This window comes from Colossoma macropomum, unplaced genomic scaffold (genome assembly GCF_904425465.1).
Source record: "Colossoma macropomum unplaced genomic scaffold, Colossoma_macropomum, whole genome shotgun sequence".
NCBI lineage: Eukaryota > Metazoa > Chordata > Actinopteri > Characiformes > Serrasalmidae > Colossoma > Colossoma macropomum.
In genome coordinates, this window is record NW_023494802.1 from 39,234,877 (window position 1) to 39,514,426 (window position 279,550).

Consider the following 279,550-nt stretch of genomic DNA (forward strand, 5'->3'; position numbering starts at 1 on the left):
TAATTCTCACCTCTTTTCAGTCTTGTGTTTCCCAGAGTCACTCATTTTGGAGGTCAGGTTTACACCTAAAAATTAAAAATTAAACATTTTCTTTTAATTATGTTACTTGAATCTTCAGCAGGAGCTACAGAAACACTAAACATATGAGAAAAGACTGTTTGGTTAATGTTTACACAAAGAAATACAGGTGTAACTCATAATAATGCATTGTGTTTTGTAAAACATAACAATCTATTAAGGTAAAACCACTGAGAGGAACCAAGACTCAAAAGTAAAACTCCATAAGATCTTGAAGAAGAACCACTGAGAGGAACGTAAAAGTAAAACTCCATAAGATCTTGAAGAAGGTTCTGGATAATATGAAAATGAATTACTCCACACACAGTAGTCCAACATTCAGAAAGGGTCATACTACCAACTGTGATGATGTGTGTTTCTAAGCGATAAGTGGTTCCTGAGTTATGAAACCCAAAAAAATGTCTGCTAAATGCATTTAAAGGTTCAAGGGTTTAATGAAACTGTAGTTTTCAGCTGTTCACATATGCAGCTCTCTGCTTCTCTGTTCTCCAGCATAAAAGATTTCAGTCTGCTGTTGTGTGAGGGTCATGTAATTTAACTGGTACCATTATTTACACCTTTTATCATTTACCCATGTGCCTAATGTGCAGGTGTGTAAAGAGTAATGAAAATCTCTACATCAGTAAAAATACTGTTACTGTGTTGATCATTTTAGTACAAGTATTAATAAAGAAAATTACTCAAGCAAGAATAAATAAGAAGTTTATTAGAAAACTACTCGAGTAACCGAGTAACTTTTTTGTATATTCATAATCACAACCTGAAAATATGTGTGAGACGACTCAGATACACTGTTGGAAATAAACATAACATTACATGAGAAAACAGTTTTGAGTCTTGAGTCTGATCACAGTTCACTCCGCTAGTGCAGGTTAAATCATCTCTCTGTGAACTGAAGGAATAAAGTTTACATTAAACTTCTTAACTTCGAGTCCTAAACAGGTCAGTGTGCTTTCTTTAGCAAATGTACTGAAACTTCAACACTGAACAACTGAAAACCAACACTGATGGTAGTTTAGCCCATTTAATGACAGCATGTTAGTAGTGAATATTATGATTTTTTGTTTTTATTCTTCCAAAACTATTATTAAATGTACAGTACATGGATAACAGACATTAATGGTGAACACAAAGAGTCGTGCAACTACATATAAAAAAAATAAAAAAATTAAACAATAAAAAACTTCATAGTTGGTGATGGTAGTTTTGATTTGTGGGGCTCTGGGAGCAAGGGGGGTCTGGATTCAAGAGGGGAGCATGATATTAGAGGTGCCAGTCTGCAGCTGCTGCACCATTTAAGGTGGAATGAGAAATCAGAATACGAGGCTAATAAATGAAAAGCCAAACTCACCCTCACTTGTGTTCTGAAACAAAATAAGCCAAGTATGAGCACAGTAACAGATACAGTGCTGTGAAAAAGTATTTGCCCTCACCTGATCTTTTATTGCTAATTTGTCATTTAAATGTTTCAGAACATTCAACTAATTTTAATATAAGATAAAGAAAACGCGAGTAACACGTCACATCACCCATGTGAAAAAGTAATTGCACCCTAAACCTAATAACTGGTTGTGCCTCGCTTGGCAGTAACAACTGCAGTCAAACGACTGTGATAACTTGAGTCGTTTACATCATTGTGGAGAAATTCTGGCTCACCCTTCTTTGCAGAATTGTTTTAATTGAGCTACATTGGAGAGTTTTGAGCATGAACTGACCGATTAAGGTTTGAGATGGGATTCAGGTCAGGACTGAAAATCTGCCAACATCGCACATCAGGGTTTTATTTTCTAAAGCTTATAACTTAAAAAGTCGAGCTCTCAAATAAAGAAACCAGGTTCAAACTGTTCAGACTGATCTGTGAAAAACCTCACAGCTCTTATTCTGCCTGTCCGTGGTCTAAGTAGAGCGCGAGCACAGAAAGTGAAAGTCAGTGAAATATGAGCGTTTTTTGACCTCGGCAGGTGATTTTCAACACATATAAACCAATAAAATATCATAAAATCCGTTTGTGAATCTTTTCCAAATCGAGTAATATGAACAACAAGGGAGTCTGAAGGTTCCTGATGATGTTAGTGTGGAGTTAAACTGCAGAGTCAGACAGTCTGATTCCTAAGGAGACACAGCTGTATGTAGTGATCAAACACAGCAGCTCCGTCTGTGAATCTTTTCCAAACCGAGCTGCTGAATCAACACTTTCATAGATTTTGAAGTCATTGGTGTTGAAAATCAACTGCCGAGGTCAAAAAACGCTCATATTTCACTGCCTTTCCCTTTCCGGGCTCGCGCTCTACTCAGACCACGGCCGGGCAGAATAAGAGCTGTGAGGTTTTTCACAGGTCAGTCTGAACAGTTTGAACCTGGTTTCTTTATCTGAGAGCTCGACTTTTGAAGCTACCAGTGTTTGTGGATGTGCGGTACTGCAGTCCGGAGCTCGAGCCGGTAGAAATCCGAACTGCTGACCGCGAGACGACTTTACTGCGGTCAACACGAAACTTCAACGACACACGGTCAAACCGACCAACAAACACCGAACCAGCCATCGGGAAAGAGCCCCGGTCCGGTCCAAAGTCCGAGTAACCCGACCTACTTCATCTCAGCACTGAAGGCTACTTACTGTCCGCCTCCTCCGGTTCTGTAGACTGCAGGGTTAAACCTGTAGAGGGCGCTTCTCTTCTGATGGACTCGTTCTCGTAGTTTCTCTCAGGAGAATCAGTCGCGCGCTAAAACCGCTTCATTACTAAATCCATGTAGAAACAAACGGGGAGCTCCATGAAGACGGAGCTCTGAGGAAGACTGGACACACAGACTGCCGGACTACATCCGGGACCCGGAGTCCGCGCTCACACTGAAACGAAACTAAGATGAGACAGATAAGATCATCCTTTATTCGTCCCACAGCGAGAAGGGGAATGCTGCAGACAGGAGCCCTAAAGGGGAGGAAACTGGGGGCGGAGTCTGTCAATCATTTTTTGCATCAACCAATTAAATAACTACTCTTGGCCGTCAATCACATTTTGCATTAGCCAACTAAGCCACAGTAGAGTCGAATTGCAATGAAAGGCCCACATCAGGAACGCCCACTTATCATTCATTGGCCAATATATCTGCAGAATGGCTTCTCTCATTGGTGGATAAGACTCAACGGGAAAATACATCAGTATTTGTAAAGACGTTACTGATACTACATTAATATTGTTTCTACATGTTTACTAAATGAGTATTTGGCATTTAAAAACAAACACGCGTGAATCTGCAGCCTCTGGGGATTTGTAGAGTTCTGTCTGCGGTTTTGTGATCCCCGACTTGACCCTGCGGTCTGAATGCCCGTCATAACGGTAGCAATCAGCAGTGTTTTCAGCAGCACTACGCAATCTGCTCCATACCAGCCGCTATCTAAATTAATGTGTAATAATGTGTTATAATATTAACGTCCCTAAAGAGAATATAGAACCCATTAAGAGTTTCTGCTGGTTCCTGGGGGTTCGTAATGCGTTTTGGCTTTTCTTGATTGGGTTGATAATGTAAAGGAATGATTTAGCAGGTGACCTAGTGACTGATTCCAGATACATTTCTAATTCTACTTGGAAACTAGTGGTCTCTAATGGTAACCATTAGGAGGCAAAAAAACATTTTTTTAATCCTAATGGTCTTTATTCAGCAGGGGTTACCGAGGTGCTGCCAGCTTGCACAATATAACTCTGGCAACCCTGTGCTTATTTTCCACCAGTTTACGGTCGTAGTAAAATGTTAATGTAACAGTAAACTTACCGACATCATAACCTGTAATGAAAGCGCTCGCTCGGTGTTTTAGGGCCACTAATACAAATAAAAATAGCAGACTTTGAGACTAAAGTCGTAATATTTCAAGACAAAAGTCGCATTTTTAATAAAATCGTAATATTTTGAGAAGAGTCATATTTGATGATATATTACGATATTAATTAGGACATTAAAGTGAGATGTTACCAGATAAGGTAGCAGCATTGTGGCCAAAGGCTTTGCTAAGTGAAGCAGCACCTCCTCGTGTTAAATGAGGGGCGGTGAGTTGGTGGAGTTGTACTTTCACATCGATTCACCCATAAAGAAACACTCAGTCTCCCTGTCCCTCCTGCACATCAGCACCAGCCTGTTACTAGGATAAGAACCGGCTGAACCGGCTGAGCAGAAAACCGTGTTTATCTAGAATAAAGAGCCAGACGGACTCGGAGGAACCTAAGTTTATCTAGAATAAAGAGTCAGGCGGACTCGGAGGAACCTGTCTGTCTGTTTTGCTGAAGGAGAATCGCAGACAGGGTCTCTACACGGCTATCGGGGGCTACATCTCCCCCATTCAAAGAGGGCATGAAGTTCCACAGACAGTGAGAATGATGATCTCAGTGATCCACAGAGAGACAGGAGTGAGAGGAGCTCCAGCTCTTTAATCTCTAATGTTGACTTCATTCTCAAAGTCTACTGTTTGTGTTTTATTAACAGCGGCCCTAAAACACCGCCGCAGTTCCGTTTACTCGGCAACATTACTGTGGCTTTTACTCCAAAGTCCACCTGTCCCTGGCGTCACATGAGGGGCGTTCCTGGGGGGGGGGCGTGTCTGCATTACAGAAACGCCCTCATATGGTGCTGCAATTTGACCCTCCTCGATATTTAAGGCAACTTCAAACTATCTCCCCTCTTCCGCGCGCCTGAACAGCATGGAACGCCTTTTAGCGCTTTCCTTCAAACCATTGGCTGAGGCATAAAATGAGAGACAGGTAATTCACACTTGTGATTGGCCAGTGCAAGTTTTGATTGATAGTCCATCTCTGTTATATGATTGGCCGATGCAAGAAATGATTGACAGTGTCTCCGCCCATTCGTTACGCCCACTGGTTCTCCGGGCTGCAGATACATATATTTGGCAAATGTCTGGGAGCAGCGAAGACAGAGGACTGACTGAGTGATTTACAGATTTGTGTTCTTTACTCAGCCTTTATATCAACACACAGTTTCACAGCTTTACTTGGTCCATTAGATAAACACAGGAGAGTGACGACCACAACTCCGCTTTACACCAGATCCACCAGCAGCCCAGCTGTACACCAGATCAACCAGCAGCCCAGCTTTACACCAGACCCACCAGCAGCCCAGCTTTACACCAGATCCACCAGCAGCCCAGATTTACACCAGATCCACCAGCAGCCCAACTTTACACCAGATCCACCAGCAGCCCAACTTTACACCAGATCCACCAGCAGCCCAGATTTATTTTTGATTTCAAAGCTGTTCTTGTTAAAAAAAAAAGAAACAGAAATTAAAACTTTTTTTTAAGTTTAAAAGTTTACACTTTACAGTTAGAGTAACCTGAACAACACAGACTGATGTTTTAGCATCATTTCTTTTGAGTTACTGTAATTTTGTAAGTAATCTACACTCTTAAAAATGTGGTTCTTCAAAGGTTCTTTAGTAAAGCCAATGGTTCTATGTAGCACCAAAAAGTGTTCTTCTATTTTTACGATGTCAAGTTTGTAACAATAAAAGAACCTTTTCTGGTGTGATTTAAAAACCAGTTTCAAAAAGTTTCTATATAGAACCACAAACAACACGTTCTCCATCAGTGTGAAGAGCCACTTCACCATGAAAAAAACACTGAGGCACGGTTCTAAACAGATTCACTGCCTTTACTAAAGAACCATCTTTTTAAGTGTGTATTGCTTTGATTTCTTGCTGCAGCTGAGAAAGAGCAGGAGAGACCAGCAGCAGGCATGAAGGTCCTAAATGTAAGTTTCCGGCTGGACAAATAAAGAAACATAACAAAAATAACTGAATAATTAAAAACTAAAAATAATATCTGAGATGAATCCAAATCCAAAAGCTGTTTCTGGGACAGATATTAGTGAATATATCTGTGTATTCACTGTCAGACCTTTCAGTTGCTGTTGGAGGAGCCGTCACTAAGATGCAGCACACTAATATGAAGCCATAGCTAATATGCTCTGTGAGCTCCACTGGACCAAGTACAGTCCAAATGAAGTGACCTCTACAGTTCTGAGCATAAACAGACTTGATGTAGCAAAAAACACAAATCCAAAAGCCCCACATGACACCGTCTTATATTCCCCAACATCATAACCATCATACACACATATAGACCCACCGTTATATGGAAAAGTGTAGAAATAATACAATTATTATAAAATAAAATCATTTCTGTTTGTATAATATTAATAAAATGTGATGATCTGGATTAAAGAAAGGTCCTAAATTAGTGTCCTTCCTTTACATTTCTGTGCTTTCTTTCTTAAGTCTCTATAAGGATAGTGCTGGTGGGGAAGACTGGTGTGGGGAAGACTCTACTGGAACACCATCTTGGACAATGAGGTCTTCCACATGTCCAGTTCTGCTCAGTCAGTGACCAAAGACTGTATAAAGGCCAGAGCAGAGGGTGATGGCTGTAAAGTGTCTGTGGTCGACACTCCTGGTTTATTTGACACTGACCTGACAGAAACAGCAGTGATTAACAGACTGGTTGAATGTATCACTCTGTCCTGTCCTGGACCACACGTCTTCCTCCTGGTGCTCTCAGTGGGTCGCTTCACTCAGGAGGATCAACAGACGGTGAAGAGACTGCAGTGGATCTTTGGTGATGAGGCGCCTAAATACACCATCGTTCTCCTCACTGAGGTGGACCGACTGGAAAACCAGACCATAGAGGAGTATTTGGCTACAGCAGGAAACGAGCTGAGTCAGGTGGTGGAGACGTTCGGTGGAAGCTATCACTGTCTTTAACAACGAGAACATGGCAGACCGCACTCAGGTCACTGCACTGATGGATAAGATCTTCAGTTTGGGGTCAGAAAATGATGGTGGCTACTCACCAACGAGATGTATGAAAGTGTGTAGAGAGGATTCAGGAGAGAGAGGAAGAGCTGAGAAGAGAGATGGAGGAACTGGTTGAGGCCAAAGACAAAGAGATAGTCCAGCTGAAGTGGGAGCTCAGAGAAAGAGCAGAGAGAGACGTGAAGAAGAAGAAACTTCCACAGTTCAGAAAAGCTGCAGAGCAGTGTAAACAGCAGTGATAGTGACTCTCACTCACTCTCTCCTCTCCTCTCTCCATCCTGTCCTCCTCATTCATCCCTATGTCTACATCCAGTGATCTCACCTCTTCAGTTTGTTCTGCTCACTATAGAATCATGCATTTTGATGCTTGTGTATGAATAATTTATATGCAGAAATTACGCATAAGGATTGATGGCTTTTTAATAGTTTTCACTTATTATTATTATTGTTATTATTATCAATTTATTTATTCAATAATATAAAAATCTTATTTAATTTATGCTTTATTTTGATTTTAAAATAATAAAAATAATAATTCTCAGAATAATAAATGTACTTATTTACATTATAATCATTATTATAATATTCTTACAATAGTAAAATAAATAAATACATAATAATAATTCAAAATATTTATTTGTATTTATCTATTTATTTATATGTATTTATTTCTTAAATTAAGAACTTAATTTTATTTATGCTTTATTTTTTGTATAATAATAATAATAATAATAATAATAATAATATAACAATAATAGTCATCTTAAAATAATTACACTGATTTAGATAACTTACTATTATGATTATAAAATAAACAAATGATTAAAAAAATAATAATAGTCATGAATAATAAAAACTCATTTACATTATTTATGATTATTAAAATCATGATTATTGTAAAACAAATAATTAAATAATAATAATAAAGATATTTAATCTTTAATTATTATAATGATATTATTTAGTCATATATCTGTCTGTGTGTGTTAGTTTTATTACATTTGTTCCTCTATAAGCAGAAATTCTGCATAAGGATTGATGTCTTTTTAATATTGTTCTCTTTGTCTAACTGCACAGATGTTCGTACAGTAATATGCTTTTATATGAGAACTTCTGAAGTTATAGTAATTATGATATATTTGGGGGTCTATAAACAGAAATCCCCCGTCTTTGTGTTTGTACTTTAAAGCTCAGCTACAAAAATCATTTCTGCTGAATTTGTTAAATCCTTTAATGTTTTATTGTTTTGCTCAGGAAGTTTCTAAAAAGGCCATAATTGAGTCTCTAAACCTCAACACTCGTTTAGAATAAGAAGATCTGTGAATGTGCTGCTTTAGCCTTCTCGCTAAGCTCCTGTTAGCCTCTAGTGCTAATGAGGACAGTGGATCAAAAGCAGCTTAAGCTGATGGCTCCACACCCAGAAACACAGATTAGAGTCTTTACTGTCTAAACTGATGTCAGTGAAGCTTCACTGAGCTGGACTGAGTCTGTGTTGTGGGTAAAGCTGTATCATGCTAGGCTACTGCAGTCGAGCTGCACCAGCAGCATTTCTTTATTTCAGCAACATCTCATTGCAAAAGGCTGAACATCTCAAACACATTAGCTCCGTTAGCGCAGGCCTGTTCTGTAGCTGTGAGCAAGTCGGCTCTCAGAAATGAGAGCAGCACATCTGAACTCTGGCCTTGTGTGATGGCCCCGCCCCATTCTGAGTGAAAGCAGCCTCTCTAATTTGACTGGTGATCAATACAAACTCTGAGCTCTTTGACAGTTTAATGATAAAATAAGAACCTCCTGCTGATTTAGAGCTATTAGGAGCCCAAACTCTACGGCCAGTCGGGCAGATGATTCTCTCGTGTCGCTGCCGGAGCTGAAATCCAGAGAAACATGAAGGAAATCTGGGCTGATGAGTTTCCTTTCAGTCTGACTCCATCAGAGTGGACGAGCTGCAGTCCGTGTAGTGAGCTGGCTGTTAGTGAACTGAACCCTTTAATGAGCTTAAACTGATTCTTGCTCGGAGTGCAGATTTCATGGCCTCCAAACAACACATTACAGTACTGGGTGATGTTTGTGGATCAGTTTAAAGACACTTCTTTGATTTAGTTTGTAGTGAAGTGTTTTTGAAGTGAAGTCCAAACCTCTAATTTACTGATCCACTCCAAAAAGATCAATCAGAAGGAGGAGAGATAAAGTCTCTCTGAAAGAGAGAAAGTCTGTCTGATGGTGTTTTTGACGGTGTAGAAAACTGAGATGAAATGTGGTGAACAGTGATTCTTAATGTTCATATAAACAAAACTAAGAGTTTAATGTTGTTTAGTGAACCAGAAACGATTTACTAACAGACCAATCACAGCTCAGCACTTCATTAAGCGGGAAAGACATTTTATAACCTTGTTTTTTATTAATCTGATCTTTTAATGTACTTTATATTATTTATTTTTCATTTATTATGTATTTATTTATCATATAAAATAATTAGATTTATGCTTTATTTTTATTTTAAAATAAAAAATATTATCATTATAATCATAATAAATACAATTATTTCCATTATTTATAATAATTATTAGAGTAATTATTCTTATTATTGTAAAATAAATAAATTAAATAGTAATAATAATTCAAGTTATGTCTTTGTTATTTATTTATTTATTTATTTACTTATATGTATTTATTTATTCAATAATTAAAGAATGTTATATGATTTATGCGTTATTTTATTTATATAATAATAATAATAATAATAATAATAATAGTCATAAAATAATTCGACTGGTTTGCATTATGTATCATTATTGTTATTATTATTATTATTTTTGTTACTATTATTAGTATTATTATCATTATCATTATCATTATTATTATTATTATTATATAAACATGATTGAATAATAATGATAGATGTTTAATCTGTAATGATTATAGTGATGTTATTATTTAGTCATATATCTGTCTGTGTGTGTTTGTTCTACAGTGGTCACTATTAGGAAGTATAGCTGCTCTTCATTATGTAGTAAAGTGCTCTGCTGTACTGAAGGCTTGTGATGATTTATGCTCCTTTATAAATTGTCTCTGCGCAGCTTCTACACACAGTGCGGTAATTTGACCTGCTGGCTTTAGATTTGCGTCATTAACCCTCCTGTTGTGTTCGTTTCGGCTAACACTCATAGTGTTCTCGGTCACTTTAGACCGGATCATTTTATTCCATTCTAAATGAACAGTAACACATATATCATCACCTGATGTTGTGTAGATGTTTTATGAACTTCAGCTCTTGTGAACGTTGTAAGTTTTGAACTTGTCTTTGCTGTTTGTGTCCTGCAGGCCTCATTTAGCTCAAACCGCCCGTTTTTTTAGGAAACACATCATTTACATATTATTTTGACTGTAACGAGTACTAAGATGAAGCCTACTGTCGTGTTGGTCACAGAGCACTTCACTGAAATCTTCACCAAGGTCACTTTTTAAACCAGTTCAGTTTTCACTTCTAAACTGTGGCACAAAATAACAACGTTTGTGTTCCGGTCAGAACTGACCGGTATGATTTATTTATTGAAAACAGTTTATTTATTGCCCAAAAAAGCTTGACCCGTACACTGTTTGGACATATTTACAGTTTTCTATATATTTGTATACAAGTTCCATAAAACAGCCACATTTTTATAAAAGTATGTCAGATTTGTTTTAGGTGTTCAGAAACCACGTGTGAACAAAGTCAGGGAGCCTCAAGACAAACAGAGGAAATTACTACACTTTTCAAAGAGGAAACTTGTGAATCGGTCAGATCTGACCGGAACACAGCAGGAGGGTTAAGGCGACTCCGCATCTCGCGCGTTCCTGCTGGTCACCAAATGAGACGCTGATCATGAAGAGATGCGACTGACCTCAGCTGGTCCCCAATGACCGCAGCAGGATGAGTCCAGTTTAGATGGACAGTCGGGCTCCTTTCTGCAGCGGTTTGACTGTGAATAGTGAAAGCGCTTCTTTCCGGTCAGAGACCGCAGTAAAGTCGTCTCGCGGTCAGCGATTCGGATTTCTACCGGCTCGAGCTCCGGACTGCAGTACCGCACATCCACAAACACTGGTGGCTTTGTTAGTCCTGATCTGGGAATTCAGATGACGTCATTTTCTGCGCCAAAATCCGCCAAAATTCCACATCAGGGTTTTATTTTCTAAAGCTTAGAACTTCAAAAGTCGAGCTCTCAGCTGGTGTTTTGATGATGGTGGTGGACAGCGCTGTCTAAACATCTGTCCAAAATCTCCCATAGGTGTCTAACAGGACGACTGACTCCTCTGACCATCACTTTTCCAGTGAGCTCTGATATGGTCAGTGGACTTTATAATGAGGGGTTCCTGCCCTACAGCCCTACGTTCTTCATTGACGTTCTCAGTCACCTGAGGAACATCTGCTCTCATGTTCTACTTTACAGATCACAATAATGCACAAACATGAATTACTGACCAGCCCTGTTTACTAAAGTCTTTCACACTGATCTAAATGCAGAGGTCACTTTAGTCTCTGTTCCTATTAAAACACTGTCCAGTTTAGACGTCTGTGTGACTGAAGCTCCATCTGCGCCCCTAAATGATCCACAATCAAGGTCAACTGGGCTGCTCAGTGTTTCATACTGGCCACAGAGTTTGATAGGAGATTAAATGCTTTACTGTATTATCTAGAACACCTGTCTAGAACCATCTGCACTCGTTATGTTTCTCCAATTGTTCATTCAAGTTTTTCCTTTAATTTGTCACCTGTCTGTATCTCTTAAATCTGAAATGAGAAATATGCTTATTTATGTTCAGAGGGGCTTACTGGGGGGCTTTTCCTCTACAAATGTTGCTCTGCAATCTAGAACCAACATACCAGTATAGATTGAGACTATTTTCAAGCAACTTGAATGTTGAAATATATTGAGTGATGTTCTTGTTGGAGGCCTGCAGATGCAGATTCTGTGCAGTCCTACAAATGACTCCCTCATTTAGAGACACTGACTGTGTGAAGTACAAAGTGTTTCTAAATGGTTTTAGATCCTCAGACATAATACAATATAAGACAATGAGAACATGAGGAACCAGGAACCTGAATCAATCAATTTTGACAAATATACAACAATAGAAGACAATATGAGGCAAATGCTTCTTCATGGCTCTGTAAACTGTCTGCTAAACATTTGACGACAAAGTTTTGAAAATTTTCAGTAAAGTTTGATTTTCAGTGTTACTGTTTAAACAAAGTGAATGAATCCTGTAAATGGAGAGAACAGAGACAGATACGATTCTCTCTCTCTCTCTCTCTGCAGTAAGGATTTATTTTAAAGATCATGTAGATGTTGATTCTGTTTTAGTTTTTGTCATGAATATGTTCGTGATGTCGTTTTCCTCAAAATAAAATGTGGTGTTTTTATTAATCACAAACCAAAAAAGAAATAGATGATGTTTTTAAGACTTTTAGGTGTCCTGAGATTTTTGAGGCTTTTCCCCCTCAAAGGAATTTTGTTTCAGATGAATTTTCAGGGATTCTGTCAACAGCTGTAATTACTGCCACCTGGTGGACATTCAGACTGATGTCAGCGTTTTCTCACAAGAGTCAAAATGGAGCAAAGATCACACTAATGGTGCTTTTCCACTTCATGATACGACTCAACTCAGCTCTGCTTTTGGTACCAGCTACATCGTTTTCCACTGCAGGTACAGTATCAATGTAGCTGGTTGTCATAGCGACACCACATGCAACTGCCATGGCGTTAAGGAGGAGAAACTTGAGGAGAAAGTAAAACATTTAGGTTGGTCAGTTTTTGAGTTACATACATTCTGCCTTTTTGTTTAAGGACTCTGTGAAAAGGCTTTGTGAGATTTGTGCCCCAAAGTCTTCTGTGCTTAACCAAACATATTATCTGACTGAAAAGCTGGGTGTTTTTATGCTGCTTCTCCATCCTGCTTAAAACATTTTGCTCTGGTTGGTGAGTCGATGTTAGTTTGTTCTTGGAAGGTTTTAATCTCACCAACTTTAACATGAAAATCATATATTTGTAGTTTAACTTTAGGCTCTTACTATAATGAGCCCAGACTGTTATGTAGACTAAATGATCCAGAGCCTGACAAAGCTGGGATTTACTATGATCACCTTAACCTGTTACCATGTAAACTATATTGTCTATAGCTGAGTTTTACAGTGATGACCTCAGGCTGTTACCAAGTACACTGAATCACCTTAGGCTAACACAGCTGGCCTTTTCTGTGATGACCTCAGGCTTTCACCATGAAGACCACACCACCCCTTGGTAAACATAACTGGGGTTTGAAATGATAACTTCTGGATGACATCATGTAATGTCCACAGACTTTTATTATTAAAGTGTGGGGAAAAAAAACAATGCATACAATTATGTAAAGGCTTTATATAAAGTACATATCAAATTCAAACGAAATACAGAATAACTGAACATGAGGAGGAAAACTACAACCATGTATACTATGTATATGATTAAACAGTGCAAATCAAAAAGTATTGATTTCTAGACTGAGTTTATGAAAGTCTGTCAACGTTTCCACTGGTTTGAGAGGGTTGATGTTGAGTCCAGGTGTTTTGGGAGGAGGAGAAGCACCTTGTGTCCTGCTAAACAATGTGAGGTCGTCCTCAAATGTCAGGAGTTTGACAGACGTTCTATCCAAGGTGCAGCGACTGTTATACAGGAAAACAACAGTCCAAACCTGATGACCAAGACTTGGTTCTATGAGACGTCGTCCTCTGCTCATAAGCCTTGAGTGTGAGACGCTCCTACCAGTAAATGTGGTCTTTGATGCTGTAAAACATAGAATAAGACAGAATGTCAGATATGAACACACTTTTTGCAGCCACAGACTCAACATGCAAACTTTGTACAAACCATCACAAACACACAAGACAGAACAATGAGACCCACCTCACAAAGCCATTACACATCTCCCCCTCTCTCTCGCTCTCTCTCACTATCTCTCTCGCTCTCTCTCACTCTCTCTCTCTCACTCCCTCTCTCACTCCCTTTCTCTTTCTGTCTTTTCCGTGTATGTGTGCATCTGTATGTGTGTATGTGTGTGTGTGTGTATGTGTGTAATGTGAAAGCAGGTCAGTAACTTACTGTAGTTTCTCCAGTTTACAGTGTGGATCTTCTAGTAGAGCAGAAAGCATCTTCACTCCTGACTCTCCTGGTTTTATTCCTGCCCAGTTCCAGCTCTCTCAAGTGTGATAGATTTGATTTCAAAGCTTTACCCAGAGCTATACAGCCTTCCTCTGTAATCCCGCAGTCAAATAATCTGTAGAGAGATGAAGAAAACGTCCTCACATTTACGGTTCTACACACAACTACATATACAATCTATACAAACACCAACATCTCACACAAGCAATTAAGAAACTACACACTACATAATTGAATTCATTCTGTATGATCCTCTAATGGTGTTAATGGTGTATTTTTACAGTCAAACTCATGTCTGATAACTGACCTTCTATTAACACACCAAAACTATTATCAATTGTTCAAATGGCAACTCAGTATAAAACTAGATGTACTTGTTTTATATGAACACTGACATAAACAAATGCAGCAAGACAGTTTTATGTTATATATAACTGACACACCCACAAAACTATACAATACAAAACTAGTGCAGAAGCTGAAACAATACAGCATTTAAAACTGTTAACTTAGTAAAACACAAAACACAGTTTAACATTAGGAGAGGAAAAAAGCGTGATGTATTAAAAACATTTCAAGTGTTCAAGTATTTGTTTGTGTGTTTGAGTGAGAGAGAGAGAGAGAGAGAGAGAGAGAGAGAGGAAGAATGAGGTAATGATACTAATCTCTCTCTGACACAGACACTGGTTAAATACCTGTGTGGACCAGTAAAGATTCAGTATTTAAAGAAAATAAACTGAAGACATTAAAAGTGTAAGTTGTTCTGCAGGCTTGGCAGTTAAACACAGATAGATAGATGGACAGACAGACAGACAGACAGATGTGGTTCCAACTCTTCTGGTTCAGCATCACAATGACCCATTCAGAAACTACAGTCCATAAAGAAATGATTTGCTGAATGTGGTGTGGAAGGAGCTGTCTGACCTTCTCAAAGCCTTGACCTCAACCCCTTCCAGCACCTTTAGGATGAATAAGATGATCTACCAGTGCTGATCTAAGCACTGAAAGAACATCCATGAGTAAAGACTCTGAAAACTTTTTCAGCTCCACAGAAGCATCAACCAAGCTTTTGTCTGAAACAGTAAAAGAGGAGGTGCTGATGTTCAGAAGTTCTGAAACTACTGATATGGGCTTTATATGGTTGATATGTTTATACGTTCCCACGTTTATCAAGGTATTCCACAGTTCAGGTCAGGGTGGCTGTCCACCGGCTGAAGCTCAGTAGAAGGAAGAATGTTCCAATATTCCTCTTGAACGTTGTTCAGGTCTGACCTGCAGCTACTGAAAACACTCCCTACAGGTTATGCTGTCAAAAATTCACTGACTTTTTCACCAGTACTGTGAATGTTTAACTGCTGTGCACATCAATAAGAAACACATGAAATATTATCACTGTTTGTGCTATTAGCTTTAGCACAAGTGTTTTTCTGTAGTTGTGACTCAGATGAAGACAAAATCACATTTTATGACCAATTAATGCAAAAAACTGAGTAACTTCAAAAGAGCCAAATATTTTTCTTGCCACTTTATGTAAAAAAATAATAACTGGGTGTTGTTTGGGCAAAGACCACACTTTGTACTGTAGGTCTGTCTGATTGTCTGTACTGAAGCTGAGCTGGAGCTGTTGGTTCGGGTGAGCTATTGGTGAGGGTTATCTTAGTGACCACACCTGGATTAGCACTTACACATCTGCAGCTTCTACTACTGGCTTAAATACTTTTTTGGTCAGTTTTCTTTAGCACTTTATTTTATGAAACTGTACCTAGTATTTAATAGGTAAATATGTACTTACAAGTAATTTTCTGGTACATATTCTGGTATATACCAAATACATAGTATGTGCGAGGTATGTACAACAGTACTTACTCAGAGTTTAATTGTGTTAATAATAATTACAAACAATAAATAAATATTTGGTGCTTTGAAAGTTTAATATGAAACTAGCACAACTAATGTGAGGTACATTTCAGCTTTTAATGCTGAAAAGTTACATGGTAAAGACCATGCAGGATTCCTACGACTGAGTACTCAGAAAGTACCTTTTTACAGCATAGTAACTCATTCAATGGGATGTTTACTGATAAGATCTCAGTAATATTATGGAAACAGGGCTGCAAAATAAAGTGTAAATTTGTATACAGTATTTACACAGTAACTGTTTTCTTTGTAGTATGCAGAGAAAATCTATACACAGTATTCATAACCATACACAGTATTCATAACCATAGTGTTCATAACCATAACCATACACAGCTTTCATAACCATACATATTGTTACAGATCAGATCTAGATTAGCAAACAATGGCTGTTAAACCTAAAAGGCCAACAGCAGAGTTCAGTAACGATTAAAACACAGAGTTTAACATAATCTAAAAAGTGTGCAAAAAAACTACAGCTCCCATCAGCCCCGCAGTGATGACATCACACACAGTGAAAAAAGTGTATGGTTATATGATCTGCATGTCACAAAGACACACAAAAAACACTATTAGAACATGTGGGTGGTGTGTAATTACTATGCACACAGTTAGATTATTTTACAGTTCTGTTACTACAATGTTACAACACTATTACAGAGAACTTACCAGTAAATGTACCAAGTAATACTAAATGTGTTACTGTACTGAAATAAAGGTACTTAATCTAATTTATTCTACTTCTAGTTTATATCTACTTCCTCTGTCACATATGCATATACTTACAGAAACACTGAATCACTAAAAGCTGAAATATTCCTGATATTTCTCACATTAGTTACTCTGTACTTACATACTGAACTTGAAAATTATGCAATAAATATTTCTAGTAAGTATAACACATTTATCATTAAATTCAGAGTATGTAGTTATACAGTAGTTATACCCGATACTGTTCATGAAGTTTTTTGCAAAGTATGTACCCAAAATTTACATATAAGTATTTCATATACACCTTTTAAACTTCTCAGTAAGTGCAGCTCTGAATACTTAGTAGTTTGTTGTTCTACTAATTTTTACTCCTTATATTTTCAGTGAAAAGTAAAATTACTACAAGTACAAATAAACATCATGTCTCTCTTTCTGTCCTTCAAACACACAAACATACACACACATGAACACATAAAGCACAGAAACAGCAAAGTATGTTAAGGAGGCAGAAAAGTACAATGAATTAATACCTGAGTTTCTCCAGTTTACAGTGTTGATTCTCCAGTCCAGCAGAGAGCAGCGTCACTCCTGAATCACACAGACTATTATCACTCAGATCCAGTTCTCTCAGACTTGAGGTGTTTGAGCTGAGAACTGAGGCCAAAGCTGCACAGCTTCTCTCTGAGAGACGACACCGAGACAGCCTGTGACAGAAATGATATCAGATACATTATCATTACACCTCAAATACAAACAGACCTACAAAACACACACCAGGAAAAAAACACATTTAGACAAAAATCAGTCTTAAAAGCATTTGTGTTTATGTGTGTGTGTGTGTGTGTGTGTGTGTGTGTGTGTGAGGAGTGAGAGAGAGAGAGAGAGAGAGAGAGACAGAGAGGTAATGATACTAATTCTCTCTTGCATGGTCACTGGGTGAACACCTGTGTGGACTAGTAAAGGTTCAGTGTTTAGAGAAAAGAGACTGAAATGTTAAAAATGTATTTTAGGCTTGGCAGAAAAAAGTAAGTAAGTAAATCAGTAAATATGGTACAGTAACAGCTAAAGGCTTAAAGGAATCACTGGAACTGGTTTACATCTCTGTTCAAGAGTCTAACACACAGAGGGGAACCGTCAGGACCCTCTACGTCCTCAGAGACGGACTAAGATATTCTAAAAATAATATGTTAAAAATGAGCAGTTCTAGTTTTATCTGATCATATTTTGACAATCAACATCTAAACAAACACAAATATAAACAAATAAATCCTTTAAACCTGCCTATTAAATATGTACTGGAATGTGAAGGGTTAAATTAGAGAAGCCCCTTTGTCTCCCCCTATAGGAATTTTGCTGTATCTGCTGTTGCAGGAAAGAATGATGGTGATTGGTGGTCCAGCTATTAATTTACAGCAGGCCAAGCAATAGTAATTCAGTGAGAGACCAACTTCAAATGACAGTAAAACTGACCAATCATATCCCTTTTAATGGGTGGGCTTTGTTATGGCTAAGTTTATGACAAGTTCTGCCCGCTGTGGAGACACACAGGCTCTGGAGACGAAGTTAGTGAAGAAAGCTAGCGAGCTTGTTGGTTCGTGATGGAAGCTGAGAGTAACGTTGCCGCTGGTGAGGAGGACATCGCTGAGTTTATTATCTGAACCGTTTTCTAGATGAACTTTTAATGAAGAGTTGGAGTTAATCGGTGAAGGACGACCAACACCAGAGCTTAGTTTGGTGCTTAAAATGCTTTTGAGAGGCTTTTCAACTCCAGCAATTACACCACGACACCCTGGATGACGGATTCACCAAGGAGAAAAAGGCTCTGCTGCTGGGACCACTTGTTGTTGGGGGCGGAGAGGGGGTCTCGGGCCAGAGATGGATTTTGTGATTTAGGAAGTTTATCCAAGTCAGCCCATCACCATCAGAACGCTTGAGAAGCTATTGTTGATTAATTTAAAAAGCAAAGGATCAGCAGCATGACCCCCCCATCAACCACTACATCCAGAAGGACAGGAGGATGGACTCTGTTATGTTATGACTTTGTTCGTAAAGTAATGCTCTGATCAAAGGGCAGGTTATTAAAATCTTACAGGCCGCCGTGCCCACTGATTTAATTCTGCCCACCGCTGACACTGTTTGTGTAGTGTGCAGGTTTATTTGGGAAAATGACCATTATGTGGAATTAGTGGTCAGTTTTCTGATGCTGAGTCATGGTTCACACCTACTAACACATGAACAACAGACATGGTGTCTATAGCAGGACACCACAGAGGAAGCTGCTGCTCACTGTGGAGTAAAGGACTCTGCATCAACATGAAACCATCACCCCAACAGTGAAGTGCTGTGAAGGGATCATAGTTTGGGGCAGATTTGCTGCCTTTGTGTCTGGATTGCCTGGAATCATCAAGAGAAAAATGAATTCTCAAGTTTATCAAGATCTCCTACAGTTCAATATTCCTCTGGAACGCTGTGCAGGTCTGATCTGCAGCTACTGAAAACACTAGCTTGAGGTTATTGCTGTCAAATGGTTCTTGACCAGTTATTAAATACAAGGGTTCACTGACTTTTTCCACCAGCACTGTGAATGTTTAATTGGTGGGAACAATAAACACATGAAAGATTATCATTGTTTGTGTGTTATTAGCTTTAGCCCATTGTGTTTGTCTGTACTTGTGACTTAGATGAAGAAGAAAATATTTTTTTTTATCAATTCATGCAGAAAACTCAGTGATATCAAAGTATGTACAAAATTTTATTTGCCACTGTGTACAAAACAATAGTAACTGGGTGTTGTTTGGGCAAAGACCACACTTTGTACTGTAGGTCTGTCTGATTGTCTGTACTGAAGCTGAGCTGGAGCTGTTGGTCTGGGTGAGCTATTGGTGAGGGTTATCTTAGTGTCCACACCTGGTTTAACACTTTTTAAGGTACAGTACCTGGTATTTAATAGGTAAATATGTACTTACAAGCAATTTTCTGGTACATACTTAGCAAGTCCATATATATGTACAGCAGTACTTACTCAGAGTTTAATAGTAAATATGTAACAACTACAAGTAATATATACCTGCATACTCTGCAACTTTAATATGTAACTAATAAAACTAATGTGATAAATATGAGGTATATTTCAGCTTTTAATGCTGAAAAGTTACACAGTAAAGACAAGTTCTACCAAACTGCTTCAGGAAGTAAATGACTATGTGATCTCTGTGTGACAGAGTAGAGTAGATTACAAGTCATGTTAACAGTGTAAAAACTGCAGGGTACCAACAACTGAGTACTCAGTAAGTACCTTTTTTTCAGGATAGTAACTCATTCCATATTAAATGGTATGTTTACTGGTAAGTTCTCAGTAACATTATGGAAACAGGGCTGTAAAATAAAGCGTATCGTTGTACAAAGTATTTACACAGTAACTGTTTTTATGTCTTTGTGGTTTGCAGAGCAAAACCATACACAGTGTTCATAACCGTATATGCTGTTATAGATCAGATCTAATTAAAAAAGACAGGAAAAGGTAAAGGGGGGGTGTGTTTTGTGTGATAAATGGATGAATGAAAACAAAACACACACAGGATTAAAGCTAAAATGAAATGTTTTGTACAAAAACAAGCTAAACAGTGAAAAAAGACTTTCAATACAGAGAAAATCAACATAATATACATGAATATAACAATCATTCAAGATATTAAATCTAAAAGACCGACAGCAGAGTTCAGTAACGATTCAAACACAGAGTTCAACATAATCTAATGAGTGTGCAAAAAACTACAGCTCCCATCTGCCCCGCAGTGATGACATCACACACAGTGAAGAGACGTGTGTGTGTGTGTGTGTGTGTGTGTGTGTTTGGTAATCAGAGACAGAGGAAAGTTTCTGTGTCTGATGTTTGTTGTTGTCATTGTGTAAGTCAGTCACTGTCAGTCGTCGGCGATATAAACTCAAATTTATATCACAGTATTTTCTACCAGTCAGACGAGAACAAAATCACAACATCAAACAAGAGAAAAAATTATATTAGTAACAGTAAAAATAACAAAAACAAAACACAAAACAATTATTAGTATTGTTATCACTAGTACTATTATTGCTGCTACTGTTGCCATTATTATTATTATTATTATTATTATTATTATTATTATTATTAGAGCAGGATCTACAAAGTGTCCTTCACTGTGTAAACACTACCACACACTCTAGTATCTTCTTCAGTGCAGAAGCAGGTTTTAGTGGTTCTCTCCTGCAGTTCCATTCTGCTCCTTGTAGTTTGTGTCTAATATAATATTTCTCTGTTTGCTGTATCTGAGAAACACAGCTCTCTATTCCAGACTTGGTAAGTTTATCACATTAAGTTTCCTCCGCCTGTTGGAGGGTTTTACCAGCTGATTGGTTCTTCTTACTCACTGAAAGGCTGAATCACTAAAACCTTCATATTTACCTTTCAACTTCTGAATAAGTGCCGCTGTAAGTAATTAGTAGTGTGTTATGTAAAAAACAAAATATTTGCAAAGTATGTATCAAAAAATTACTCGTAAGTACCACATATTTACCTTAATTAAATATTAGTTAACTCTTGTTCTGTAAAATAAGGATCTACCCAGTTCTCATTCAACAGTCTCACACTTTCTCTTTAAAGGGGAACTCCAACCATTTAGCAAAATTAATTGATCATTTAATGGTTTAGATGTAAAACAAAATCATTCAGAGTAGTTTGGTATGAAATGTTCCTTTCTAAAGTAATTTACAGTCAAAATTGTTCTCCATTATAGTACTAGGAACCAGACGTCTTTATGTCTGCACTACAAATATCACCATTTTATCTGCTGTCCAAAATGACCAGTGAACTTACATGTATCTCATGTGTTTTTATGTGTCACGCTGATCATGTTAAACTAGTGCTAAACTGAAAAATTATGTTTTCTTTGGGTACAATTTTTTCCTTACAACGCCCTGCAGGAACCTCTCCGCCCTAAATGCACTCTGAGGAACGTTCGGACTGCAGAGCCGCAAATTTACACACCTGCAGTTTCACTCCAGCAGAAACTGGATTCTAACTAGGAAAGAAACGTTCATGAGTGAAATAAAATAGTCGTCATTAAACACCGAACACATATCACTGTTAGCCATTAGCTTAGAACAGACTGTCTCTCCTTATATTTTCAGTAAGGTGTAAAATTACTACAAGTACAAATAAACATCATGTCTCTCTTTCTGTCCTTCAAACACACAAACATACACACACATGAACACATAAAGCACAAAAACAGGAGGCAGAACAGTACAATGAATTAATACCTGAGTGTCTCCAGTTTACAGTGTTGATTCTCCAGTCCAGCAGAGAGCAGCGTCACTCCTGAATCACACAGACTATTATAACTCAGATCCAGTTCTCTCAGATTTGAAGCGTTTGAGCTGAGAGCTGAGGCCAAAGCTGCACAGCTTCTCTCTGAGAGACAACACCGAGACAGGCTGTGACAGAAATGATATCAGATACATTATCATTACACCCTCAAATACAAACAGACCTACAAAACACAGACCAGGAAAAAAAGACATTTAGACAAAAATCATCACCCTGACTCAGAAAAATTATATATATATATATATATGTATATGTATATATATATATATATAACACACACACACACACACAATATATAGATATATATATAGATATATATATATATATATATATATATATATATATAATATACACACACACACACACACACACACACAGAGAGAGAGAGAAAGAGAGAGAGAGAGAATGAGGTAATGATACTAATGATCTCTCTCTGACACAGACACTGGTACCTGTGTGGACCAGTAAAGATTCAGTATTTAAAGAAAATAAACTAAAGACATTCAAAGTGTAAGTTGTTCTGCAGGCTTGGCAGGTAAACACAGATAGATAGATGGACAGAAAGACAGACAGACAGATGTGGTTCCAACTCTTCCTGTTTCTACGTGTCAGTGTCCCATTTGAAAACTGGAGTCCATAAATAAATGGTTTGTGGAATGTGGTGTGGAAGAACTTGACTGGCCTGCTCAAAACCTTGACCTCAACCCCAGTAAACACCACTCTAATAAATTACATGGTCAGCCAGTGGTGGTTCAACAGCTGAAAGAACATTCATGAGTGAACTTTCTGAAAACTTTTTCAGCTCCACAGAAACATCAACCAAGCTTTTGTCTGAAACAGTAAAAGAGGAGCTGCTGATGTTCAGAAGTTCTGAAACTACTGATATGAGCTCTATATGGTGGAAAGACAAGCTCAGATACTGACATGAAAACATCATCCCCAACAGTGAGGAACGTTGGAGGGAGCATCATGAATTGGGGCTGTTCTGGACTTGGACTGACTGACATCATCAAGAGAGAAATGAAATCTCAACTTTATCAAGATATCCTACAGTGAGGGTGGCTGTCCACCAGCTGAAGCTCAGTAGAAGAAACAACACTCAAATATTCCTCTTGAATGTTGTGCAGGTCTGATCTGCAGCTACTGAAAGCACTTTCTTCAGGTTATTGCTGTCAAACGACTTTAGACCAGTTATTAAATACAAGGGTTCACTGAAATTGTCCACCAGCACTGTGAATGTTTAATTGGTGTGAACAATAAACACATGACAGATTATCATAGTTTGTGTGTTATTAGCTTTAGCACATTTTGTTTGTCTACTTGTGACGTAGATGAAGAAGTGATGATATTTTATGACCAGTTAATGTAGAAAACTGGGTAATTTTAAAGGATTTAGACACTTTTATCACCACTGTATACAACACAATAATAATGGACTGTTTACAGTGAAGGCTACCAAAATGAAAACATTTCTCTTTCTAAACTACAGCAGTTGATCTCCTCAGTTCTCAAACACTAATAGAGTTGTTAAAAGAAGAGGTCATACAGCACAGTGGTAAACACCCTGTCCCAACTTTTTTTGAAACATGTTGCTGGCATCAAATTCAAAATGGGCATAAATAGTTTTAAAAAACAATAAAATATCAGTTTCAACATTTGATATGTTGTCTTTGTACTACTGTCAATATACAGGGTTTAAATAATCTGCAAATCACTAAATTCTGTATTTGCACAACGACCCATCTTTTTTTGGAAACATGGCTGTAAAGTCATATAGAACAATGACAATTCAAAAAGATAAGTAATGAAGAGTTTTAATGAAACACCAGGTTAAAGAGATACATTAAATGTGTGCACTGAGTTTTACTCTCTGAAAGAGCCTCTCCACGTTTTCTGTATTTTACTGAAGGTGTTTGCAGAATGTCAGTATCTGCAGATCTAACATCTCATGTTGGAACATAAACAGACAGACACTCTGTGATGTAAGTGGTGCTTTAAGCTCATTTAAAGCCTTAAAAACTAGTAGCAGAACTTTAAAATCTATTCTGAAAGATGCAGTCAGTGCAGTTCTTTCTAAATGGGAGTGATCTGATCTCTCTGGTTAGTTTTTGTTAGGATTTGTTCTGTTGCATTCGCTGTAGAAGATGGACTGTTTTCTTAGGAAGTTCAGTAAGAAGATCATTACAGTGATCAACTCAGCAAATGTATTAACAACATTCTCTGCAACAAACGACTACTTTCATAGTAGAATAATCTATCGATTACTGAAACGAATAATCGATTATTCAGATTATAAATCACTACGTTACCAAATACCTTCTTTTAGCTTTTTTGGCTTGAGGTTGTTTTATGCATTTGCTAACTAAAAATGAAGACAATAAAGATGAATACCATTCAAGAATTCACTGTTTTAATTAACTTTCCTGCTAATACAAAAGATAAAAATAAACCTCTATTGTATTTTTTCCTGTCAAAATTCATAACCAAGGAAAGTAAAGCAATAAATGTACTGCAGCAAAGTAGCAGCAATAAAATATTAGAAAAATAAATCAGTTTTTCTTTAATGAAGTAAATAAAAAATACATCTAACTTTAAATGTTACATTTTAACAGTACAGTCTGTGATCTGTGCTCTGTGCTCTGCTGTTTTTCTACACTTTGCTTTACTAAATTTTACAGTCACAGATCTTCAGTGAAACGGAGGAAAGTCAGTGTCTCTCTGTGCTCCTGTGAGAGTCTCTCTCTCCTCTGAGAGCAGAAACTCCCCGCTGCAGAGAAGATGCGCTGTGATGGAGCGGATGGGAAAGTGGAGAATGTTTTGAAATTTGAACGATTTTGTGTAAACACTTCATTTCAGTGGTGACCCTTAGTCCAGCTACCCTGTGTGTTCACGGAGAACTACCTCCTTAAACTGTTAGCGAGTGGAGCCAAACGTCCACAGAAAACCCAAAACTGTTCTCAAACGCTCTCTTGTGTTCGGTGAATTTGACCGCACCAGTGGCCTCGGCGTTCAGACACTGATGCAGTGTTTAAAAGTCTAAGCGTTATCTGGAAACTGAACAGGGAGCTGTGAATTATAGTTACTTGCTCCTCTGGCCCAACTACAGTGAGCCGACAAGATTCCTCTTCAGATGCTCCAACATGGAGGATCTGCTCTCATGCCAGCTAAGATCGGCTTTACAAACAGCACAACTGACAACCTTTTTTTTCTAAGTTTTGCTCCCACACTTCTGAGGATTTTGTTCTTGAGGCTCCCATCGCGCTGTTGTTGAGTCTCAGTGAGCGGTGATGTCGAAACGTTTCTAGTGAGCGCGACAAATACGCGTAATGACGTCACCAACTAATCGACTTCTAAATTAGTTGCCAACTAATGTGGTCGTCGATTTTAGTCGACTAAGTTGAATAATTGTTGCACTCCTAATCCCCGTCTATCCAAATTGGCAAAAAATCTTACATTTTCAGTTTCATCTTCACATGACTCATTACAAATATCAAGACCACTGATTTTTTAATCAATCAAAATCCAGCACATTTTTCTTTTTCATTAAAACATCAAACAAAATTCATATTAGTGTTAGTGAAACTGCCAACAACCAAGATGCAAAATATAGGGGGGGGGTCCTGGGGGATTCTAGACCCCCCCCCAAGTTGGACCCCATGAATGTCTCAAAATCAAAATTTAGGTGGTTCACTGACAACAACCTTATGATGTTAAACTGTCTGTTTGAGAAAAACAGAAGCTCAAATTCAAATTCAGGGAAAGGTCATTGTTTAGCTGCTTCACTCAGGAAATGGTGAGATTGTATCTTTGATTTTCTTAAGTAGCTAGTGATGCAGCACTGCTGCTTCAGGGTGGCGCTGTTGTAAACTGGTTCACTCAGTTGATCCTTCATAGCCTAACTATGCCTGGGATACCTCTGAACAACTTTACAATATGTCATCGCATATTTACAAATCTAAGGCTACATTTACACAGGAGGTAAAAGTGGCCCGAATCTGATTTTCTCACCAAATCCGATTTTTTTGTTGGGCAGTTCAGATTATCTTTTAAATGTGATCTGTATGCAACATCAGTCTGAACAGATCTCGCTCCTAAACCGACCCGCATGCGCAAAAGAACAATACTTCACGAGGCGGAGGAAAACAGTCATGATGGCCAGTGAACGCCTGTCACTCCCGGAGCTTCAGTTTTGTCTTCGCCATCACAGGAGAGCTTATGAAGTTCCAGTGGTTGACAGCTGGGCTCATCACCCACCACGTGTTTGAGTTCGCCATAAACAGGGCTCATTATTCGGTCACTGTCACTTCTTTGGTTCATGTCCTCAGATTCTTTAAATGCTGCAGCCTCGAGCTCCTCCGGCCGCGTTCGGCCGTTCGAAACCTATTTGAACACGGAGCGGCTGTGATGAGTCTCTTCTATTTTTTGGGTACAGAAATTTCAGCCTAAATGTTTATGAGTCTCAGCAGCGCGAAATGATGACGAATGTCACTTTGGACTGAGGTAAAAGTTGCATGAATTCCGATCTGGCTGTTCAGACAGAGTCGCATTGCCGCAGATCGGATACGGATCGGATACGGATCGGATTTCAGTACCACATATGAAAGCATCTCAAATCGGAATTGAAAATGTCAGATTCAATGTATTTTAGCTGTTCATACAGCCACACAAATGACACATCTGTGTCACATACGAGGAAAAAGATCCGATTTGGGCCACTTTTACCTGCGGTGTAAAAGTAGCCTAAGAAACTGACCAAGAGACTGATAGAAAGAGTGAATTGTGACTCATTTCTAAAACCAAAGACAGAAGAGAAGATGTGTGAGATCTCAGTGAATGTGTGGAAGAGCACATTACTAAACTGGAAAAGAGCATTTCCAAAAGAAGAATTATTAAACCAAATATTTTTGCCATTAAAGCTCACATCAATGCCTTTATGGTGAATGAGTTAGCAGTCAGCCAATGCTGGAGTAGCCAGTCAAGATGTTTGTGGGGGGGGTTACACCAGGGGTCACACCAGGGGTCATTTCACACACTGCCAACAACTATACAATATCATCTTTTAAGGACTCGTATCAATCATTAATCTAAACCCCACAAAGAACTAAAAAGTCTGTTTTTATTCTGTACAATTAATACTGAAGAAATACACCATTTAGAGAAATTGTAAATGGAGAAAAACTGCAGGTACAGAATAAAAGACCAGAGGTCTTTTTTCAGGATTTGGGCCCCTTAGTTCCAGTGAGGGGTAATAATAATGCTACAAAAATATACAAATTAATGTTACATAATTCTATGCTTCCAACTTTGTGGCAGCAGTTTGAGCCTCTGTGCACAAAGCAAACTCTATAAAGACCTGCCTTAGTGAGTTTGGTGTGAAGGAACTCCTGTGGCCTGCACAGAGCTCTGAGGAAGTGAGGAAGCCTCTGCTTTGGTTCCTTGGTGAGCAGGAAACGTGTTAAATCCACCATTCAAAGGCTGTTTTAAAAGCATTAATTTAAAACGTATAAAATTTAAAACATTAATAATTTTTGAGAGTTGTCACAAGTCTCCTAAATATTTTCAGGTAAAGTGGAACAGTTTGTATAAAAAAGTGCTTTAAGATTCTAGGAAACATTTTGCAAAAGCCAAACAGCCACACAGTGAAACACCATAACATTTCATCACATTTGGCTGAACGTTTAATACTTTTAAATCAAACCTCTGAAAGGTGGACTTTAACACGTTTCCTGCTCACCAAGGAACCAAAGCTGGGTCTTCCTCCCTTCCTCAATCTGCTCCAATACTGTACCACCTTCTGCCTCCAATATTCTACCATATTCAATATACCACCTTTCATTCTGTCCTCTCTTCTCTGATTGAGGTTTTAAAATAGTCAATCAAGAAATATTAATAGTGTTATTTCTAAAAATGTAATGTTTTTATTTGGTGGGTATCCAAATCTTAAAAGTTTAAAAAGGTAACTGTGTCCTGAATATTGCCTGTTCAAAATGTAACTTGGACTGAACTCAGACACCTCATTTCTTTCTACTTGGATACTTTTACATCCCAACCCTGCACATTGTAGTGATTTCCTGCACAAACACATCCACTTTAACTCAGTAAGGGCTTGTTAATCAGGGATTACAGGGTTGCATTCCACTAAAATCATGGAATACTTTATGACTAAAATCACTCTTAAACAGTGCAGTAAAATGTGTAATAATAGAAATACTCACTCAGCTTTTCTGGATGCTGTAACGACTGGCAGAAGCCTCAGAAGACATTCGTCTGATGGGTCATATTTGCTTAAGTCAAACTCATCCAGCTCCTCCTCTGAGTTCAACAACACAAACACCAGAGCTGAACACTGAGCAGGAGAGAGGGTGACTTCATCTAGACCATAGTAGTTCCCTCTGTTCAGGTATGTCTGGGCTTCCTGCACTAGAGAGTGGTCATTCAGTTCATTCAGACAGTGGAACAGATTGATGTATTTCTCTGGAGAGAGATTCTCCCTGAGCTTCTCCTTGATGTACTCAACTGTTTCCTCTCTGCAGTTAGAAGTGCTTCCTGTATGGGTCAGTAGACCTCGTAAGAGAGTCTGATTAGACTCCAGTGAGAGACCCAGAAGGAAACGGAGAAAAAGGTCCAGGTGTCCATTCTCACTCTGTAAAGCTCTGTCCACTGCACTCTTGAGAAAATCAGTCACTGTTGATTCTGAATGTGTTTGTTGTTTCAGCACATTTCTGTTCTGAGAAATAAAGGAGAAAAATGCAAACAAAGCAGCCAGAAACTCCTGAACACTCAGATGGACAAAGCTGAACACCTTCCCCAGGTGCAGCCCCAACTCCTCTCTGAAGATCTGAGTGCAGACTCCTGAGTACACTGACACTTCTCTGACATCAATGCCACACTCTCTCAGGTCTTCCTCATAGAAGATCAGGTTGCCTTTTTCCAGCTGTTGGAAAGCCAGTTTTCCCAGAGCCAGAATAATCTCTCTAGTCTGCCGAGGATCAGTGTCACATTTTCCATGGTACTTTTGGTCTTTGTGTTTGATCTGAAAGATCAGGAAGTGTGTGAACATTTGAGTCAGAGTCTTGGGGATCTCTCCACTCTCTGCTTCACCCAGCATCTTCTCCAGAACAGTGGCTGCAACCCAACAGAAGACCGGTATGTGGCACATGATGTAGAGGCTTCTTGATGACTTCATATGTGTGTTGACTCTGTTGGACAGACTCTGGTCAGTGATCCTCTTCCTGAAGTATTCCTCTTTCTGCAGGTCACTGAATCCTCGTACCTCTGTTACCTGGTCAACACACTCAGGAGGGATCTGACCACATGCTGCTGGTCGAGAGGTGATCCAGAGAAGAGCAGAGGGAAGCAGATTCCCTTGGATGAGGTTTGTTAGCAGCTCATCCACTGAGGCTGACTGTGTTACATCAGACAAGCTCTCATTGTTCTGGAAATCTAGAGGAAGTCGACTTTCATCCAGACCATCAAAGATGAACAAGACTTTGTACTGATAATAATCTGTTGGTTTTAACTTTTTTATGTCTGTGAAAAAGAGACGAAGAAGATCAACCAGACTGAGTTTTCTACTCTTCACTGAATTCAGCTCCCTAAAAGGAAGTGGAAATATGAAGAGGATGTCCTGATTTGCTTTTCCTTCAGCCCAGTCCAGAATGAACTTCTGCACTGAGACTGTTTTTCCAATTCCAGCAACTCCATTAGTCAGTACAGTTCTGACGGCTGTGTCTTTAAAGAGGTCACTGCAGTTGATGGGTCTCTCCTGTGTTGCTGGTCTCCTGGACGCTGTCTCAATCTGTCTCACCTCATGTTCATTCTTGATCTCTACACTCCCCCCTTCTGTAATGTAGAGCTCTGTGTAGATCTCACTCAGAAGTGTTGAGCCTCCATGATATGAGATTCCTTCATTAATTCTCTGGAATTTCTTTTTCAATGTAGATTTGAACTTTTGATGACAAGCAGGAGCCAGTTCTGAAAAAAGATTATTACAATAAACAATAACAATAAACATGTTAATGTCTGACATCCTTACCACAAACACAATAACACACATTACCCTTCTATCAACACGGAGCACAATATTAAACTGAACTGTGCTCTGTGGTTCTTTTGTCTAGGAATCATCAGTAAAATTAAATAACCACAATTAATTTAGATAATAAAGGATCATCTTTTTGCTCTTTAGTCCTGAAGAAATTTGTTCCAGATTGTTTATATTTAACTTGCCAGAATTTCTATGCTCAGTTTACTTGTAAAAATAATTAACTTTATCATGGAAAAGAAATAATGGAATGTGCTCTGTATCAGGGAAACTGTGTCAGGGGTGGAATTATTGATTCTGAGGTTCTAGGCTAAAGACAGGAATGGGGCCCCCTGGTGGCACATTTGTAAACTAGTCGAGGCTCTGGGTGGTCCCCGAGTGGCACAGCCATCTACACTGCACAAAATGATGTCTTGGCAAGTAAAATCATCTTAAATCTGGTCAATATACCTAATTTCAATATCTAATTTTGAGATTGGGGTAAGAATATTATTAGCGTATTTAAAAAACCCAAATCCTACATTTATCTTATATTTTATTTTTTAATTGTTTATCACTTATAATGTTTGTGTGGGCTTTGTTTCTATATATGGACTCTATGGACTGGAGAGTGAATGGTAGGTTTTCAAATTTAACAAAATATGCATAATACATAAAACATCTTAAAAAAAATGAATCTTAATTAAATTACTAAAATAATAAAATAAATAAATTTAACATGCACAATATTTCTGCTTTGTATTTTCATGGGGACCCTAAGCCTCATGTAAAGATCACCACTGTATATACAGGCTTTCCAGAGCTGCTCAGTGTTCCAGTGTGACAGAGTTCTTACTGGTTTGTAGTGTGTTGGCGAGGTCTGTCTGGTTCATGTTCCTCAGGACGTGCAGTGCGATCTGCAGTGTTCCTTCTCTGACAGTCTGATCCACCTCATCCTCCACCTCCCTCTCAGAGCATGCTGGGAAATCTGAACTCAGTACCTTCTTGAACCTCTTCAGCTGATTCTTCACCAGAGAGATGACTTTGTGCTCCAGTTCCTGATTGGACATAAACATTAACAGAAAATGACTGAAACACCACCATGTCATAGTTCAGTGGATCTCATATCAGGACCACTGAGAAACTTTAAAACTGGTCTGCAGATATTTTTTATTTAATAAAACACAACAAACTGCTCAAAATCACATCAGTACACTGCATATTAGAGTCAGTATACTACATGTTAGAGTCAGTACACTAGTACATGTTCAGTTACTTTATTACTCACTTCCTGCAGTTCAAGCTTTCACCCAAGAACAATGATGGTGAAATGTGAATATGGTCCTGCATTCTGAATAAATGATGTGGAGAAATTATACATCTACATGTTAGACATATATTGTTTTTTTTTTCTTGTGGGTGGGAATTCTCTACCAGGAAATGATTAATAAAAGTGTCTTTCACATAAAAATGTTGTTGGACCCACAAAATAGCAGGAGACTGTTATATTGTTAATTATAAATATCTCTCTAAATCTGCTTTCTGTAGACATATTAACCGCTAAACACTAAAGATCTCTCAGTGGGTTTAGTATTTAATTACTCAATCTTATAACTTAATAATTCAAATCATTTATCATTGATCTTCCTGTCATTACAGGATAATATGCATTAAGATGAGCACATATAAAGGGATTTACGATGCTGAACTGAAATCATGGAGTGGTGTGTTTATTTTTTTCAGAAAGGCAAGCAGAGCACAACATCACCTCAGCCTGTGAAAATGTAACTGAAGAAACATTAAACTTGCTTACACTACTTACATACAGCCGTATGTAAAAGTCTTACATACAGAAATTTGGAGCAGATTTTGACCTGAGCGAGTAACAAAAACCTGATTTCCAAAAGACACAAAGTTAAAGATTTCACATTTCATATTTTAAGCAAGATTACTTTTTTATTTCCATCTTTTACAGTTTAAAAATAACAAAAAGCAAAAGGGCTCGAAGCAAAACTTTAGGCGCCCTGCATGTTCAGTACTTAGTAACACACCTTTTGGCAAATATCACAGCTGGTAAACACTCATTGTAGCCAACTAAGAGCCTTTCAGTTCTTGTTTTGGGGATTTTCACCCAGTCTTCCTTGCAAAAAGCTTCTAGTTCTGTGAGATTCTTGGACTGTCATTCACTGCTCTTTTGAGGTTTATCCACAGATTTTCAATGATGGTTAGGTCAGGGGACTGTGAAGGTCATGGTAAAACCTTCAGCTTGCACCTCTTGAGTAGTTCATTGTGGATTTTGTGGATTATCCTGTGAGAAGCCATCCTCTTTTCATCAGCTTTTATTTCCAGGCAATGCGAAATTTGCTTCCAGAATTTGCTGTTATTGAATTGAGTCCATTCTTCCCACTGGCTGCAACATAAGCCCAAAGCATGATCAATCCACCCCAAGGCCTAACAGTTTAAGAGGTGTTCTTTACATGAAATTTGGCATCCTTTTTTCTCCAAACATACATTTGCTTATTGAGGCCAAGCATTCTATTTTAATTTCATCAGTCCACAGGACTTGTTTCTGTTGTTGTTTTTGCATCAGGCTTGTTTCGATGTTCTTTTGCAAATGTTTGACGCTGACTTTTGCGGTGAAGACACAGGAAACATTTCTTCTGATGAATCTTCCATGAAGGTCATATTTGTGCAGGTTTTTGCAGCCAAATGGGGAGTTTTGTTTTGCCTTTCTAGCAATGCTACAAGCAGTTCTCTCAGAAAGTTCTCTCGGTCCTCCAGACCTCAACTTGACCTCCACCGTTCCTGTGCACTGCCATTTCTTAATTACAACGGCTATGTGAAAACTCTTCTCCTGCTTTGTGGGCATGAACTATTTTAATCTTCAGAGTGATAGGCAGCTGCTTAGAGGAGCCCATGGCTGCTGATTGTCAGGACAAGGTTTGTGGAGTCAGTGTATTTATAAAGCTTTGAAATTTGCATCACCTGGACTTTTTTTAATGATGATTGTGAACAAGCCACAGCCCTAACAAGCTAATTAAAGTCTGAGACCTTGGTAAAATTTATCTGAGATCTCAAATCTTTTTAGGTGCCGAAATATTTGCATGGTGCTTCTTTCTGTATTTTGCTCTAAACTTGTACAAAACAAAATACATTCAACTTAAAAATGTTGAAAAGACTCACTCAGCTATTCACACTAAAAGAAATTTTGACCAGAGACGCCCAAACATTTCATGCCACTGCATCTTTCAGCTCGAAAACAGAGAGTTTGTGAAAAGTTAGTAAAGTGATACATAAGATATGTTAAAAGTTTTATTCCATGGAACTTATATGAGTAGAGTGTAAAAGTAAACAATGTTTGTCTGCATTCTCATTGCAACACATTCTGCGTGGCACATCAGCGCTTTTACTGATATGCTAAATGAACAATCATAAAACATTTAGTGTGGAGTGCACAACAAAACAATCTTCTATTAAATAAAGTGCAGTACTGCATTTAGTGGAGACTACTAGCATTTACCTTCATAATGTATTTCACGCATAAAAAGCACCTGATACCCACTGTGAAATATGAAAATACCAAGAAAATTTAGCCCAAAATCTGTCTGCCTCTGCTAGAAGGCTGAAACTTGGCCATGGATGAACCTTTCGGCAAGATAATGACCCCAAACTCACATCAAAAATCCACCAAGAAATATCAGAGTTTTGCCCTTTCAGTTTCCAGATTTAAACCTAGTTGAAAGCTTGTGGTGTGAATTGAAGAGGGCCGTCCATAAGCGAAGTCTGAAGAATATTAAGGAACTGAAAATGTTCTGCATGGAGGAGTGTGTACAGATGAACAGAATTATTTGTGTCAGACTGTAACATCAATTATGTTTATTATAGGGTTCACGTATGAAGATACATTTACATAAAAGGAGGCCGATACAGCATTCAACATGTGTGCTGTTAAAAAAGCAGGTATTTTAAGCAGGTAGTGCCAATGTAGACATGTTGTTAGATCTTAGGTAGTTACCTGTTAGTAACATTAGTCTCTATGGACTCTTAACCAAATCATGCATACCACTGATTAAAGATGACCAGACAGTATCAATGGGTATCAGTATCAGATGTCAGAAGGAAAAAAGAATGATGTGATGTAACCCTGTAACAAATCTATCCTGAAACAGCACTCAGTCACACTGTGAGATGTGATGTTAGCTGTGTAGTTCTTCCTGTGGGGTAGTGGAGTGTGTGAGTAGTTAATACTACAGGCTGATTGGAGATTAATGTGAAATTCTCAAGAGAAATTATACACATCAATTTTACCCATACTCATATGCATATACATGCACAAACACACACCTGGAATATGGACTCCAGATGTGTCATGGTGATCTTTGCTCTCTCCTTTTGGGCTCTATGGAAAAGAAAAACATATGATATGTGAACCTCTTGTGGCTAAATAGGTGAACTACAACAATATTGGAATATCTTTAGTCTTTGAATTCACCTCACATTCCCACCTATCAACACAAAGCAAGCTGTAGAATCAACAGTGACCAGTGGAGTTCATTCAGAGTTTGTTAGATTATTTCCTTTCTATTTGGATACAGATGATAAAAGTATGGCTTTATGCTAATGTGGCTTGAGTGTGTCCCAACAGAAATCAATCTTCTAATTAGCACATCACAAAAAAGTCTGTTGATTACAGTAGTACTGTTTTGAACTTGAGGATAAAGGAACTGTGTCAAACTCCATTTAACCAGTTAGCCTCGTCTCCCTGTGGCGAAAAAATAGGTGTTGATGGCTTTTACCAGGTCCTGTTAATACATTACCGTGATGTCAACTCCAACAGAGATTCTAATAATATAATAATTAAGTAATAATTTACTTAATAATTTGTGCTGGAATTATTACATAGTAGCAGGAAAACTACAGACATTGCAGATTCATACTGGATTAAAATTACAGAGCTTGTCGGTAACCTGACTATCGGCCAATTTATCTCAGGGTGGTTTGTTTGCTTTCAGGAACCAAGCTAAAATATATGATCATCAAGAGAGGCTACAATACTGATCTCCCCTCGGCAGAGTATTGATTTATACTACTTGTTAAATATGATGATGTACTATTATTATTTTTATTCAGAGAGATGTTTCTTCTAATCATGTTATCCAAGTACAGTCTTTGTACAGCAGCAGCTCTTAGTCAGAGCATCAAACTCCCGTGTCTCTTTTGTCTGGAGGGATTGCAAAGTTACAAGCCTATAAACACTGAACATTCTGTTCAGACTGATTTGCTGCTCAATAATAATCAAGAGTGTCCTTTTCTGTTTTATTTTGTAAATATCGCCTCTACAGCAGCATTATAGTTTTATACAGTCTCATAGAATGACTGACAGGAGGTCAGTGTAAACACAGACAAGTCCTCTGTTCCATACTGCAGTTTTCCAAACAGGGTTTCTCAAACACATAATAAACATGTGATGATGCTCTTACTAAAAATATATATTTTTTCATGTTCTACATATTTTTCAGGTTGTTAATACTTAACATATTAAAATAATTAAAATTATAAAGAAATACACATATAATCCATGAATGAACTGTTTTAAAGTGAGTTCTCTGCACTCTCACTCCTGAACAGCTATAGCACTGCACAGTTTAGAGTATTTCCTGCTCCAATACACAGACGTGTGACACATTAAAGGAAAAACCAACATAAAGTGTCTCTGAAGGGTGTTGGACCTCCAAGAGTGACAGGAACAGCTTTATTGTTCCTTGGTGTGGATTCTACAAGTCTCTGGAACTGTACTGGAGGGACGGAACACCGTTCTTCCAAAAGATACTCCCTCAGTTGGAGGTGGAGAGCGCTGTCTAACACGCTGCTCCAAAATCTCCCATAGCTGTTCAACTGGGTTGAGATTTGGTGAGTGTAAAGGCTGCAGCACAGCCCATACACCTAAAGGCAGATGTCACTTTAGTCACTGTTTCTGTTGAAACACTGGCCAGATGAGCAGCCTTTGTGACTGAAGCTCTGTGCCCCAATAATGACCCTCTTTCACAGTCATTTACATCCAAAGTTCAGGTCAGATGGGTCAGCTCAGCATTTTTATACATGACACAGAGCACAGTGGGATGTTATTGCTTAATGGTATCATCCAGCACACCTGTCTGGAAGCATCTGCACACGGATTGTTTCTCCACTCGTTTATTCTTTTTTTTCATTCAATTTGTCACTTGTTCAAACTTAATTCAGCTCAAAAACATCTAAAGGAAAAACATTAAGCTGATTTAATCAGGTGGTACTGAGAGTGAAAATATTATCCATGATACTGTACTCACCTCAGAACAGGTGAACACTGTCCCTGTTTGAAGAATATGGGTCTGTCCATTGACTCATCACTCTTCATAGACACACAGCTGGGCTCAGGAGAGTCTGGTCTCTTACTCTGAATCAGACTAAAACACATTCAACCATCTGTTAAGAGCTGTAGTCTTTAATGCGTCTCCCACCATCACACAATGACTTCATCTCTTATTACACTCAGTAATTTCTCTAAACACTCTTTGGAGAAGGTAAAGTGAAAGTTGCTACTTTGTCCTTTTACGTTTGTCCGACACTCGTCCAAGTGACACACATGTATTACACACTTTCTGAGAACAGAGCTCATTTCATATCATGAAACTCTTTTAAAAAATGTACTTTTTCTTTGGTGTTTTTAGACACCAGATTAATCAATCTAAGTGCTTATCCTTCAGAAAATGTAATTTTCTCATGTCAGGCTGTCAAATTAGATACATATAAGCTATATAAGTTGTTTTCCCCCCTTAAATGAATGGGTAACAGGGTTAAACACAGATCATATTCCCTATTAAGCTGATAATGTATCCCTCGCCCCAAACACTTAACCCTACTCCTCTGTTTTGCGTGTTCAAATCTATGGGTAGCGTGTCCTGATTTTTACGTAGCACATGGCATTTTCAGAGGCACACACTACATCTTCAGAGAAACTCTCCAAACGGAGTGTTATAAGAAAAAAAGAAAAACGGCAAGATGGCCGCACAAGAAACCAAAGAATCCACAAATGTGAGAATTTCCTCTGTTAAAAAATACAATAACCACTGAATTATCTTAATGTCATTTCGATGTATTACGGCCCCTTTTTCATAAGAATCATAAAAAAAATCGTTAATAGTTTACTGATGCCTCGGTAGCTAGCTAGCTAAATTTCCCATTCCACCTTAAGTGGTGCAGCAGTTCTGACGCCTGAGGCGCCAGAATGTAACTGCTGCTCCATTTAAGGTGGAATACGGCAAATTTGAACAAGTTGCTGGTGAATAGCTGACTTCAGCTTCACTGAAGAATTAGGGGTGGGCGATCATAAATCATTATCACATCCCCCTCTTGAAGGCATATGATGCCCTAAATGTAACTAAAGCCCAGCAGTGAGGAGCTGAACTTTACCCTCCTCTGCTATCAATGCAGACGGGCAGGGTCGCCTACAGAGCAGCGCTAGTAGCCTCTTAATGAAGTAATGCTCTTTTTTATTCGAGGGTCCCATTTCATAGGGAAAGATTTCGACTACTAGCCTTGTAACTCAGTTCTAGGGGGCAAGGAGATGCTCGAAAACAAGGGGTAGAGGTGAAACTAAGAAATGGGATTGGGCTTCCGAGTGGTGCAACTGTCTAAGCGTTGGCCCTGTCAGCAGGAGATCGCGAGTTCGATCCCTGGTGATGCTACAGCCATCCGTAGCCGGGAGTCCAAGAGAGCACAATTGGCCTCGCTCTCTCTGGGTGGGTGGGATGGCTGCCCCTCTCCCCCCATCACTCAGCGCGATGCTAGTCAGCGCAGGCGTCTGCTAGCTGACGTAACAGATCTGGCGGTTGGCGCTTTCCTCCGAGCGCGTTCGGCTGTCCAGTGACGTTGCGTCAGCGGCAGCTCGAAAAAGAAGCGGTGGCGCTTCACAGGTCTCGGAGGAAACCTGTGTTAGCCTTCACCCTCCTAGCGTTGATGGTATCGTGTGATTGGGGGAGTCCTAACTAGCGGGTGGAATTGGAGACGACTAAGTTTGGGAAGAAACTTGGGTAAAAATCCAAAAAAAACAACAACAAAAAAAAGAAATGGGATTGAGCCTTTATCAAAATAAGCACTTAACTTCCAAAAATGTTAGTGTCCCACATCAGACTGTCAAACAAGATATGTGTGACAAGTTAAAGGAAAAAACAAAATAGTCTTTTACTGTGCCTTGGTGTGGATTCTACAAGTCTCTGGAACTGTACTGGAGGGAAGGAACACCGTTCTTCCAAAAGATATTCCCTCAGTTGGAGGTGGAGAGCGCTGTCTAACATGCTGCTCCAAAATCTCCCATAGCTGTTCAACTGGGTTGAGATTTGGTGAGTGTAAAGGCTGCAGCACAGCCCATACACCTAAAGACAGATGTCACTTTAGTCACGGTTTCTATGGAAACACTGGCCAGATGAGCAGCCTTTGTGACTGAAGCTCTGTGCCCCAATAATGACCCTCTTTCACAGTCATTTACATCCAAAGTTGAGGTCAGATGGGTCAGCTCAGCATTTTTAGACATGACACAGAGCACAGTGGGATGTTACTTGCTTAATGGTATCATCCAGCACACCTGTCTGGAAGCATCTGCACACGGATTGTTTCTCCACTCGTTTATTCTTTTTTTTTTATTAAATTTGTCACTTGTTCAAACCTAATTCGGCTCAGAAAAAAAACAATAAGCTGATTTAATCAGGTGGAACTGAGAGTGAAAATATTATCCATGATACTGTACTCACCTCAGTTCAGGTGAAGACTCTCCCTGTTTGAAGTATATGCCTCTACCCATTGACTGATCACTCTTCATAGACACACAGCTGGGCTCAGGAGAGTCTGGTCTCTTACTCTGAATCAGACTAAAACACATTCAACCATCTGTTAAGAGCTGCAGTCTTTAATGCGTCTCCCACCATCACACAATGACTTCATCTCTTACTACACTCAGTAATTTTGTTCACTTCTGTGAATAGAGTTCATGTCATGTATGAAAGTCTTTGAAAATGTACTTTTTCTTTGTTGTTCTTGACACAGTATTAATCAGTGTAAGTGCTTAACCTTCAGACAATTTTGTATCATTATAAATGGATTATCAGGGGAACAGGACTGCACATTAATATTATATTATGTGACTTTTATTATGTTATATATGTATATATACAGAGAGTCTTGAAATATTAAGCCAGTCTGGGTCCCATCCAGACTTCTTATGTTTAAGTTGTTTTTTTTTCCATCTTTCTCTCTTTCCTCTGCCCTCTCTTCTCCTGCTCCCCCTCCCTGAACACTTTCCCCTCCTTGCCTCCTCTCTTCTCTCTCCTCATCTCCCTGAGCTCTATCTTCCATCCCAAATGCATGTTCCATCTCTGTCTACAACAAACAATAATTATATGAATTAACATAAAATAAAATTGGCTGGTTATTTTTCAGTGACAGTTATAACTGCCTTTTTAATGGTTGCTAAATTAAGTCCTTCACAGTTCGCCTATCTCCAGTCAATAGGGCTGCAACAAATTACTAATTTGACAGTCTAATAATCTATCGATTAATGAAACGAACAATCCATTATTCGGTAATGAATCACTGCATTACCAAATAACTTTTATGTAGCTATCAGCTTTTCAATTTTGCTTGAGGTTGTTTTAATGATCTTTCCTGCTAATACAAAAGTTTAAAAAACCTCCAATGTATTTTTATGTATAATAATCACACACACACGCACACACATGAATTAAATGTGAATTTTAAACAGTGCAGTCTGTGCTCTGTTCATTCTGCTGCCTGTCTAAACTCTGTTGCAGCGAAATTCTACAATCACAGATCTTTAGTGGAACGGAGTAAAATCAGTATCTCTCCGTGCTCCTGTGAGATTCTTTCTCTCCTCTACGAGCAGATACTCCCAGCTGCAGAGGAGACGCACTGTGATGGAGCAGATGGGAAAGTTGAGACCATTTGTGGCAAACTTGTTCTCTAAACAGTTAAATTTGTAAAAGTGAACAGGGAGCTGTGAATTATAGTTACTTGCTCCTCTGTTCCAACTCCATTAACGATACCAGAGAACCTGCATTTCTAATAGATAATGTTACAGCTCAGCTCAGAACATGAAGGAGGATGGAGTTTAACATTAGCATTAGCTAACTAGCTCACTAGCACAACTGTCCCAAAATCGGGCTTCCTGGATGATTTATCAAGCCTGGATTAAATGATTGAATTTCTTTATTTTTTTCTATGGCAGCAAAGATTTTGGCATGGTAGGCCATCACAAAGAAATGCTACCCACGGAAACACTGGAGTATATTTCACAGAAAAGTTCAACGTCAAAGAGGTGGGACAGCCTAAAATCACCATATTAAAAGTGGGTACAGATATTTAAAATGTTTTGTGATCATTTAAATTAGGGATGCATGGATACTAATACTAGTATCGGGTATCAAGCTGATACTGTGCTCATACGAACTCATCATGCTGCTGTGCTCATGAACAAACGCAGTGAAGGAGGCTCTGCTGCTCACTCAGAGATGTGATACTCACTCTGTCACAGTCAGACACAAATCCGTCAGTCACTTTAAACATTCAGTTTTGGCAAATTCCTGCCAGGAATACACTGTGTGATTTTAGCCCATTTAAACACACACAAACACAACTGCTTCCCCAATATAGGCGGAGACGGAAAACTCGACATTTGCTACCAAAGTCGGAGTATGTGACTTTACCCTGTTTGACTGAGGTGAACTGCAAGGTGTGAATGCTAATTTTTTTTAACTGTCTTTGTAAAACAGTCTATAGAGAGACTGTATTGTCCTACTGTGTACTTCACTGTCAGCTTTTAGTTTCAGTGCAGTGTTAGCAGTGCTACTGTATCAGTTTCTCAGCATTTCTGCTCAGTGCTCAGTGTTTTATTTTGAATGAAAGAGCTTTGTTTGAAATCGTTTACAGAGTGAGTTGTCTGTAGAGGCTGTGCCTCACATAGCATGGACTCAGCGTTTTCATACTGTGTGAGAATATGAATCGCAGGCTTTGTCCGTATACAATGGACTATTGAAACGTACAGTGTGAGTCACCAGTGTATGTCTGGCTTCAGAGGACATTCAACTGCAGCTCAAGCAGCCAAACAGAAAAATAACAACATCCATTATTTCCAAAAACAATCTAAAAGGTGGACTCGTTATACCACAGCACGTTTCTACTTGAATCAGTCCATCTCAGATGAGCCCAGAGGAGTCGGCAGTTTTTCTAGATGCTGATGTATACGGTTTCTGCTTTAGAAAGTAGAGTCTTATTTGCAATTGTAGATGCAATGACAAACAGTTTTTTTAGTGGCAAAGGTTTTCCAAAGTATTGCTGAGCCCATGTGGTTATACTTATTACAGAAACAGTGTCGTCTGAGGGGTCAAAGGTCATGGGCATTCAATATTGGTTTTCAACCTTGTCCTTTACCAACAGAGATTGCAATCGTGTGTTGAGGAATGTTCTTGAACTGTTGGACTGTTCACTCAAAATGGCGAACTTCAATCCATCCTTGCTCATAAACAACTGTGCATACTGTGAATACTCCTCTGATACCCAATCATGATAGCATCACCTGTTACCTGTTTACCTGTGGAAAGCTCCAAAATAGGTGTTTTCGATCCACAGACTTCCCAGTGTTACACTGTCCCTAATTTTTGCAATGTGTTGCAAGCACCAAATTTGGAATTAGCATATATTTACAAAAACAGTAAAGCTGATGAGATAAAACATTAAATATCTTTTTTTTTTTTGCTGTTTTCAATTAAATATCTGTAAAACAAATCACTACTTTTTGTTTTTCTTTGCATTTTATCAACTGTCCCAATTTTGAACTGGGTTTGTAATACAGCTTAGTGGTGAAGGAAACGTGAAGCAATTAGGTTATGTAGTTAACAGTAAGAAATTAAGCTCAGGGGTAAAATGACAGTAGCCACTACTGTCAGTGAAACATAGCGACCAATTTCTTTGACCACTGAGATACTCTATCATCTGTTCACTTTTCTAAGATTCACATCCAGGTGCATTTATGCTTCATGAGTCTCACCTCTCAAGTTCTTCAGTGTTGTGTTCCCCAGAGCCTCTCATTCTGGAAGTCAACCTTCCTCCTAAAAATTAAAGATGACACATTTTCTTATAATCATGTTACCTAAAAGATTCAGCACGATCTACAATAAGACTAAACATATGAGAAAAGATTGTTTGGTCAATGTTTACACAAAGAAACAGTGCAGAAGAAATACAGATGTTACAGGTGTTACTCATAATAATGCATTCATAACAACCTATTAAGGTTAAACTGAAAAGGAAAAACTTAAAAAAACTTAAGTTCCAAAGTCAGCCAGGGTTGATACTCTAAATGACTGGCGCCCGGTTGCTCTGACCTCCATCATAAGCAAGTGCTTTGAGAAGCTGGTCAGAGACTTTATCTGCTCCTTGCTACCTGCCACCCTGGACCCACTGCAGTTTGCCTACAGACAGAACAGATCCACTGATGACGCAATAGCCCTGACTCTGCACACTGCCCTCTCCCTTCTGGACAAAAAGAACACGTATGTGAGAATTCTGTCTGTCTACAGCTCAGTATTCAATACCATTGTGCCCTCAAGGCTCAACATTAAACTTCAGGATCTGGGTCTGAACAGTTCTCTGTGCAGCTGGATCCTGAGCTTCCCGATGGGCCAACACTAACCCTTAACATCAGAGATCCTCAGGGCTGTGTTCTCAGCCCTCTCTTGTACTCCCTGTACACCCACGACTGTTCAGCCAGCCACAGCTCCAATGTCATCATCAAACCACGATTGTGGACCTGATCTCCAATGACAACGAGGAGGCCTACAGAGAGGAGCTCAGCTTTCCAACACACTGGTGCCAGGAGAACAACCTCTCTCTCTCTCTCTCTCTCTCTCAATGTCGACAAGACCAAGGAGCTCATAGTGGACTTCAGGAAGCAAGAAAGAGTGCACACCCCCATCATCATCAATGGAGCCACTGTAGAGAGGGTCAACAGCTTCAAGTTCGAGGTAGAAGAAAGAAGGCACAACAGCGCCTCTTCTACCTCAGGCAGCTGAAGAGGTTTGGCATGAACCCCTGCCTCCTCAGAACATTCTACACATGTACTGCATTCTAACAGGCTCCATCACCACCTGGTATGGGAACCGCACTGCCATTGAGCGGAAAGCTCTGCAGAGGGTGGTGCGGACAGCCCAGCACATCACCAAGGTTCAGCTCCCAAACCTCTGGGATTTATACACCAGCCGCTGCCTAAGGAAGACCAGGAGGATTCTAAAGGACTCCACCAACCCAAGCCACTGTTTGTTCTCAAAGCTGCCATGCGGGAGGAGGTACAGAAGCATAAAGTCCAGAACCAGCCGGTTTCTCCCCCCGGGCCATCAGGCTGCTGAACAGCCAGTAGTGCTGGTGTATCGGTCTATAGGCCTGTCACTGCACCTCTGAGTCATCGACATGATGATCTCCATGAACAATCTACACCTCATTCACATCTCAACAGACTTACTGTGATCTTACTGCACCTTCAATCCAGCAATCTATACTTACACATATAGATTGACATGTTGTACATCTTCTATATATATCTTGTATAATCGGGAAGATTTCATTTATTTATCTACCTCAGACTCACTCACTGCACATACGGAGATGTGCACAACAATACATATAGTTTTATTTCATAACTTATTGCTGTACAACTGTACATTCGAAACTACAATACTAAAAAAAAAGTTTCTTTTTATATATATATATATATATATATATATATATATATATATATATATATATATATATATACATATGCATACATACATACATATATATATATATATATATATATATATATATGTGTGTGTGTGTGCGCGCGTGTGTCTACATTGGGCTATGCACCTAAGATTTTCACTCACCTGTGTAATGTGATGTGACAAATGTGATGTGATTTGAGCACTGAAAAACATCTACACGCAAGTAAAAATACTGTTACTGTAATGATAATCAATTTTAGTGCAAGTAAAAGTATTAATAAAAGAAATGACTCAAGTAAGTATAAATAAAATGTCTGTGGACTACAGCTAGAAAACTGCTACAAAGTAACTAAATAACTTTTTTGTACATTCACAATCACTGCCTGAAAATATTTGTGAGGTGACGTGTGAGATATATTCTTGGAAAGACACTGTACAGACCAACCTAAGGCCAAACATGACATTACATGAGGAAAAAATAGTTTTGAGTCGTGAGACAGGTTAAATCATCTCTCTGTGAACTAGAAATAAAGTTTACATTAAACTACATGCATTTTAAAGGTTAGATGATAGATATACTTCCTAGTTTAACTGTTTCTAACAAAATAGTTTAACATCCCTGAAAGTCTGTGCTGATTAATAAGAAGTCAAATTAATGAGAAGATTACTCTATTAATAATTTAAATTTAGTGAGTCTTACTGCTCAATAACTATTAACATCATTAGCAACCAAAGCCGTTTGTCCAGTTTTAATTTTCTTTATTGATTTATATTCCTCTGATTACTTCTTACAGAAATGTATTTTTACTTTATTTGAAAGTTAAACAGCTAAACACCCTCACACAGTTAAAGACAACTACAGAGAGATGTGATGAAGTGACAATGTATTGTCTGTAAGATGAGGAGTAAATGTATTTTTCTAGATGCATATTTAAGTTTAAAAAATAGCCGCCAGTTTATTCTAAAAGAACAAAGTAAGAACACAATAGTACACACAGTGTTTAGCTAAGATTAGCTAGCTAGTCACCTGCTTCATCAGGCCAAAGCTGAGCTGTGAAAAGCTGAGATCTCTGAGGTTCTGTGTTTAGCAGCTGATACTAACGCCATGCTCTTTAGCTCATTTGAAAATGAATGAATATGATGGTTTGGATACCGCGACCCAGAAGGATAAGCGGTTTAGATGATGGATGGATGGATGATGGTTTGGATAAAGTCTGTTCCTGCTAAAATACGTGCTGCTAACGTTCTCCTCTTTCTGTCTCCACTAAACTGGACATCTCTGTAGTGTCTTGCAGCTGGGAGCTGCTCTGGTTTGCTATGTTTTTTGACTGGATTTCTGAACAGAGTCTTTTAGATTTAACCGGACTTTCTTCTGATATGCTCATAATTTATTTTAAGTCTATAATTTCATGAAAAGTGAAAGTAGCAAAGTAAATGATTAAATTTTTCTCCAAAAAGTACTGGTAAAAGCCTGAGTAGACCGATAAATCAATGTGATGATCAGTTATTAATCTCAGTGTTACTGAGCTCTGCTAAAGCCTGAGTAGACTGATAAATCAATGTGATGATCAGTTATTAATCTCAGTGTTACTGAGCTCTGCTAAAGCCTGAGTAGACTGATAAATCAATGTGATGATCAGTTATTAATCTCAGTGTTACTGAGCTCTGCTAAAGTCTGAGTGGACTGATAAATCAATGTGATGATCAGTTATTAATCTCAGTGTTACTGAGCTCTGCTAAAGCCTGAGTAGACTAATAAATCAATGTGATGATCAGTTATTAATCTCAGTGTTACTGAGCTCTGCTAAAGCCTGAGTAGACCGATAAATCAATGTGATCAGTTATTAATCTCAGTATTACTATTTTTTGAGGGATGACTGAACTGAACAGTCTCCTTAGTAGTAGACATGTTCACTAGTTAACTGGACTCGTGTATGCATTAACTAAGAATCACATAGATACACACTTTATAGTCAAATTTGCAAAATTTTGTAAATTGGTATGGTGAACTGTTTGCTTAGTCCATGAGACAGCAGTGGGGTTATGGGTGCAGCAGTGGGATCATGAGAGCAGCACTGGGATTATGGGAACGGCAGTGGGATCATGGAAGCAGCAGTGGACTATATGTGCAGCAGTGGGATTATAGGTGCAGCAGTGAAATCACGGGAGCAGCAGTGGATTGTAATAATATGACAATGCCTCACACATTTCTGGTAGGCCTACATCATATTAGAAGTTGTGCCGAAAGACACAGCCCGCAGAATTTACCATGTTCAGTAAAGCAGAATGATTATTAAACTTACAGAGATTCAGTAGCTACATGGTCCAAACTTCCATTTACAGAGACTTTTACAAAACTGAAAAATAATAAATTAGTCAATCCTGAAATAACAAAATAGTTAGTAGACTAAAACTTAAATCTTAGTCTGGTAAGAACACTAATCAGTCAACTAGAGGGAATCAGAGAGAGTAGCTCTGACTTTAAAACTAAATGTTAATTTAATTTAAATATTCATCACTTATTTTATTTATTATTCTTAAAAGAATGTAAATCTTGTGCTTACCATCTAAAATAACAAACCTAATTCCAGAAAAGTGAGGACAGCAGGTAAAATGCAATTAAAACAAAGCTGTTATTTCAACAAACAATTTCACTGTTATTTATAAATACATTCTGATTCTGAAACTAATGCCTGCAATATGTTCCAAAAAGACAGGACAGTCATGCACGGATATAACAGAACCACTTGGCCTGTGTCTCACTGAAAACATGTCTTATTAAGCTGAAAATGTGTCAATGAAGGCCTGTTTGGTTCACAGCTGAAGACTTCAGTGTAACGATGTGACGCACATACAGAACGGACTGTCCGACTGTGAGTGTAATCAGACACAGGCGTTTCAGTATTCAGTCTGATAGAAATTGTGTTCTAAATGGCCTCAATCGGACTAGACTGTTCTGACCGAGGTGTAGATGGACGAATTCTACTCCGACTGAACAATTAGGATTATTAACGGATTATAAGGCTGCATGTAAACGAGGCCACTGAAGGCTACTTACTGTCCGCCTCCTCCGGTTCTGTAGACTGCAGGGTTAAACCTGTAGAGGGCGCTTCTCTTCTGATGGACTCGTTCTCGTAGTTTCTCTCAGGAGAATCAGTCGCGCGCTAAAACCGCTTCATTACTAAATCCATGTAGAAACAAACGGGGAGCTCCATGAAGACGGAGCTCTGAGGAAGCCTCGACACACAGACTGCCGGACTCCACCCGCTGAGATGGAGTCTGCACTCACACTGAAACGAAACCTGGGAGCAAACCGGAAACAGCCGCCATTACACAACTTCCTGTTTTCCCGAAATGGCTCCAAAGTAAATGTATCTGCAGCCCGGAGAACCAGTGGGCGTAACGAAGGGGCGGAGACACTGTCAATCATTTCTTGCATCGGCCAATCATATCACAGAGATGGACAGTCAATCAAAACTTGCATTGGCCAATCACAAGTGTGAATTACCTCATTTTATGCATCAGCCAATGTTTTGAAGGAAAGTGCTAAAAGGCGTTCCATGCTGTTCAGGCGCGCGGAAGAGGGGAGATCTTTTGAAGTTTCCTTAAATATCACCTAATTTCTTATTTCAGATCAATACATTATTATAACTGTTGTTTAAGCAGGACGGAGTTCATGCAAACACTGACTGACCATCACACAGAAAAGCATCAGTGAACTGATGAACATGTTCCTCCTGACTTTGTGGGTAAATACATGAACACAGTACAGAAATATGAGCTCATATGCAGCTCTGACTGACATCTGTCTTTTTCTGAGTTTATACAAACACTGTTTTCACCTAAACTTCGCTTGTTCTCAAAGTGATTTCATCGCCTCTTGGTTCCTAATGGAACTGTTTGCCTTCAGTGTTTTGAGCTTATGATAATTTTAGGTTGGTCAGTGCGGGTTAATCGGGTTAATCCTACTTGGGCAACAGACAATCTACATAGACTGGGGGGAAAGCCCACCCGAATCTACAAAAACCTGTTTTCAGTAGAGACTTTAGTTTTTAGTGCTACATCTTATAATTTAATAAAAGGTAAATCTGTCTTTTTATATGGTCAAGCAGGTTCTTATGATTTATTAAGCCATAAGATTTTAAAGATATTTTTAATAATACTTTGTTAAAAAAAAATGAATTAAAGATGAGATTCAGTACGAATAGCAGAGTATATGTGTGGAAATATGTGAAATACCTGTAAAAACAGAGAGCAGTGTATTACATTGAACATGATACACAAATCATTTTATCTTATGAACATCGTTGTTTTTTGTAAATATATGCTGACTCCAAATTTAATGCCTGCAGTGCGCTCCTAAAATTTGGCACAGGAGCATGAAATGCAATTAGAACTAAGCTGGTATTTTACCTGCTGTTCTGACTTTTTTGGAATGCGTATCGTTTGTTGTGAAAATGAAATATTGTGATATATTAATACTGTACTATTTTTGCCATGTTGCATACACCTATGAAAAACTATTTATGTTTAGCAGCATAAGGTTTTGGTAGAAAAATGAATAATTCAAAATTAGAGAAGGTACAGTTACCAATTTAGATTTCACAGTTGGCCGTTTTCTCCATGTAATTCTTCCGTTAATATTTTATATCCCTTATTAAAATGAAGGTATAAAATTCTCAATAGTATTTTAGCTCTCATTGCCTGCTTCAGTCTACTGCTGCTCCCATAATCCCACTGCTGCTCCCATGATTTCACTGCTGCACCTGTAATCCCAGTGCTGCTTCCATGATCTCACTGCTGCATCTACAATCCCACTGTGACTCCCATAATCCCAGTGCTGCTCCCATAACCCCACTGCTGTCTCATGGACTAAGCAAACAGTTCACCGTACCCATTTACAAAATTTTGCAAATTTGACTATAAAGTGTGTATCTATGCGATTCTTAGTTGACGCATACACAAGTCCGGTTAACTTGTGAATATGTCTAACACTAAGGAGACTGTTCAGTTCAGTCATCCTTCAAAAAAAATTAGTAACACTGAGATTAATAACTGACCATCACATTGAACACAACAAAAATGGCCCAAAAGCTATAATTATTACATCAAAGGTGATGGAATTTATCACTTCGGCTGATCAGCCATTTTCTGTTGTGAAGGATGTTGTTGACTTGTGCTGTTGCCTCACTGAGATTCCACTGTTATAAGACTTCTGTTTCAAAAGACTTTATTAAATCAAAACCTACATGTTTGTGTCATCCTTATGTATGGACTTGAAGAAAATAATATTTGTATTCTCATGCTGTGACATTCTGATATTGTGTGTATAAGAGTGAACATACTATTTTCTTCAATATTATTTTCAACGTCTGCTCGACCATCAAAATGTCAATATATTGTGTGTATGAGAGTAAAAATATTATTTTCTTCAAAGTCCATACAGAAGGATAGCACAAACATGCAGGTTTTGATTTAATGATCAAATTAGAAGTCTTATATAGAAGTAGAAGTCTTATAATAGAAGTCTTATAACAGTGGAATCTCAGTGAGGCTGCAGCACAAGTCAACTTAATTATAAATGTTATTTATATCAGTAAACTCACCTTACCAACAGCTGGAAGTCATGCCAAATAAGATAAAAAAATAAAAATGAATAGATTTAGAGTATTTTCAAGGAAGTTTTCAAAACAGCAGTCATGGCCGGACGGTCGCACCACATGATATTTTGACCCTTTAAGTATTTTAAGGAAAATTACAATAAACTATTTTTTGAAAAGTTAAAGTGAGTAGATATGTGGGAGAAGTACTACATATATATATATATATATATATATATATATATATAATATATATATAGTACCTTTTTATGCATTTAAACCTTTTTTAAACTGAAAAAAATGCTGTCGGACAGAACATTTAGACGTCACGTCATTGATCCAAGTGTTTCTGTGAAAACACACGAACTGCTGGACAATAAGAGTCTCACTGAATGTATATGAACGTTGTCATAGTGATTATGAGGTAATTTAATATGGAAACTTTCAAAACAAAACCACGACGATAAAACATAAAGTCGGGTTTATTAGCAGAAAAACAAACAACTGCTGAAACTCAGGAAAGCTGAAGACGATCAGAACCGTTAGGAATAAACCTGATGGATTTGCTTTCTAACGGGAATTGGCTTGATGGTTGCCGTTAGAGACCATTAGGAAACGAACAACTGCAGATGGAATCAGTCCCAGAACAGCTGATTAAATGATCTGAATCCCTTACACTGTGATATCAACCCAGAACACCATTAGCGACTGAAAACCACCAGGAACCGACACTTTTAATGGGTTCTCTGACTTTTTTCAGCAGGGAGGTATTAAAAGTCTCTCCAGCCGAGTTCTGGACGGGAAATGGATTAAGTGATGATGTCGCTAAGCAGAAGCAGCCAAACGGTACCGTGTAATCCAGATGTTGTGAGAAGTGGGAAATTCTGCAGACCGGAGACCTAAAATTATCATAAGCTCAAAACACTGAAGAGGGGAGATAGTTTGAAGTTTCATTAAATATCACCTAATTTCATATTTCACATCAATACATTATTATAGCTGCTGTTTAAGCAGGACGGAGTTCATGCAAACACTGACTGACCATCACACAGAAAAGCATCAGTGAACTGATGAACATGTTCCTCCTGACTTTAATACATGAACACAGTACAGAAATATGTGCTCATATGCAGTAACGACTGGCGTGTCTTTTTCCGAGTTTATTCAAACACTGTTTCCACCTAAACTTCGCTTGTTCTCAAAGTGATTTCATAGCCTCTTGGTTCCTAATGGAACTGTTTGCCTTCAGTGTTTTGAGCTTATGATCATTTTAGGTCTCCGGTCTGCAGAATTTCCCCTTCTTACAACATCTGGATTACACGGTACCGTTCGGCTGCTTTCATCACTTAATCCATTTCCCCTCCAGAACTCGGCTAGAGAGACTTTTAATACCTCCCTGCTGAAAAAAGTCAGAGAACCCATTAAAAGTGTCGGTTCCTGGTGGTTTTCAGTCGCTAATGGTGTTCTGGGTTGATATCACAGTGTAAGGGATTGAAATATACAGTCGTTTGTTTCCTAATGGTCTCTAACGGCAACCATGAAGCCAATTCCCATTAAGAAGCAAAACCATCAGCTTTTATTCCTAACGGTTCTGATCGTCTTCAGCTTGTCTAGGTACTAATAGTGAGCAGCACCTTGTGATCTAAATAGGCATGATGGTTCATAGTGAGAGAGAAGTTCACTCAGGTACTGAGGGGCGAGTCTGTTTAGAGCTTTATAAGTCAGTAAGAGAATTTTATAATCAATGCGAAATTTAACTGGTAACCAGTGTAGGTTTGATAGAACTGGGCTGATATGGTCGAACTTTCGGGTTCTAGTAAGAACTCTGGCTGCAGCGTTCTGGACTAGCTGAAGCTTGTTAAACCACCAGGGCATTACAGTAATCTAGCCTTGAAGTAATAAATGCATGAACTAACTTTTCTGCATCCTGTAGAGAGAATGCATTTCTCAATTTAGCAATATTGCGGAGATGCAGGAGGGCTGTTCTAGTAATATTAGTTATATGTGCGTCGAAGGACAGATCAGGGTCTATAATGACACCAAGGCTTTTTACAGATGAGCTTGATGCAACTGAGAAATTGTTAAGTTTAAGTGTTAAATTAGACAGTCAGTTTCTAGCTGCTTTTGGACCAAGAAGCAGAAGCTCTGTTTTATCGGAGTTTAGAAGGAGAAAGTTACTCGACATCCAGTCTTTTACATCTTTTATACAGTCCTCAATCTTGCTAAGTTTAATTTTATCATCCGGTTTGCTTGCCAAGTATAACTGAGTGTCATCGGCATAACAATGGAAATTTATGCCGTGTTTACTGATAATGGTGCCCAGTGGTAGCATATATATTGTGAATAATACAGGTCCTAAAACGGAGCCTTGTGGAACACCATACTTTACTTTTGCGAGGGGCAGATGATTCACCGTTTATATTAACAAACTGATAGCGATCATTGAGGTAGGGGCTGAACCAGGAAAGACTGTTACTCCTACAAGGTTTTCTAGTCTGTCTAGTATGATAGAGTGGTCTATCGTGTCAAATGCCGCACTAAGATCGAGGAGGACTAAAAAGGACACATTTTCTTGGTCGGAGAATAGTAATAGATCATTTACAATTTTTACTAGTGCTGTTTCTGTACTATGATGTTGCCTAAAGCCAGATTGGAATTTTTCATGGATTTGATTCCTATGCAAATAGGAACTTAATTGTTTTGCAACAACTTTTTCCAAGATCTTAGATATAAAGGGGAGATTTGAGATGGGTCTATAATCTGATAGCTCGCTGGGATTGAGGTTAGCTTTCTTAATCAGCGGTCTAATTACTGCTAGTTTGAGAGTTTTTGGGATGTATCCAAGGCTAAGAGAGGAGTTTATTATTGAGAGAACAAGCTTGGTTATTTCTGGAGTAAACCTGTAGGAATTGGATCTAACATACAAGTAGTTTATTTTGCAGAAGAAATGATTTTAACTAGTTCATTTTCTTGAATTAAGGTAAATGATTCCAGCCTCTCTGCAGGGTTTATAGTATTCTCAAGATTGAGGCTGGAATTATGGAGGAGCAGGTTTGAGGAGTTTAATTGTGTATTTTCTGCCTAATTTGATCAATTTTGTCACTGAAGAAGTTCATAAAATCGTTGCTGCTATAAGCTAATGGCATCTGCAGTTCACTAACTGTTTTGTTCTCTGTTAGTTTAGAGATTGTGCTGAATAGTAATCTAGGATTATTTTTATTGTTTTCTATGAGAGAGGAGAGATAGGCTGAGCATGCTGTAGCAAGTGCTCTGTATCTACTCACTTTAACTTTTCAAAAAATTAGTTAATTGTAATTTTCCTGTTACTTAAAGGGTCAAAATTTCATGTGGGTCGACTGTCTGGCCATGACTGCTGTTTTGAAAACTTCTTTGAAATGACTCTAAATCTATTCATTTTTATTTTTTATCCTATTTGGCATGATTTCCGAAGTGTTTTGTCATTCTGCAAAGTATTTCTAATTTTATTTCCATCATAATATGCAAACAAACTTTGTCCAATGATGTCCATTTTATGAAATATCATGTGGTGTAACCATCAAGAAACGACCACTTTGGGACGTTTATGTTAAAAACCATCTCAAAAACAGGAGATTTCATCATATAGCAGTTCGCCAGGGACCCATGGAAGCAGCAAGCAGATTTGTAGTCTTTCTGAAATTTAAGAAAAAATAACCTTTTTAACGGCCGGCATGTCGTTACCACTTTTGTAAGCCAATTCTGTGCTGGTAATTTTTGACTGAACTTGAAAACATCATGCTGTGCGACCAAATATCATGTGGTGCGACTGATGCAGAGTGTTTTCTATAATAGATATATCATAGATTATATATCATAGATTGGCAGTTTTTGTGCTTTATATTCAAATGATGACTTATTGATATATATAACTTTTAATTTATTTTACCAGATACCATTGTAAATATCTCTCACCATAGGCAGTCTGTTAATTCTGACTCTGTAGCAAGAGTAGAGTACCTTGCTAGGAGAAGAGAAATTAATGTAATTTTTAAAAAATAAAAATGGCTCTTGTTTATTTTTTCATGACCTGGAGGAAATGCATTTTGTTAACATTGCATCTGCGATCATCTATCATTAGTTCAAAATGAAGATAAACTATACAACACAAATTTATGCATGATGCTGCATTGCATTACTGCTTTAGCTACACTGTAAAAAGTTTCTTCAGTTCTACCTAAAAAAAAATTACTTTGTGGTAACAACTGAATTAGCTGTACTCAAAGTAACTGTTTACTTACATTTGTTAATGTACTTTTTACCACATTAAGTATTTTTTTTAGGTTTAACTAAGAATCTTTTTACTGTGAACCAGAGAAAAAGGAAAGGTTCCATAGATAAAAAATAGTATAATAGAAACAGAATTTGTCCTGTTTTGTCGCCCATTTTTACAAATGCGGGATTTGCATTTGAAGGAAGAGACAACACAATTTGAGCTTTGTGATGTGTCAGGTTCATGTACCAAACTTCTCTTATTAAACAATGCCAATGTAGGTACAACCTTTAAACTCAGCAGATAAACAGAAATTCATGCCCTAAAATTCGCAGAAACATGTCATATTTGAGTGTGTTCACTGTACGAGATGCGTTCACTTATTTTCACTTTTGCACATCACTGTGCAGCACTAAAATTCCTTTCTGTCAACAAACTGTGAAAAGTGACTTCTTAGTTCAATCTAAAAAAATTACTTCATGTATGATAAAACTGTTTTTTTTGGAATTTACCATTTATTGAACTTTTTACATAGATTTTTAAAGATATTCATGCCATTTGGAGCGACTCCTCATCTTGTGGTGTGACACATAACAGCAATAACTGTATTAAATTTAATCGCTGATGCAGTATGTTTGAGTTAATGGCTTTTTCCAAAACGTTTTATACATTTTATGCGATTTGCAGGAAAAATAAATCTGTTACTTCATTTAAGAAGGCGACTGAGACATTACAGAACAAAAATACGAGATCATTATTTATAAAACTCAAAAGTAATGCAAACCCTTTGTTTCTAAACACTTTATATTACTGAGAACTTGTAAAAAAAAAGTTACGTGTGTCAAGTAAATGAATTCATTTTGAGATAATCATGGTCGCACCACATGACATTTTTTAAGGCCACAGCCATTTCATCTAGATGAAAAATATGCTAAAATAACAATCTAAAATTTAAATATAAATTTATGGGTTCACAACATTCTCAGTGTTTGAACAATTGCAAAAGATACACTTATTTTTTTGTATTTTAGAACTGGCCAATTGAAAATCCTTATACGTCAATGACCCACTTACAAAACTGAAAACACAATAAATTAGTCAATCCTGAAATAACAAAATAAATAGTAGACTAAAACTTAAATTTTAGTGTGGTAAGACCACTAATCAGTCAACTAGAGCGAATCAGAGGGAGTAGATCTGACTTTAAAACAAAATGTTAATTTAATTTAAATATTCATCACTTATTTTATTTATTATTCTTAAAAGAATGCAAATCTTGTGCTCATCATCTAAACAACAAACAATGTCACTGTTATTTATAAATACATACTGATTCTGAAACTAATGCCTGCAATATGTTCCAAAAAGACAGGACAGTCATGCACGGATATAACAGAACCACTTGGCCTGTGTCCACTGAAAACACGTCTTATTAAGCTGAAAATGTGTCAATGAAGGCCTGTTTGGTTGCACAGCTGAAGACTTCAGTGTAACAGAAGAAAGACAAAAAATTACATTTCAAACTGGATCAGTTTGTGTCTTCAGTCTCCAAACGTTTATTAAGTGCTTTTTAAAGGAAAGATGATCTCACACAGGGGTAAACATGCTCCTGTGCCAAATTTTAGAAGTGCATTGCAGGCATTAAATTTGAAAACACACAGATCATAAGGCTGCATGTAAACGTGGCCACTGAAGGCTACTTACTGTCTGCCTCCTCCGGTTCTGTAGACTGCAGGGTTAAACCTGTAGAGGGCGCTTCTCTTCTGATGGACTCGTTCTCGTAGTTTCTCTCAGGAGAATCAGTCGCGCGCTAAAACCGCTTCATTACTAAATCCATGTAGAAACAAACGGGGAGCTCCATGAAGACGGAGCTCTGAGGAAGCCTCGACACACAGACTGCCGAACTCCACTCGCTGAGATGGACTCTGCACACAGACAAAAAGGAAACTTGGGAGCAAATCAGAAACAGATGCCATTACACAACTTCCTGTTCACCCGAAATGGCTGGGGACAGTGAAGACAGAGAACTGACTGAGTGATTTTCAGATCTGTGTTCTTTACTCAGCCTTTATATCAACACACAGTTTCAGAACTTTACTTAGTCCATTAGATAAATACAGGAGAGTGATGACCACAACTCAGATTTACACCAGATCCACCAGCAGCCCAGATTTACACCAGATCCACCAGCAGCCCAGATTTACACCAGATCCACCAGCAGCCCAGCTTTACACCAGATCCACCAGCAGCCCAGCTTTACACCAGATCCACCAGCAGCCCAGCTTTACACCAGATCCACCAGCAGCCCAGCTTTACACCAGATCCACCAGCAGCCCAGATTTACTTTTGATTTCAAATATGTTCTGGTTTAGAAAAAAAAAATAAACAAAACTTGAAGTTCTGACTTTACAGTTAGAGTAACCTGGACAACATTGACATGTTTTATTGTCGTTTCGTTTCAGTTACTGTAATTTTGTAAGTAATCTACCCCCTTAAAAATGGTGGTTCTTCAAGGGTTCTTTAGTAACGGCAATGGTTCTATACAGCACCGAAAAGGGCTCTTCTATTGTTACGATGTCAAGTTTGTAACAATAGAAGAACCTTTTCTGGTGTGATTTAAAAACCATTTTCAAAAAGTTTCTATATAGAACCACAAACAACACGTTCTCCATCAGTCTGAAGAGCCACTTCACCATAAATAAAACACTGAGGAATGGTTCTAAATAGATTCACTGCCTTTACTAAAGAACCGTCTTTTTAAGTGTGTATTGCTTTGTTTTCTTGCTGCAGCACATACAGCTGAGAAAGAGCAGGAGAGACCAGCAGCAGTCCAACAGTCCAAATGAAGTGACCTCTACAGTTCTGAGCATAAACAGACTTGATGTAGCAAAAACACAAATCCAAAAGCCCCACATGACACCGTCTTATATTCCCCAACATCATAACCATCATACACACATATAGACGTTATATGGAAAAGTGTAGAAATAATACAATTATTATAAAATAAAATCATTTCTGTTTGTATAATATTAATAAAATGTGATGATCTGGATTAAAGAAAGGTTCTAAATTAGTGTCCTTCCTTTACATCTCTGTGCTTTCTTTCTTAAGTCTCTGAACTAAGGATAGTGCTGGTGGGGAAGACTGGAGTGGGGAAGAACTCTACTGGAAACCATCTTGGGCCAGGAGGTCTTCCACGTGTCCAGTTCTGCCCAGTTAGTCTTGCTAAGCTACTGTTAGCCTCTAGTGCTAATGAGGACAGTGGATCAAAAGCAGCTTAAGCTCCACACCCAGAAACACAGATTAGAGTCTTTACTGTCTGAGCTGATCTCAGTGAAGCTTCACTGAGCTGGACTGAGTCTGTGTTGTGGGTAAAGCTGTATCATGCTAGGCTACTGCAGTCGAGCTGCACCAGCAGCATTTATTTATTTCAGCAACATCTCATTGCAAAAGGCTGAACATCTCAAACACATTAGCTCCGTTAGCGCAGGCCTGTTCTGTAGCTGTAAGTTCTCATAGATGACAGCAGCACATGTTCACTCTGGGGGAAAGCAACCTCTCTAATTTTATTGGTGATAAATATTTTTAGTTTACCATTTTTCATCCTGTCTGCAGATAGCCTGAAGCCACAGATCTCTCCTTTTCCTGTCCTTTATTCTTTTGGGGAAGCAAAGAAAGTCGTAAAAAGCCTTCTTTTTTTTACAGTGCTGTAAACTCTGCACTCTAGTAACATATTTGATATAAATATAAGTATAATCAAGTATAATCAATTTCAGCAGTTTATATATCATAATATGTTAATAATATGTCCTGATAAACATATCAATGTTTTCGTAAACAGTGTCGGTGTTTATTTTGACCCTGCACACTGGATTCAGCTCAGACAGAAAACTGCTAACATCTATACAGAACATCAAATCTCAGTTTAGTAAAGTAACAGTAAGAAATATTGAAACTGGTATTCAGTAAATTTACACATTGTGAAACAGAAACTGTTACCAAATTATTAGTTTTTTGCCGCAAAAAAACATTTTATTAGATTCTTATCTCTCATGGTGTGTGCAGAGCTCATAAAGTGGGCAGCCTTCTCTGCGCTTAAAGGACTGGCCGAAGCGCATTGTGCAAAATTAGAAAAATGATGCTGCATGTTTTCCCTGTGCTCATCACTGAGCTCCACTCGGTGAAAATCCACATCTTCAATGAAATAATGTGTTTGAAAGAGCAGCTGTGAATTTTTATTCAGTGTTCAGTGTGAAAGCAGCTTAAAACTGCGTTGCGTGCCCACCATCTGCCTTTACCATGGTAAAATCACACAGGCTCTCGCATATTATTGCTCTAATATGTCAGCGCTGCTGTCTTGTCATAAAAATCATGGGCAGGCTTTATCCTGAGTATCTTATAAATGGTCCTTTTTTCCGTTAATGCGTAATTTGTATTTTTTTTTACTATTTTTTTTCAGTATAAAAAAGGCTTTACACACACATTTCATGCAGCAACTTTGATAAATAGAGCAGCAACAATTCGTTCAATTCATATTAACAGAATAAGAACTTACAAAAACTATCCTGGGGTAACCGAGAAAAAAATAAAAAAGACACAAGGCATTAATATTCACAATACAAACTTAATAATGAGCACAGTTTAAGGCTCATGTGTCGAACACAAGGCCCGCGGGCCAAGTTGGGCCTGTGGCACAGTCCTATTCAGCCTGCAAAATTATTTTAATTTTCAATTCTTATTAGCCCACTTCACCCTGAGATGATGTATAGGTCAGCGTATACCATAATGAAAGGATGCCTGGTGTCTAGTTCAAGCAAATAAGCCATTTTAAAAACACTACCTAAAACAATTCGATTTTATTATGAATTATTCTTGAATAAGTATTCAATGCCTATTTTGCTGTTGCAGTTTTGTCATATTTTTAATAAATAATGGCCCTTCGGGTCATGGCAAAATCTTCAGTAAAAATGAAATAAAAGCACAGCTGGCCCACAAATTTGCTGAGATTTTTAATGGGACCCTTTTAGTGGTTGAGTTTGACACCCCTGGTTTAAGGGCATTTTTACTATGCATGAAATGTAAAGATTTGTAAAACAAAGCCTAATCATTTTGGAATGCTAACTAACTGGTTAAATACCAACTAGTATTTAGCCAAAATTATAATATTTTTAACAAAAAATTCTGTCTTAGAATTATTAATATAATTACCATATTTTATGACTTTATATTTCAAGTCAGGTAATAAGGACTTTGTTTTTAGCCAAGCATAAAGATCACTCCAAAACCTTTTAGAGAGCTTGCATGAGAAAAACTGATGTTCCAATGATTCTGTGTCTTCTTCACAGAAAATGCAAGCATAACAATCTGTATTAAATATGTGTCTTAGGAATTCATTTATAGTTTTAAAATGTACTTCCTTCGCTTTGGGTAAAATAGAAAAAGACAGATATTTTGTTCAAATTTTAACAGTTTCCACTTTTGTACAGTCTCTCCTGAGTGGGGATGGAAATAATTCTGTGAATAACAAATGTCTTAAAACGCTGTTATTACATCTTTTTTCTGTAAACCTGCAACCCAAATTAGACACACTGAACAACCTTGTTCCTACAGAAGAGTAGACTAATACACCTCTCATGAACTGAATAACCCCCAGAGGAATAGTCCTAATCAGTGTAAGATACTTTTCATGAGTACAGTCAATGTTTATGTTTTTTAGGAGCTCCATGTAACTAAGGAGGTTTCTCTCACTATCCATCATATGTACCACATACCAAATACCATTTGGTATCCAATCCCCGAAGAATACAGTTCTTTTTTTGTTAAGAAGAATAAATCTGTTATTTACTGTTACCTGTCAGGCAATTGTAAATATGCACCCAATGAAGCACAAATAAGCTCCCTACTAAATGTGAAAGCGGGGTGGGAGCAGAGTGAACCCATGATTGGCAACTTTCACAGCTTACAGGCCAGTGAGCACATGGGAAAAGGAAGAAAAACAAACAGACACTGGAACGCAGGAAGTGACGGCATCGAATCAGCTCTGAAAAAACCTGCATCCATGGCCTTTCTCAATCCTGGAGTGGGTTATTGGGAGAGTCGTGAGAATTATTGGTGGGCTGGTAGGTCGGTTACTACGAGACAATGAAGAAACAGCGGAAGAATGCTCAAACTGTAAATATTACACCTAAAATATATATCTGTAGGAATGTAGGCAACCCCTGCCTCAAATGATACACCCCTGGACTGTACTTAAGACTCGTACAGTGGACAGAGACTAGATGAAGCTGAAGGTAGTTTTATTTCCCGTTCCACTTTAAATGATGTGACGGTTACGTTCAGACGCCTGTACAGACGTTAGTTTAGTGCATCAAATCATTACAGGTAGGATATAAATAAACCATAAACATGTTTCATGCCCGCAGTGGCAATAGGCTTTAGTCTAGGATGATTACGTTTAGGTATTTAAGATTTCTGTGTTGTTTTTCCTCGTCTTCGCACATCAGCTGTTTAATTTAACTTTCATGTCAACTTAATTTGGGTCTGCTTGCTATGGCAGTAACCTATATTTTTGGCTTCAATAATTAAAACGTTTATATATCTTTCAACTTTGTATGTTTAACTTTTAAAAAAATTCTCAGCTGTCTTATTTTAACCTAGTTTTGTTGTCTTCTCTGGGCAGAAGCTGAGTCTGTGGTGGGCATGCTTTATAGGAAAGGCAGTGTTGCCAGATCTTACAAGAGAAACAAACAATCAGGTCTAAGCCCAAAAGAATTGCATTTCATAAGTGACCATTTCAATAATACTGTAGAACAAAACCAAAAAATAAATAAATAAATAAATAAATGAATGAAAATGAAGGTAAAGATATTGCATATAATGAACTGGCTAAATAATTATATCAGTAAAGGCAAAAAAGAGAACTGGGTTGGGCTCTCAGAAACTGTCCTAAAATGGTCCAGTTCATACCTGCAAGTAAGGGATTACTTAATTGAAGTAGAAAATGTTTTTGACAGAGTGCCAGAGACTTGTGTTGTCCTCCAGGATTCAATTCTTGGGCCATTCTTCATTATTTATTTATACATGCTTCCTCTTGGCTAAATACTAGAAGCCTATGGAATATCTTACCATCTTACTATGCAGATAATACTCAGATCTGCTTGGCCCTCTCCCCAGACTACTATGGTCGCCTTAATGCACTTTGTAAGTGCCTTGAGCACATCACTAACTAGATGGGACAAAACTTTTTGTCCAGCTGTTTCCACCAGAGAGGTCACCAGTTCCCCAAAGAAAATATAGCTTTAAGTTTGAAAGACTTAACTGGAAAGGTTTATCTTGTCTGTCACTTTATGCATACACATAAATCTTTAACTTTTTCTCTTATTGGCTCTGAAGTGACCTTTAGTCTGGCCCTATATTAATCTGAATAAGGTAATTTGCCTTTGACCCAGTGCCCCAGAGAATTTGGATAGGGCCACTCTCACTGAGACAATAGAGGAAAGAACACTGAGCGCAGCTCACATAGAGGGTCTCACATAGAGGGTATCAGTCCTCCTCTGACAAGTGGGGCGGTTCTATTAGAGAACCTGGAAAGGTGCTGTGCTCTCCAGGGCATGGAAGCAGAGATCTTTACCAAACTGGTCCTGTTCCACTTAAGCTTCATTAGAGTTAGGAATTAGGAAGGGAGGGGAAGGGAGAGGGTTTCAGTACATGGGTATATTTTGGGATGCAGAAAGAGGAAGCTGTTGTTACCATGGCTATAGATTACAAAAAATTTGACTGAATAGCAAGGTGGACTTTTGTATGCTGTTTTTTTCTTTTCTTTTTCCTTAAAACATTTTGTGGTAAGACTGAATCGGTGTTAGTTTGGAAGGTTTTAGTCTAGCCTACCAATTTTAACATGAAAATCGTATTTCTGAAACTTAACTTTAGGTTCTTACTATGATGACCTCATGCTGTTACCATGTATACTCAACTGTCCATAGCCTGACATAGCCCAGATTTCCTGTGATCACCTTAGCCTGTTACTAGTAAACTATATTGTCTATAGCTGAGTTTTACAATGATGACTTCAGGCTGTTACCTTGTACACTAAATCGTCCTTAGCCTGACATAGCCGGCTTTTTCAATGTCTTCAGGCTTTCACCGTGAAGACTACACCATCCCTAGGTTAATATTGTTTGGGTTTAAATGATAACTTCAGGATGTTACCATGTAATGTCCACAGACTTTTATTATTAAAATGTGGTGAAAGAATAAACAATGCATGAAATAATTTTAAAACATTACATAAAGTACATAACAAATCCAAACTGAATACAGAATAACTGAACATGAGAAGGAAAACTACAGCCATGTAAAATATTTTCCATACCCATTGTATTTTTAAACCAGTGCAACCATGTGAATTTTGCATTAAAAAAAAACAACGTGGTTGGGACGCTGCCACTCTCACAGCTACAGTGCTGATTTCTAGAGTAAGTTTAGTAAATTCTGTCAACATTTCCACTGGTTTGAGAGGGTTGATGTTGTTACCCGGAGTCCATGTGCTTTGGGAGAGGAGAAGCACCTTGTGTTCCTCTACAAATGTGGGGTCAATCTCAAATATGAGGAGGTTAACAGATGTACAAGTATTGGTGGTTTTCAGATGCTGTAAAACATTACATAAAACAAAATGTCACAGTCACAAACAGACTCAACACCATCACACACACATAAGACAGAACAATGGGATCTGATTCCGAAAGCCAACAAACATCTCTCTCTCTCTCTCTCCCTCCCTCTCTTCTTATGCTCAGATTATAAATTCAAATATTCATAAAAACCAGCAACACTATACAAACGCTACAGAAACAAAACTCTCTTGCTCCGTTTCCAGCTGGTGAACAAAGACTGAGCTCGAGATCATCTAGATTAACTTTCACTGGGTGAATGTCTGTATGGACTATGAGCTTGATTCAGTACTAATCAGCAAAAGATCTGATATGTTCAAATAGGAATTTTCACAAGTTCATATTATGGAATCCTGTCTTAATTTAGGAATCACACACGACATCTTAAATAAAGACAATGAAACTGGAATCTCTAAAAGCTCATCCTCTAGCAAGCAAATGAAGAACTCCTCATAACAAACCTGCAGTCAGAATGGTGCAGGCAGTATATCAGTCAGTTTTACTGGGCTAGGAGATGGTGAAAAGGTGTAACTAAGGAATGTGCAAATTAATGATTTTACTAGTTTGCAGACTTTTTTTACATCTTTTGGGTGGATGTTAAACATGTCAGTGTAAACAGTAAGCAAACCACAACAAAAATGCAACACTATCATTTTCAGCTTTGGTCCAGACCAAGAGAACTGAAATACAAGTATAAATTCACCCTTACACACATTCTTTGTTTCTCACTTAAACACACACAGAAATATGTATGTGTGCATCTCTGTGTGTGTGTGTTTGTATGCAAAATCACAGCAGGTCAGTAACTTACTCTAGTTTCTCCAGTTTATAGTGAGGATCCTGCAGTAGAGCAGAAAGCATCTGCAACCCTGACTCTCCTGGTTGATTCCAATCCAGATCCAGCTCTCTCAAGTGTGAGGGGTTTGATTTCAGAGCTCTAACCAGAGATACACACCCTGTCTCTGTAATACTGCAGTTACATAATCTGTAGAGATGGAGAAAACTTCCTCACAATTACAGTTCAACACACAACTACATATATAATTTATACAAAGACCATCATCTCACACACATGCAATCAAAGAGAAAAAAAAAACAACATATTACAACACTACACAATTCTATTCATTCTCTATCTCCTGTAAGTGCAAGAGGCAGAAACATAAAATGGATGGACATTTTCCTGTCAGAGGTTTGCATTTGTGTGAAAGACACAAAGTAGTTGACAATGTGTTTATGTAGAAATGTAACTTCTGGCTCTTTTATTATTTTCTTTTATTCTTAAGAACAGAATAATAACTATACAGAAAATAACCTCTCCTTTGTGGTACTTCAACAGGTGTGTCCCCAACATCATATTAAATAAACTCATTGGCATTTATTCATCAGAACTGTGTATGGTCAAATCTGATCGCAATATGAGCGCATGCAAATTTCACTGACAGTTTAATTTTCCATCAATTTCATCTTCAGTGTATCTGTACGATCAAACCCACATTTGCTAACTAGTTTGTCGTTAACTCTCCAAAATTATCAATATCATCTGCAATACCAATAATAAGAATAAAATCAGACAATAAAAATAATCCAGCACAAAACTGGATGTACTTGTTTTACATGCAAATTGCCAATCAAATGCAGCAACTAATCCATGTTCCATTTAAAGACAAATTGCACTTTTTTGTTATATATTACTGACACACCTAAAAAAACAGAAAACTAGTGCAGAAGATGCAAAAATACAGCATTTAAAAATATGCTTTTATTTATTTTAGGAAACCAACCTAAAAAAAAACAGTTCAACATTAAGTAAGGAAAGACCTGAAATCTTACAAACATTTGTGTGTGTGTGTGTGTGTGTGTGTGTGTGTGTGTGAGAGAGAGAGAGAGAGAGAGAGAGAGAGGGAGAGACAGAGAGAGAGAGAGAGACATAGACAGACAGAGAGAGAGTGATGCTGGTAGATACTGGTTGAATACTTTTACGGTCTACTAAAGGTTCAATATCTAAAGAAAAGGGATTCAACATGGTTAAGCAAGATTAAGCAAAGATGGCACCACGAGTGGCAGCATCAGCACAGTGCTCTCTAGTACGTTCTTTGTTTTTTTAATTTTCTGTGTGTTTGATTACTCAAACCTGATTAGTTACACAAGGATGAACTGCTTAAAATAAAGCAGTTCACTCTAGATAGTCGTTCACCAGTTTTCACAAACCCTAGGAAGTTTTTTGGAGGAACAGCAGTTTTCAGGGGGACACAGAGGAGATCCAGACAGGGGAAGCATGCCAAACTAAACTCATTGTTCATAATTATTGTCAATTTATTCATCGTGGGAGTTTTCCTCCTTTATTCTGGTCCATGTTTATATCCCACACCAAGCCAGCATGAATGACACACTGCAAGCCCTAGCCAACCAAATAACCAGCCTGGAACAAAAATATATAGACTCACTTTTTATCATATTTGAGGACTTTAACAGAGCAAAATTAAACCATGAACTACCAAAATATAGACAGCATATTATTTGTCCCACCAGGGATAATAACACACTGGACCACTGCTACACTATTCTTGAAGATGCATATTGCACTGGTCCCCGGGGAGCTTGGGGCATACTGATCTTTGTCCAAACTACAGGCAGAAACTAAAAATTGGCAAGGCCTGTAGTAAAAACAGTGAATAAATGGACCAGAGAGGCAAAGCAAGAACTGTGAGATTGTTTTGAATGTGACATCTTACACCAGTTACACCAGTGTGTGCCAACCAAGACCTTCTGCACATACAACAATAACAAGCCATGGTTCACACCCAAACTAAGACAGCTTTGTCAGGCCAAGGTAAATGCTGACAGAAGTAGAGATAGGGCCCTGTACAAACAGATCAGAAACTCACTGACAAATGAGATCAGAATGGCTAAAAGAAGCTACACTAAAAAGCTGAAAAACAGGTTTTCAGCCAACCCTGTCAACCGTGGAGACCTTCAAGTTTCCAGCAACCACCATTTTCCCAATAAAAATGATTCTGAAAGTAAAACGTGTAAATTGTTGAGCAGGCTTGACAGGCAAACAGAAGTAAAAAAAAATAAAATAAATAAATAAATAAAAATGTGTTTCGAAATCTTCCTGTTTCAGCATAACAGCGCACATTCAAAAATTGCAATGGTTTACTGAACTTTGTGTGGAAGAACTTGACTGGCCTGCTCAAAGCCTTGACCTCATCCAACACCTTTAGAATGAATTGATCTGCCAGTGGTGATCTAACAGTTAAAAGGACATCCATGAGTAACTTTTTGAAAACTCTTTCAGCTCCACAGAAGAATCAACCAAGCTTTTGTCTGAAACAGTAAAAGAGAAAGTGCCGATTTACAGAACTTCTGAAACTATTGCAATGGGCTCTATATGGTGGAAAGACAAGCATATATTTCCATATGTTCAAGATGACTATGTAAAATCTTCGTATTCCGGCAATATTTTTCCCCAGTGAGAGTATTTTCTACAGTTTGTACTTCACAGTGCAGATAAGCACTTTGTTTAGGCTTCTAACAGTTTGTGCCAGCAATGTAATGACTTTTCTCCAGCACTGCCTGTATAAGATCATTTGATCTGTTCTGTCATTGCAGCTCTTAACGATATGTTTATCACACAAACTCATACCGCAATAACAATAAAAAAGAAATTTTCCGTGCAGCCCTACTGTGGAGGTTATCTGAACAGTTGTACCTGGCATAGCATTTACACATCTGCTGCTTCTCCTACTGACAAAAACTTTTAAGTCACTTTTCAGTCAACACTCCTATGCTTTCCCTATAACCTATGAATTTTATGAACATTAAGAAAACAATTAATAATCAAGTAAATAATCTAATCTCTGTATCATTACAAAAACAACAACCCCCTGGGGGGGGCCCAGACTCACAGAGCTGATAGCAGTTAAACATTTGAGAAGTTTAAAAATGTACAATACTGTAACATGCACAGTATCGTCCACCTACAACTATTATGGTTCATATTATACATACTAAACAAAAAAATTCTTAATGCTACTGCACTAGCCAAATGGAGGAAAAACTCATTATTAAAAATCCTCAAATAAACTAGGGTGAAAAATACTTGAGTAACTGTACTTTCTTATTATACCTAACTTTTATTTTGGAACAGCAGGACTTAAGTCTGTAGGTTTGCTATTCCAAAAGAAAAGACATACTTTTTACTCTGTCCTTTACTTTCTGTCCTTCAAAGAGACACACATACACACATGCACACATAAACCAAAAATACTAGTTAGTTAAAGAGACAGAAATGTACAATTAATTAATACCTCAGTTTCTCCAGTTTACAGTGTGGATTCTCCAGTCCAGCAGAGAGCAGCGTCACTCCTGAATCCTGCAGATTATTGAAACTGAGGTCCAGCTCTCTCAGACTTGAGGTGGTTGAGCTGATAGCTAAGGAAAGAGCTGCACAGTTTTCCTTGGAGAGATCACAACCACACAGCCTGTGACAGACACGAAACAAATTTATTTCCACAAACACAACATTAGGTGAAAAAAGAGAGCTGAAGTCTTAAAAACATTTGTATTTGTGTGTTTGTCTGTCTGTCTGTGTGTGTGTGAGAGAGAGAGGTAGAAAGAGAAAGGCAATGATAATCTTTCTCTTGCATGGACACTGCATGAATATCTGTGTGGACTAGTAAAGGTTCAGTATAGAGAAAAAAGTAAGCAAATACATTATAATGTGCAAGATGTTCAGCAGGCTTGGCAGGTAAACAGAAGTAAAAATTAAAAAATAATCAACAACGTGTTTCTGACTTTTCCTGTTTCTGTATGACATTGCCCCATTCGAAAATTGCAGTCCATTAAGAAATTACCAAATAAAATCTTTGTGTTCCAGAACGATTTGTCTCCAGTGCAACTTTTTTCAACTGCAGGAAACATTGTAACTGCCCACGTTCAGAGCCAAACCATAATTGGAAAGAATCCTTACACCCCAAATGCAGATTGATCAATGTTTTGAGTTTGTTATTCACAAGAAGCATCTGCTGATATGAACCATGCCAAAAAAGAGATCTCAGATGACCTACAATCATGAACTGGTTTACATTTCTGTTCAAGAGTCACCTTTTATGCTAGCTGCATGCCATCAGCCAATGCTAAACTTTTCACACTTCCATACCAATATAAAGCATTCCAGTCATACATTTAAATACATTCTCCCTCACTTACGTAAACACACACAGACATACACCGATCAGGCATAACATTATGTCCTTGTTTCTATGCTCATTGTCCATTTTATCAGTTCCACTTACTATACAGGTGCACTTTGTAGTTCTACAATTACAGACTGTAGTCCATGTGTTTCTCTGCAGACTTTGTTAGCCCCCTTTTACCCTGTTCTTCAGTGGTCAATACCTCCATGGATCCTCACAGAGCAGGTACTATTTGGGTGGTGGATCATTCTCAGCACTGTAGTAACACTGACATGGTGGTGGTGTGTTGCGCTGGTCTGAGTGGATCAGAGTTTTCAAACATCTCAATGTCACTGCTGGACTGAGAATAGTCCACCAACCAAAAATATCCAGCCAACAGCGTCCTGTGGACAGTGTCCTGTGACCACTGATGAAGGACTAGAGGATGAACAACACAAACTGTGCAGCAGCAGATGAGCTATTGTCTCTGACTTTACATCTACAAGGTGGACTGACAAAGTAGGAGTGTCTAATAAAGTGGACAGTGAGTGGACACAGTGCTTAAAAACTCCAGCAGCAATGCTGTGTCTGATCCACTCATACCAGTACAACACACACTAACACACCACCACCACGTCAGTGTTACTGAAGTGCTGAGAATGATCCACCACCCTAATAGTACCTGCTCTGTGAGGGTCCATGTGGGTCCTGACCACTGAAGAACAAGGTAAAAGGGGGCTAACAATGTATGGAGAGAAATAGATGGACTACAGTCTGTAATTGTAGAACTACAAAGTGCACCTATATAGTAAGTGGAGCTGATAAAATGGACAATGAGCATAGAAACAAGGAGGTGGTCATAATGTTATGCCTGATCGGTGTACATATGTGTGTGAGCGTGTGTGTGAAATGACAGCAGGTCAGTAACTTACTGTAGTGTCTCCAGTTTACAGTGTGGATCCTGTAGTAGAGCAGAAAGCATCTTCACTCCTGACTCTCCTGGTTTATTCCAACCCAGATCCAGCTCTCTCAAATGTGAGGGGTTTGATTTCAGAGCTTTAACCAGAGCTGTACAACCTTTCTCTTTAATACTGCAGTGACGTAATCTACAGAGACATGAAGAAAACTTCCTCACATTTCCAGTTCAGTACACAACTACATATACAGACACTATCAAACAGGTGATCAATTAGAAAAAAATATATCACCCAAGGTCAGAACCAAAGTATAAATGGAATGAATCCTTACACAACGAAGAAGATGGTGTGATACCTTGTTTTCTTCTCCTTCAAAATACAGGTGCTGAAACCTTGGCTGATATTGCTACTGATAAAACAGTCTAACAAAAGCTAACTGGAGTCAGGAGTTAGCAAACTTGGAGTCCAGTCAATGAGATGAGATTGGAGGTCAGTAACTTACTGTAGTGTCTCCAGTTTACAGTGTGGATCCTCTAGTAGAGCAGAAAGCATCTTCACTCCTGACTCTTTTGGTTTATTCCAATCCAGATCCAGCTCTCTCAAGTGTGAGGGGTTTGATTTCAAAGCTTTAACCAGAGCTTTACAGCCTTTCTCTGTAATACCGCAGTGACGTAATCTGCAGAGATATGGAGAAAGCTTCCTCACACATACGATTCTATACACAACTACATACAATCTATATAAACACCATCATCTACAAACACATGCAATCTATAACTGTCTTATAGATAGAGAAAACATCTAACTTCTGACTCTTTTATTACAAACAAAAAATGTATAGAAAATAACCTCCACTTTGTGGTGCAATGGTACTTCAGCAGGCATTTCCCCAAAATCATATTAAATAAACTTTTATTCAACAAAACTGCATACAGTCAAATGTGTTTGCAAAATAAGCGCATGCAAATTTCACTGACAGTTTTGTTTTCCATCAATTTCATCTGTGCATATCTGTATGATCAAACTCATGTCTGCTAACTGGAATCAACATGCGAGCGGAGGTGGGGGAGGGGGTTGGTTGGTATGTTTGTGTGGGGGGGGGGTTAGAGAGGGTGGTGTCAGTTCCGTTATTCATCAATACTAGCTAAGAGAAAGTGCAAAAAGGGGGTGGAGTGTGCAGAGTTGTTTCGCTGGTTGTCCATAGACATGTGCTCACAATAAGAATGTACGGTGGGGATGGGAGGATGAGCGTGTGAGCATTGGGATGGAAAATTGTTCCGCTGGCAGCAAACAACTCTCCCCGTAAAAGAGGCCAACACCAGCCCCACAGCAAGGTGGAAGCCAATGACCCAGCAGAAATTTTGGGGTGGCAGCTGGTGTAGCCAATCAGATTTTAGGGAAGGCCTTGGCCACTCTGGCCACCCTTTTAGAACCGTGCATGACTGTGGGGTGTATCAGGAATGGACAGGAGGAGGAATACAGGAAGCTGGTGAAGGACTTTGTTGAGTGGTGTAAGCTGAACCAGCTGCAGCTAAACATCAGCAAGATTAAAGAGATGGTGCAGGACTTTAGGAAACCTGCCTTGTCAACAGTCAACATCAATGGAGTAGATGTGGAGATGGTGGGGACCTACAAATATCTGGGTGTGCACTTGGACAACAAACTGGATTGGAACTGTAACACCCATGCTGAATACAAGAGAGGCCAAATCTGTTTCTACTTCCTGAGAAAGCAGTGGTCTTTCAGTGTGTGCACAAAGCTCCTATGGACATTTTACCAGTCTGTTGTAGCAAGTGCTATATGCTATGCTGTTGTGTGCTGGGGAAATAGCATTAACAAAAGTGCTCTAAACAAATTGAACAAACTTATTAGGAAGGCTGGCTTTGTTGTAGGAGTCAAACTGGACTCTCTGGAGGTTGTGGCAGGACAAAGCTGTTAGCCACTTTGGACAATACCTCAAATGCCCTGCAAACCGTACTCAAAAAACAGAAGCACATTCAGTGGCAAACTGTTACAGCTGCACTGTGTTAAAGAGCTCTGTGTAAGATCTTTCTTACCCACTCCTATAAGGCTTTACAACAAGTCTCCTTACTGTAGAGATGGTACTGATCGCCTGAACTGCGCTGAATCACATCACTATATTCAGACTATTATTAATACACACTGTGCAATTTATCATAATCTGCTACTGTAATGACACTTGCACTACACACTTTAGACTGTTGCTACTCCTAGTTATGTTTATACTCACTATGTATTAAAGTACTTCATGCCATTTCCCTAATAGCCAGAGGACAGTGTGCCACTGTTGGCCTGCTGATGGCAAAGCTGGCGGTCCACTGGTGTTTTCCTCTGCATATTCCGGCCAGCCCACCGGTAGTTAAGCAGAGTATTATCCTTTATTATCCTTTAAAACTAGACTTAAAACTTATCTGTTTGCACAAGCATTTTGCTAATATCAGTTGTTGCACGATTACTTACTAATATCTCTCCATAAACTGACCTGTCCTGTTAATCAATTTCTCTCGCTCCCTCCCTCCCTTTATTTGAGCCTCTGAGCCTAAGTCGCCACATGGGAGCCACCAGAGCTGCTGGAGTAACCAGAGCTCCGTATCCATTGAGTGATTTGCACTGTTTTGACCACCATGGAGTTTCATGCTGCACAAAACTGTGCAAACCTCACCTGCATGAACTGACCATCCTGCTGCTGCTGCATAAACTCAAGCTATCTAATTAACCATTGCTCCACCTGTTTTTCCCCGTTTTTGTATTCTAATATTTTATACTAATTATGTTTGCTATCTGGTGTCAACCAGAGGAGGATGGGTTCCCCTTTTGAGTCTTGGTTCCTCTCAAGGTTTCTTCCTCTTGCTCTTAGGGAGTTTTTCCTTGCCACTGTCGCCATTGGCGACGCTCATGGGGGCTTGGACTTGGATTTTTCTGTAAAGCTTTTTGCAACACCTGTTGTAAAAAGCACTATATAAATAAACTTTGACTTGACTTTGACTATTAGACACAATTGCAATTATCATCACTCATTTTCCACTCACAGTCCAGTTTACTTATTTTTCTTTTATTTGTTTCTTTAGTTATACTTTGTAAATTAGATCATTTTAGTCTAGCACAGTGTCAGCAACAACATTTTCTATTAAATCATTTTATATCAGGCCTAGTCATTATTTTTTTTTCTCTCTGTTGTTTGTAATGTTTGTCTTAAGTTTATTTTCTAAAATAAAAGGCTATGTGTATTTAAAATCTGTTTGAGGAGATAAAAAACTAGCTAAATCTTGTATCAGTACAATAATCTGGGTGGTCCAAGGGTTGACCAACAGTGGCAAACTGTCAGTTGAGTGCTGACCTTATCAAGCCAGTGGACCGATATATGCTCACTATCTGGGTTAAAGCAATACCTGCCCTCATGTAAATGTAACAAATCAGTCTTATATCCTTATGTAAATATCCTAATAGATATACTAATATTTCTAGTCTCTCATATTCTGCTCTAATTTAGGTCTATTTTTATTTCTGCCCAATGTATGTGAGTTTATGTACAAATACATGTCTGGCTACTGTAAAGCTGCAATTTAATGTAATCTAAAATCTATTTAAATTTGTCTTTTCACATTTGTGCACACCACTGCCACTTCAACTCTTCCATATTTTCAGCCTTCAAATCAACAAATTACATGTGTTCTCAAAGGGGACACTGGCACTATTACACTTCGTTATATCAAACATCACCGGCCCATACAAACAGTAATGTGCACAACTCAGAGACCACCTTATTTACATAATTCCCAATCAAAGTAGCCATTAGGTACAATTTCTTCATTTTCAGGAGATATTTCTGAGAAGATTAGACAAAGGATTTTCAATTTGCAGTAAGTATGAACGTCAAAGGCAAACTGGTGAAAAAAAGTTTTTCCAAAACTGGAGTTATTGAAAGATATTGAGGAAAAAGAAATAGACTCCAAAGTTTAGGGTTATGTTGCAATCAGGTGTGTATCACCTTTTATGCTAGCAGTATGCCATCAGCCAATGGTAAACCTTCCATATATATTTTCATACCAATACAGAGTATTTGCAGTTGGGGATATTTAGATGTGAATCCAAAGAGATTACTGCTAATCCCTACTCCACACACACTCATACACATACATACATTCTGACATATGGCAAGTCATTAACTTACTGTAGTTTCTCCAGTTTACAATGTGGATCCTCTAGCAGAGCAGAAAGCATCTTCACTCCTGACTCTCCTGGTTCATTGTCATCCAGATCCAGCTCTCTCAAGTGTGAGGGGTTTGATTTCAGAGCTTTAACCAGAGCTATACAACCTTTCTCTTTAAAACTGCAGTGATGTATCCTGTAGAGAGATAGAGAAAACATCCTCTCATTTACAGTACAGTACACAACTACATATAATATCCATACAAACACCATCATCTTACACTCACGCAATCAATAGGAAAAAAACATATCACAATTCACAATTCTATTTATTCTCTATCTATGATGCTCTCTCATGTAAACAAACATACCAAAAAAAGGAGAGAAAAAATGAAGTGCAAGAAGCAGAAATGTAAAACAGATGAATATTTTTGTGTGGGAGATTTGAATTTGTTTGAGAGACATGAAAAACTGTACAGAATAGAACCTTGCCTTTGTGGTGTAATGGTACTTCAGCAGGAGTGTCCCCATCATCACATTAAATAAACTCAATGGCATATATTCATCAAAGCTGCATACAGTCAAATCTGACAGCAATATGAGCGCACGCCAGTTTCACAGACTTTGTTATTCATCAATTTCATCTTTGGTGTATGTGTATGATCAAACTCACGTTTGCTAACTTGTTTGCAGCTAACTCACCCAAACTATTACTAATATCATCTGCAATAACAATACTAAGCATAAAATCAGAAAATAACAATATTACTAATAATTTGTTAACATGGCAATCCAGTGCAAAACTGTATGTACTTAATTTCCGTGTACATTCCGTGACCAATAAATACAGCAACTATTCCATGCCCCATTTAAAGACATTACATTTTTTTGTTATGTACTACTAACACAAATAAAAAAAATAAACAACACAAAACTAATGCAGATGCTGCAATAAACAGCAATTTAAAATGTTATTCTGTCAGAAAAACAGTTCAATTTTAGATGAGAAAAAGAGCTGAAGTCTTGTGTTATGTGTACGTGAGAGACACAGAGAGAGAGAGAAAGAGAAAGAAAGAGGCCATGATGATAATCTCGCTCTGGCACAGACACTGGTTGAATACCTGTAAGGTCTAGTAAAGGCTCAGTATCTAGAGAAAAGAGACAGAAGACGGTAAAAAGTTGTTCAGCAGCATTGACAGGTACAACAATGCATAGATAGATAGATAGATAGATAGATAGATAAATAGATAGATAGATAGATGTGTTTAATTTTTTTCCAATTCGAGAATTGCATTCCATAAAGAAATCGTTTGCTAAACTTGGTGTTGAAGTTTTTGACTGGTCTGCTCAAAGTCTTGACCTCAGTGCCACTTAACAACTCCATGATGAATTAGTTGATCTGCCAGTTGAAAGAACATACATGAGTGAATTTTTTTTAGCATCACAGAAGCATCAACCTAAAAAGAGGAGGTGCTAATGTATAGAGATGGCATGATACCATGCTTTCTTTTCCTTTACAATAAGATGCTGAAACCGATGTTGCTAATGATCTCAGCAAAAGAGTCCAACTGGTGTCCAATCAATAAAATGAGATTGGAGGTGTCGGTTAGAGCTACACTGACAAACATTGGAATTTGTTATTTACAAGAAGAATCTTCTGTTGTGGCCAACGCCAAAAAAGAAATACCTGAAGACCTTTGATCAATAATTGGTGATTTGCATAAAGCTGAAGAGGGGTTACAATTTATCTCAAAGGGTTTAGATTGTAATCAGTCTAGTTAGATAAACTGTTCATATATGGAGATGATTAAGTAAGGGGTCTACTCTACCTAGAAGCGGGCGCCGGGCCAAGATCACTTCAAGGCACAACACAGAATGGGCAATCAAGTAAAAAATAACCCTAGAGTAACAGCTAAAGGCTTGAAGGAATCATTAAAACTGGTTTACATCTCTGTTCAAGAGATGAAAAACATTAAACAGGCATGGTGTTCATGGTAGGACAGCAAGGAGGAAGGGGCTGCTCACTATGGAGTAAAAAGAACACTGCATACCAACATGAAAACATCCCAATGGTGAAGTTTGGCGAACAAATCGTAAACATCTGAAAGATTATCATTGCTCGTGTGTTATTAGCTTTAAAACATTGTGTTTGTCTATAATTGTGATTTAGATGAAGCAGAGATCACATTTTATGACCAAGTAATGCAGAAAACTGCATAATTTCAAAGCATTCACATGCTTTTTCTTGCCATTGTATGAAAAACAATAATAATTGGAGATTGTTTAGGGAAAGACTACAATTTGTGCTGTAGAGATGGTCTGTGCTGAGGCTGAACTGGAGCTGTTGATTTATCTGACAATTTTTTTGAAAACCTTGATCAGCTGCTGCCTTGCCTACTGTGAGGGTTATCTTGTGCTAAGCCAGGCTTACAGTAAAATCATATGTTTGAGTATGCTGCTATTGTAAAAAGCACTGTATTAACTTAAACATTTGAGAGGTTTAAAATTATACAATATTGTATCATAGATAGAACTGTCTCCCTCCTACAACTATTACGGATCATATTCGAAATACTAAACAAAGAAATTCTTAGCACTGTTGCACCAGCCAAATGGAAGAAAAACTCATTCATAAAACCTCTTGAATAAACAGGAGTGAAGAATCATTCAGTAACTGTACTTCATTATTAAACTGAAGTATTATTTTGGAAGACTTGGACTTTACTCCAGTTTTGTCTAAAACTGAATTACTGAACTTTTGAATTTCCAAAAGAAAAAAATAAAATTACTAAAAGTGCATATAAACATCATGTCTGTCTGTCCTTCAAACACATAAACATACACACACATGAACACATAAACAAAAAAAAATAGCAACAGATGTAAACAATGTTAAGGAGGCAGGAATGTACAAGGAATTAATACCTCAAGATCTCCAGTTTACAGTGTGGATTCTCCAGTCCAGCAGAGAGCAGCTTCACTCCTGAATCATTCAGATCATTCAAACTGAGGTCCAGTTCTCTCAGACTAGAGGTAGTTGAGCTGAGAGCTGAGGCCAGAGCTGCACAGCTTCTCTTTGAGAGTTTACAACCACACAGCCTGTGACAGAAATTATATCAGACACACTGGCATTACATCCCACATCTACAAACAAACACACCAAGCAGGTCAGTATGTACATTAGGAAAATAAAAAAACAAGCAAAACATACACATTTCCACAAAAATCATCTCCTCACAAAAAACACAGTTCATCATCAGGTAAGAAAAAGATCATCTGTGTGTGTGAATGTGAAAGTCTGTGTGAGAGAGAGAGCGAGGGTGGGGAGGGGGGTAATGATACTAATTTCTCTCGGGCATGGACCCTGACTGAATAGCTGTGTGGATTAGTAAAAGTTCAGTATCTAGATAAAAAAGCTCAAAGACGGCAAAGTACAAGTTGTTCAGCAAGCTTGGCACTTAAATAGGTGTAAAATAAATACAAACAAACAAGCAAATAAATAATAAATAAATATGTTTCTAACTTTTCAGCACAACAGTGCCCAATTCTGCAATCAATAAAGAAATGATTTGCTGAATTTTGTGTGGAATAACTTGACTGGCCTGCTCAAAGCCTTGAACTCAACCCCATCCATTGCCTTTGAATTAGATGATCTGCCAGTGGTGATCCAACAACTGTAAGAACATCCATGAGAACTTTCTGAAAACTTTTCAGCACCACAGAAGCATCAACCAAGCTTTTGTCTGAAACAGTAAAAGAGGAGGTGCTGATGTACAGAAATTCTGAAACTACTGCTATGAGCTCTATATGGTGGAAGGACAAGCTCAGATATCCCCATCTGTCCAAGATGACCAAGTAAAATCTTTTTTTTCCAGCAACATTTGTCCCAAGTAAGATTTTTTTCAGCTGCAGGAAACAATCTACCATGATCAGAAATGAACCATGAGTGGGATGAATCCTTACACACCAAACAGAGATGGCACAGATGTCTTCTTTTCCTTCACAATACAGGTGTTGAATCATTGGTTGATACTGATAAAACAGGCTAATGACTTCAAATAAAAGCTATTTAGAGTCAGGAGTTAGCAAAGCTGAAGTCCAATCAATGAAATGAGATCAGAGGTGTGGATTGGAGTTACTTTGACTCAAACAGTTTGAGTTTGCTACTCACAAGAAACATCTGCTGACATGAATCATGCCAAAAAAAAAAAAGAGATCTCAGATGACCTACGATCGATAATTGGTGATTTGTATAAAACTGAAGAGGGTTGCAAAGTAATTCCAAAGGATTTAGGTATTTATCAGTCTCCAGATAGATAAACAGTCTACTTTCTCTGGAAGTAGGTGCTATAGGCTTGAAGGAATCATTAAAACTGGTTTACAACTCTGTTCAAAAGTTTACCACAAAAAGAACTTTGAACAGACATGGTGTCTATGGCAGGAGACCAAAGAGAAAGCTGCTGTTCGCTATGAAGTAAAAAGGACATTGCATACCAACATGAAAACACTTTCGTAACAGTGAGGTATGGCGGCGGGAGCATCATGATTTGGTGCTGCTTTGTTGCCTCTGGACCTAAACTGATTGAAATCACTGAGGGGAAAACTGAATTCCCAAGTTTATCAAGGTATCCTGCAGTTCAAGTCTTGGATTTTTAATGTTGTGCAGGTCTGATCTGGAGCTACTGAAAGCACTTACAAGAGGTTACTGCTGTCAAACAAGGTTTGACCAGTCATTAAATCCAAGAGTTCATGGACTTTTTCCACCAGCTCTATGAATGTTTAAATGATGTGCACAGTAAAAACATGAAAGATTATCATTGTTTGTGTGTTATTCACTTCAGCACATTGTGTTTCTCTATACTTGTGACTTAGATGAAGCAGAGATCACATTTTATGACCAGTTAATACAGAAAACTGGGTAATATCAAAAGGATTCACCTATTTTTCCAGCACTGTATGAAAAATTATAATAATTGGGGGTTGTATAAAGAAAGAATACAATTTATAGACAAGGTTTATGTGTCCTGTAGAGATGGTCTGCACTAAAGCTGAGCTGGAGCTGTTGGTTTATCTGATAATTTTTTGAATACACTGATCAGTTGTTGATTTGCCTTCTGTGAGGGTTATCTTAGTGACCACATCTGGCTTAGCATTTACACATCTGCTGCTTTTACTACTGACATTTATAGTCAGTTTTCAGTCAACATTCTCATGCTTTCTCTTTAACCAGTTCAATTTTTTAAACATTATGAAATCAATTAATAATCTTGTGACGAATCTAATCTCTCTACCATTACAAAAACAACAGCCCCTCCCACAGAGCTCACAGAGCTGATAGCAGTTGAAATTTGCTGCACTGGAGGGCAAAACATTACAAACACTTCTGATCTGAGATCTTATTTATTTTCTTTTATTTTCTGTTTTCTTTTTTTTTTTCTTTTTTATTGTTTTGATCCTTCCATAAACCGCTTTTTTGGAAAGCTGCTTTGAGACAACTCTAGTTGTAAAAAGCGCTATACAAATAAATGTTGTTGTTGTTGCTTTGCATGTAAACAGATTAAAAATGTGTTTCCAACTATTGACACTAGTGACAATTCCCATTTTGAAAATTGCAGTGCATAATGAAATGGTTCGCTGAATTTGGTGTGGAAGAACTTGACTAGCCTGCCCAAAGCTTTGACCTCAACCCCATCCAACACCTTTAAGATGAACCACGCTTTTGTCTGAAACAAAAAAATCTGAAACTGTTGCTATGGGCTCTATATAGTGAAAAGACAAGCACAGATATTCCCATCTGTCCAAGCTGACCAAGTAAAATCTTTTTGTTACAGCAACATTTGTCCCAAGTGAGATTTTTTTTTTCAATTACATGAAACACTATAATTGCCAAGTCTATCATGGTTCATATTCTAAATACTAAACATACTTTTTTAACACTGTGGCTCCAGCCAAATGGAAGAAAAACTCATAAAATTTTATTCATAAAAATACTTGAAAAAACAAGGGTGAAGAATGCTTGAGTAATTGTACTTCATTGCTATCCTTAAGCATACTTCTCAACTCCAGTTTTATTGAAATTAGTTACCTTTTCTTTATATTTCCAAAAGAAAAGAATACATTTCACTCTTTACATTTTCAATGACACCTTCAAAGTACAAATATCAAAAAGAATGATTTTTTGTGTCTCTTGCCAATAAATCAAATTACAGATTTTACATTGATATTTTTCTTTTTTGATTTAAACATCCAACCAAATTTATATTAGTGTTAAGCAGAAAACTACTAAAAACAACGTTTTTTTCTCTGTACTTTTTAGACTGACTAAACACACCCTTTAGAAAAAAACTGGAAATGGAGGATATTCATTTTGCAGATACAATATAAAAGACCAGAGCAGATCTTCACCTAACAGAATAAAAATATCCAGTCATACCTAATAAGAAACATAATAAAAAAAAAAGTCCCTATTTCTTCACTAGAGACCTGTTTATTAGGTCTGTCTTCTCAGCTAATTTGTCTTTAATTTGTCTGTTCTGTCTTCTAAAGTAAAATAACTTTTTAGTGTTGAGATAATGACTGGATTTGAAGTGTACCTGGATACAGGTTTAGAAAGGGCTGGACAGGTAAGGGTTGCAAGAAATGTTGCTTGACAGGAGTGCTTTTCCATTCTGCACCAGGCCAGCTCACTGTAATACTGCCAAGCTAAAAGTTTTTGAAGATTGACTGCCTAATAATAGTACATAAAATTAAATTCCATTGAGTTCCAGTCCTCCATTTTGCCTATGACCTTGGAGAATAGACTTCTTTATCCATGGTTGTTTATGCTCATATAAAAGTTAAAATGATCTTGTCAAGTGATATAAAAATATTTGGGTAAAAAGAGGGAGATATAGTGGAAAAAATAAAAAAAATCCGGGGATGTTTACAACTAATTTGGAGTTTGCAACTAACTGCCCCTTTCTATGATTCTGCCAGTCACAGAGAGGAGCAACTCCCAGCAACAAATTTTATAAGATCAACTGACCAAGTCTGTAATATTAATACTTATGTAACCAGTGGATGCTGATCTGAAAGAAATAGACCCTGGCATTATCTGTTTTTTGGTAAGGAATTAAGTGGGAAGCATTCACTTTACTTTAGCTTGTATCGGAAGAATAAGCCAAAGTTTTTCACGATATTCACTGCGCTGTGGGCACAGGCAGTAGGGTCCCTCACATAAAGCAATAAGTCATCAGTAGAGTGAGACAGAATGGTTAGGAAGAGATGTATACACTGGCTACTTCAGGTCCTGAAAATATGGTGCTTTTGTTTCTTGCAATTCAGTTTTCCAGAAACACTGGTGAGCATGTATATTATCACCAGACCCTGCTTAATACCAGAAAACATGGACTGTTGGAGGTCCTGTGCGATCGTGGGCTGCTTCAAGAACTAGGCCTCAGGAGCACAGGACAGCGTGACCCTGCCTGCTGGGAGCGGATGCATCGAAGACGGCGTGCCAGAAAGCGGAAATGTGGTAAACTCTCTGGATTTAAGCTAGGCTAAAACCTAACCCTAGCTGCCTGGCTCTACTATCTCTTCCCCTCTCCAACGTCTGCGTTCTTGACATTGAACTGGACCACCTCAGAATATAGCTAACTTCCTAGCTCCAAGCAGTTGTCCCAGAGTGCTTCACAACAACTACCATGATTCCTGTGCTCAAAAAATCTGCTATATCTCGCCTAAATGACTACCAGGCCTGTAGCACTCACTCCAGTCATCATGAAGTACTTCAAGCGGTTGGTAATGAAACATATAAAGACCTTCCACACTGTATCCACTTCAGTTTGTGAACTGCTCTAACTGGGCTACAGAGGATGCCACATCCTCCGCCATTCACCTTGACTCACCTGAACAATCAAGACAATAATGTGAGCATGATGTTCACAGACTTTAGCTCAGCACTCAACACAATCATACTACAGCAACTTATTGGAAAGCTGAGCTTGCTGGGCCTGAACACCTCTCTCTGCAACTGAATCAGGGATGTCCTGATTGGGAGGTCTCAGTCTGTCAGGACTGGCAAGACTACTTACAGCACCAACACATTGAACACAGGTGCTCCCCAGGGCTGTTTGCTCAGTCGCCTTCTATTCACACTGCTGATTCATGACTGTGCTTAGCTCACATCATCCTCCTCACTACTTTGTACAGGGAAACAATAGAGAGTGCCCTGACTAGCTGTCTTATTGTCTGGTGTGGGCATTACACTGGAAAAAAGATTTGGTATAAAAAACATCACAATTGCCTTTATTCATGTTGAAATCTGGTAGCAGCTCATAATTCGTCCAGTTTATTTTTAAGTGATTAGACATTGCCAAAAACCACAGAAGAAAGGGGAGGTCTGTGGGGTCTGCGGGGTTTGTAAAGAAGTTGCTGCCTAATCCCACCTCGCCTACCCCTCTAAAGGTTACATATGGGTGCTATTAGCATGATCTTTAATACTTTTGATGTTAAAGTAAACAACCACAACTTTCCCCACCAGGTCCAGCAGGATTCAATTAAATGCATCCCCCCCAGATGTTAAAGAACTGTTTGTTGGCCTTGATCAAATAATAACAAAATACCAAAGTAGCTTATTGGTAGTTTTTGGTAGTTAAGAAAACTCCTGTTAATACCATCCGGCCTCTGTCCAACATCCAGTCATCATAAACCTCACACCCACTCCTAATTAACTTTTTACCCATCCCCCCTGTGCCAATTGTTTATACACCCTCTCGTACCCTTCTAAACATACAGTTTATCAATCTGTTTGTTCAACCACGCTTCATTCCTTTCATACTATTAGCACTGTTACTGTTCTACCCCTTTTTCCTCATCACACTTCATCAGGTTCTCCTTTCCTGAGCCCATCATAAAACTTCTAACTTAGTTACCGAAGTCAAAATTCAACTGTATATTCCTATTCAAGCCTTGTTCAAAAATGTAGTTTGTAAGACAAACTGTGCAAAAAAATATATGAATGTCTGTCTTTGCTAGATGACGGGAGGCACGGTGGTGCAGTGGGTAGCGCTGTCGCCTCACAGCAAGAAGGGCCTGGGTTCAATTCCTGACTGGGCGACCAGGGTCATTTCTGTGTGGAGTCTGCACGGGTTTCCTCCCACAGTCCAAAGACATGCAGTCAGGCCAATTGGACATGCTAAATTGCCCCTAGGTTCGAATGTGTATGTCTGTCTGTCTGCCCTGCGATGGACTGCCGACCTGTCCAGGGTGTATCCTGCCTTCCGCCCAATGACAGTTGGGATAGGCTCCAGCACCCCACCGTTACCCAGTAGGATAAGCGGTTTAGATGATGTGTGTGTGTGTGTGTGTGTGTCTTTGCTAGATAATGTTTGTTAACTATCAAATAAATAAAAAAACAGAGAAATCATGTCATAGCAGAGAAGAGCAGACTGACTTGCAGAAATTTTATGATTGGGTAAGGGTTGTGCAGTGGCTCCTTATCCTGATTCTGAATACACTGTCCTAAACGTTTTCAACATAATTCATTGCAAAAACTAAAACATATTCAGAAAACATAAAATCAGACTACATCTTGATAAGGCACAAGGGGAAAACTCTGCTGTTGTAATTTTCACTTCTTTTACTCTGTTCCTTGCTGTTACTAGTTGGCACTTTTCCTGTAAGTCTTCTGTTAATTTTGCTTATTATTTTAATGAAGTTCTGAAACTCTCTACTATGTTTCTACTCTCACTGCCTGCTTCAGCTCGCTGTGGTTCCCTCAGCTCACCCAAGCAGGACTCCCACCTTTCTAATTATGTATTGTTTTGATCAAAGCACAAGGAAATACACAAAAAAAACCAATATACTGATGTCTTTTGTTTCACATGCCTCTTAAATTTTTTCACATTAAGTGGAGCAGTTTGTGTGCTGGAATGGGATAGTGCTTTAAGCTTATATGAAACATCTGCAAAAGCCTAATAGCCTTAGACAAAGCATTTCATCACATTAAGCTGACTGAACCACAGGTATCTTTCCTTACTCAGTGTTGTTCCAATGATGCTCCAATATTCTAACACACCACCTTTCATTTTGTCCTCACACCAGTGATTGAGATTTAAAATAGTTAAAAAGCAAGTAATGATGGTGTTACTTTTAAAAACGTTTTTTATTATTTGGTGGTTAAATAATCCAAAAGTATCTTAAAAGCCTAAAAAAGGTAACTGCATTCTAAATATTACCTTTTCAAAATGTAACATGATATTTCTAATACTTGTATTCTGTTACATTACAACCCTGCACATTTTAGTTTCTCCACATCCACTTCAATTCAGTAAGGTCTTCTTAATTAGGACAGGGGTATCTGAATTGCATTCTCCTAAAATCATGGAATACATTATTTCTAAAATTAGTTTTGAAAAAAACAGTACAGTAAAATATGTATTAATGAAAATACTCACTTAGCTTTTCTGGATGCTGTAACAACTGGCAGAAGCCTCAGAAGACATTCCTCTGATCGGCCATATTTTGTCAGGTCAAACTCGTCCAGCTCTTCCTCTGCGTTCAACAACACAAACACCAGAGCTGACCACTGAGCAGGAGAGAGGGTTACTCCAGATAGACAGCAATAGTTTCCTCTGTTCAGGTATGTTTGGACTTCCTGCACTACAGAGTGGTCATTTAGTTCATTCAAACAGTAGAACAGATTGATGCATTTCTCTGGAGAGAGATTCTCCCTGAGCTTCTCCTTGATGTACTTAATTATTCCCTCTCTGCAATTAGAAGTGCTTGATATCTGTGGTAGTTTGATAAAATCAGTCATTGTTGATTTTAAATTTGTTTGTTGTTCCACATTTCTGTTCTGAGAAATAAAGGAGAAAAATACATATAAAGCAGCCAGAAACTCAGATCACTGATCACTCAGATGGACAAAGCAGTACACTTTAGCCACATGCTTCCCAAACTCCTCTCTGAAGATCTGAGTGCAGACTCCTGAGTACACTGACACTTCTCTGACATCAATGCCACACTCTCTCAGGTCTTCCTCATAGAAGATCAGGTTGCCTTTTTCCAGCTGTTGGAAAGCCAGTTTTCCCAGAGCCAAGATCATCTTTCTAATTGCCTCGTGATAAATGTCACTTCCTCTTTGGTACTTGTTGTTGTCTTGTTTGATCTGAAAAATCAGGAAGTGTGTGAATATTACAGTCAGAGTCTTGGGGATCTCTCCATTCTCTGCTTCACCCAACATCTTCTCTAGAACAGTGGCTGCAATCCAACAAAAGAGGGGAATGTGGCACATGATGTAGAGGCTTCTTGATGACTTCAGTCGTGTGATGATTCCGTTGGCCAGACTCTGGTCACTGACCCTCTTCCTGAAGTATTCCTCTTTCTGAAAGTCACTGAATCCCCGTACCTGTGTTACTTGGTCAACCAAATCAGGAGGGTTCTGACCACATGCTGCTGGTCGAGAGGTGATCCAGAGAAGAGCAGAGGGAAGCAGATTCCCTTTGATGACGTTTGTTAGCAGCACATCCACTGAGGCTGACTGTGTTACATCAGATAAGCTCTCATTGTTCTGGAAATCTAGAGGAAGTCGACTTTCATCCAGACCATCCAAGATGAACAAGACTTTGAAGTAACCATAGTCTCTGAATTGTAATTCTTTTGTGTCTGTGAAAAAGCGATGAAGAAGATCAGCTAGAACGAACTTCTGCACTGAGATTGTTTTTCCAATTCCAGCAACTCCATTAGTCAGTACAGTTCTGACGGCTGTGTCTTTAAAGAGGTCATTGCAGTTGATGGTTGTCTCCTGTGTTGCTGGTCTCCTGGATCCTGTTTCAATCTGTCTCACCTCATGTTCATTATTGACCTCTACACTCCGACCTTCTGTGATGCAGAGCTCTGTGTAGATCTCATTCAGAAGTGTTGAGATTCTGTGATTCATTCATTTTCTGGAATTCTTGTTTCAGTGTTGATTTGAGCAATTACAATAAACATGTTAATGTCTGACATCCTTACCACAAACACAATAAGACACATTACCCTTCTCTGTGGTATTCCTGTCTAGGTACCATCATCACGATTAAATATCCAAAATTAATTCAGATAACAAAAGAACACCTTCTTGCGCTTTCCTCATGGAGAAATTCCTTCTAGATTATTTATCTTTCTACACGTTCTATGCTCAGTTTACTTGATACTCGTAAAAATAATAAACTTTATAGTGGAAAAGAAACACAACCGCATTTCCAAAAATGTTATGATGCTGTGCAAAATGTAAATAAAAACAGAATGCATTGATATGCAAATCAGGTAAGCCCTATATTTAATTGAAAATAATACAAAGTCAACAAATCAAATATTGAGACTACGGAACTTCGTTTATTTTGAATTTAATGCCAGCTACACAATTTTAAAAAGTTAGGACAAGGATGGGTTTACCATTGTGTTGCATCACCTCGTTTTAACAACATTCTGTAAGTATTTCGGAACTGAGGAGACCAATTGCTGTAGCTTTGAAAGTGAAATGTTTGTGGTTTAACATTGTCTTGCTGAAATAAATGAGTCATTCCCTGAAAAAGATGTCATCTGGATGGTAGCATGTGTTGCTCCAAAACCTGTATATATCATTTAGCATTAATTGTGCCCTTACAGATGTGGAAGTCACTCATGTCATGTGCATAAATGCTCCCTCATACCATCACAGATACTGGCTTTTGAACTGTGCATTGACAACAAGCTAGGTAGTCCCTCTCCTCTTTAATCCAGAGGACACGGCATCCACGATTTCCAAAAAGAATTTTAAAATGTGATTTCTCGGACTGTGTTCACAGACAATGGTTTTTGGAAGTGCCCATGTGGTGACTTTCACTTTCTGTTTTTAATGCTGTTCCATCTGAGGGACCGAAGATCACAGCCATCGAATATTGGTTCTCAACCTTGTCCCTTACATACAGAGATTTCTCTGGATTCTCTGAATCTGTTAAAGATATTATGTAGCACAGATGATAAAATAGCAAAGAACTTTCGGAATTCATGTTGAGAAAAGTTATTCTAGTAGAATTGTTGCAGTAAGTGCCTGTGCAGTCTTTCACAAAGAGGTGAACTTTCCCCATCTTTACTTCTGAAAGACTCAGCCTATCTGGGATGCTCTTTTTATAAGAAATCATGTTACTGACCTGTTGCAAACTAACCACCAGGTGTGATTTTAGCTGTACACAACTTTACCAGCCTTTTGTTGCCCCTGTCACAACTTTTTTGAAATATGCTGCTGGCATCAAATTCAAAATTGGCAAATATTTTTCAAAAAACAATAAAATTTCTCAGTTTCAACACTTGGTATGTTATCTTAGTAATATTTTAAATTAAATATAGGGTTCAAATGATTTGCACATCATTGCATTGCTTTTATGTACATTTTGCACAGCACAACTTTTTTGCAAATACATGAAATGCGTTCTGCTTTAGGAAAACTGTATTAGAATAGAGAGTATGAATATATGTAAAGGGGTGGATTTAGTGATTCTGAGGCTCTAGGCAAAAGGCAATATCTTGAGATGCTAGGTTTTATATTCAAGATTGTTGTAAGAATATTATTATAATATTTAAAAAGCCCATATCCCAATTTTGTGTTTAGTTTCCATATATGGACGGTATGGAAGGAAGAACGAAGAGAAACGTTTAACAATATTCGCATACTACATCAATCTCTTAGCAAGGAAGAAAACAAAGAAAATTTGGTTTTCCAAAACATCAGAGCTTTTACTTATTTCTAGATATTAAGTAATTTCATTAAGTGAAATCTTCTCATTATATTAGCAGATCATTTTGCTTGTTTTACGAAATATGCCAGACACAAACAAAAAACAGCATTCTTACTAGTTTGTAGTGTGTTCCTGGATTGTAGTGTGTTGGCGAGGTCTGTTTGGTTCATGTTCCTCAGGACGTGCAGTGCAATCTGCAGTGTTCCTTCTCTGACACTCTGATTCACCTCACCCTCCACCTCCCTCTCAGAGCATGCTGGGAAATCTGGACTCAGTACATTCTTGAACCTCTTCAGCTGATTCTTCACCAGGGAGATGACTTTGTGCTCCAGTTCCTGATTGGACATAAACATTAACAGAAAACGACTGAAACACCACCATGTCATAGTTCAGTGGTTCTCATATCAGGACCACTGAGAGACTTTTAAAGCTGGTCTGCGGATATTTTTTTTTTTTACTTTTATTTAATAAAACACAATGTGTACAATAAAAAACTTTATTCCATTAAATTTATGAGTAGAGCATAAAAATGAACTAAAAATGTTTCTCGGCACGCTGTGTAGTATATCAGCACTTTGTACTGCATTTGCCAACAAGTGTTCTCCAACCTTCACCAAATATTATATTTGGTGGTGCCAATATTCTTGAAATCTATATTTAAAAAATGCATTATTAAATTAAACATGTAAAAATGTTGTTGATACATGACACTTCTGTTTTTCATAATAGAGGCTTAACTTGCATATGTAGATGCAAAAACAAACTTTTTTCCTTTTTTAAAATCACAGTGTAAAAATTTATTCTTCTTAACCCTTTGTTTAAGCTCAATCTTACTGTATGTACAGTATGTGTGCTTTATATAATATATTAATAATATTTTCATAAAGGTGCCAAAAAATCTGGAGTTTAATGTACGTGATGAACTGAAAATTTCACAGCTATCCACTTTACATGTTTTTAACTGGGATATGGTGATTTTTTGGATATTTACTTATTTACTTTAATTTTGCAGTATGGTATGTTAAGCAATAATGGGGCAATATGTATTTGCAAAAAAGGTGCCTCATTGTGTTCCACAGTTTCTAATATATATTTAAAAACTATATTTATTTTAACAATTTTAACACATTTACATTTAGGAGGCTTGTAACAACACAAAGCACAAAAGATATTTTGCAGGGCTGTTTCCAGACCCACATGGTGAATTAAAATTGTTTTATTGTAATTAATTGTTTAAATCAGAATTTGTGGTGATTTTAAAGTGTACAACTGGCAAGTTTTAAGAACTTTCTTTTATGTGCATAGATCAACAGATTCATTTGTGTCATACTGTAATATCAATTATTTTTATTGTAGGTTTATGTATGAAAAGACATTTACATAAAAGGAGGCCCTGAGTTGACATAGCATTTGACGTGTGCTGATAAAACAGCATTTTAAGCAAGTAGTGCCAGTGTTGACATGTTATTAGATCTTTATTAATTACATCTGAATAACATCAGTCCCTGTAGGCTCTTAACCAAGTCATGGCATACCTGTGATTAAAGATAGCAAATCAGTATCAATGGGTATCGCTTTCGGGCTGATATCAGCAGGAAAAAATAATAAATGTGATCCAATGAAACAGCACTCAGTCACACTATGTGTTGTGATGTTGTGGAGTGTTTGAGTAGTTAACATTAGAGGCTGACTGATGATTAATGTGAGATTCTCAGAAGAAAATATACACATACAGAACACAAAAACACACACCTGGAATATGGACTCTAAATGTGTCTTGGTGATCTTTACTCTCTCCTTTTGGGCGCTATAGAAAAGAAAAAAGAAACAAAATTGAAATTTATAGCATACCTACACAACAGACACCATTAAACAGACTGAGAGGTAAAACTACTGTGATTCAATAATTAAAGGTGCATGAGTAAAAACTGAGAATAAGCAAACTTCTAGCAGTTAAATAGGTGAGCTACAATAATATTGGAATTATTTCGACCATCCTCTCATTTCGACCCATCAACACCACGTACACCCATAGAATCGACAGTGACCAGTTTGTCAGCATTACCGAGCATTGTCATTGCCGAAGTAGGCTATTTATTAAGAGTACTGCCTTTCTTGGTTATTTAGATATAGAAAATAAAACTATGTCATTATACTAATGTTGTTTGAGAGGAGATCAAAATACTCTCAACATCTCTCAACATCTCAACAGAACACACTGAGTGTGGTCCTTTTATATTGCTAAAGCCCTATTTGAGCTGGATTAGTTTAGGCAGAAGAGCTGTCGGTAATACCCGGATGTTCACTTCAGCACTAAAATTTTAATTAAAGGGATCCAAACAAATAAACAAACACCAAAAACAAACTTCTAATTAATTTGAGTTAGAACAGCACTAAGGCTAGTTAAGTGTGCTCACTTAACAAATGCCGACCATGACAGAAATCGCTCTGCTTTGCAAAAGGTACCTTCAAATATTTAATTTTTCTTCTCCTAATTAGAACATCACCAAAAATGTTGTAGATTATAGTAGTCATACTCCATTTTATCTGTTAGAACCACCATGCACCCACAAAAAAAAACAGATACTGAAGTCTATTATCAGGTTTTCTTACTACATTACTACGAATTTGATTCCAACAGGACAAATATTACTAAAGGAGGTCAGAGTACAACAAATTATTAGTATTTGACCGAATAATCGGTTAGCCGATTAATTGACAACAGGTCAGTATCATGATTGGTTATAAAAGAGCATCCCAGACAGGCTGAGTGTTTCAGAAGTAAAGATGAGGTTCACCACTCTGTGAAAGACTGCATGATCAAACAGCGCAACAAGAATATTTCTTATTCAAGAATAATGTTTCTGAACATAAAACAACAAAGAACTTTTGCTTTTCATCACCTACGGTACATAATATCATTGAAAGTTTCAGAGAATCTGAAATGATTCTGTAGAGGAAGTCCCTGCATGAGCTCAGGAACACTTCTAATGCAGGTTAAAACTTTAAAATGCAAACAAGAAACCATATATAAACAGGATCCAGAAATGCTGCCACCTTCTTTGGGCCTGAGCTCATTTAAAATGGACTGAGGGGAAGTGGAAAAGTGTCCTGTGGTTCTACAAATCAAAATTTGAAATTCTTTTTGGAAATCAAGGAAACCGTGTCCTCCGCACTAAAGACCCCTCAGCTTGTTATCAGTGCATATTTCAAAAGCTAGTATCCATGATGGTATAGGTTGCATTAGTGCACATGGCTTGGGTGAGGTGCACATCTGTGAAGGTACCATTAACGCTGAATGATATATACATGTTCTGGCAACATATGCTGCCATCCAGACAATGTCTTTTTCAGGGAAGGCCTTGTTTATTTCAGCAAGACAATGCCAAACCACATTCTGCATGTACTGAAACATCATTGCTCCATATTAAAAGAGTCCGGGTGCTAAACTAGCCTGCCTGCAGTCCAGACCTATCACCCACTGACAACACAATGGAGGGTTATGAAATGAAAAATACAACAAATGAGCCCCTGAACTGTTGAGCAGCTGAAGTCCTATGTCAAACAAGAATGAAAACATTTCACTTTCAAAACTACAGCAGTCGGTCTCCTCAGTTCCCGAATGCTTACAGAGTGTTGTTAAAAGAAGTGGTGATGAAACACAGTGGTAAACAGGCCCCCTGTCTCAACTTTTTTGGAACGTGTTGTTGGTATCAAATTCAATAAACAATAACATTTCTCAGTTTCAACATTTCATATGTTGTTTTTGTAGTATTGGCCTTTAAAAATCATTGCATCCTATTTTTATTTACATTTTGCACAGCGTCCCAATTTTTTTGGAAATGGGTTTGTAACTGACATTAGCCGATGTCTGCTCTCACGAGGCCAATTATGAAAAAAATTGCACATCTGCAGGCAGCCTTGTCCGTGTGGCTCCTGCGGCCCAATGTTATTGCTCCCCCTTGTGTCAATTACGCCATTCTACAGGCAGATGTCAGGTTTCACAGGGAGCTGTGAAGCGGTGGGAAACATGCCAATGCTGGATGTAACATTTCCTGAAAGAACACGGTAAGACTTAAATTCCTATCTTTCAAAGTTTAATACATTTAAATGGCCACTCTCAATAATATATACAATGTTTACTGTCCGTATAATTAGACTGATTCCAGTCTTTTAGTGAGAAAAACTTTGGGAGAGTTGGAAAAATATAAATAAAAAGAGACAGCAATGATTTTCAAATCCCTTTTGACAGTACAAAAACAAGATATTTAATGTTTCAACTAAATAATTTTATTGTTCTGTGTATATATACACTTAACCTAAATCTGATCACTATGTGACATCAGCTTTCATTTTAACAGCGTACAGCAATTGTTTGGGAACTGAGGATACCAATAGTTGTACTTGTGAAAGTGGAATTTTTTCCCCATTCTTGCTTGCTATAACACTAGTCAACAGTCCAGGGTCTTCGTTGTCATATATTGTATTTCACAATGCGCCACAAACAAATGCTGTTGTGACACACACATTATGTGGCCTGGCCTTGTCTGAATCTTTTGATATATGTTATGAACTGAATGTTATTCACTCAAAATGAATGAGCGAACCTCAACCCATCCTTGCTCATAAATAACTGAGCATTTCATAAATGCTCTTTTTGTACTCATGACAGCATCACCTCTTACCTGTTCAACTGTTTACCCGTGGAAATGACCAAAACAGGTATTTTTAATCATTTCACATGTCACATTCCACTTTTTTGGAATGTCTTGCAAACATCAAATTTGGAATTAGCATATAGCCTGTTTACAAAAATCAATAAAGTCCATAACAAACAAATCACTGCTTTCTGTTTTTATTTGCATTTTACCTACTGTCCCAACTTTTTCTGGAATCGGGTTTGTAATACAGATTAGCCACTAATGTCAATAAAATATCCTGATCCTGACATCCAGGTGCACAAGAGCCTCATATAGTTTTGGTCAGTGTAAGAACAGCTATGCTTCATACAAAGTCTCACCTTTCAAGTTTCCCTCTGTCAGGCTCCCCAAAGAGACTCATTTTGGAGGTCAAGCTTCCTCCTAAAAATTAAAAAATGAAACATTTCCTTATAATTTTATTACTTGAAATTTCCGCAGGAGATTAAACAGAGAGAAAGATTAAAAAGTTTAAAGAAAAATTAAACAAACGAGAAAATACAAGTTGCTTTGTTCATTTTTACACAAAAATAGAACATTTAAAATACATAGAAGAACACTTTTCACATATCCGGGTTCTCACTTGCATCTGTTTCTGTTAGCAGGTTATTTAATCTCTGGTTGAACCAAACCAAATGGCACAGTCCAGCTTTAAGGAATTTTGCTGTGTTCCTCACAATTCCAAGACAAAAACAGCTTTACCTGGGATTTCATAAATTTCCATACAAGCACACATTAAGATGAAAATGTATCCAGTCAATCCGAAGGGTTGAGGGTCCTAATTCTGAGCTTTTGAGACGAAAATCACATTGTACAGTTAAGATGGATTCACTCTTAAAGTGGAGAACGCAAAATGCTTTCTGCTTATTATCATTATTAGAAATGCATTTTTACTTAAACAGCTAAACAGTATCTCATACAGTTAAAGACAATGATAGAGAGAGAGAGAGAGAGAGCACAATTTTTAAACTCTGTTTGAATGGTGCCCTGATGTGTCTGATAGCTCATTATTAATGTGAGATGATATCTGTATTGTCTGTGTACAGCGAGGGTGTCCAAAATCCTGCTCCAGGGCCAAACGCAGACAGATTTTAATTGGCCAGTGGCTTCTGGTTTAGAGTGTGTTGTAAGTGGCCTGCCAGTCAGTATGTTGCAGTTTTTTCCTTTCAACTGATGGTGGCAGCGCCACTGTAAAATTACAGTGTAATGCGCTTCACTGTGGTAACAAAGTTAACTGAAGTTTAAGAGCCTTTCCTCTCTAAAAAGACCTGCAGCCTCATTTACTGAAATACAACTAGCCAAACTACAGCCATAAAGCAAAAACTTAACACAGAGAACCGGCGATTTTGGTGAGATGAAAATTTGAATAATTTTTCCATCGAGAGCCATGGAAAATGTATGTGCCTCAAAAGACTCAAAAAAAGTGTCAAAAGACTGTAATAAATGTTATATCACTAAAAATTAAACAAAGCATGTTAAGAAATATTTAGGGGAGGTGAGGGCAGAGAAACTAAAGAAAGTTCTACCCTCCCTAGGTCTCAAAACACAAACTTTTTATCATAGCAAATTCAGTAGTTCAGTAAACCCAAACTATAAAGGGGGTATTTATGCTGTTTAATCTGCTCCGCTCGTAACAACGGAAGCTTGTAACAATGGAAGAACCATTTTTGGTGCGATATAGAACCCTTTTCAAAAGGTTCTATACAGAACCATCTACAGCACATTATCCATCAATCTGAAGAACTATTTCATGATGCAAAAAACCATTCAAGCAGGCAAAGTATTCTTTGAGTGTTCATGGTTCTATATAGAACCATTTTCTGTTGTTATTACTAAAGAAACCTTGAAGATGACCGTTTGGATAAAGTATGTTCCTGCAAAAGTATGTTGCAGCTGGGAGCTGCTCTGTTTTGTTACGTTTTTGACTGGTTTTCTGAGTCTTTTAAATTTAACTGGGCTTTCTTCTAACTGGTTTATGAGCTGATGCACTCATAATTTGTTCATACTCTGTAACACTGGTGAAAAAGAAAGTGGCAAAGAAAAAGTATTTGATTAGAAATGAACTAAAGTTAAAGTACTATTATTAAATTTTACTCTAAAGAGTACTGTTACTTGGAAAAATGTGCTCAAGTACAGTAACGAGAGCATGTAATGTGTTACTCCGCATGTCTGCTAATGCTGAAACTCTCATCACTGTGATGATAAAAATATGATATACTGTGCAGCTCTAGTCTGTTGGCCCATGTTTTCTGATCCAGCTATAACCTACTCTGCTTAACACTGATCACTTTTTTAAATCACCTTTTAAATCATGAGGCTTTATCAAATATCTGCAGTTGTCATTTACTTACCACCTAAATGTTGATGTTTCAGTCTTCTTTCAAGATCTTCCATCTCATCGTCTGTGTTGGTGTACCATCTACCACCATTGGCTGCTACTAGTTTGTCTATCTTTGCTATAAGTTGTCTCACTTGACCCTTTTCACCAGGATTTTCGTTGTTGAAGGAGTGGTACCTGCTGCTACACTTCTGAACCAGCTGCTGAAGACTGTCCCCGGCAGTGCTGATATACTCCTCAATTGAGGCATTTTTTAAGATGTCTTTAAAAGTGAAGAGGATAATGGTGAACATGTAGAGCTTCTGCCCAAACACTTCGATCACTCTGTCCACTGTGTCCCTCTCATCCTGGGTGAATCGGCCCACGGGGATCACCAGAAGGAAAACATGGGGCCCTGGGTCTGAGAGCTGGAGGCACTGGAGCAGTTTCTTCTTAGCTGTGTTTGAGTCCATTTCTGCAGTCAGTCCTGGAGTGTCCACCACCATGATCCGCTTTCCTCCCAAGGTCACAGTCTGGGCCTCACACTGCTGGGTGACCGCAGAAGCGCTAAGCCTAGACAAAAAGCGAGATGAGCCAAGCAGCGTGTTGCCTGATTCACTCTTGCCTGCACCTACATTCCCCAGAAGGACCACCCTGGAGTCCTGATGCCCTGAAAAGACAACAAAAGAAAAAAGAGAAATAAATAAGGAGGGCTTAGCATTTTAAAATGCAGCCACTGTCCGCTCTGGAAAATGAACCCACATACACTCATCCAGATTTGAAAGCATGTGCAGAAAATGTCGTCTGATAAAAAGCAACATTGAAAAAGTCAATTAGCATCTGATGTGTTCATAACAGAGGTCATTTTAAGACATTCTACTAGAAAGATTTATTTAATTCACTGTATCAGGTTTCGAGTTGGTGAAAAAAATTACATCCACCATATATATAAATATATACCATATACACCTTAAGTAATACCATAGAAAAATCCAAGCAACTCAGCGAAGACCTCAGAAAAAAAAATGTTAAATCCATGTACACACACACACACACACACACAGCGATCATGCATACCATTATGACCACCTCCTTGCTTGTGTTGTGCTGGTCTGAGAGGATTAGACACAGCAGTGCTGCTGGAGTTTTTAAACATTGTGTCCACTCACTGTCCACTCTATTAGACACTCCTACCTTGTCAGTCCATCTAGTAGATGTAAAGTCAGAGACGATAGCTCTTCTGCTGCTGCACAGTTTGTGTTGGTCACAGGACGCTGCCCACAGGACACTGTTGGCTGGATATTTTTGGTTGGTGGACTATTCTCAGTCCAGCAGTGACACTGAGGTGTTTAAAAACTCCAGCAGCACTGCTGTGTCTGATCCACTTCATTTGTTTTTGGCATTACCTGATTTGTGAAACCTTTCAGAGTTTGTTGCACCTGAATGATTTATGCAGTTCTACTCACAATGTCTTGGATAATATTGGAATATTTCAGTTATTCGGCCAAATATTGACACAGCTATGCATAAAACACCAATAACTGATCACATAAAGAGACCAGGCTTAAATCAGCCCACCTGTGTGAATTTTTATACAACTATATTGGTCTCTATTAGTTATTTATTGGCTAGCTTTTGCACCAAAATGCTGAACAGTGGGAGGTTTTGTGCTTGGAATGGCATTTCAGAGATATACACTGCCAATAACAAAGCAAATGTAAGTTGTTGTAGCTTTCTACCTGATTTGTGAAAATATGCACAAATATATTTGTTCTAAAATTGTGAATAGACATACATAGGTCATTCAAATATACTGAACTCTGTTTGTGAAAGTTTTCACAAGACAGGTAATGTTAAGTAATGTTTAAGTGGTAAATAATGTTTATGGGTTTTTAGTAGTGTAAAAGTCAAAACCTCCTATTAGCTTTTTAGTGCAAAAGCTGGTCAATAAATGACTGACAGACAAAACACTACTGTGAAACATAAAGGTTAATTTGAGCATGCTTTCATCTCCTTATATGGTTATTAATGTACCAGTGATTGGCCAACTAAACAAAATGTTCTATTTTTACATGTGATAATGGATCAAAGAGACAGAAAATAACGTGCAACTCCTCGTTTCATTGAAAATAAACTACCATAAATAAATAAATAAACAACCACCACTTACTTTCACTTTCCTTATTGGTGGTCTACAAATTACAAATAACACAGCACAATATAAAGGCCAGTCAACTTCACTGAAGCCCGTCATGAGGACAGCGCCCCGATATACCACCCATCGAGCGGTCCTACTGAGCATGCGCACATCACCACAGCGCACTAACTCAGTGTTTTTAATGTTAATTCAGCCTTAAATCAAGTCTGTCACACAGACTCAATTTCATATTCCTACTCAGACACTGATGAGGCCGTTTAGGCTATCAAAACACCCTAATTATTCTTTTACTGCAGGTAACATTTTCTGAAAAGGTCAAATTAGAGTTAATTACTCTTTTATTTCTTGTAACATTTCCTAATAAGGTGATTTAGGCTATCAAAACATCCTGTCCTGGTTTAAGTGGGGAATTCGCGCTACAGCGGAACGTTTCGTCCGGTCCAAGACCCGAATAATCTGATCTACCTCACTTCTGTTTTCAGTGTAAAACTGAAGGCTACTTACGGTCGGAGTGCGCCATTTCCTTAGACTAAGGGTGTAAATCTGCAGACGACAGCGTTCATCTTCTCATCCTTCTACTCTCTGTCAGAAGAAACCATTTTGTTACAGAAGTAAACACCTTTAAACGCCACAAGTACGGAGACCTGAGGAGCCCCGTCCGGTGCGGCGCGCACACGCCACAGAGACGAAACTCAGGGTCCGTTCCGGTTCTGTCCTTCATTCGCCCTCGCTCACTTACCCTCACCCTCACCCTCAGCTGCAGGGCCGCTCGGCCAGCCAGGCAAACCTTGAGAGCAACGCGTTTTTAGGAGGTTTGAGCATAACGTAGCCAGCCTGTGTGGCAAATACTCCGTCCGGCTCTCACCTTGGAGTAGAATCGATGGTGAAATGTCTTTGTTTTTGTTGTTTTTAGCCGTGTAGCCCTTGGCATGCTAACGAGCCGGCTAGCGGAGGACAGTGAGGCTGTATCAGCGGTTATGGAGGAGTTTGTAACTTACAGCTCAGTAAACTGAATATTATGGGTTTGAAACTGTAAACAGTTCAGAGACATTCACTGCCACGGCTTATAAATAGCTGTGTCCGCCGCTGCCTTCCAGTCCTGTGTTCAAGAGCTGACCCCCATAAACGAGCCCCGGAGTTTCTGATTTGGGGGGCGTGTCAGCAAAAAGCAGTTTTCAGCAAATTTCAGTTATTCGGCGTAACCCATGAAAAAACCCACTGCAGATTAAAATCATCCACACCAAAAATACAGATGTATGTTATGTGATGCTGAACCCCTTTGCTGTCATTGCGTTGCAGTAGTGCAGCATAAACGGTATAATCGGACTCTCTAACGGCATAGAAACAAACGTTAACAATAAAAGCATCATTTATTTTGTTTACGACCAAAACCACTTGGACTCAAAATGAAGTCATGTTTACGAGCTCTGTAACTCCAGAGGCAGCAGTGTTGTGGAGTTTGAGAGCTCAGTGTCTCAGGTGGTGAAGATCTCAGGGCGAGTTCTGTCCACACTGCTGTTCGAGGGCTCCTCTAACAGCCTTCACTTCAGCGAATAAAGTAATGGAACAGCCCTTAAGATGTGGACTGGAAATGACCAGGCCTACTGGGAAACTATTGAAACAGGAACTGGGAGCGGTTTGGGCGAGCGATGAGCAAATCAGCCCACCGCCCACTCTCAACACCCTCCATTATACACATCCATTTTCCCTCGAAATGGCTGCAAACCGTGAGGACAGCGCGCTGGGTGAGTGACCATTCTCAGAGCTGTGTTTGCTCAGCCGTTATATCGATACACACTTCGGCATTATTTAATCCGTTAGTTTTGGAGGTGACGCGGTATGGTGATGACGGCAACCAGCTTTACGCCAGATCCCAGATCCCATCACAGATTACTTTCGATTTCAAATCTGCTCTTTTTTATTTTAATAGACATTAAAACTTGCAGATTGACACTTATGCACGATAGGAGTAACCTGAGCAATACTGGCTGCTGTTTTGTCACTGTTTTGTTTATTGATTGAGTTAATATGATTTTGTTGAGTGACCTGTTGCTTTATTTTCTTGCTGCAGCGCAAACAGCTGGCAAAGAGCCAGCAGAGACCAACAGCATACATCACCCTCCTGTCTGTAAGTTTCAAGCTGGACAAATAAATTAACGTCAGTAAAAATAACTGAATGAATAAAATCTTAAAATTGTTTGATATGAATTTATCCATAAATACTTTTGGAACAGTTATTAGTGAATATATCTGTGTATTAACTGTCAGACCTTTCAGTTTCCTACTGGAAGAGTCCTCACTAAGATGCAGCACACTAATATGAAGCCATAGCTAATATGCTCTGTGAGCTCCACTGGACCAAGTACAGTCCAAATGAAGTGACCTCTACAGTTCTGAGCATAAACAGACTTGATGTAGCAAAAAACACAAATCCAAAAGCCCCACATGACACCGTCTTATATTTCCCAACATCATAACTGCCTAGTATTTTGTATGTAAAAGTGAAAAAACTATAAAAATCAAATAATTTCTGTTGTTTTTATAATATTAAAAAAATCAGGAAACTATTATTTGGATTAAACAAAGTTCCTCTATTAGTGTCCTCTCTTAACATTTCTGTGTTCTCTGATTTAAGTGTCTATGAGGATAGTGCTGGTGGGGAAGACTGGTGTGGGGAAGAGCTCTACTGGAAACACCATCTTGGACCAGGAGGTCTTCCACGTGTCCTATTCTGCCCAGTCAGTGACCAAAGACTGTATAAAGGCCAGAGCAGAGGTTGACGGTTATGAAGTGTCTGTGGTCGACACTCCTGGTTTATTCGACACTGACCTGACAGAAACAGCAGTGATTAACAGACTGGTTGAATGTATCACTCTGTCCTGTCCTGGACCACACGTCTTCCTCCTGGTGCTCAGACTGGGTCGCTTCACTCAGGAGGATCAACAGACGGTGAAGAGACTTCAGTGGATCTTTGGTGATGAGGCGCCTAAATACACCATCGTTCTCTTCACTGGGGGGGACCGACTGAAAATCCATACCCTAGAGGAGTATTTGGCTACAGCAGGAAACGAGCTGAGTCAGGTGGTGGAGACGTGTGGTGGACGCTATCATGTCTTTAACAACGAGAACATGGCAGACCGCACTCAGGTCACTGGACTGATGGATAAGATCTTCACAATGGTGTCAGAAAATGATGGTGGCTCCTACACCAACGAGATGTATGAAAGTGTGGAGAGAGCGATTCAGGAGAGAGAGGAAGAGCTGAGAAGCGAGATGGAAGAACTGGTTAAGGCCAAAGACAAAGAGATAGTCCAGCTGAAGTGGGAGCTCAGAGAAAGAGCAGAGAGAGACGTGAAGAAGAAGAAATTTCCACAGTTCAGAAAAGTCACAGAGCAGTGTAAACAGCAGTGATAGTGACTCTCACTCAAACACTCTCCACTTTTCTCTCCGTCCTGTCTTCCTCATTTATCTCAAAATCTACATCGAGTGTTTTCACTGTTTATTACTTTTTTACATGCAGTATTGCGCTTTAATACTTATATACTTGTTATGCCTTTAAACTTAAGACCTTCAGACGTTATATAGCAATTCTGATATATTGGGGGTATCCAAAAAATCCTCTTATTAAGTCAGTAAACATAACGTTCCGTTAAAATGTTTGGTACTGTAGGTTAATGCAGAGTTTTGATTAAGTACGCCTAAAATCCTAAAAGTAAAACACAAACAAATCCTCTATGTTCAATTGTAAAACATTGTTTTGCTAAAGAAACTACTAAAAATGGCCCCAGTGAGTCCCTAAATCTCAACACTCATGATCACTCAAGACCTATGAATATGCTGTGTTAGCCTTCTCGCTAAGGTATTATTAACCTCTAGTGCTAATGAGGATAGTACATCAAAAGTAGCTTAAGCTAACAGCTACACACAAAAACACAGATTTACCCACTCAGATTTGAGTCTTTATTTTCTAAACTTGCGTAAGTGAGACTTCAGTGGGCCAGAATGATCATGTGTGGTTGTGTGTAAAGCTGTTAAGTCCTACTTGCAAAGCTAACAGTAGCTTCTGGTGCTAACAAGGACCATAAATAAAAAGTTGCTTAAGCTAATAGCTCCACACACAGGTACAAAATTACAGAGTTGCTGCTCTGTAATTTGTGTGAGTGAAGTTTCAGTGAGCTGGAATGAACCTGTGCTGTGAATCAAATCTTTGGCAGAGTAGCAGTAAAAAAAATCACTTTCTGAAGACAGTGATTAGTTCAGTTTCTAATCTAATCAATCACAGCTGATCAGCTGATCTAGACTTTCTGAACACAGTGATTAGTTCACTTTCTACTGTAATCAATCACAGCTGATCAGCTGATCTAGACTTTCTGAAGACAGTGATTAGTTCAGTTTTTATCTAATCAATCACAGCTGATCACCTGATCTAGACTTTCTGAACACAGTGATTAGTTCAGTTTCTACTGTAATCAATCACAGCTGATCACCTGATATAGACTTTCTGAAGACAGTGATTAGTTCAGTTTCTACTGTAATCAATCACAGCTTATCTAGACTTTCTGAAGGAAATGATTAGTTCAGTTTCTACTGTAATCAATCACAGCTGATCACCTGATCTACACTTTCTGAACACAGTGATTAGTTCAGTTGTGTTCAGTTCAAGTTTTTTTTATTTATTATTCATTTAACTTGTAGATTGGTGAAAAAAGTTTTAACAAACTGTTATCCATGTTTATAAATTAAAGCCTTAATATTTGTCAATAAGAATTTAAATTAATAGACCTAAACTAAATAGTCTGTTTTTAAGACTGTCTATTGAATCATTTCACATTAAAATGTTTGAATAAATTCCAAATATATTAATTTTGTTCAAGGTAGAATGAGTGAATATTGATAAACAGTGTATATACAAAATTCTAGAAATGATTAAACAGAAATGATCAAGTGTACTCAGATCTTAATCATTAAGGTTGTGTATTGTAAATAGACTCCAGTTATATTGTGTCAAAGTGGCTTTAGGTCCAAACTGTTTAAATAAGTATTCTGTCTGTGTGAGGACTTAATCACGTTTCCCCTTTTTAGGCTTTGTATCCAAAAATACAACATTTAGAGGATGTCGTCCCTCTCTAGTAGCCTCTCAGAATGTTGAGGTCATTTCAGACTCTCCTAAGGACAAGTAGACGTGTGTAGAGTATGTGGAGCTACATAACCATCCAAATGGTTTTAATGTTACTATATTAATCTTTTTTTTTTCATGCTTACTGTTTAGGATCTGATTAACACCCTTGGCCCTGTTTATATGAATCCACAGCAGAAAACACTGCCACTGACAAAGAGTGTCCGAGGTTGTCTATAGACACTTTTGAACCAAGAGTCATATGGGGGCATAGCAGAGTGTGATAAATACAGAGTGTACCTGCGAGACCAGAGCTTTTTGTATTCCTTGCAGTTCTTATTTGATTCATTTTGTCAGCCAAATACTCTTTATCTGGAAAAGTACATCAACATTAATAAAGTATTCCCAAAACCATCGCAGTCGCATCATGCTTTTATTGTTGACTCACCATTCTTCAGCCTTTCTGCAACAGTTTTTGGTTCTTAAGGTGATATCTCCTTGGCTGTCCTTCAGAATGATAAGGATGTTGTTCATGTTGTGATGTTATAGCACATATGACATGAAGCAGTGGCCTTATATACCAAAAGGTCTAATAGAGAAATAGTGCACACCTGCTCCAAATGTGTAGATTGTTATTTTTAATTTGTTACAATGAGCCAAACTGCCACTCAAAACACATCTTTCCATTGAGCAGTGATTGGCTTTTAGATTTAGTGAGTGGTGTTACGTGTCCGGCCTGGATAAGGGGTGTCTGGCCGGTATATTTCTCTCTCTCCCGCTCGCCCGTTCGTTCTCTCTCTTTTTCCCTCTCTGTTCCGTATGTCTCCTCCCTCGGTTGCTCCCTATCTCTGCTACAGGTTGGCTGCGGTGTCGGTCGTCGTTAGGGGCTTGACGTATGCCACTTGACGGCAAATCATCATGCAGAGTTCCGGCCCTGGAGGAGGGACTTGAACTTTAAAAGCAGCCCGGCAAAGCTCGTGAGGAGGCTGGCGTTACCCCTGTGCTCCAAGCTGTTTAGGCGTGCTCCTAGTTGTAGTTGCTGTCGCAGACACAAAAGCTTTCTGTTCTTTCTGCTCGTGCAGTTTTGGTGTATGTCTGCGATAGCTTTGTCTGTATGTTTGTTCGGTTCACTTTAGCTTGTGTTTTTGTGCCTCGCACTGTTAATCACGCTAGCCTTGCTGTTAATGGCTGTCTGCTCTCTCTCTCCCTTTCTCTCTCTCATACGCTGCTTTGCCTTCTCGGGGTTCTGGACAGGTTAGATGGGCGCGCTCATACATTTTACATCACGTAGCTGCCCATTGTATAGATACCTTAGGAAAGGGGCGGGCGCCAACTCATGTATTTGTGTTATGCCGTAGGGAAGCCTAGAGTAGATAGTTTTTTTTTGTCTACTAGGTGAGGATTTCAATTAAAGAGCTAGGGTAGTTTTTTTTGTTGTTGTTGTTGTTGTTTTGTTTGTTTTGTTAATTTCTTTCCTTTAGCGCCGTCCGGGTCCAGAATCCCGCTCTTTTTGACAGCAAGCATATTGGCCATTTTTTTTTTTTCTGTAAATATTACCGGAGGTCTCACTCTCTACCTCTGGCATGTAATAAACAAGAAAAGCAGCTATCCTATTTGTGTCTTGCTCCTTCCTGGTTCGTGCTGCAACCGTCACATTTAAACCATATGTTACTGACCCCATTATCCCCTAGGCTTTCTTGTGGGGTCGTAACAGTGGTCTTTAGCCTACATAAATTGAACGCATTTCAGTTAGCAGTGATGCCATTGTGTATCCCATTTAGGTTCTACTCTTAAGTGGTGTGTATGAAACTGCAGTTTGTAAGTGCATATATTCATATATTGTCCACATCAGTAATGACATTAAATTGTTGGGAGATAAAACTAACCTATTATAACTGATCACATAACATGCAATGCTGCATGTTATTTAATGGATGTATTGTGTAACAGTACTTCAGTAGGAACACCAGTGAAGGATGTGCCCAATATGAGTCACTAATGAATAATGGGGTTAATTTATACATTGTATTATTGTGTAGACGTCTGTGCTTCTTCAGGCACAGACGAAGCAGTTATTCAGGCATTGAAGATGAACAGTGGCTGTGGTTAATTGAAGATGAATTACTTAACACAGTCACCTTCTGAACAACACAGTGTTTTGTTCTTATATTCCAGAACAGCTTTCCTTCTGGTGTTGGTTCATGTAAAGAAACATGACACCATACTCATTCACACAGCTTTATTTGTTTATCAAATTTTAAAACTTTTACAAAGTTTACAGAAAAATAAAAATAAATCAAAATGCAATAGTAATGTAGTGCTTTAAAAAACAGTCAAGTTATAAATCATAAAAGCATTTCTGAGTGCTTCATAAAAATAAAATAAAAAGACAAAGACCATTCAAAGTTCTAGAAAACATCAAAATAAAAAGACTGAATAAATATCAGGCATCATAAGTCTTTTCACAACACGAAATGATAATTAAATACGTTGAATAATGCACAGAAATAAACTGTCCTGCTACTAGAGAGCCTGATAGTATTAGGTCTTTAAGAGCTACAGCAGAGATTTACACTTTAGAAAAAGTTTCATTTTAGAATAAAACGAAACCCACATCACAGGTGTCAGCGGAGCTTCTAGCCGATGAGGATTAAGCTCTGCTTACGCAGCTGGTGGGAAGCCTCTGGCTACAGAGAGATCTTTCACTGAATGGAAGGATTTTATTATCCAAGGCTGAGGAAATCTCCAGATCTGTTTACATATCTTTATCATTAGATATGCCCCATAACATGTGCCAAGAGTTAGATCAAATGATATTCAACTTCATATGGAAGAACAGAGCTCATTATTAACAAAGGATGTTTTATGTAATAATAAAAGTAATGGTGGTTTAGACGTTTTAAGTTATGAAACCTTAAATAATACATTCAAAGTTGACTGGATTATTAGGCTCATTCAAGAAAGAAAATAACATGTATGGGATATTTTTCCAAAATACTTGTTTAATGTGATGGGTGGTGTAGAATTCTTGCTAAGATGTGACTATAAGATTGAAAAATTACCTGTTAAACTGTCCAGATTTCATGAACAGGCTGTACTAGCTTGGACCGGCTCGAGCTCCGGACTGCAGTACCGCACATCCACAAACACAGGTAGCTTCAAAAGTCGAGCTCTCAGATAAAGAAACCAGGTTCAAACTGTTCAGACTGACCTGTGAAAAACCTCACAGCTCTTATTCTGCCCGGCCGTGGTCTGAGTAGAGCGCGAGCCCGGAAAGGGAAAGTCAGTGAAATATGAGCGGTTTTTGACCTCGGCAGGTGATTTTCAGCACTAATGACTTCAGAATCTATGAAAGTGTTGATTCAGCAGCTCGGTTTGGAAAAGATTCACAGACGGAGCTGCTGTGTTTGATCACTACATACAGCTGTGTCTCCTTAGGAATCAGACTGTCTGACTCTGCAGTTTAACTCCACACTAACATCATCAGGAACCTTCAGACTCACTTGTTGTTCATATTACTCGATGTGGAAAAGATTCACAAACGGATTTTGTGATATTTTATTGTTTTATTAGTGTTGAAAATCACCTGCCGAGGTAAAAAAAACGCTCATATTTCACTGACTTTCCCTTTCCGGGCTCGCGCTCTACTCAGACCACGGCCGGGCAGAATAAGAGCTGTGAGGTTTTTCACAGGTCAGTCTGAACAGTTTGAACCTGGTTTCTTTATCTGAGAGCTCGACTTTTGAAGCTACCAGTGTTTGTGGATGTGCGGTACTGCAGTCCGGAGCTCGAGCCGGTAGAAATCCGAACCGCTGTCCGCGAGACTGCGGTGAGCTGAACAGGTAAAGCGGCAGCGCTGATAAAGGAACTGAAGAAGAGCCACATCTGACTGCCCCCCTGTTTAAACCCCCTGCTGTTGAGTTTGACTCTGTAGCAGCGCCTGATTCAAACAGATCCCAAACACTGATCAAGGGATCACCTGGGATCTGATGCAGTTAACACTTACACAGTTGTGTCACTTGGTATTTGGAGATACTTTGGCTGGATTAAATTTCCTGTTTCCACTAAAATGTGTCCCCTGTTTGTCCAGATGAGATCTGATTGTACTTTACCTGCGTAAAAATCACAACCATATCATCGCCGTTCAAAGGAAAACAAGTATCTCCAAAATGCAGGAGAGGGCAGAAACGTCCTAACAGTTTTGGAGTGTTTCTACTGGTTTGAACACAATGTAAAGAACGACTTTTGTGCTCAAATGTAGAAAAGTCAAAATAAAAATTGGAGATATGTGTGAAAATATGCACCATTTCCATTTTATTTTGATGTCTTTTATCCTGTTGTGAGAGGAGTGGACAAGCTTTGTGTGGACACTTTATTTACTCTCTCCCTGCTACTCAGAGCTCAGCAGACGCATTTTCAGTCATGTAGTTGAACAGATACAAAAATACATTCCATTTACACTCATGTTAAACACGGTCAAGATCCGTCTCTGACCACCTCTGAACGTGATCTGATCGTAATATGACCACAGTGAGTCCTGGCTGTGGTCAACATCAACGTGATCTGATCTTTGAAAATGCATGTTGATACAAGGTGTAAACAGACCCTTATTGTGTGGACAGTAAAGGACAAAAGAAAAGGAGGCTGATATTCGAATGTTTTTACTGTCAAAGTCAAAGTGTGAGTGTAAGAAAATGTTTCAACAGCAGAAAATCAGCCACAAACTTCACTGATCTTATTTAACCAACTCACCATCTGAATAGACTCGAATTAACAAGCAGCTCAGCACATCTTCAACACATACAGTAGATTATGCTGCACAGATGATGCAGAATATATGTGTTCAGTTGTTTAATAAGTCTCTCATACATCACTTATAAATACATCAATTACTATTTTTCTCCTTAAACTTTGATCTCTCTTTATTTATAAACTCCCATAAGAGGAAACAGGTTGTTGGTTAGGAGTATACTTTAAATACAGTGATACTGAAGTGCCTGTGATGATATCCAAGTTTCTGTTGCTGAAGTTGATGTACAATTTATATAAAAACAAAAGTTAATGAAGGTAATAAGACAGTTATAACACTGTTATGATGCTGTATTATAATTATGAACATTTCTGATGAGAGATTGAACGTTCAGTATGTTTAAATACAATTATAATTATTTGAAGTGTTGAAGGTAATAATGTTCTGCAGACTGAATCACTGCTTATCTGTACATTCCTTAACACTAATAGTTAGAATAATACACTTATCAAATATACAAAAATAGAAAAAAATAAGATGAAAAAAATAAGATGATAAAAAATTGAAGATGATCTCAGTGGACTCACTACAAAGAAATTAAGGTCACTTGAACTTAATCGGTCTCCACTGGAAGGATTTGGCAGTGGTTTAGGAAACATGGCAGAACATCTATAAGGAAGGTCTATAAAGTGAACATTTTTCTGTGCATTAAAGGTTTTTTTAATGTTTTTTGTCATGAATATTTACCCATGGTATTGTTTTCCTCAAAATAAAATGCTGTTTACTTCACACTGTTGGTTTACTTCAAACCAACAAAGAAGCCAACTTTTACTGAATTGAATTTTTAAAGGCTCTTAGGTATCCTGAAATTTTTTGCAGCTTTTCCTCCTCAAAGGAATTTTATTTTAGATGAATTTTCAGGGAGACAGTAAACACCTGTAATTACTGCCACCTGGTGGACATTTGGACTAATGTCAGCATTTTCTCCATCTAAGGCACAAAATCCAAAATCAAGCAAAGATCACATCAATGTTCTGGACCATCAAATGTTCAATTTAGAATCTCACCTGGTAGAATAAAGTTCAGTAAAAATGTCTTTTCAATTTTGAAATGATCACTTGTAGAGTACATATGACTGTGAAATTTAAATCAAATATAATCAAACAGGTCAAGTCAAAAATGTAAAAGAAAGACATTCTTTAAAACTAACCATGGACTAAATTAACCTTTCCATCACAATGAAAATGAGATAATCTGTAACACCAGTTTCTCTTAAAGACTAGAAGCAGCTTAGAATAAAATAAAAATATGTGGTCAACAGAGACTGGAAATACCCAAATATTAAACTGGTGGAATGGATAGACATTGTTTCCATGTATTTCCATGATATACTGTTGTTGTTGTTATGCACTCTCTGTCCTACATAGGAGATTCACACAAAATAAGAAATGTCATTCTCACTGTAATCTGAACTACTTTGTTCAGCACAGATTCTTAAGTGGATCTTCAGGAGGTAAAGACTCAGATTCAGGTTTAGCCATTTTTGTGGTAACACAATGAAAAACATACTATAGAAATACATAAGTAGTGCAGTAACTGTAAATTTTACACTTAATGTAGAACTCAAAGATAACAACACAAAATAGAAGAAACTTATCCATAACGTTTAGTTTAATTGTTTATATAATTTCGCTGTTGTAGGAAGAAATTATAACTTTACAGGAGAAGGAAAAAAACTACTCTACTTTTATTGTAAGTCAAAGGAACCAGACATTTTTCCAAGCCATTTTAGGTCATTTCTTTTAGTCCATTCACCATGAAATGTACACACAATGTAAAGGGTAACAGGTGTTGTCAAATTACGCCAAAAACTGAAAAACATCAAAAATGGTATGAGGTTTGATATGAGGTTTTCTTCCGACAACAGCGATTTGCTAGTTTCTAAACATCACTGCATTAACACCCTTGGCTATGTTTGCCAATACAGTTGCTGAGATACAAGTCAAAAGCTTAGAATTCCAGCTTGCCTGTTTCTACAACGATCACATATAGGGCATCAAACTTTATAGATTCTGGTAAAATGATGCATCCAATAAATACATTTTCAGTGCAGTCTGAGACTTTGTTTAATAGAATTAATTGAAAAGGTAGTTCTTTTCTTCAGATGACTCTCCTTTTCACTCCAGCTTCATCACAGAGTTTTGCTCCAGATAGAGTTACACTTTCAGTTGTGGAGGGCACTAATGAAAGGTACATGGGTGTATTTTGGGACACTCAAGCCACTCTCCAGCAGAAAGAGGAAATTGCCGTCACCATGCTGTTTCTTGATCCTGCTTAAAACCTTTTGCTCTTCTGTTGGTAAGTCTGCATCGATGCTTGTTGAAGGGTTTTAATCTAGAGATGTTGACCTCCAGGAACTTGAAGGACAATGCAACTGTCACAGCTACAGTGTTGATTTCTAGAGTGCGTTTATGAAAGTCTGTCAACATTTCCACTGGTTTGAGAGGGTTGATGTTGTTCCCAGGAGTCAAGGTGCTTTGGAAGGAAGAGAAGCACCATGTGTCTGGCTAAACAATGTGAGGTCGTCCTCAAATGTCAGGAGTTTGACATTTGCCCTGGGTGCAGCCACTGTTATACAGAAAACAATGGAAATCCCAGTGCATCTGTGGTCACAGATTTGACTCATAAGGGACCAAATCTATGTCTCATAAGCCCCCAGGGTGAGAGGCGCATAGACACAGTGAATGGTGTTTGGATGCTGTAAACATAAAATAAAACAGAATGTCAGACATGAACACACACTTATCACAGTCACAATCAGACTCAACATGCAAATTTTGTAAACACCATCACACACACATAAGACAGAACAATGGGATCTGCCTCATAAAGCCATTAAACATCTCTCTCTCTCTCTCAGATTTCACATTCAAATATTCACAAGAACCAACAACAGAATATAATCACTAGAGAAATAAACTTCCTTTCTCTGTTTCCTCCTGTTGAGGGCAGAGGCATGGTGAAAAAAGGCTGAGCTCCAGATTATTCCAGATTAACTTCCACTGGGTGAATGTCTGTATGGACTATGAACCTGGATCCATATTACTGAAACTTCCTTAAATTAAGATCTGACATGTTCTGCCAGTATATTAGTCAGAATTACTGGGCTGATATAAAATCTATTTAATTTGTCCTCTCTTCACAGCACTGCCACTTTAACTCTTCCATCCTTCTAATCTTCAGATAAACGAGTTACAGCTGCTCCCAACAAAAGGTCCCCACATTATGTTTCTCTTCAATATATCAAACTCCACCAGCCCACACATACAGTACTGTGCAAAAGTCAGAGACCACCTTATTTACATAATACCCAGTCAAAACAGCCATTAAGTACAAGTTTTTCATTTTTCAGGAGAATTATATGAGGAGATTAGATAGAAGATAATGCATTTGCATAAGGAGGAACAAATTCAATGGAAAATAGGTAAAAATAGGAGCGTCACAAACCACTTAAACGAATAAATTTAAGATAACTATTATAAGGTATTGAGACTAAAAGATCATGACTCTTAAGGTCAGGGTTCTGTTGTAATCAGGTGTGGATCAGCTTTAATGTGAGCTGCATGTAATCAACAAATGCTAAACCTTCCATATTTCCATACCAATATAGAGTATTTGCAGTTTGAAATATTTAAATACTATTTGTTTTAAAGATGTGGATTCAGAGAGAAAACTGCTAATCTCAGCTCCACACACACTCACACTCGTAGGGTGTGTTCAGACCTCGGCAGGTTTGGTGTGACTAAAACGATCCCTGGTACAATTACTCCTTTGCACTTGTTTGTTAGTGCAACTGAGAACGTTTCCATCTGAGCTGTGGCACGCACCACATGAGTGGACCGAGACCCCCTGAGCAGGTTGGTCTCGGTTCACTTTAAAATGAACTCAGAAATACAGGAATACAGATCAAAGACGTCTAAACGAACCAAAGACAGAACAAACTGTTGCCTCCTCTCTGCAGAACTTCTTCAGTTCGTGTAAAAGACAAGTTTCTGATGCTGTTTTGACACCTGGATGTGTTTGATCATCTCTTCTTCAGCTCTGAATCGGTAAGTAGATAGTTTCAGTTTTAAAATGAGACTGAGGCACGTTTGAAGTCATTATAAAACACTCTATATACACATTTGTCTGCACACATAAATATATTATGAATGAAGGAGCCAAAGTGTCTCCATTGTAAAAGCTGTTAGACCCTCAAGGCTTTTACAGGGATTCCACTCTGCTTTGTGTCACGTACAACAACAGTAATGCAGGAGGTCTTGTGGCTTATTGCTCTAATATCACAAGACAGGACAGATTCAGAAAGTTCAGTGGACATTACCACTGTTACTGTACATTACACAATCTGCCCAATCAGTCCTGACCTTTTATTTGAGTGACTTTTGTTAGATGCACAAACACACACTTACTCTAGTTTCTCCAGTTTACAGTGTGGATCTTCTAGTAGAGCGGAAAGCATCTTCACTTCTGACTCTCCTGGTTTATTCCAACCCAGATCCAGCTCTCTCAAGTATGAAGGATTTGATTTCAAAGCTTTAAACAGAGCTATACAGCCTTTCTCTGTAATACTGCAGTGATGTAATCTGTATAGAGATGGAGAAAACTTCCTCACATTTACGGTTCTACACACAAATACATATAGAATCTATACAAACATCAACATCTCACACACACGCAATCAAGAAGACAAAAAGAAAACTACACGCTACATAACTGAATTTATTTTGTGTGACTCTCTCATATAAACAAACACACCAAAAAAAGGAAAAACAAGAGACAGAAACGTCTTGACTTTCAATACAGAGAATATCCACATAATATACACAAATATCACCATTATTCAAGCTATTAAACCTAAAAGGCCGAGAGCAGAGTTCAGTAAAGATTCAAACAAATAATTCTTTATAATATTCTAACAAGTGTGCAAAGAACTACAGCTCCCATTTGCCCCAGAGTGATGACATCACAGACAGTCAAGAGAGTGTATGGTTATGTGAACATTGTGTATGGTTATGATCTGAATGTCACAAAGACTAGAAAAAATATATACTATTACTACGAAACAAAGTGATGATAAGAGAACATGTGGTTTCTGTATTACTACATACAAAGTTACACTATTTTACAGTCCTGTTACTACAATGTTACAATACTATTACAGAGAAATTACCAGTAAACGTATCAAGTAATACTGAATGTGTTACTATACTGAAACTATACTATCCTGTCACATATGCATATACTTACAGAAACACTGAATCACTAAAAGCTTAAATATTCCTGATATTTCTCACATTAGTTACTCTGTACTTACATACTGAACTTGCAAATTATGCAACAAATATTTCTAGTAAGTCCTACATATTTATCATTAAATTCAATGTAAGTAGTTATATATACCTGATACTTTTCCTGTAGTTTTTGCAATATATCCCATAATTACCCATAAGTATTTCATATTTACATTTTAAACTTCTGAGTAAGTGCAGCTCTAAATACTTACTAGTTTATGTAAATTACTAAATATGTGAAAAATATGTACCAGATACCACAACATATTTACTTATTAACCACATATTTACTTATTAAATACTACTTACTTACTGTACCAGAATAAAAAGATCTACCCAGTTTTCTGTAAACACTCTCATACTTTCTCTTTAACGTGTGAAACTTTTAAACATATGAAATCAATGAATAATCTAGTGAATAATCTAATCTCTGTATCATTACAAAAACAACAGCCCCTCCCCCTAAACTCACAGAGCTGATAGCAGATAAAACTTGCTGCACTGAAGGTCACTACATTACAAACACTTCTGATCTGAGATCTTATTAAAAAGCAGAAGCTTGATTTATATTTTGAACTGAAACATGACTGAGTCTGATGTAGTGACTTTACTAGATGCTCCTCTTGAAAACTACAGATTTACACACACAGTAAGACAGTAAGTATGTTTGAGTATGTTGATATTTTAAAAACACTATATTGACTCAAACATGTGAGAAGAAAACTGTACCACACTGTATCACAGCACTGTCTCCCTCCTACAACTATTATGGATCATATTCTAAATACTAAACAAAGACATTCTTAACACTGTTTCTCCAGACAAATGGAAGAAAAACTCACTTATTCTTAAAAATCCTTGAATATACAGGAGTGAAGAATGCCTGAGGAACTGGACTTCATTATTATATTTTAGTATTATTTTGGAGGACTTGGACTTTAGACCAGTTTTATTTAAATTAAACTCTTCTACCTTTGTATTTCCAAAAGAAAATGATTTAGTCACTGTTACAGATGGATTACAGAAGTACACCTTAGGTAATTATACTTGTGGGTCAACTTCAGTTTTGCCTCATGTAATTACACAAGCATATTTTAATAGTTGTAACAGCCCATTCTCTCTCATGTAATAACACAAGTATAATAACACAAATGTAATCACTGAAAAGGCAGTTTTTTTCAGATTTTTTTTTCCAGCAGTAAAAGGAAGTATGTAATAACTTATATTAAAACATTACTTACACTGTATCTGCCAGCTTTCCTAACATCTAGCTAGTATTTATGTTGCTACTGCTGTGACATTGTAACCAGTTTCAACTAAACCATTCTGTAATGTGACAGTACAGCAGTCCTCTTATATTAACATGCAACTTTTCTAATATTAATTAAATGTGTTGCATTTCCTCCAAAGCAATGTCTATGTTACCATTCCATTATTACACAGTACTTACATAACAACTACACAGGAACTGTCCACTTATTTTAAAGTGTAACTTTACACTACAGGAAAGTTCCTGTGTAATTGTTGTAAAGATACAGTGTAATTATAGGATGGTATAATCAGTGTGATGTGATTAGATTACCTTGTTAACACACAAACAGTTATGTACATAAATGTGATTTAATGTAAAATATACTTCCTTTTACTGCTGGAAAAGATTTCTTATCTGAAGTGTATCAAAAAGATACACTTGTGTAATCACATAAGGCAAAACTGAAGTTGATACACATATGTAATTACATATGCTATACTTCTCCATCTGTAACATCGAATAAATAATCAGTAGTAACATTTTTGCTGCATATGTTATTCATGCGTAACCACACATTCATTAGAGACACTTAACATAAAGTGGGACCAAAAAGACACACATTTTACTCCTTATATTTTCAGAAAGGAGTAAAATTACAACAAGTGCATCTAAACATCTTGTCGCTCTTTCTGTCCTTCAAACACACAAACATACACACATGAACACACAAAGCACCAAAAATAGCAAAGTATGTTAAGGAGGCAGAAAAGTACAATGAATTAATACCTGAGTTTCTCCAGTTTACAGTGTTGATTTTCCAGTCCAGCAGAGAGCAGCGTCACTCCTGAATCACGCAGATTATTATCACTGAGATCCAGGTCTCTCAGACTTGACGTGTTTGAGCTAATAGCTGAAGCCAGAGCTGCACAGCTTTTCTCTGAGAGATGACACCCACACAGGCTGTGACAGAAATGATATCAGAAGCATCAGCATTACACCCTGAAATATAAACAAACCTACAAAACACACACTGGGCAGTAAAACACAATTTGACAAAAATCCTCGCCTTGCCTCACAAAACAAAGTGCAATATTAGGTTAGGAAAAGAAATGAAGTCCTAAAAACATTTTTTGTGTGTTTTGTGAAAGAGAGAGAGAGAGACAGAGAGAGAGGGAGGGAGGGAGAGAGAGAGAGAGAGAGAGAGAGAGAGAGAAGGAGAGAGAGAGAGAGAGGTAATAATACTAATTTCTCTCATGCACGGACACTGGCTGAATGCACTGCTGAATCCTATTTCATGCCCCTTCAAAAACTGCAGTCCATAAAGAAATGCTTTGCTGAATCTGATGTGGAAGGAGTTGACTGGGGTGCTCAAAGTCTTGTTAATGTACAGAAGTTCTGAAACTATTGCTATGAGCTCTATATGGTGGAAAGACAAGATATCACCATCTGTCCAAGATAATCAAGTAAAATCTTTGTGTTCCAGCAACATTTGTCCCCAGTGAGAGTTTTTTCAACTGCAGTGAACACTGTAATCACTCAAGGTCAGAACTGAACCATGAGTGGGATGAATCCTTACACCCTAAATACAGATGGCATGATGCCATGTTTTCTGTCCTTCACAATACAGATGTTAAAACCCCAAGTCAGAGGCGACTTCATTTATTTAATTTCCAATCAATATAGCCATTAAGTACAAGCCAGGAGATTTTTCTGAGGAGATTAGACAGAAGATAATTCACTTGAATAAGGAAGGAAAAAGTCAAAGTAAAAGGTGAAAAACAGGCGTCTCCAAAGCTGGAGTAATTACAAGATATACAGAGAAAAAAGATATAGACTCCTAAGGTTAGTGTCATGCTGTAATCATGTGTGGATCACCTTTTATTCTCACTGCAATCAACAAATGCTGATTTCTTACCGACAGCAAGGATTTGCAGTTTGGAATATTTGAATGTGGATCCAAAGAGAATACTGCTAATCGATGACCAAATCAGTTGGCAACTAATTTAATAGTCGATTAGTTGTTGACACCATTATGCGTCTTTCTCACTAACTAGGAATGTTTTAACATTACCACTTACTAGAGAGTTAACAAAAGCGCAAAAAGAACAAAATCCTTAAAAGTGTGGGTCCACTTCACATTAAACTCAGAAAAAATAGGTTGTCAGTTGTGCTATTTGTTAAGCCAAACTTAGCTGGCATGGGAGTGCATCCTCCATAAAACACGTCAGTTCACTAGATGAAAGAGATTCATCCCAGTAAGATATGCCTTGTCCCAAACCGCATACTGGCTCACTACATAGTTTGTACAAATAGTGCGTATACCATTACAAGTGCACTCATTAGTGTAGTCTGTGAAGTATGTGGTTTGGGACATGGCCATAGTTGTGCTAGCAAGGTAGTTGGCTAATACAACTGTTAAAAGCTCTCCTATTTCGTATTATGAGCTGAGCTGTAACATTCTCTAATTTGAAATGCTGCTCTCTGGAATCGTTAATGGTGAACACAGAACAGCATTTGCAAACAGTTGTCTGTTTTCTGCAAACGTTTAGCACCACTCAAACACAGAAGGTAGTTCTCTGTGAACTTACAGTGCAGCTGGACAAAGGGTTATCACTGAAATGATATGTTTACACAAAATCGTTCAAATTTAACTGTTTAGAGAACAAGTTTGCCACGAAAGTTTGCCACTTTCCCATCTGCCCCATCAGAACGCATCTTCTCTGCAGTGGAGTATCTGCTCTCAGAGGAAAGCGAGACTCTCACAAGAGCACAGAGAGATGCTGACTTTCAATAAAGACCTGTAATTGTAGAATTTAGTTGCAATTGAGTGTAGACAGACAGCAGAGCACAGAGCACAGACTGCACTGTTTAAAATTTAATTTAGATTGACATTTTTTATTTATTTGATTAACAGAAAACTGATATAATTCTGTTATATTTTATTGCTGCTACTTTGCACAGAGAATTCTTGAATGTTATTCTTCTTTGTCTTCGTTGTTAGTTGGCAAATGCATAAAACAATCTCAAGCTAAATTTAAAAGCTGACAGCTACATAAGAGGTATTTGGTAATTGAGTAATTCACACACACACACACACACACACACACACACACATCTTCTGAGCCACTTCTCCTTCTGGGTCATGGGGGGTGCTGAAGCCTATCCCAGCTGTCATCGGGCGGAAGGCAGGATACACCCTGGACAGGTCGCCAGTCCATCACAGGGCAGACACATTTACTCACACACTCACACATAGGGGCAATTTACCATGTTCAATTGGCCTGACTGCATGTCTTTGGACTGTGGGAGGAAACCAGTGCACCCAGAGGAAACCCACGCAGACATGGGGAGAACATGCAAACTCCACACAGAAAGGACCCTGGTCGCCCAGCTTGGGAAACGAACCCAGGCCCTTCTTGCGGTGAGGTGACAGTGCTACCCACCGCGCCGCCCCTTGAATGATTCATAATCTGAATAATCGATTATTCGTTTCAGTAATGAATTATTCGGCTATCAAATTAGTCGTTTCTTTCAGCCCTACTCCACACACACTCACACGCTTACATACATTCTCCCTCTTTCACTTAAACACACACATATGAGTGTGTGTGTGTGTGCGTGAGTGTCTGTGTGTATGTAAAGTGAAAGCAGGTCAGTAACTTACTCTAGTTTCTCCAGTTTACAGTGTGGATCTTCTAGTAGAGCGGAAAGCATCTTCACTCCTGACTCTCCTGGTTTATTCCTGCCCAGATCCAGCTCTCTCAAGTGTGAAGGATTTGACTTCAGAGCTTTAAACAGAGCTATACAGCCTTTCTCTGTAATACTGCAGTGATGTAATCTGTAGAGAGATGGAGAAAACGTCCTCATATGTACAGTTCTACACACAAATACATATACAATCTATACAAACTCCATCATCTCACAATCATGCAATCAAGAAGAAAAATACAACATATTACAACACTACACAAATCTATACATTATCTATTACCCTCTTTCACATAAACAAACCCACCAAAAAAAAAAACAAAAAAAACAGAACAAAGAAGTGGAAACGTAAAATAGTTCATATTTTGTGTGGGAAATTTGCATTTGTATGAGAGACATGAAGTGAGTAACAATGTTTTATGTAAAAACCTAACTTCTTGCTCTTTTATTACAAACAGGAAAAATGTACAGACTCCCCTCTGTTGTACAGTGGTACTCTGGCACATGTGTCCTCAACTTCATGTTAAATAAACTCAATGGGTCTCATTTACCAACTGTTCTTGATAAGAAATTTCTCCTTAAAATATTCTTGCACAGTTTTCTCGAAGATTGTGACATTCGAGAATGTTCTCTTATTTGGGATCTGTTCTTAGGTAAGAAAGGAACCTACACACACTTAAGAGCACAAAGGTGTGAACAGTTCTGCACTTAAGAACACATCATGAATCTGACAGAGTTTTCTTCTGACCTGTCTCAAGAAAAAAATCTTTCTCAAGAAGAAAAATCTTAGGAAGATATTACTGAATGAGGCTCACTGGACTTTATTCATCAAAGCAGTGTGTGGTCAAATCTGATGGCAAAATGAGTGAACACAAATTTCACTGACAGATTATTGTTATTCATCAATTTTACCTGTATATCCAGGCATATCTGTATGATCAAACTCATGTAACTGGTTTGCAGTTAACTGACCAAAAGAATTATCAATATTCATCTACAATACTAATAACAGAAATAAGAATTAAATGTAACAATTAAATTTGTGCATATAACAATTAAAGCATTTAAAAATTATATTAAAAAAAATACAGTTTAACATTAGGAGAGAAAAAGAGTTGAAGTCTTAAAAACATTTGTGTTCATGTGTGTGTTTATGTGAGTGAGAGCGAGAGAGAGGGGGAGAGAATGAGGTAATGATAATCTCTCTCTGACACAGACACTGGTTAACAGCAAAGTTGACACTCATGTGTAATTACATAGGCTGTACTTCTATAATCCATCTGTAACATCGACTAAATCATCAGTAGTGACATTTTTGTTGCATTTGTATTTATGCCTAACCACACAGTCATTAGAGACACTTAACATAAAGTGGGACCAAAAAGAAACTTCTTACTCCTTATGTTTTCAGTAAGGAGTAAAATTAGTACAAGTACAAATAAACATCATGTCTCTCTTTCTGTCCTTCAAACACACAAACATACACACACATGAACACATAAAGCACAAACAATAGCAAAGTATGTTAAGGAGGCAGAAAAGTACAGTGAATTAATACCTGAGTTTCTCCAGTTTACAGTGTTGATTCTCCAGTCCAGCAGAGAGCAGCGTCACTCCTGAATCACACAGTTTATTTTGACTCAGATCCAGTTCTCTCAGACTTGAGGTGTTTGAGCTGAGAGCTGAGACCAGAGCTGCACAGCTTCTCTCTGAGAGATCACACCGAGACAGGCTGTGACAGAAATGATATCAGAAACATTATCATTGCACCCTCAAATACAAACAGACCTACAAAACACACACTGGGCAGTTAAAAAAAATAGACAAAAATTGTCACCTTGCCTCACAAAACAAAGTGCAATATTAGGTTAGGAAAAGAGATGAAGTCCTAAAAACATTTTTTGTGTGTTTTTGTGTGTGAGAGAGAGAGAGAGAGAGAGAGAGAGAGAGAGAGAGAGAAGGAGAGAGAGAGAGAGAGAGAGAGAGGTGATCATACTAATTTCTCATGCACGGACACTGGCTGAATGCACTGCTGAATCCTATTTCATGCCCCTTCAAAAACTGCAGTCCATAAAGAAATGCTTTGCTGAATCTGGTGTGGAAGGAGTTGACTGGGCTGCTGAAAGTCTTGTTAATGCACAGAAATTCTGAAACTATTGCTATGAGCTCTATATGGTGGAAAGACAAGATATCTGTCCAACATGATCAAGTAAAATCTTTGTGTTCCAGCAACATTTGTCCCCAGTGAGAGTTTTTTTTTTTTCAACTGCAATAAACCAACCGCTCAAGGTCAGAACTGAATCACCCCAAATGCAGATGGCATGATGCCATGTTTTCTGTCCTTCACAATACAGATGTTAAAACCCCAAAAGTCAGAGGCCACTTCATTTATTTAATTTCCAATCAATACAGCCATTAAGTACAAGTCAGGAGATTTTTCTGAGGAGATTAGACAGAAGATAATTCAAGCTGGAGTAATTACAAGATATACAGAGAAAAAAAGATATAGACTCCTAAGGTTAGTGTCATGCTGTAATCAGGCGTGGATCACCTTTTATTCTCACTGCAATCAACAAATGCTGATTTCTTACCAACAGCAAGGATTTGCAGTTTGGAATATTTGAATGTGGATCCAAAGAGAATACTGCTAATCCCCAATCCACACTAGGGGTGCAATGATTATTTGATTTAGTCGACTAAAATCAACGACCAAATCAGTTGGCAACTAATTTAATAGTCAATTAGTTGTTGACACCATTACACGTCTTTCTCACTAACTAGGAATGTTTTAACATTACCACTTACTAGAGAGTTAACAAAAGCGCAAAAAGAACAAAATCCTTAAAAGTGTGGGTCCACTTCACATTAAACTCAGAAACAATAGGTTGTCAGTTGTGCTATTTGTTAAAGCCAAACGTAGCTGGCATGGCAGTGCATCTGGGCTTGGACTGACTGACCTCATCAAGAGAAAAATGAAATCTCAAGATACACTACAGTGAGGGTGGCTGTCCACCAGCTGAAGCTCAGTAGAAGACAGAACACTCAAATATTACTCTTGAACGCTGTGCAGGTCTGATCAGCAGCTACTGAAAGCACTTTCTTCAGGTTATTGCCGTCAAACGACTTTTGACCAGGTATTAAACACAAGTGTTCACTGAATTTGTCCACCAGCATTGTGAATGTTTAATTAGTGTGAACAATAAACACATAAATGATTATCATTGTTTGTGTGTTACTAGCATTAGTTTATTGCATTTGTGTTTGTCTGTACTTGTGAATTAGATGAAGAGAAAAATACATTTTATGATGAATTAATGTAGAAAACTGAGTGATATCAAAGTATATACATCATTTTATTTACCACTGTATGCAAAGCAATAATAACTGGGTGTTGTTGTTGAAAGACTACAATCTGTACTGTAGAGATGGTCTGCAGTGAAGCTGAGCTGGAGCTGTCGGTTTATCTGACAATTTTTTTGAAAATCATGATCTGTTTACTGTTTACAGTGAAGGCTACCAAAATGTAAACATTTTACTTTTAAAACTACAGCAGTCAGTCTCCTCAGTTCTCAAACACTAACAGAGTTGTTAAAAGAAGAGGTCATACAGCACAGTGGTAAACAGGCCCCTGTTACAACTTTTTTGAAACGTGTTGCTGGCATCAAATTCAAAATGGGCATATATTTTTTTAAAACAATAAAATTAAAATAAAAAATAAAAATGTCATCAGAACACATCAATTTTCATAGCTATAATAAATGATACACTACTGAGACTCCAGTCTCCATTCCCTCTGTTGACAGGCTGACCAGCTGGGTGTCAGATATTTCTCAGTGGATGTCTAAAATGTTTAGACAGTTAAATCGAGAAAAAACTGAAATGCTCAGACACGTTTGAAATGCAGTAAAGTCCAGAGAAAGCTGCTTTGTGAGAAACGAGGCCTCCTTTCATCCCAAATCAAATCTGAAGTATGAAACACTCGTCAATCTCTGTTTTATCCCCCATTTGAATAACGTTATTAAGGCTGCATTCTATCATTTATCAAACAGGTCGACTGCTAAACTCTTCTGTCTCACAATAATGCAGAAAAACCTGTTCATACATTTGTTACAAGTAGAATTGATCACTGTAATGATTTTCACATCACTGCTGTTTGGAAACAACTTTTCTGGTTACCTGTATCTTTTAGGCACTTACAAAAATATTCCATGCCTGATTAATTAACAAACATGTCCTAGATTCTTGGAAAGGTGTATTATTATTTTAAGGGTGAGCTTGAGAATGTATATTCGAGTACTCGTTGTTATCAATGATTATTCAAAGCGCTGTTCAGGGAAATCCTATGGACTAATTATTTGTGTGTAATTACAGAAAATACTTAAAGACCCACTGGACACTGCAGGACCCAATATGGTCACTAACCTATTTCTATGGCATTTTTCAGTAGATTTTCAATGAAAGATTTTGAATGAATGTCCTTAAGAAACAGTCTTTTCACGTGGAGTGGCACAGCCACCCGGCACAGTCAGGTGAAAAGGAATTGCAGTCTATATATGCTGGGGTTTGCTGTTCACAGGGTAAATGAAAAATCTGATGGAAGATGAAATCTGATATCTTGAGTAAAAGTGTTTTGTTTTACATCTTTATTATTCTTAAAGTGCTTGAATTTATCCCCATCTAAAGACTGAACAACAGACCTTAAAACTAAACCTTAAAAGCAGTGTTTCCCATATCATTGCATCACGTACCACATGGCTGGGAGGAGATGCACTTCATGAACAAAAGTTTGTGGACACCCCTCCTAGTTATTGAGTTCAGGTGTTTCAGCCAAACTTACTGCTAACAGGTGTATAAAATCAAGCACATAGCCTTGCAGTCTAGATGTCTTAGGATGCCACCTTTGCCACAAGTCAGTTCAAGAAATTTCTGCTACTGTTGTGAAATGGAAGATTGTAGGAGCAACAACTGCTCATCCGCAAAGCAACAGATCACGCAAAAACTCACAGAGTAGGGCAGTCGAACTCTGAAGCATATGGCATCTAAAAAACGCATATACTCTGTTTTATCACTCACTACAAAGGTCAAAACTGCATCTGGAAACAACATCAGCAGAAGATCTGTGCGTCAGGAGCTTCAAATGGGTTTCCATGACTGAGCAGCTGCACAGAAGCTTGTGATCACAATGTGCATTGCCAAGTGTCGGCTGGAGTGGTGTAAAGTGCACTATCACAGGACTCTGGAGCAGTGGAAACATGTTCCAGCATAAACTGGAATGTCAATAGTGAGCCAGGCCATCTCGTCCAAAGTCAGTGTCTGACCTCACAGATGCTTATTTGACTGAATGGGTACAAATTCCCACAAATACACTCCAAAATCTTGTGGAAAGCCTTCCCAGCAGAGTGGCAACTCCATATTAATGCCCATAGTTTTGGAATGTGCAACAAGCTCATATGGGTGTGATGGTCAGGTGTTCTCATACTTTTGGCTATACAGTGTAGCTGGCAGATGAACATTTTGGCAGGCAAACATTTTCTTCCTAGTATTCACCCTTTTGCAAACTGACAATCTACTTTCAGTGTGTGTGGCAGAGGTGAAAGGTGCACTAGTAATGGCTAAGTTAACGTTGGCTCTTCAGTGTCTAGCTCTAGTCACCTATATAGAGTCCTAATACTTAATTTAATTAATGACATAAAGGTATGGTAAATGGCACAAATAGCCATTTTTTTGCACTGGGTAAGTTTTAAATAATATAGTGGCTCTGTATCCTCGCACTGGAGAACCCCTGTCCTGTACTCTATTAGAGGAGACACTTTGGAAAAGCAGTGATGGCTGATTACTGAATACACTGTAATTCATTGCAAAAATGAACTGTACAAAAGTAACATATTCAGGATACATTTAAAATACATCTGTTTACTTTTGTTCCGCACTGTTACTGGTTGGCACTTTTCTTCTGTTAATATGTTTCTTAAAAATTTCTTCCTGCTTTAATGAAGTTCTGAAATTCTCTACTATTTCTCCACTTTCATCACCTGCTTCAGCCACTGCTCTCCCTCAACCCCCTGAGCAGGACTGCTTTGATGAATGCACAAGGAGATCCACAAAAAACTATATATAATCTTTTGAGATCATTTTAGGAAACCCACTAAATTAAAAAAAAAAAACAATTTTTAAAAATAACACCATTAATACTTTATTGGCACGTGGGTGTCATATGGGAGCTATATCTGTTTCTTTCCAGTCAAATATATGGGTAATGTAGTTTGAAAACTTCATAATACAAGAAGTTGAACGCTTTATAATATAAGAAGCTGAGCTATTTTTTCTACTGAAAGTTGACTCATTTTTCCACAAATCTGAGCTATAAACTGAATGTCAGATTGTGTCTCTTCAGTGATATGCTCTGTAAAAATTATTTTTATAAAAAATACAAAGAGCATCTAGGATTTTTACATTTATTTCACGCAGTTCCTGAATAATTTGCCTTACGATTTGGGCATGTAAATTCATATGGAAAAACCACAATATACCCACGAGAATAAGAGGTTAATAAAAATACTCACTCAGCTTTTCTGGATGCTGTAACGACTGGCAGAAGCCTCAGTAGACACTCCTCTGATTGGTCATATTTTCTCAGGTAAAACTCATCCAGCTCTTCCTCTGTGTTCAACAACACAAACACCAGAGCTGACCACTGAGCAGGAGAGAGGTGTACTCCATCTAGACAGGGATAGTTTCCTCTGTTCAGGTATGTCTGGACTTCCTGCACTAGAGAGTGGTCATTCAGTTCATTCAGACAGTGGAACAGATTGATGTATTTCTCTGGAGTGAGATTCTCCCTGAGCTTCTCCTTGATGTACTCAACTGTTTCCTCTCTGCAGTTAGAAGTGCTTCCTGTCTGTGTCAGTAGACCTCGTAAGAGAGTCTGATTAGACTCCAGTGAGAAACCCAGAAGGAAACGGAGAAAAAGGTCCAGGAGTCCATTCTCACTCTGTAAAGCTCTGTCCACTGCACTCTTGAGAAAATCAGTCTTTATTGATTTTAAATGTGTTTGCTGTTCCAGCACATTTCTTTTCTCAGAAATAGAATAGGAGAAAAATGCATATAAAGCAGCCAGAAACTCCTGAACACTCTGATGGACAAAGCTGAACACCTTCCCCAGGTGCAGCCCAAACTCCTCTCTGAAGATCTGAGTGCACAGTCCTAAGAACACTAACTCTTCTCTGACATCAATGCCACACTCTCTCAGGTTTTCCTCATAGAAGATCAGGCTGCCTTTTTCCAGCTGTTGGAAAGCCAGTTTTCCCAGAGCCAGAATAATCTTTCTAGTCTGCCGAGGATCAGCGTCACTTTTTCTTCTGTACTTTTGCTTGTCATGTTTGATTTGAAACATCAAGAAGTGTATGAACACTTGAGTGAGAGTCTTGGGGTCTCCACTTGTTGCTTGACACAAGATTTTCTCCAGAGAATTGGCTGCAATCCTACAAAAGGCCGGTATGTGGCACATGATGTAGAGGCTTCTTAAGGATTTCATGTGTTTGATGATTCTGTTGGCCAGAATCTGGTCGCTGATCCTCTTCCTGCAATATTCCTCTTTCTGAATGTCATTGAAACCCTGTATCTGTGTTACCAAATCAGAGGGGATCTGATCACATGCTGCTGGTCGAGAGGTGATCCAGATAAGAGCATAGGGAAGAAGATTCCCCTTGATGAGGTTTGTTAGCAGCACATCCACTGAGGCTGACTGTGTTACATCAGACAAGCTCTCATTGTTCTGGAAATCTAGAGAAAGTCGACTTTCATCCAGACCATCAAAGATGAACAAGACTTTGTACTGATAATAATCTGTTGGTTTTAATTCTTTTATGTCTGTGAAAAACTGATGAAGAAGATCAACTAGACTGTGTTTTCTACTCTTCATGAAATTCAGCTCCCTAAAAGGAAGTGGAAATATGAAGTGGATATCCTGATTTGCTTTTCCTTCAGCCCAGTCCAGAATGAACTTCTGCACTGAGACTGTTTTTCCAATTCCAGCAACTCCTTTTGTCAGCACAGTTCTGACGGCTTTGTCTTTGAAGATGTCATTGCAGTTGATGGGTCTCTCCTGTGTTGCTGGTCTCCTGGATGCTGTCTCAATCTGTCTCACCTCATGTTCATTATTGACCTCTATACTCCCACCTTCTGTGATGTAGAGTTCTGTGTAGATCTCATTCAAAAGTGTTGAGCCTCCATGATATGAAATTCCTTCATTAATTTTCTGGAATTTTTCTTTCAATGTGAATTTGAGCTTTTGATGACAAGCAGGAGCCAGTTCTGAAAAAAAAGAAATTACAGGAAACATGTTATACCACAAACACAATAAAGCATATTACCCTTCTACCAACATGGTCAACATTAATTAAACTGAATCGTCTCTATGGTATTCATGTCTAGGCATCATTAAAACTGAATATCCAAAATTAGTTTAGATAAAAACCCTTCCTGGATTGGGGCCATGCCGTGGTGGGAGGGCTAGTGTGGTCTAGGGATCTTCAGAGCTAGTGAAGTGAAGACCCAGACTAACTTGATCCAAAAACCCTCCACGAAGAAAAGGACAAGTCGAGGTATTCGGCCTTCTTGGAGTGAGTGGGTGGGGTTCTGGAAAGGGCCCTTCCTACAGACTCCATAGTCTTAATGGGAGACTTCAATGCTCATGTTGGCAATGACTGGGAGACCTAGAGAGGTGTGATGGGGAAGAACAGCCTGCCCAATCTAAACCCGAATTGTGAATTGTTATTGGACTTCTGTGCTAGGCATGGATTGTCCATAACAAAAACCAAGCTTGAACACAAGGATGTTCATAAGTGTACATGGTACCAGAGCTCCTTGGGTCAAAGGTCAATGATCGACATTGTTGTTGTTTCAGCTGACTTGTGAGCATATGTTCTGGACACTCAAGTGAAGAGAGGTGCTGAGCTGACAATTGATCACCATTTGGTGGTGAGTTGGATCAGATGGCAGGGAAGACTGATGGTCAGACCCAGTAGGCCCTAGTGAATAGTGAGGGTGTGCTGGGAACGACTGTCGGAGACCCCTGTTCGGAATGATTTTAACTCCCACTTCCTGGAGAGCTTCTCATGTCCCAGAGGAGGTAGGGGACATGGAGTCTGAATGGACCCTGATCAAAACCTCCACTGTGGAAGCTTGTGGGTGCCTGTCAGGGCGGTAACCCAAGAACCCCCTGGTGGACACTGATGGTGAGGGAGGCCGTCAAGCTGAAGAAAGAGGACTTTAGGGACTGGATGGCCCGGAGGACTCTCGACTCAGCAGATAGGTACCAACAGGCAAAAAAGGTGGCAGCAGCAACAGTGGCAGAAGCAAAATCCAGGGCGTGGGAGGAGTTTGGTGACAAAACGAGGAGGTTCTGGACAACTGTCCGGCAACTCAGGAGCAGTCTAGGTGGCTTTTTTAGCAGAGGTGGAGAAACTCTGACTTCAAAAGAGGATATTGTCAGTCGGTGGAAGGAGCACTTTGAGGAACTCCTTAATCCGGGAGACAGGGCAAAAGCCTTCTGACTTGTCAAGCTCCATTTCCCTGGTGGGGATCAGTGTGGTAGTTGGCAAGCTCTTCAATGGCAAGGCACAAGGGGTGGATAAGATTTGTCCAGAAATGCTTAAGGCTCAAGATATTGTGGGGCTGTCGTGACTGACACACCTCTGCAATATTACATGGACCTAGAGAACAGTACCCTTGGACTGGCAGACCGGATGGCGGTCCCTATTTTTAAGAAAGAGGACCGGAGAGTGTGTGCCAAGTACCGGGGTGTCACACTGCTCAGCCTCCCTGGGAAAGTCTAGGCCAAGGTGCTGGAAAGGAGACTTCGCCAATTCATGGACAGGGTGTCAAGGCATAGTCGAGGTCAGGAGGGCATTATGTGTGGAGGCCGGAGCATGGCGTCTCTGCTGTTTCCAGACGATGTTGTTCTTTTGGCTCAATCACATGGATGCCTCCAGCGCTCACTGGAGTAGTTTGCAGCTGAGTGTGAAGCGGTCGTTATGCAGATCAGCACCTCCAAGTCTGAGTCCATGGTCCTAGCCTGGAAAAGGATGGCATGCCCACTCCAGGTAGGAGGAAAGGACTTCCCCAGGTGGAGGAGTTTAAGTATCTCATGGTCTTGTTCACGAGTGACGGGAAGAGGGATCGTGAGATCGGCCGCAGGCTGGGACAGGCGGCGGTAGTGATGCGGTGACTGTACTGGACTGTAGTGGTGAAGAGGGAACTGAAAAATAAGGCGAATATATCACCTATGGTCATGAGCTGTGGGTAATGACTGAAAGAATGAGAAAGCGGCGGAAATTAGCTTTCTTCACAGTGTGATGGGCTACACTCTACTTGATAGGGTGAGGAGCTGGATCATCCAGGAGGAGCTCGGAGTAGAGCCGCTACTCCTCTGGAATTGAGAGGAGCCAGTTGAGGTGATTCAGGCATCTGATCCAAGTGCCTCCCGTGGGGTGTACCAGGCACGGCCTACTGGGACAAGACACCGGGGGTGGTCCTAGGACCTGCTGGAGGGATTATATCTACAAGTTGGCCTGGGAGCGGCTTGGGGTCCCCAAGAATGAGCTGGAGGAAGTTGCAGGGGACAGGGTTGTCTGGGATTCTCTGCTCTCCCAACTGCTACCTCAACCCTCTCTGGACTAAGCGGTTAATGATGATGATGATGATGATGATGAGTTTAGATAATAAAGGAACACATCTTGCTCTTTCATCATGAAGAAATTCCTTCCAATTAATTTTAAACTTGCCAGAATTTCTATGCTTTGTTTATTTGTTACTTGTTAAAATAATTAACTTTATCATGAAGAAAAAATTAGTGAAATGGGCTCTGCATTAAAAAACTGCATTACAACAGACATTACGAACATATATATATATATATATATATATATAAAATAGGAGTGCGGGTGCACACACACACACACACATATATATATATATATATATATATATATATATATATATATATATATATATATATATATATATATAAAATAGGGGTGCGGGAAAAAAAATCGATTCTTAGATGCATCACGATGCAGACTGAATCGATTAACAAATGTCAAAAATCGTTTTTCTAAATATTTAATGTATATTTAATTTATTTATAATGTTGACAGAACGCAAAAGGCGGAACTTGGAAGTGCGGAAGTGCAGCGTCCGGACAGTCTGTGGCGGCACACAACAAAAACACACATGGATGAGCGAGAAATCCGACTGGCATTCTCTGCATTAAAAGCCAGGTTAGATCAGGAGTCACAACCCAAATGTTAAGAAGAGCCATTTTGTCCTTTCAGCAAAAATCAAAACAGCTTGAGAGCCAAAACATTTAATGTCCAGCATGCCTCAGTGTGTGCTGATGTCCTAGTATAGGCTAAACAATATAAACGAGAGCGCAGATTTACTTCACTCTGCTTTAAGCTTTAGCTACAGCCGCTTTCCTCCCCTTTCCCTCAGGAAACTTTTATTCAAAAATAGAGCAGCTTATTGTCTCTCAGCGTTCAACTGTTTTACGAGGCTGAAGTCGCTTCTCATTCGCCAGCTTCTTGTTCGGTTTTTCCCGTTCCACCTTAAATTCTGACTGAGACGCAGAATGTAAATGCGACACCATTTAAGGTGGAAATTCGAAAGAGAAGCGACTTCATCTTTGTAACGGTTTAGTGTTTGACAGTCTCTCGTTGCAGATTTAACGTACCAGGAAACCAACTGCGCTGCTTATAAATGTGAATAACGCATCGTTGCTAGGTGACCTGCAATCTGCATGGCAATTCTCAGTCGTTGAGAAACAGGGATTTTGCGCTATGCCCCGTCTCGAAGATACTTTACTGACACAGCGACTCCCCTGCCCCACTCTCTACAACAACACCAAAACCGAAGATATAAAATCACTAAAGAAAACGGGTAGGACGGCTGTAACGTGCTGCGTGGACATCCATTACCACTGGATCTTATTTGAGTGTAACTGCGCATTTTATTGCAGATGAGTGGCAGCAGCGTCTCATGTACTCCAATCAAGAGCACTGAATGAGAGTTCACTTGCCACATCACTTCCATTTGATTTATTAAAAATATATGTATTCAAAGGAATTGTATTAGTGATTCTGGGGTTCTATTGTTTAAATGTTTATTTTACGTATAATGTTTGTGTAAGTTTAGTTTCCATATGTGGACTGTATGAACTGGAGAGTGAACTGTATGTTATGAAACTTTAACAATATATGCATACTACATTAATCTAATTTAAAAAAAAGCAAGGAATATTCTGGTTTTCCACAATATGGGCCCTCTGATTTATTTCTAGACATTTGTAGTAGTTTCAAGTAACTTTATTAAGTGATATTTTCTCATTATATTAGCAGATAATTTTACCTATTTTAAGAATTATGTCTGACATAAACAAAATTATGTGAGATTATAAGTGAGATCATTTCACTTCATAAATTACTAAAACAAAATACATGAACAAATATTAAACATTAATGATAAAAACAGTAGCAAACAACATTCTTTTTAAATATATATACTGTATATAGGAACAGGTAATCTATATCTACTTTGAATTTTCATGGGGACCCTAAGCCTCATGCAAAGACCACCACTGTATATACAGGCTTTCCAGAGCTGCTCAGTGTTCCAGTGTGACAGAGTTCTTACTGGTTTGTAGTGTGTTGGCGAGGTCTGTCTGGTTCATGTTCCTCAGGACGTGCAGTGCAATCTGCAGTGTTCCTTCTCTGACAGTCTGATCCACCTCATCCCCCACCTCCCTCTCAGAGCATGCTGGGAAATCTGGACTCAGCAACTCCTTTAACCTCTTCAGCTGATTCTTCACCAGAGAGATGATTTTGTGCTCCAGTTCCTTATTGGACATAAACAGGAACAGAAAGCAACTAAAATACCACCATGTCATTGTTCTCATGGTTCTCATATCAGGCCCACTGAGAGACTTACTGGTCTGTAGAGTTACTTTATGTAATAAAACACGCATACATATAACATATAACAACATATAACATATAACATATGCATATAACAACCTGCTCAACCTCACATCAGTATACTACATATTAGAGTCAGTACACTAGTACACTATGTTTCAGTTTATTATTCACTTCCTGCAGTTCAAGCTTTCACCCAAGAACAATGATGGTGAAATGTGAATATGGTCTTACATTCTGAATAAATGATATGGAGAAATTATTAGCCTACATGTTAGAAAACAAATGTTGTTTTTTTCTTGTGAGTGAAGATTCTCTGCCAGGAACTGTTAACTAATTGTTAAGTAATTGTTTAAACAATTAATGAATTGTTAGTCTAAATCTAAATCTGCTTTCCGTAAACATATTAACCATTAAAAACTAAATATCTCTCAGTGAGTTTCGTATTTAATTACTCAGAACTTAATAATTCCATCATTTTTCATTGATCTTCATGTCATTACAGTATAATGTGCTTTAGGGTGTGTACATACTGAACATGCTGAACTGAAATCATAAAGTAGTGGTGTGTGTTGGATTTTTTTCAGATAGGCAAGTAGAACACATCACCTTAGCCTGTGAAAATGTAACTGAAGAAATATTAAACTTGTGTATGCTGCTTACATACAGCTACATGTAAAAGTTTGAGTACCACTTGAGAAATGACAAAGTTTGCTGATTTTCTAACTGAAAATACACTAGCACATCGTTTACAGGGAATTCACTTAAATATCAGTTCAGTTCAGTTCTGAGTACTTTATTAAGAGTACTTTATTACACTTTTTGCTCATTTCAGGGTACAATGTCTATCTATTTGCTAAATGTAATATATTGAAAACAAGCTGAAAAAATGTAAAAAAACTTTAGGCTCCCTTTCAGTCCACCCACTGGTGCTATTTTTTTGTAAGGTCTCAGATCTTATTTAACTCATTAGACCTTAATCCAAGCCATGTGCAAAAAATTAAGAAGTAATGCAATAAATTCTGTGATCCTTCAAACCTCTCAGGGTGTTGTGGTGTCAAAGCAGCAGACTGAGAAGAAAATTAAAGACAATGTGCTTTTAAAAAGTAGGACAAGACTAGAAAACGATATTTAACACATCCACTAGTCAGCACTGTGGGCAGTAGACAACGAGTCGAGGTCAGTGTCTGAAACGGTCAGTGTCAGTGGTGGTTTAAATAAATAAAATGCAGTGAATAATAAATAAATAAAATGGTCAATTCCACTGCCAGCAGCCTAAACTGCCGCTTAAGCAACGTCATTGGACAGCCGAACACGCTCGGAGGAAAGCGCCAACCGCCAGTTTTGTTACGTCAGCTTATAGACACCTGCGCTGACTAGCATTGCATTGAGTGATGGGGGGAGAACGGAGGGGGGGCATCCTATCCACCCAGAGAGAGCGAGACCAATTGTGCTCTCTTGGACTCCCAGCCACTGGCGGCTGTAACATCACCAGGGATCGAACTTGCGAGACCAGGAGTATTTAATTAAAATTCAATGAGGTCCAGTTAAAGAAAATTTCCTCAAGCAAAGGTCTGGAACATCATAATGTCTAACTTACATTATGACTCAGTGCCGAATACTGTATACTGAACTAGTCCAATAGTTATATCAGCATCTTATATAGTCAACAACTAAATGTCAAATCAAGTACAATTCAGTCATATTTCAACAATATTTATTGTCAGTTTTCTGTTTTTAGATCACACCATATGAAATAACTTCCCTCTGACTCACTTTCTTCTCCGACTGCTGTGTCTTGCCTTGTCCCTCCCCTGCGTGTGCGTCACTCACTCGAGTCTCAGTGCTCATCATAATGCACAGATCTGATTGGCTGAGTATCGTCACGTGTGATATTTACAATGCATGTGATTGGTCTGTGAGTTTCCTGGGCTGCTAAACTGGTACCATATTGACTAGAAATGTTACGCTAATTAAAATAGGACCACCCAGTTGAAATTTAAAAATTATCCAGAGTTTACAGGTTATAGGTCCAGGTCCGCATAGGACAGCGTCTGGGTCCGGACTCGGACCGCGGTCTGCCTATTAGTGACCTCTGTCTTAGACGATTGCGCCTCTATGGGCTCTTTTAATCAAATCATGGCAAATCTTTGATTAAAAATGGGAAATCGATTGGTATTGTACCAGATCAATATCAGCAGACAATGGGCTATCAGAAGGAAAAAAGAAGTTCTTCCTGTGGGGTAGTGGAGTGTTTGAGTAGCTAATAATACAAGCTGACTGGAGATTAATGTGAGATTTACATGAGAAAATATACACATTGATTTTACCCCCACTTATCTGCATATACATCCACAAACACATACCTGGAAAATGGACTCCAGACGTGTCATGGTGATCTTTGTTCTCTCCTTTTGGGCTCTATGGAAAAGAAAAAAAGAAACTAAATTAAAATCTATAGCATGTCTACAAAACACGCACCATTCAATAGACCTACAGGAAAAACTACCGTGATACAGTACATTAAAGGTGCATGAGTCAAAACTGAGGATATGCAATTATCAAGCATCGTCATGACTTCACTTTCTAGCAATGATGTAGTCTATTTATTAAGAGTACTGCTTTTCTTTGTTATTCAGATACAGACGACAAAAGTATGACATTATGCTTATGTGGCTTGACATAAAATACTCCATAAAGTACTCAAAATACTCCATTTAACCTACATCTCAATAGAGTACATTAAGCACTGTGCTTTTTATAGGCCAAAGCCCTATTCGAGCTGGATTAGTCTTGACAGATGAGGTCTGGTAAAGTCATTTGTAAGGGACTCAACTAGCCAATCTGGGATAAAGTATCCGTGTGTTTCCCTAAATTACCTCTGACAGCCTGGATCAAAACATCATAGCCTGGAAGTTCACAGCAATAAGGTTAGAATTAAACAGATCCAAATAAACAAACAACAAAAATGAACTTCTGGTTAATACCAGTTAGAACAGTATTAGACTAGTAAAGTGGGCTCACTTACATTTACAAATGTGCACCAACAGGTCAGAAAGTGCTCATCTTGGCGAGCGACGCCTTCAGACATTTTATTTTCCCTCTATATTTTATTAGCCCACCACCAAAAATGTTGTTGATTACGGTAGTCCTCTTTTGAACTTGAACATACACAAACTGTGCTAAGTCATGATCCATTTTAGCGGTTTGCCTCGTACCCTGGTTGCCAAAAAATAGGTGTTGATGGCTTTTGGTAGGTTCTGATATTATATTACCTTTTACCATAATGTCAATTCAAACTACTAGGACTACTAGTACTGAAGGATCTTTGAGTTTGAAGAATTATATAATGGTAATTTGCGCCGGAATTATTACATTATACAACAGTTAGTTCTGGCCACGCAAGCTGATTGGTTGAGAAGCATTCTAACTGTGCTGTTATTTCACCATAACATCACAGGTTTTTCACAAACACTGTATCACTCCGCTGAGGCGCCGTTGCTAAGCAAGGACTTTGACAGCTGTAGGAGACACTCAAGCCATTTGAACGTTTTTACTTCTTACTTTGCCACAAACAGAAAATGGACACTTTTAAGATCACATTTGACCGACAGCTGATTTGGTCAGACTCTGAAGATGAGACTACACTAAATTCCCAAAATGTCAGTTGGTCTGTGTGGAGCTGGAGAACGAACTGCCGGCTGTGCAGCGAGTGGGCGGAGCTCGTTACTCTGACGTAGCAACAAGCTGCTTGTTAAGGAACTATAATTTAGCAAAAGGAATCGCTAACATTAAAATACATTAAATGCCATGTTCACAGCCCAATTTATTAATTTCTTACTTTATTTATTTAACTGTTGTGTAAAAGCAATAGAACAACTCAAGATTGTGTATTATCGCATATAACATCAAATCACTTCGGCCAAATCACAGCCATGATGTTATTTTGCGATAACACACTCCCTCTCGAGTTCTATTGCTTAAGTAGACTACAGATCAGATTGCTAAACTATGGGTATTGCAGATTCAACCTAGATTTAAAATTACGGAGCTTGTTGGTGACATGACTATCAGCTAATATATCTCATGATAGTCTCCTTGCTTTCAGGAACAAAGCTAAAAAATATAAGAATCACGAGAAGGCTGCAATACTGCTTTCCCATTCAGCAGAGAATTGATTTATTCTCCTCTATACATTATGATGACAAACCATTTCTTTTTCATTCCAAGTGTCCAAGTGTTCTCTAAATACTAATTTGTTTAATTTGGCCACAGCGAACAACAACTGCCTGTGTCTTTTTTGTCAGAAGGAACGTTGCTTATTTTGCGTCCCAGCTTTTTCCCTTTGCACATAATAATTTCATTTTTGAGGAGCACTTCCAGTGTTCTGCATATTGTCCAGGTTATAAGTACTAGTAAGAATGTATTTTCAGCACTCCTAATCCTGAACACCCCCATAATGTCACAGTTTAGAGTATTGTCTGCTCCATTATACAGACGGGTGGCAAGTTAAAGGAAATCTCAGTAAGATGGTGGAACTCCAAGAGTGACCAGAAAAATAAGTCTAAATATGCCTTTGCATGGATTCTACAAGTCTCTGGGACAGTACTGGAGGGACAGAATGTCATTCCCTCAGTTAGTGTTATGAGTGATGTCTACATGTCAGCCCAAAATCTACCATAGGTGTTCAACTGGGTTAAGATCTAAAACTGTGAAGACCACAGAATAGCAAATACACCTAAATGAAGATATCACATTTGTCTCTGTTCCTAGTGAAACACTAGGCACTAGGCTGCAGTCACAAACACTGTTTGTTGTGACTGCAGCTATGTGACCCAATATTGAACCCTTTTTCAAAGTTACTTAGATCTTGTTCTCTTGTTATCTTGATTTGAAATCAAGGTCAGCTGGGCTGCTCAGTGTTTTTATGCATGCCACAGTGTATGGAAGGATGTTAATTGCTTATTTGTATGATGCAGTACACCTGGAAGCATCTGCACTCATATTGCTTCTCCACTCATCTAATCTGTTTTTATGTTTCTTTTAATTTGTCACCTGTTCATATCTAATTCAGCTCAGAAAGAACAATAAGCTGATTTGATCAGGAAGAACCAAGAATGAAAATCACACCATGAGACTATCCCTCTTTGAAGGCTATGCCTCTCTTCACTGACTCATTGTTCTTCATGGACACACAGCTGGGCTTAGGTGAGTCTAATCTCAAAGTGAATCAGACTTAAACATATTTAAACACCTGTTACAGCTGTAGTCTTTCAGGCATCTTCCACCATTACACAGTGAATTAATCTCTTAACACAGTAATTTCTCTAAACACTTTTTGGATCAAAAGTAAAGTGAATGTTGTCACTTTTTCTTTTGCATTTAGCTGAAAAACGCCCAAGTGCCATATTAGTTTCAATCCCGATTAGCAGTGCAGGGCAAATGGACTAGTTTAATAATCAAGAGTAAAATGGCAGTAGAAAATACTGTCAATCAAATATCCTGACCAATATCTCAGATCACTGACATACTCTACTCACTGTCCACTTCAAGATTTACATCCAGGTGCAGAAGAGCCACAGATTGTTTTCTGGTCAGTGTAAGAACATTTATGCTTCACGCAAGTCTCACCTCTCAATTTCTTCAGTGTCATGTTCCCCTGAAACACTTTTAGATGTCAAGCTTCCTCCTAAAAATGAAAAATTAAACACTACTTATTTTTCTGTAACTTGAATCTTCAACAGGAGCTACAGAAACACTAAACAAAGGAGAAATATGAGTCCTTTAGTTAATTTTTACACAAAGAAGTAATGCAAAACAACACATTTTAATGCCTTCTGCTATGCAAAACAAAACTAAACATACCAAATCAACATTTTAATCTTACTTTAGATATCAGTGCTAGAAAATATGGTACACTGTAATAAGGTATCTGACTCAAATGTACAGCCAAATATATTATGACCCAGATATTTTAACATGCACCTGTATTCTTTTGTTTGTTATTGTGTTGATGTACATATTACTCATTACATCTAAACATCTTTGTATAATGAGGCATGATATGGACAAAAATGTGATATTAGATATTAAGATAATTTAGATATTGTGATGACAATGAAAGTAGCCTGTACAATTTCAGTTTGTCCTTGAGTGGATGTGCAGTATATATAAATCTATATAAATATATAAAAAACAAAATAAGCCAATAAGATAAATAAGCCAATATAATTCAGACTAACACCAACTGTCTTTATTTTTTTTTGGCATTTGGCCAACATCAAGGCCCAGTCCCATTTCTACTTTTTAATCCCACCATGAGTTTTCTAGAGTCACCCTTACCCCTTGGAGTTACAAGAGGTAGTGGTTGAAATCTTGCCCTACGAAATGGGACAACCCTCAAAAAAAAAAACAAAAAAAACAAAACAAACATCGCTTAATTAACAGGCTACTAGCGCTGCTCTGTAGGTGACCCTGCCATTCTTCAGTGATAGCAGAGAAGGGAAACGTTCAGCAACCTCACTGCTGGGCTTTAGTTACATTTAGGGCATCATATGCTTTAAAAAAGGGGGGATACGACGATTATTTATCATTACCCACTGCTAATTCTTCAGTGATATGAAGCTGAAGCCAGATATTCTCCAGCTTCTTGTTCGAATTTTCCCGTTCCACCTTAAATGGTGCAGCAGTTACATTCTGGTGCTTCAGGCGTCAGTACTGCCAGACTATTTAAGGTGGAACGGGAAGTTAGCTAGCTAGCTACCGAGACATTAGCATGCTATTAGCGATGTTTTGTGCTTGTTACGAATAAAACAACCATAATACATTGAAACAACATTAAAGTAAGATAATACAGTGGTTATTGTAATCTTTTAACAGAGAACCTACTCACATTTATGTGTTTCTTTGGTCTTACTGGTTTTTCTTTTTTTCTCATAACACTCCTTTTGGAGTGTGCCTCTGAAAAACCTCCGTTTGGAGGGCCATGTAGCCCTAACACTCGCCCTACCCCTCTATCTCAACAAAAATTGGGACACCCGAACCCTAGACATGAACGCGCAAAACGGAGGGCTAAGGGCTAAGTGGTAGGGACAAGGGGTGAAATGGGGGCCCAAAAAGTTCTGATCTTACTTATTAATTTAACTTACCATTTATAGTGCTTTTTACAATGGGCAATGGGGACTCTGCGCTCCGGCATCAAAAGATTTCAGTCTGTTATTGTGTTGGGGTGAAGTATATACTGATGATATTACTTCCAATTTTTATCATGTCCCCATGTGTCTAATGTGGAAACTCATATCACTATGATGATAAAATACATCATATTGTGCATCTCTAGCCTACTGGCCAATGTTTTATGCTCCAGCTATAACCTACTCTGAGTAACACTGATCATTGTTTGTAATTCATGAGGGTATTGAGCTTTATTAAATATCTGAAGTTGTCATTTACTTACCACCCAAATGTTGATGCTTCAGTCTAATTTCAAGATGTTCCATCTCATCGTCCGTGTTGGTGTACCATCTACCACCATTGGCCGCTACCAGTTTGTCTATCTTTGCTATAAGTTCCACTTGACCCTTTTCACCAGGGTTTTCACTGAAGGCATGGTACCTGCTGCCACACTTCTGAACCAGCTGCTGAAGACTGTCCCCAGCAGTCCTGATATACTCCTCAATGGAGGTATTTTTTCCCTTAAAAGTGAAAAGGATGATAGTGAACATGTAGAGCTTCTTCCCAAACACTTCTATCACTCTCTCCACTGTGTTCCTCTCCTCCTGGGTGAATCTGCCCAGGCGGATCACTAATAGGAAAACATGAGGCCCTGGGGCTGAGAGCTGGAGGCACTGGAGCAGTTTCTCCTTAGCTGTGTTTGAGTCCATTGTTGCAGTCAGTCCTGGAGTGTCCACCACCATGATCCGCCTTCCTCCCAAGGTCACAGTCTGTGCCTCACACTGCTGGGTGACCTCAGAGGCACTGAGCTCAGAAAAAAAACTTGAAGATCCAAGCAGTGTGTTGCCTGACTCACTCTTACCTGCACCTACTCTCCCCAGAAGGACCACCCGGACATCCAGCTCCCCTAGTGAGAAGACAACAAATGAAAAAGGAGACATGAACAATAAGGGTGAAACCTTTAACAGGAAAAAGAAAAAATGTTCTCAACCTTTAATGGAAGTTAATGGAATTAAATATTTATGCATTTATGTTTTTTGGGTCACTTTCAAATGAGAGATATGAGAAAATACAGGGTTTTGTCCCAAAAGCAATGACACAGATAGATAGATAGATAGATAGATAGATAGATAGATAGACAGATAGATGTTCAACTCAGTTTTTCACTTCTCATCACAATTTCACGTTGCCAAAGGTTTCTTTCGGCTGGTCAGTTAGGGCATTGACTTTGTTCACGTCAGAGGTCATTTAAAAAACACAAACATTCTTTTACAGACAGCTTTATTTTAGCTTAAATTCACTACATCAGATTTCCAGTGGGTCAAAAGTTTACATACACCAAGTTTAAACATTCCAGAAATTGATGTAATGACTTCTGCCAGTTGTCATAATCAGGAGTGCATTGGATGTGCATCTGCAGCTGTGTCTGAGGGCTTCTTTTACGTTGCCCTTAATACTATGGAAAAATCCAGGCAACTCAGCCAAGACCTCAGAACAAAATTGTAGACCTCCACAAGTCCAGTTCCTCCTTTGGAGCAATTTGCAAATAACTGAAGGTACATGTGTACAATATGTGTACAAATAATTGTCTGCAAAAATCTCTTAGGACCACACAGATACTGCATCATTTAGCAGGGAGGCAAAAATAACTCCCTGAGATGAATGAACTTTGGTCTGAAAGATTCAGGCAAACCACAAAACCACAAAGAAAGTGGTGAAGGAAGTACCAAAGTATTTTCTGGATTTCACAGCCTGAAAGGACTGAAAGGAGGAAAAAGGAAGAAGCTCCTACTCCAAGACCAGTACAAAAAAGCCAGATTGTCCCAAGTAGGGCTGGGCGATAAAATGATAACAATAATTATCACGATATAACTTTCCCCGATAGAGCTTTAAGAAATGCTTGACAAATGTTCGATATAATGCACCATTTTCACACGTCCACATGACAGCCCTGATGGCGCTTTCTACTGCAAGGAAAGCAACACTACTCTGCTCTCACCACGAGAGGGCGCACTTCCGAGTTTTTCGACATGATTAGAGAGGAGGGGGTCAAGGAGTGAAACGAGTCGCCAAATATACTTCAGCAACATCTGAAACATGGAGACTGTTTGAGTGGAGCGGCGATCTGTTCTCCTGTGACCAGTTGTGAGCGACGAGAAGTGGCGTGACTGTACTGGCCAGCGAACTCACTTCAATCCTAACATCCTAACAAGCTTTAGCAGCGTTAAATCACATCTGCTCCACACAACTACAGTGCAGTGACAGTGCTCAGTCAGTCATATTTAAGTGTTAGTGCATTCCCAAGCAACGAAAGTGAAAGAAACAGGAAAGCACTGCACTGATTTAAAAAAAAAAGTAAACTGAGGATGCTGTGTGTGTAGCATTGGAGCGTGAGAGAATGCTAACTTCCCAGGCTAGCTGGTTTTAGCAGCTGGCTAACTTGAAGCAGCACTCTGTCACTTAAACAGCACAGTGATTTGATATTTCTGTCGATCAAACAAGACAAAAAAGTGCTGATTTCAGTTTAAACGTAGCTAAAAGGAGGACCCTGTTTGTCTGGTACGAGAAAATCAGACTACAGTTCATGCTTTTACACAGTGAATGTCAGATATTTTCACCCCTCAAACTACTTTGATAGAATACAGAAATCCAGACGTCTGCTAGCTGGTGTTTGAATACTGTGATATGCTCTGATGTTGTAGGAGTGATGGCAGTAAGGCGGTGTGATCCATCACTGACGTACAGAGCCAGCTAATGTTTGCTGTTCATATTAAGCTGATGTTGTTAAGGAACTAAACAGTTTATCACCTGTTACCAGATAGCATAGCAATCACCACCAGACAGCTAAAAATAATCTGTTTTCTTTCTTAAATTATGAATATTACAAAAACTGTGGCCGTGCTTTTACAGCTGATAAAAACAGCTCACGTTAATCAGAAACTTTCTTCCACTCTCCCATGACAGATTTGTGAAATGTTCCACTGTTTGCCGAGTGTTTGTCAAGTTCTGACCATTAAGGATAGTTTAAAACAGCAATTAACCACTAAGGAGCAAAAATCAGCCTTCAGACTTGAAAGAAATAATGATTTGACATTTATTGCGATATGTAATCGATATCGAATGATATGAATTTTCTTTTTAGTGTGATAAGATTTTTGGCTATATCACCCAGCTCTACCACCAGGCTTTCTGGAGGAGTGTTCTCTGGTCATATGAAACAAAAACAGAACTGTTTGGCAATAATAATCAGCGCTGTATGAAGGAAAAAGTGGGAAGCTTTAAATTCAAAGAAACTGCCCCAACTGTGACTCATGGGGGTGGCAGCATCATGTTTCAGAGATGTTTTGCTGGAAATGGGATTTGTAAGCTTCAGAAAATGGATGGCATTATGAAAAAGAAGGATTATCTACAAATACTGAAGTAACACTTCATGACATCAGCCAGAATAATAAAACCTCTGGGTCACAGCTGGGTCTTCCACAATCCCAAGAATTCCAACAAATGAAAGCATTGGAGTGGCCATCACAAAGCCCTGACCAGAATTCCATTTGAAAATTTGTGGACTGCACTGAAAAAGCGTATCTGAGTAAGAAGTAGGGGTGGGGGGAAATCAATTCGTAGACGCATTGTGATGCGGACGTGGGCGATTCTGAATCGATTCACAAATGTCAAAAATCGATTTTCTAAATTTTAATTTACAACGCAATGTTGACGGAATGCAAAAAGCACAACTTGGAACTGCGGAAGTGCAGCACCTGGACAGTCTGTGGCAGCACACAACAAAAACACAGATGGATGAGCGAGAAATACAACCGGCACCGTCTGCATTAAAAGCCAGGTTAGGTCAGGGGTCAACAACACAAATGTTAAGAAGAGCCATTTTGTCCTTTCAACAAAAATCAAACCACATTGGGAGCCACAATAGTTTATGTCTGATATGTCTCAGTGTGTGCTGATGTCCTAGTATAGGCTAAAAATATAAATGAAAATGCAGACTCACTTTGCTCTGCTTTAACCTTTGATATAGCTGCTTTCCTCCCATCTCCAGGAAACTTTTCCTCAAAAGTAGAACAGTTTCTTGTAAAATGTCTCTCAACATTCGACTTCTTTACGGGGCTGAAGTCGCTTCTCACCCACCAGCTTCTTGTTCAAATTTTTCCATTCCACCTTAAATTCTGCCTGAGGTGCCAGAATGTAAATTAGCAGCGTTTAAGACCATTTATTGTTAAAACTGTGTTGAACGATCAGCAGAGCTTTATTTTACTGCAAAGGACAATTACTTTATTTTTACCAGGGCAGTAAAAGAGCCGTATGCTTCTGACCCCTGAGCTAGCATATGGAAGCACTTTGGCTTCCATGAAGTTAAAGTGAAAAAGGGCCTGGACAGAAGCCACACTATATGCAAGTTGTGTCACACTAAACAAAAATATTTTGGAAGTGATAAACATGAGAAACCATATTACATGTTTCCACCTGTTTTCAGTCCTGTTGTAGTTGCTGCCAACCAGAGGACCATCAATGAAGTGATGTCAAAGCTTTCACCCAATTCGGAAGCGAATTACAAACTATCGCAACTTTTATTGCCAAGGATTTGCATCCGTACTCGTTTAGAACCAGGGCTTTTGCACTATGTCGAGCTGAGATACAGTGTCCTGTCTCGAAGATACTTTACTGACACAGCGAACCCCCCACTCTCTACAACAACACCAAAATTGAAGGTATGGAATCACTGAAGAAAATGTGTAGGATAGCTGTTACATGCTGCGTGGACATCCATTGTCACAGGATCTTATTTCACCGTAACTGCGCATTTTATCACAGATGAGTGGCAGCAGCGTCTCGTGCTCCAAACAAGAGCAGTGAATGAGAGCCTTTCAGTTCACTTGGCACATCACTTCCATTTGATTTATTAATAAAAGATAGTGGAAGTAAATTCATTACGGATCATTACAAATACTTTGCTTTAAAAGTACCAGGTCAGCACACGGTAAGAAAAAAAGAAATCCTGTATAGAAAATATTACTACAATTAATCTTCTCCTAAACAAGACACTGACTGGGCTTTTTCAGAATTAACAGAACCAGGTTAGAATTTCCCTGCTGAAAATGGACTATCAGAAACCATCAAGATTAAAAGGTTATGGTTTTGCTTTCTAATAAGAATTGGCTTAATGGTTTCGGATTAAGACCACTAGTTTCCTGTAGAAGACCTTTAGGAAACTATCAGATGCATTTAGAATCAGCCATTGGTCACCTGTTAAACCATTAGAGTCCTTTACACTCTGATATCAACTCAACAAACAAGCCAAAACACATTACAAAACAATCAGGGACCAACAGAAACACTTAATTGTTTCTATGAGTGTTTTCAGCAGGGTTAAGAAGCCCAGTCAAAATGTTTTGTTTTTTTAAGACATAGCAGTACAAACTGTTCGAAGTCCCTATTAAATAGTGGTCGACAGTAACGGAGTACATGTAATTTGTTACTGTACTTAAGTACTTTATTTGTGTATCTGTACTTTACTGAAGTATTTCCATTTTGGGCGACTTTTTACTTTCACTCCACTACATTTCAAAGTCAAATATCTTACTTTTTACTACATTATGTGAAATCTGTTGTTCCTTTTGTCTTATATGTGTATAAAAACGTAACGTCTAAATGAAAGAAGTGTGAAGCAAAAACACCAATCAGGGTACAGCGCACACTTTGTTTTGAGCTTGTTTTGACCTGTTGGTCATACAGACCCAGAGTAAGCATACGGTTCAACGTCAGTGCAGCAGTGTAAAATTTTGGGAGTGTCTGTTCAACATAAATGATGAACTAACCTAACTTTGTGTAAACAGACCACAATATAGAAATATGTACACATATGCAGTTGTGACTAACGTGTTTCTTTTTTCTGGATTTATACAAACACTATTTCATTTTATAGTAAATTTGTTTTGGCTAGTTTATGTTTATGAACAGAGACCTACAGATGTAATATAGTAAAGGAAAACCCATTTGTGAACCTGAGTTTAAAGCAAGTTTTTATTTAACTTAATTTATATATTATATTTAAACTAATTTTTATTTAAACTAAGTTGCAAATAAATCATGTTTGCAAAAGGTTATTTCAGGGCCACTCGGTTCTACCTAATGGAAATTGTTTGCCTTCAGTGTTTTGTGCTTATGATAATTTTAATAGACAATCAGTGACTAATTAATGACATTCTATTAAAAGATTTGTGTTACAAGAGTGACACTGGAGTACTTTCACCTAAAACGAGTTAATGAAGCAGACTCTTGTTACAGAAATGATAAGAGGACATCAGAGTCATAATTAACCTTTTAGTACTTTCACTTTTGATACTTAAGTACATGTGAAGGCAAATACTTTTGTACTTTTACTCAAGTGGAAGTCTAAAGGGAGGAACTTCTCGTTTTACTGAAGTAATATTTTACCTTGGGTGTCTCTACTTTAACTCAAGTACATGGTTTGTGTACTTCGTCCACCACTGCTATTAAAATAGGTTTTAACAGATGTAGATGGGCTGTTTTCCCTCTAATCTCCCTAACAATCACAAATATTCACAAAAACGTTCACATTTTCTGTCTGGACTGACCCGCACTGACTCTCCAACACCAAACTCTAACTAAACCTTCAACAACACTGACAAACTCTGAACCAGCCATTAGGACACGGGAGGATACGAGGACAGAGTCCCGGAGCTGATCTGATCTGCTTCAGTTTAGTCTAACGCTGAAGGCTACTTACTGTCCGAGCAGTCCGAGTATGCCATTGCTGTTGTTGCTGTAGACTGCAGGGTTAAATCGTTAAAAGCATTTTGTTGCAAAATATATTCGAATACAAACGTGTAGCTCCATGAAGACGGAGCTCTGAGGAAGCCTCGACACACAGACTGCCGGACTCCACCCGCTGAGACGGAGTCTGTACACAGGCTAAAACGAAACTGAGAGCCAATCACAACTTTCTGTTCTACCCGAAATGGCTGCGAACAGTGAAGACGGTGAACTGGGTGAGCGATCATTTTTCAAATTTGTGTTTTTTTTGTTCAGCCTTTATTTCGATGCACACAGTTTCAGAACTTTTTCTGTCTTTCGAGCTTTTATCTATCCGTTGATCCATGAGATTAATGGGAGTGACGACCACAACTCAGCTTTACACCAGATCCAGCAGATCCAGCAGCACCAGATCTACGTTCGATTTCAAATCTTTTAAACGTGAAGGTCCGCTCTTTTACAGTAACGTTGTTCAGTAACCTGTAACCAGTTACTCTGCTGGAAAAATACCATTTACCAAAAATATCATCAAATGTTTAAATATTAATATTACAAAACCACCAGTACCAACCAGGAGAAACATATGTGTTTAGGGTTTTGGTATAACACTGTAAATCCTGATGGATAAAAAGAGTTAAACAGGTGACCTGTTACTGATTATAGTCGAAAGACGCATTTGATGGTTTCCTAATGGGATCTAAAGGTATTGTACTGAAAACAAGTGGTCGCTAATGGAAGCCATTAAGCCGACTTCCTTTCCTATTGGAAAGCAAAACTAAAGGTTTTAATCCGAATGACTGGTCTGGTTTTAGGGTGATGCTATTTTACTTTTATTACAAAGCACTGAATACACTGTCCTAAATGTACTCAGTAACATATTCGTTTACAATACATTCAGAGTACATTAAAAGTACATATTAATAAGCCACAAAGAGAAAAGTCAGTTTAAATGAACTCCACTTAATTCACACTGTTCTCGTCACCTACTTCAGTCCACTCCTGCTGCCATAATCTCACTGCTGTCTCATAAACTAAGCAAAGAATTAACCAAATCCCAAGGTGATTCATGGATCTTACTCAGGCAGGATCAGACTTCAGCAGGATGTCCAGTGTTTGTAAACAAGCTGTTTATTGAGTTCTTCTAGTTCATGAACAGGTGTTGATTTTAAAGTTGCTAAATATTTCTTAATTTAGTGGGCTTTCTAAAAGTATTCTCCTAAATATTTAAAAGGTAACTGCAGCCTTTACAAAATGTAGCTTGGACTTTAAACATTTCTGTATTCTGTATACTTTCATTCTGTTACAAACACTGTTTGTTTTCCTGCTGCAGCATGTACAGCTGACAAGGAGCCAGGAGAGACCAGCAGCATGAAATATCCTCCTGAATGTAAGTTCCCAACTGGATGAATAAAGTAACACCAATAAAATAACTTTGAATGAATACAAACTGAAACTAATATTTGAGATTAATTTACCTATAGGCTACTGTTGGAACGGTTCCTAGTAAATATATCTATATATTATTTGTCAGACCGTTTCATTTCCAAATTTGTGTATAGCATTCCTAAAGTATCATCCACCACTTTCTCCATCAGTATAGACTGAAACATGACTGAAGAGGGCATATATGGACTTCATTTGCATAAACAGAGGCTACACGGTAGTTCACTCATACTACAGTTGTTAGGATTCAGTGAATGGCCTGAATTTGTGACCCCCCTAAATTTTCCTAAAGTTTCCTGTTGGAAGAGCCTTCACACTAAGAGCAGCACACTAATATAGAGCAATGGCTAACATGCTCTGTGAGATCCACTAGACCAGGTAAACTGCAAATAAACTGAAATCTGCGACAGTTCTGAGCATGATCTGACTTGATGTAACAAAATATGCAAATCCAAAAGCACCACATGACACTGTTTTCTACCCAACATTATAGCCATCTAGGTGTAGGATACATATAGGCCTGCAGTTGAATGCAAAAAGAATTTGTGTAAAGATAACATTTTTGGTTAATAATAATTTGTTAATAATGTAGCGACTATCGGAGAACCAGGTTCTTAGTCACCTGCTCGAGTGGGTACAAAGTTCCTTTATGTGCATCCAATAAACAAAAGTCCAAACTAAAACTTGCTGTTGGGTGGTGTTCCTGTTTATTGTGACATTTATCTACAGAAAACAAACTGTTTTACCAGAGATGATAAAATATGGTCACCAATGATGAAGATTACAAACTTGAATTGCAGTATTATAATCCAGTCAAGGCTTTGTTTGTTACAGAAATTGTGGTAAGAATTGTATGTTCCCACCACCCAAGCTCCCCCCATTATGTGAGTGTCTGGTGACTAGAGGCACATGACTTGGCACCTGACTTGTCACCTGACCTGTCATCTAGTGCAGCTCGCCCCCTAGTGTTCCCAAGATGGTACTCAAATATTTAAAAAGACAAAATTACACAGAAGCCTAACTTGGCTGCTACAAATAATAATAATAATAATAATAATAATAAATAATAATAATAATAAAAATAAAATAACAATAATCTTTGTTTATATAGCAACTTTACAATGCAAAGTAAAAACAACAGAAGAAGAAAAAAGGTAATCAAAAATAAAATAATCAAATAATACAACAAATACAAATAAAAGCAATAACAGAAAATTAATTAATTAATTAATTAATTAATTAATTAATTAATAATTAAAATGTAAAATAAATGCACAAAATAAAAATATAAATAAAATACAACTATCAAGAAAGTAAAAGTAATATTCCAGTAAAAACAATGAGGGAAACAATTTAAAAAATAATTTTGCACGTTGTAATTTGTTTGTTGTAGTTGCAGGACGTCCGATGAACAATGCATTACTGTAGTCAAGTCAAGAAAACAAAAAAGCATGGATTAACTTTTTAGCATCTGGCAAATGGAGATAAGGTCAAACTGGTGTTGTAATATCCTCAAATAATAAAAGTAGTTCTGGTAATATTATTAATCTGTGGTTTAAATGTTAAATCAGAGTCTATAGTTACACCAAGATTCTTCTCTTTTTTTATTTGTACAGCCAGATTTCCAAGTCTTTCATACACCTTTTTCCTCTTTACTTCACTAACAATTAGAATTATTTTGGTCTTGTCTGAACTAAGTTTTAGAAAATTGCTATTCATCCAGCTAACAATGCTGGACAGACATATGAGCTTCTCTACTGTTGTGACATCATCTGGTGCTGCAGATATATACAGTTCATCAGTGTACCATCTGCACAACTATAAAAAAACGATGCCATGCTTCTTAATAATCTGACCCAGTGTCGACAAAGAAAATACAAGTGGACCAAGTACAGAGCCTTGTAGTACACCACAGAGAATATCATGCTTACCTGAGATATGTTCGCCTATGCTTACAAAATACTGCCTTCCAGTGAAATACTGTATGTAGAGAACTGGTTATCACAGTTTCAGAGAGACAAGCCAAGTTCTCAAGCTGAGTGTTTTATGGTCTACACTATCAAATACAGGAGTTAAATTCAAGCATATGTACAGAGACATCACCTGCATCAGCATTATTCTCAGAATAACTGTTTTAAGTGTGTCTGGAAAAGTGCTTATTTGCATAGAACAGTTTACAATGTCCAACACACTTAGACAAAGGCTTTAAAATAGTTCTATAAAAATGTTGGAATAGGATCTAACACACAGGGGGAGGAATGTAGTTCTGTCTCATTAATCTTTTTTAAAACTATTTGTAGTGTGTCTTTGCTGTCGAATAAAAATAAAAGTAATAAAACGTTTTGATGCTGAAGCCTAAGTGAGATAATCATTGGTTAATTTAGGATTTAAGATGCGATCAACTATTTAAAATAAAACTCTTGAGTTGTGTCCTTTGTCATTAATAAGTTTTGAGTAGTATTTCTGTCTTTCCGTTCATACTGTGTTGTTATAAATGTTAATACAATTTTTGAGAATTTCATAGTGAATACATGGTTTAGTTTCCCACCATTTCTGTTCTGCTTTGCGGCATATGGAAATAGAATATTAACAAAATGTGAAAAATCATTTAGATTAAAAAAAGTCTTGTTCCTCATTTAGTGTCCTCCCTTATATTTTCTCTGTTTTCTGTTTTAAGTGTTTGAACTAAGGATAGTGCTGGTGGGGAAGACTGGTGTGGGGAAGAGCTCTACTGGAAACACCATCTTGGGCCAGGAGGCCTTTGATGTGTCTGATTCTGCCAAGTCAGTGACCAAAGAGTGTATAAAGGCCAGAGCAGAGGTTGATGGCTGTAAAGTGTCTGTGGTCGACACTCCTGGTTTATTTGACACTGACCTGACAGAAACAGCAGTGATTAACAGACTGGTTGAATGTATCACTCTGTCCTGTCCTGGACCACATGTCTTCCTCCTGGTGCTCACAGTGGGTCGCTTCACTGAAGAGGATCAACAGACGGTGAAGAGACTTCAGTGGATCTTTGGTGATAAGGCATCTAAATACACCATCGTTCTCTTCACTGGGGGCGACCGACTAAACAACAAGACCATAGAGGAGTATTTGGCTAAGGCTGGAAATGAGCTGAATCAAGTGGTGGAGACGTGTGGTGGACGCCATCATGTCTTCAACAATGAGAACATGGCAGACCGCACTCAGGTAACTGGACTGATGGATAAGATCTTTAAGATGGAGTCGGAAAATGATGGTGGATGCTACACCAACGAGATGTATAAAAGTGTGGAAAAAGCAATTCAGGAAAGAGAGAAAGAGATGAGAAATGAGATGGACAAAAATGTGGAAAGAGCGATTCAGGAGAGAGAGGAAGAGCTGAGAAATGAGATGGAAAATCAAGTTAAGGCCAGAGATAAGGAAATAGTCCAGCTACGCTGGGAGCTCAGAGAAAGAGCAGAGAGAGATGTGAAGAAGAAGAAATTTCCACAGTTCAGAAAAGTCACAGAGCAGTGTAAACAGCAGTGATAGTTCCTCTTCCTTAACAGAGCAAACCTAAATTTGTTCAGCACAGTAAATACAAATTTAAAGTATGCATTTGTAGATATATTGTTGCTGTCAGAACAAAACCTTATATCTCCAATTTTGTTGTTCTTTTTTTGTAATTTTTTTTTTCATAATGTAAAGGACAGCTGGTATTTTAATATTGTGTTACAATTTCATGATGAATGGCCCAAATCCAGTTCCATTATCTTCCATTCATACTATTGCCCTGGATTTTTGCCCGTTCTCTGGACACTGACCCGTTTCCTCATTTTGCCTGGGTTTTGCTGCTCTGGCCTGAGTTTTTGATGCCTTCGGTTGTAATGTTCACTCCTGCCTCACCTTATCTAGACTTTCTAAAGACAGTGATTAGCTGGATCAGGTGTGATGGGTTCAGGTTGGAACTAAACTCTGCAGGATAAACTGTAGAACTGTAGAAAGCGGTGTTGGTCATCACTAATTAATCAAGCAGAGAAGAAACGTAAATAGCAATTTAAAAATCTAACACCAGGTAGAGCTCTTACTTCCATTATTTCTCTATGTTGCTCAGTCTTAGGCCCAATCCCATTTCTTCTTTTTACCCATACCCCTTGTTTTCGAGTGTCACCCTAACCCCTTGGAACTGAGTTACAAGTGCTGGACACTCAAGTCCAGAGTTGTGCACTCCTGAAATAGTGCTTTAAGTGTCCATTTGGGATGCAGCCATAGGCTACAGGTCTCCCTATGGGAGGTTTAGTGCACTACTTGATCGTAAATATTGTATTTTTAGTGCAATATTAGGGCCATTTGAGATTCAGGGTCAGATTAGAGGTCACTCACAACATATCAGCAGATTCCACACAGAGCCCCCCACATGCCAAAAATGATATGTAATTATAAAATAATAATAAATAAATAAATAAATACAGTGAAGTTAGTTATTATTTCACTGGAACTGGAACATCTGATTTTTTTTTTTGTTATTTGAAAATGAATAAAATGAGCCGTATTAATGTGTAATATTATATTTTATTTATAAAAGGTTGTTTACGATTTGAATAAAGATTTCTTTGAGTCATAATGTAAAATCAGAAGTCGTCCTACAGACATTTCTTCATTTATTTGTTTAGTCATGTGCTCTTATTAAATGGTTACTCATTCATCTAATGTTTACATCTGGAGTGGATTTTCCCAAATATGTGAGCCTCCCTGAGCTTTGAGCTCTTTGTAGGGTTTTTGTCTCTGTTGACACTGAGAGCAGTGAGAACAGACAACAGATGATAGTGTTGTGAGGATAACACAATATCATACAACAGGAAAGATATGAGGAATATAGTCATAATTATACTAAGGAGAACAGCTGTTGTAATAAATATCATCACATTAATAATGATGTGTAATAATAGTGCAAACTAAATCAATACTGATGATGATAAAAAATCAATTATACAATTAATACTATTAGACGATACATCAGCAGTTGAATGAGCTCCCTGAAACCTGCTGCATGATCTCTAATATACAGCAATACTGTTTAATAACTTCTAATTCAGTCTCTCCACAAATCCTGCTCAAGCAAAGGAGACATGCTAGTCTCTGAGTATCTCACTGTTTTAAATACATCACATTTACTGAAACAGTTCGTTTGTATTTATTATTCAGAAACGCTCTTCATAAACTCAGCAGGTTTGTGAGACACACTGACAGTCTTTACTACCTTATTACTAATTAATGGATTGGGGCCGCAAACTCTTATTCTATCTATCTATCTATCTATCTATCTATCTATCTATCTATCTATCTATCTATCTATCTGTGATGGTTTAGTCAGGCCTGGGCAGTTTTGTCAGAAGGTGGTCCCAGATCAGAAGAAAGTGCCTCAGATTCTTCCTTGTTTAAAATTGGATAACAGCAGAGAACCTGCTGAGAGGAGAAGTACTGCTCTTTTCCGGGTTTCAGATGCTAGAGGGCGCTCCCGAGTGAGTCTAAAATGAACGGGTTGATATGGAACATTTGAGCAAAATCATAGTTTATAAATGCTTAAATATTTTAAATACAAAAGAACACGATAATTTCCTGAACACAGAACAGCATGAAACATTTTAACACTGCTGTTATAATTTTAAGAGCTTTTAAACTCGAGTTATAGGAGTTTAAATTGGCACCTCATGTATCTTCATGACGTCAGTGAGTGCGAACAGCCAATGAGCTGCTCTGCTCGCCAACCAATCAGCGCTCACTAGCAGTAATGCTAACCAATCAGTACTCACTAGCAGTAATGCTAACCAATTAGCTCTCACTAGCAGTAATGCTAACCAATCAGCTGTCAGTAGCAGTAATGCTAAACAATCAGCACTCAGTAGCAGTAATGCTAACAATCAGCACTCAGTATCAGTAATGCCGCCTTCTGCTGGCCAAAAACCCGTTTGCTGTAGAAAAGTAAACATACAGGTGAGTTTTCTTTGTTGTTTTAGTGAAAGTCATTCTTCTACTGTCTAAGTCTTACTTAGTCTCACTGACTCAGATGAAAGGAAAGTTCTGGAGTGATTAAAACTGTTTTAACTGTTTGTTTTTAGCCGTTGAGCTCCATTCACTGAGGACTCCCTCGCGGGCGCCCTCTGCTGTTCAGCAGTCCTGGTTTTGATATAAGGGGGAACAGGAAGTGGCCAGACTCCGTAAACCGGCTCTGGTAAAAGTCAGAACAATAAATAAACAAAGGAGGAGAAGAAAAGCGCGGTTTTCTGGGTGGAGAGAGAAAAGTAACAGACACATTAAGCGGAGTCGCTGTCTGTACTGCTGGAATGTGCAGTGTAGGCGCTGAAGAGCTTTAATAGCTTTTCTGTTCTTTGAATTTCCAACATGAAGATCAGAAAAAGGCCTCTTGTTGCTGAATCAGCGTTTGTGACTACAGACTTCAGAGTCGCTGGTTCTTCTGCAGCTCCAACAGACGCAGCCTCGACTCTGCGCTGTGTGCAGCTGATCAGAGAAACAGGCTGAGCTCCGCCCGCTGGTTCAGTCTGAGTCACTGAACGGAGTGAATATATGAATACAAAACGCAGTGAACAGTAAATAAACGCGCTGAACGCGTCTCTGAGTCACTGAGTGCCGCTCCGACACAACAGGCCTGATTATTTCCCCGTTTAGACAGTTTATGATCCGGAGCTCAGAGCTGAACACACCTCTCCTCAGCCGCTCACACACACTGAGGGGGGACCCGCGGAGCGCGGCGATGACGTCACTGCGCGGCTAAAATGAAAGCCAACAGAGAAAAAAAAGAAAAAGAACAAAATAAATTAAAAAGTCATAAAAATATATATGCAAACATTTAATTCTGTAATTTTGTTGTGTATTTAAATGACATTAAAATGAGAGATTTTAGGTGAAATTATTAAAACTACATTTAAACCTGTTACATTAGTAAAAAAGCATTAAATTAAAGGTTAAACTGATCCGTGTAGTGAGCTGGCTGTTAGTGAACTGAACCCTTTAATGAGCTTAAACTGATTCTTGCTCTGAGTGCAGATTTCATGGCCTCCAAACAACACATTACAGTACTGGGTGATGTTTGTGGATCAGTTTAAAGACACTTCTTTGATTTAGTTTGTAGTGAAGTGTTTTTGAAGTGAAGTCCAAACCTCTAATTTACTAATCCACTCCAAAAAGATCAATCAGAAGGAGGAGAGATAAAGTCTCTCTGAAAGAGAGAAAGTCTGTCTGATGGGGTTTTTGACGCTTCGAAAAGCTCATTTTCCCATTAGGGGAGCGAGACGGATCAATCCTGATACACCTTTACTCAGCTGTGAGATTCCAGGTGGGACTGCATTAAAAACTGGAGATGATAAGATGAGAGAAATTCATGATCATTTAAAGTCTTTCTGAGTCACCAACAGAACATTGCTGTAAATCCAGCTGTTTATGATGTTCTGTTCCTGTGAAAGTCTTTATTGGTCCATATGAAGTGGTGGATGGAGAGAAGGTGTGTCTGTAAGTTAGTGACGATGCTAGGAGGGCTTTCTTGTGGAAAGCTGACAGTTTCACTGGGATTTTGTTTCATTGCAAATCAGAAAGTTTAATTCACCTAAACTAGAAAACTGTAGTGTGAATTAAAAACCATAATGATGTTCTGAAAGAAACTCTTTAAGCTGCGACTCCAAACACCGAACTGTAATGTGGGAAGTAGAAGCTCCTCAATGATGTAAAGCCTGGAGTTCAGCACATGATAATAATAATAATAATAATAATAATAATAATAATAATAATAGAAGAAGAATATGAAATGTGGTGAACAGTGATTCTTAATGTTAATATAAACAAAACTCAGAGTTTAATGTTGTTTAGTGAACCAGAAACAATTTACTAACAGACCAATCACAGCTCAGCCCTTCATTAAGTGGGAAAGACATTTTTATAACCTTGTTTTTTATTAATCTGTTCTTTTAATGTACTTTATATTATTTATTTTGATGTACTTTATTAATATTATTTTATATTATTTATGTTTTTTTATTATCTATTTATTTATTCAATAATATAACAATTACAATTTATTTATACTTTATTTTGTTTCCATAATAATAATAATAATAATAGTCATAAAATAATTATTTTATGATTCATTTTCATTATAATTATAATATACATAATAATTATTAGTGTCATTATTTTTGTAAAGTAAACAAATGATTAAATAATAATAACTATAGATGTTTAATCTGTAATGATTATAGTGATGTTATTATTTAGTCATATATCTGTCTGTGTGTGTTTGTTCTACAGTGGTCACTATTAGGAAGTATAGCTGCTCTTCATTATGTAGTAAAGTGCTCTGCTGTACTGAAGGCTTGTGATGATTTATGCTCCTTTATAAATTGTCTCTGCGCAGCTTCTACACACAGTGCGGTAATTTGACCTGCTGTCTTTAGATTTGCGTCATTAAGGCGCCTCCGCATCTCACGCGTTCCTGCTGGTCACCAAATGAGACGCTGATCATGAAGAGACGCGACTGACCTCAGCTGGTCTCCAATGACCGCAGCAGGATGAGTCCAGTTTAGATGGACAGTCGGGCTCCTTTCTGCAGCGTTTTGACTGTGAACAGTGAAAGCGCTTCTTTCCGGTCAGAGACCGCAGTAAAGTCGTCTCGCGGTCAGCGGTTCGGATTTCTACCGGCTCGAGCTCCGGACTGCAGTACCGCACATCCACAAACACTGGTAGCTTCAAAAGTCGAGCTCTCAGATAAAGAAACCAGGTTCAAACTGTTCAGACTGACCTGTGAAAAACCTCACAGCTCTTATTCTGCCCGGCCGTGGTCTGAGTAGAGCGCGAGCCCGGAAAGGGAAAGTCAGTGAAATATGGGCGTTTTTTGACCTCGGCAGGTGATTTTCAACACTAATGACTTCAAAATCTATGAAGATGTGATTCAGCAGAGCTCGGTTTGGAAAAGATTCACAGACGGATTTTGTGCTATTTGATGGTTTTATTCAGGTCTATTTCCGTTTCCATGCAGACAAAACTGGATATTTCTATTATTTCCCAAACACTGACACAGTAATACACATGTAAGGAGATGAAAACAGGCTGAATTATTTGTCCGTCATTGAATAAAAAGCTGTCGCACAAAAAAGCTGAAAAAATGTGGTTTTAACTTTGGAGCCCAGTTTAATATAAATACACTGTAATAATCATGCAGTGCTGGTTTTCAGCTGATTTATGAAAACTTTCTCAAACACAGTTTGGTAGATTTGAGTGGTTTATGCAGTTCTGCTCCCATTTTCATGTGTAATCACACTGTAGTTCAGCTTTTGGGCCCAAATATAAAATATTAGTGTCTATAACTTTAATAACTGAGATGAATGGAGGTCAAAACTGTTCACCTGAATCTGAGATGGTTCACCGTTTTTCCACCTCCTGTCCTGCTTTTGTCATTCACTGCACTTTTCTGATGAAAAATCTGTCTTTGGAGTAACTTTTAAAATGCAGCCATTTTTATTAGCAGTGTTATGAACTTGTTTTAGTGACTGGATAATTTTTTGGAAACTTTCATTGTTTTATTCTGTGATGTGGACATTTTCTCCTGTGAAATGTGGTCCAGTGAGTCAAACACTGGCACAGCAATGATAGAACTTCAAACATGGATGAGGCCAAATAATGAAAGCAGCTTTAATCAGAGCTCCAACCTGAGAAACTCTCTGATGGGACTTTATTCTTTCTTTCTCATTGAACAGTTTCATTCACTTCAAAGACTGTAATTCTTATTCAACAAACCCAAAAATCTTTATATTTAAACACATTTAACTGTACAACACCTGCAAAGCATTTACAGCGACATCAAGGAGAAACACACACACTGACCGGCCACTCAGTTAAACACACTGACCTCGCATCTACAGTCACTGTCCATTTGAACAGCCCCACTGACCTCATTGGATCATGTTGTAGCTCTACAGTTTCAGGCTGTGGTCCATCTGTTTCTCTGCATACTTTGTTACCCTGTTCTTCAGTGGTCAGGACCCCCACAGGACCCCCACAGAGCAGGTGTTATTATTCATTCTCAGCACTGCAGTGACCCTGACGTGGTGGTTGGTGGTGTGTTATCTATGTTCTTCACTGACGTTCTCAGTCACCTGAGGAACATCTGCTCTTATGTTCTACTTTACAGATCACAATAATGCACAAACATCTATGAATTGCTGACCAGCCCTGTTTACTAAAGTCTTTCACACAGATCTAAACGCAGAGGTCACTTTGGTCTCTGTTCCTATTGAAACACTGTCCAGTTTAGACGTCTGTGTGACTGAAGCTCCATCTGAACCCCTAAATGATCCAAAATCAAGGTCAACTGGGCTGCAGATGCAGATTCTGTGCAGTCCTACAAATGACTCCCTCATTTAGAGACACTGACTGTGTGAAGTACAAAGTGTTTCTAAATGGTTTCAGATCCTCAGACATAATACAGTATAAGACAATGAGAACATGAGGAACCACAAAACACAGTTTTAAATGGTCAGTTCATTTATTGAAAGAGAGAAAACATCTAAATCACCAATATGAAAAAATGATGTGCTTCCTAAACTTAATAACTGGTTCTGCCACCAGTTTAGCAGCAATAACTGCTGGAACCAATCAACTGCAGAAACACTGACCTTATCTGAGGTGAGGAAGTTCCTTAGATGTCCTTCTGGGTTCTATTCAGAGTTCCTGGAGGAGTTGTTGCTGTGCTCTTGGAGGGATTTTGGTAACCCTTTCAGTAGAGCTGCCAATAATCAAGACTGGGTTTGTCTAGTTTAATTGATCCCAATTAGTATCTAAATTTGGTTAACTGGTTGATTGAGGAACACAGGGCCAGTTGGTATTGGAGAACTTTTTATTTTTTCTGTTTTTTTTTTTCTTTTCTTTCGCCTTAAATTACATTTTGTTTGAAATCTGAATCATTTAAGTTTGACAAATATACAAAAATAGAGGACAATATGAGGCAAATGCTTCTTCATGGCTCTGTAAACTGTCTGCCAAACATTTGATGACAAAGTTTTGAAAATTTTCAGTAAAGTTTGATTTTCAGTGTTACTGTTTAAACAAAGTGAATGAATCCTGTAAATGGAGAGAACAGAGACAGATACGATTCTCTCAGTAAAGGAAGGACTGAATTAAGGTCACTCCACCTTGATCGGTCAGCTCTAAGGAGCTGGCTCGGACAGTTTCGGTATCCATCCAGCTCCATAAACATCTGGGAAATTCTGCAAGAGGCGTGACAGAACAAACAGGAGGAAGCTGTAGAAAAATAATCTTTTAGTATGAAGATTGTGTTTCAGTAAGGATTTATTTTAAAGATCATGTAGATGTTGATTCTGTTTTAGTTTTTGTCATGAATATGTTCGTGATGTCGTTTTCCTCAAAATAAAATGTGATGTTTTTATTAATCACAAACCAAAAAAGAAATAGATGATGTTTTTAAGGCTATTAGGTGTCCTAAGATTTTTGAGGCTTTTCCCCCCTCAAAGGAATTTAGTTTCAGATGAATTTTCAGGGATTCTGTCAACAGCTGTAACTACTGCCACCTGGTGGACATTCAGACTGATGTCAGCGTTTTCTCACGAGTCAAAATGGAGCAAAGATCACACTAATGGTGCTTTTCCACCTCATGATACGACTCAACTCAGCTCTGCTTTTGGTACCAGCTACATCGTTTTCCACTGCAGGTACAGCACCCGATCAATGTAGCAGGTTGTCATAGCGACACCACATGCAACTGCCATGACGTTAAGGAGGAGAAACTTGAGGAGAAAGTAAAACATTTAGGTTGGTCAGTTTTTGAGTTACACATACATTCTGCCTTTCTGTTTAAGGACTCTGTGAAAAGGCTTTGTGAGATTTGTGCCCCAAAGTCTTCTGTGCTCAACCAAACATAATATCTGACTGAAAAGCTGGGTGTTTTTATGCTGCTTCTCCATCCTGCTTAACACATTTTGCTCTGGTTGGTGAGTCGATGTTAGTTTGTTCTTGGAAGGTTTTAATCTCACCAACTTTACCATGAAAATCATACATTTGTAGTTTAGCCTGACAAAGCTGGGATCACCTTAGGCTAACACAGCTGGCCTTTTCTGTGATGACTTCAAGCTTTCACCATGAAGACCACGCCACCCCTTGGTAAACATAACTGGGCTTTGAAATGATAACTTCTGGATGACATAATATAATGTCCACAGACTTTTATTATTAAAATGTGGGGAAAAAAAACTATGTATAAAATTATTTAAAGGCTTTACATAAAGTACATATCAAATTCAAACTGAATACAGAATAACTGAACATGAGGAGGAAAACTACAACCATGTATACTATGTATATGATTTAACAGTGCAGATCAAAAAGTGTTGATTTATAGACTGAGTTTATGAAAGTCTGTCAATGTTTCCACTGGTTTGAGAGGGTTGATGTTGAGTCCAGGCGCTTTGGGAGGAGGAGAAGCACGTTGTGTCCTGCTAAACAATGTGAAGTCGTCCTCAAATGTCAGGAGTTTGACAGACGTTCTATCCAAGGTGCAGCGACTGTTATACAGGAAAACAACAGACCAAACCTGACGACCAAGACTTGGTTCTATGAGACGTCGTCCTCTGCTCATAAGCCCTGAGTGTGAGAGGCTCCTACCAGTCAATGTGTGGATGGTCATCGGATACTGTAAGAAATAGAATAAGACAGAATGTCAGATATGAACTCACTTTTTGCAGCCACAGTCAGACTCAACATGCAAACTTTGTACAAGCCATCACAAACACACAAGACAGAACACTGAGACCCCCCTCACAAAGCCATTAAACATCTCTCTCTCTCTCTGTCTCTCTCACTCTCTCTCACTTTCTCTGGATGGACTATAAACCTGGATCCATATTACTGAAACTTCCTTAAACCCTAAATTAAGATCTGACATGTTCAAGACAGGATTTTTAACAAGTTCATATTACAGAATGTTGCTACTTCCTCTAGTAAGTGAAGGAAGATCTCCTCACAACAAACATGCAGTCAGAACGGTGCTGGCAGTGTATCAGTCAGAATTACTGGGCTGATATTAAATCTATTTAATCTGTTCATCTTCACATCTGTGCACATCACTGACACTTTAACTCTTCAGTCCTTCCAATCTTCAGATCAACCAGTTACAGCTGCTCCCAACAAAAGGTCCCCAAAAGAGTCACTGACATTATGTTATTCTTCAATATATCAAACACCACCAGCCCACACAGACAGTACTGTGCAAAAGTCAGAGACCACCTTATTTACATAATACCCTGTCAAAACAGCCATTAAGCACAAGTTACTCATTTTTCAGGAGAATTTTATGAGGAGATTAGATAGAAGATAATGTACTTGCATAAGGAGGGAGAAATTCAAAGGAAAATAGGTAAAAATAGGAGCGTCCCAAACCACTTAAAAGATTAAATTTAAGATAAATATTTATTAAAGATATTGAGAATAAAAGATCATGACTCTTAAGGTCAGAGTTCTGTTGTAATCAGGTGTGGATCAGCTTTTATGTGAGCTGCATGTAATCAACAAATGCTAAGCAGGTCAGTAACTTACTGTAGTTTCTCCAGTTTACAGTGTGGATCTTCTAGTAGAGCAGAAAGCTTCTTCACTCCTGAGTGTCCTGCTTTATTCCCACCCAGATCCAGCTCTCTCAAGTGTGAAGGATTTGATTTCAAAGCTTTAACCAGAGCTATACAGCCTTTCTCTGTAATCCTGCAGCTCCATAATCTGTAGAGAGATGGAGAAAACTTCCTCACACTTATGGTTCTACACACAACTACATATTTAATCTATACAAACACCAACATCTCACACAACGAATTAAAAAGAAAAAAAACTACACACTACATAATTGAATTTATTCTGTATGACTCTCTCATGTAAACAAACACACACCAAAAAGAAAACAAACAAAAAAAAAAAAACAAGACAGAAATGTAAATTGGATGATATTTTGTGTGGGAGATTTGCATTTGTTTGAGAGACATGAATGATGATGAGTGATGACATGTTTATGTCAAAATGTAATTTTAAATACACTCAATTAAATAAACTCAGTCTTTATTCATCAAAGCTGTGTTTGGTCAAATCTGATCATAAAATGAACACATGCAAATTTCATATAGTGTTTTGTTATTTATCAGTTTCATCTTTGGTGTATCTGTACAATCAAACTCATGTCTGATAACTGACTTGCTATTAACTCACCAAACTATTATCAATATAATCTACAATACCAATAATAGGAATAAAAATAGAAAATAACAATATTACTAATAAGCTATTGAGCATCACAATGCCCCATTCAGAAACTACAGTCCATAAAGAAATGATCTGCTGAATGTGGTGTGGAAGGAGCTGTCTGACCTTCTCAAAGCCTTGACCTCAACCCCTTCCAGCACCTTTAGGATGAATTAGATGATCTACCAGTGCTGATCTAAGCACTGAAAGAACATCCATGAGTAAAGACTTAGAAAACTTTTTCAGCACCAACCAAGCTTTTGTCTGAAGCAGTAAAAGAGGAGGTGCTGATGTTCAGAAGTTCTGAAACTACTGATATGGGCTTTATATGGTTGATATGTTTATATGTTCCCACGTTTATCAAGGTATCCCACAGTTCAGGTCAGGGTGGCTGTCCACCGGCTGAAGCTCAGCAGAAGGAAGAATGTTCCAATATTCCTCTTGAACATGGTTCAGGTCTGACCTGCAGCTCCTGAAAACGCTTCCTACAGGTTATGCTGTCAAAAATCCAAGGGTTCACTGACTTTTTCACCAGTACTGTGAATGTTTAACTGCTGTGCACATCAATAAGAAACACATGAAAGATTATCATTGATTATGTTGTTAGTTTTAGCACAAGTGTTTGTCTCTAGTTGTGACTTAGATGAAGAAGAAATCAAAATTTATGACCAATTAATGCAGAAAACTGAGTAACTTCAAAAGAGCCACATATTTTTCTTGCCACTGAATGTAAAACAATAATAACTGGGCGTTGTTTAGGCAAAGACTACAATCTGTACTGTAGAGATGGTCTGCACTGCAGCTGAGCTGGAGCTGTTGGTTTGGGTTATTTTAGGCTACGTTTACACAGCAGGTAAAAGTGGCCCAAATCCGATCTTTTTCTCTGTATGTGACACAGATGTGTGTCCGTGTGGCAGTGAGAACAGTAAAAAACTCATTGAATCTGACATTTTCAATTCTGATTTGAGACGCTTTCATATGTGGTATTAAAATCTGATACGTATCCGATCTGCAGCAATGTGACTCCAAACAGCCAGATCAGAATTCATGCAAGTTTTACGTCAGTCCAAATCGACATTCGTCATAATTTCATGCTGCTGAGGCTCATAAACATTTAGGCTCATGTTTCTATACCAAAAGATTAGATGACTTATCGCAACTGCTCAGTGTTCAAAGAGGTTTTGAAAGAAACGGCCGAACGTGGTCGGAGGAGACGAGGCTGCAACGATTTAAAGAATCTGAGGACATGAACCGAAGAAGTGGCCATGGCCGATTGACATGCCCTTTTTATGGCAAAATTGAATGCATTGTGGGTGATGAGCGCAGTAGTCAATGATTGGAACTTCTTAATCACTTCTGTGATGCTGGCAACGTTGAAACTGAAGCTCCGGGAGCGACAGGTGTTTGCTGACCGTCATTATTGTTCACCTCTGGACGAGCCTCGTGAAGCATTCATATGTTGCACATGTGGGTCGGTTTAGGAGCTGATCTGTTCAGACTGACGTTACACACAGATTCCATTTAAAAGATAATGTTAACTGCCAAAAAAAAAAATCGGATTTGGTGGGAAAATCAGGTTTGGGCCACTTTTACCTGCTGTGTAAACGTAGCCTTAGTGACCGCACCTAGCTTAGCACTTACACATCTGCTGCTTCTACTACTGACTTCAATACTTTTTAGTCAGTTTTATTTAGCACGTTATTTTATGATACTGTACCTAGTACTCAATTGGTAAATATGTACTTACAAGTCATTTTCTGGTACTTACTTTGCAAATACATAGTACATGATAGGTATGTATAACAGTACTTATTCAGAGTTTGTGTTCATAATTACAAACAATAAATACTTGTTGCTTAATTAAATATGATGATATAGTTTAATATGAAACTATGGAAACAGGGCTGTAAAATAAAGTGTACCTTTGTACAAAGTATTTACATAGTAACTGTTTTCTTTGTAGTATGCAGAGAAAAAACATACACAGTGTTCATAACCATACACAGTGTTCATAACCATACACAGTGTTCATAACCATGCATGCTGTTATAGATCAGATCTAGATTAAAAAACAAGGGGAGAAGTGGTGTGTGTGTACTGTAGTGTAATATATGATAAATAAAGAAAAAACACACACAGGATTAAAGCTAACATGGCAATTATTCATATTAATACCAGCTAATCAGTGAAATAAGACTTTCAATACAGAGAATATCTACAAAATATACACAAATATAACAATCATTCAAGCTATTAAACCTAAAAGGCCGACAGCAGAGTTCAGTAATGATTCAAACACAGAGTTTAACATAATCTAATAAGTGTGCAAAGAACTACAGTTCCCATCTGCCCTGCAGTGATGACATCACACACAGTGAAGAGAGTGTATGGTTATGTGAACACTGCGTATGGTTATGATCTGCATGTCACAAAGACAAAAAAAAACATACTATTTAATTACTGAGTACAAAGTGATGATCAGAGATCATGTGGTTTCTGTGTAATTACTATGTACAAAGTTACACTATTTTACAGTCCTGTTACTACAATGTTACAACACTATTACAGAGAACTTACCAGTAAACGTACCAAGTAATATTGAATGTGTTACTGTACTGAAATAAAGGAACTTAATCTAATTCATTATTTATTATTACTTTAATTTATATCTACTTCCTCTGTCACATATGCATTTACTTACAGAAACACTGAATCACTAAAAGCTGAAATATTCCTGGTATTTCTCACATTAGTTACTCTGTAGTTACATACTGAACTTGAAAATTATGCACGAAAAACTTCTAGTAAGTCCTACATATTTATCATTAAGGTCTGAGTATGTAATTATACATACCTGATACTCTTCATGTAGTTTTTGTACCCAGAAATTACACATAAGTATTTCATATAAGTTTTTTATATAAATTCCTATATATGTGCAAAATACGTACCAGAAACCACCACATATTTATTATTAACCACATATTTACTTATTAAATACTACTTACTTACTGTACCAGAATAAAAACATCTACCCAGTTTCCAGTCAACACTCTCATACTTTCTCTTTAACCTGTGAAACTTTTAAACACTATGAAATCAATGAATAATCTAGTGAATAATCTAATCTCTATCATTACAAAAACAACAGCCCCTCCCCCTAAACTCACAGAGCTGATAGCAGATAAAACTTGCTGCACTGAAGGTCACTACATTACAAACACTTCTGATCTGAGATCTTATTAAAAAGCAGAAGCTTGATTTATATTTGAACTGAAACATGACTGAGTGAGTCTGATGCAGTGACTTTACTAGATGCTCCTCTTGAAAACTACAGATTTACACACACAGTAAGACAGTAAGTATGTTTGAGTATGTTGATATTTTAAAACACTATATTGACTCAAACATGTGAGAAGTTTAAAACTGTACCACACTGTATCACAGCACCGTCTCCCTCCTACAACTATTATGGATCATATTCTAAATACTAAACAAAGACATTCTTAACACTGTTTCTCCAGACAAACGGAAGAAAAACTCACTTATTCTTAAAAATCCTTGAATAAACAGGAGTGAAGAACGTCTGAGTAACTGGACTTCATTATTATATTTTAGTATTATTTTGGAGGACTTGGACTTTAGACCAGTTTTATTTAAATTAAACTCTTCTACTTTTGAATTTCAGAAAGAAAAGACACACTTTTTACTCCTTATATTTTCAGTAAAGAGTAAAATTACTACAAGTACAAATAAACATCATGTCTCTCTTTCTGTCCTTCAAACACACAAACATACACACACATGAACACATAAAGCACAAAAACAGCAAAGTATGTTAAGGAGGCAGAAAAGTACAATGAATTAATACCTGAGTTTCTCCAGTTTACAGTGTTGATTCTCCAGTCCAGCAGAGAGCAGCGTCACTCCTGAATCACACAGACTATTATAACTCAGATCCAGTTCTCTCAGACTTGAGGTGTTTGAGCTGAGAACTGAGGCCAAAGCTGCACAGCTTCTCTCTGAGAGATGACACGAGACAGCCTGTGACAGAAATGATATCAGATACATTATCATTACACCTCAAATACAAACAGACCTACAAAACACACACCAGGAAAAAAAGACATTTAGACAAAAATCAGTCTTAAAAGCATTTGTGTTTGTGTGTGTGTGTGTGTGTGTGTGTGTGAGAGAGAGAGAGAGAGAGAGAGAGAGAGAGAGACAGAGAGGTAATGATACTAATCTCTCTCTTGCATGGTCACTGGGTGAACACCTGTGTGGACTAGTAAAGGTTCAGTGTTTAGAGAAAAGAGACTGAAATGTTAAAAATGTATTTTAGGCTTGGCAGAAAAAAGTAAGTAAGTAAATCAGTAAATATGGTACAGTAACAGCTAAAGGCTTAAAGGAATCACTGGAACTGGTTTACATCTCTGTTCAAGAGTCTAACACACAGAGGGGAACCGTCAGGGCCCTCTACGTCCTCAGAGACGGACTAAGATATTCTAAAAATAATATGTTAAAAATGAGCAGTTCTAGTTTTATCTGATCATATTTTGACAATCAACATCTAAACAAACACAAATATAAACAAATAAATCCTTTAAACCTGCCTATTAAATATGTACTGGAATGTGAAGGGTTAAATTAGAGAAGCCCCTTTGTCTCCCCCTATAGGAATTTTGCTGTTGCAGGAAAGAATGATGGTGATTGGTGGTCCAGCTATTAATTTACAGCGGGCCAAGCAATAGTAATTCAGTGAGAGACCAACTTCAAATGACAGTAAAACTGACCAATCATATCCCTTTTAATGGGTGGGCTTTGTTATGGCTAAGTTTATGACAAGTTCTGCCCGCTGTGGAGACACACAGGCTCTGGAGACGAAGTTAGTGAAGAAAGCTAGCGAGCTTGTTGGTTCGTGATGGAAGCTGAGAGTAACGTTGCCGCTGGTGAGGAGGACATCGCTGAGTTTATTATCTGAACCGTTTTCTAGATGAACTTTTAATGAAGAGTTGGAGTTAATCGGTGAAGGACGACCAACACCAGAGCTTAGTTTGGTGCTTAAAATGCTTTTGAGAGGCTTTTCAACTCCAGCAATTACACCAAGACACCCTGGATGACGGGATTCACCAAGGAGAACAAGGCTCTGCTGCTGGGACCACTTGTTGTTGGGGGCGGAGAGGGGGTCTCGGGCCAGAGATGGATTTTGTGATTTAGGAAGTTTATCCAAGTCAGCCCATCACCATCAGAACGCTTGAGAAGCTATTGTTGATTAATTTAAAAGCAAAGGATCAGCAGCATGACCCCCCATCAACCACTTCATCCAGAAGGACAGGAGGATGGAGTCAGGATGGAGTCATTATGTTATGACTTTGATCGTAAAGTAATGCTCTGATCAAAGGGCAGGTTATTAAAAATCTTACAGGCCGCCGTGCCCACTGATTTAATTCTGCCCACCGCTGACACTGTTTGTGTAGTGTGCAGGTTTATTTGGGAAAACGGTCATTATGTGGAATTACTGGTCAGTTTTCTGATGCTGAGTCATGGTTCACTCCTACTGACACATGAACAACAGACATGGTGTCTATAGCAGGACACCACAGAGGAAGCTGCTGCTCACTGTGGAGTAAAGGACTCTGCATCAACATGAAACCATCACCCCAACAGTGAAGTGCTGTGAAGGGATCATAGTTTGGGGCAGATTTGCTGCCTTTGTGTCTGGATTGCCTGGAATCATCAAGAGAAAAATGAATTCTCAAGTTTATCAAGATCTCCTACAGTTCAATATTCCTCTGGAACGCTGTGCAGGTCTGATCTGCAGCTACTGAAAACACTAGCTTGAGGTTATTGCTGTCAAATGGTTTTTGACCAGTTATTAAATACAAGGGTTCACTGACTTTTTCCACCAGCACTGTGAATGTTTAATTGGTGTGAACAATAAACACATGAAAGATTATCATTGTTTGTGTGTTATTAGCTTTAGCACATTGTGTTTGTCTGTACTTGTGACTTAGATGAAGAAGAAAATACATTTAATTACCAATTAATGCAGAAAACTCAGTGATATCAAAGTATATACATAACTGTATTTGCAAAACAATAGTAACTGGGTGTTGTTTGGGCAAAGACCACACTTTGTACTGTGGGTCTGTCAGATTGTCTGTACTGAAGCTGAGCTGGAGTTGTTGGTCTGGGTGAGCTATTGGTGAGGGTTATCTTAGTGACCACACCTGGTTTAGCACTTACACATCTGCAGCTTCTACTACTGACTTAAATACTTTTTAGTCAGTTTTCTTTAGCACTTTTTAAGGTACAGTACCTGGTATTTAATAGGTAAATATGTACTTACAAGTAATTTTCTGGTACATACCTTGCAAGTCCATATATATGTACAGCAGTACTTACTCAGAGTTTAATAGTAAATATGTAACAACTACAAGTAATGTATACCTGCATACTTTGCAACTTTAATATGTAACTAACAAAACTAATGTGATAAATATGAGGTATATTTCAGCTTTTAATGCTGAAAAGTTACACAGTAAAGACAAGTTCTACCAAACTGCTTCAGGAAGTAAATGACTATGTGATCTCTGTGTGACAGAGAAGAGTAGATTACAAGTCATGTTAACAGTGTAAAAACTGCAGGGTACCAACAACTGAGTACTCAGTAAGAACCTTTTTACAGTATAGTAACTCATCAAGTCAAGTCAGCTTTTATTGTCAATACTACAATATGAACAGGACATACAGAGTATTGAGACTGCGTTACTCTCAGACCCCATGGTGGAGTGATAACATTAAATAGACGGTAAACAGGAAAAGTGTGAATTTAAATAGACACTAAAAACACTAAACACTAATCGTAAAAATAAACACTAATTGTAGAAAAATAGAATAATAAAAAATAATATAAATATAAGAAGGTCCTGAAATTAACACTAAAGTGACATAAGGCACAAACAGATTAAGGTCTGTGGGTAAAAATAGTGCAAATATAAATATAAACAGTAGTGCAGTTAGACTGAGCTTATGGAGCAGTTAAAGTGATGAGTGCGTAACAGACCCTGAGAAGGTCAGAGTTCAGTATTGGGGAGTGGGGGTCAGGAACCTGTGTTTGACCAGTACAGTCAGAGTTCAGTATTGGGGAGTGGGGGTCAGGAACCTGTGTTTGACCAGTACTGTCAGAGTTCAGTATTGGGGAGTGGGGGTCAGGAACCTGTGTTTGACCAGTACTGTCAGAGGTCAGTATTGGGGAGTGGGGGTCAGGAACCTGTGTTTCTGTCTCCATATTAAATGGTATGTTTACTGGTGAGTTCTCAGTAATATTATGGAAACAGGGCTGTAAAATAAAGCGTATCTTTGTACAAAGTATTTACACAGTAACTGTTTTTATGTCTTTGTGATTCGCAGAGCAAAACCATACACAATGTTCATAACCGTATATGCTGTTATAGATCAGATCTAAATTAAAAAAGACAGAAAAGGGTAGGGGGGAATGGGGGTGTATATACATGATATAATATACATGAATATAACAGTCATTCAAGATATTAAATCTAAAAGACCGACAGCAGAGTTCAGTGACGATTCCAACACAGAGTTCAACATCATCTAATGAGTGTGCAAAGAACTACAGCTCCCATCTGCCCCGCAGCGATGACATCACACACAGTGAAGTGTGTATGTGTGTGTGTGTGCGCGTGTGTGTGTGAGAGAGAGTGTGTGTTTGGTAATCAGAGACAGAGGAAAGTTTCTGTGTCTTATGTTTGTTGTTGTCATTTATGACTCGATTGAATCAACAGAATCGATTCCATTGTCGGAGACTCTCAGTCATTGGTGAGAGTCTCAGAGAACGGAATCGACTCTGTTCATTCAGTCGAGTCGTTTCCATCCAGTATATCCGCGCTGTACCGAGTCAAACTCTTTTTAGTGCTTAGTGCAAGACTTTAGTTCAGAAACAGAGACGCTGTTAATTATTCTGCTGTTCATTAACATTATTGCTTCTTTGCGATGTGCAGGTTTGTGTTGTTGTTGTTGTTTTGTGGTAATTCTGTGCTTTTTGTGGTGATTCTGTGCTGTTTGAGCTTTAATCGCGGTTTGTGCTGCAGCAGCGGTTGTGGTGAATGTTGTGTTGCTGTGTCTCAGCATTTTGTACTCGTTTAGCGGCCGGTTGTCGTTTTCTGAGCGAGTTGTTTCGTGTGGCGTCACTGTTGCTGTACTGATAATGTACTTCTATTGATTCGGGGGTGAATCTCAGTCCATCGCGGGCAAAGCTCGGTGTTTTAACTGACGGAGGTTTCAGCCAGTCAGAAATGGTGGTTCTGTTTGGGGGCGGCGCTCGGGCAGCAGAGCGGACTCCTTACTCGTCCGTACGGAGCGGTCTAGAACCTGATTGGCTAGAGCCTCCGTTGCTCAGCCACTATTGGTCAGACAGCCTTGTAGGCGGGCTCCTTCTACTCTACAGGCTCTGTCGGTAATGGCGGCTCTAAGCGCTCGCTATGCTAATCGCTAAAGCACAAAAAAGTCCTGCAGAATCCGGGAAGTGTTTAATAATCACTCTTTGCCCTGACTTTTATTATTTAATCTGGAAACACAGGACTATTAAAGTCCGTTCCCGAACACAGTCTGATTAAAATAATGTACTGCAGTAGAGATGAAACGATATTAAAATTTAATATCACGATTATCATGACCAAAATTATCACGATTATCAGTATTATCGCGATATTGTCCAAATGTGTTGAAAAGTAAAATAAATAAAAATAAATACTGATACAGAAACTGAAACTCATTTCAACAACTTTTATATTAACACAAATAGAATTGGCAGCAATATGCACTTTTAGTTTGCACAAACATTAAAAAATAAGGTCAATACATTTTTAGTATTACTTTTGTATTACTTACAATACTTGTAATACTCTGTAAACAAAAGAATAGCAAATGTATTATTATTATTATTATTATTATTAATAATTACAATAACTAGGGATTTCCCTGCATAGAGAATTAAATCTGGACTGACTCTGAGGTGGGTCTTAATGGAGAATTACTACTTCTAAGAAGTGCTGCACTCGGGGGATTTCTGTCCGAACTGCAGCTGCAGTATTACTGTGCCGCTGTGGCGCTGAACCACTAATCAACACAGCGCACCAGGAAAAACAGCCAAAATCACAGAGGAACTGCGTGACCGCGCTGTGAGCTGCAGACAGTGTAGACCTCACACAGTGTGTCTTCACCTGTGGAGCTGCTTCTCTAAAAGCATTTAAAACTAAAACATAACTTAAAATGAACGCGCATCTGAGCTGCGGCAGAAACACTCCTACAGTTTAATCTCTGAAACTCTGCTTCTCCTAAAATTAGCACACAGCGTTTACTCGCGCGAGGTCCCGTCTCAAAGCACACTATCTCCCCTATGTAGTGCACTTCGTGGATCATGAAATAGAAATCCTTCACCAAAGAGTGCAGGAAATGTTCGACTCAGTCATCTATAATCAACATCAACAACAGGCTACAAAGTCCCTATTTAGAGCTCAGCGGCTGGTTAATGATGACCGTGTTTGAACAGTAGCGCCCTCTGTAGGGGACTCTGAGTGATTTGAGACGGTGTTATTCTCCTCTCAGACAGTAAACACTGCAAGAGGGACGAGAAAGGGGAGCTGCGCAGATTGAACCTCTGCAGCGTCTCGTTCCGGAGCTTGTGTGACCCTTTTTTTTGACGCTAAAAGCTTCATTTTATATTATTAACGAACCATAAGCGTAAGTTAAACCACACAAACTGTGACATTTCTTCTATTTCGAAGTCCACAGACTTGTACGTTAAAGTTAACCTTGCGTTCTCTAAAAAGTAGCGGGTGGTGGTCGCGAAGATGACTCGTAAGGTTTGATGTGTTGCCCCCTTTCGCCGCTATTTTCTTTCGGCCTGTTCTGCAGACAGGGTGGTCATCTGCAGACAGGGTGGTCATCTTCAATTAACTTTCCTTCTGCATTCTTACAAAACCCAAAATATGACCAAACGTCAGACTTGGTCTTTTTAGAAGGCTGAAATTTCTCCGAATCTCCGAGTTTTTCACACCGCAGTAATCGACCGCGGTTTTAACGATACTTAAAAGTTCAAACGGTACTACTAACCGTCATTAATTTTACCGCGGTTTACCGTGAAACCGGTAACCGTTTAATCTCTAATCTGCAGTAGTTGGAGGCGCTGGGCGTTTAAAAGTCAGATTCCATCCAGATGTTGTTGTTTGTGCCCAGCAGCCGAGCAGCTCCTCAGTTTAGCGGCACAAAACTGTTTCGGTAATTCCGCTATTCATTCAATTTCAAGGGACACCCCGCATGTGGGCGACATCTAGTGGCTAAACACTCAAACAGCTCGTCTCTAGATGCAGCAGAAACCATGGTCCTCAGTCTCCCTGGGCTTTTACCCGGTCCTCACTTTGGGGCAATTACAAGAATGTGTATGTGTGTGTGTGTGTGTGTGTGTGTGTCTGTGTGTGTGTGTGTGTGTGAGAGAGAGTGTGTGTGTGTGTGTGTGTGTGTGTGTGTGTGAGTGTGTGTGTGTGTGTGTGTGTTTGGTAATCAGAGACAGAGGAAAGTTTCTGTGTCTGATGTTTGTTGTTGTCAGTGTGTAAGTCAGTCACTGTCAGTCGTCGGCGATATAAACTCAAATTTATATCACAGTATTTTCTACCAGTCAGACGAGAACAAAATCACAACATCAAACAAGAGAAAAAATTATATTAGTAACAGTAAAAATAACAAAAACAAAACACAAAACTATTATTATTATTGTTATCACTAGTACTATTATTATTATTATTATTATTATTATTATAGCAGGATCTACAAAGTGTCCTTCACTGTGTAAACACTACCACACACTCTAGTATCTTCTTCAGTGCAGAAGCAGGTTTTAGTGGTTCTCTCCTGCAGTTCCATTCTGCTCCTTGTAGTTTGTGTCTAATATAATATTTCTCTGTTTGCTGTATCTGAGAAACACAGCTCTCTATTCCAGACTTGGTAAGTTTATCACATTAAGTTTCCTCCCCGCCTGTTGGAGGGTTTTACCAGCTGATTGGTTCTTCTTCGTCATGTTTAACAGGTTCTGGTCCACCAGTGTAAACAGTGGCAGATCTGACTGTTTATTCATTTGGTTAAAGTGTCTCTGTAGAACTTTCTTGCTGCTCCACTCTGCAGCACAAACGCTGTGTGTGTGTGGAGTCTGAATAATATTAGAAATAGAGAGGAAATGTGAAAGTGTGAAAACATCATATATGTGAGGAAACTGTGAATCTGGCAACCCTGAGTGACGAGGAAAAATCAGTTTTGTCCAACAGAGAGAAACAGGAGATAAAATGAAACCCTGGCAAAGTGAACATATGAGAGAACACGGCACAGCGAGACGGCAGAACTGAACGAGGTCAGGATTCTTCATGCAGGAGGAGCGCGACCAACAACAGCAAAGCAAAGCGAAGTTTATTTATATAGCGCTGTTTACAACAGGTGTTGTCACAAAGCAGCTTTACAAGGAAATCAGCATTACAGAAAGAAATCCGGGTCCAAGCCCCCATGAGCGTCGCCAGTGGCGACAGTGGCAAGGAAAAACTCCCTAAGAGAAACAGGAAGAAACCTTGAGAGGAACCAAGACTCAGAAGGGGAACCCATCCTCCTCTGGTCGACACCGGATAGTAAACACTGTTAGTATAAAGTATTATAGTACAAGAACGGGGAAAACAGGTGGAGCAATGATTAATTTGATTAGTTCATGCAGCAGCAGCAGCAGCAGCATCAGTGGGGTCAGGATGTGAGGGTGAGGTTTGCATGACGTTGTACAGCATGAAGCTCAATGATGGTCAAGCCGGTCCAGAGGGCTGGCAGAAGTGGCACCTGATCAAGGCAGAAGAGGCAGCAGCATCAGAACGTACAGGATGGGCAGCTGTTCAACTCAGCAAAGAAAAGAAAGAAAGGAAAGGAAAAACACACAGAGAGTCAGTTCTGTAATGGGTGACTGACAGAACAGAGAGTCAGTTCTGTAATGGGTGTCAGTTCTGTAATGGGTGACTGATCACAGATTACAGTGTTAGCAGAGCAGCAGAGACTCTGGCAGGTATAGAACTGACAGGGAAAACTAATCACCAAAGGTTTGACTATACAAGTAAGTTTTTAGCCTAGACTTAAACACTGAGGCTGTGTCTGAGTCCCGAACATTAACAGGAAGATTATTCCAAAGCTGGGGGGCTTTGTATGAGAAGGCTCTCCCCCCTGACGTAACTTTATTAATTCCAGGTACTAATAGTGAGCAGCACCTTGTGATCTAAGTAGGCGTGATGGTTCATAGTGGGAGAGAAGTTCACTCAGGTACTGAGGGGCGAGTCCGTTTAGAGCTTTATAAGTCAGTAAGAGAATTTTATAATCAATGCGAAATTTAACTGGTAACCAGTGTAGGGTTGATAAAACTGGGCTGATATGGTCGAACTTTCTGGTTCTAGTAAGAACTCTGGCTGCAGCGTTCTGGACTAGCTGAAGCTTGTTAAGGCTTTTGCTGGGACATCCAGCCTGCAGGGCATTACAGTAATCTAGCCTTGAAGTAATAAATGCATGAACTAACTTTTCTGCATCCTGTAGAGAGAATGCATTTCTCAATTTAGCAATATTGCGGAGATGCAGGAAGGCTGTTCTAGTAATATTAGTTATATGTGCGTCGAAGGACAGATCAGGGTCTATAATGACACCAAGGCTTTTTACAGATGAGCTTGATGCAACTGAGAAATTGTTAAGTTTAAGTGTTAAATTAGACAGTTTGTTTCCAGCTGCTTTTGGACCAAGAAGCAGAACCTCTGTTTTATCCGAGTTTAGAAGGAGAAAATTACTCGACATCCAGTCTTTTACGTCTTTTATACAGTCCTCAATCTTGCTAAGTTTAATTTTATCATCCGGTTCGCTTGCTAAATTTAACTGAGTGTCATCAGCATAACAGTGGAAATTTATGCCGTGTTTACTAATAATGGTGCCCAGTGGTAGCATATATATTGTGAATAATAAAGGTCCTAAAACAGAGCCTTGTGGAACACCTTTACCTTTGCAAGGGCAGATGATTCACCGTTTATATTAACAAACTGATAGCGATCAGTGAGGTAGGACCTGAACCAGGATAGAGCTGTTCCTGTTACCCCTACAAGGTTTTCTGGTCTATCTAGTAAGATAGTGTGGTCTATTGTGTCAAATGCCGCACTAAGATCGAGGAGGACTAGCAAGGACACTTTTTCTTGGTCGGAGAATAATAAAAGATAATTTACAATTTTTACTAGTGCTGTCTCTGTACTATGATGTGGCCTAAAACCAGATTGAAATTTTTCGTGTATTTGATTTCTATGCAAATAGGAACTTAATTGTTTTGCCACAACTTTTTCCAAGATCTTAGATATAAAGAAGGGATTTGAGATGGGTCTATAATTTGATAGTTCGCAGGGATCGAGGTTCGCTTTCTTAATCAGCGGTCTAATTACTGCTAGTTTAAGAGTTTTTGGGATGTATCCAAGGCTAAGAGGGGAGTTTATTATTGAGAGAATAGACTTGGTTATTTCTGGCAAAATTTCCTTGAGTAAACCTGTAGGAATCGGATCTAACATACAAGTAGATGATTTTGCGGAAGAAACGATTTTAACTATATCATTTTCTTGAAGTAAGGTAAACGATTCCAGCCTCTCTGCAGGGTTTATAATATTCTCAGGATCTAGACTGGCATTATGGGGAAGCAGGTTTGTAGATTTTAACTGTGTATTCTGAATTTTCTGCCTAATTTCTTCAATTTTATCACTAAAGAAGTTCATAAAATCATTGCTGCTATAGGCTGATGGTATCTGGGGTTCACTAAGTGTTTTGTTCTCTGTTATTTTAGAGATTGTGCTGAATAGTAATCTAGGATTATTCTTATTGTTTTCTATGAGAGAGGAGAGACAGGCTGAGCGCTGCAGTAAGTGCTCTTCTATAGTCTATAAGGCTCTCCTTCTCACTTCTAGTTTAGTCAGGCGCCATTTTCGCTCAAGTTGTCTGGCGGTCTGTTTTAAAGCCCGAGTGTGATCATTATACCAAGGGGGAGTTTTTTCTGCCTTACTATTTTACTTTTTAATGGGGCCACACTGTCTAGAGTAGATCGAAAACTATCCTCTAAGAGCTTGGTCATAATATCTAACTCAGTAGGATTAGATGGACTATTATTACTATAATTTTATTTGAAAGCGTTATTAGACTTGATAGAAACTCAGAGAATTCCTGTAAGAACTGAGATTTCGGCCCTGGCGGCCTGTAAATTGTAATTAGTGAAAAGGAATTTTTATTTGTTCCTTGATCACTTATATTAAGAAAAAGAACTTCAAAAGAAGAGCATTTATAGCCTCCTTTCTGGCTCACGCCTAAAGCTTTAGTATGGATGGTTGCTATACCTCCACCTCGGCTGCTTAAACGAGGGCTATGTGCATAGCTGTAGCCTGGGGGTGCGGCTTCGTTTAGACTGAAGTATTCATCGGGTCTAATCCAGGTTTCTGTGAGGCACAGAGCATCAAAACCGTGATCGGTAATAATTTCATTTACAACGGCGGCTTTAGGAGTAAGAGATCTTATGTTAAGCAGTCCTAGTTTTAGACCAAAGGTGCTGTCACTGCAAACTGGTATAACTGGTCTGATATTAATCAAGTTACTAGAGCAAACATTTCGAGGCTTTTTGATGCTTTGTTTTATTCGGGGGACAGACACAGTCTCTACTGGGAGGAACCAATATGGCGTCTCGAGGCAGTTTGCGGTATTTATATTTATAGAATAAGTATTTGTAGAATAAGTAGAATCACTGTGTGTAGAATCACTGTGTGTAGAATCACTGTGTGTAGAACCACTGTGTGTGTCTACCTGCGTAATCCTACACTGATTAATGGAGGAGCTGCTGCAAGCGACACTCAGCAGTGCAGTTTTGTCTAAAACACCATTTTGTTGAGTTTATAAGAGTTTTAAGCTCTTCATGCTCTTATTTAGTTTTTCTCAGGGGCAGCACTGATTGTGCTTCACTGTGTTTGGGTTTATCTCTGTATCCACAGTACAGCTAAACTCATCTCCTGAGTGAACATCATACCGGTATTTACTGTTATAACAGTGTACAGCCCACCCCAGACCACCGTTATATTCCAGGTTATTGCGCGTTTCTCGCGCTAACTAGGGATGTTTTGACTTTACCGCTTACTGGAGAGTTAACAAAAGCGCGATGGCAGCCTCGAGAACAAAAACTACACTCTGAATAAAGTGGTCAGTTGGAGAAGCTCTGGCTGCAGACATGCACTGTCTACCTGACGTGCACCGCCAGCCTATTGATGACGTCAGTGCCGCTCTGCCACGACAGTGTTTTTGTAGGTGTTATGAGGAAAAACAGTGAACCACGTAATGTTGGGAAACAAGAGCTACACTGAATGTATATTAACACTGCTATACTAATAATCAGGTAATCAAATATGGAAACTTTCAAAATCAAACGTACCACGATGATCAGACATGAATGTCAGGTTTATTCACAGAAAAAACAAAAAGGCTACTGAAACTCATGAAAGCCAGGCTGGAGACGATTAGAACCAGTTATCAAAACTGTAATAGAGATTAAAATAGAACTCATTAAGGGTTCTAGGAGGAGCTGTGACAACATACAGTCAACGCAGTACTGAGTACTTCTGCCGTCTCGTCAACGTTGTTACAACCTCCTAAAAAGCTGTCAGACAACGTTGTGATAATTCTGAGGAACGACATTTCAGTGTTGTCACAATGTAGAGAGCACCAAGCAGACGACGCTGTGGGCACCAAAACAGGACGCTGTCACAGCGTAACTGTGTTTTCAGGGCCGTTAGGAATAAAACCTGATGGTTTTGCTTCCTAATGGGAATTGGCTTGATATATTGCCGTTAGAGACCATTAGGAAACGATCAAATGTATCTGGAATCAGTCCCAAAACACCTGATTAAACGATCAGAATCCTTTACACTGTGATATCAACCCATCAGGAAAACACAGAACACCATTAGTGACCACTGAAAACCACCAGGAACCAACAGACACTTTTAATGGGTTCTATGATTTTTTCAACAGGGAGGTTCATTAAATGTGATCATCTAGCCGTGTTATGGATGAAAAGTGGGTTAAGTGATGACATCACTAAGCAGCAGCAGCCAAAAGTTACCGCGCCGTTTTGCCGCTTCTGCCATTGTGGCAGAGAGTGCGTGTGCATGTGACGTCACTGGGGCTGAGAGTGCATCTGCCTGAGAGTGCAGGTCTGCAGCCGGACTCTATTGGTCAGCTGTGCTGTGTGTAAAGCCGACTTTAGCTGGCTATGGGAGCTCATCCTCTGTGTTGGAGCATCTGAAGAGGAAACACGTCGACTCACTACATAAAACAGTTCATCTGGGTAAGATAGCTGTGCTAGTGGGGTAGTTAGCTAATGTTAATGTTAAAGCCGTCTTATTTCATGTTCTGAGCTGAGCTGGAACATCTTCTGTTGTGAAATGCATGTTCTCTGGAACTGTTAAAGGGGTTGGAGTGAAGAAGAAATGATTCACAGCGACCCTGTTTACTTTCAAAATAACGTTTACAGTTTTAAACACTGCATCTCTGTCTAAACGTCGAGGCCACAGATGAGTTCAAATTAGGAGAACATAGGAAAACATTTATAAACAGTTGGAAACAGTTTTCGGTTTTCCTGGAGTTCTCCGCTGTCGTTTGCTGCTACTTGTAAACCGTTTCTGGAGGAAGTTCTCTGAGAACATACAGGGCAGCTGGATGAAGGGTTACCACTGAAATTAAATCGTTCAAATTTAACTATTCACAGAAAACAAGTCTGCCACAAATGTTCACCACTGCTCGCCCAATTTGAACACAACTCACACTGATGGCTGCTTTATAATGCTGCTCATAGATCTACATACATAGATGCTGCTTTGGGTTCAGCCAGGCACGTCAATGGAGCAGCCATTTGGGGGCGCTAACATCGCTGCTGGAATGCGTCTGTAGGTCAAACCTGAACTATGAAATCCAGTTAGTTGTGTATTGTAGTTCAACATTTCCATTTCAGCTTTAATCCTGTGTGTTTTTACTTCATTCATCAGCACCGACACCACTGACCACTGCAGAGCTTTAACCTGGATTAGATCAACAACACTGTGTGTGGTTATGTGAACACTGTGTTTGGTTATGTGAACGCTGCGTGTGGTGCAAGTACTAAATGTTTACCATTAAATTCTGAGTAACTGTTGTTATACATAATTTTTACTATTCATATGGTTAGTAAATATTTGCAAATATGTACTCAACAATTATCTGTAAATGCTTCATATTTCACTTTTAACTTCTGCTGAAGCTTGATTTATATTTGAACTGAAACATGACTGAGTGAGTCTGATGCAGTGACTTTACTAGATGCTCCTCTTGAAAACTACAGATTTACACACACAGTAAGACAGTAAGTATGTTTGAGTATGTTGATATTTTAAAACACTATATTGACTCAAACATGTGAGAAGTTTAAAACTGTACCACACTGTATCACAGCACTGTCTCCCTCCTACAACTATTATGGATCATATTCTAAATACTAAACAAAGACATTCTTAACACTGTTTCTCCAGACAAATGGAAGAAAAACTCACTTATTCTTAAAAATCCTTGAATAAACAGGAGTGAAGAACGTCTGAGTAACTGGACTTCATTATTATATTTTAGTATTATTTTGGAGGACTTGGACTTTAGACCAGTTTTATTTAAATTAAACTCTTCTACTTTTGAATTTCAGAAAGAAAAGACACACTTTTTACTCCTTATATTTTCAGTAAAGAGTAAAATTACTACAAGTACAAATAAACATCATGTCTCTCTTTCTGTCCTTCAAACACACAAACATACACACACATGAACACATAAAGCACAAAAACAGCAAAGTATGTTAAGGAGGCAGAAAAGTACAATGAATTAATACCTGAGTGTCTCCAGTTTACAGTGTTGATTCTCCAGTCCAGCAGAGAGCAGCGTCACTCCTGAATCACACAGACTATTTCCACTCAGATCCAGTTCTCTCAGACTTGAGGTGTTTGAGCTGAGAACTGAGGCCAAAGCTGCACAGCTTCTCTCTGAGAGACCACAACAGACAGCCTGTGACAGAAATGATATCAGATACATTATCATTACACCTCAAATACAAACAGACCTACAAAACACACACCAGGAAAAAAGACATTTAGACAAAAATCAGTCTTAAAAGCATTTGTGTTTATGTGTGTGTGTGTGTGTGTGTGTGTGTGTGTGTGTGAGAGAGAGAGAGAGAGAGAGAGAGAGAAGAGAGGTAATGATACTAATCTCTCTCTTGCATGGTCACTGGGTGAACACCTGTGTGGACTAGTAAAGGTTCAGTGTTTAGAGAAAAGAGACTGAAATGTTAAAAATGTATTTTAGGCTTGGCAGAAAAAAGTAAGTAAGTAAATCAGTAAATATGGTACAGTAACAGCTAAAGGCTTAAAGGAATCACTGGAACTGGTTTACATCTCTGTTCAAGAGTCTAACACTTTTTCCCGAACCTTTCGTTATAAAAAAGGATTATATGCAAATTTGAAGGCACACTATTGTTTTTCACAGTCTCTTGATCATTACAGTTGAGTTAGGTGGCTCTATGCCCTTGTTTAATGTAGTTTTTGGAGAGTCTTGTACTCTTGGGACGCTGTGCTACTCTTATAATGCAGCCCTAGAGTACTAAAGTGGCCATTTATAGCAACAGGCCAACCCTCAAATCCTGTAAGACACTGACACATTATTGTTCAAAGTGTTAAGAGAAAGGAGTGCCAAAGTGTCCTGTGAGGACCAAAATGGCATGTGAGCACTGCTTCTGGCAGTGGGCCAACCCTAGAATCCTATAGGACTCAATTCAAAGAGAACCACAACATCCAAAGCAAAGCATCCAGGAGTACCAAAGTGTCCAAATGCCATAGAGGCCAAGTCCTAGACCCAGATCTAGGGTCAGGGAGCCAGACCGGGTCGGGACTCAACATGTGAGGTCAGACGGACACATCAGACGACATAATGGAGCTCTGGACCCCAGGTGGGTGGGAACCCACATAGGCTACAGTCATGAAACAATGAAATTCTTGATATCATTTAATCAAAGTCGGAAAATGTTCAGCTTTTCATTTTGTCAAACTGTTAAATATCAAGAACTTCATTGTTTTATGACTAATATATGCTTAAATATACAAGCCCAGTGAAAATAGTACATATTTGGTGCAGAATCATTTCTTATTTTTTAGTTGATAATATTTTTCAGAACTTTCATCATTTCACATAAGTGCAGTGTTTAAATCCACTGAAAGTTTCATTCACATGAACACCAATGCTTTAAATAAATGGTTGACCCAGAAGTGATTTATAGGTGAACCACTCCTTTAACTAATGCTGCTTTAACCTTAATTCCAGCCATCTTCAAATGAAATGTTGATTCGTTATTTGAACATACAGCTAGTTATGGAAAGTTCGATTCGTTCTTGTTGAACCGATTCTTTCCAACTGCTTCTTTCAATTCAAATGTATGCAACTACTGCACTATTTAAGGTGGGATGGCAACATTTAAATACGCAGCTGGCGAAGTAGAAGCCAGTTTCAGCTTCTTAGAGCATGAGGTAAGTTAATAAATCGGTTGAACCGGGCGTTGGATTTACTGAACAGAACAGTTCGAAAGAACCGATTCAGTAAAATGAATCGAACTTCCTATCGCTACGTACAGCGCTGGTCCTTAACGAGTCTCCTGCTGTGCGACTGGCCTCTCAGAGGGATGAGCTGATACAGCGTTTTCTGGAGCTGCATCCTTTTACAAGCATTCAGACAGGTGAGCGCTGTTTTCTCTCACTTTACACTTTTAACACCACGTTTTTAATCAGAAATACTCAGCTGTAGTATTTTGGTAAACGTTGTTTTTCCTTTGTTTTGCTTCAGTAATATTGATAGCAAACTTTCTGGCTAACGTTAACTGGTGTACTGGTCAGTTGGTCTAACATTGTCCCGTTGGTTAATACCACAGTAGTGTTAGAGTGAAGTGGAATAATGTTGGTTTAAACTGTGTGTTAATGTGAGTTTAAGCAGTAGCTCAGCTCTCTCTGGCACTAGACTAGCTTAGCTTGAATTCTGACCATGTTACCACAAACCGTCTGATACAGACGAGCTGCAGTTAAACAAAGGACTTCTGATAATCGACTGTCTGATGTCGTGTAATAAGAAGTGATTATTGGGCTGATATATATTAGTTTTCTAGGAGGCGTAACGTCATCAGCTACATGTAGAGCTGGACTCTCACTCTGCTCTCCCATCCCCCACTCTCTCACTCTGCTCTCCCATCCCCCACTCTCTCACTCTGCTCTCCCATCCCCCGCTCTCTCACTCTGCTCTCCCATCCCCCGCTCTCTCACTCTGCTCTCCCATCCCCCGCTCTCTCACTCTGCTCTCCCATCCCCCACTCTCTCACTCTGCTCTCCCATCCCCCACTCTCTCACTCTGCTCTCCCATCCCCCGCTCTCTCACTCTGCTCTCCCATCCCCCGCTCTCTCACTCTGCTCTCCCATCCCCCCTCTCTCACTCTGCTCTCCCATCCCCCGCTCTCTCACTCTGCTCTCCCATCCCCCGCTCTCTCACTCTGCTCTCCCATCCCCCACTCTCTCACTCTGCTCTCCCATCCCCCGCTCTCTCACTCTGCTCTCCCATCCCCCACTCTCTCACTCTGCTCTCCCATCCCCCGCTCTCTCACTCTGCTCTCCCATCCCCCACTCTCTCACTCTGCTCTCCCATCCCCCGCTCTCTCACTCTGCTCTCCCATCCCCCACTCTCTCACTCTGCTCTCCCATCCCCCGCTCTCTCACTCTGCTCTCCCATCCCCCACTCTCTCACTCTGCTCTCCCATCCCCCGCTCTCTCACTCTGCTCTCCCATCCCCCGCTCTCTCACTCTGCTCTCCCATCCCCCACTCTCTCACTCTGCTCTCCCATCCCCCACTCTCTCACTCTGCTCTCCCATCCCCCGCTCTCTCACTCTGCTCTCCCATCCCCCGCTCTCTCACTCTGCTCTCCCATCCCCCGCTCTCTCTCTCTGCTCTCCCATCCCCCCGCTCTCTCACTCTGCTCTCCCATCCCCCGCTCTCTCACTCTGCTCTCCCATCCCCCCGCTCTCTCACTCTGCTCTCCCATCCCCCGCTCTCTCACTCTGCTCTCCCATCCCCCGCTCTCTCACTCTGCTCTCCCATCCCCCGCTCTCTCACTCTGCTCTCCCATCCCCCGCTCTCTCACTCTGCTCTCCCATCCCCCGCTCTCTCACTCTGCTCTCCCATCCCCCACTCTCTCACTCTGCTCTCCCATCCCATAAAAATGAAACGGTGTGAGCCGGTTTCTGTACTGGACTCCCGCCTTATAACGGGGGTATCGGTGCTGCCAGATCAGCTGCTGATGCGCTGAGGCTCAGGTTAAGCAGTACTTTCCCTGCTATGCAGGCAGATGGACGCTACAGATGACCTTTGGGATTTCAGTTGTTTCTGTGTGTAAATAACAGTTCATCTTTAATGTTCCTTCACAGCACAACAGGATGATTTCTACAGACCGACGGATAAAACGCCTCAACTGTCACGGATCAGCAAGCGTCTCTTTGTGCTGGAGAAAAGCACTGAGACCACCAACACTTCACTTTTCACTTCCTGGTGTGTTTCTGAATAAATATTTAAACACTTCTGAATAATAATTTGAGTCATTCTGGATAGGAACTTTAAATGTTGGTCATTCTGTAAAAGAGTCACATCGCGAGCTCATTAGTTTCCTGTTCATGTTGTGTGATTATACACAATAGTGCTAAAAGCCTTTAAGCTAACATGCTGAAAGGCGCCGTTTTAGGTGGAAACACAACAATGATGATCATACTGTGTGTATATTTTTATACATGTTCAGGCATTTTTTGTAGGATCTTAACTCAATGATTATGACTGACTGCAGGTAGCATTGAGGCACAAGATCCACAGACAGACAGATCAGCAAACCAGCAACGAGAGAAGAAACCAGACGATGTTGAAAGTTCAGCAACGAAAGGTCAGTTTTCATCCTTTAAATCATTCACACAGTACAGCTGTATTTGGCTGAAATGACTACCTTCAATGTTCAACCTCTGTAGAACTTCTTTGTTTGGTAACACTTCAGTTATAAGGGGGCATTATAAAGCTGTATCAGGTCAGCAGCTGGTAATTAACTAGCTTAGTGCATTATTAAGTCCTGACTAGGCTGAATTACACATTTTCCTAAGCACTTTTATCTTGGTGTGAGTGGCGTAATGTTGTAGTACTTTATCCGTCTCAAGACTACAATTTATTGATTCCTATCTTTGTCTAAGTAAAGAGGACTTAGATTAAATGAACTTCTTCCCAGAAAAGGTGCAGTTTTTTCTTCTAGCATTCAGCTTAAGTTGGTGTTGATTACATGGTCCAGCTGTGTTGGAAGCAGGTCTTCCTGTACTGTAAGACGCTCCTCATGGCGGGTGCGCTAGCGAAACAAGAAGCCTCATCTTCATTTGGGCTGAGGATGCAAAAAGGTGCAAAGAAAACCTCTTATAACCAAGGCTACCAGGGTATTTGGAGAAACGGACACAGCCGAACCTGAATACCAGCTCAAAAATCAAACCTCTAATATTTAAAATACTTAAATACTTAAAAGAAACACAGTGAGAGACTGACATAGTGAATGTGCACAGTGCTCTTCCTCCAGTGGAAATGATGTAAGAAACCCCACCTCAAGGGGCCGTAGGAGAACGTGTTTTGGCAGTATTGTGATCTCATCACCAGAGACACCTTCAGTTATGAACTTCTGTAAAATGTATTTGAAAAGCTGTTCTATAAAAAGAAAATGATGTTTTGTTTTCTTTCACAGAGGAGGAGGATGATTATGTCCCCCCTACTGTTTGTAAGAAGAAGGCGAAGAAGAAGCTGCTGACAGAACAGCCCAGTGAGTTTTAGCATGTCTATTCTAAAGCACTGCCCTGCACTTTTTAGAGCTGGGGTCACCAGTCTTTTTCACAAGGAGCCAGTGTGACTGCAGGTTTTCACTGCTTTTAAGGAGACGCACACCTGAATCCAAACGTTCATCATTTGGTCTCATTCTCCAAAGAATTTGTTAGCAATATGAGGTTTGATCCTGGCTGCTTGGACAGAAAACACTGGCTCTTCATGGAGAAGACTGGTGATCAGTTTAGGTATTAAGAGTAAAAGAAAGCTGATGGAAGATGGTGGTGAGTTTTAATGTGTATATACTGAAATGGTCTGAACGTCCTCTTAAACATAACGGGCCAGATTCATAAAACTTCGTACACACAATCAGGCTAAGCTGAGAGGCTGCAAGCCCTACATCACTGGATAGTAAACCATGGCAGTCACAGTTTTAAAAGTTCTTCATTACTAGATAAATTACACTATAGTGGCCAAATTAGAGATGATTTTTTTTTTGGTTCATCAGTTTATCGTTACTCAGATGAGTGGATATGTGAGTATAATTTGTTGCTGACTTGCATGAGTTTATTAGGTTTCACTTTATTAGGCTACTTTATCAGAAACCCCTACCTTACAGCTCCACTATACACAGTCATGTACGTAACATTATGACCACCCCTTGTTTCTACACTCTCTGTCCATTATATCAGCTCTGTTTACCACACGGTTTCACTTTGTAGTTCTACAGTTACAGACTGTAGTCCGTCTGCTTCTCTGCATACTCTGTTACCCTGTTCTTCAGTGGTCAGGACCCCAGTGATTCTTCAACAGTCAGGACAGAGCAGGCACTATTTGGGTGGTGGATCATTCTCAGCACTGCAGTGACGCTGACGTGGTGGTGAAGTGTTAGTGTGTCAGTGTCACTGCAGTGCTGAGAATGACTAATCTAATGTTTAAACTTTAAGACTGTATAACTGTTTTAACTGTCCTGACTAATGTAACAGCAGAATAATTAACAGCGTCTCTGTTTCTGAACTAAAGTCTTGCACTAAGCACTAAAAAGAGTTTGACTCGGTACAGCGCGGATATACTGGATGGAAACGACTCGATTGAATCAACAGAGTCGATTCCATTCTCTGAGACTCTCACCAATGACTGAGAGTCTCCGACAATGGAATCGATTCTGTACTTCAGCGCTTTGGTTTAGTAAATCGCCACTTTTACAGCTTATTTGTCCTCATCTGGTCAGATTTGTTCCGGTGTTGGTTTATTAAGGATTTAATCATCACTCTTCAGACATTGTCCAGTGCTTTAGTCTTCATAAGGTGAGGAAAGTGGGTTTAATGGCTGCCGCTGCGCAGTGTGAGCTTGTTGTGCTTCTTTGCGATGTGCAGGTTTGTGTTGTTGTTGTTGTTTTGTGGTAATTCTGTGCTTTTTGTGGTGATTCTGTGCTGTTTGAGCTTTAATCGCGGTTTGTGCTGCAGCAGCGGTTGTGGTGAATGTTGTGTTGCTGTGTCTCAGCATTTTGTACTCGTTTAGCGGCCGGTTGTCGTTTTCTGAGCGAGTTGTTTCTAGGAGCTGCTGCAAGCGACACTCAGCAGTGCAGTTTTGTCTGAAACACCATTTTGTTGAGTTTATAAGAGTTTTAAGCTCTTCATGCTCTTATTTAGTTTTTCTCAGGGGCAGCACTGATTGTGCTTCACTGTGTTTGGATTTATCTCTGTATCCACAGTACAGCTAAACTCACCTCATGAGTGAACATCATACCGGTATTTACTGTTATAACAGTGTACAGCCCACCCCAGACCACCGTTATATTCCAGGTTATTACGCGTTTCTCGCGCTAACTAGGGATGTTTTGACTTTACCGCTTACTGGAGAGTTAACAAAAGCGCGATGGCAGCCTCGAGAACAAAAACTACACTCTGAATAAAGCTGTCAGCTGTGCTGTGTGTAAAGCCGACTTTAGCTGGCTATGGGAGCTCATCCTCTGTGTTGGAGCATCTGAAGAGGAAACACGTCGACTCACTACATAAAACAGTTCATCTGGGTAAGATAGCTGTGCTAGTGGGGTAGTTAGCTAATGTTAATGTTAAAGCCGTCTTATTTCATGTTCTGAGCTGAGCTGAACATCTTCTGTTGTGAAATGCATGTTCTCTGGAACTGTTAAAGGGGTTGGAGTGAAGAAGAAATGATTCACAGCGACCCTGTTTACTTTCAAAATAACGTTTACAGTTTTAAACACTGCATCTCTGTCTAAACGTCGAGGCCACAGATGAGTTCAAATTAGGAGAACATAGGAAAACATTTATAAACAGTTGGAAACAGTTTTTGGTTTTCCTGGAGTTCTCCGCTGTCGTTTGCTGCTACTTGTAAACCGTTTCAGGAGGAAGTTCTCTGAGAACATACAGGGCAGCTGGATGAAGGGTTACCACTGAAATTAAATCGTTCAAATTTAACTAACTATTCACAGAAAACAAGTCTGCCACAAATGTTCACCACTGCTCGCCCAATTTGAACACAACTCACACTGATGGCTGCTTTATAATGCTGCTCATAGATCTACATACATAGATGCTGCTTTGGGTTCAGCCACACACGTCAATGGAGCAGCCATTTGGGGGCGCTAACATCGCTGCTGGAATGCGTCTGTAGGTCAAACCTGAACTATGAAATCCAGTTTGTTGTGTATTGTAGTTCAACATTTCCATTTCAGCTTTAATCCTGTGTGTTTTTACTTCATTCATCAGCACCGACACCACTGACCACTGCAGAGCTTTAACCTGGATTAGATCTGTAACACTGTGGTTATGGTTATATGGCTATGTGAACACTGTGTGTGGTTATGTGAACACTGTGTGTGGTTATGTGAACACTGTGTGGTTATGTGAACACTGTGTGTGGTTATGTGAACACTGTGTGTGGTTATGTGAACACTGTGTGGTTATATGAACACTGTGTGTGGTTATATGAACACTGTGTGTGGTTATGTGAACACTGTGTGGTTATATGAACACTGTGTGTGGTTATGTGAACACTGTGTGTGGTTATGTGAACACTGTGTGTGGTTATATGAACACTATCTGTGGTGCAAGTACTAAATGTTTACCATTCAATTCTGAGTAACTGTTGTTATACATAATTTTTACTATTCATATGGTTAGTAAATATTTGCAAATATTTACTCAACAATTATTTGTAAATGCTTCATATTTAACTTTTAACTTCTGAGTAAGAGCAGCTGTCAGTACTTAGCAGTAAAACTGTTATGTAAAAAACTACATATGTGCAAAGTATGTACCAGATAATTACTGGTCAGCACCACATATTTACCTATTAAATACGATTTAATTACCACAGTGTAAAATAAAGATCTACCCAGTTTCCAGTCAACACTCTCATACTTTCACTTTAACCTGTGAATCTTTTAAACACTATGAAATCAATGAATAATCTAGTGAATAATCTAATCTCTGTATCATTACAAAAACAACAGCCCCTCCCCCTAAACTCACAGAGCTGATAGCAGATAAAACTGGCTGCACTGAAGGTCACTACATTACAAACACTTCTGATCTGAGATCTTATTAAAAAGCAGAAGCTTGATTTATATTTGAACTGAAACATGACTGAGTGAGTCTGATGCAGTGACTTTACTAGATGCTCCTCTTGAAAACTACAGATTTACACACACAGTAAGACAGTAAGTATGTTTGAGTATGTTGATATTTTAAAACACTATATTGACTCAAACATGTGAGAAGTTTAAAACTGTACCACACTGTATCACAGCACTGTCTCCCTCCTACAACTATTATGGATCATATTCTAAATACTAAACAAAGACATTCTTAACACTGTTTCTCCAGACAAATGGAAGAAAAACTCACTTATTCTTAAAAATCCTTGAATAAACAGGAGTGAAGAGCGTCTGAGTAACTGGACTTCATTATTATATTTTAGTATTATTTTGGAGGACTTGGACTTTAGACCAGTTTTATTTAAATTAAACTCTTCTACTTTTGAATTTCAGAAAGAAAAGACACACTTTTTACTCCTTATATTTTCAGTAAAGAGTAAAATTACTACAAGTACAAATAAACATCATGTCTCTCTTTCTGTCCTTCAAACACACAAACATACACACACATGAACACATAAAGCACAGAAAACAGCAAAGTATGTTAAGGAGGCAGAAAAGTACAATGAATTAATACCTGAGTTTCTCCAGTTTACAGTGTTGATTCTCCAGTCCAGCAGAGAGCAGCGTCACTCCTGAATCACACAGATCATTTCGACTCAGATCCAGTTCTCTCAGACTTGAGGTGTTTGAGCTGAGAACTGAGGCCAAAGCTACACAGCTTCTCTCTGAGAGATCACAACGATACAGGCTGTGACAGAAATGATATCAGATACATTATCATTACACCTCAAATACAAACAGACCTACAAAACACACACCAGGAAAAAAGACATTTAGACAAAAATCAGTCTTAAAAGCATTTGTGTGTGTGTGTGTGTGTGTGTGTGTGTGTGAGAGAGAGAGAGAGAGAGAGAGAGAGAAGACAGAGAGAGAGAGAGAGAGAGGTAATGATACTAATCTCTCTCTTGCATGGTCACTGGGTGAACACCTGTGTGGACTAGTAAAGGTTCAGTGTTTAGAGAAAAGAGACTGAAATGTTAAAAATGTATTTTAGGCTTGGCAGAAAAAAGTAAGTAAGTAAATCAGTAAATATGGTACAGTAACAGCTAAAGGCTTAAAGGAATCACTGGAACTGGTTTACATCTCTGTTCAAGAGTCTAACACACAGAGGGGAACCGTCAGGACCCTCTACGTCCTCAGAGACGGACTAAGATATTCTAAAAATAATATGTTAAAAATGAGCAGTTCTAGTTTTATCTGATCATATTTTGACAATCAACATCTAAACAAACACAAATATAAACAAATAAATCCTTTAAACCTGCCTATTAAATATGTTCTGGAATGTGAAGGGTTAAATTAGAGAAGCCCCTTTGTCTCCCCCTATAGGAATTTTGCTGCATCTGCTGTTGCAGGAAAGAATGATGGTGATTGGTGGTCCAGCTATAAATTTACAGCAGGCCAAGCAATAGTAATTCAGTGAGAGACCAACTTCAAATGACAGTAAAACTGACCAATCATATCCCTTTTAATGGGTGGGCTTTGTTATGGCTAAGTTTATGACAAGTTCTGCCCGCTGTGGAGACACACAGGCTCTGGAGACGAAGTTAGTGAAGAAAGCTAGCTAGCTTGTTGGTTCGTGATGGAAGCTGAGAGTAACGTTGCCGCTGGTGAGGAGGACATCGCTGAGTTTATTATCTGAACCGTTTTCTAGATGAACTTTTAATGAAGAGTTGGAGTTAATCGGTGAAGGACGACCAACACCAGAGCTTAGTTTGGTGCTTAAAATGCTTTTGAGAGGCTTTTCAACTCCAGCAATTACACCACAACACCCTGGATGACGGATTCACCAAGGAGAAAAAGGCTCTGCTGCTGGGACCACTTGTTGTTGGGGGCGGAGAGGGGGTCTCGGGCCAGAGATGGATTTTGTGATTTAGGAAGTTTATCCAAGTCAGCCCATCACCATCAGAACGCTTGAGAAGCTATTGTTGATTAATTTAAAAGCAAAGGATCAGCAGCATGACCCCCCCATCAACCACTTCATCCAGAAGGACAGGAGGATGGACTCTGTTATGTTATGACTTTGTTCGTAAAGTAATGCTCTGATCAAAGGGCAGGTTATTTAAAATCTTACAGGCCGCCGTGCCCACTGATTTAATTCTGCCCACCGCTGACACTGTTTGTGTAGTGTGCAGGTTTATTTGGGAAAACGGCCATTATGTGGAATTACTGGTCAGTTTTCTGATGCTGAGTCATGGTTCACTCCTACTAACACATGAACAACAGACATGGTGTCTATAGCAGGACACCACAGAGGAAGCTGCTGCTCACTGTGGAGTAAAGGACTCTGCATCAACATGAAACCATCACCCCAACAGTGAAGTGCTGTGAAGGGATCATAGTTTGGGGCAGATTTGCTGCCTTTGTGTCTGGATTGCCTGGAATCATCAAGAGAAAAATGAATTCTCAAGTTTATCAAGATCTCCTACAGTTCAATATTCCTCTGGAACGCTGTGCAGGTCTGATCTGCAGCTACTGAAAACACTAGCTTGAGGTTATTGCTGTCAAATGGTTTTTGACCAGTTATTAAATACAAGGGTTCACTGACTTTTTCCACCAGCACTGTGAATGTTTAATTGGTGGGAACAATAAACACATGAAAGATTATCATTGTTTGTGTGTTATTAGCTTTAGCACATTGTGTTTGTCTGTACTTGTGACTCAGATGAAGAAGAAAATACATTTTATTACCAATTAATGCAGAAAACTCAGTGATATCAAAGTATATACATAATGTTATTTGCAACTTTATGCAAAACAATAGTAACTGGGTGTTGTTTGGGCAAAGACCACACTTTGTACTGTAGGTCTGTCTGATTGTCTGTACTGAAGCTGAGCTGGAGCTGTTGGTCTGGGTGAGCTATTGGTGAGGGTTATCTTAGTGACCACACCTGGTTTAGCACTTACACATCTGCAGCTTCTACTACTGACTTAAATACTTTTTAGTCTGTTTTCTTTAGCACTTTTTAAGGTACAGTACCTGGTATTTAATAGGTAAATATGTACTTACAAGTAATTTTCTGGTACATACCTTGCAAGTCCATATATATGTACAGCAGTACTTACTCAGAGTTTAATAGTAAATATGTAACAACTACAAGTAATGTATACCTGCATACTTTAATATGTAACTAACAAAACTAATGTGATAAATATGAGGTATATTTCAGCTTTTAATGCTGAAAAGTTACACAGTAAAGACAAGTTCTACCAAACTGCTTCAGGAAGTAAATGACTATGTGATCTCTGTGTGACAGAGAAGAGTAGATTACAAGTCATGTTAACAGTGTAAAAACTGCAGGGTACCAACAACTGAGTACTCAGTAAGAACCTTTTTACAGTATAGTAACTCATCAAGTCAAGTCAGCTTTTATTGTCAATACTACAATATGTACAGGACATACAGAGTATTGAGACTGCGTTACTCTCAGACCCCATGGTGGAGTGATAACATTAAATAGACGGTAAACAGGAAAAGTGTGAATTTAAATAGACACTAAAAACACTAAACACTAATCGTAAAAATAAACACTAATTGTAGAAAAATAGAATAATAAAAATAATATAAATATAAGAAGGTCCTGAAATTAACACTAAAGTGACATAAGGCACAAACAGATTAAGGTCTGTGGGTAAAAATAGTGCAAATATAAATATAAACAGTAGTGCAGTTAGACTGAGCTTATGGAGCAGTTAAAGTGATGAGTGCGTAACAGAAAGTGATGGGTGTGTAACAGTCCCTGAGAAGGTCAGAGTTCAGTATTGGGGAGTGGGGGTCAGGAACCTGTGTTTGACCAGTACTGTCAGAGTTCAGTATTGGGGAGTGGGGGTCAGGAACCTGTGTTTGACCAGTACTGTCAGAGTTCAGTATTGGGGAGTGGGGGTCAGGAACCTGTGTTTGACCAGTACTGTCAGAGTTCAGTATTGGGGAGTGGGGGTCAGGAACCTGTGTTTGACCAGTACTGTCAGAGTTCAGTATTGGGGAGTGGGGGTCAGGAACCTGTGTTTGACCAGTACTGTCAGAGTTCAGTATTGGGGAGTGGGGGTCAGGAACCTGTGTTTGACCAGTACTGTCAGAGTTCAGTACTGGGGAGTGGGGGTCAGGAACCTGTGTTTGACCAGTACTGTCAGAGTTCAGTATTGGGGAGTGGGGGTCAGGAACCTGTGTTTGACCAGTACTGTCAGAGGTCAGTATTGGGGAGTGGGGGTCAGGAACCTGTGTTTCTGTCTCCATATTAAATGGTATGTTTACTGGTGAGTTCTCAGTAATATTATGGAAACAGGGCTGTAAAATAAAGCGTATCTTTGTACAAAGTATTTACACAGTAACTGTTTTTATGTCTTTGTGGTTTGCAGAGCAAAACCATACACAGTGTTCATAACCGTATATGCTGTTATAGATCAGATCTAAATTAAAAAAGACAGGAAAAGGTAAGGGGGGGGGTGTTTTTGTGTGATATATGGATGAATGAAAACAAAACACACACAGGATTAAAGCAAAAATGAAAGGTTTTGTACAAAAACAAGCTAAACAGTGAAAAAAGACTTTCAATACAGAGAAAATCAACATAATATACATGAATATAACAATCATTCAAGATATTAAATCTAAAAGACCGACAGCAGAGTTCAGTAACGATTCAAACACAGAGTTCAACATCATCTAATGAGTGTGCAAAGAACTACAGCTCCCATCTGCCCCACAGTGATGACATCACACACAGTGAAGTGTGTGTGTGTGTGTGTGTGTGTGTGTGTGTCAGTGTGTGTGTGTGTGTGTGTGTGCGTGCGTGTATGTGTGTGAGTGTGTGAGTGCGTGTGTCAGTGTGTGTATGTGTGTGTGTCAGTGTGTGTGTGTGTGTGCGTGCGTGTGTGTGTGTGTGTGTGTGTGTGTATGTGTGTGAGTGTGTGTGTGTGAGTGTGTGTGTGCGTGTGAGGGGCAGCACTGATTGTGCTTCACTGTGTTTGGGTTTATCTCTGTATCCACAGTACAGCTAAACTCATCTCCTGAGTGAACATCATACCGGTATTTACTGTTATAACAGTGTACAGCCCACCCCAGACCACCGTTATATTCCAGGTTATTGAGCGTTTCTCGCGCTAACTAGGGATGTTTTGACTTTACCGCTTACTGGAGAGTTAACAAAAGCGCGATGGCAGCCTCGAGAACAAAAACTACACTCTGAATAAAGTGGTCAGTTGGAGAAGCTCTGGCTGCAGACATGCACTGTCTACCTGACGTGCACCGCCAGCCTATTGATGACGTCAGTGCCGCTCTGCCACGACAGTGTTTTTGTAGGTGTTCTGAGGAAAAACAGTGAACCACGTAATGTTGGGAAACAAGAGCTACACTGAATGTATATTAACACTGCTATACTAATAATCAGGTAATCAAATATGGAAACTTTCAAAATCAAACGTACCACGATGATCAGACATGAATGTCAGGTTTATTCGCAGAAAAAACAAAAAGGCTACTGAAACTCATGAAAGCCAGGCTGGAGACGATTAGAACCAGTTATCAACACTGTAATAGAGATTAAAATAGAACTCATTAAGGGTTCTAGGAGGAGCTGTGACAACATACAGTCAACGCAGTACTGAGTACTTTTGCCGTCTCGTCAAACGTTGTTACAACCTCCTAAAAAGCTGTCAGACAACGTTGTGATAATTCTGAGGAACGACATTTCAATGTTGTCACAATGTAGAGAGCACCAAGCAGACGACGCTGTGGGCACCAAAACAGGAAGCTGTCACAGCGTAACTGTGTTTTCAGGGCCGTTAGGAATAAAACCTGATGGTTTTGCTTCCTAATGGGAATTGGCTTGATATATTGCCATTAGAGACCATTAGGAAACGATCAAATGTATCTGGAATCAGATCCCAGAAACACCTGATTAAACCATCAGAATCCTTTACACTGTGATATCAACCCATCAGGAAAACACAGAACACCATTAGTGACCACTGAAAACCACCAGGAACCAACAGACACTTTTAATGGGTTCTATGATTTTTTCAACAGGGAGGTTCATTAAATGTGATCATCTAGCCGTGTTATGGATGAAAAATGGGTTAAGTGATGACATCACTAAGCAGCAGCAGCCAAAAGTTACCGCGCCGTTTTGCCGCTTCTGCCATTGTGGCAGAGAGTGCGTGTGCATGTGACGTCACTGGGGCTGAGAGTGCATCTGCCTGAGAGTGCAGGTCTGCAGCCAGACTCTATTGGTCAGCTGTGCTGTGTGTAAAGCCGACTTTAGCTGGCTATGGGAGCTCATCCTCTGTGTTGGAGCATCTGAAGAGGAAACACGTCGACTCACTACATAAAACAGTTCATCTGGGTAAGATAGCTGTGCTAGTGGGGTAGTTAGCTAATGTTAATGTTAAAGCCGTCTTATTTCATGTTCTGAGCTGAGCTGAACATCTTCTGTTGTGAAATGCATGTTCTCTGGAACTGTTAAAGGGGTTGGAGTGAAGAAGAAATGATTCACAGCGACCCTGTTTACTTTCAAAATAACGTTTACAGTTTTAAACACTGCATCTCTGTCTAAACGTCGAGGCCACAGATGAGTTCAAATTAGGAGAACATAGGAAAACATTTATAAACAGTTGGAAACAGTTTTCGGTTTTCCTGGAGTTCTCCGCTGTCGTTTGCTGCTACTTGCAAACCGTTTCTGGAGGAAGTTCTCTGAGAACATACAGGGCAGCTGGATGAAGGGTTACCACTGAAATTAAATCGTTCAAATTTAACTGTTCACAGAAAACAAGTCTGCCACAAATGTTCACCACTGCTCGCCCAATTTGAACACAACTCACACTGATGGCTGCTTTATAATGCTGCTCATAGATCTACATACATAGATGCTGCTTTGGGTTCAGCCAGGCACGTCAATGGAGCAGCCATTTGGGGGCGCTAACATCGCTGCTGGAATGCGTCTGTAGGTCAAACCTGAACTATGAAATCCAGTTTGTTGTGTATTGTAGTTCAACATTTCCATTTCAGCTTTAATCCTGTGTGTTTTTACTTCATTCATCAGCACCGACACCACTGACCACTGCAGAGCTTTAACCTGGATTAGATCTATAACACTGTGTGGGTTATGTGAACAGTGTGTGGTTATGTGAACACTGTGTGTGGTTATGTGAACACTGTGTGTGGTGCAAGTACTAAATGTTTACCATTAAATTCTGAGTAACTGTTGTTATACATAATTTTTACTATTCATATGGTTAGTAAATATTTGCAAATATTTACTCAACAATTATTTGTAAATGCTTCATATTTAACTTTTATCTTCTGAGTAAGAGCAGCTGTAAGTACTTAGTAGTAAAACTGTTATGTAAAAAACTACATATGTGCAAAGTATGTACCAGATAATTACTGGTCAGCACCACATATTTACCTATTAAATACTATTTAATTACCATAGTGTAAAATAAAGATCTACCCAGTTTCCAGTCAACACTCTCATACTTTCACTTTAACCTGTGAAACTTTTAAACACTATGAAATCAATGAATAATCTAGTGAATAATCTAATCTCTGTATCATTACAGAAACAACAGCCCCTCCCCCTAAACTCACAGAGCTGATAGCAGATAAAACTCGCTGCACTGAAGGTCACTACATTACAAACACTTCTGATCTGAGATCTTATTAAAAAGCAGAAGCTTGATTTATATTTGAACTGAAACATGACTGAGTGAGTCTGATGCAGTGACTTTACTAGATGCTCCTCTTGAAAACTACAGATTTACACACACAGTAAGACAGTAAGTATGTTTGAGTATGTTGATATTTTAAAACACTATATTGACTCAAACATGTGAGAAGTTTAAAACTGTACCACACTGTATCACAGCACTGTCTCCCTCCTACAACTATTATGGATCATATTCTAAATACTAAACAAAGACATTCTTAACACTGTTTCTCCAGACAAATGGAAGAAAAACTCACTTATTCTTAAAAATCCTTGAATAAACAGGAGTGAAGAACGTCTGAGTAACTGGACTTCATTATTATATTTTAGTATTATTTTGGAGGACTTGGACTTTAGACCAGTTTTATTTAAATTAAACTCTTCTACTTTTGAATTTCAGAAAGAAAAGACACACTTTTTACTCCTTATATTTTCAGTAAAGAGTAAAATTACTACAAGTACAAATAAACATCATGTCTCTCTTTCTGTCCTTCAAACACACAAACATACACACACATGAACACATAAAGCACAGAAACAGCAAAGTATGTTAAGGAGGCAGAAAAGTACAATGAATTAATACCTGAGTTTCTCCAGTTTACAGTGTTGATTCTCCAGTCCAGCAGAGAGCAGCGTCACTCCTGAATCACACAGACTATTATCACTCAGATCCAGTTCTCTCAGACTTGAGGTGTTTGAGCTGAGAACTGAGGCCAAAGCTGCACAGCTTCTCTCTGAGAGACGACACTGAGACAGCCTGTGACAGAAATGATATCAGATACATTATCATTACACCTCAAATACAAACAGACCTACAAAACACACACCAGGAGAAAAAACACTGACCAAAATCAGTCTCAAAAGCATTTGTGTGTGTGTGTGTGTGTGTGTGTGTGTGTGTGTGAGAGAGAGAGAGAGAGAGAGAGAGAGAGAGAGAGAGACAGAGAGGTAATGATACTAATCTCTGTCTCTTGCATGGACTGGACACTGGCTGAATACCTGGACTATTATCCAGACAAAAGAGATTCCAAGATGGCTTGACAGTAAATAAATGTAAAACAAACAAACAAACAAATAAATAAATAAATAAATACATTTGTTTCCAGCTTTTCTTGTTTTAATATGATAATGTCTCATACAAAAGCTGCAGTCCATAAAGAAATGGTTTGCGGAATTTGGTGTGGAAGAACTTGACTGGCCTGCTCAAAACCTTGACCTCAACCTCAGTAAACACCACTCTAATACATTACATGGTCAGTCAGTGGTGGTTCAACAGCTGAAAGAACATTCATGAGTGAACTTTCTGAAAACTTTTCAGCTCCACAGAAACATCAACCAAGCTTTTGTCTGAAACAGTAAAAGAGGAGCTGCTGATGTTCAGAAGTTCTTTTAATGGGTTCTGTGATTTTTTTAACAGGGAGGTTCATTAAATGTGATCATCTAGCCGTGTTATGGATGAAAAGTGGGTTAAGTGATGACATCACTAAGCAGCAGCAGCCAAAAGTTACCGCGCTGTTTTGCCGCTTCTGCCATTGTGGCAGAGAGTGCGTGTGCATGTGACGTCACTGGGGCTGAGAGTGCATCTGCCTGAGAGTGCAGGTCTGCAGCCAGACTCTATTGGTCAGCTGTGCTGTGTGTAAAGCCGACTTTAGCTGGCTATGGGAGCTCATCCTCTGTGTTGGAGCATCTGAAGAGGAAACACGTCGACTCACTACATAAAACAGTTCATCTGGGTAAGATAGCTGTGCTAGTGGGGTAGTTAGCTAATGTTAATGTTAACGCCGTCTTATTTCATGTTCTGAGCTGAGCTGAACATCTTCTGTTGTGAAATGCATGTTCTCTGGAACTGTTAAAGGGGTTGGAGTGAAGAAGAAATGATTCACAGCGACCCTGTTTACTTTCAAAATAACGTTTACAGTTTTAAACACTGCATCTCTGTCTAAACGTCGAGGCCACAGATGAGTTCAAATTAGGAGAACATAGGAAAACATTTTTAAACAGTTGGAAACAGTTTCCGGTTTTCCTGGAGTTCTCCGCTGTCGTTTGCTGCTACTTGCAAACCGTTTCTGGAGGAAGTTCTCTGAGAACATACAGGGCAGCTGGATGAAGGGTTACCACTGAAATTAAATCGTTCAAATTTAACTATTTCACAGAAAACAAGTCTGCCACAAATGTTCACCACTGCTCGCCCAATTTGAACACAACTCACATTGATGGCTGCTTTATAATGCTGCTCATAGATCTACATACATAGATGCTGCTTTGGGTTCAGCCAGGCACGTCAATGGAGCAGCCATTTGGGGGCGCTAACATCGCTGCTGGAATGCGTCTGTAGGTCAAACCTGAACTATGAAATCCAGTTTAGTTGTGTATTGTAGTTCAACATTTCCATTTCAGCTTTAATCCTGTGTGTTTTTACTTCATTCATCAGCACCGACACCACTGACCACTGCAGAGCTTTAACCTGGATTAGATCTATAACACTGTGTGTGGTTATGTGAACACTGTGTGTGGTTATGTGAACACTGTATGGTTATGTGAACACTGTGTACGGTTATGAGAACACTGTGTGTGGTTATGTGAACACTGTGTTTGGTTATGTGAACACTGTGTGTGGTTATGTGAACACTGTGTGTGGTTATGTGAACGCTGTGTGTGGTTATGTGAACACTGTGTTTGGTTATGTGAACGCTGTGTGTGGTTATGTGAACACTGTGCGTGGTTATGTGAACACTGTGTGTGGTGCAAGTACTAAATGTTTACCATTAAATTCTGAGTAACTGTTGTTATACATAATTATTAATTACTATTCATTTGGTTAGTATGTAAGTATAGTAAGTATAATATTTGCAAATATGTACTCGACAATTATTCGTAAATGCTTCATATTTAACTTTTACCTTCTGAGTAAGAGCAGCTGTAAGTACTTAGTAGTAAAACTGTTACATAAAAAACTATATATGTGCAAAGTATGTACCAGAAAATTACTGGTCAGCACCACATATTTACCTATTAAACACTATTCAGTTACCACAGTGTAAAATAAAGATCTACCCAGTTTCCAGTCGACACTCTCATACTTTCACTTTAACCTGTGAAACTTTTAAACACTATGAAATCAATGAATAATCTAGTGAATAATCTAATCTCTGTATCACTACAGAAACAACAGCCCCTCCCCCTAAACTCACAGAGCTGATAGCAGATAAAACTCGCTGCACTGAAGGTCACTACATTACAAACACTTCTGATCTGAGATCTTATTAAAAAGCAGAAGCTTGATTTATATTTGAACTGAAACATGACTGAGTGAGTCTGATGCAGTGACTTTACTAGATGCTCCTCTTGAAAACTACAGATTTACACACACAGTAAGACAGTAAGTATGTTTGAGTATGTTGATATTTTAAAAACACTATATTGACTCAAACATGTGAGAAGTTTAAAACTGTACCACACTGTATCACAGCACTGTCTCCCTCCTACAACTATTATGGATCATATTCTAAATACTAAACAAAGACATTCTTAACACTGTTTCTCCAGACAAATGGAAGAAAAACTCACTTATTCTTAAAAATCCTTGAATAAACAGGAGTGAAGAACGTCTGAGTAACTGGACTTCATCATTATATTTTAGTATTATTTTGGAGGACTTGGACTTTAGACCAGTTTTATTTAAATTAAACTCTTCTACTTTTGAATTTCAGAAAGAAAAGACACACTTTTTACTCCTTATATTTTCAGTAAAGAGTAAAATTACTACAAGTACAAATAAACATCATGTCTCTCTTTCTGTCCTTCAAACACACAAACATACACACACATGAACACATAAAGCACAAAAACAGCAAAGTATGTTAAGGAGGCAGAAAAGCACAATGAATTAATACCTGAGTGTCTCCAGTTTACAGTGTTGATTCTCCAGTCCAGCAGAGAGCAGCGTCACTCCTGAATCACACAGATTATTATAACTCAGATCCAGTTCTCTCAGACTTGAGGTGTTTGAGCTGAGAACTGAGGCCAAAGCTGCACAGCTTCTCTCTGAGAGATCACACAGAGACAGCCTGTGACAGAAATGATATCAGATACATTATCATTACACCTCAAATACAAACAGACCTACAAAACACACACCAGGAAAGACATTTAGACAAAAATCAGTCTTAAAAGCATTTGTGTTTATGTGTGTGTGTGTGTGTGTGTGTGTGTGGAGAGAGAGAGAGAGAGAGAGAGAGAGAGGGAGAGAGAGAAAGAGATAATGATACTAATCTCTGTCTCTTGCATGGACACTGGCTGAATACCTGGACTATTATCCAGACAAAAGAGATTCCAAAATGGCTTGACAGTAAACAAATGTAAAACAAACAAAGAAACAAACAAATAAATAAATAAATAAATAAATGTGTTTCCAGCTTTTCCTGTTTTAATATGATAATGTCACAAAAACTGCAGTCCGCAGGCCTGCTCAAAACCTTGACCTCAACCTCAGTAAACACCACTCTAATACATTACATGGTCAGTCAGTGGTGATTCAACAGCTGAAAGAACATTCATGAGTGAACTTTCTGAAACCTTTTCAGCTCCACAGAAACATCAACCAAGCTTTTGTCTGAAACAGTAAAAGAGGAGCTGCTGATGTTCAGAAGTTCTGAAACTACTGCTATGAGCTCTGTATGGTGGAAAGACAAGCTCAGATACTGACATGAAAACATCACCCCAACAGTGAGGAACGTGGAGGGAGCATCATGAATTGGGGCTGTTCTGGACTTGGACTGACTGACATCATCAAGAGAGAAATGAAATCTCAACTTTATCAAGATATCCTACAGTGAGGGTGGCTGTCCACCAGCTGAAGCTCAGTAGAAGAAACAACACTCAGATATTCCTCTGGAACGCTGTGCAGGTCTGATCTTCAGCTACTGAAAACACTTTCTTCAGGTTATTGCTGTCAAACGACTTTAGACCAGTTATTAAATACAAGGGTTCACTGACTTTTTCCACCAGCACTGTGAACAATAAACACATGACAGATTATCATAGTTTGTGTGTTATTAGCTTTAGCACATTGTGATGATATTTTATGACCAGTTAATGTAGAAAACTGGGTAATTTCAAAGGATTTAGACACTTTTTATCACCACTGTATGCAAAACAATAATAATTGACTGTTTATTGTGAAGGGTACCAAAATGTAAGCATTTCTCTTTCATAACCACAGCAGTCGATCTCCTCAATTCTCAAACACTAACAGAGTGTTGTTAAAGTAAGAGGTCATACAGCACAGTGGTAAACAGGCCCCCGTCCCAACTTTTTGAAACATGTTGCTGGCATCAAATTCAAAATGGGCATATATAGTTTTAAAAACAATAAAATTTCAGTTTCAACATTTGAAATGTTGTCTTTGTACTATTGTCAATTAATTATAGGGTTTAAATCATCTGCAAATCAATGTATTCTGTTTTTCTTTTTTTTTGCAATTTGCACAAGGACCCATTCTTTTGGAAACGATGCTGTAATATAGTCAATAAAGTCATAAAACAATGACATAAATTAAAAAGATAAATAATGAAGACATATAATTTTAAAGAGTTAAAGAGATACATTAAATGTGTGCACTGAGCTTTACTCTCTGAAAGTCTCTCCACATATTCTGTATTTTACTGAAGGTGTTTGCAGAAGGTCAGTATCTGCAAATCTAAGATCTCATGCTGGAACATAAACAGACAGACACTCTGTGATGAAAGCAGTGCTTTAAGCTCATTTAAAGCCTTAAAAACTAGAAGCAGAACTTTAAAATCTATCCTGAAAGATGCAGTCAGTGCAGTTCTTTCTAAACGGGAGTGATCTGATCTCTCTGGTTAGTTTTTGTTAGGATTCGTTCTGCTGCATTTGCTGTAGAGGTAAGCTTTTGCTGTCCAGTAAGAAGATCATTACAGTGATCAATTCTGCTTTAAGCAAATGTATTTAACAACTTTCTCTGCAACAAACAACTAATTTCATAGTTGAATAATCGATCGATTACTGAAACGAATAATTGATTATTTGGATTATGAATCACTACATTACCAAATACCTTTTAGCTTTTTTTTTTTTTTTAATTTTTACCCGATTTTCTCCCCAATTTAGTCGTCTCCAATTCCACCCGCTAGTTAGGACTCCCCCAATCACACGATGCTATCAACGCTAGGAGGGTGAAGGCTAACACAGGCTTCCTCCGAGACCTGTGAAACCAGTCACCGCTTCTTTTCGAACTGCCGCTCACGCAACGTCACTGGACAGCTGAACGCGCTCGGAGGAAAGCGCCAACCGCCAGATCTGTTACGTCAGCTAACAGACGCCTGCGCTGACTAGCATCGCGCTGAGTGATGGGGGGAGAAGGAGGGGCCATCCTACCCACCCAGAGAGAGCGAGGCCAATTGTGCTCTCTTGGACTCCCGGCTACGGACGGCTGTAGCATCACCAGGGATCGAACTCGCGATCTCCTGATGAGAGGGCCAACGCTTAGACGGTTGCGCCACTCGGGAGCCCAGCTTTTAGCTTTTTAATTTTGGCTTGAGGTTGTTTTATGCATTTGCTAACTAAAAATGAAGACAACAAAGATGAATACCATTCAAGAATTTTTAATGAACTTTAATGAACTTTCCTGCAAAAGATAAAAAATAAAACTCTTTTGTATTTTTTCCTGTCAAAATTCATTACGAAGGAAAGTAAAGCAATAAAATGCATTGCTGCAAATTAGCAGCAATAAAATATAAGAAACCTAAATCAGTTTTTCTTTAATGAAGTAAATAAAAACTAACTTTAAATGTTATATTTTAACAGTGCAGTCTGTGATCTGTGCTCTGTGCTCTGCTGTTTTTCTACACTTTGCTTTACTAAATTTTACAGTCACAGATCTTTAGTGAAACGGAGGAAAGTCAGTGTCTCTCCGAGCTCCTGTGAGAGTCTCGCTCTCCCCTGAGAGCAGAAACTCCCCGCTGCAAAGAAGACGCGCTGTGATGGAGCGGATGGGAAAGTGGAGAATGTTTTGAAATTTGAACGATTTTGTGTAAACACTTCATTTCAGTGGTCACCCTTTGTCCAGCTACCCTGTGTGTTCACGGAGAACTACCTCCTTAAACTGTTAGCGAGTGGAGCCAAACGTCCACGGAAAACAGAAAACTGTTCTCAAACGCTCTCTTGTGTTCGGTGAACTTGACCGCACCAGTGGCCTCGGCGTTCAGACACTGATGCAGTGTTTAAAAGTGTGAGCGTTATCTGGAAACTGAACAGGGAGCTGTGAATTATAGTTACTTGCTCCTCTGTTCAAACTCCATTAACGATACCAGAGAACCTGCATTTCTAATAGATAATGTTACAGCTCAGCTCAGAACATGAAGGAGGATGGAGTTTAACATTAGCATTAGCTAACTAGCTCACTAGCACAACTGTCCCAAACCACACACTTCTGTACTTCATACACTACACTAATGAGGGCACTTATAATGGTATATGTGCTGTTTTTACACACTATGTAGTGAGCTAGTTTGCGGTTTGGGACGGGGCGTCTTACCGAGATGAATCTTCTTCATCCAGTGAGCCGCCGTGTTTCCTCTTCAGAGGCTCCAACATGGAGGATGAGCTCTCAGTCCAGCTAAGCTCGGCTTTACAAACAGCACAACTGACAACCTTTTATTTCTAAGTTTTGCTCCCGCACTTTTGAGGATTTTGTTCTTGAGGCTCCCATCGTGCTGTTGTTAAGTCTCCAGTGAGCGGTGATGTCAAAACGTTTCTAGTGAGCGCGACAAATACGCGTAATGACGTCACCAACTAATCGACTACTAAATTAGCTGCCAACTACAGAAAAACAGAAGCTGAACATTTAATACTTTTAAATCAAACCTTTGAAAGGTGGACTTTAACACGTTTCCTGCTCACCAAGGAACCAAAGCAGGGTCTTCCTCCCTTCCTCAATCTGCTCCAATACTGAACCACCTTCTGCCTCCAATATTCTACCATATTCAATATACCACCTTTCATTCTGTCCTCTCTTCTCTGATTGAGGTTTTAAAATAGTCAATCAAGATGTAAGATGTATTAATAGTGTTATTTCTAAAAATGTAATGTTTTTATTTAGTGGGTATCCAAATCTTAAAAGTTTAAAAAGGTAACTGTGTCCTGAATATTGCCTGCTCAAAATGTAACTTGGACTGAACTCAGATACTTCATTTCTTTCTACTTGTATACTTTTACATCTCAACCCTGCACATTGTAGTGATTTCCTGCACCAACACATCCACTTTAACTCAGTAAGGGCTTGTTAATCAGGACAGGGGTTTTCTGGATTACATTCCACTAAAATCATGGAAAACTTTATGACTAAAATCACTCTTAAAATAAACAGTGCAGTAAAATGTGTATTAATGAAAATACTCACTCAGCTTTTCTGGATGCTGTAATGACTGGCAGAAGCCTCAGAAGACATTCCTCTGATGGGTCATATTTGTTCAGGTCAAACTCATCCAGCTCTTCCTCTGAGTTCAACAACACAAACACCAGAGCTGACCACTGAGCAGGAGAGAGGGGGACTCTAGATATACAGCGATGGTTTCCACTGTTCAGGTATGTCTGGACTTCCTGCACTAGAGAGTGGTCATTCAGTTCATTCAGACAGTGGAACAGATTGATGTATTTCTCTGAAGAGAGATTCTCCCTGAGCTTCTCTTTGATGTACTTAACTGTTTCCTCTCTGCAGTTAGAAGTGCTTCCTGTCTGTGTCAGTAGACCTCGTAAGAGAGTCTGATTGGACTCCAGTGAGAGACCCAGAAGGAAACGGAGAAAAAGGTCCAGGTGTCCATTCTCACTCTGTAAAGCTCTGTCCACTGCACTCTTGAGAAAATCAGTCATTGTTGATTTTAAAGGGAAGAATCTTAATAGTTGTCCCAGCACATTTCTTTTCTCAGGAGTAAAGGAGAAAAATGCAAACAAAGCAGCCAGAAACTCCTGAACACTCAGATGGACAAAGCTGAACCCCTTCCCCAGGTGCAGCCCCAACTCCTCTCTGAAGATCTGAGTGCAGACTCCTGAGTACACTGACACGTCTCTGACATCAATGCCACACTCTCTCAGGTCTTCCTCATAGAAGATCAGGTTGCCTTTCTCCAGCTGCTGGAAAGCCAGTTTTCCCAGAGCCAGAATAATCTCTCTAGTCTGCCGAGGATCAGTGTCACATTTTCCATGGTACTTTTGGTCTTTGTGTTTGATCTGAAAGATCAGGAAGTGTGTGAACATTTGAGTCAGAGTCTTGGGGATCTCTCCACTCTCTGCTCCACCCAGCATCCTCTCCAGAACAGTGGCTGTAACCCAACAGAAGACCGGTATGTGGCACATGATGTAGAGGCTTCTTGATGACTTCATATGTGTGATGACTCTGTTGGCCAGACTCTGGTCACTGACCCTCTTCCTGAAGTATTCCTCTTTCTGAGGGTCACTGAATCCTCGTACCTCTGTTACCTGGTCAACACACTCAGGAGGGATCTGACCACATGCTGCTGGTCGAGAGGTGATCCAGAGAAGCGCAGAGGGAAGCAGATTCCCTTTGATGAGGTTTGTTAGCAGCTCATCCACTGAGGCTGACTGTGTTACATCAGACAAGCTCTCATTGTTCTGGAAATCTAGAGGAAGTCGACTTTCATCCAGACCATCAAAGATGAACAAGACTTTGTACTGATAATAATCTGCTGGTTTTAATTCTTTTGTGTCTGTTAAAAAGAGATTAAGAAGATCAACCAGACTGAGTTTTCTACTCTTCACTGAATTCAGCTCCCTAAAAGGAAGTGGAAATATGAAGAGGATGTCCTGATTTGCTTTTCCTTCAGCCCAGTCCAGAATGAACTTCTGCACTGAGACTGTTTTCCCAATTCCAGCAACTCCATTAGTCAGTACAGTTCTGACGGCTGTGTCTTTAAAGAGGTCACTGCAGTTGATGGGTCTCTCCTGTGTTGCTGGTCTCCTGGATGCTGTCTTAATCTGTCTCACCTCATGTTCATTATTGATCTCTACACTCTCCCCTTCTGTGATGTAGAGCTCTGTGTAGATCTCATTCAGAAGTGTTGAGCCTCCATGATATGAGATTCCTTCATTAATTCTCTGGAATTTGTTTTTCAATGTGGATTTGAACTTTTGATGACAAGCAGGAGCCAGTTCTGAAAAAAGTTTATTACAATAAACAATAATAATAAACATGTTATTGTCTGACATCCTTACCACAAACACAATAACACACATTACCCTTCTATCAACACGGAGCACAATATTAAACTGAACTGTGCTCTGTGGTTCTCTTGTCTAGGAATCATCAGCAAAATTAAATAAGCACAATTAATTTAGATAATAAAGGATCATCTTTTTGCTCTTTTGTCCTGAAGAAATTCCTTCCAGATTGTTTATATTTAACTTGCCAGAATTTTTATGCTCAGTTTACTCGTTACTTGTAAAAATAATTAACTTTATTATGGAAAAGAAATAATGGAATGTGCTCTGTATCAGGGAAACTGTGTCAGAACAGAGCGTTTATGTACAAAGGGGTGGAATTAGAGATTCTGAGGTTCTAGGCTAAAGACAGGAATGGGGCCCCCTGGTGGCATATTTGTAAACTAGTCGTGGCTCTGGGTGGTCCCTGAGTGGCACAGCCGTCTACACTGCACAAAATGATGTCTTGGCAAGTGAAAACATCTTAAATCTGGTCAATATACCTAATTTTAATATCTGATTTCGAGATTGGGGCAAGAATATTATTAGAGTATTTAAAAAGCCAGAATCCTTCATTTATCTTGTATTTTATCTTTTTAATTGTTTATCACTTATAATGTTTGTGTGGGCTTTGTTTCTATATGTGAACTGTATGGACTGGAGAGTGAATGGTATGTTTTCAAATTTAACAAAATTTTCATAATACATAATACGTCTTTAAAAAATCAAGGAGAATTTGTGTTTCCATTTTAACTTATTTCTAGACATTTTTATTTGTTATAAGTAATTATATTAAGTAAAATGTTCTCATTATATTAGCAGATGATTTTACTTGTTTTAAGAAATATGCGTGACACAAATAAAATCATCTGCCAATACAGTGAGATAATTTCACTTAATAAAATTACTAAAATAATAAAATAAATAAATTTAACACACACAGTATATCTACTTTGTATGTTCATGGGGACCCTAAGCCTCATGCAAAGACCACCACTGTATATACAGGCTGTCCAGAGCTGCTCAGTGTTCCAGTGTGACAGAGTTCTTACTGGTTTGTAGTGTGTTGGCGAGGTCTGTCTGGTTCATGTTCCTCAGGATGTGCAGTGCGATCTGCAGTGTTCCTTCTCTGACACTCTGATCCACCTCATCCTCCACCTCCCTCTCAGAGCATGCTGGGAAATCTGGACTCAGTACCTTCTTGAACCTCTTCAGCTGATTCTTCACCAGAGAGATGACATTGCGCTCCAGTTCCTGATTGGACATAAACATTAACAGAAATTGACTGAAATACCACCATGTCATAGTTCAGTGGTTCTCATATCAGGACCACTGAGAAACGTTAATGCTGGTCTTCAGATATTTACTGATATGCAAATGAACAATGATAAAACATTTAGTGTGGTGTGCACAACAAAACAATCTTCTATTAAATAAAGTGGAGCACTAAATATTATTAAACAAAGTTTACCTTCATAAGGTTTTGCACACATGAAAAGCACCTGATACCCACTGTGAAATATGGTGTTTCATTGATACTTTGGGGCTGTTTTGCTGCTAGTGGTCCAGGGACTCAATTAAATACCAAGAAATTTTAGTCCAAAATCTGCCTGCCTCTGTTAGAAGGCTGAAACTTGGCCATGGATGGACCTTTCAGCAAGATAATGACCCCAAAAACACATCAAAAATCCACCAAGAAATATCAGAGTTTTGCCCTGGCCCTTTCAGTGTCCAGATTTAAACCTAGTTGAAAACTTGTGGTGTGAATTGAAGAGGGCCGTCCACAAGCGAAATCTGAAGAATATTAAGGAACTGAATAAGTTCTGCATGGAGGAGTGACCTGAGATCAACAAGTGTTTTCCACCTTTGATAAGCATTACAGAAAACAGCTCAGTGTTGTTACTCTTGCCAGAGAAAGCCAGGGAAAAATAAAAATATTTTACTTGCCCATTTCTTTATGCTCGAAATATCACTCATTGCATGTGTGGTTTATATAATCTATTGATTTTAGCTCATTTTCATGAAGGCTGCCCATGATTCTGGAGTTGAATATAGGCTACATGTTGTTAACTGAATATTTCACAGCTATTCACTTTATAATCCAATTCCCAATGTTTTTAATTAAGATATAGAGAGTTTTTTTTTATATTGAATCATTTATTTTAATTGTTTATTATGGTAAGTAAAGCAAAGTAGTATGGGACAATATGTGTTTGGAAAAACAGACAAATGGTGCCTAACTGTGTTACATGGTCTCTAATATACATCTATAAGGATGTTAGAATTTTCCCCTTGTGATTTTGAGGAGTACAACTGGCAAATAATCACTTTAAAGACTTTCTTTGATGTCGTATGCACAGATGAACAGAATCATTTGTGTCATACTGTGATATCATTTATGTTTATTATAGGGTTTATGAATGAAGGGACATTTATATAAAAGGAGGCCCTGAGTCGATACAGCATTCAACATGTGTGCTGATAAAATAGAATTTTAAGCAGGTAGTGCCAATGTAGACATGTTGTTAGATCTTAGGTAGTTACCTGTTAGTAACATCAGTCTCTATGGACTCTTAACCAAATCATGCACACCACTGATTAAAGATGACCAGATAGTATCGATGGGGATCAGTATCAGATGTCAGAAGGAAAAAAGAATGATGTGATGTAACCCTGTAACAAATCTATCCTGAAACAGCACTCAGTCACACTGTGTGATGTGATGTTAGCTGTGTAGTTCTTCCTGTGGGGTAGTGGAGTGTTTGAGTAGTTAATACTACAGGCTGATTGGAGATTAATGTGAGATTCTCAGGAGAAAATATACACATTTTACCCACATTTATATGCATATACATGTACAAACACACACCTGGAATATGGACTCCAGGCGTGTCACGGTGATCTTTGCTCTCTCCTTTTGGGCTCTATGGAAAAGAAAAACAAAATTTAAATCTATATCATATTTATACAGCATGAACCAACAGACCAACAGGTAAACCTACCATGATAAAATACATTAAAGCTGCATGAGTCAAAACTGAAGATATGCAAACCTCTACCAGTTAAATAGGTGAACTACAACAACATGGGAATGATCTTTCTTCTTTGGATCCCCCTCCCATTCCCACCCATCAACACAAAGTAAGCTGTAGAATCAACGGTGACCAGTGGAGTTCATCTAGAGTTTGTTAGCATTACTAAACACTGTCATGACTTCAATTTCTAGTGATGAGGTAGACAGTTTATTACCAGTATCTCCTTTCTATTTGGATATAGATGATAAAAGTATGGCTTTATGCTAACGTGGCCTGAGAGGAGATCAAAATACTCATTACAGCCTACACAGAGCACACTGACTGTGGTCCTTTTCAAAGCCTTTTCATGTCTGGTTATGTCATTCGTGAGGAATTCGACTGGTCAATTTATACAGGATAAAGTCTCTATGTAATTTCCCCAAATTACCCCAGATAGCCCAGATCAAAATGTCATAGCCTGGACTTTAACATCCATAAGGTCATAGTTAAACAGATCCAAATAAAAAATGGCAAAAATTAACATCCAGTTAATAGCAGTTAGAACAGCATTATACTAGTAAAATGAGCTCCAACAGTACAGAAATCACTCTACCTTGTGAAAGATACCTTCAGATATTTTATTTTCCTCCTTCTAATTAGCACAGCACAAATAAGCTGTTGCTTACAGTAGTACTGTTTTGAACTTCAGAATGAAGGAACTGTGCCAAGTCAAGCTCCATTTTACCAGTTAGCCTCATCTCCTTTTGCACAGTAGCTGATGACTATTACCAGGTTCTGTTAATACATTATCGTGATGTCAATACAAACAGGACAACTAATAATATGATAATTAATTATTATTAATAATAAATAATTTAATTACATGTATTTAATAATTTGCACCAGAATTATTACTTAGCAAACTTGGAAAAACTGAAGACATTGCAGATTCATACTGGATTAAAATTATGGAATATGGACTCCAGACGTGTCATGGAGATCTTTGCTCTCTCCATTTGAACGCTATGGGAAAGAAAAAAAAACAATATATATATATATATACACACACAGCATGAACCACTAAACAGACCAACAGGTAAAAAAACTACCATGATAAAATACATTAAAGCTGCATGAGTCAAAACTGAAGATATGTGAACCTCTACCAGTTAAACAGGTGAACTACAACAACATTGATCTTTAGTCATTGGATCCCCCTCCCGTATGTAGATTCATACTGGATTAAATTTATGGAACTTGTTGGTAACATGATGTAGCACAGCATGTGCTACCCCGGGCTCAAGGAGGACGCTGGAGGCAGGGTTTAGGGTTGCAGCAGCCATCTCTTTAATCCAAAACAACCAAAAACAGACAAACCGAACAATACAAAGAACCTAAGCTGGCCACTCTTCAGTGGCTTCAGTCCCTTTATCCTCAATAAGGAGCTTTCCAGCTCCTCAGTCTCTTGTTGCTGCTGCGGGTCCCTCTCTCTCTCTCTGTTCCCTCTCAGCTCTTTTAAAAGAGCACCTGAGCCGAGAGGGAACGAGAGCTTGCTGCTCCGCCTCCTCGTCACTGCCCCCAGCTGGCGGCTCAGCCGCCCGGGTTGAAGGTGAGGTGTAGTGGAGCGGCCTCGCTGCGCAACAGGGGGCGGGGCCCAGGCGGCGGAGCTCGGGACTCGCTCCTTCCCCTGGTGCCTCTTGTTACCGGCACCGTCGTCGTCTTCCTCCTCCCGCCGTCACTCGCGCCACTCTGAAGAGCTCGGGCTTTTCGCTCCGCCCCCTCCACACTCGCGGCTCTCTTCCTGCCGTCCTGGCCGAGGTTTGTCGCTGCTGGGTGTTCGGGCCCCGCCTTCCTGCCGGCTCTCGCGGCCATCATCTTCGGGGCCCGGGGCCACATACCCCCACCACCCAACTCAGGCCGGGAATCAGACTGAGCCATCGCAACCCCCCCAGGGGAAGACCCAGCACAGGGCGGGAGGGTGGGAGAACCCGGGGCCTCCGCGACTTCTCCAGCGGCAGGCGGGGCCTCCGTGAGAAGCCGGGCTCCAGGCGCCCTCGGAGCAGGGACGGGAGGGGAGAGACGGTGAGCCCCGAGCACCCTCGGAGCAGGAAGGGGAGGGGGGAGAATGTGAGCTCCGAGCACCCTCGGAGCAGGAAGGGGAGGGGGGAGAAGGTGAGCTCCGAGCACCCTCGGAGCAGGAAGGGGAGGGGGGAGAAGGGCTCCAGTCCTCCTGGGAGCTGGGAATGGAGGCTCGAGGGGTGGTGAGAGGGGGGCTCCTGCCCCCATGCACACAGAGGGTTGCCGCTCCGCCAGCAGGCTCCTGACCATCTGACGGGTTGCCACCTGCTGCTCCTCAAGCTGCTTCCAGTGCTTCTCAGCATTGCAGCTCCCGCCAGCCGGCCAGGTGCAGGTGTACCAGGGTCTTGATGGCCTCCTCTTCTGCCGCGGAGACTCCCTCAGTGTGTTGGCGTCCTCCTCCCGGGTTTCGGCACCACTGTAGCACGGCATGTGCTACCCCGGGCTCAAGGAGGACGCTGGAGGCAGGGTTTAGGGTTGCAGCAGCCATTACTTTAATTCAAATCAAACAGACAAACCAACCAATACAAAACACCACCAGAACCTAGGCTGGTCACTTTTCAGTGGCTTCAGTCCGCTAGACTTTCCAGTCCTTTATCCTCAATGAGGAGCTTTCCAGCTCCTCAGTCTCCTGTTTCTGCTGCTCGTCTCTCTCTCTCTGTTCCCTCTCAGCTCTTTTAAAAGGCGCTCACGCTGCCCGCCAAATCAGCGTCAGCTGGCTCTCATTAAGGCAGCGCGAGCACCTGAGCCGAGAGGGAACGAGAGCTCGCTGCTCCGCCTCCTCGTCCCTGCCCCCAGCTGGCGGCTCAGCCGCCCGGGTCGAAGGTGAGGTGTAGTGGAGTGGCCTCGCTGCGCAACAGGGGGCGGGGGCCAGGCGGCGGAGCTCGGGACTCGCTCCTTCCCCTGGTGCCTCTCGTTACCGGCACCGCCGTCGTCTTCCTCCTCCCGCCGTCACTCGCGCCACTCTGAAGAGCTCGGGCTTTTCGCTCCGCCCCCTCCACACTCGCGGCTCTCTTCCTGCCGTCCTGGCCGAGGTTCGTCGCCGCTGGGTGTTCGGGCCCCGCCTTCCTGCCGGCTCTCGCGGCCGTCATCTTCGGGGCCCGGGGGGCGGGCGCATGCCACACATGACTATCGGCCAATTTATTTGTGGTAAAATCATAACTCTGGAGCTGTTTGAGAATTCATGTGTAAAAAGTAGGAAAATGATGGTGAATCCATGATAAAGAGTATTAACAGACATAAAACTTAGCTCTTCTCCTAAATAGAGAATCTACCAGTAGCTCTTATTATAGTGATCTGAGATTGACTGGCTATGCCTCGATCCAGACAGTAGTGGGCGATCACGGGCTTTTCCTCATTCTAGATAAAGCCATCTATGGGGAAACTGCACTGGTGTTTACAGTGGTCTTTCAGTCCCTCTATTCAGGTAAAAATTCATCAAAATATGGTTTAATATTGTTGGAAGTGGAACAGTAAAGACATATTAAACTAACAGTGTTTATTTGATGTTTGTGAAAGAAGTTAATTCAATAAAGGTATCAAGTGTTTCTGGAAAAGTCCAGTGGAGATGCTGAGTTAACTGAAATGGAAAAGCCAGAGCTGACAGTGTTCCATAACCACGGAGAATAATTAGTGTTGAATGTGAAGATGTTGTTTCTGTTATTAATGTTCTTTTACTCTAACAGCTTGGAAGTTTTCCATTAGTGGTCTGGATGTGTGTATAATGGAGATCGTTAGTTAAGGGAGTCACTGCCACCATTTCAGAGACCTACTATTCATATGAAATGTGTGTGGCAGACTAGATGTATAGATATAGACTATGGAAATAATCTGTTTTAAGAATCTGATCATTTACTGAAATTGTTGAACTTCTTCAGTACTTTCATTGTACCTGCTAGTAATGTTGTCAAAGTAACTAAATATATGAGATGTAATTGGGTTTATTCTGAATGTTATAAGGCTTGTTATGTTTTAAAAGGAGGTGTGTGGATTGAACAGTTAAGTAATAATATCAAGCTAATTCTCATGTTATAGAAAAGAAAACTCAGATGTTGACATTTAGAGAAAGAAATTACTTGAACCGTATTCAAAAATCTCACTTTACTGTCAAAGGACTAAACTGAAGAACATGTAAACGAGCCTCCGGATGTGGACGATTCTGAATAGATTCATTCAACGTCAAAAATCGATTTTCTAAATATTTAATTTATAAAGTAATGTTGACGGAACGTAAAAGGCGGAACTTGGAAGTGGGTAAGTGCAGCGCCCGGACAGTCTGTGGCGGCACATAACAAAAACACAACTGGATGAGTGAGAAATCCGACCGGCTCTCTCTGCGTTAAAGCCAGGTCAGGTCAGGAGTCACAACACCAATGATAAGAAGAGACATTTTGTCCTTTCAACAAAAATCAAACCACCTTGGGAGCCGCAACATTTAATATCCAGTATGTCTCAGTATGTGTTAATGTCCAAGTATAGGTTAAAAATATAAACAAAAATGCGGACTTACTCTACTCTACTTTAAGCTTTAGCTATAGCCGCTTTTCTTCCATCTCCGCCAGAAAACTTTTCCTCAAAAGTTGAATAGTTTCTTGTAAAATGTCTCTCAGCTTTCTGCTGTTTTACGAGGCTGAAGTCGCTTTCTCATTCTCCAGCTTCTTGCTGAACTTTCCCGTTCCACCTTAAATTCTGCCTGAGGCGCCGAATGTAAATACGTGAAGGAAGTTAATGTGCTGTGTTGTGTGTGTGTGTTTTGAAGTTGTATTTTAGGTTGCCTATTGTTGTCTTTCTCCTTATATGGTCATGTTGTCACACCTGTTACTTGTCCTGTATACGCTGGGTCTAATCTTGGCATCAGTCCAGCTATAAAAGTGTGACAGCCCATTGTATAGGGGGGCTGGCTGGATGTCTGGAACCTACGCGCGCAACGAATAAACTTCACCTGTCCAGACAACAGATCGAGTCTCCCGGGTTTGGATTCTATCAAGTGGTGCCGTTCCCGGATTGGACATCTCATCTCTAGGTGAGTGCCCATTTCGAAGCAAACCCTGTAACCAGTAGGATATCCTCCTCTTGTTGACGGAACAGAGGGGAAGACCGCGGTAGTGTTCCCATAAGCCCATGGCAGGAGAGAAGGCTACCACACAGAGGGGTGGTAGGGTGGCACCTGATTGGCCTGATGATGTATTCATTGTCAGACTGGATGAACAGTTATGTAAACATATAGACTCATCTAGTTTGGACAAATACTATCAAAAGAAATTGCCTGTTCATCCAGATAAAATTTGGTCTCTAGATGAGTGTAAGAAAGCCCTAGGTTATGCAATACGGAAAAATAGTGGTAAACACGTTGCATATGTCGCTAGGCAATTTATGGAGGCTGAGCGAAAACGCTATGAGCAAGAAATAACATGCCTTAATACTAGAATTAATAAGTTGGAGTCAGCGTATAAAAAACTGCAACAAAACATCAAACTAATTTGTAGGAGGAAAAAGTAAAGTCAAAACAGTCTATAGTCCCCTGTAACCCAACACCAACAACTGGTAGTCCAAAATTATATCCAGATTTGAGGGCAGAACTTCCTACTGATTGTCAGGATAGTGAGTCGGGATCAGACTCCGATAATCATGAACCATCTCAATTGCAGTGTGCTCCGCTGGTAAGGACGGTTACGCATTTAGCCACAGGGGGAGTACGTGTAAAAGACCAGCATATACCCCTTAGTCCAGAACAGCTTGATAAACTAAGCAAGGATTTTAAACATCCCCGGGTTATGGGTACTGTTCCTTTCATCAGTATGTTACGTCACAAAAGACGATTATATAATCTGCATCCATTGGATGAGGTGTTAATTTTATCCCAACATATCGCTGAAAGGGAGGTCCAAGAATTGCATGATGAACTAGTTGTGGATGAAACCTCTACTATAGATGAGCTCAGGAAAGTAATTGAGGCTTTTATTAAAGAGCATGGGTCAGATGTTACGTCCTGGGCTACTATAGCTGATTGCAAACAAGGAAAAGGTGAATCTGTACCTGCTTACACTACACGATTTCGTGAATGTTTCCTGGCACATTCTGGTTTGACAGAATATCGGGATGATACTTTGGACAGAATTACAGGTCCTAGTCCATTACATCAATGTTGGTTTGATGGCTTGAGTGACAAAATTAAACAACAGTTGCCCATTGCATATAGAGACTGGAAAGTCAGGAATTTTAGGGACCTTGTGACCTTAACGTCAGATTTAGAACGTGACCTTTCTAAGTCCCATAAAGTGCATGTTATTCAAACTATACCAGGGCAACAGGTCAGTGTTAAACAAGGAAATGTTGTAGCACCATCTAATGTACGTAGGGGCCATTGTTATTATTGTGGGGCAGTAGGCCACTGGCAGAAAGATTGCCGTAAAAAGAAGCGTGATCAGGATCATAAATCTTCTAAATATAACAAGGGCCAAGGTAAGGCTGTTGCTCTTTCTCCTGAACAAGCAGGGGTCATCCTAAAATATGTACAACAGCATACCATACAGCCCACAGCTCCTCCAGCAGGATCTTTAAACTAATAGACGCTGCGCAACGCAATTTGGGCGCTCGGTCGAATGTTAATCCGTATGATAATCGTTTGTTTGTAACATTGACCGTGTGTGGCACAGACGTTGATTTTTTGTTTGATACAGGCGCCCAAATATCTGTCTTACCCTCAACACTGGCACAGTCATTACAAATACCTTTGTCAAAAGAAGAAAGCTTAGCTTCTGGAGTTACAGGTCAGACTCAGTTGCACTTGTCTGAACCATTAGAGATACACTGTGGTCCACATACATTGTCAGTGCCTTTGTGGGTGGGACAGATATCCACATCTCCTATTTTAGGTATGGATATAATTACTCAGTTTGCATCTAAGCTTACAATCTCACCGAATTCTGTGACATGGTTATTAGCTACCATTAGTTTGTCTACCCTTAAAGAACACCCTATCTGGTCCAAATCTCCCACAGATTGTGGTTTACTAAGGGTTGAATCTGTCAAATTGGCTGGTACTCCTCCCCCGAATACCAAGCAGTATCCAATTAATGATGCAGCATTGGCAGGTATTCAACCTATAGTGGAGGATTTGGTTAGACAAGGTGTATTGTGTCCAACCCAAAGTCCCAGCAACTCACCAGTATGGCCGGTTCCTAAAGGGGATTCATTTCGTCTGATTGTAGATTATCGTGAAGCTAACAAATGCATATCAAAAATTGCACCTATGGTAGCTGATCCGTCCACTATTTTTAATGGATTGCGTCCAGAACATTGTATTTTCTCTGTAATTGATATGGCAAATGGATTTTGGTCTGTACCTTTACATGAAGATTATCAACCATGGCTAGCTTTTACTGTAGGTTCCCAACAATACCAGTGGACAAGATTGCCACAAGGCCTTCATAATTCACCTACTATTTATCATCAAACCCTGCGTAGACAGTTAGCATCATCTGATGCTCCAACAATGACTAGTGCGGTTCTACAATATATAGATGACATTTTGATAGCTTCCTCAAATGCAGAGGAACATGAACATGACTTGCTAGCTTTGTTAGATTACCTACATTCGGTAGGACACAAAGCCTCTTTTAAAAAGGCCCAGATTAACCAATCCTCAGTTCAGTATTTGGGACAGCTGGCGTCGCAGGCTCAGAGGTCGATCTTGCCTGACCGGTGTGCCGCGGTACGTGCTATTTCACCACCTGTCACCCTAGCACAGCTACGCTCTTTTCTGGGATTGTGCAATTACTGTCGGCCTTGGATTGAAGATTATGCAAAAACGGCTCAGCTGCTATACGATCTAACCAAAACAGAAAATCAGAAGCCTGAGTTTCAGCTAAATGATGATCAGTTACAAGCGTTCCATTCCCTTAAAACTGCTCTATGCAAGGCCCCAGCACTAGGCTTAGTGAACATGGAACTACCATTCACCCTGTATGTTTCAGAGTCACTAGGATTTGTGTCTAGCTGTTTAACCCAAAGTCATGGAGAGAGAGAGAGGCCGGTGTTCTATTACTCTGCTAAAATAGACACGGTAGCACTAGGAATGTCACCTTGCCTGAGAGCAATCCAGGCAACATATCTGTCTGATTTAGCTGTTGCCCCAGTTGTTTTGGATCAGATTCTTACTGTTAAATGTCCACACTCAGTTTCCTCTTTGCTCTTAAATGGCAGGATTGTTTCAGTGACAGCACAAAGGTGGAGTAAATGGCTTGCAGTTTTAACTGCCCCTAATACAGTGATCAAAAGGGCACCTGTGAATGCTATTTCAGATCAGTTGGTGGAACTGGAGTATGACGCAGATGATCATGACTGTGAAACTCTGGTGTCTAGTGCGGTGCAGAGCATGTATGCTGAAACACCTTTGCCAAATGCTGATATTGTGTTGTTCACAGACGGCTCTTCCCGCATCCTTGATGAGGGACGACGCACAGGGTGGGCTGTCACTACACAGTATGAAGAAATAGCTACCGGTAGATTGCCGGATCATTATTCCGCACAACAGGCAGAACTGGTAGCGCTAACTCGTGCCTGTGTGCTTGCTAAAGGTTTAAAAGCAAATGTATTTGTCGATTCGAAGTATGTCCATGGCATATGCCATGATTTTGGCTTGTTATGGAAGCAGAGGCATTTTTTGACAGCAAATGGAACCCCAGTGAAAAATGCTCAGCAGGTGGCAGACCTAATGGAAGCGCTCACACTTCCAAAACAGGTTGCTATTATTAAAATAAAAGCCCATTCTTCTGCCACATCTGCTGAACACCAAGGCAACTGTTTAGCTGATAATGGAGCAAAAAGGGCTTGTCTTTTGCCTATTGAATATATCCTGTCACCCTGTGAACAACCTGTTGTTAAAACTTTGGATGATCTACTTGCTTTATACCAGCAGGCCCCGGGTTTGGAAGTTTGGACTTGGGTTGAGCGAGGTGCAGCTCTTCGCGATGGTATCTGGGTAAAGGGGGGTAAATATGTGGCTCCTGATGCCCTGCTTCCCTATTTGGTGGCTACCATACATAGCCTAGGTCACCCTGGAGTAACCCAGATGGTACACCGCTTCAACCAAGTATGGTGGAATCCTAAATTCCGCAAGTATGCAGAGAGTCATTGTCTAGCTTGCACCACCTGTCTTAAGGCAAACCCAGGACTTGCAGTCTCCCTCCCCTACCAAACTGTGACACCACCAAGTGGCCCGTTTCAAGAATTGCAGGTAGATTACATCACTTTGCCAAGATGCCAGGGAAAACAGGACTGTCTGATAATAATTTGCAAGTTCTCAAGGTGGATTGAAGGATATGCCACTACTAAAGGCACCACCCTGCATACCGCTAAATGTCTGGTGAAAGATTTTATCCCAAGGTGGGGTCTCCCAAGGGTCATTGAGAGTGATTAAGGAACTCACTTTACTGGGAAGGTTTGTCAAGAAGTGGCAAGGTTGTTGGAGATAAAGTGGCATCTCCACTGTCCCTATCGACCTCAAGCATCAGGTCAGGTCGAAAGGATGAACAGAACTTTAAAGTCCAGACTAACCAAGTTACATCATGAAGGGGTTTCATGGGTGGAAGCGTTACCAGCTGTACTTTGCAACATCAGAGCTTCAACTAACAGAAGTACCTGGCTGTCACCATATGAGATTATTACTGGTCGTCCTATGTCACTTCCAGGAACTATTGATTTAAGAGTGGCAGACACATACATGTTATGTCTGATAGTTTGCTGCAATACTGCCAGACATTATCTGAGGCTGTTGCCGCTGCTCAGAAACAAGTGTTGGATGCATGGAAAGAACTCACAAAGTGGGGTCATCCTATCGTTTCAGGTATGTGGGTAATGGTTAAGGTGCATAACACTCAGCCATTAGGGCCAAAGTGGGAAGGTCCATATCAGGTCCTCCTTACTACACCCTCTGCTCTAAAATGTCAAGGAAAGTCAAAATGGATACATGTGAGCCATACCAAGGTGGTACCACCACCTGATGGTGATGGCTAGTTTAGGGATAAAATGGGTGACTCTGGTTGGGAAATGCTCTGAGGAGGAACTATGATGTTTAGGTCATGGGGGTCAACCTCAGCAGTGAAGATCTTCCTAATTCCCCTTTGCGGCTAGCGCTCCCCTAATCCCATCAGAGGCCAGGACCCAGGTTAGGTAGGGAAAGAAGGTATCCATTATAAGGGCTAAACCAAACCTTTATACAAGGGCATACGACATGGGTTGTGTACTAAGAATATGATGCTGCCGCTGTGTCTGTCTGTTTTGTTTCCAGGATATACCCAGAGCAGACCTGACACTGTGATGAAGGAACAGGACATCAGATGGGTTCCTGAATGGTGGTCGACGAACTGACATCAAAGCCTATCTAGGTCCCCTGACGCTGCCCTGTGAGCTGTGTGGACACATCAACACTTTCTCCCTATATTCTGGAAGAGAAGACGGCTACCATGACGACAAGCTGCAAAATAAAAGACTTTTATAACAAAAAGGGAATAAAGAAGAATGAAATCTGTGGTTTTCATAAACATCCTGACAATAGCTTTTGCAGGCATGATGGAGGATGTTTGTGACCACAACATGGTCTGTGCTCAGGCCATCCTGTGGGCACAAAATCATACCTTAGGAGGTGATGGTTGTTTTGTCTGTCATGCCTTGCATCACCGCTATTATGTTATTCCAATGTCTTATGTACAGACCATTCTGCATCTGAATCCATGAGAATAATAGCACAAATGATGGTAGATGGTATAAGTGAAGATAACTGGCCATTGCCGATTGTTAGATGTCTCAGGCCAAATAGAGCTGCCTGTTACAATCCTAATGCTGATAGCTCCCGGATTGTTGGCTGGCAGTATACTGTTAGAGTTGATAATACTAATTACAACTTTATGGTTTATCCAAATTTAACCATAGCGCGTGATTATCAGGATAAATCTAACTGGAATTATGGAGTAGCAGATCCCATTCCTGTGAGGGCTTCCTCAGGCTGGGTATGTATTGACAAACCTTGTTATCCAGAGGACACTTATCTTGGTAACAGTACATGTTCCGTTTCAATCTCTGCCTTCTCTATGAATAGCACATTTTGGTGTAAACATTCTACCACCACAAATACCAACCCATGCGGTATTTGGATGAAGGAACCACTCCCTTTGGGTTTCTATTGGGTTTGTGGAAACAAGGCTTATCCATCACTCCCATCTGATTCATGGTGCGGTTCCTGTTACATGGCTGTAGTCATGCCTCCTATTACAGTCCATACTGATCCATGGACCACATTACAATCTCATGGACTCTTACTTCGAATGAAAAGAGAACTTGGCGTTACCCTAACAGGTAAACAAACATGGAATGGTCACATTATAAAGGACCCCTGGTCTAGTATAGCGCAGACAGTAGGGTGGGGAATATTTCCATTTGGAGGTGTTGTAGATGCCTTACAGAAGATAAATTATTTGGCTTATTCCACACAGAAACTAGCTAATGAGACTAGTGAAGCTCTCCGCTTAGTAAATGATGAACTCCGTGCGTTACGAGAAGAAGTGCTCGAGAATAGGAAGGTTTTAGACTTGCTGACCTTAGAAAAAGAAGGGGTATGTCACATTCTCAATACCTCTTGCTGTATCTATGTCCCAGATAACTTCATAGACTCATTCCAAATCCTGCTCCGGAGGGATCGCTTGATAAGATCTTTAACTGGGTTGGCAACATTTTTGGAGGTATATTTTCTGGAATCTTACAGCAACGGCTCCGTTATGTACTTCCCTTTGTAGCACCGGTAATAGTTGCTATTGTTATTTACTTTTGCCTCAAATTACTCTGGTGCTTAATGACTAAACTCCACCGGCATAGGCGTTCCTTATAACCATGGAACCACTTAATTTCCCCAATTTGCCTGTATGCGGACTGAAGGGAAAGAGACCCGTCTTTAGGACGCAAAGAAAGAGGGAAATACTGGCCATATTTCTCTGGAAGAGAAAAGGATAGATTGATTAAGCTTGCGAGAACATACCTTTTGTAGTATGTTCTAAGGGGGGAATGAAGGAAGTTAATGTGCTGTGTTGTGTGTGTGTGTTTTGAAGTTGTATTTTAGGTTGCCTAATGTTGTCTTTCTCCTTATATGGTCATGTTACTTTTCTGTATACGCTGGGTCTAATCTTGGCATCAGTCCAGCTATAAAAGTGTGACAGCCCATTGTATAGGGGGGCTGGCTGGATGTCTGGAACCTGCGCACGCAACAAATAAACTTCACCTGTCCAGACAACAGATCGAGTCTCCCGGGTTTGGATTCTATCATACGGCACCATTTAAGGTGGAACGGGAAAATTAGAAAGAGAAGCGACTTCATCTTCGCCACTTTGTAGTGTTTGAGAGTCTCTCGTTGCAGATTTAATGTACCAGGAAACTGCGCTGCTTATAAATGCGAATAAGTCCATTCATCTCCCAATGTTCGTCCGTCTTTCTCTTTTCCTTTTTCTTTCGCTACTCGCCAGGCGAAACCTCGTTGCTATGTGACCTGCAGTCTTTCGCTCCCCTCCCCCCCATCATGAGACCAAAACCGAAGTTATGAACTCCCTAAAGACTATATAAAGTGCTGCGTGGTCATCCATTACCACTGGACCTTATTTCACCGTAACAGTGCATTTTATCGCAGATGAGTGGCAGCAGCGTCTCGTGCTCCAAACAGCAGTGAATGAGAGTCTTCCATTTCACTTGCCACATCACTTCCATTTGTTTCATTAATAAAAGATATTGGACGTAAATTCATTATGGATCATTACAAATACTTTGCTTTAAAACTACCAAGTCCTCAGACAGTGAGAAAATAGAAATCATGTATAGAAAAAAAAGATGCAGCGAGATGCAGCGATAATCGTTTTATAATCGCATCGCAGCCTCTGAAACGTAATCGAATCGAATCATGAGGTGCCTAAAGATTCCCATCCCTAGAGTGTATAGTAGAGTGACAGTGTGGCAAGTTAAAAAAAATGTACTTACTTAACGTAGAGTGATACTACTCTATGTTACTAGTACTAGTAAAAACTATAGTTGTACATGATTTGTTGCTCAGTAGCTCATAAACAGAATAATTCATCTGTGGTAAAATCATAACTCTGGAGCTGTTTGAGAATTCATGTGTAAAAAGTAGGAAAATGATGGTGAATCCATGATAAAGAGTATTAACAGACATAAAGCTTAGCTCTTCTCTTAAATAGAGAATCTACCAGTAGATCTTATTATAGTGATCTGAGATCGACTGGCTATGCCTCGATCCAGACAGTAGGGGGCGATCACAGGCTTTTCCTCATTCTAGATGAAGCCATCTATGGGGAAACTGCACTGGTGTTTACAGTGGTCTTTAACTCCCTCTATTCAGGGTGGTAATAAATATTATCCATGATACTGTACTCACCTCAGTTCAGGTGGAGACTCTCCCTGTTTGAAGGCTGTGGGTATGTCCATTGACTGATCACTCTTCATAGACACACAGCTGGGCTCAGGAGAGTCTGGTCTCTTACTGTGAATCAGACTAAAACACATTCAACCATCTGTTAAGAGCTGCAGTCTTTAATGCGTCTCCCACCATCACACAATGACTTCATCTCTTATTACACTCAGTAATTTCTCTAAACACTCTTTGGAGAAGGTAAAGTGAAAGTTGCTACTTTTTCCTTTTACGTTTGGCCGACACACGTCCAAGTGACACACATGTATTACACACTTTCTGAGAACAGAGTTCATTTTAGGCTTTGAATCTCTTTAAATCTTTACTTTCTTCTTTGGTGTTTTTGACACAGTATTAATCAAAGTAAGAGCTCAACCTTCAGAAAATGTTATTTTCCCACATCAGGCTGTCAAATTAGATACTATATAAGCCATTTTACCCATTAATGAATGGGTAACAGGGCTGAACACAGAGATCATATTCCCCATTACGCTTATATTAATGTAGTAAAATCACATATAAAGTAAGTTGAAAAATTGTTTTAATCAAAATGTTTTCATTAAATTATTTGTTTTTAATCCATTTTCATTTCATTTTCATTTAAATTAATTAATGGATAAAAACTGGGTAACATGGTTGTGAATTTAGTCTAAAAAAAGGAGCACTCAGGAGTTGTTAGCTTGACAGGGGGCACATGCTGCATGCTAACTACTAATTACCATATAGTTCACATAAATGAAAAAATACATAATTTTTTTCTAACAATAATTTTGGTAACAGTGTTACGTCCATAGGACGTACGTTTTGTTTTGCTTGCTTCTCTTTCTTTCTCTCTCTCTCTCTCATACTGTCACTTATTAGGAACCCGCCCACTTGTGTGTGTGATTGGCTGGAGTACCCGTAACGAAATTGCATCTGATTGGCTGGCTGAAATTGCATGGAGTATATCTTCGACGGCTGCGCCGGATGTCATCGAGGCTTTCCTTCATGGCGGCTTGGGGCGACTGTTTTAGATGTGAACCGCAGCGCAGCTTGTTTGTTTGTTTTGTTGCTAGCGATTGTCTATTCTCCTCCCAAATGAAATAGCTTAGCTTTACCTCTTGTTCCCTACCCAGTTATCTCTGCAGTTAAACCATAAGCTCACGATCTGTCTCTGTAAATGTTCACTCTTATGCCGACCAGGTTGTAGGAGTGGGTGCCATTTCTTTTGTCCCTGTTTCCTCCTGTTTTTGGTATAGTTAGGGAGTTCGGGAAGACTGACTGTAGTTTTGTTTCTTTATGTTTACATAGGTAAGTTAGTTCTCTACAATCTCTAGCTAGACTGGTTATGTTTGTTGTTTTGGCGCATGCCCACTCTGACGTTCTCCTGTGTCGTGTACACAAAAGAGCAGCATAAAAAGAAAATAACACGACTTGACCTGTTTAAACGTCATCTGGCTCTCTTTTGTCATTTTTTATGTTATGATCATCACAAACCCCTAGACAGGTCGTAACAACAGTGTTGAATAGTCAAGCTTTACTGCAGCCAGATCAGCTTTCTGTGTGTAAATGGAGAAAACAGAATGAAAATACTGACTTGTTTGATGGTCTTTCTGCAGAAAACAAGGAGATGATGCAAATTCCTGTTTATATCATAATAAAAGGAACGTCCCATTCTTTAATGTGGGGAACAGGTTTGGGTAACAGGGGTGCACATAAAATGTGGGACACAGGTTAAAATGACTTTTTGTTAAAATAAAATAATAAAGAAAAAATATAGCCGCAAGCGGCAATGAGCGGGTCCAAGCACGCATAAGCACAAGAAGCTCTCATGCACTTTGAGCCAAATAGGCCTAATCAGGCCTCATGCAGTTTGGGCCTTACAGGCATAGAGGCTGAAATGAGTTCATCAAAAGGCCTTCATTTGTCATGAACCATTTTACTTTCAACATATGTTTACATTTCTATGGACTGATCTACAAAGGTTTGTAGAACATGCAAAGGATTATCAGCACAGATGTCAAAAATACATGAGCAATGGTAAAATATCTGTCCCAGCTGTGTTTGCAAGGGGTTTTGTTTCTCCATGTTTAAGGCTTTGATAATCAGGCCATAATGAGACCCAGTGCACTCATAAGGGGCCCTTTCACAAAGGAGCTCACTGAAAGTGGTTTAGCATTGGTCAAAAGGTCTCCACATGTTATGATAATTGATCAGGGAACTTGATCAAAGCTGTTCACTGAGTTATGTTCAGATTGACCTTTTAAACTTAGTATAATAGGCTGTAATTGTTGAAGGAATAATTCAAAATACTACACAAGGAGTGAAATATTTGACCTAACATGTAATTACAAAGTTATTCAGGTCAGTGAACTGAATCAAATGGCACCATGTGTTTATCTGTAGACTTTGTAATATCACTGTAATAGCATCTTTAATGATTTTTGGGGTTTTTGACAGCTAAGGCGCCCTCTAAAGGTCATACCTGGGTCATACCTGGAACAGTGTTACGTCCATAGGACGTACGTTTTGTTTTGCTTGCTTCTCTTTCTTTCTCTCTCTCTCTCTCATACTGTCGCTTATTAGGAACCCGCCCACTTGTGTGTGTGATTGGCTGGAGTACCCGTAACGAAATTGCATCTGATTGGCTGGCTGAAATTGCATGGAGTATATCTTCGACAGCTGCGCCGGATATCATTGAGGCTTTCCTCCACGGCGGCTTGGAGCGACTGTTTTAGATGTGAACCGCAGCGCAGCTTGTTTGTTTGTTTTGTTGCTAGCGATTGTCTATTCTCCTCCCAAATGAAATAGCTTAGCTTTACCTCTTGTTCCCTACCCAGTTATCTCTGCAGTTAAACCATAAGCTCACGATCTGTCTCTGTAAATGTTCACTCTTATGCCGACCAGGTTGTAGGAGTGGGTGCCATTTCTTTTGTCCCTGTTTCCTCCTGTTTTTGGTATAGTTAGGGAGTTCGGGAAGACTGACTGTAGTTTTGTTTCTTTATGTTTACATAGGTAAGTTAGTTCTCTACAATCTCTAGCTAGACTGGTTATGTTTGTTGTTTTGGCGCTTGCCCACTCTGACGTTCTCCTGTGTCGTGTACACAAAAGAGCAGCATAAAAAGAAAATAACACGACTTGACCTGTTTAAACGTCATCTGGCTCTCTTTTGTCCTTTTTTATGTTATGATCATCACAAACCCCTAGACAGGTCGTAACAACAGTGTTGAATAGTCAAGCTTTACTGCAGCCAGATCAGCTTTCTGTGTGTAAATTGAGAAAACAGAATGAAAATACTGACTTGTTTGATGGTCTTTCTGCAGAAAACAAGGAGATGATGCAAATTCCTGTTTATATCATAATAAATGGAACGTCCCATTTTTTAATGTGGGGAACAGGTTTGGGTAACAGGGGTGCACATAAAATGTGGGACACAGGTTAAAATGGCTTTTTGTTAAAATAAAATAATAAAGAAAAATAATTCTTTAAACATTAAGTCGCTTGGAATTTAACAAAATAACAGAGATGTATGAGAAGTTAAAGGAAAACCCAACATAAAGTGTCCTGAGAGGATGTTGGACCTCCAAGAGTGACCAGAACAGCTTTATTGTGCCTTGGTGTGGATTCTACAAGTCTCTGGAACTGTACTGGAGGGACGGAACACCGTTCTTCCAAAAGATACTCCCTCAGTTGGAGGTGGAGAGCGCTGTCTAACATGCTGCTACAAAATCTCCCATAGCTGTTCAACTGGGTTGAGATTTGGTGAGTGTAAAGGCTGCAGCACAGCCCATACACCTAAAGGCACTTTAGTCACTGTTTCTATGGAAACACTGGCCAGATGAGCAGCCTTTGTGACTGAAGCTCTGTGCCCCAATAATGACCCTCTTTCACAGTCATTTACATCCAAAGTTGAGGTCAGATGGGTCAGCTCAGCATTTTTATACATGACACAGAGCACAGTGGGATGTTATCTGCTTAAAGGTATCATCCAGCACACCTGTCTGGAAGCATCTGTACACAGATTGTTTCTCCACTCATTTATTTATTTATTTTTTCATTAAATTTGTGACTTCTTCAAACCTAATTCAGCTCAGGAAAAACAATAACAGAGTAATACTACTCTATGTTACTAGTACTAGTAATAACTATAGTTGTACATAATTTGTTTATAACTCTGGAGTCATTTGAGAATTCATGTGTACAAAATAGGAAAATGATGGTGAATCCATGATTTTCCTATTTTGTACACATGAATTCTTTTCAATCTGATCTACAGCCTGTAAACGGTGGAAAAGCAGCTCATCTCACCTTTTTCTCCTTCGTCTCGCTCTAATAATGAAGCTGAGAGCTGATCAGAGTTAATGATCTTCTCAGCGAAGCTCATTCTGCTCGTTAGTTTGTGCTGATGATGCACGTAATTCATTAACGTGACGTTACTGAGTAGGATGTGCGCATGCGGGTCATTTCAGGACGCCGGTTCGTTCACATTAATGACAGATTTGAATCACTTATTTTACACACATACAAAAACCTTAAGTCAGATTTATGCCATTCAGCGGTTGATTACATTACTTGAGTTCTGTAAGCTTCTCCTTTACATTCAACTACATTATTAAAAGTAATTTGAACCTTTTTAATTGATATTTAGCTCAATAAATTGCTCTTTTATTAAGGCATCCTTTGTGTGAGCATGAGAGAAGACTTGGGGACTCTCACTTCAAAGTAAAAATAAAATAATTCAAATGCTTATTTCCTCTACAACTAATGTCAGTCAAATATCATGAGCAATTTCTCCCACCACTGAGATACTCTATTCACTTTTCCAAGATTTACATCCAGCTGCAGGAGAGCATCATATTGTTGAGGTCATTGTAAGAAATTTATGCTTTATGCAAAAACTCACCTGCCAAGTTTTTCAGAGACACTCGTTTTGGAGGTCAAGCTTCCCCCTAAAAATAAAAAATGAAACATTCCTTATAATTATGTCACTTAAGTGGCATCTCCAGTAGGAGCTAAAGAAAGATTAAACATACGAGAAAAGAGAAGCTGATTGGTTAATTTTTACACAAATAAAGAATGCAGAAAGAACACAGGTGTTACTCATTATAATACATTCTGCTTTGTAAAATAAAACAAGAAACAAATTTAACATTGTTTTAGGTATCAGGGCTGGAATATACAGGGCACTTTAATAAGGAATGTGAATCAAATGTACAACCAAATATATTATGACCCAAATATTTTTAACATTCTCCTGTGTTCTTTTGTTTCTGATTGTGTTAATGAACATATTACTCATTAACTTTTTGTATAGTGAGTCCACAGACTACTGATAATTTCACAATGCAGACAAAAATTAGATGAAGTTGGATATTGTGATGAGAATGAAAGTAACGTGTACGAATTCACTGCATCCTTGACTGGATGTACAACATATACAGATCCTGAAAATGAAGTGTTTTTGCTGTATAATGAAGCCAATATAATTCGGACCAACACAGTCGGTTATAATTTATTTTTTTGGCACTTGAGCTACGTTAAAAAGTTCTGATTTGATTTTTCAATTCAATTCAACATTTATAACACTTTTTACAACGGACATCGTCACGAAGAAGCTTTGCAGAAATCCAGGCATGAGATCATGAAGAAGAACCACTGAGAGGAACAAAGACTCAAAAGTAAAGACTCCATAAGATCATGAGGAAGAACTACTTCTCACTGATACCAAAATGAATTACTCCAGATACAGCAAAGCAGTCTCTATAAAGGGTAAGTACTACCAACTGTGGTTCCTAAGTCAAATCTGAAAAGAAAAAAGTGCCAAAACGTCTGTTACGTACATTCAGCTGTTCAAAAAGTTAACGAAATTCTATTTCCAACTTTTATCATATCTCCATGTGTTTACTGTGGAAACTCATATCACTGTGGTGATAAAAATAGGATATATTTAGAGATGGGACTGATCCAATCCTATATCGGTCTCGGGTCCGACGTTGACGTCACTTCACTCATTGGATATCGGACGGAGAGGGCCGATCCACTTACCGATCCAGATTCCAGTCCAGCTTGCACTGGACCATGAACCCGCCGTAACGTAACATAACATAACATAACAGACACATCACCGATCCAGATTCCATTCCACATCTTACTATGAACCCACGGCAACTTCAGTCTGTAACTGAGTGAGCAAATCACAGCTGCTGGTTTGACCAAAATGTCATTTGTTTGGTGATATTTCAGTCCGGAAACACAGAAAAGCAAGACCAGTACTTGTAAAGTGTGTAAGGCCAGCGTGCCGAGGGGTGAAAGTATGGCTGCTTCGTACAATACAACCAGTGTAATCACCTGCAGAGGTTTCATGTGAAAGAATACCAGGAGCTCATGCTAAGAGACAGGAAGACGCCACCCGGCAGCAAGTCTCGCTGATGCTTTCCAGAAACACGATAAACGTCCAGTACACAACCCAAAAACTAAAGTGGTCACAGAGCGGCTGCTCAACTTCATTATACTTGATGACTAACCGCTATCTGTAGCGGAAAATGGATTTCACAGCCTGTTGGAGAACTTAGAGCACAGGTAAAATCTGTATTCCAGAAATTCAGAGATGGCTGTACCCGAATTTTACAACCAAGTGTCATCACAGTTAGCAGCGCAGTTAGATAGATGTTAAAGCCATGAGCTTCACAACTGATATTTGGAGCTCAGATGTTCCAGTGTCTCTCATAAGACCCACTGCACACTGGGTGAACTCAGAAACATACAATATATTGCCAAAAGTATTCACTCACCCATCCAAATCATTGAATTCAGGTGTTCCAATCACTTCCATGGCCACAGGTGTATAAAACCAAGCACCTAGGCATGCAGACTGCTTCTACAAACATTAGTGAAAGAATGGGTCGCTCTCAGGAGCTCAGTGAGTTCCAGCGTGGTACCATGATCGGATGATACCTGTGTAACAAGTCCAGTCGTGAAATTTCCTCACTACTAAATATTCCACAGTCAACTGTCAGTGGTATTATAACAAAGTGGAAGCGTTTGGGAACGACAGCAACTCAGCCACGAAGTGGTCAGCCACATAAAATGACAGTGCGGGGTCAGCGGATGCTGAGGCGCACAGTGCGCAGAGGTCGCCATCTTTCTGCAGAGTCAATCGCTACAGACCCCCAAACTTCATGTGGCCTTCAGATCAGCTCAAGAACAGCGTAGAGAGCTTCATGAATGGTTTTCCATGGCCGAGCAGCTGCATCCAAGCCTTACATCACCAAGCGCAGTGCAAAGCGTCGAATGCAGTGGTGTAAAGCACCGCCACTGGACTCTAGAGCAGTGGAGACGTGTTCTCTGGAGTGACCAATCACGCTTCTCCGTCTGGCAATCTGATGGACGAGTCTGGGTTTGGCGGTTGCCAGGAGAACGGTACTTGTCTGACTGCATTGTGCCAAGTGTAAAGTTTGGTGGAGGGGGATTATGGTGTGGGGTTGTTTTTCAGGAGTTGGAGGAGAACTCTTAACTCTTAAACAATTTCATGCTCCCAACTTTGTGGGAACAGTTCTAGGTGTTATGGGATCTCACTCAAGTTCATATGCATGTGAAGGCAGACAGGTATATACTTTTGGCAATATAGCATATGCACTACAGAGTGTGGTGTGTCAGGTAAAAAAGTGTCACATACCAGCAGTTCAGCTGCAGCCTCTATTACAGATATGCTTAGTGATTGGAAGATTAAACACCTTAAATACAACATAAAACCCAATACCAACAATAACAATGATAATATTAAAGTAAAAAGAGCTCTTGTGTCAGAATCTGTATCGGTATCTGCAGTTGTGTATCGGAATCGGATCAGCCCCTCACTATATATATTGCTTTATGATCTATTGATATAGGGTGCAGCTCTAGTCTATAGGTCTATGCTTTGTCTTACATCTATAACATAGTCTTTTAAGCACTTTTAAAATGAATTGGCTATTAAGCTTCATCAAATAACTTAATTTACTTACCACCTAAAAGTTGATGCTTCAGTCTTATTTCAAGATCTTCCATCTCGTCCTCTGTGTTGGTGTACCATCTACCACCATTGGCTGATACCAGTTTGTCTATCTTTGCTATAAGTTCCTCTTGATCCTTTTTACCAGGGTTTTCACTGAAGGCATGGTACCTGCTGCCACACTTCTGAACCAGCTGCTGAAGACTGTCTCCAGCACGGCTGATGTAATCCTCAATGGAGGTGCTTTTTCTTTTAAAAGTGAAGAGGATGATAGTGAACATGTAGAGCTTCTGCCCAAACACTTCTATCAGTTCGTCCACTGTGTCCCTCTCATCCTGGGTGAATCGGCCCAGGCGAATGACTAGCAGAAAAACATGAGGCCCTGGGTCTGAGAGCTCGAGGCACTGGAGCAGTTTCTCCTTTGCTGTGTTTGAGTCCATTTCTGCAGCCAGTCCTGGAGTGTCCACCACCATGATCCGCTTTCCTCCCAAGGTCACAGTCTGTGCCTCACACTGCTGGGTGACCGGAGAGCCACTGAGCTCAGACAAAAAGCGAGGCGAGCCAAGCAGCGTGTTGCCCGATTCACTCTTGCCTGTGCCTACATTCCCCAGAAGGACCACCCGGAGGTCCTGCTCCCCTAGCGAGAAGACAACAAAAAAAAAGGAGAAATAAACGATGAGGGTGGAACCTTTAACAGGAGAAGAAAAAAACATTTTCTACTGCTAATGGAAGTTAATGGAGTTATTTATGCCAAGTGTTTCTGGACCATTTCCAAATGAGAGATACAAGGAAATACAGGGTTTTGTCCCAAAAGTGATGAGATAGATAGATAGATAGATAGATAGATAGATAGACAGATAGACAGACAGATAGACAGACAGATAGACAGACATTCAACATCGATTTGTCATTTTGTTAGAGACAGATTTATTTTAGCTTTAATTCACTTCATCAGATTTCCAGTGGGTCAAAAGTTTATATACACCAAATTTAAATATACTGGAAGATTCCAGAAATTTATGTAGTGACTTTTAGAAGGTCCTGCCAGTCGTCATAATTAGGAGTATATTTGGTGTGCATCTGTGGCTGTATCTAATGGCCTTATGTACCTTGCCCTCTAAGAACTCAAGCCAAATACAAGCCAAGATGTCAGAAAAAATTGTGGACGTCCACAATTCTTCGGAGCAATTTCCAAATACCTGAAGCCACAAGCATGTGTACAAACAATTGTCAGCAAAAACGAAAATTTAAGGACACTGACACTGCGTCATCATTTAGTAGGGAGGAAGAAATACTCCCAGAAGATGAAAAAATTGTGGTCTGAAAGGTTCAACTAAACCGCAAAACAACAGGAGGGAAGGAACTAGAAAAGGAGCTGGAGGGATCAGGTACCAGAGGATTTTCTGCATTTCACGGTTTGTAGTTTTGTTTCCCGCAAATTTCTAAGAGCATCTCCATGGATGTTGGACTATGGGAGGAAACCGGAGTACCCGGAGACACGGGGAGAACATGCAAACTCCACACAGAAAGGACCCTGGTCACCCGGCCGGGGAATCGAACCCAGGCCCTCTTTGCTGTGAGGTGACAGTTCTATGGGTGCTTTCAGCGTTTTCAGCGGGGTTAAGAAGCCCAGTCCAGACTTTTAGTCTTTTCTGTTTATTTATTTTTTTCAATTAATCATAAGAAGCTGCTTATGTTAAAAGCAATATATATATATATATATAAGTACAGATGGTTCGAAGTCTACAGATGTAGATGAGTTGCTTTCCCTCTAATCTCCCTAACAATCACAAATATCCACAAACACAACACCAAGCTCTAACTAAACCTTCAACAAAACTGCCCAGACAGCCAACGACTGGCCCGGAGTTGGCTGTAAGTCATTCTCACTCGGCTCACAGTCGCAGTCAGTAAGCGGCGCTGGCCCAGAGCGGGGCCAGTGTTGGCGTTTATAACAGTCTGTTTCATGATGTCTAACTGCTGTGATGTCAGAGTCATTGTGCCGGCTCACAGTCGGCAAATGACCACGTTACAGACGTACAGAAGAGTCTTTAAAAGTCTTTCGTTCACAGACATACTGTACAGACGTATAATATAATAGACATATAATAGAACAGACTGAGCTATAATATCGAAAAAGTTATCTACTTTGCGAGCTTGGACGGTGAAATTTGTTCTACCAGGACTCCTCCTTAAGCATGGGACGTTCCAGCTCCTCTATGAACTGGTTCACTAACTAAAGTTTGTTTTACAGGTTCACTTTTCCCTGTCTTACATTGCTTTCAGTTTTAAATCTTTGGAAATAAACTAACGTGAGTGTGAACTTAGCAGTGCACAGAAAAAAATAACTGCATTTGTAGCAACAAAGAAAACATGAATGTATCATAAACTTTGATTGATCCTTAATCATCCTTGGTTTATTGTCAGTGGAAATGTCATATCCATAAATGTAAATAACTAAAAACTAAACCAAATGTTAAACTTCAAAATAAAAAATAGGTCATGATATGCACTTCCAGGACTGAAATATGCTAAATCCAATAAATGAATTATTAAATGTAGATTACTGAAACACCTGAGTTCAGCTCTCTGACTTTTTAAGCAATTTTTTCTTTGTATACCTTGTTGATTTTACAAAAATTATTGGAGAAAATACGTCGGCAAAACCATAAATACATTACCAAATAAAAATACTTTGAGATGTTTATATGAAACGTATGCATCATAGAGTCTGCATGAAAAGTAATGTTTGAATAGCAGGCAGGTCCCCAACAGACACACATGACGGTAAGCACTACTGCACTTCTACCCCACCAACCAGCCCAGGTCAAAACAGCAAGAACAACACAGCTCCAAGCTATCAGTCCCAACTATTCAAATGGTTTTTGTCGCTCTCAGTTAATATCTCAGTCGCCCCGCACTGCCGCTTCGCATGACCACGCCTTCCACGCGACCACGGCTGAACCAACATTATTAATGTTTATATTAATTTGGAGAACTTTATCATAATTTAATATGAACTGCGCTCCACAAACTACTTTAAACTGTGTTTCAGGTTAATATACAGTTTTGTGCTGAGATTCAAAAAGCAAGAAAAAAAATTAAGTGACTGGCGGAGTTTTTGACCAACTAAAACACGGCAGAGGAGGAGCTGAGCAGTCTGACTCCGCCCACTGCAGGCTCCGTGCAGCAGCGCGCGCTTTCTCCAAGCATTCGATTCGACTGTTTAAACGAACGCGACCGTTAGGAGCCGTTTAACCCTCAGCACTCACCGCGTTAGCGGACGGTCGCGGCATAGAAGGGCTTTAATCGCGTTTTTACGGAAATCTCTTCAAAATGTCTGGCTGATTTTACTGTCTGAGACTATGGTGTTGTGTGCCTCACGCTGTTGGCCGACTTCGGAGACTGCAGCTCTGAAGACCGAAGACTCCGCAGGAGGAATGGGGACCGCTACACGGTACCCTCAAACCCTGCGTTTAAAGGTGAGGAGTAACGAGTGTCTTAACCAGTCAGTCTGAGCTGAGCTCTGCACACAGATTCAGCTAACTGACTTTGACGTTTTGAGATGTTCAGGTACGCAGCACACATAACAACAATGCTAGAATAAAAATATGAGAGTTTATGAGAGTAATTAACAGATTATGCTTGTAAATCCAAGCTGTTTTTTTCGTTATTTGGGCCTCTCTTAACATTCCTAGATGCTTTAGTTCCAGTAGCTGCTCAGTTTAGGCTGCAGGCTCCGTGTTTAGTTGACTATATTAGCGATTAGATGAACTTAAGTTGTACTGTTACCTACGCATAACAACCTACATCCAGCATGAGAGATCAGTGTAAACTAGCATTTTGATGGCAAAGTATCATTTAACATAATTCAAAAATCAGCAGGTACATTGGGCTGTAGTTTGTCTAATTGTACGAGTATCCTGTGATTCATGTAAGCCGGGGTTTGGTAGAGACAGACTTTTATAATGTATGTTTAATGTGTGCTTTTTCAGCAATCAATGAGGACCAAGCAGCAAGAGAGAGAGAGAGAGAGAGAGATGATTGGTAAAATGGACTAAAATCATTTTGAAACGATCACCTGATTTAGTGATGTCAGCATGTATTTAAAGCTGAAAATAAAGATGTAAATAAATAGTTAAATGATTCATTAAATAAACATAAACAGGGTAACTGGAGGGTTATTTAGTATATGGAAAAGTAATAGCAATTTATGGGAGAATGGAGGGATGGGAAAGGAACAATTGAAAGGAAAAAATGCATAACAATTATAGATGGGTTAACAAGGAGCAATGATTTCATTTAAAAAATCCCTAAAGCAGAATTTGACAGTTGGTGTAATTGGTATTATTCACTGTATGATTACTTTTCAGCAAAACAGGCCTCATTAAATCTTTTGTCCTAGTTATGGCCCTGCTGCACAGGCTCAGCAGACTGTATATAATGCTGGTATTAATTTTAGTGTAGAGAGCTGGAGCTAAAAGCTAAATCCTCTGCACTGCCCTGCACTCAGGCTGGGTATGCACGGACACAGAAGGACAACAGGTGAGCAGGGAGCCGTATTTATGAGAGACAACGCCAGAAAGAGAGCAAGCCTAAAGCAAACTCTTGTGGAAACAGATCTGGGGCTCTTTTGTGTGCCGTCCTAAGTTCAATCGTACTGCATATCGCCAGCATATTACTAATTTCAGGGACAAAAAGGAAGATACAGATGGAAAGTATAAGACAGATTTTTATAGATGTATTCAGGAGAGAATAATACTGGGATCAGACTACATGTCAGATTAGGCAAACATAGTGTCATAAATATATGGCATGTCTTGGTTGGGAGACTGGCAAGACTACAAGTTTGACACCAACCAGTCATCGTTCACGTTCTTGCACCAGTTCATAGGTCGTTGGGGAGGCGGGTCAAGAAGCTGTCCATCAGATATATATTTGTTTTTAGTTTATCTAATTTTATTTACTTCAAAATTCTAATTGTACACTTACATTTTATTTTATTCATTTATTGTCCTAAATAATAATGAAAATAATAACAATAGCTGTTCCTGCACCACGCCTAACCACACCTTTTGATCATTTATTTGCTCTAACTCTGCTCTGTTTATAGTTGCGCTGCTCTGCTTCAGGTTGGAGGTATGGAGCTCTCTGCTCTAAGTTGTGAGATAGCTCTACTTAGACACCACGCCTAAATTTAACATAGATTTCTACAGTAATAGAACTGTAAATATTCAGGATATATGTGGAAATACTAAGCATGGGCAGCAGGCTATGCATTTTGGTTTTCTGAAATTTAAGTTAACTTATTTTTTGCCCCTGGTGATCTTTTAGCCTATGGTCATGTGCACAACCTCACATAAGACAATAAAACGTAGGATATTTCAGTAGGATTTTTTTGACATATGATCATGAACTTGTGCAAGCTGTTTCATTATATAAGCAGTGTATAGCATATAAACTTTGTCAGCCAGCTTCTTGGACAAGGATTATGCATAGTTCTGGACAACACAGGATTTTAAATGAAGATTTTACATTAAAAGGAAAAAACAGTCCATGACTAGCCGTAATTCCTGTCCAGGAAACCGGCCTTACATGTAGGCTTTGTTTAACAGATTATCGCTACAATAAAGCTCATTTCCACTTGGATCTCTATGGGATTATTACAGAGTGTATATAATGGTACACATAACAGTATATTCACTTTCACATACAAAGTTTGATACTACTTGTAAGGAAGATTCCCCAACATGCAAAAGCTACCAGTGTGTAAACAGAATGCAGAATCAGTTGGTTTGTAGCTTGTGTTGGGCATATATTATATATTCTTAATGATCTGCAACTGTACTTAATTTCACTATGATTCATTTTCATTTTAAGAATTCATGTTTTCATTGTTTTCATTCGAGTTTTATAAAATAAATGTTTAATTAACAGTGTCTTGTGTCTCCTTTGTATTTGGGTCCAAAACCAGAGCTGAAGTCTTGCTTGTAATAACAGTGAAATGTATTTTGTAAACATAACAATGCAAAAAATTACCACTAATAATTGTTTTGTCCTTTAAGTGTGTGTGTGTGTGTGTGTGTGCGTGCGTGTGCTCATGTGTGTGCATGCAGGTGTAATTTAGATAATAATACAATAATCATTATCATGTACATACATATATTACTTATAACAGTGAACATCTATTCATACCATACAATTTGAATATTCAAGAAAATTATGTTAATTAAGCACTAAAACTGACCAATAGTAAAGGCAGAAACACAGTCGGTAAGTCATTTGCCAAGTCTGCTGGCCAAACTTGGGGCCGATGTTCAAAAAGACACAGGCCCTAGTCCGGCTGCCGACTTTGGCCCAGCCTCAGGGAGAGTCGGCGAACGGGTTAGGCTCAACTCCACGCCAGCACGCACTGGCTGACTGGGTGACAAATACTAAACCAGCCATTAGGACACGAGGATAGGAGGACACAGTCCCGGAGCTGATCTGACCCGCTTCAGCTTAACGCTACAGTCTCAGCACTGAAGGCTACTTACTGTCCGAGTGGGCCATTTCTGTAGTTTCTGTAGTTGCTGTAGTTTCTGTAGACTGCAGGGTTAAACCTGTAGAAGACGTTGCTCTTCTGATAAACTCATTCCTTTAGTTTCTCTCATCAACGGCGCGTTAAAACCGCTTCATTACTAAATCCATGTAGAAACAAACGGGGAGCTCCATGAAGACGGAGCTCTGAGGAAGACTGGACACACAGACTGCCGGATTACATCCGGGACCCGGAGTCTGCGCACAGGCTAAAACGAAACTTACCGTGAACCGGAAACAGCCTCTATTACTCGCTTGTTCACTCGAAATGGCCGCGAACTGTGAGCACAGCGAACTGGGTGAGCGATTATTATCAAATTTGAGATCTTTCTCAGTTTATATATCGAGACACACCGTTTCAGAACTTTGGTATTATTTCATTTATTAGTTTAAAACATGAGAGAGACGGACACAACTCGGCTTCACACCAGATCAGCCAGCAGCCCAGGTTTACTTTCGATTTCAGCGCTGTTTATCTTTAAATAATGGAGGTTAAAACGTAAAGGCTCACTCTTTTTCACAAGTGGAGTGACCTGGACAGCACTGACTGATGTTTTACCATCGTTTCGTTTATTCATGGAGTTATTGTGGTTTTGTTGAGTGACCTGTTGCTTTATTTTCTTGCTGCAGCGCGAACAGCTGGCGAAGAGCCAACAGAGACCAGCAGCATGGGTCCACCTCCTACCTGTAAGTTTCCTGTTAAGATAATGTAATGTAACGTAAGTAAAAATAAATGAATTAATAAAATCTCGATACTGTTTTCGATCAATGTATCCATAAATACTTTTGGAACAGTTATTAGTGGAAATATCTGTATCTGTAGGCTCTGTTAAGACTGCAAGCATATTGGGTTTTTTTCTCAAACCAGATCTTTTGAGACAACTGCACTGTTAATGGCAAGTAGATCTCAAACCTATCTGCATGGGTTGCTATGGTAACAACATAGGCATCAGTAACTATGTAACTGTGCTGGTGATGCAGATTTCAAACGTGGCTGCAGGAGAGATGGAGGTCCATCATCTCACCCTCCAAAATTTTCTGGCATAAGGCATAAATCTTCTGCACTCTTCCTGAATCCCAGCACTTCCATTACTCCAGTGGTCAAAATTGGATTTCATGTGGTTTTGTGCAGTTCACACTATCAAAAATCAGTCTGGATACAATCTGGATTAACCAAAACGAGGATTAGGTCTGAAAGTCTGAAGAAGGCCTTAGTGTTCTTCCTTAACATTGCTCTGTTTTCTGTTTTTAGTGTCTGAAGTGAGGATAGTGCTGGTGGGGAAGACTGGTGTGGGAAAGAGCTCTACTGGAAACACCATCTTGGGCCAGGAGGCCTTTGATGTGTCAGATTCTGCCCAGTCAGTGACCAAGGAGTGTATGAAGGACAAAGCAGAGGTTGATGGCTGTAAAGTGTCTGTGGTGGACACTCCTGGTTTATTTGACACTGACCTGACAGAAACAGCAGTGATTAACAGACTGGTTGAATGTATCACTCTGTCCTGTCCTGGACCACACGTCTTCCTCCTGGTGCTCACAGTGGGTCGCTTCACTCGGGAGGATCGACAGACGGTGAAGAGACTGCAGTGGATCTTTGGTGATAAGGCATCCAAATACACCATCGTTCTCTTCACTGGGGGGGACCGACTAAGAAACAAGACCATAGAGGAGTATTTGGCTACAGCAGGAAACGAGCTGAGTCAGGTGGTGGAGACGTGTGGTGGACGCTATCACATCTTTAACAATGAGAACATGGCAGACCGCACTCAGGTCACTGGACTGATGGACAAAATCTCTAAGATGGTGTCAGAAAATGGTGGTGGATGCTACACCAACGAGATGTATGAAAGTGTGGAGAGAGCGATTCAGGAGAGAGAGGAAGAGCTGAGAAGCGAGATGCAGGAGAGAGAGGAAGAGCTGAGAAATGAGATGCAGGAGAGAGAGAAAGAGCTGAGAAGCGAGATGGAGGAACTGGCTAAGGCTAAAAACAAGGAAATAGACCAGTTGAGCTCGAGGCTTAGAGAAATGGTTGTAAGAGACGTAAAGAAGAAGAAATTTCCACAGTTCAGAAAAGCTGCAGAACAGTGTAAACAGCAGTGATAGTGACTCTCACTCACACTCTCCTCTCCTCTCTCCATCCTGTCCTCCTCATTTCTTACTAAATCTATATTCAGTGGTCCCACCTTTTCAGTTTGTTCTGCACACTGTAGACTAGGGTAAAATATGCATTTTAGGCTAAGGTTTGAACAATGTGCATACAGAAAGTAAGAACTAGTGGCTTTTAAATATGAGCATTTCATCTTTTAGATTTCATCATTTGGATCTTTATTCTCGAAATTTGAGTCAGTGAAGCTTCAGTGAGCTGGAGTGAAGCTGTTTTGTAAAGCTAAGCTACTGCAGTAAAGTGCTACCTACTTCAGCTTTAAAACATATCCGACGGTTTATTAATATGATGTAGAATATAAATTTGACACTTATCATTTTAAACATTTAACACTGTTTATCTACTTTAACTATATTATTTTGCACAGTCTAAACATCTCAAACAAGTTAGCTAAATTAATGCAGATATGTTATGTAGTGCTTTGCAAGTTTCCCTCCTCCCATGAACGTCTCATTTTATTTTAGTATACCGGACTGTGGGAGGTTCAAGCTCATTCGTCAAGCTATTTTGTAGCGGCCCATGGTTACGTTTTTTCAGATGAAACTTGTGTTTTCAGTGATAAACTCGGCGCTGACGTAACATATTTAATACAAATATCAGTGTATATAATCATAATAAGCCTCCAAAGACAAGTTAACCATTTAAAACACACATTTCTGAGTGCAGGGGCTGTTCAACAGTCTAATGTAGTTTTGATGGAGGTGATGCTACACCTAGTGGTGGGTTACAAAAAAAAAAACAACAACAACAACTGTGTCATTGAGTGCTTTTACATGCACTCACTAATCTGATCCTAATTGGATTTCTGCAGTTATCCGCCATGTGTTTTCACACATGCTCAGACTGAGAAATCCGAAAGAAATCAGAGCAAGAGTTTACATGCACTGAGGAATCTGATTGACATTTGGAGCAACAGTGAAACTCTGTGTTCTGTGAAATTCTTGTGCGTTTATAAAAGCATGGACAGGTTTGGTCCAGTTTATCTTTGTTTATATCATGTGGGGAAGATCTGGGAATTGTAGTTCTTTTTGTAGCGAAAGCTCGTTGTGCGAGTAGTTCCCTCTTTTTTGCCTGGTCGTCATGTCGCATCTTCACAACAAACTAAACTCTTTAAAAGGTGGATTTTAAGTGTTGTGATGCTCTTCGTTTCCGAAATCTGGTGGGATCTTAAAAGGCATGTACGCTCTTTAAAATGGTGCTTCAAGAGTTCTTTAGTAAAAAAAATGGTTCTTTATGGAACCACGAACACTCAAAAAACCCTTTGCATGATTAAAGGGTTCTTTGCATCGTGAGAGTGTTCTTCAGATCAGAGCATGTGCTGTAGATGGTTCTATATAGCACCCAAAAGGCTTCTGTTGTTACAGTGGCAAGCTTGTAACAACAGAAGAACGCTTTAGGGTGCCATATCTACAGCACATTTCATGATGCAAAGAACCCTTTAATCATGTAAAGGGTTCTTTAAGTGCTTATGGTTCTATAAAGAACCATTTTCTTTACCAAAGAACCTTTGAAGCACCATAATTTAAGGATAACACCTTGCAAAAAAGTGGCCAAGTTATTGTGTAAGATGAATTAGAACAATACATAAAAAACAACATTGGCTATGTTTACATGCAACGATTTTTGCCAATCCGATTGAATACAATCCGATTACAGATTTAGACTGAGGTGTTTATATGCACTCTATTCAACAATCTGATGGAAAATCTTCGTTTACATGCTCACTACAAGTAATCCGATGCAAAATGACGCGCATGCGTGGAGTAGCGCTTAGAGTAAACGTTACCATGACAGCGAACATCACGTGAAGTCCAGACCAGTTTCTGCTCCGCCATGTTGAGCGGTGTAAACTTTCGCCGTGACGCGACGCACATGCGCAGAACATACTTACACGTTCCGATTGGAATGTAATCGGATTCAGGCGTTTACATGGCTATTATTCTTCTATTTAACGGATTATTTAGAAGTTTACCCACCTCGTTTAATCGGATAGAAATTGTATTCCGAATGGCCTCAATCGGATTAGACTATTCCGATTGAGGTGTTTACATGGACGTATTCTATTCCGATTGAGCTATTAGTCGGATTATTAACGGATTATCAGGCTGCATGTAAACGTGGCTACTGTGTGGGTACCACAGCAAGTAATCCCAAAAGTGGTTTGGTCAGTAGACTCAGGGGAAGTTTAGTTCAGAGGAGTAGTGCATTAAATGTCCGTTTGGGATACAGCCACAGGTCTCCTTAGGAGGCTTAAAGCAGTATTTGATTGTAAAAGCCATAGGTTTAGCGGAATATTAGGTCCTTTTGAGATTCAGGGTCAGATTAAAGGTCACTCCAGGGTCAGTCAGTGTTATAATTTACATGGATCAGGAGTTGGCAGAGTTGTCTGAAGGAAATTGACTATAGTTATAATTTTTCAATAAACTGTACAGAATTCTTTCACTGAATCTTAATTTTATTAAATGTATTTTTGAGGACCTAGAGTGTCATTTATGATCACTTTTTGCAGGTATTATGCATTTTTTAGTTTACATAGTTAATAAATCTTGTGAAAGCACACAGAGTATTTTTATAATTCATATGTGAGATGAATTGTCAGAGTTGTCTGAAGAAAAATGAAGACGCTTCAGTAAACTCTGCAGAAGTGTCTGATTTTCTCTGGATCTTAACCCTCTATGCACCATATGCCTCTGGGCAACAAACTCATTTTCCTCTCTTTACAATAATGTTATATATATTTAAATACAATAATAGGGTTAACTATAAAGGGAAGAGTTTGAGTATCTCAACAAAAAACATGTACTTGGTCATACTATCTCTTAGCAGGCATGTTAAACCTATTTTTTAACGTTCAGTGTCAATTTTTTTGTAATGAGGATTTGCAGAAATAGGTTTGTTGCCTACAAGTAACAGTGTGTGACAATGGAATGGATTTAGCCAGTCACAAGACAGGTCTCACCACTTCAGAGAACTTGGCTCTGTGTCATTACTTCCCATAGTCTCACAATGTTGCCTCAAGGCAACATACTCCAAGAAGACCTCTGCACACATTATTATTATTTTTTTTTATGTTTTTGAATGTAATAATTGGGACTGATTGTTAGTAATCATAATAGATAACTTTATGATTTAATAATCAAGGACCATTTTATGCAACAAAGTGTTGTTTTTAAATTGCCCTCATAATGCACGCAGTGGAGGGTTAATTTTAAATGTATTTTCAGAGAACCGCCAGAAAAGTTTGCCATTTATGATCACTTTATGAAGATATTACGCCATTTTTAGTTGGTATAGTTGGTAAAACTTGAACACTGTAAAACAGAAGTAAACAGACTGCTATCGACTACACGGGCTGTCACATCACTTCCGCTTTAGCAGCCCACCGGCAGAATAAAAGTCACTGATCATGCTGAGAAGGGGTTGTGTGAGGTTGCATTTGTGTTTCGACATGTTTTTAACCACCTAACTTCCTATCTGATGATGATCATACATTAATAAACTGATGAACTAATAAATAAGTACATTTTACCTGAATGAATATCTCGATTATTCAAGATCTACATATAGACAACTTTTAATTACATTTGAACAACTGAGGTAAAATGTTCATCCTTTTCTACAGAGAAATAGTTTGTGTTTATTGCTCAGCGCGAGCTGGAATCCTTGTATAATGATGTGAAGCACAAAGTAACTAATGAACTTGGCTTGTGCAGTTTAACATGTAGCCGACAGATGGCAGCACTGCACTGTTTTTAATTCTCTCAGTGCCTCAACACAATCTCGGAAAATATAAACACATTCCACTTATTTAACAATGTAGATGAGTTTATTTAATTCAATGAACTTTTTTAAATTGTGAGGTGCTGAAAATGTTAAACATTCTGTTTGACTAGAGCCCAAAATGTACACTGGTTAACTTCAGAAACAGACACGGTTGTTCAATTAACCTCACATTTCATGTTTTTTGGTAGTCAATTTACCATGTTTAGTTGATTCTCTAAGTGAGTCCACAGAGTCTTAAAAATGGCACTTTATGCACATTTTAATGCAAATTTCTGTTTATTTGATGGAAAAAAAAGCAAATATAAACAGGCCATAACTTTTGCACAGACCATAAGTGTGTTGTCTGTAGGGGACCTACTCACATGGAAAATCTGATTAATCAGTAATAAAAATTACTGATTTAAATGAATAATATTGTCAATTCTTTTCCGTTTAGAGTCTAATAAACACTGAACGTGGATTCGGGCTCCAAACTCTTATTCTATGTGTTCATCTGTGATCGGTTGGTCAGGTCTGGGCCGTTCTGCGTGAAGGTGGTGTTGGATCATCGGGAAGTGCCGTCGGTTCTTCGTCCTTTCCGCAGCGGTTTGACGGTAAACAGTGACGATGCTTCTTCCAGAGCGGAGCAGGTGAGGCTGCAGCGCTGATAGGGGAACTGAAGAACAGCCACGTCTGACCGTCGGCCCGTTTAAACCCCCTGCTGATGAGTTTGACCGGGTGGCAGCGCTCGATTCACACGGATCCAAAACACTGATCTACAAATCATGCGCGCTCTGCGGTCGGTGCGTGCAGATGACGTGTAGATCAGCGTTTCCCCAAAATCAGGCATTTTATACAGCAGGATCTCATAGCAGGCAGGACAGCTTTAATCTGATAGTGCTGAGTGTCGAATAGGGGTGTTAAATCACCCTCTGATCTTCTGTAGGACAGTGAGAGCTTCTAGATTAGGGCTCCTCAGTTCTGTAGTCCACATGGACCTGTTTAGGATTAGGCCTAAACTGCTTTATTAGGAAACTTCATACACTTCTTCAAGGGTTCTTTAGTAAAGACTGTGGTGCTATACAGAACCATGCATTCTGTATGGAACCATTTTATGCTTAAATGGTTCTTTGCACGGTGGTATGGTTCTTCAGATTGACGGAGAATGTGTTGTATATGGTTCTGTACAGAAACATAAAGGGTTCTTCTGTTGTTACAAGCTTGACCTCGTAACAGAGGCGTGATTCCACAGGGGGAACCACAGGACTGTAGATGGAGTTTGTCCCAGTTGCTGCCTCCTTGGATCTGCACTGTACACTGTGTTGTTTTTCTGCCCTATATTACTGTTTTACCCTCCTGAAAGACTTTGAAGGAATAAACTTGGACAGTAATGTAAATTTAGAAGAACATTTATTGTCTGCAGAGTTATATAATTCTATAATTTGGATCACAAAGATATTGTATATTACAATAGTCCAGATTCAGTTGTGAACATTATCCTTTAGCTTGACCTTTCTGTAATGACAATATAATTACCATGTAATAACTGGGAGAACCGGTAATATTTCTTAGCATATTGTGCAGAGGCAGCATCCAACTCTGATAACATCTAGTGACTCTCTGCTTTTGTTTGATTAGAAACCAAAACCCTGAAAACTGGCCTCTCAAGAAAGGCCTCACAAGCTCGTCCAGAAGGTTCTCAAGAGGCCAGTTTTCAGGGTATTAAGCTTGACAAGGTAACAACAGAAGAACCCCACTGGGTGCTTTACAGAACCCTGTTCAGAAAGGTTCAATACAGAACCATCCACAGTACATTTTCCATAAATTTGAAGAACGTTTCATGATGCAATGAACTCTTTAATCATGCAAAAAGGTCTTTGACTGTTTGTGGTTCTATACAGAACCATTTTCTTTACCAAAGAACCCTTGAAAAAACATCTTTCAAGTGTGTATAAACAGAACATCAACTGATTAACTACTTATATACATACTTTAAATGTTCTTGGAAAGATTACAGCAGATTTTCAGGCGAAGAACGCTGGAGAACAAAGAAACTCTGTTACATAGCGTTCTTCGCCTGAAAATCTGCTGTAATCTTTCCAGAGATGTTTTTTCAACGGTTCTTTAGTAAAGAAAATGGTTCTGTATAGAACCACAAACAGTCAAAGACCCCTTTGCATGATTAAAGAGTTCATTGCATCATGAAACGTTCTTCAAATTGATGGAAAATGTACTGTGGATGGTTCTGTATTTGACCTTTCTGAAAAGGGTTCTGTAAAGCACCCAACAGGGTTCTTCTGTTGTTACCTTGTCAAGCTTAATACTATAGACATTTTTTTTTTTGGGTGCTATACAAAACCCTTTTCAAAAAGGTTCTGTAATCCCATGCATGCCCTTGAAGCACCACGTTTTTCTTTTTTTAAGCACCATAAAGGGTTCTGCTGTTGTTACGATGTGAAGCTTGTAAAAATAGAAGAACCTTTTTTTAGTGCTATATAGAACACATTCTCCATCAATCTGAAGAACCCTTTCATGATGCAAGGAAATCTTTAATCATGCAAAGGGGTTCTTTGGTGTTCATGGTTCTATACAGAACCATTTTCTTTACTAAAGAACCCTTGAAGGGTAACACCTTGCACTGAAAAAAGTGGCCAAGTTATTGATTAAGATGAATTAGAAAAAAAAAACTTTACATAAAAACAACATTATGTGGCTACTACAAAGAAGGACTCCCAACAGTGGTTTGGTCAGTAGACTCGGGGGAAGTTTAGTTCAGAGGAGTAGTGCATTACATGTCCGTTTGGGATACAGCCATAGGTCTCCTTATTGGAGGCTTAGAGCAGTATTTGATTATAAAAGCCATAGTTTTAATGCAATATTAGGGCAATTTGAGATTCAGGGTCAGATTAGAGGTCACTCCAGGGTCAGTCAGTGTTATAATTTATATGGATCAGGAATTGGCAGAGTTGTGTAAATGTATAAGGCCTGTTATTAAGAGCAGTTTTTCTATTTCTGTTTTGGAACTAACCATAGAATGATTATACCACATGGACATTAAATTACTGTGAAGTCATTTAAATGATATCTTATATATTATGTCATATTCAGGATCATCAGTTATCAATCAAGGCTATTTGCAAAAAATCAGTTGTTAGAGCAGGAAAAAACATAAAATGTCCAGAACTGAGGGATAATATCAGAACAACTCAGCCAGAAATCAAGCCTGTTCAATAGTAGGAGGTACCAGTTACATTCCTATTGGACAAAACCAGCGTTAACCAAGTATAATATTCAATAAATTGATCCAACAAGTTCACTGGAAAGATATCTAAAATGAGTCTTTTTCAGATAGAGTGATCTCTCTCGCTCTTAGGATGTTCAGTTCTTGGTGAAGAAAGGTGTTCACTAAACATCAGTTCCTGCAGACTCGGGCAGGCCTGTTCAAGATTCGCTCCAGGGCCAAATTACTATAGGGAACCAATTCATGCTTAAATGGTTCTTTGCATTCTTCAGATGGATGGAGAATGTGTTGTATATGGTTCTGTATAGAACCAAAAAGGGTTTCTCTATTGTAACAAGCTTGACATCATAAGATTGAAAGAAGGTTTTGGTGACACGTTCTCCGTCCATCTAAAGAACGATTTCTCCCTGCAAAAAACCATTTACCTATTTAGAACCATAGCCTTTCCTGAAGAACCATCTCCGTGTTCAGTCGTAGGAGGTGGCAGTTACATTCCTATTGGACAAAACCAGCGTTAACCTAATACATCACTTAAATACTTGAACTAACAAGCTGACTAGAAAGCTGCCTGAAATCAGTGCGAGTCTTTTACAAATTGGTCTTAAGAGCGAACAAAGGTGTTCACATCAGTTCCTCCAGACTCGGGCAGGCCTGTTCAGGGTTAGCTCCAGGGACAAATTACTGCGGGTTCGGTTTGAAGGAGCTTAGCCCACGTTCCTCAGATGCTGGACGCTTTCCAGTAATGCAGATTTAACTTTATCCTCAAGTAATCAGGCTCTGCGCTGAAAGTGGCCACTCTGAGCAGAGTAGGTGGGATTCAGGACTGGAGGAGGAAAATACGGAATCGGTTTGCTTTCCTGATAAGCAGGAAGAACATCTTGCCAACATTGTGGGGCACATTCTGGAGGGGAAATTATGTCGTTACATAGTCAAACTGTTAATTAGTTCCATTATTGTTCATGGTACATGTAGCGAATGGCATGTTAACACTTGCGAGTTGACTTTTATTCTTTCTTCATTTGTTTTACACTATTTGAGAACACCAGTTGACTTTTATGTGACCTGAATTTTATGTGAATTTTGTGGTAAATGGTAGCAGAAATAGTCCACAGTTACTCTGAATTAGGGCACAATATGGCCAAAAAGTGTGATGTTTGTGATGCTTTCATGTCCAGGAAGTACAGACTTGAGCACTTTTTCGTGCACTCTAAGGCTTACAAACATTTCTTGAACAGCTTTTTCCTATAAAGGCTTCAATATGTAACACATTGATAATGTTTTATTATCTATATAGACCTGCAAAAATAAACGTGTAATAGTTTAGAAAGCTCCTTATGGTGATGCAGGTTTGTTGTGACAAATGGCCAGTCTAATTACATCACTTTGACAGAGCACATGTGAGCTAATTTGATCTCTTTGGACATCATAGATCTTAATTATGTATTTTTAATGGAATCTCATATTGTGATAACAGTGCAGAGCATTTTGGAGATTGTTGATGAAGACTGGGTGCTTTGTTAATGACAAGATGTTGCGTTCTGATATATATGTTTTTGTGTGATTTGCTCCACCTACAAGATCAGCCATTGGCTCACGAGCCGCTGAATGGTCTCAGTTCATTGGCTCCCTACTGAAACATCTGATTGAATTAGGGTGCACTTCATGTAAATCAGGTGCTGGTCGGGTGGCGCTTGATTTCACGCACTGTAGTTGATTAATCGATTGTGCTCCGGTTGTTTCCACATCGTATGAAAGTTGACGAATCAGATGCAGAGTAGTATGTGCTCATACGTCGATAAAAGTGGTCAGTCTGCTTTCTTTTTTATGCAATTTTGATAAATAAGGGTCACTGTGATTGAGTCTTGTTTCGAACTGTTGTAAAAACTCCAGTCACCTCACTTGATCTGATGAAGACGTTTGAGAGCAGCGTCCATTTTTGCCCAAAGAGTTCAGCGTGAGAGGACAACATGTTGCGATGCTAGACTGCTGTGAATCAGTCTGGGACTCATCCGCTCTCCAGTTTACCTCCAGTAGTCTGGCACAGCATGCCCAGCTGTTTGTTGACGTGCCTGTCTGTTCGCAGACTAAATTTATTCTGTCTGTGGTGCTTCTGAAGTATAAACACTACCAGGTCAGCAGAACGAGAAAGTGTTTTGAAAGACGATTTGAATCAGGCTGATTAAACCGTGGAATTCTCTCAGAACTTTGACAGAAAAGAGAAAAACACTGAACAAAAAAGATGCGTGGGATGTGTGAACGCTGCATGATCTGGTCTGTAGAAATTTATTCCTGGTTTCCTGTTATGCATAGATCTCCTGTTCTGAGTGGAGAACGTTCACAGAGAGCTTTCAAGAGAGAAAATATTAACAAGGTCTACGCACTGTTAAAAAAATAAACTTAAAATATTTAGACAACTTTCTTCATGGCTTTTTTGAGTTAGCTCATCTGGTGGACATTGGTGAACTATTCCCTCAAGTTGAACTGACTCAAAAAAGCACTGAAGTATTAGTGGACGATATGGCCAAAAGGTTATGTCACAGTATAATTAAAATTTATAATGGTTTCCGTATATATCGCGATATATGCGCCATGTGGCCAAAAGTTTGTGGACACACATTTCTGCCCTGCTAGATCTGCCCTGGTCAACTGTAAGTGCTGCTGTTGTGAAGCGGAGGCATTTAGGAGCAACAACATCTCAGCCATTAAGCTATAGACCACGCAAAGTCACAGAGTGGCGCCGCCGAGTGCCGAAGCATGCATCACAAGTCACTTATCCTCTGTTGCATCACTCACTGCAGAGTCTCATGCTGTCCATAGAAGCATCATCAGCACACAGACTGTGTCGGGAGCTTCATGAAGTGTGTTTTCATGGTCAAGCAGCTGCACACAAGCCTAAGATGTAACTATGATTCAATGCCAAGCTTTGGCTGGAGTGGTGTAACCTACCAGAATGCATAGTACCAACAGTAAAGTTTGGTAGAGGAGGGATAATGGGCTGGGGCTGTTTTTAGGGCAGGCTTTGGGCCCCTTCGTTCCAGTGAAGAGTGATGTTAATGCAAATTTTACAATTATATGCTTCCAAGTTTGTGGCAGCAGTTTGGAGAAAATCTTTTCTGTTTCCTGTTTGAGCCAGACCTCCTCGCCAAAATAAGAGACATCACAAATGTTCCTTTGACTGAATGTACACAAATTCCCACAGTGGGCGACCATAATAGTGCCCATGGTTTCCATTATTTCCAGCTCATATAAGTGTCCACATACTTTTGGCCATATCATATATAGGCCTGATTTTCAATAGAAAGCATTTTAGATGCTTTAGTAAACCTGTTTTTGTAGGTTAACAGAGGTGTATTATTTTTTAATGCCCCTCTACTTTTTAATAAGGACCATTTTTAACAGCTAAAACATATTTGAAATATTTTTATTGTCCAAATAATATAAAAAAAAAGAACAATACATAGTTAAACGTATGTCAGTATAACTTTCTAACTCAAAAATGTGCTAAATGTTAACGTTGAAGCTTCTTACTCTGCAGCTTTTTGTTCAGATGTGTTTCAATGTTTATTAATAATGCATTTAGAGGGAAGCAGTAAGTAAAATTGGATTAATTGAGGTCAAGCTGTGTCTTTTTGGGAGCTACTGAGTATCAACCATTAGGATGTAAGAAAGCCAATTTGGCCACTTAAGGTTTATAGTGGTGTACAATAAACAAAAAAGAATTTCAATTTTTATATATATATATATATATATATATATATATGTATGTATAATCAATTAATTTTCAACTTAAATGTGTTGAACATGACGGACCTAATTATTCTTATTGACTGAACCATCTGCTGCAGTCAGAGTCTGCAGAAGCAGCCTAATGTACCCAGGTTGCTAATTGCCACTGCAGGTCTGATTGAGGGATGGAGCCGTCGTCAAGTGTTTTCCCATCTGTGTAAGGCATGTTTTTCAAATATACAGCTCTTGTTGGGTTGCCAAGACCTCCTTGAACAGGTACAGAGTGACATTAAGATGCTTTCTGACCTCTTATGATTGGTATGCGTTTCAGGGAAAATGTAATAGCCCTCTTTTCTGGACATTGTAGCCTCACTCTGATTGTAGAGAGGGTTTTAATCAAAGTTGTTGACCAGTAGATTACGTCAAAGAAAGATGTTTTGTAGCTTGAGTCTCTTTTTCATGATGTATTTTTTTGTGTGTGTTTCTGTTACAGTTCCCAGAGCATCCAGGCGATGTTCACTAGCGCCCCCGCAGGCCTGGAGGGCTTTAAGGCTCATGCAGTGTTCCAGGAGATTGCAAAGAAGCTGCAGGAGGTATGTGTGCCACAGATGTTGGGAGTCTGTCTTGGTTTTGGTGGTGTTAACACAGTGTGGACCACTTTCCAGTTGTTTTTTTGGATGAGATACACTTTGTTCTCTGTTGTTGTGTCTCCAGGAAAAGCTGGAAAAATTCAGCTCAAAGTGGTCAAGTAGCCTATATCAAAAGCATTTTCTGTGTTTCTGAACTATCCTATAGGATCAAAGATAAGGCGGGGCTTCATCAAGGGTTGTAGTGGTGGAGTAGTGTGTGACTGCAGTCCTTCATGCATTGGAGTCATGACACAAACCAAAAGCAGCTTGTTGGAAAAATAAACATGTAAAATAAAGTTATATTCCTTTATTTAAATTAAATAATTGTAATTATATATATTTAATACATGTATAATTCATAATATATACTGCTAAATACCATGCAAAAGTCAGGGAGCACCCTTCAATTATTTATTTTCCATTTAAAATAGCCATTTTTCTCCATTATTGGTCCAGTCTTTTATTCCAGCGTCCACTCTTTTCAGGAGACTCACTTTCAGTTCCTCAAAGAATCTGCAGACACACCTCCAAAGTTCAGTCTTAGAAGCTGGTTGATCATTTTCTGAAGTAATCAAACACATTCAGTGGTGTTGAGGTCTGGACTCTGGGGTGGTCAGTCCATCGTTCAGCTTCTTTGTTTGATGTGTCCGTCTCCTTTTCTCAGTGAGGTTCTTCTTGAACAGCTACACATCCTTTCAGACCCACAGCGCTGAGTCGTCTGCTCACAGTGGAAGGATGGACAGAAACACCTGTGGATGTTTTCAGATCTGAAGCAGCTTGATTTTCTCCTCTCTCTCAGAGATGAAAGCTTTAAGTGCTGTTTATCTGATGGGGGCAGTTTTGTTGTCTACCGGGTCTTCCAGGTGGTTGTTAGGAGCCCCATTTTCTAGCATTTAATATTTTTAACTGCAGTTTTAAAACATTTATAGTACTTTGACCATCTCGTTCATTAGGCAGGTGGATTATCTTAGATCTACGCTTCTCACAAACATATATGAAAAATAAATACGTTGAATTTAATGGCTATTTTGTCTGGAAATGAAGCATATGAAAGGTCATCTCTTATATTTGCGCAGTTTTGTAGCTACTATATAAACTGCAGTGTTCTCTCTGACCCTGGATAGCACCATAAACGTCCTCTGAGTGTCCATGTTCTCCTCGTATTTCTCAGTCTTAGTGTCTGTTTTATGACCCTGTCCCTCACCCTCAGCTGAGCTTCTGTCCAGAGACCAGAGGCACGTCCAGAACTCATTCATTCAGACAGTGCTGGCAGCTCTACGTGTCGCAGTGTCCTGCCTTTTCACCAAACCAGCCTGATTTCACTGCAGTCCAGAGCTGAACAGCAGACAGTAGATGTTTACTGTAGGAGATGATGCGTGTTTGTTTGAACTCTGTTAACACCGTGTTGAGGTTTTTATCTTCTGCTCTCTCTGGTTCTGCTGTGTTTTGCCAGATGGTTTGCTAGGCTGGAGTGCAACGTGTCACTGTATGGAAAATCCCCCGCAGGTCCCGGAATATTTAGCAGATGCATAAAGGCAATGAGGCTCACAGATCTGCTTCTTGTTAAGACTCTTGTGTAGTCCTGGAACATCCCAGCCACTCAGAGTTCCACGCTGATGTCTGGATCTGATGTAACGGAGCCATCCACGCTCTGACCGCAAATACAGTCGCGACATAGCTTTGAGTTTCCAAGTTTGAGATGGTGCTCTGTCGAGCTGGACTGTGATGTTGTAGTTATTTATTCTGCTTTCGCATGCGAGTCTGATTGGTCTCCGCTGGTCTTACATGTCCATAAATCAGCTCTTTAAGTCAGATCTGGTGTTGGTTTTTGAGTATATTGTTGGAGTAGGTTTGGGATGGGGGTGGGTGGAATGTGTTTTGTTTTATGGTCCTTTATGTACTTTTAAAATCCATAAGACATACACCGGTCAGGCATAACATTACGACCACCTCCTTGTTTCTACGCTCATTGTCCATTTTATCAGCTCCACTTACTATATAGGTGCACTTTGTAGTTCTACAGTTACAGACTGTAGTCCATCTGTTTCTCTGCATACTTTGTAAGCCCCCTTTTACCCTGTTCTTCAGTGGTCAGGACCCCCATGGACCCTCACAGAGCAGGTACTCTTTGGGTGGTGGATCATTCTCAGCACTGCAGTAACACTGACGTGGTGGTGGTGTGTTAGTGTGTGTTGTGCTGGTACGAGTGGATCAGACACAGCAGAACTAACTGTGCATTCAGGAACGGATGCTTGACTGTACAGTTTTTTTGAGATTTAATATTTTTTGACTTGAAAAAGCTGAAATGGCTTGACAGCATTAATATAAAACCAAACCTGAATCTTTGCTGTTTCCTTTGAGCTCAGAAACAATAAAGAAAGGAATAAAGAGAATGTGTTACAAAGACTCCAGTTCCCAGAATGCCCTGCCTGTCTAAGCTGTATGGTCTGTGTACGTGTACAGGAAGGGGATCAGTTCGTGAAGAAGATCGGAGGCGTGTTTGCCTTTAAGGTGAAGGATGGGCCGGGCGGAAGTGAGGCCATGTGGATCGTAGACGTGAAGGAGGGAAAGGGCTGCGTTCACAACGACACTTGTGAGTTTGTCTGTCTTGTTTATGATTCAGTATCATCCCTTACGTGTTGTAACGTAGTGCAGCGCAACTTGTTTCAATTTATATAAACGCATACTTTTTTTTTCTATTTCCATTTTACTGATTTGAGGAAAGAGAGACTTTTACCAAAAAAATACAATATCATATATTATGTATAAATAAACATCTGAGATGTCATTTCATTTTTTTTCCCTTTTACTTCCATTATATTTTCATTTTACTGATTTTTAAAAACCATGTAGAAAACAACACCATTGGTACAGTTCAGACGTCCATCTGAAGTGAATTACAGCTTAGTATATTTTAAAGTTAAAACATTAGTAACTGTAATATCTAAAACTGACAATATAATAACAGGCCTCTAAATTAATCAGTGCTGCAATTTGAATTATTTACTATTTACTAAGTGACATAAAGACAAATAAAACACTGTACATTTGATAATTATTAATCTATAAATACATAAATACATATAAATGAACACTTTTGTTGTCTGAGCGTTGGCCCCGTCATCAGGAGATCGCTAGTTCAGTCCCTGGTGATGCTACAGCCGTTCGTGGACGGGAGTCCAAGAGAGCGCAACCGGTCTCGCTCTCTCTGGGTGGGTAGGATAGCCCCCGTATCCTCCATCACTCGGTGTGATACCACCCAGCGCAGGTGTCTGTTAGCTGACGTTACAGAACTGGTGGTTAGTGTTCTCCTCCAAGCGTGTTCAGCTGTCCAATGACGCTGTGTTAGCGGCAGCTTGAAAAGATTCAGTGGCGCTTCACAGACCTCAGAGGAAGATTGTATTTGGCGTCGCTCTCCTAGTGCTGGCTGTATCATGTGATTGGAGGTGTCCTAACTAGTAAATGAAATTGGACGTGACCAAATTGGGGAGAAAATCAGAAAAAGAAAAGTATGTATTTATATATCAGTATGTAAACGATTTAGTAATGATTAGCAGAATGAAAAGTTTATGCATCACAAGGTAGCAAGACTTAAAATAACTACTGTATCATTTAAAACAGGAGGTCGACAATATGTAGTTATTTCAATGATTATGAAATGTTTTCATTCAAGTAATTAAATCCTAAATATTTCAAGCTTTATATTTCATAAGCTATGAGTGTCAAATAACAAAATAATTCTTAATAAATTATCATTAATGATTAGGTTTGTACAATACAAAATATTGATTCACAAAGTAAACAGCTAATGATTCAAATCATACTGTTTATTAGTAAATATGTAACTGTTAGATTATTATTACCATTTATTATCGAACTATTAGTCAATCATTATGTGATGTTTATAAAGGCCTGTTATTATAAAGTGTTACCAAAATCTTATGTCTGTATCTCTCGTTCTCTCTCTCTCTCTCTCTCTCTCTCTCTCTCTCTCTTTCTCTCTCAGCTAAGAAGGCGGACTGTACCATCTCTATGTCGGACTCTGACCTGCTGGCTCTGATGACGGGGAAGATGAACCCTCAGACGGTGAGTTAATGAGCCCTAACACAGTCTGCTCTGCTGCTCAGGCTTTCACTGAAGCAGCACGAGGAGGTGGATGGTTCTCTGTAAGAGAAGAGAGCATGGATGAAAGTAAAAGTTTAGAAGCAGAAGAACCGGAAGGTATTTTATGCATCCCCACTTTTTTTTTTTTTTACAGCTTTATATATATTTAATAAAGCTTTATTCATGTTTTATTACAGCACTATGACACCATAATTCCAATTTACTCTAAGGAAATCTGGTAACCTGGTACCAGGTACTATTTATCACCTCCATCAAGGACCTAAGCGAGCTGAGTCGATACCAAAACTGACCCACTAGAGTGGCTCTGGATTGACCCACAAGTCCAGAGCCACTCTATAGACTAACGTTACAGGAGAGGGACAGAGAGAGTGTAAGAGAGAGAGTGTGTGAGTGCATGAAATCTCTTTTTAAAAAAGGCCAAATCTACCATATAAATCACTCATTACAAGACAAACCCAACCAGAGCTTAATGTTGTATTAAAAACTGTTTACTCTGCCTTGTCAGGCTCAGGTCGGGTAGCAGACACTGAAAGTGTTTATTAGGACACTCCTAACTTTACCTGGAGAGAATGTTTCATTTTAACTTTATGTTTAAAATATTGTTTCCAGTTTGGTTCAAGGCCAGAATGACTCTTCAGCATTTTAAAGTATCAGTAAATCTACAAGTAACTGAGGATTAAATGTTTTTGCCTTAGTAGCACATTTTAGAGGAGGCATGAAGAAGAGATGTGGTTGATGTGGAGAGAAGAAATGTGGTAAGAACGGCACTGTTGGGTTGTTGGTTTGTAGAGGAGTGTGTGTCTGATGTCAGTTCAGTGGGTGGCTATTTCTGTTTAAATGGAGAAAAAAGAAGAAACAGATTAATTTTGGTGCCACTAAACTACCCTTATATGCTGCTGCTGCAGTTTCTTTATCCTCAGAACTTCAGACCAAACGAGGCCGGTGTGAAATCACCCTGAAAGAGATGATAACGTGCCATTTTAACATGCAGCCTTTAAACTAGTGATGTCAAAAATGTGGATGTATCGATACACATCGATTCTGAAATTTGAAAGGTACTAAACCTCTTTTCCCGCAGTAAAGATTCTGTCCATATCATCCACGGCTTTCCTGTTCGCTCATTCATTTGGCTCACACAGGCTTCCATTACATAAGAGTTTCTCTCACTTATGCAGTGTGTTTTCATGAAATGGCAACTGAAGCCAGTTTAGAGCTTTTTGGGCAGTCCTGGTTGGCAAACAGAGCAGCAGAAGTGCTGTCTGGACGTACTTTAGCTTCATGGCAAGCTGGCATGCAAGCGATGCTACGCAACAGTATAAACTGTTGGAGTGAGCACATCCAGACTGTGACCGCCTCCTTAAAGACAGACACTCTGACCTGTATGAAGCGTTTCAAGAGGTTGGCAAAAGCCACACTAACCAGACGCAACTACAGAGCGTTCAGAAATGGACTCTGTTGATTGCTGTTTTTCTCGTGTCACTCTATCTGCACTGCTTGCGTAAACATGTGCACTTTAGTTTTGCACTAAAAGGCCAAGTGTTTCCAATAGCTGTACTTGATGTGGACAGTCTTTTTCAATTTTCTCCCCAATTTAGTCGTATCCAGTTCCACCCAGTTGTTAGGACTCCCCCCCATCACACAATACCACCAGCACTAGGAGGGTTAAGGCTAGCACAGGCTTCTGCCTGGACCTGTGAAACTCCACCACATCTTTTCAAACTGCCACTCACGCAATGTCATTTGAGCCAACCGGTGAACCGTCATTATTATGAAAACAAAGTTAATGCAAATTAGGTCGAGGTGAGTCCGACTATTAACAGATTTGGCCACTATTTTAAGTTTTTCAACCCCCACAAGGCTATCAGGCCTGAAAAATCCCATTTTAATTTCATTTTAATTTATAGACTATGATCAGACTTGTTGGAGGGGAGAGGCTGTTGTGCTTGGCAGCACACAGTGCACAAGCAGGGAATACATTGTAATTGTATTAAATGACTAAAGGTCTGTTCATACCGATTGCGTCCAGTTTTTACAGACCAGAAAAGAACCAGAAAGGCCAGATTTTCAAAATGAGCACATAAATACACTATATTGGCAAAAGTTTTCACTCACCCATCCAAATCATTGAATTCAGGTGTTCCAATCACTTCCATGGCCACAGGTGTATAAAACCGAGCACCTAGGCCTGCAGACTGCTTCTACAAACACTACTGAAAGAATGTGTCGCTCTCAGGAGCTCAGTGAGTTCCAGCGTGGTACCATGATCGGATGCCACCTGTGCAACAAGTCCAGTCGTGAAATTTCCTTGCTACTAAATATTCAACAGTCAACTGTCAGTGGTATTATAACAAAGTGGAAACAATTGGGAACGACAGCAACTCAGCCATGAAGTGGTCGGCCACGTAAAATGACAGAGCGGGGTCAGCGGATGCTGAGGCGCATAGTGCGCAGAGGTTGGCAACTTTCTGCAGAGTCAATCGCTACAGACGTCCAAACTTCATGTGGCCTTCAGATCAGCTCAAGAACAGCGTAGAGAGCTTCATGGAATGGGTTTCCATGGTCGAGCAGCTGCATCCAAGCCTTACATCACCAAGCGCAATGCAAAGCGTCAAATGCAGTGGTGTAAAGCGCCGCCACTGGACTCTAGAGCAGTGGAGACGTGTTCTCTGGAGTGACCAATCACGCTTCTCCGTCTGGCAATCCGATGGACGAGTCTGGGTTTGGCGGTTGCCAGGAGAACGGTAATTGTCTGATTGCATTGTGCCAAGTGTAAAGTTTGGTGGAGGGGGGATTATGGTGTGGGGTTGTTTTTTCAGGAGTTGGGCTCGGCCCCTTAGTTCCAGTGAAAGGAACTCTTCAGCAGACCAAGAGATTTTGGACAGTTTCATGCTCCCAACTTTGTGGGAACAGTTTGGGGAGTTTGGCCCCTTCCTGTTCCAACATGACTGCACCAGTGCACAAAGCAGCTCCATAAAGACATGGATGAGCGAGTTTGGTGTGGAAGAACTTGACTGGCCTGCACAGAGTCCTGACCTCAACCCGATAGAACACCTTTGGGATGAATTAGAGCGGAGACTGCGAGCCAGGCCTTCTCGTCCAACATCAGTGTCTGACCTCACGAATGCGCTTCTGGAAGAACGGTCAAAAATTCCCATAAACACTCCTAAACCTTGTGGAAAGCCTTCCCAGAAGAGCTGAAGCTGTTATAGCTGCAAAGGGTGGGCCGACATCATATTAAACCCTGTGGATTAAGAATGGGATGTCACTCAAGTTCATCCGCGTGTGAAAGCAGACGAGCCAATACTTTTGTCAGTATAGTGTATAAATGCTGTCTTTCAAATTGAGTTTGAAACTGATGGACTCCAATCTCTGCACTGACATACAAATACAGAGTGATTTAAATAATATAGGAATAAATTCAGTGACTTATCCATACAGCTTAGTGATCAAAAACAGTTATAAAAGAGCTACTTTAATGGTCTTCAAGGTGAATCTGAAGAAATATCTTGAGAAAACTACTGTGAAAAATTCCCAGATGAGTTTTGCTATGGATATACAAGAAGATTACCAAAAGCCCTCAGACCAAAAGATATCCCTGTTTCTTTATATCCTGGGTTAGTTTGTGCTCCGCTCTCCCGTACTTGTTTGGAACAGGTTTTAACAGGCCTATGTTTGTCTTCCTTAACCATTTTCCAGTGAAGAAAAGATGTTGTTGAGTGCAGCATTTTCTGTTTAGTACAAAATCATACCTCTAACTGTCTATTAAAAGAAAAAAGCAAGCTACAGGCCCGGTTCTCCTCGTGAGAGGCCAAGGTTGAGTGTGAGGATTGTGCAGAGTGGCCTGAGTGCCATTCTTTCAACTGAATGCCACTTTCCTCCTTCACTTTCTCCCAGGCTCTTTGCATACACTCAATGCTATGCTTTCATTGTGCTGGACCACTGAATTAGTCTCCTGCTGCTGTCCCACTTTCAGACAGAGAGATTATCCTGTCACTTCAACCCTTTGAGCCAGGATTTTGTACTCAAATGTGGAGCAGAGAGAGAATTTCCATTCATTCTGAATCTAATGCAACCTTTCACCAGTGAAGAAAGCGGGGGGCGGGGGCGGTTGGTCCACTGTGACACAAACTTAGCGTGTAGTCAGCCTTTCTTCACCCACTATCTGTCAATGCCGCCCTTTCTCCATTTGTTTTAGACAGTCCGCAGTTGATGAATTGGTAGCATTGGTGATCAGAGTGCTGGTTGCTGGAAATGAGCGCTCTGGTTAAACCTAGGTGATCACCTCACCAAACAGACCACAGTTTCAGCCAGTAGCACTTGTTGTACCTAGACCATGACCTCACCAAATAGATTGGAGTTAGACCTGAGAGCTCAGGTTCTACTCAGGTGATCACCTCAACAAATAGATCAGAGTCTAAGCCAATAGCACTTGTTGTACCTGGGTGATCACCAAATAGATTGGAGTTAGACCTGAAAGCTCTGGTTGTACTTGGTCATAACCTCACCAAATGAATGGGAGGTACAACTGAGATCTGTAGTTGCACTTAAGTGATCATCTCACCAAATAGATCAGAGTCTGAACCAATAGCACTTGTTGTACCTAGATTACAACAGTTAGAGTTAGACCTGAGAGCTCTGGTTGTACTTAGGTGATCACCTCAACAAATGAACTGGGCTGGAGCTGCACTCTTGTAACACCTAGATGGTCACATTACCAAAACAGTTTGGAGTTAGAGGACTCACTGTGCCTAGGTGATCACCTCACTGATTGATTTGGATTCAGAGCTTTGGTTGTATTTATGTGATGACCACAAAATTGCTGAGATTTAGAGCTCAGCACTTCCCTACCTAGATGGTTGCTTCACCAAGTGAATGGAAGTTATAGCTGAGAGATCTTGCTGTACTTACGTGACCACCTCACCAAACGAGTTGGGGTTAAAGCACTTAATGTACCTAGGTGGTCATCTCGCCAGATAGATTTGGTTGAACCTAGGTGATCACTTCATTACAAAATGGTAGTTAGAACACTTGTACCGAGGTGATCACCTCATTAAATGAATTGGAGTTATAGCCGAGAGGTGACGTAGGTGATCACTTCATTAAATGAATGGAGTTAGAACACTTGTACCTAGGTGATCACCTCACCAAATGAATGAGTTACAGCTGAGAGCTCTGGTTGTACCTAGGTGATCACCAAATGAATGAGAGTTAGAGCACTTGCTGTACTAGGTGACCACTTCACTAAACAAAAGTTAGAACATTTGTTGTAATGTGAGTCAGAGCTGAGAGCTGTGGTTGTACCTGTGTGCTCACAGTGTGTGAGTTCAGAGCTGAGAGCTCTGGTTGTACCTGTGTGCTCACAGTGCTGTGAGTCAGACCTGAGTGCTCTGGTTGTACCTGTGTGCTCACAGTGCTGTGAGTTCAGAGCTGAGTGCTCTGGTTGTACCTGTGTGCTCACAGTGCTGTGAGTCAGACCTGAGTGCTCTGGTTGTACCTGTGTGCTCACAGTGCTGTGAGTTCAGAGCTGAGTGCTCTGGTTGTACCTGTGTGCTCACAGTGCTGTGAGTTCAGAGCTGAGTGCTCTGGTTGTACCTGTGTGCTCACAGTGCTGTGAGTCAGAGCTGAGTGCTCTGGTTGTACCTGTGTGCTCACAGTGCTGTGAGTTCAGAGCTGAGTGCTCTGGTTGTACCTGTGTGCTCACAGTGCTGTGAGTCAGACCTGAGTGCTCTGGTTGTACCTGTGTGCTCACAGTGCTGTGAGTTCAGAGCTGAGAGCTCTGGTTGTACCTGTGTGCTCACAGTGCTGTGAGTTCAGAGCTGAGTGCTCTGGTTGTACCTGTGTGCTCACAGTGCTGTGAGTCAGACCTGAGTGCTCTGGTTGTACCTGTGTGCTCACAGTGCTGTGAGTTCAGAGCTGAGTGCTCTGGTTGTACCTGTGTGCTCACAGTGCTGTGAGTCAGACCTGAGTGCTCTGGTTGTACCTGTGTGCTCACAGTGCTGTGAGTTCAGAGCTGAGAGCTCTGGTTGTACCTGTGTGCTCACAGTGCTGTGAGTTCAGTGCTGAGAGCTGTGGTTTTACCTGTGTGCTCACAGTGCTGTGAGTTCAGAGCTGAGTGCTCTGGTTGTACCTGTGTGCTCACAGTGCTGTGAGTTCGGACCTGAGTGCTCTGGTTGTACCTGTGTGCTCACAGTGCTGTGAGTTCGGACCTGAGTGCTCTGGTTGTACCTGTGTGCTCACAGTGCTGTGAGTTCAGAGCTGAGTGCTCTGGTTGTACCTGTGTGCTCACAGTGCTGTGAGTTCAGAGCTGAGAGCTCTGGTTGTACCTGTGTGCTCACAGTGCTGTGAGTTCAGAGCTGAGTGCTCTGGTTGTACCTGTGTGCTCACAGTGCTGTGAGTCAGACCTGAGTGCTCTGGTTGTACCTGTGTGCTCAGTGCTGTGAGTTCAGAGCTGAGAGCTGTGGTTGTACCTGTGTGCTCACAGTGCTGTGAGTCAGACCTGAGTGCTCTGGTTGTACCTGTGTGCTCACAGTGCTGTGAGTCAGACCTGAGTGCTCTGGTTGTACCTGTGTGCTCACAGTGCTGTGAGTTCAGAGCTGAGAGCTGTGGTTGTACCTGTGTGCTCACAGTGCTGTGAGTTCAGAGCTGAGAGCTGTGGTTGTCCTCGTTGTGTTGGACGCTCAGGCGGAGGGCCGGCTAGAGTTGTTCATTAATTTTTCTCTGACTGAACTTGCAGACATCACTGAACTCCTTCTCACACTGACAGACAGCCAGACTGAGGTGTTTAAAAACTCCAGCAGCACTATTGTGTCTGATCCACTCAGACCAGCACAACACACACTAACACACCACCACATCAGTGTTACTGCAGTGCTGAGAATGATCCACCACCCAAAGAGTACCTGCTCTGTGAGGGTCCATGGGGGTCCTGACCACTGAAGAACAGGGTAAAAGGGGGCTTACAAAGTATCAGAGAAACAGATGGACTACAGTCTGTAACTGTAGAACTACAAAGTGCACCTATATAGTAAGTGGAGCTGATAAATTGGCCAGTGAGCGTAGAAACAAGGAGGTGGTCAGAATGTTATGCCTGATCAGTATATATGGTGATAAATAAGCTTTAAGTAAATTTGCGTCACAAACAATGTTTAGTAAATCTGGCTCTAATGCTGCTGTTCACGTTGATAGTAACATATTGTTAGCGTTTAACATCATCTGAAAAAACGATGTATAAAAGCTCACCTACTGCAGCGAAACAGCCGCCATACATGAGCATCGCACCTCTGACAAAAAGAGAGCACTTTGCTTATACTTTCATTTTAGCATGGCTTGCCTGTTAGCTCACTGAGGCCAACCTAACCAAGTTTGAGTGTGAGCCTGTTGGATAATCTGCTCCTCGCTGTCCCCTCCTTACCTTCTTCCGCAAGCGGCCACTTGGGTACATAGGGGTGATGCCCATCTGAGTGGAGAGTCAAAGTGGACAATTGCAGGTTCAAAAAAAGCCATTGAAACTGGGCCACACACTATAACCTGTGTTGAATCCAAATGAATGCTTCTAGCAAATCTCAGCATGCTGACCTCTCCAGTGGACAGAGATGAACAGGTGCAGTGTATGGATGGGCATTGAGAAGCACTCCTCTTAACTGGCTCTGCAGAAAACAGCCCCTGAGCTCAGGGTGTTAAAAGAAAGAACGAAATAATCACAGAACGTGATGCTTCTGGAGCTTCTCTAGTGGTTTGAAACCTGTCTGAAACCAGTTGCTGTAAGTGGTCTCATTAAAAGAGAAAGTACTCAGACATTAAGAGCTTCAAAGGCAGGTACAGAGTTTTCAGTGACAGGTTCTGTCTGCATTCACAGCCTGTCTGTTTTATGTATAAACTTTAGGTTTAATGGGCTGCTCAGGCTGCTAATGATGGTTCGCTGGGGGGAATACTAATGTGCTCAAGTTCGGCCTTTTGAAGGTCTGATTCTGTTGAGAGGGAAAAATTGGACAGGTGTAGGATACGTATAAAAAATAAATTAGGTTTGACTGCTTGTCTAAACACAGCCCGGGTGGCTTAGATCAAAAGCACCTGCAGGATTCGTGTTCAGTTTGTGCTGGTGTCAGACAGTCAGTGTGTAAATATGAATTACAAATACTGCACTTCAGACGTTTCATTCTACACCTAAAATATCAGCCTGGGCTTGATTTCTGTTTACTGTAACTTTATGCCTAGTTGCTAAATGGCAATGGTAAATCTCTATTGTTTTAGTTTAGGCTTAGACTTAATCTAGCTTTGGGAAATTAACAGATATATGTGTCTAGGACTCCCTAATTAACCAGTTGGACCATGTAAAAGCCTTAAAATATGAGTATTTACAGTATGGAACCCTCAGGACCTTCTAGACATTCAGAGAAGGTCTACTGAACATCATGCTTGTGTTGTCCTAATACTCTTATCTCAGTGTTAAGTTCTGGTTGAAATCAAAAGGCTTTACATTCTTAAAATGAACAGAAAATTATCCAGTGAGGATTGTTTTCATCTGTGGCAGGGTTGCCCAATCCTGGGCCTGGAGATCTGCCTCCCTGCAGAGTTTAGCTCCAACCCTGAGCCACCACACCTGGTCCAGGTAATGAAGACCTTCAGGAGCTTCTGAATATCAGAGCCAGGTGTGTGTTGGATCTGATCTCTCCAGGGTGGTAGATCTCCAGGACCAGGATTGAGCACCCCTGCTCTGTGGTATCTATGTAGATACAGCCAAGCGAGCTCCGTTGGTTAGGGCTTCAGGAGCTGAACTGAAGGCCTTACATGTCAGATTAACCACTAATATAAGTAGAAATCAACCAATCGTGTTTTGATTTCTCATGGATGGGTCCTGTTTTGTCAGCAATAATGTCAGTCTATGTGTAAGTTCTGGAAGTTCTAGATACATCACTGACTGTGAATATGAGCTGTAGCCTAACCAGGTAATGAGAAAACTGCTACAAGATAAAATATGTTAATGTCTAATATATCGCTGTTTTCAGAAGAAAACCTTGTTTCTCCATTTTTGTAGTTTTTCAGTTTTTGACATAATTTGAAAATGCCCATTGCCCTTTACAGTGTGTACAAATTTCATAATGAATGAACCAAAAGAAACGTCCCAAATTGACTTGGAAAAAAGTCTGGTTCCATTGACTTACATTAAAAGTAAAGTAGGTTTTTTCCTTCTCCTGTAAAGTTAACATTTTGGAGATACGAGGTTTTCTTCCGACAACATTGATAAGCTTCAGATAAAGCACATGGAATGTCTTTTACAAGCTTCAGATGTCTACGTTTACTCTAAAACATCCAAATCTTTCATGTGAGTCCCCTTTAGCTTTGTGCTAACATACTACTAGAATCCCATTGAGGCACTCGCCGAAATTAGCATTATCATACAGGTGTTTTTTCTCGTTTTTTTAGACTGAGTTTTGACATTTATAGCCCAAACTGAAGGACCAGCTCTAATAGTCATGGTTTTACACTTTAGTTTTAGCTCCACTTTTTGACTGTTGTCTTTATCCTTTTTAGCGCTTTCAGCATGCTGGGAGATCACAATGTTATGTATGTAGCCTTCAAATGCATACCAAAGACTTTTTGTCTACTCCTTTCTTTTAGATGCATTTCTTGAAAAACAGCTAAGCATTTCGCAGGGGAAGCTTCCCTACCCTTGGAATTGATAACTGCATAGTTAACGTGCCTGGCTTCAAACTTTGTCAGCCGTAGTAGTGTTTTTTGCCAGGGAGGAGAAGAGCAATTTTGTAATTCAAGCTGCCAAATTCTCTCCTAGAACATTTTGGATTTCCAGTTTTTGGAGTGTTGCAAACTGTACAATTTACTGCTGTTAAAGCTCGCATCATCACCACTACGGTGAGTTGGCCTGACAGCCCAGCAGCACATATGGGACCCCCGATTATTACACACTATATTTCGCACAGGATAATCTGGGAAGACAATGGTTTAAAATCCAGATACTTTTTTTTTTGACCAAGAATCTGCTTGATTATCCTGTAGAGCCGGCCACTCACTGAACTTCATCTTAGCCTCTCTGTCTTCCTTTCTCCCCAGGCTTTCTTCCAGGGTAAGCTGAAGATCACCGGGAACATGGGCATGGCCATGAAGCTCCAGAACCTGCAGTTGAAGCCGGGCAAAGCCAAGCTGTGAGGGTCCAAAACCACCACTGCCTCGCTTCACTGGGAGGCCGGGCTGGAGAATAGAGTCCGTTAGTGTGACTGAGCCAGAGGCAGAGAAACTCACTACATAGATTTATACAACTCAGAGAACAGAGTCCACCCTTCATTTATTTAACTGCTAGTCAAAACCTTCATTTTACAGCATCAGGGAGAAAACGGAAAACATCAATTTAGCAGCAAATTACACAGAAGAACTAACTAAACAACCAAATATAACAACTAACCATAACAACTAACTTAATAAGTAAATATAACATAGATTATTCAGTATTTCATGTCTCCACTCTGTACCTTTTATTAGAGCTTACGGAGGCTTGTTTCGTTTTCAGTTTCAAAGTTCAGTCCTAGAAGTTGATTGTATTTCTCTTTTCTTTAAATCAGTGACAGCTTCTTTACTGTTTATCTGATGGGGACAGTTTTGGTGGTCTACCAGGTCCAGGTGGTTGTTAGGAGTCCCAGTTTCTCTGTAGCTTTTAATCAGTTTTTGACCTCCAGTTTAGGTAACTCCTGTTTTTTTGCTTCGACTTTCTCCTTCATCACGCAAAACAGAGTATCTTCTCTCTAATCTCCTCACAAACATCACCTGATGAATGAATAACTTACGATTAAAGGCCGTTTTGACTGGAAATTAAATAAATGAAGGGTGGTCTCAGTACTGTATCTCTCTGCTCTTTGGTCCAGGACCTGTTTTCATGAACACTTTTTGAAGAGGAGTGCTGACCTCAGATTAGAGGCCTTTTCCTCTGATGAATAGCGAGGAAGCTTTTAGCTCCGCACTCCTGCTTTTAGATGTGTTCTGAACTCAGAGCCTGATCTTCTTCTAACAGGTTAATGAGGACAGTGTAGGAGTACGTTCTGAAGGCCTTTTCTGATTGGAGCTCACTGTAACTGATAGTAATAATAATATAATAATGATTGAATCCTTCTGTAGTACCATGATCACCTGCGACCTGTTTCAACTGGACTGTGTGTGTTAATGTTTGTGTGTGTTTTTGGGGTCTTTTACGTTGTTGCGAATGAATGCGGAGAGTGTAAGTGCCTGTATGTACAGTCGTATGCAAATGTTTGGACACTCCAGGGAAAATAGGTTAACACTTCCTCTGCAGTACACACTGCATATTTTAATGCACTGTTTATTTGCTGAAAGAAAAAAAGCGTAAAATGAAGTTACGGCATATTTTATGTTTTATTTTTTTCAAATTTATTAAACCTTTTCAAATTATGCACTAAAATTGGCAGAAAAAAGTCAGATTTAAGTGTGTTTTCTGTCGAGGATGTCTTAACTTTCACTCCCCAATTCAACCAAACATAAGTGGACTAGGGGGTTCAAACTTTTGCGTAAGACTATATGTGACTTCAGTGTCTGGTTACATAATTGAGACTCCACCACATACGTGCTGTACTGTAGGTACACAAAGGCAGGGACGCAGTGAATTGGCCCTATTTTAATATCAGGGTTCTGCGGTCATTTCTGTAGCATCGAGTAACATTTGTGACCTGTAAGCTGTGTTCCTGAGTGTATGTGTACACATTTCTACCCACCCAAGGCTAAAAAGATTTTTTTACTAAATAAAATTTCCTCTTTCACATTAACAAATATTTGTCAGCAGAGTGTTTGTTTATTGTTCATCCATAAGCTGAAGTGTTTGATGGGACTGTTTATGTGCATGGGCTCCTTCAAAGTTGCCATCTTAGCTCAAGAGTGTTCAACTAAAATTTGCAAAGATCCAGTTACATCATATTTCTAACAGAAGTGAGCGGCAACAACGATGACCTTTAAATGCTTAATCGCTTTAAATCCTAGGCTTATTTTATACTAAGGCTTATTATTCAGTAACTACAGGGACTTCAATGCAAACTGGTTGAGTTATTCGTAAGTTACAGAAGTGTACAGCTTTGGGCCCCATGCATACAACTAATAAAATACAGTTAGACGTCATATATATTTTGATAAATGTTTTATTTTGTGTAAACTTTTATAATATAATGATCATTTTAAAAATGTATGGCCATTGTATATTGTTTGTGCCCTGCGATGGACTGGCGACCTGTCCAGGGTGTATCCTGCCTTCCGCCCAATGACAGCTGGGATAGACTCCAGCACCCCACTGCGACCCAGAAGGATAAGCGGTTTAGATGATGGTTGGATGGATGTATATTGTTTGCGATATCTATGATATTTATCCACCGAAGAAAAAAAATGTTGAATAAATAATATAAAAAGACTAAAAAATAGATAAATAAATAGATAAATAGATAAAAATACATATAAGACTAAAAATATAGATAGATAGATAGATAGATAGATAAAATTAAATAAAAAAAAATACATAACAAGCATGTCGCACAAACACTGGACCTTGCATGTTTAGCATGCTAGCACTATAAACTGTTACGGCGACTACAGCTTGCTAGGCTGTGTTCTAGCTAATGCTACAGCTTCATCCTGAAGGCTGTAAAGGACGTTGTATGTAAAGTAATGTGGTACCTTGCCATGGCAAATGCAGTTAACCCCTTTAAATCCCAGGCTTACTGAGCCTTTTTGTTCAGTAACTACTTGGGCTATAATGCAAACTGGCTGAGTTATTATTAGGTTGTAGAATGTGCAGTAAAACATGGGACCCTTTGGTGAATCCTGGCCATTTAAGGGTTAAGTTTTGGCCTCCATAATTTGGTCTTATTTAAAATATTACAGTCAAATGGTCCTTTTGTACGTGGTTAGTTTATATTCCTGGTCATAATAAACATTGTTTACAATAAACGTGCTTCTTCCATTGCCACCTATAATGGAAAGAATACGCTCGGCTAACTCAGAGACCCTCCCTGATACCACATTTCACTCACAAATATGAGACGACACTAAAGGAAAACGTAGTATGATATCTGATCTGTGTTGACTTTAATGGAGTGTTTTTAATTTCACGAACATAATAGCGATTGAAAGGCACGATTGTAGGAAAATAAACTTAATTTCTTTTGCTTTTTCTAATGGTAAGTAGGTAGACTGGGCTACTGTAGTTTGGAACCATAGTGTTCACACACACCACTCCAGACCAGCAGGTGGTGCTGACTCACCAACGTTTGGCATTTCACCTGTATAACCTGTTAAGCTGAAAAGGACAGAGGGACTGTAAAGCTCTGTCCTTGCTAGTTCAGAAAGGTGATGTTCACTCACACTTCTACAGCTGTGTCCACTACGGTTTCAGTCAGTCCTTCCAATCTTATCTAAACGTCTTCAGTCGCTTGTATCCATTTTTTCCATCCATTTCTTCTCCTCCAGCTATTCATCTTGAATCTGATTTCTGTCAGAGGCCTGGCCAATATTTATTTACTCTGTTTTCAGAGTCTCATTTCTTTTTCAGTCTGCTCTCTGCAAGATTTCTCAAACCCGCTTGATGCCCAAAGACCGATCCATAGTCCTGTGATGAAACCCGCTGAAATCTAAGGCACTTTCAGTAGTAAAGGCTAGTTTTTTGGCCTCAAATCAAAATGCAGACATAAGCCGAGAGTCTCAGTGCTGCCTTTGTTGAGAAAGTAATGAAAAGGGGAAATACTACGTCTGATTCATGTCCAGAAACCTCATACGTTCTTCTGTAACATCTATCTGGTAGTTAGACAGGTAATGTGGAAAAGCTTAAAGCCATTCTCTATTAAGATGGCATTCTGGCCCAAAACCATAGTGGTGTTATTTGCGAGTTTGTTTCTTATTTGTATTCTCATCCACTGACTACAGTACCCAGCATGCAGTGTGTAAGCAAATAAGTCTTAAATAAATAAAATTACTGATGTAGAAGCTAATAAATACAGTAGTGATATTCCGAGCAGTAGCATTAGCTAACTTCTCCCTTAGCCAGCTAGCTGAAAAGAACTTCAAACAGCCATCAAAGCTTACCCATCCACTCCAAAGAGCTTTTTCTTTTTCAGAAGTTCCACTTACCTTCAAGATGCATCATCAGAAGGGGTTTTTCTTGACATTAAAATGGAAAATCTCATTCTCAGGACTAATTCTGGCACCAGTGTAGGAGGCAAGAAGACATGTTTGCAGGTGTAGCAGTGGTTGTATCTTTTACTTTGCACAAAGTGCCCAAAGGCACTACAATGAAATAATGACTCCAGTACAAGCAAAAGTAGCTGTCAAACAGCAACTTGACTAAAACTGAGGTCTTCCAGTACTGATTTCTCTATAGAACTGTGTAGTAGTACTGTGGGCCATGTGGTGGTACTGCTATTGATTCTGGCAAATGCTATGTTTATATTTTTAGTGCTAGTTAACAGAAAAGTTTATTGTTTTTAAATCATATGGAAAAAAAGGTTAAAGGGTTTTCAAAAGGAATGACCCTGAGGCTAGGCCATCCTCAAGTGAAGTGACCATCATGTCAAGCAGTGAGTAGAAACGTTTCTCCTTTCACATTGACATTACGTTTTGGCAAATTTGCTTTTATCCAAAGTGAAGTACAGTTTAAATCACGTTACAGAGGTATGCGAGTGTGCTCAAGGGTGTTTTTGTGGAGCATAGAATCGGACCCTAGTCTGCCATGCGGTCAGCAGCGGTGTTATCAAGTGTGCTACACCAATCCCTGCATAATAAATCAATCAAAAAAAATCATTTAAGGCAGAATACACATCATGTGCTAAGTACAGATATGGACTTTCTAAAGACAGGCCAGATATTTGTACATGAAATTTTGAACTGAGCATGATGGGCTGAAAGTTGATTACCAAAATCTTTAAAATTGACACTCCAGACACTTAATGTACATATATCAAAAGTCAACCAGCCCGTCTTTAGCATGTCAGTATCTGTATTGTACTGTATGAGGGCTTAGTGCTGACCATCACGCTGCATGTCAGGGTTCAGTTCCCTGCTTGAGCAACAACACCATACTACATTAAAAAGTGTCCCTGAGCAAAAAGCCTTGCACTACATTCACCTGCTTCAGGAACATGGTTAAAACTGAAAAGCACTCTGGATAGAAGCGTCCGCCATAAATGTGAAAGGAGAATAGTTTTGATTAATCGTACTTCTTAGGACAACAAACATTCTTTTGTTAGCTCAACTAAATATTTCTCCTAGTTCTGGCAACACAAAGTAAGTCAGAGTAACTAATTATTTACAGAAGTTGAGTAAACAAGAAAAAGCTAGTGAAAATCAAAGAGGTTTTATTTTGTTGTGCAATATTTTACATCATCACTTGGAGACTTAATATAGTGAATATGTATCTAAACCTGTAGAACTGAGCCAGAACGCCATTTGTGAGCTCTCAGTAGCTGCCAAACAAGATCAGCAATCTCATTAGCGCATCCAGCATCCATCAGCATGGGTGCTGAAGTTTGTTCTTCTCTTTTTGGAAATGTAAACCTCTAAAGTGAGAGGGGTGAGCAACAGTTAAGCAGCCCGGGAGCTGAACCAAACCAATAGAAAGAACAATTCCGCATAAGAAGAACTGGCAACCTGAAATGAATGACCAAATGGGACTGAGAAGAAAGATTCATTTTGAGTTCAAGCAAAAGTTTTAACATTTGATACTCAGGAAAGTAAAAAGCCATTAAAAATTTGCTGGAGTAAATGGAACTAGTTACTAGCAAACTGTTATTCCGAGGTTGGGGTAGTAGCTCTGGGATCATGTGGTGCTGAATTCAGCAGCCAAAACCCACTGACCTGCTTCCAGACTGCCACGCTTTGTTTTTCCCCTCAAAAAAAAGTCTGTTAACAAGCTCTGACCCACATTAGAGAGCTGACTGTTCTCGGTCTCTCTCTCTCTCTCTCTCTCTCTCTCTCTCTCTCTCTCTCTGTCTGTCTGTCTCTCACGTCTCTGATTTCAGCCACTGCTGTTGTTTATCCTGTTAACTTCTCTGTGGGATCCATTTATTGACATTTCATATCGGAGGCCTTGGTTTGTATCTCAGGGTCAGACGCTTTGTTTGTCCATTTCCCACCACACAGAAAACTTTTGTTATGAAAGGCGGGTCAAAACTAGTTTTGAATTTCTAAAAACAAAGTGAATGAAAAAGTAAACATGCGTTGGAGTGTGTAACACAAGCCCAGCTGTTTGGATGTTTTAAAGTCCCAGGAAACACGGTGTAAATTATTAAAAATATTTGTATGAAGTGTTACATTAAACATCCAGCAACGTTTGAATGAACATCCGTCTGTCCAGCACTTCCAGCTTGCTAAGCCCCTTAAGCAGAACTAAACACATCAGCGTGAGTGAGAAATTAGTGAAATGGGATCTAAAACACAAGTAATGTTGTTGACCCTGCGCCATTCTTGACTCACTAAAAACATTATCTGTTTTTTATATGGTGACGTCTTAAGGCTTTTATTCACTTTACTGTTGGATGTGTATGCAGGGAATGCTGAAGTGACCTGCTGAACAAACAAATAGATGGACAGATGAGCTAGCTTGAAAGATCAGTTGTATTTTATAGGTTAGCTTTTGCTTGGTTGTTAGCTTTCTCTGACTCCTTGGGTGGGGGGCATAGTTTTGTTAACCCCTTAAAATCCCAGGCTTGTTATTCAGCAACTACAGGGACCTCAATGCAAACTGGCTGAGCTATTATTAGGTTATAGAAGAGTGTAATAAAACTTTGGGCCTGCTGGTGAGCCCTGGCCATTTAAGGGGTTAAAGCTGTGTGGGCAGGACAACTGACATCAGCCTCTTGATTGGTGAGGGTAATGCTTTTACTATGTGGACAAAAGTATTGATGCACCTCTTAATCATTGAATTTAGGTGTTTCATTCAGTTCCATTGCCACAGGTGTATAAAAACAAGCACCTAGCCATGCAGCCTGCCTTTACACACATTAGTGAAAGAACGGGTCGTTCTAAAGAGCTCACTGAATTCTAGCGTGGTTCTGTGATAGGATGCCACTGTTACAACAAGTCAGTTTGTAAACTTTCTTCCTTCTTAGAAAATTCCACAATCATTACTGAAAAGTGGAAGTGTTTAGGAACCACAGCAACTCAGCCAGTGCTGAGGCGCATAGTGCATAAAAGTCACCAACGATCTGCTGATCAATAACTGCAGAGTTCAAACCTCCTCTGTCATCAACATCAGCACAAAAACTGTGCGCTGGGAGCTTCATGGCAGGGTTTCCATGGCTGAGCAACTGCATGCAAGCCTTACACCACCAAGCACAATGCCAAGCGTCGGATGGAGTGCTGTAAAGCACCACCACTGGACTTAGGAGCAGTGGAAACGTATTGTGTGGAGTGACGAATCAGCTTCTCGATCTGTCAGTCTCATTGACAGGTCTGGGTTTGGCAAATGCCAGGAGAACGTTACCTGCCTGCCTGCAGTGAGCCAGCTGTAAAGCTTGGTGGAGGAGGGATAATGCTATGGGGTTGTTATTCAGGGGTTGGCCTAGAACCCTTAGTTCCAGTGAAGGGAAATCTTAATGCTTCAGCAGACCAAGATTTTTTGGACAATGGTACACTTCCAAGTTGTGTGAACAGTTTGGGGAAGAACCTTTTCTGTTCCAGCATGACTGAGCCTCAGTGCACACAGCAAGGTCCATAAAGGCCTGACTGGGTGAGTTTGGTGTGGAAGAACTTGACTGGCCCTCACAGAGCCCTGACCTCAACCCCATCTAACACCTTTGGGATGAACTAGAACAGAGATTGTGAGCCAGGCCCTCTCGTCCAACATCAGTGTCTGACCTCACAAATGCTCTTCTGGATGAATGGGCAAAAATTCCCACAGACACTCTCCAAAATCTTGTAGAAAGCTTCCCAGAAGTGTGGAAGCTGTTACAGCTGCAAAGGGGGACCAACTCCATATTAATGCCTATGAATTTAGAGTGGGATGTCATAAAAGCTCCTGTTGGTGTAATGTGTCCCAATACTTTTGTATGTCCCAATACTTTGCCCATATAGCGTATGTAAGTGCTACACATGATTAGGACTGCCTAGTTTCCACTGAAACAGAAGAATGTCGGTGAAATGCATTAGCCATTAGGTAGTCACTGGAAAGTTCTTTACATGACATCCTTTGCCCTTGTATGCCGCCCGCCCATAAGAGCAAGATTAACCTATTTAGAAAGAAAGATGGATTAAGGTTTCTAGGACCTTTAAAACCTGAACAATTCATCACTAATAAACGTAATTGTTCCATCTGTATATGCTGATAATCATGAACACTCACCGGTGTCATAGTCTCCTAATGGAGCCCTTAGTGAATGTTTGGTGTTTAGTTTATTCTGGTATTTGGAAATGATGATCACATAGAAGAGTGTATAACAGCTCTTTGTGTGTAATACAGATTTATGAATTGTCTGTCAAGCATATTAACAGCCTTTTGAATGACAAACAGCAGCCCCATTCACACCTGGTATTAAATGAATGATTTGGCAAAAAAATCAAATTTACAGATTTCCTACTTAACCCAGATGCTGTCAATCAACCAAGACATAATTAGTGTCCAAATGTTGTTTCCAGTGTATAAAATACCCCCTGGTTTCCGAGGGTGGGTGGGGAGGTGGGGTGTCCCATGTTGGCTGGCTACTCCAGCATTGGCCAGCTGCTCACTCACCATTGGCACCAAGATGTTTGATGTTTGTTCTTCTTTTGGAAATGCTCTTTTCTAGTTTGCTAATGTGCTCTTCAACACATTAACTGTCGTCTTGCACTTGGTTTGAGAAATGAGTAGTGCTTCACTCTTTTCACCAGTCTCTTGGGAAACTGGGCAAGTTTTCAGATTTACAAATATGCTGTGGCACAAGTTTTTTAGAGGAATCCTGAGCATAGTTATAATGGCTAGGCTTTGAATTACCAATCTGTGAACCAGCCTGCTACAGCGCCACCTTGAGGCAGACCAGTGCTGCATCACCAGTTAATTAAGAATACCAAAGACAGAAGCTCACTGATTGAGGGTGAAGCAGCTAAACAATGGCCTTTGTCTGAATTTGTATCTGATTGTTTATTTTTCTTTAGTGAACAGCATAAGATCATAATAATTTTCAGAGAACCCCCAGAATTTTGATTTTGAGACATTTAGGGGGTCCAAGAGGTTAATTGGTGGATCCCGGACCCCCCAGGGCCCCTGTATTTTGTGTCTTTGTTGTTTCTGTGGTTTAGTGCTACAGCTAAGAGGCTACCATTTTTCTTCTGAGTCTTGGTTCCTCTCATTTGCTCTACCTCATGGTCTTAGGGAGTTTCTCTTTTCGAATTGGGTTCCTCTCGGTGGTCTTCTTTATGCTTTTAGGATGTTTCTCAGTTTGAGTCTTGGTTTCTCTAAGTGCGTTTCTCCTTTTGAGACATGGCTTCTCTTGATGGCTCATCCTCATGGTCTTAGGGGGTTTCCTCTTGGAGAGTTTTTCCTTTTTGACTATTGGTTCTTTTCACAGGCTCTTCCTCATGCTTTCAGACAGTTTCTCTTTTCAAGTCTTGGTTCCTTTCAGTGGTTCTTCCTCATGTTCCAAAGGAGTTTCTTTCTTGGAGTATTAGTTCATCTCAATGGTTCTTTCTCCCGCTCTTAGGGAGTTTCGTTTTTTGAGTCTTGGTTCCCCTCAGTGGTTCTTCTTTATGATCCTAGAGAGTTTCTCCTTTTGAGTCTTGGTTCTTCTCAGTAAATTTCTCATTTTGAGTCTTGGTTCCTCTTAGTGAGCTTCTCCTTCTGACTCCTGGTTCCTCTCAGTGAGTTCTCTTTTTGAGTCTTGGTTCCTCTCAGTAAGTTTCGTACTTTTGAGTTTTGGTTTCTCTCAGTGACTTTCTTCTTTTGAGTCTTGGTTCCCCTCAGTGATTTTTCCTTTTGGTGATCCATCACCCAATACCAGAACCAAAAACCAACATCAACATCAATAGATGAACTACAATCTTTAGCTGTATGCCAGCAAGGTGGAGCTACAAGAAAGGGGTTTTTAATAAAGTGGCCAGTAAGTGTGCACAGTCAACATTTGCGCCCAACACTGACCAGAATGGTCCCTTTCTATTGATGGAAGTTAGAGAGTGGCTATTAAAATGTAGACATGCTCTAATAAGTAACTGTAAACCTACAAAGTGCATCTATATGGCAGCGCTAATAATTGGCTGATGTGTGTCGCTACAAGGTAGGCGGACCTAATAAACCACCACTTCTATGTGTAAGAATACTACTATCACATTATTTGCAGTTATTTAGACAGAGATTAAGTGCAGGTGGTGATGAAGATCTCCAGAAGCAACTGAATTTTAGAAGAACGGCTGTAGGACTTGAGAAGTAAATGGTGGATCTTGAGCAGCATCCATGAGCACCTCACAAGTAATGTAGAACATCAAACAGATGGTGGAGGTGAAAAGCAGACTTCCTCTGAAATGTTGGACACATTCGTGCAATGATGACTCACACACAGCTCTTTTTTCACTTCGAGAGGTTGTGTGAATGTGTTGGAGTTCGGCCTTGCGTCAACTGCCCTCAGGAAACTGTGAAGCTGTGAAATTACAGGACATGAAGGACATTTTTCTCTAGAGCCAGAGAGACTCCAGGAATGTAGATAGAAACCATGTGAAGGTCAGATCATCCATTACAAGCATGCGCATTCAAACGTATGCAAAGACTGAATTCAAGGATGATGACTGAAAACAGCTCCTGCATTCTGCTTCTAAACTTCTACCCATTTCCTAGAAGGTTAACATTTATTATCTGCATTATCAAACCATTGAGCTATTTATGTTAGAATAATAATGTCTTTGAATTATCAAGTGCCTCAAGAGGAGGGAAAGAAGGACAAAGCAAGAGAAGCGCAAGTGCTGAAAGAAACAGGAGGACAAGTGGAGTCTTAAGAAGAACAGAATGCAGATGGTAAGAGAAGCTTTGAATATTTCTCTTCAATGAAATTGACATGAGAAGATCAAGAGCAGGGCTTGGCAACTCCAGAACCAATGTTCTAATATATTCTTGCACTCTAAAGTTTATGAATGTATTCATACAGAATTAGTCTACATGTTATGAGCTGCTTTAGCTTAGTTTGACTTCAATGCACATTTAACCCCTTTTCACAGTAGCCATAAAATGCTATTTCCACTAGTTTTGCATTTTTTGTTTTTTCATTTTTTTATGTTGATATAATATATTTCAAAAGAAATGTATATAATGTAAACCCAAAACAATCTGGCTTTTCATCATCATAGATAAGCACATTCATAAAAAGTGTTTTTATTGTGTTTAAATGCTGTTTGTTGATTGTGTCAGTTGATTGTTTGATATAAATTAATCTCAGTTTTATCTCAGCACAGCCTTTGTGGAGAGGTGTGGATAGTTTTTCACAGCACAGGGCTCTCACCCCTCCCCTTTCCCCTCATTGCTCACTAACAGCTCAACACAGTCACAACATTTCACATAAAGAGGCAACATTTCACTGCCAGAATGGCCACTAGGGGGCCTGCAGAAAGAATCTACACAGATACCTATTAAGTTCTTTAATTTTTCTAACCCTAAATCTATGTCATGTCTCTTCAGCTCAGCTGAAACCACTAGTCCTCATTCCATTGTGGACTCCAACTCCCAGAAGACTCACATGAATCCGGACTCTTCCACAACCCACCTATCCACGTTCACCTCCCTATTGATTATGTTCACCTGTATTCCTCGTCATGTGCTCCTTTAAAGTTGGTATAAAGCCCAGGCTTGTTTCAGCTTGCTGTTCATTACCGAGCCTTTTGTTTCTACTGATTTTCCTGGTTTGTCCTTTGCTTTGATTCTCTCATTTACGTCTTCAGCCTGAACCTTCTGGACTCTGTCTTGCCTCATATGTGTTCAGACCTTTTTGCCTGCCTTTCTGACCTTGTCTGTGTCTCGCCTGTATATACCCATTAGCCTGTGTTTGACCTTAGCCTGTTTCTGGATTCCGTCTCTAGTTTGTCCCTTTATTAAATGTTTTAGCCAACATCCAACTTAGCCCGTGTCCAACCCATCCAGACCCCTCACAACCAAAAACACCCTCTAACCCTAGTCTTAAAATCTAAAAACTCAAAACATAACCCTGACCCAATCTTGGTCCTAACCCCCAACAAGAATAATATGCTAGTTCTATAAATCTACTTCTGGAATGAAAAATAATAAATGTTAATAATTTAACAGAGATGTCAAACATATTTCCTCTGGAACGGTTTTTGATAAAAAAAAAAGGTAAAATACGAGTGATTTCTGGTTGTCATGCAGGCAAAAACATAATGGAACTATTTTACCGCCTTGGCAAATCATTTTAAATAAACGTTACTTGAAGGTAGTAAAAGTATCTGAAAGTATCTGCCATTGCTATAGAATAATCTCACTTTATATTCATAAATGTGTCCAAAAATAGGTTGAACAGCTTTCCTACAATAGTCCAGTCATCAGAAATATTGGCTTTATTGCCCATATTTAAAATACTTTCACTTTGCAGGAGATAATTTGACTTACTTTACATACTTTGTAGAATATTAGGCTGTTAAGGGCTAAATTTGACTCAGCTGTACAGCTCCATTTGGACTGCTGTGGGCTAAAATGGAAGCCCCTCAATCAGGTTCTCTTATAGCTGAAAGCTTCTAATGGTTTTACAGAAACATCAAGAAGCATAATCACACCATTAAACGCTAAAGGGGAATGTTCACTTGATTACAGTGTGATATTCCCACTGTTCTGCTCTTACAGTTCCTTACTGTGTCTTAGTTTCCAGAGTGCTTATTATGTATCATTAAATATGTGTGATTGCTTGCTTTTATTTCAGCTCTGCATGTATGTATGTATGTGTTGTAGCTCGGCGTAGGGATTAAAACCCTCCAGAATGATGGAGATATTAAGCTTTTGTTGTTGTAAAGGTGAGGTTCATTTTTAGGTTGGGTTAGATGGACAGAAGCATTAACACAAGAGCATGGAAAATACCACGCATGGTTCTGCATAAAAGTAAAACATCCATTTGAAGCCTATTTCAAACATCACACACTACAAATGCATCAATTAACACTCATTAACTGGTGAGACACACTGTTGCATAAGTGAGTGACTGATTTATTTTAGCTCTTGGATAATGAATGTGCTTGCAAATGAGAACAGGTTTCAATCAAATGAGTCATTTCTTCACAAGGAATTTGAGCCTTTTTGCGTCAGGCTTGTGGATAAACAGCATTACGTGTCATCAGATCCCAAACATACTGTGGTTATACACATTTCTGAATGTAAATCAGGGTGTCTAGAGTAAGAGCGCAGTTAATTTTGATCAATTTTTTTTGCCATTTTCATCTTATACAAGTCTTTAGCTACACAAATGTACGGGGCCTTGTATTTTGTGCTTTGTAATGCCCCTCAAGTTTTCATTGGGAAACAGGCCAGTCTAGCACCTACATTCTCTGATTCCGCAGCCATACTGTTTTAAAATATGTAGAATGTGGCTTGGCATTGTCATGTTGAACTATGTACAGTCCCTGAAAAAGATGTCATCTTGAAGGTTGCATTTGTTGCTCCAAAATGTGTATATACCTTTCAGCATTAATGGTGCCTTCACATATCATGTTCAAGTTATCCACTAAAGCACCCATTCTTTTAAACTTAACACCAGTAACATCCTGGATGGATCCATTATTTAAATAAGAAATCTGAAAGGTTGACATGTCAGACCACAGTTCACGTTTCCACTGTGCATCAATCCACTTCAGACGAATCGAGCCCAGAGAATTCGGCAGTGTTTCTTGAGATTACTGGCATGTGGCTTTAAGTCTGTGCATAATACAGTCTTAACTTGCATTTATGGATACAGCAATGAAGGGTTTGTTAAGTATTTCATGTGGTGATATCCATCAACAAAGCATGCTCATGCAGGTGAATATGGACTTGAGTATTGTGATTTCTTTAGCACTCAGCTGCATCCTGTTGCATTAATTAAGGCATGATGGGCTGAAAGGGGTCGTATATAACAGAGTTTCTTAATCCTCCTCTGCTACCTTGCACAGTTAAATTTGAGGGCCTCAAAAGCTGCAACTAAACTGACACAGTTGGGTCCAAAGGTTGGAGAGCACTACTGAAAATGCTTCTATTTTATATTCTTATCTAATTAAAAGCAGTTTTTTTTTTATTACAAATTGCATTATCAGCAAAACAATCTGACTGAAAAGTAGAATTTTTGGTTTTGTTAGATAATGTTCTTAACATATCATATAACATATATAAGTGCAGCAACCACACTGACATTTAATAACGTTATTAAATGAGAAGAGCAGATTAAACAGCTTAAACAGCCATGTTTTTTTTTCAACCTTAAATGACTGTAAAGTATTTTATAACACACTCCTAAACAGGAGCCACAGAACAATTAAAATCTGTCTGCAGGCTGCTTATGGCCCTGGGCCGGTCTTTGGACATCCTTGATCTAAAACCAATCTTAGTCATAAAAGGATTCGCAGTCTTGCTCCGAGCCTGACCTACACATTCTATAGGCTTTCACCACTGGCCAGTTTCTGCACACAGAGTTGTGGATGACTATCGACCCAGTATTGCATTGTGTCATAATATGTCATATTGCATAATAGCTAACATATTAGCTCAAGGCTAGCATGATAGATCAGGCTACTATAAAGCAACTTTTGTTTAGTGTATATATTGTGCTATGGAGAGGCGAACGAATTGTGCAGAAACAGTGGAGCTATAAGATAGTTAGAGCTCATAAAGTCTTTGTAATAAAGTGGCCAGTGAGTATAAGCACAAGGCAGATGTTTCTAATAAAGTGGCCAGTGAGTATAAGCACAAGGCAGATGTTTCTAATAAAGTGGCCAGTGAGTGTAAGCACAAGGTAGATGTTTCTAATAAAGTGGCCAGTGAATAGAAACACAGGGTGTTTCTAATAAGGTGGCCAGTGAGTGGATGCACAAGATAGGTGATTCTTATAAAGTGGCCAGTGAGTGGAAGCGCGAGGTAGGTGTTTCCAATAAAGTGGCCACTGAGAGTAAGCACAAAGTAGGTGTTTCCAGTAAAGTGGCCAGTGAGTGTAAACACAAGGTAGATGTTTCTAATAAAGTGGCCAGTGAGTGAAAGCACAAGATAGGTGTTTCCAATAAAGTGACCAATGAATTGAAGCTAAAGGTAGGTGTTTCCAATAAAGTGCCCAGTGAGTGTAAGCACAAAGAAGATGTTTCTAATAAAGTGGCCAGTGAATAGAAACACAGGGTGTTTCTAATAAGGTGGCCAGTGATTGGATGCACAAGATAGGTGTTTCTTATAAAGTGCCCAGTGGGTGGAAGTATAAAGTTGGTGTTTCTAATAAAGTGACTAGTGAATTGAAGCTGAAGGTAGGTGTTTCCAATAAAGTGGCCAGTAAGTGGAAGTGCAAGGTCAATGTTTCTAATAAAGTGGCCACTGAGAGTAAGCACAAAGTAGGTGTTTCCAATAAAGTGGCCAGTGAGTGTAAACACAAGGTAGATGTTTCTAATAAAGTGGCCAGTGACTGAAAGCACAAGATACGTGTTTCTAATAAAGTGACCAATGAATTGAAGCTAAAGGTAGGTGTTTCCAATAAAGTGGCCAGTTTGTGGAAGTACAAAGTCAATGTTTCTAATAAAGTGCCCAGTGAGTGGAAGCACAAGGTTGATGTTTCCAATAAAGTGGCCAGTCAGTGGAAGCACAAGGTTGATGTTTCCAATAAAGTGGCCAGTGAGTGTAAGCACAAGGGTGATGTTTCTAATAAAAGTGAGAAATACGGGAACAGACTAATTTCCTGCAGGCCCCTTGATGCCCTCATCACCTCTGTTGTTGGGCATCTTCAGTGCAACGTTTGACTCTATGACGTATTTAACAGAATCAGATGTGCAAGTAAACCCTGACAGCCAGGCTGCGATGACTAAGGACTCATATGAGGCATTAGATCATGTCTTCTCCTATTTCCTTCCTTTTTTCCTCCTTTTCTTGGCGGATGGCCTCATCTCCTCACCCACTGAACTCTCAATTTAAAACTAAAAATGTACATTTCACACATTCTGTATCCTTCATGTTCTCTTAATGCGTAAATCATTGAGCCGACAAGGTTTGTTTTTTCTTTTTCTTGTCATTCATGTCTGTAATTAGTTTGAGGAGTCACACAACTCCAGTGTGCTTTAAAAAAAGGCATTGAATCTCTGTTTTCTTTGTTATTTTGATCTTTTCGTCTGTTTATGAAAAGCTCATCTTTGGCTGGATTACAAAGTGCTTTCTGAAAGCATATTTACTCACTTTCATAATTCTGTTTTCATTCTTCGGCGAGACGTTCCTCTTTTAGAATGAGTGTTTTCATCATGGGTTTGCACAGTGAATGATTTGACCACTGTGGATAGCAAATACTGACACAGCTCTGTGAAGAACAATAGGCTGTTATTTACAGGGTTTTACTTTTGCGGAATTATTTCTCTTTCATAGCTCTTTTGAAACGAGCATAGAACTTATGTTGAAAGTGCACAGTCTAAACTTTGAATCCATTTGTGTTTGTAAGTAGAAGATATTTTATTATGATGTGAAGTTGATGAAAACTTATTATTGTGCATGCTCAGGCAAAGAAAAGACATTCAGCAACACTTTATTTGCAGACTACCTAAGTAAAAAACTTCATAATACATGCATAAGCATTGAATAAGGCATTTATACAACAATATTCCAAGTTATTCCAGTAATCACAAAGTGATGTAAGATATTTAGTAAGTAAATGGCACTGTACTGATGTAGAAATACGACTACCTGTGTCATAACACATGCATAAGTGCTCAATAATACATTTATAAAGCATTATTTGAATATTGATAAAAAGCTTATGTCAGTAATCGCAAGATGTCATAAGATATTTGTGTAAGTAAATGACATTACACTGACATGACAACACTTATAATGCAGTTCTGTTTTGAATAATTGTTCTGTTTATAACATTGTTATAAGGCAGGGGCCTAGATAAACGCCATGTATCAGTTCTAAACCTTTATACTTGAGTTAAACTACACAATTCTATTTTGTACTTATGTACTGTGTACTTAAAAAAGATGGTTCTTCAAGGGTTCTTTAATAAAGAAAATGGTTCTGTATAGAATCATCAACAAAAAAGCGTTCTTTAAATTGATGGAGAGTATGTTGTCTACAGTTCTATATAGAACATTTAGGAAAAAAGCACATTCTCCATCAATCTAAAGAACCCTTTCATGATGCAAATCCACAAAGGGTTCTTTAAGTATTCATGGTTTTGTATAAAACCATTGAGGAACCATCTTTTTAAAGAGTGTGCAAAGAACCATTTAAGCATGGAATGGTTCTGTATAGAACTCATGGCTCTAAATCAAACTATTCCTTTTGCTAAAGGACCTTTGAAGAACCATTTTTTTTTATGACTGTAGGCTTCTACGTTGTTAGTCCCACTAGTTGGGAATGATGCTTTATAACAGTGTAATAAACAGAACAGCCTTCTGCACTTCAGTTTAAAGCATGTTATGTCAATGTAATGTCAGTTACCTTTTAAAACATCTTATGTCATATGGCATTTGCTGGTATAAACCTTACATAACTGTTCAAGGATTGCTTTATAAATATGTTATTCAATGCTTATGCATGTGTTATTAAGTCTATATATAGGTAGCCTTCAAATAACATTACCACAAGCTTTCT

At 39.4% G+C, this 279,550-nt stretch overlaps 7 protein-coding genes and 1 pseudogene across 19 annotated transcripts in view; 5 read left to right on the forward strand and 3 right to left on the reverse strand.

Moving 5' to 3' along the window:
* Window positions 1–2,983, reverse strand: part of LOC118822187 (NLR family CARD domain-containing protein 3-like) — a 48,301-nt gene extending 45,318 nt beyond the window's left edge. The window contains exons 1-2 of the mRNA XM_036591105.1: window positions 2,693–2,983; window positions 11–65 (exon numbers count right to left, since the gene is read on the reverse strand). The gene's annotated coding sequence lies outside the window, so the exon portion shown is untranslated. The remainder of the gene's footprint in view (window positions 1–10; window positions 66–2,692) is intronic.
* LOC118822933 overlaps window positions 1–7,235 on the forward strand; it is a 7,659-nt pseudogene extending 424 nt beyond the window's left edge.
* A 5,996-nt stretch (window positions 7,236–13,231) lies between these two features.
* Window positions 13,232–234,305, reverse strand: LOC118822182 (NACHT, LRR and PYD domains-containing protein 3-like). Of its 11 annotated transcripts, none has more exons than XM_036591092.1 (13): window positions 234,110–234,300; window positions 227,587–228,210; window positions 224,487–224,532; window positions 219,572–219,688; window positions 38,869–38,985; window positions 36,409–36,525; window positions 34,427–34,481; window positions 30,939–31,140; window positions 28,275–30,033; window positions 21,993–22,166; window positions 17,225–17,398; window positions 14,007–14,181; window positions 13,244–13,691 (listed from the first exon to the last, which is right to left on the reverse strand). In XM_036591092.1, the coding sequence occupies exons 1-12, from the start codon at window positions 234,123–234,125 to the stop codon at window positions 14,022–14,024; spliced, it is 3,561 nt and encodes a 1,186-aa protein (XP_036446985.1). In that variant the 5' UTR covers window positions 234,126–234,300; the 3' UTR covers window positions 13,244–13,691; window positions 14,007–14,021. The 11 variants fall into 11 exon arrangements, 4 of the variants coding, with proteins under 4 accessions (XP_036446983.1, XP_036446985.1, XP_036446987.1 ...); XR_005008423.1 differs by lacking the exons at window positions 13,244–13,691; window positions 14,007–14,181; window positions 17,225–17,398; ... (4 more) ...; window positions 36,409–36,525; window positions 38,869–38,985 and adding exons at window positions 156,362–156,809; window positions 157,712–157,885; window positions 176,400–176,572; ... (4 more) ...; window positions 204,103–204,304; window positions 205,920–205,974 and having other exon boundaries at window positions 234,110–234,304; XM_036591090.1 differs by lacking the exons at window positions 21,993–22,166; window positions 28,275–30,033; window positions 30,939–31,140; ... (5 more) ...; window positions 227,587–228,210; window positions 234,110–234,300 and adding exons at window positions 112,842–113,015; window positions 115,720–115,893; window positions 117,322–117,495; ... (4 more) ...; window positions 136,191–136,814; window positions 142,665–142,767 and having other exon boundaries at window positions 13,232–13,691.
* LOC118822201 (ribonuclease inhibitor-like) lies at window positions 61,944–96,292 on the reverse strand. Of its 3 annotated transcripts, XM_036591139.1 has the most exons (13): window positions 96,091–96,292; window positions 93,463–94,098; window positions 91,435–91,495; window positions 88,167–88,221; window positions 86,530–86,749; window positions 83,112–83,208; window positions 75,601–75,774; window positions 72,698–72,871; window positions 69,008–69,181; window positions 68,521–68,694; window positions 66,722–66,895; window positions 63,220–63,393; window positions 61,944–62,386 (listed from the first exon to the last, which is right to left on the reverse strand). In XM_036591139.1, exons 1-13 carry the CDS (start codon window positions 96,104–96,106, stop codon window positions 62,380–62,382), a joined length of 2,136 nt encoding a protein of 711 aa, XP_036447032.1. In that variant the 5' UTR covers window positions 96,107–96,292; the 3' UTR covers window positions 61,944–62,379. The 3 variants fall into 3 exon arrangements, with proteins under 3 accessions (XP_036447032.1, XP_036447033.1, XP_036447034.1); XM_036591140.1 differs by lacking the exon at window positions 68,521–68,694; XM_036591141.1 differs by lacking the exons at window positions 68,521–68,694; window positions 69,008–69,181; window positions 72,698–72,871.
* LOC118822237 (GTPase IMAP family member 7-like) lies at window positions 97,010–99,801 on the forward strand. The gene is made up of 3 exons (XM_036591180.1): window positions 97,010–97,331; window positions 97,658–97,714; window positions 98,222–99,801. The coding sequence occupies exons 1-3, from the start codon at window positions 97,148–97,150 to the stop codon at window positions 98,995–98,997; spliced, it is 1,017 nt and encodes a 338-aa protein (XP_036447073.1). The 5' UTR covers window positions 97,010–97,147; the 3' UTR covers window positions 98,998–99,801.
* LOC118822241 (GTPase IMAP family member 7-like) lies at window positions 142,873–148,728 on the forward strand. The gene is made up of 3 exons (XM_036591184.1): window positions 142,873–142,926; window positions 144,021–144,077; window positions 146,811–148,728. Exons 1-3 carry the CDS (start codon window positions 142,896–142,898, stop codon window positions 147,644–147,646), a joined length of 924 nt encoding a protein of 307 aa, XP_036447077.1. The 5' UTR covers window positions 142,873–142,895; the 3' UTR covers window positions 147,647–148,728.
* Window positions 234,306–234,375: 70 nt separating the features above from the next.
* LOC118822240 (GTPase IMAP family member 9-like) lies at window positions 234,376–237,095 on the forward strand. The gene is made up of 3 exons (XM_036591183.1): window positions 234,376–234,451; window positions 234,783–234,839; window positions 235,405–237,095. Exons 1-3 carry the CDS (start codon window positions 234,421–234,423, stop codon window positions 236,247–236,249), a joined length of 933 nt encoding a protein of 310 aa, XP_036447076.1. The 5' UTR covers window positions 234,376–234,420; the 3' UTR covers window positions 236,250–237,095.
* Window positions 237,096–240,603: 3,508 nt separating this feature from the next.
* scp2b (sterol carrier protein 2b) lies at window positions 240,604–263,582 on the forward strand. Its single transcript, XM_036591193.1, has 5 exons — window positions 240,604–240,725; window positions 247,536–247,635; window positions 250,135–250,264; window positions 251,678–251,757; window positions 261,865–263,582. The coding sequence occupies exons 1-5, from the start codon at window positions 240,703–240,705 to the stop codon at window positions 261,958–261,960; spliced, it is 429 nt and encodes a 142-aa protein (XP_036447086.1). The 5' UTR covers window positions 240,604–240,702; the 3' UTR covers window positions 261,961–263,582.
* The last annotated feature ends 15,968 nt before the right edge of the window (window positions 263,583–279,550 follow it).

What these genes read in the sequence shown, in the direction of transcription:
- LOC118822201 (XM_036591139.1), bottom strand. An exon ending in GAAACATCAACATTTAGGTG is followed by an intron (nt 91,496 to 93,462) that starts GTAAGTAAATGA and finishes TTTAATTTTTAG; the next exon opens with GAGGAAGCTTGACCTCCAAA. An exon ending in TGTAAACTGGAGAAACTGAG is followed by an intron (nt 63,394 to 66,721) that starts GTATTAATTAAT and finishes CCATCTCTACAG; the next exon opens with ATTATGTAACTGCAGTATTA.
- LOC118822237 (XM_036591180.1), top strand. Translation starts at nt 97,148, where the DNA reads ATGGAACAGCCCTTAAGATGTGGACTGGAAATGACCAGGCCTACTGGG. An exon ending in CCGTGAGGACAGCGCGCTGG is followed by an intron (nt 97,332 to 97,657) that starts GTGAGTGACCAT and finishes TTCTTGCTGCAG; the next exon opens with CGCAAACAGCTGGCAAAGAG. An exon ending in CATACATCACCCTCCTGTCT is followed by an intron (nt 97,715 to 98,221) that starts GTAAGTTTCAAG and finishes CTCTGATTTAAG; the next exon opens with TGTCTATGAGGATAGTGCTG.
- LOC118822182 (XM_036591090.1), bottom strand. Translation starts at nt 142,689, where the DNA reads ATGGCATACTCGGACTGCTCGGACA. An exon ending in ACAGCATCCAGAAAAGCTGA is followed by an intron (nt 117,496 to 122,326) that starts GTGAGTATTTTT and finishes TTTCTGTCACAG; the next exon opens with CCTGTCTCGGTGTGATCTCT. An exon ending in TGTAAACTGGAGAAACTCAG is followed by an intron (nt 14,182 to 17,224) that starts GTATTAATTCAT and finishes ATCTCTCTACAG; the next exon opens with ATTATTTGACTGCGGGATTA.
- LOC118822241 (XM_036591184.1), top strand. Translation starts at nt 142,896, where the DNA reads ATGGCTGCGAACAGTGAAGACGGTGAACTGG. An exon ending in CAGTGAAGACGGTGAACTGG is followed by an intron (nt 142,927 to 144,020) that starts GTGAGCGATCAT and finishes TTCCTGCTGCAG; the next exon opens with CATGTACAGCTGACAAGGAG. An exon ending in CATGAAATATCCTCCTGAAT is followed by an intron (nt 144,078 to 146,810) that starts GTAAGTTCCCAA and finishes TTCTGTTTTAAG; the next exon opens with TGTTTGAACTAAGGATAGTG.
- LOC118822240 (XM_036591183.1), top strand. Translation starts at nt 234,421, where the DNA reads ATGGCCGCGAACTGTGAGCACAGCGAACTGG. An exon ending in CTGTGAGCACAGCGAACTGG is followed by an intron (nt 234,452 to 234,782) that starts GTGAGCGATTAT and finishes TTCTTGCTGCAG; the next exon opens with CGCGAACAGCTGGCGAAGAG. An exon ending in CATGGGTCCACCTCCTACCT is followed by an intron (nt 234,840 to 235,404) that starts GTAAGTTTCCTG and finishes TTCTGTTTTTAG; the next exon opens with TGTCTGAAGTGAGGATAGTG.
- scp2b (XM_036591193.1), top strand. Translation starts at nt 240,703, where the DNA reads ATGCTTCTTCCAGAGCGGAGCAG. An exon ending in TTGCAAAGAAGCTGCAGGAG is followed by an intron (nt 247,636 to 250,134) that starts GTATGTGTGCCA and finishes GTACGTGTACAG; the next exon opens with GAAGGGGATCAGTTCGTGAA. An exon ending in CTGCGTTCACAACGACACTT is followed by an intron (nt 250,265 to 251,677) that starts GTGAGTTTGTCT and finishes TTTCTCTCTCAG; the next exon opens with CTAAGAAGGCGGACTGTACC.